The 288,358-nt window shown below is 42.6% G+C and overlaps 1 protein-coding gene and 1 non-coding gene across 2 annotated transcripts; one reads left to right on the plus strand and one right to left on the minus strand.

Annotated features, from left to right (window-relative positions):
- The first annotated feature begins 51,983 nt into the window (after nucleotides 1-51,983).
- LOC126474119 (juvenile hormone esterase-like) lies at nucleotides 51,984-139,136 on the plus strand. The gene is made up of 10 exons (XM_050101549.1): nucleotides 51,984-52,222; nucleotides 88,929-89,066; nucleotides 104,452-104,596; nucleotides 110,157-110,342; nucleotides 119,817-120,010; nucleotides 120,868-121,024; nucleotides 123,616-123,782; nucleotides 127,307-127,451; nucleotides 137,385-137,520; nucleotides 138,069-139,136. The coding sequence occupies exons 1-10, from the start codon at nucleotides 52,007-52,009 to the stop codon at nucleotides 138,247-138,249; spliced, it is 1,665 nt and encodes a 554-aa protein (XP_049957506.1). The 5' UTR covers nucleotides 51,984-52,006; the 3' UTR covers nucleotides 138,250-139,136.
- Trnat-ugu (transfer RNA threonine (anticodon UGU)) lies at nucleotides 68,842-68,916 on the minus strand. Its single transcript has one exon. It is a non-coding gene; the product is annotated as a tRNA-Thr (tRNA).
- Nucleotides 139,137-288,358: the final 149,222 nt, after the last annotated feature.

A 288,358-nucleotide genomic window follows, 5' to 3' on the forward strand; every position in this document is an offset into this window, starting at 1 on the left:
TCTTTATCGGATTTATAGTGCGCCCTATGCTCTAAGGTCTTAAGGACACCTATGGTAGCCGGCCGGAGGGGCCGTGCGGTTCTAGGCGCTACAGTCTGGAACCGAGCGACCGCTGCGGTCGCAGGTTCGAATCCTGCCTCAGGCATGAATGTGTGTGATGTTCTTAGGTTAGTTGGTTTAATTAGTTCTAAGTTCTAGGCGACTGATGACCTGAGAAGTTAAGTCGCATAGTGCTCAGAGCCATTTGGACCAACACCTATGGTCTGTGAACGGTGATGACAGCTACTAGCATGTAGATATAGATTTGTGTGTGTTGGTTTCCGATGTACGGCGTGTCCAGATGTGCCATCAACTTTACGGCGAATGACAACATAAAAGCGGGAAGCAGCCGTCTTTTTCTGTCTCTATAGTAAATTTCATACTAGCATGGATAGAATTCAAATGCTGAAGAAATCGATGTAATTCATCCAGCCGTTGCGGCCATACCACGAATGTGTCGTCCACGTACCTCCAGAAGACCTTTGGTTCAAAACTTGCTGAGTCCAGTGCCTTATCCTCGAAGTCTTCCATGAATAAATTGTTCCAGTGATATGTCTGTCCTAATAACGATTTTAGATGATGAGAGGTGCTTCTCGCTTTATCATGTACGTATGCTCAGCCTAGCCTTCGCTTACCTATTGACTGCCCCCCACTAGTGAAGGAAATTTTCCTGCCTCGGGGTTACGGTACAGTTGATGAGACACGTTTCTTACCTGCAGTCCCTTTCCGCGTGTTGTCGACATTATCTGGCCTTGCACATGTCAGGCATGTCAGGTGACATCCCATTTGCGGCCCATGCGCCTGTCCCACGGACTGCGTAATTCTTGAAGGCCAGTCTTTTGTTGTCGACCTGCAGAGGACCTGTGACCCAGCTCTCCAGACCGCTCCGTCATTGACCCATCGTATCAATGTCCCAGCTACGCCGTTCGGTTCCACTTCCCTCAGCTGCCGTCTCACACAAGGCCGCATTTCGCCTGCTTGTATATATATATATATATATATATATATATATATATATATATATATATATATATATATATATATATGTGTGTGTGTGTGTGTGTGTGTGTGTGCAGGGAGGAGACCCCCCAAGAGGGATCACTGCCGACAAAATTTTATTAAATAAATTTTCCATGCATAATGTTCGGCCGTAGCCGGCTTGGGCATACTGTGGTGGAAGGTGCTGGCCGGAAGATCACGTGGGGACGCGGCCGGGAGCGGCGAGGGTGGCTTGGAAACAGCTCCGCGCGCTCTTAGCTTCAGACCTCGGCCCCGAGTAGTCGCTCCTCTAGCCTCTGCCTCTCTGATGAGCAGACGGCAACCTCTCTTGGGGCTGCTCAGCCCTACGTAGGCACCAATGTATCATCGTTACAGGAATAAACTGGGTCCATTCCACTTCATTACTTTTCATTTTACAACGCCCTCCGCTCCTGACCTCTATCCTGACGAACAAGTGGTGTCAGGAGTGGGATGCGACCCACCCTACGGTTGTAAAATCAACTCATCAGTTGAGTATGAGTACTAAAAAGGGGCCGAGGCTGAGCAAGTTAAGGAAACCAGACCGAACGTGGCGAGGCTGCAGCGCGCCATGCGCGTGCCAGCCGGTCGCCTGCGCTGCAGAATGTGCGTGGCCGCGAACCAGCGCGTCACAAGCGTGACGCAGTGCGCCGCCGGACGCGAGCCGAGGAGGGTCCGCGATGCAGTCACGCTCGCCGCCGCCGCTGCCGTCGCCGCTGTCCGTAGCTGCCACGGGTCACCGCCTGCGCCAGGGTCCGGGGTGCGGCCCTCGCGCCGCCCCGCCATCGCAGCTGTCCGTGCTGTCGCCCGCCGCCTGCTGCGCCCGCGCGTGATCAACGCGCCTGCCGCCGCTCGTCGACACCGCGGCCGCCCGTCGTCTGCACGCCACCAAATAATGTAAGTCACTAGCGACGCTACGGTGGTGTAGATGCCCACACTATTGTAACATGCCGACCACCAGGCAGCAATCGGAGGCAGGAGCAGCCGGAGATGATAAAGATTCCCTCTTGGCGCTGCAGTCCTAGCTAAATCAATTAATTTTAACTAACGCGGAGCTTAAGCAACAGATAGATGGTCTTAAAATGGCTTCCCGCAATTTAATGTTGCTAAGGAAGTGCTAGTGGAAGAACAGCCGAAGCACGTGACTCCACCACTTACTAGTGCAGAATCACTTGTGGCAGTAGCCACCTCTACTTTGGTGCAGAGCTTTCCAGCAGTAGCGTTTATTCCGGCGTTCGCTGGAAAGCCGCACGAGGATATTCAAACGCTTATCCAGAATATCCAGGACATCATAAAGCTTTGCAATTGGCCAGATGAATTTCTCTTAAACGTGATGAAAATGAAACTCACCGGCGAAGCGCGGAACTACGTGCAGTCGGTCGAGAGCTTGAAAAATGCCCCTACCTTCCAGTCCCTTGCAGCAGGGTTGATTGAAAGGTATACAGACAAACGTGGTACTAGTTACTATCGCGACTTGCTTTCCACCCTTAAGCAAAAACAAAAAACGGGTGAAGATTTAGAAGCATTCGCGGACAGGATTAGAAGCGTCGCATGCCCCATGAACGCACTAAGTGACAGTTCTGCTCGTAACGAGGTTCTGTTGGAAGAATCAGAATGTCGTGCGATAGACGTGTTTATTCGTGGCATAAACCCTCAAATAGTGGGCGAAATCAAGGTAGCTTCCCCCCGCACCTTACACGAAGCCGTGCGATTAGCACTCTTCAGAGAGGAGGCGAGCCGATTTGTGGCCGTCTCCGCGCGGCAAAGCGAGCCCCGACGTTTCTTATCGAACGATACTAAGTGTGGGCGCTGTAATAGACAAGGACATGTGGCAGAGCAATGTCGCGTGCCATATTGTCATCAGTGCAGGAACATGGCTCACCAAAGCGTGCGTTGTCCAAATAGTAGGCCACAACCGCCTGCAAATTCCAGGCGAAATGCAAACCAACCAAACCACAGAATTCGGGAAACGGCCGCGGGGCAGGAAGTGCCACCCCTCCCAGCCCCCGTTAAAAATAGTGACCCCCCCTAGCTTATAAGGGAATCACGCAGGTGGCAAGCGTGGTTGTCGATGGTGTTAGAGGCCGCAAACCAATACGCGTGCTAATTGACACAGGCGCACAGATCAGCTTGGCATTTTTATCGAAGAGAGATAAAAGAACATTGCAACCGCCGCGGTACCATATCAGTGGTATTGGTACCGGCATAGTGAAACCTGATGGCAGCTGTTGCGTTGAGTTTATGTTGGACTCCACAGAATATGCTTTTACGATGGAGGTTGTACGAAACAGGCGCACGGATTACGACATCATCCTGGGAAGTGACTTTCTGCGTCATTTCCAGGGGGTTATTGACTATAGGTTAAATACCGTCCAATTCGGCGACAACGTGTACCGTTTTGGACGTGACTGCACGTTGCGGGCGAGCGGAGCTGGGAAAAAAGGATCCGTTTCCCAAGTTTCGGAGTCTCCCGTAACGATGCTAAAAGCCGATAATCCCGTGGGGATACCAGAAGGCACAGGAAAGATCCTTTGGGTGCCTGTCGGGATACGTGAATCCGAAGAGGTTCATTTCTTGGTAGATCCACTCTGACAGAATGAAACTCTTGACCAGATGCAGGTCCACGTAAAACGTAGCCTGTGCAAAGCACAGCAAGTACAGAAAGAAAATTGCGTACCCGTGTGTTTAGACAATTTTAGTCACAAGCAAGCTTTAATACCGCGTGGTACAGTATTAGCCAGCTTACAGGTTATCACAGAAGATGAGTTGCCAATGAGAACCCCTTCTCTGAAAAAGAAAATGACTGCTGCCGCCTCTCAACACCTTTTGACAATCACGTCACATCTGACAGATAAGTTTAAAGCTAAGCTTAGTCACCTCCCATTGCATGAACAAAAGCTAATAAATGAAGTATTGAATGAGTATTCACGGTTGTTTGAAGACAGGGAATATTTACCAGCAACAGATCTAATCCAACATGAGATTCCAACCGGAAATGCTAGGCCAATAGCTCAAAAAGGGTACCGAATTCCCTACCATCTTCAGTCAGTGGTAGAGGAAACTATACAACAGCAACTAGAAGCAGGATTAATACAACCCTCTTCTAGTGCGTGGTCTAGCCCAATTGTAGTCGTTCCAAAGAAATCTATACAGGGAGAAAAATACTATCGCCTCTGTGTAGACATGCGAGCAGTAAACAAAGTTACTACTCCAGATCATTATCCATTACCCTGGATCGATGAAACACTCGATCGTCTGGGCAATTGCCGGTACTTTACAACATTAGACATGCGCAGTGGGTATCATCAAATTCCAATTGCTCCTCAAGATCGAGCTAAGACAGCTTTTGTAGTTCCTGGTGGCTTATATGAATTCTTAAGGATGCCTTTCGGGCTTCGCAACGCGCCAGCAACCTTTCAGCGATTTGCAGATCTGCTATTACGTGGGTTGAAACCTACTATGTGCTTTGTGTATCTTGATGATATAATTATATTTTCAAAATCCATTGCTGAACATGCTGAACATCTACGCAGTGTACTGTTGCGCTTGCAAAATGCTAATTTAAGCTTAAAATTAGAAAAATATTCTTTTGCTCAATCACAAGTGCAGTATTTCGGTCATGTCATCAGTTCCAGCGGAGTCAAGCCAGATCCACGATTAACTGAAGCAGTAGACACTTTTCCTATTCCAACAAATTTAAAGGAATTACAATCCTTCCTTGGCCTTGCAAATTATTACCGCCGTTTTGTTAAAGATTATGCTACTATAACCAAACCACTTACTAAATTGTTGAAAAAGGATACTCCCTTTGTTTTGACGGATGAATGTTCGACCGCCTTTCAAACAGTGAAAACTATTTTAACTAGTTCACCTCTACTTGTTTACCCATACTTCGCTGAACCTTTTATTTTATCCTGTGACGCATCTGATTTTGCTGTAGGATGTGTCCTAAGCCAAGTGCAAGATGGTGAGGAAAAACCCGTTGGGTATTCCTCTCGTCAACCGAATAAAGCAGAAACGAATTACAGTACTACAGAAAAGGAATTGCTTGCCCTTCTTTTTGGAATTAATTATTTTAGATGTTACCTTTATGGTCGCAAGTTTACAGTTCTTACCGATCACTCTGCTCTGCAGTGGTTATTGAATCTTAAAGACCCTAGCAGCAAACTTATGCGCTGGAACTTGAAACTGTCAGAATATGATTTTGAAGTTCGGCACAAGCCTGGTCGGTTGCATCAAAATGCTGATGCGTTAAGTAGAAAAGTGCGTGTCATTCAATCAGATGAGGTATCAATTGAAGAGTTAAAAGAAGCACAGCAGGTGGACGTTCAATGTCAAAGATACGCCATCTTGCCAGAATTTGAAGTAATAGACGACCATTTGTATCGAAGAACTCCCCATGGAAATCATTTGGTAATACCGAAATGCTTGCAGCAACGTATAATACGGCAATGCCATTATACAATCCAAGCATGTCACAGCGGAAAACGCGCTACGAACGCTCGAATTGGGACACGTTATTGGTGGCAATACCGACAACGTGACGTGGACAGGTATGTAAGATCTTGCCTGCCGTGTGCACAACGAGCACAAAATAGGCATCCGCGAGTGCCACTGAAAACACTTCCTCAGGCATCTTCACCCTTCGAAATTCTTGCTTTAGATTTCCAAGGTCCTTTCCCACAGTCGCAACAAGGTAACAAATACATTTTGTCTGTTATTGATCACTTTTCACGTTATCTAATTTTGGTTCCCCTCCCCGACATGACAGCTGAAACTGTGGCGAGAGAGTTTGTAAATCGTGTGATACTACCTTTTGGATGTCCTGATGCCATTTTAACGGATCAAGGAACCAATTTCATGTCTGCTTTATTTGTACAAGTTTGTAAATTGCTAAGAATAAAAAAATGGCGTACAACTCCCTTCCATCCTAAAGCCAACGGTCGCGTTGAACGCGTACACCGTACAATTTGTAAAATGTTATCCTATTATGTTGCAAAAACGCACGCTGATTGGGACAGATATGTACCGCATATTTATTCTGCATACAACACCCGAATACATAATTCCACGGGGTATACCCCTTACGAAGCTGTGTTTGGACGGCCGATGCATTCGCCGTTCGAAATAGACAAACTACCTCAAGGTGTAGAAATAAAGGAAGTAAAAGGTTTAGCCCGCCGGCTAAAAGCGATCTGGTATAAGGTAAAGAGGAATAATATCAAAGTTACTAATAAACAGTTGCACAGGCAGAACAAAAAATGCTGTTTTACCGACTTATCAAACAGGTGATTTAGTGTTACTACGAAACCCGGCAATCAAAAAGGGACGAACTAAAAAGTTCTCTCCCCGCTTTGAAGGCCCGTATCGGATTGTACGGTTGACCTCACCAGTCAATGCAGAACTGCAATTAACCGATCGTACGATGATAGTGCACTTTGACCGCCTGCAACCTTACCACGGTAGGGCTGTGTCACCACAACAGGTCGCAGCCCCCGATCCGCCTGTGTCACCTCCACCTCAAGTGGAACAAAGACGAAAGAAAAAACGTTGGAGATTACCTCCACAGGGTTGTAGATACCCTCTGCGGAATCGACACCCTTATGGGTTGAGGTCGCGTGATTAATCACGCCTGATTAGAGTTTTATGTTATGTTTTATTGCAGCTTAGTTTAAGTCATTTTCTCCAGGGACTTGGAAGCAAGACGTGCCTGGCCACCACGGAGTTCCCAGCCATTCTCAATTGTCAATTTCCAGTCCTGTCATGTATTTTTGCTCATTTTTATATGTATGATTATGTTTGATGTTTTGCAAGCAATGCCACGCATTAGACGTCACGCAACTGACTTGCTTCAAATGCAACCATTACACTTGGTGTTGGCAGTACCGCGGCTGCTAACTCCGAATAATATTCTTCAATGTCCTCTATTGCCATCTATTTGGCAAACCAGTACATGTGGAGTATTTTTACTCCGAGCTTTTCTTAATACTTGTTACGTTGACGTCTAGTGTATTGTACTATATGTCGCAGTTCTGTATTTGCTGCAGCTAACCGAAAGTAATCGGAACAGAAAAAGCCAGGACTTGAAATGCATACGCCTCGTACGCTTTGTTTACGGGACCAGCTGTTGGCGGGGCAACACATCAGCTGTCGCCTCCCCTCCTCTCTTCAGCGCTGTCCCATCTCCTGGCCAAGAACTGGCCTGCGGCCATCATTTTTCTCAGCCAGTAACAGCGCTCCGCGCGATGACGTATCTTATCACCACGTGCGCTGCCGCCTCCAGCGTCTCAACACACGGCGCGTCCGAGTAGTTACAAAAACAAACCGCAAATTACTGCCCTATCCTCCGTGTATGACAGACTACAATGCACTTACCATCATTTTATATAACTAACAGCCTTTTTAAAAAACTCTTATTCTAGATAGTTAGCAATTTCTAATTCATCGTTATTTCTTGTACACGCTAAGCGCGTGATATTTATCGCTGCAGTAGCGGCCGGTCTCCCGCGGCTACACGCCGTCTCACATAACCGCTGACGTGCCGGTGCCTACTCCGCACCTACGCGTGCGCTGCGCGCTCGCTAACGGCTCCAAGCTGGTTTCTTTCATGCAGCCGGAAGACACGGCAAACAAAATTCATTCAAACATCCCAATAAATCTTAACATAAATATTAAGTAGATGTGATTCATTGTTTAAATTCTTTTCCTTGTTTTGTTTCACATTAGCTGGATAAATCACACGAAGTTCTTAACGATTTACATTATTCTGCATACCTTAGTCTGCCAATTCTATAAGTGAAGTTTCACTACTGCTTTGATTCATTGTATAAGCTACAAACTACAGCCCTAACCCTCTTACACATCGAACTATGAGGACATTTGACGTTATCTTCCTTGTACAAGGCCAGATATGGGCAAACCAATGCAATGCCACGGGTTTTTCACGCTACTGACGAGGCACAAACGACCAATCGTCCGGGCTGCCGTATATCGGTGGGCGATTGTTCCTTGGTTGCTACGCAGTTATTTTTGCCCTCCCCATTTATTTTACTCTACCGCCGTGGTCATTGTTCTATCCTGTTTTCCTTCTTCTGTCGATGAGGAGGCCCCTACAACATGTTAGGTACCCTCTTCCGACAGTACCGGTCTTTTAACCTTACCACCCATTTACACCGAGATATTGCTCTCCCTTGTTGCAGTATTGCCCCAAAATATCGGCCCATGATCCATTGTGAGACATGTACTTTGCCTCTAATTAGCCGGTTATGTAAGCGCTACGGGAACTGTGCCTAGCCGGCCGGTGTGGCCGTGCGGTTAAAGGCGCTTCAGTCTGGAACCGCGTGATCGCTACGGTCGCATGTTCGAATCCTGCCTCGGGCATGGATGTGTGTGATGTCCTTAGGTTAGTTAGGTTTAAGTAATTCTAAGTTCTAGGGGACTGATGACCACAGCAGTTAAGTCCCATAGTGCTCAGAGCCATTTGAACCAGCCAACTGTGCCTAGTTGTCCTTTCAGTTCAATTTGTTATAGTCAGTTTTAAAACTAACACACACGCAGCCTAGCAGCCAGCCCCAGGTAGCCAGTGTTACATGTTAACATTGAGCGTTCCGACTACTTACAGCGTTATTATTATACATCATTGTGTTTTTATTTTCCTGTCAATATACGCCATTGTGTTTAATTATGTCATTATGCTAGCGATAGTGATTTATATTTCATCATTTTCATTTTATGTAATGTTTGTACTGCGTGCACAAAAAGTGACGCTATTTATGCATGTATGCTATTCTAGCTTCAGAGCTATTTTTATTGCTTGAACAGTCGACATTTTCCTAGTACAGCAGGTCGCTAATATCGCCGCTGATACTTTTATTCCATGTATCGCAGGAAACCCATGTGCCTACACTAATTCTTATTAAGTCAGACGGACGCCCTTAGGCCCGCTGAACCACGGTATCGCAGATAGCTCCAATGCACTGCCTACCCCTCAATTATTAGACAGGTTGCCTTAGCACTGTCCGCAGGTTGCTCCATTGCCCTGCAAATTATATAATCATCAATCCAAGTCTGCAGATTGCACTAATGCACTGCTGAACTTATCAGTCGAGTCACTCGCAGGTAGCTCATTCGCACCGCGAACTTGTACTTACACGTCACCGAATCCTAGGCTCCTCGGTTGACCACAAAACAATTCATACATCAATTACCGTGAGACAATTTGCACGCACACTACGCCTTTGGCACTCAACCACAAATGAGCTGAGCCCCAGACGCTCTTTTATTACATTTTATACAACGCCACTTTCTTCTACATGGCAATTCCATTGCAAAATCATCGGATTCTGCCAAAGATTCAGATACCGTTCCCCAAATGGCAGCCTTTCCGTTGCCGAACGGATTCGTTGCTTTTCACCATCTGACAGTGCAAACTGCACTTTTAAGAACAATGTTGTTATATACGCACACTGTCGGATTCAACTGACGTAGTCCCTTATGCACTTCGTCAACCGACTAAAAAACATCCCCTGACGGATTTCGTATCCGATTCGGAAGTTTATGTTCGGGAAATATTCCCTTTATTTTATTTCTTGTCAATTATTATTACTTCAATGTCATGTCTTATTGTTATCAATTTATAGTTATGATTAATGTTAGTACACTTTATGGTTATACGTTATTTTTGTGTCATATTCGGTATTCCCTTTTAATTTTCATTGTTTCTCGACTGGAAGTATCTCTGATAGCACCTCTTTTTTTTTTTTTTTGGTCATCAGTCTACTGACTGGTTTGATGCGGCCCGCCACGAATTCCTTTCCTGTGCTAACCTCTTCATCTCAGAGTAGCACTTGCAACCTACGTCCTCAATTATTTGCTTGACGTATTCCAATCTCTGTCTTCCTCTACAGTTTTTGCCCTCTACAGCTCCCTCTAGTACCATGGAAGTAATTCCCTCATGTCTTAGCAGATGTCCTATCATCCTGTCCCTTCTGCTTATCGGTGTTTTCCACATATTCCTTTCCTCTCCGGTCCTGCGTAGAACCTCCTCATTCCTAACATTATCATCCACCTAATTTTCAACATTCGTCTGTAGTACCACATCTCAAATGCTTCGATTCTCTTCTGTTCCAGTTTTCCCACAGTCCATGTTTCACTACCATACAATGCTGTACTCCAGACGTACATCCTCAGAAATTTCTTCCTCAAATTAAGGCTGGTATTTGATATTAGTAGACTTCTCTTGGCCAGAAATGTTTTGACTTTCCTGTATGCTGGGTCTGTCCTTCCGACAATCATATCTTTTTCGATGTCTTCACATTTTTCCTGCAGCCATTTCGTCTTAGCTTCCCTGCACTTCCTATTTATTTCATTCCTCAGCGACTTGTATTTCTGTATTCCTGATTTTCCCGGAACATGTTTGTACTTCCTCCTTTCATCAATCAACTGAAGTATTTCTTCTGTTACCCATGGTTTCTTCGCAGCTACCTTCTTTGTACCTATGTTTTCCTTCCCAACTTCTCTGATGGCCCTTTTTAGAAATGTCCATTCCGCTTCAACTGTACTGCCTACTGCGCTATTCCTTATTGCTGTATCTATAGCGTTAGAGAACTTCAAACGTATCTCGTCATTCCTTAGTACTTCCGTATCCCACTTCTTTGCGTATTGATTCTTCCTGACTAATGTCTTGAGCTTCAGCCTACTCTTCATCACTACTATATTGTGATCTGAGTCTACACTCCTGGAAATGGAAAAAAGAACACATTGACACCGGTGTGGCAGACCCACCATACTTGCTCCGGATACTGCGAGAGGGCTGTACAAGCAATGATCACACGCACGGCACAGCGGACACACCAGGAACCGCGGTGTTGGCCGTCGAATGGCGCTAGCTGCGCAGCATTTGTGCACCGCCGCCGTCAGTGTCAGCCAGTTTGCCGTGGCATACGGAGCCCCATCGCAGTCTTTAACACTGGTAGCATGCCGCGACAGCGTGGACGTGAACCGTATGTGCAGTTGACGGACTTTGAGCGAGGGCGTATAGTGGGCATGCGGGAGGCCGGGTGGACGTACCGCCGAATTGCTCAACACGTGGGGCGTGAGGTCTCCACAGTACATCGGTGTTGTCGCCAGTGGTCGGCGGAAGGTGCACGTGCCCGTCGACCTGGGACCGGACCGCAGCGACGCACGGATGCACGCCAAGACCGTAGGATCCTACGCAGTGCCGTAGGGGACCGCACCGCCACTTCCCAGCAAATTAGGGACACTGTTGCTCCTGGGGTATCGGCGAGGACCATTCGCAACCGTCTCCATGAAGCTGGGTTACGGTCCCGCACACCGTTAGGCCGTCTTCCGCTCACGCCCCAACATCGTGCAGCCCGCCTCCAGTGGTGTCGCGACAGGCGTGAATGGAGGGACGAATGGAGACGTGTCGTCTTCAGCGATGAGAGTCGCTTCTGCCTTGGTGCCAATGATGGTCGTATGCGTGTTTGGCGCCGTGCAGGTGAGCGCCACAATCAGGACTGCATACGACCGAGGCACACAGGGCCAACACCCGGCATCATGGTGTGGGGAGCGATCTCCTACACTGGCCGTACACCACTGGTGATCGTCGAGGGGACACTGAATAGTGCACGGTACATCCAAACCGTCATCGAACCCATCGTTCTACCATTCCTAGACCGGCAAGGGAACTTGCTGTTCCAACAGGACAATGCACGTCCGCATGTATCCCGTGCCACCCAACGTGCTCTAGAAGGTGTAAGTCAACTACCCTGGCCAGCAAGATCTCCGGATCTGTCCCCCATTGAGCATGTTTGGGACTGGATGAAGCGTCGTCTCACGCGGTCTGCACGTCCAGCACGAACGCTGGTCCAACTGAGGCGCCAGGTGGAAATGGCATGGCATGCCGTTCCACAGGACTACATCAAGCATCTCTACGATCGTCTCCATGGGAGAATAGCAGCCTGCATTGCTGCGAAAGGTGGATATACACTGTACTAGTGCCGACATTGTGCATGCTCTGTTGCCTGTGTCTATGTGCCTGTGGTTCTGTCAGTGTGATCATGTGATGTATCTGACCCCAAGAATGTGTCAATAAAGTTTCCCCTTCCTGGGACAATGAATTCACGGTGTTCTTATTTCAATTTCCAGGAGTGTATATCTGCTCCTGGGTACGCCTTACAATACAGTATCTGATTTCGGAATCTCTGTCTGACCATGATGTAATCTAATTGAAATCTTCCCGTATCTCCCGGCCTTTTCCAAGTATATCTCCTCAAAAAATGGCTCTGAGCACTATGGGTCTTAACTACTGTGGTCATCAGTCCCCTAGAACTTAGAACTACTTAAACCTAACTAACCTAAGGACATCACACACATCCATGCCCGAGGCAGGATTCGAACCTGCGACCGTAGCAGTCGCGCGGTTCCGGACCGCGCGCCTAGAACCGCTAGACCACCGCGGCCGGCTATATCTCCTCCTCTTGTGATTCTTGAACAGGGTATTCGCTATTACTAGCTGAAACTTGTTGCAGAACTCAATTAGTCTTTGTCCTCTTTCATTCCTTGTCCCAAGCCCATATTCTCCTGTAACCTTTTCTTCTACTCCTTCCCCTACAACTGCATTCCAGTCGCCCATGACTATTAGATTTTCGTCCCCCTTTGCATACTGCATTACCCTTTCAATATCCTCATACACTTTCTCTATCTGTTCATCTTCAGCTTGCGACGTCGGCATGTATACCTGAACTATCGTTGTCGGTGTTCGTCTGTTGTCGATTCTGATTAGAACAACCTGGTCACTGAACTGTTCACAGTAATACACCCTCTGCCCTACCTTCCTATTCATAACGAATCCTACACCTGTTATACCATTTTCTGCTGCTGTTGATATTACCCGATACTCATCTGACCAGAAATCCTTGTCTTCATTCCACTTCACTTCACTGACCCCTACTATATCTAGATTGAGCCTTTGCATTTCCCTTTTCAGATTTTCTAGTTTCCCTACCACGTTCAAGCTTCTGACATTCCACGCCCCGACTCGTAGAACGTTATCCTTTCGTTGATTTTTCAATCTTTTTCTCATGGTAACCTCCCCCATGGCAGTCCCCTCCCGGAGATCCGAATGGGGGACTATTCCGGAATCTTTTGCCAATGGAGAGATCATCATGACACTTCTTCAAATACAGGCCACATGTCCTGTGGATACACGTTACGTGTCTTTAATGCAGTGGTTTCCATTGCCTTCTGCATTCTCATGTCGTTGATCATTGCTGATTCTTCCGCCTTTAGGGGCAATTTCCCACCCCTAGGACAAGAGAGTGCCCTGAACCTCTATCCGCTCCTCCGTCCTCTTTGACAAGGCCGTTCGTAGAACGAGGCTGCCTTCTTATGCCGGAAGTCTTCGGCCGCCAATGCTGATTATTTATCAAAATTTAGGCAGTGGCGGGGATCGAACCCGGGACCGAAGACGTTTTGATTATGAATCAAAGACGCTACCCCTAGCACCTACTGGCCTTCAAATCGTATCCGCCATCAGCTACCATTAGTCACACACTTATACAACACTTCACACGCCCGATAATAACTTAACAACACACTCACACTGTTCATATCCACACTACCTTGTTGTAACTTGTTGATGTTACCAGACCTCTGTTGTCATATACTAAGTACATGAACAAGGCTTTTATCGTTTATGCCCTCCGCTCTTCAGAAGGGGAAAGGGAAGTACGTACGTATGTACGTTATGTTCAGTAGTAGTTTCTTTTAATCAACAACGTAATCAATTTAACTGTTGAACACTTAAGTTGCTCTGTTAAAATGGAACCAAACGTCTTTGTGACATCAGCTATTCGTTTATTATTGCTTTGCAATAAACTGTTACTTTTAAGTTGCACTTACAATGTCTTAATCTCGGACGCAGAGCCACTAGCGCTCTCCGACGCTGTTATCTGAGCTCAGCGCTCTGCCGGCTCAGCGCTGATAAAGCTGCGCTGCGCCGCCTCCACTGCTTCACGCCCAGCCTCTGTATTCACGAGCAGCAGACTCGCTCTCGCTAACATTCATTTCCGACTTCAGTACAGTTAATCTCTCTATTGACCATTTCTGTAAGTAAAGATCCTATGATTATTTAGTTAACTTGAGTTGTCCTACCCTCATTCGAGTTTTCTACAGCTGAAAAACCACTCAATATTATTTCTGAAATTTATGAAGTACTTCTTCACGTGTCTCGCCGTGTCCAGCCTTAGCGGGGTGGGTGTCCCTGCGTAGTGGCCAATGCGTGGGAGGTGCCTAGGCTGTGCAGGTTTACACCGCGATCACAGGTTTCTTTCTCATTTTATTCAAAAAAAAAAACTTTCTTCGTACAAAATCTCAAATTAATTAACGACACTTGGCCTTCGTCCCATAGCAGGTTGAAAAATTTTGCCAACGAGTTACGCTTAGTCTGCGCTGCGTAGTACTGCCTCCGCGTTCTTCGTCTTTTTTGCTGACGCGTGATTGATCAGCGGATACTCAGTGTTGAATTACACCATTGTCTTGCCGCCTTGCTACCCCCACTGCTGCCAAACTGTTGGTTGCCTGCCGTGATTCTACTTCGTAGCCTTCTTCATCAGTAAGCGTGACTGAACGGGTCCATCGTCGCTACTTGCCAGGTAATTATTGCTACAACGTTGTACCCCCTCTGTCATCTCTGAATTACTCATCAAGTAAGCCAGAAAATTTTTACTTGTAGGGTCACTAATACTTTCTCTCGCAGTCGACCGTTATCAACATTGGAAGCTGGAAGCAACCTCCGTTCAAATGGCTGTCAATTTATCATCCGCAATGGGAAGCATGTTAATCTCAATGGTTGTCATCGTCGCCGTTAAGGCGCCTCCATTTCACGTCTACCCTTCCACATCTGGCATGCTTTTTGGACGTCATCATAATGTAGTGCATACTCCACATTATGCTATTGTGTTAGCTGATGTCAACTTAACATTATTAGAAGAGGAAGACCGTGCTTTATATGATACAGCTCAGCAATTGTCAAAATATGAAACCTTCTTGACGCAGACGAAGGAACATGAGTTTCTCCGATCTTTGTGGGAAGTGACTAGAATTATTTCAACCCTTCGAAGTCAACTGAACAGTATTAGTGATGCAGTACCACGGCCTCGTTTCAAACGAGCCTCGTTGCCCGTTGGAGGTACATTATTAAAATCTGTATTTGGGAGTCCTCACGAAACAGACGCAAAACGCTGGAATTTGGACACACAGCAAGCGCTTTCGGAAACACAAATTAATCACGAAGTGTTGGTACATCAACAGGTGCACCTGACACATCTTGAGAATAACCTGTTAGCCACAACTAGACAAATACAAGTTGTAGCCGACAGATTAACACGACACTATGGTGCACTTGAACAATCCTTTAAGCAAGAGTGGACTCATCTTCGCTCGGGATTACGTAATCTGACTATCACATTGGACATTGTGAAGACCACGCAGATTCTTTTATTTAATATACACACAGCACAGTTACACGTGCACATGTTACACTCGGCCATTCAACTCGGACTGCAAGGAAAGCTCAGTCCACATCTGTTATCCTCAGAGCCCTTCTTGCACATCCTACACAATGTGTCGTCGCAAACTTTGGCCCCTAAACAAATGCTTTATGCCGTGCGGGAAAGCAACCTCCCCTTTTACTATGCTGCTTTGGAGGTCCGACTTACCCATAATTCCGACGGTATTCGGATGCGAATGAGGTTGCCAATCACGTGCGCAAATTGCGAATACGAGTGCTATCAAATATACACTTTTCCAGTCTCTTGAGCTACCCTTCACCACCATATTGTTTGGCAGACTCAAGAATTTTTAATAGTTAGTCGGGATCGACAAACTCACGCCACTCTCTCTCGCGCTGAACTATCCAGTTGCTTCCATACAACACATTACTTATGCTCCACGCTAATTTTACACACTAACACTACTGAGTGCGAGATGTCACTGTTTTTAGCTGAAACTACTACACCTCCATGTCCTCGTGTTCTAGTCTCACTTCGTCAACCAATAATTCAGCCTGTTGGCAACAGTTTTCTGTTCGCTGTTCCACAGACTGTCACCGCCACCCTCGTGTGCCACCGTTCATTGTTAGAGACTGAATCGTACCGGGTAACACTGAATAATAGTGGCCTAGTGTATAATAGTTCAAAATGTGACGTATACGTTGCTTCTATGAGGATATCAGCTCAATTGCACTCCACCTTTCATGTCACCATTCCCACATTTACCTTATACCTTCCTGAACTCTCTTTTAAACTCCATCACCATGAGAAGCTAGAGAATTTACCGAATACCAATGATTCAGATCTACTCCAATCGATCAATCATCTCCCTACCCAGGAACATAACCAAGTTGCTCTTGACCGAGTGGCCTCACATATTGCTGATTGGCACCAAACCAAGCGATTAACCACCGTTGTATTACCCAGCGCTGGTTCGGTAATCATCATTGTAATGATTCTGATTATAGTATCCTGGATACTCTGTAAAAGAGGGTTTTGCAAATGTTTCACTTCCTTTCGAGAAGTAGTACCACTCCCACAACCTGAAGGTGAATATCACACCTGAAACTACCTGCCAACCTTGGTGCATGCGATCAGGCATGACCCACCCCTTAGAATTAAGTTGTAGTCTAGGTGTCAGGTCAATGAACTAATTTTGTAATGGATTTGTATTTCTATGTAAAGTCTATGGAATCACAATTTAACTGTCGAGTCTTTACCCTCATGTACGTCATTTTGTTCTCTCTTTAATTTTTTGTCATTTTGTAATGTTCTCATTCACCCACTTGGGCAATTACCATTGTAATCCTAGATTTAAGAACTCAAAGTAATATTACAGGGAAAAACCCCCTTGTGACTGTTAGGCCTGGGAGCATTCTCTCACCCCCATGAGGGTGGAGTGTTTCAGTGTGCTGTGCTCCGGTGCCCCTCATCATCGCCTGGGTACCCACCACCACTGATACCGCCGACACACACTCACAGCATGGCGCCGCCCCACTGCCGTCGCACCAACTTCACAAGTTTGTTATTCAAGAGCCTTCCTTCAGGCCCTTCAGGCTACTTTGTAACTTTTGCACATATTGATATCACTATGTTACGGATGTTAATTTCTGGGACCCTTCAATTAGAATAAGCTCATTCATTTTCATCCAGAGAGCCTTCTTCGGAAGGGGAAAGGATGTGCAGGGAGGAGACCCCCCAAGAGGGATCATTGCCGACAAAATTTTATTAAATAAATTTTCCATGCATAATGTTAGGCCGTACTGTGGTGGAAGGTGCTGGCTGGACGACCATGGTCGGCACATTCCTGCCACGTGCTCCTCGGTCAGACTCAAGTCCCACGGGTTGGTTGCGCTGACGGGGTACGCTACTAGCAAGGCGCGTTGGCGGAATCAATCCTCCAATCAGAGACTAATCGTGTGATCACGTGGGGACGCGGCCGGGAGCGGCGAGGGTGGCTTGGAAACAGCTCCGCGCGCTCTTAGCTTCAGACCTCGGCCCCGAGTAGTCGCTCCTCTAGCCTCTGCCTCTCTGATGAGCCCTACGTAGGCACCAATGTATCATCGTTACAGGAATAAACTGGGTCCATTCCACTTCATTACTTTTCATTTTACAACGCCCTTCGCTCCTGACCTCTATCCTGACGAACATGTGATTTTCCGGCACCGTATGCCTTCTTCATGTCAGAATATTGTCCTCCATGATCTGGACTCACTAACATAAAAAATTTCATCAACCGATACACTTACAAACGATACAATGCCATACATACATAAATCATGAAACAAAATTTAAATCAATTCTTTATGGATTTATTTCTAAAATTGAGGTTCCCTCTTTTCGGATAATTCCCGGTATGATGTACAAGATCGTGCAACTTACACATGCTCTCTGCAGTGGCTCCCTCCATGAGTGAACACACGAAGCGAAGCTTGTACATGAGAGGCCCTTGCGATGGCAACTATAAATCAAACTGCCCAATGATTTGGGATGCAACGTATTGCCTACACCCCTTTAGTGATGGAACTTTCATACTGACATGGAGTGCTTAAAGTGAAAGGTTCCTCTCCACTTCTTACCGGTACTGACACTACGTTATATCTTTCTTCAATTTCGACATTACGTACACTATCATATGCACGTTCTGTCATCTGTTCACAGCTACTGTCGGCTGCAAATTTTTAATTTCAGACGCACCATTGCGGTACCGTGCGCTCCCTCCTTGCATCACGTCCCAGTTGCGTGCAGACTCCTGGCGCATGCTACTCGCAAGTACCTTACATTTTACTTGAGAATTTTGTGGATGAAGCTGTTCTGATACTCGGCTGTAGGAGATCAGGCTTCTCCTAGTGGGAACACGAATTGGTTCCCATCAATTCAAACTTGATCCCTCAGCGTCCGACGTGTGTACGTTAGTTATCTCTCTTCCTATTGCAGTACTCTGCCTCGTCCTTGACTTTATTTCCGTCGATAGTTGTGTGATTTCAGTCTCAATTCGCTCTTTGAAACTGGATAGTTCAGCCGTCAAAGCATCATTATTTCCAGTTTCACTCATTCGTGACTAAGAATCCTCCATCTTTATTCGTGTTTGTTATTTGACAGGACACTCTTTCAGACTTTCGTGGTGTTGAGTGCCTCTTCCCGCATTTCGCGAGCAATACATTTATCACCTCTCGCTATCAATTTCGTATCGTTTATTTCTGCAACTTCCCACTCGAGTTTCATGCACAGTGCCATTACTTCATCCTTAATTACACTCATATAACTTTTGATGGCTTTTATCTCCCCTTGACTTCGCTGTTTGCTTCTTGATCTCGTTTCGTGTTTCATTACTGACATTTTTGATTTTGTTCCATGTTTCAGTATGGAGCTTTTCGATTTCATTCCATATTTCGGTATTGACCTTTTTTGTTCCGTTCCGTGTTTCGGAAGCGACCTTTTCGATTTCGTTCCTTGTTTTGCTACTGAACCGTTTGATTTTGTTCCATATTACGGTACTGCTCTTATTAATCTTTGCAGATATATGTTCAAGATATTCTAGAATGCTCAACATGCCAACTCCTAACCCCTGTCCTTCATTTTGTCGTCCCACGTCTGTACTTTCTGAGGATCTCCTTCCCTCTTCCATTCCAAAATCTGCATGTGCATAAAATTCATCTCTGCATACGTCGATCAGACCGTTGTGTGCTAATGAACAAGACGGTGGTCCACTTTAGTGCGAATAGTAGATTTTTGTCCGACTGTGCACCTGGTATCATAATTTCATATTTTAAGAGCTGCCTCTATGTGCCTTTGCTCTTCGTCTTCACGGGTCAAATGACCACCCAATGTATTTCCAAGCTGCTCGTCTTCACAAAATTCCATATGATGAATATCCACCTCAAAAGTCCTAAGAACTGTTCGGAATTCTACCTCCCGGTCATCGCATAGACTTTTTTTACAGTCACGTATGTCTTCCATTTCGGGACTGTTAAAACATTTCTGCTGAGCTGACATGCGGTTTCTATAGCTAGTTAAGATATGAAAGCTAACACGACCCTTGCAAAGAAACCCCAAAGTAACCATTCTCTGATCTATGACAAAGGTATAAATTACGCGATACATTCAGCTGTCTGCAGTTGTTCACAAATATGCCTTGACCAACAGTACAAATCTCATCGTCGTGATAACGTGCAGTACAGCAAAAAGTTCTCATCATAAAGCACACTCAGTAGACAGAACAGACAATAAAATCGAGGCATGAGAGAAGTCGTCAACCAGTGGGTTGATGCGCAAGCATTTTAATCTATAACATAATATTATTAATTATAAGGCACACCAATATAAAACTACGCAAGCAAGCTTGGTTGTCTCTTAGAAAAAAATTACACTCTGAAATATTTTAAAATGAGGTTTCCACCAGTCACTTCTGTTGCCTATTAGAGATGCCTAGAAAATGACCCTGGCAGCGTCACCATTTCTAACATTCCTCAGCTCGTTCATTTTGTATGTTTTGTACTTGCATGATTATTGCAAATACTTTGATACCTCTCTACTGTGCAGTTTCGAGATAAGCGGGTAGGGAGACCTTGCAGTGTTAATATACACAACGGAAACTTTAATTTATTGCGACCTTGGAATCTGACGTTACATTCATAAATACTCCTATGACTAATGTTAGAGCACAAATAGAAACAATAATCACATCAGTGGAAGGTGGAACATGAGCAAACTATAACGATACTCGAAGCACAAATGCTAGTGTTCACTGTACAATTTATTTTAAATAAAAGTCCAGCAATTTACCGACACAGATACGAAGCAATACATGTCTTGTGGACTCAAATGATTGTGAAACAAATGGACTTAACTAACATTGCAAAACTTCTGCCTGATTCTGCCCAAAGTTGACAACGCGGTCTGAGGAATAATACACAATATGACTGACTTTGTAAGTCATACCAAAATCTAGAAGTAGCTCCTATAATCGATTGATTAGCATCTAACCTCAATGGAGTAACCTTTACACTTGGTCTCAACAATTTAATCTGTAGCCTTTGGCTGTATCACCGTAGCGAAACCGTTCTGGCTGAACGCAATGATGATACTGTGTTACTGCCACTGGCGACAGAGATCTAGACCCGCAAATGTGGTGAATGATGAAACCTCAAACCTTAGACAGAAGACTGCTATCAATAACTGCTAAAGCAAAGCTGCATTGTGTCACTTTATTGCCAGCAACAAATGTAAGACACGAACTCCAAGCACAAGGCGGAATTCAGAAATGTCTTAAGCGCAAGTGAATAACAGCAAACTGCTCTCAGCAATTGTGTGCCAGATGCAAGACGAAGGCTACCAACACAAGATGGAGCAGAGTGTGATCTTTAAACGTACAACAAAATACAGCGCCTTAACTGATGTCTAAGACAAAAGTTCTGTGTCGCACTGACGCTAAAACAGAATTCTTCTGTGCGCTTGGGAGCAAAGACAACTAAATGTTCCTGCTCTTTTGAGAGCTGAGACAGAGTCTCCTGCCCCTTCCAGTATTCAAACAAGACCCCAGTACCTAAAACTGCCGGTTCACCATATGAAACGTCCCCTTTGAACAATTATACAAGACTGTGCTTAAACTGACACACAATATTTTGTTAGTGCAACGCAATCTGACTTTCAAAATTCCCTACAAAAGAATGGCCCTGACTAACATTAAACTATACCTTTCACAAATCACTTACCTCACAAAAATCTTCGCTGCTCAAGCTACTGCAATACAGCGAGCGCCACTACTGCCAGCTAAATAAAAGATTCAAGCTATGGAAGGCACTAACTACTGATAGGGATAGTTAGCAAATAAAAGATATTAATAGAGAACAAACAATGTATTTACCTTAATATCATCATATATAAATATAGCAGTTCATGACAAATTACAAATCTCCGCCATCTCTCTCCCCACATCCACCACTGCTGGCGGCTCACCTCCAACTGCGCAACGCTACGCGCTGTTCACATCCAGCTGCTGCTGCCCAACACTACAATGGCAGACAACAATGCAAACTAGCCACAGACTGCACACAGCACAGCCAGTGATTTTCATATTGAGCGCTACGTAACGTTGCCAATAAGAAAACATAAACAGCCTACTTACATAGAGAAAACATAAACAGCCTACTTGCATAGCCCCCATGCTCCCCACAAAAATTTTTACAAATTGGATTGGGCAGTGGCCAATACAGATTTGAAAAAAATTTTTCATAATTACAATAACAAAGAAATCAAATGCACACACTTATTGATACAATGTTGGTCAAAAGCTAAAAATTTCTCACAGTCCATAAAGACAGTCCACATTGTTCATCACAGTAAAAATGCAGAGTTTTTCTCAAAGTCTGAGCAGTAAAAGAAAATGCACACAGAAGTAGTGGATTTCCATGCAGTCTTGAAGAAGTAGTGTTGTCCTTCCAACGGAAAAACAGTGCTGACTCTTGACATGCAGACAGGTAATGCTCCACAACAGAGCAAACCCACAGCAGAGTCATTCGACGTTTTGAAGAATATTGGTAGGTAGGTCATCACAGAACAGACCCACTGTAGTCCTGGTAGAGATTACGGAATTGGTGGGCCACCAGAGGTGCAGACCTTGTAGAAATAATGGTACTGGTGAGTCAGCAAAGGTGTAGACCCACTGCAGTCCTTGTAGAAATGGCCAGCAGCCATCTGTTGCGACTGTGCAGGTGCACAATCACCATCGAAGAGTCTTGCAGAGAATATAGCAAGTCCATAAACCACCACTTGTGCACTCACAACGTTTTTGGAATTGTCCTTAGAACCAGCAAAGCTGTTATCCAGTCCCTTGCAGAATTATTAACACACGTGCAAACACGAACAGTCCCTACTTCTCACATATTGTCCATATACTATGACGAACAGAAACGTGTGCAGTGAAATGTAACTTAATTTGAAGAACTAGTGTCTGCACAATTATAAATTTACAACATGAAAATACAATTACAAAGGTACAAAATACATCATTAAAGAACATAACAATACAGATAACATTTGTAGTAACACAGGCTTTACAAAAGAATAGAAATAAACATATACATCAGTGGAATTATGACATGAGTACATACATAAAGGATCACAATAACTTTTGAAACATCAACTTCACACATGAGCATTGAACAGAACAGAATTAATAATGTCTAACATCTTTACAAAGTAAATAACATATTATTAATGCCAATTATATTCGAGGATAACAGTATTCCTCATCATAGTGAATGTAGCTTAATATTAAAAGAAAAAAAAATTCTATGAAACTACACAGAGACAGGAAGAAAACAAATACTCAAGGGTACACAAACACATAGTGGGATAACACCAATAGGAAAGGACAGGGTTCGTTTTCAGTGTAACATTTGGTACTGCAGTCCAACCCAAAACTTCATATATCTTTCCTCTTATTTCATCCTTTGTTTCCACCAAAAAAATTCTATCTAAGCATGCTTTCTGTATTTATATGTTCACACATTTCTTACCTCAACATTTATTTCCAAGAAAATCCTACCTAAACCTGTTTTCTCAATGCATTTCTTCCAATTCATCGCAACTCATTCTCTTAGAGGCTACCCCCTCTTAAGCTAACTTAAATCTACTGAGCTCAGATGCTAAACTAAGGGACGAGGCGATGCAGCAGCACAAAATAAGTAACACAAACAGCAATGACCAAAAAATTAGAAAATTGCAAAGCAAGCTACAGTAAATCTAAATTACCAAGCAATGTAACATTACAACTAATATGAGCCAATGTGCAGCAACAAAAAAATAAATCTGGCTTAGCAGAGTAACACAAATTAAAGTTCAGTAGCACTATGCCTGGCAAACAGCAGCAGAAAATTAAATAACTTCTACCTAAACATGACATAGCTAAAGCAGAAAAAATAATACACTAAAGATAACAATGCAGATAAGGGAAATGTATATTCACATCTTAATGTCTATGTAATTAAAGTGGTGCACCACAACAACTGATTGTAAAAAGAAATATTACCATGTACTTGAAAAGAAAATTATGTGTTACTGTTACTAGTTCCTTCTTATTGTTCTTTCCTTTCCAAGTGCTCCTTTTTTAAAGAATGTGGATCATAAAATAATTATTTAATAGATCTGTTGACAGAAAGTGTTCACATTAGCAAATGCATTTCATTTTATAAAAGCAATGCTGCAACACAGCTGGAAACCAGATATCAAATGAAATAAGCAATTACACAAACCAAAGCATAAAAACATCATTCAATAGCTATGTGGCATTTCGTAAGTCAGTAGCTCTCAATTCTCGTAGAAAGACACTTGTCATTATCAGGTTTGCAGATGTAAGAATATTTCCAAGGATAATGGCCTCCCCTTTTTTTTTGTTCTACCTGCGCCGCTGAAAAGGGCTCGCAATAATGGCTTTTTCTCCAGGCGTCTGACACAGCTGGGTGCCCGCGACGCATTACGTGCAGGTGGTCACTTAACTTTCGTACGTAAATATTTACGACAGCAGTTTCTGCTACCATGGCAGTCTCATATAAAAATATTTCACAGGTCAAGAAATAGCGTTGCAAATCTGTAGAAAGAAAATCCTATAAATATAAGTGTCCAAATAAAATATTCATCAGCATTGTGATACAGTCACGCATTTACGCACATTTCATAACTCTCAAAGTACGATTCTTGGTTTCCAACATACTTCTTATTCCTCATATACGGTAGCATCATCTTATTGATCATAAACATATCTCAACAGCATAATACACATCGTCGTCGTAAAAATAACATCATAACACCTCAGTCAAATCTCAAAATCGTCGTAGCTTCCTCCAATAATTAAAAAAAATTCTCTGCTCATGTCAAAAGTGTCATCTGCCTCAAACGTACTTTAAAAATCATGAATCCATACCAAATACATCATTCAAAGCTCTCATAGTATCACAATGGTTCCAAAAAAATATGAAGAGTTCACACAGTACAGACAAAATACAATTTCGTAAGTGTGAAATTATCCAACGGTGTAATTACGTAAACATGTGTCACTGACATAGTAAAAAAAAATGTTTATCTCTCAGTTGAATGATCAGATAGCTGTGTAAATCTGTGTTTTAGAGAAATATGGTACCGATGTGTTAAGTTGTATAAGCAAAATACCATATTAGCTAGGGTTCCTTGTGGTTGCCACACACATGGTACACAAAGTAAGCGTGTACCCCCCTGAGGATTAATGTAATTATACCCTCAGATGTTATAGATTACAGCAATGGAATGAAATGTATCAAGGAAAACTTTCTTTGTAATTCAAAAATCTTTAAAAATAAATGTTTTAAGTACACAATTAATCACTCAAATACGTGTCCTGTAGCGCTAAATGTGCGTCTTGTTGCAACATAATCTCTGTGGAAGTGTCGTAGTTATCGTCCTCCGAAAGCTAAGTTCTGCAGAAGTCAATGTACTTACCTCATGATAAACAAAAGTAAAATGCTTTGTGTATAGATATCGTAGTTATTACGCTTATTGTTGTGATGAAGAAAGTACTGTACTGTAACGTATTGTTGTGCTACGGAAAACCCTGTCTCATTGTAGCTATACTACAAAAGTTACTACTAAAACCTGTTTTACTTTCCAGAAGAATTCAGAAAAACTGTGCAGATATAAAACAGATACACCGCAAAAGCAACATTGTAAATTGTCACTCATTAGTAGCGTCGTGATAAAACCGTGTAGTTGTCACATAAACTAACCACTGTGTCGTCTGGTATCTCACAGAAAGTACTTTAAACCCAGAATGTATTTTCAAGTAAACCAAAATGTTGCATTAAAATCTCATTAGCAGTACCAGTATGTGTCCTAAGTATGTAAGCCTGATAGTCGTTACATAATCGTGCAACTAACAAGCAAGAATGTACACACACAATAACACTGTGACGTCTGTTCACTATAACAATGCATTCGTCATTTCTGTTTAAATAAGTTCTCTTGGTTCTTGATTGGATATTTAACTTCAAACACTGTTGCATATTAACAGTTTCTTAAGTCTGACAAAGCATACTAGAAATGTGAAGTGAAAAGTTATATGGCAAAGACAAAGTTAAAAAGCAGATTATCTTTCAATAAACGGTTTTACATGTGAAATCTGGGTTAAACCTTTACTCTTCATAGTACTCAGAGTTTGAACTTGAATGCAATTGTCATGCGGTATACGTCGGTAAAGAATACTAAAATTTTTCTCAAGGCTAGCGTCTTATGTTACTTTTCTCGGAGCCAGCGGGCGCACGCGGCTGCCTGCTGTGCGAGTCATTTTCTGTCTCTTTGTTGGCGCGCGTCGTTATTGGGATTACGAGACCTAACTTCTACAAATTCGCCTTGCCGAGAGGGTCCAGCCGTGTTAGAATCCCGCCAGTTCTGATGAAATTGACGTCTGTCGTTATGATTATATCGTCTGTCGTCATGTCGGTAGATTCCGTAGTTTCTTCCTTGTCCGTCACGTGGTGGAGAGTTTCTCCCTGAATCGTAACTGTGCGCCGAACTGTTGCGTCTGAAGTCATTCTGCCTCCGTTGATAATAATTGTTTTGGTTCCCATATTGTCTGTTTCTCTGATTGTCTCTATGATAGTCATTACTACGGAAATGCGATCTTTCTCTGTAACTATCATTACTCTGCCAGCGGTTGTCATAAGGGTGGTGTCTGTTTTGGTCACGATTTGCGTTGTAAGAATAGCCTTTTCGTGTCCAGTTATTACTTCTTTCATCGCGGAATTGCGACGGATGTGACCTGTAATTGTTGTGTTCCTGGTTTCGCGTTCCGCGATTGTCAGTGTCAATTTCTAATTCTTGTAAGAGTCCCTGAAATGCTTCAATGTCGTCTTTGTAACGTCCTGCCAAAATAATATGTCGTAAATGTTCAGGCAGTTTGATTAAGCAAATGCGGATGAGTTCTGAGGGGCTGTATGGGTTTGAAAGATACTGATTCTTATGCAACTTGTCTTCAAAATGTTTCATAAGACTGGAAAATTCAGATTGTTCGAAACGTTTCATCATTATGATGCCATGTTTTACACGGTCTTGTGTAGCTTGAGACCAATATGCTGAGAGGAAGGCATGGTAAAATTCTCCTTCACTGTGACAATCGTGAATGACCGATCGCATTCTTACAGCTGGTTCATTCTCTAAGTAGCCACACATAAATTCTAATCTGTGTTCCAACGACCAGTTGGGAGGAAAACAATGAGAGAATTGATGGAGCCATGCTTGTGGATGAATGTTGTTGCCAGAATTTTTAAATGTTTTGAATTTACGTGTAGTAATGAACAGCTTATAGTCAAAATCATCATGTCGGCGAGTCGCATATCGGTCATTGTTAGGTCGTGTCGGCCGTTCCATCTCAAAATTCGGTGCACCTTGCCAATTTCTTTCATAACTTCCGAAGTGTCCTGTGTTATTATTTTGTGGTTGTTCCGTATTTCTAAGTCCCTCTTCCCGTATTGGAGCGCGAGTGGCCTCTGAAATACGTAATTCTTGTATTACCTGAGTCAGCTGATCTTGTACTTCCTGGATTTCTCTTTGGTGTTGCGTATTAATTTGATTCTGATTTTGTTTGAATTTCCTAATTTGTTCGCACTCTTCTGTGTCATTAAAGACTACCGGTTTTGTGTCGTTCAGATTATCATCTACCTTCGTAGATAAGTTAGTGAACTGATCCGAAAGTTCGGCTACTTTCTCCGATAGTGAACACATTTCCTCAATGTGTTTTTCTGAACCAAGTTTCAGAGTGTCCATTTGTGTTGAAATCGAATCTACTGTGTTCTTTAAGTTTTCCTGAGTTTTTGCAAGTTGCGTAACCGAATCTGTAGATGCAACTGAGTCAAATTTAGCTTGCAAGGTCTCATGATTTTCATGAACAATAATTTGCAGATCTTTTATGGCTGCTTCGTGATTCTGTAATGCCTTTTCATGCCGCGAAAAAATAGGTTGAAAATGCTCACAAATTTGAGTTTTTACGTCATTACAGACTTTTTGACATTTCGATTCAATGTTATGTAACTCAGTAGTTAAATCTTCACGCGTTTGTTCAAGAGTTTGTTCCAATGAGTCTAACTTTTGAAGCTGTTGCTGTGTTTGTCTCTGATTTTGTTCCAGTGTGTCTAACTGTTGCTGTGTTTGTCTCTGATTTTGTTCCATTGTGTCTAACTTTTTAAGATTTTGTTCCACTGTGTCTAACTTTTTGAGGTTTTGTTCCACTGTGTCTAACTGTTGCTGTGTTTGTCTCTGGTGTTGTTCCATTGTGTCTAACTTTTCAAGCTTTTGTCCCATTTGTTGCATTAATTGTAATAACAATGCACTGGTGTCTGAAACATGTTCCTCAGTGCTTTTCGGCAGTGAAGTTGCACCGGCAACATTCACATTTTGACAAGCGGAAAATGTGTCTTGACTCATTTGAGAAAACTGTGAGAACCAAAAACCTGAGTCTGCAGTATTTGCAATATTGTGTTCTGTCATTCCCGATTCCTGAGGCGAGCTGTTTCCGACCAATCGATCGATAACGCTTCCCTGTTCACTACCTGTTTCACTGTCTACACCATTGTTTGCCGCCCGCTCCATTTCCCTATGCGCAATTACCAAATTACTACTTTGAACATTAGTTAATTCATTACTCTGCGGCGCTAACACACTGCTTTCGTCTTCACTGTCATTTCTCAGTTTACTTTGGAGCCTAGTATTACGTTTTTCACACGCCATAATTGTCACAATATTTCACACGATAACACAGAAAAGCACAATTTGAAGAGCAAAATAAAATAACATAGCAATGGAAATAATGTCTACTTAATTGCCAGCGCAGCTGCGAAATACTTGGTGCAAATCTACATGCATGCCACAACTGTTTTACTGTACAACAATGAAAAACTACAACTACAAAGGAAATTCTCTCTATGATTACGCGCTACCAATAAACAATAGCTACACCAATTACACAAACTACAAGAAAAATCAGAAGATTCCAGTGAGGTATCCTAGGCTAAGGGTCGACATATGAAACGTCCCCTTTGAACAATTATACAAGACTGTGCTTAAACTGACACACAATATTTTGTTAGCGCAACGCAATCTGACTTTCAAAATTCCCTACAAAAGAATGGCCCTGACTAACATTAAACTATACCTTTCACAAATCACTTACCTCACAAAAATCTTCGCTGCTCAAGCTACTGCAATATAGCGAGCGCCACTACTGCCAGCTAAATAAAAGATTCAAACTATGGAAGGCACTAACTACTGATAGGGATAGTTAGCAAATGAAAGATATTAATAGAGAACAAACAATGTATTTACCTTGATATCATCATATATAAATATAGCAGTTCATGACAAATTACAAATCTCCGCCATCTCTCTCCCCACATCCACCACTGCTGGCGGCTCACCTCCAACTGCGCAACGCTACGCGCTGTTCACATCCAGCTGCTGCTGCCCAACACTACAATGGCAGACAACAATGCAAACTAGCCACAGACTGCACACAGCACAGCCAGTGATTTTCATATTGAGCGCTACGTAACGTTGCCAATAAGAAAACATAAACAGCCTACTTACATAGAGAAAACATAAACAGCCTACTTACAACCATCTCACCTCTCTTTTCCTCCTCTCTAGGTACGAGCGAGGGACTCATAGCTTAGTAGCCACAGTGCATAATCCCTCTCTCCTCATACTAAACGGTTCCGGCCAATCACATTCAAATTTTCGTCAAATTTTCCTGAAAGCATGCCTACCACCAACGCTTTAAGCAAATATGCCAATCCGTTACATACGACTCAAAATTGGATGGGAAAAGTCTGGTGTACATACAAAAAACAAAAGAGCTAACGGTTCGAGGAGCCAGCCTGTCGGCTGAGCGCTTCCAATTCGCCATAGTATTACAAGAGAGAATTTGCATCCGCTACATGGCACCACTCATTCTGCACCTGTCTTTATGGAACAGTTCTTGCCATTCATACAACTCCTGCACCCTTCGTAAAAATTGGTGCATCGGCCCTCAGCCGTGTCGGCAACCGCCCAAGGCGAGCGTTCATCCAAAAACCAGCTACTGCCGCCCTGAGACACCCGGCTGAGGGCCTCGTCAATCCCTGACCGTGGCGTGCGGCCTTCGATTGACAGCTGCGCTAGGCTCGTGCATGCATTCTATATAAAAGCCCATGACCCAACAAACAAGTGAACTGCAAGTATTAGTATATGGGGTACTTGACGATGTTCGATATTCTTTACCTTCAATAAACGAATCCAGATGTCTGTTCACTACACAGAGTTGTCCATTGATAGTGACCGGGCCAAATATCTCACGAAATAAGCATCAAACGAAAAAACTACAAAGAACGAAATTCCTCTGGCTTGAAGGGGGAAACAAGATGGAGCTTTGGTTGGCCCGCTAGATGGCGCTGCCATAGATCAAAGGGATATCAACTGCGTTTTTTAAAATAGGAACCCCCATTTTTATTACATATTCATGTAGTACGTAAAGAAATATTAATGTTTTAGTTGGACCACTTTTTTCGCTTTGTGATTGATGGCGCTGTAATAGTCACAAACGTATAAGTACGTGGTATCACGTAACATTCCGCCAGTGCGGACGGTATTTGCTTCGTGATACATTACCCGTGTTAAAATGAACCATTTACCAATTGCGGGAAAGGTCAATATCGTGTTGATGTATGGCTATTGTGGTCAAAATGCCCAACGGGCGTGTGCTATGTATGCTGCTCGGTATCCTGACGACATCATCCAACTGTCCGGACCGTTCGCCGGATAAATACGTTATTTAAGGAAACAGGAAATGTTCAGCCACATGCAAAACGTCAATCACGACCTGCAACAAATGACGATGCTGCTGTCGCGCCACATCAGTAGCAGACAAATTGCACGAGAATCGGGAATCTCAAAAATGTCGCTGTTGAGAATGCTACATCAACATCGATTGCACCCGTACCATATTTCTATGCACCAGGAATTGCACTTTGAACGTCATGTACAATTCTGCCACTGGGCACAAGAGAAATTACGGGACGATGACAGATTTTTTGCACGCGTTCTATTCGGCGACGAAGGGTCATTCAGCAACAGCGCTAACGTAAACCGGCATAATATGCACTATTGGGCAACGGAAAATCCACGATAGCTGCGACAATTGGAACATCAGCGACCTTGGCGGATTAATGTATGGTGCGGCATTATGGGAGGAAGAATAATTGGCCCCCCTTTTAGCGATGGCAATTTAAGTGGTGCATTGTATGCCGATTTCTTACGTAATGTTCTACCGACGTTACTACAAGATGTTGCACTGCATGACAGAATGGCGATGCACTTCCAACATGATGGATGTCCGGCACATAGCTCGCGTGCGGTCGAAGCGGTATTGAATAGCATATTTCATGACAGGTGGATTGGTCGTCGAAGCAACATACCATGGCCCGCACGTGGGGAAAGTTGAAGGATATTTGCTAGCGTGATCCACCGACATCGCCTGACAACATGCGTCAGCGCATTGTCAATGCATGTGTCAACATTACGGAAGGCGAACTACTCGCTGTTGAGAGGAATGTCGTTACACGTATTGCCAAATGCATTGAGGTTGACGGACATCATTTTGAGCATTTTTTGCTTTAATGTGGGATTTACAGGTAATCACGCTATAACAGCATGCGTTCTCAGAAATGATAAGTTCACAAAGATACAAGTATCACATTGGAATAACAGTAATAAAATGTTCAAACGTAGCTACGTTCTGTATTTTAATGTAAAAAACCTACCTGTTACCAACTGTTTGTCTAAAATTGTGAGCCACATGTTTGTGACTATTACAGCGCAATCTATCACAAAGGGAAAAAGTGGTCCAACTAAAACATTCATATTTCTTTACGTACTACACGAATATCTAATAAAAAATGGGGATTCCTATTTAAAAAAACGCAGCTGATACCTGTTTGATCTATCGCAGCGCCATGTAGCGGGCCAACCATAGCGCCATCTGGTTTCCCCCATCAAGCTAGACAAGTTTCGTTCTTTGTTGAGTTTTCGTTTGACGCTTACTTCGTGAGGTATTTGGCCCGGTCACGATCAGTGGACCACCCTGTATAATCACATGTATACGAAAGGGATGGATTATTTGCGTGTGCCAAAATACCGCCACCTTACAAAACGTACATCCTCAGAAAATCATTCTTCAAATTAAGGGCTATTTTTTGTACTAGCCGACTTCTCTTGGCCAGGAATATGCCCTTTTCGGCAGTGAGTCTGGTTTTTATATCTCCCTTACTCTATCTGTCGTGGGTTAGTTTGCTGTCTGATCTATTTTGATCCCCAAACCTGGTGTTAAGTTTCTCGCTGTTCTCACTTGTGCTACCTCTCATCATATTCACCTTTCTTCGATTTATTATTAACCCAGATTCTGTACTCATTAGACTATTCATTCCGTTCACAGATCCCGTAATTTTCCTTAACATTCACTGAGGATAATAATGTCATTAGTGAATCTTATTATTATTGTTATCGTTTTACCTTGATTTCTAATCCCGTTCTTGAATCTTCCTTTTAGTTCTATCATTGCTTCGCTGATGTATAGATCGAACAGTGGGGGTGACAAATTACATCCTTGTCTTACGCCTGTTTTAATCCGACAACTTTGTTCTTGGTTCTAGTAAATATTTCATACCACCTATCTTTCCCTATAGCTTATACCTATTTTTCTCAGAATTTCGAACAACTTGCACCAGTTTACATCGTCGAACGCTTTCTCCAGGTCCACAAATCACGTGACTTGTGTTGATTTTTCTTTAGTCTTGCTTCGTTTATCAACAGCAAAGTCAGAAATGCCTGTTTGGAGCATTTACATTTCCTAAAGCCAAACTGATTGTCATCTACCATATCCTCACTTTCCTTTTCCATTCTTCTGTGTATCATTCCTGTCAGTGACTTGTAAGCATCAACAGTTAAGCTGTTTGTGCGATGAACCTCACACTTGTAGGTTCTTGATATCTTCGGAATTATGTGGATTATGGTATCGCCAGTCTCGAACAGTCGTTTTGCGGTCAATTTCCTCAATTATTTTAGAAACTCCGATGGAGTGTTATCCATCCGTTCTGTGTTATTTGGGTTTAAGTCGTCCAAAGATCTTTTAAATTCTGATTCTAATAATGGATCCCATATGCTTGTTCTGTCGACTTTTGCTTCTTTTTCTATCACATCTTCAGATAAGCCTTCCCTGTTGGAGACTTTCAATGTACTCTTTTCAACCATCCGCTTTCTCCTCTGCATTTAAAAACTGAATTCCCATTGCATACTAAATGTTACCGCCCTTTCTTTTGACTTCACGGAAGGTCGTTTTCATTTCTCTATATGTGGAATCCATCCTTGGGACAATCATTTCCCTTTAGATTTCTTCACATTTTTCATGTTGTCATTTTACTTTAGCTGCTTTTCTCATTTATTTCGTTACTGAGTGACGTATACTTCTGTATTCCTGAATTTTCTTGAACTGTTTTGTACTTCCTTCTTTCGTCAGTCAACAGAAATATTCCTCATGTTTTCCATGGTCTCTTTGCACTTACCTACCTTGTACTACAGTTGTCTTCCCAGCTTCTGTGAATTTCCTTTCCAGAGATGCCCATTCTTCTTCAACTGAACTGCCTGCCGAGCTGTTCATCGTTGCAGTATCTATAGCCTCATACAACTTTATGTATGTGTCATCAATTGTTAGTACTTTCGTACCCCACTTCGTTGCTCGTTAATTCTACTTGACTAGTCTCTTGCCGCCCGGTGTGGCCGAGTGGTTGTAGGTGCTTCAGTCTGGAACAGTGCGACCGCTACGGTGGCAATTCGAATCCTGCCTCGGGCATGGATGTGTGTGATGTCCTTAGGTTACTTAGGTTTAAGTAGTTCTAAGTTCTAGGTGATCATGACCTCAGATGTTAAGTCCCATAGTGCTCAGAGCCATTTGAAACATTTTTTTGAATAGTCGCTTGAACTTCAGCGTTTTTTTCACAATTACTGTATTGCAATCTGACTCTATATCTGCTTCGGGGTATACCTTACAGTCTAGTGTCTGATTCCGGAATCTCTGCCTGACCATGGTGTAATCGACAGTAACTGAAATCTCCCGGCCGCTTCCATGTATACGTCATCCTCTTGCTATTGTTGGACGCATTTAGTGCCCCTCGACTCTTATAACTATAGTCACATTTCTGTACAAGTTATAAACAACTTTTATACTTCACGTGTTGCGATATCGAAGTTACATTAACAAACCACTGGACTGATTAAACCCTTATATTTGAAATAAGTCTACCATTAAATCATAACATAAAGAACACGTACAACTGAGGACTCAAGTATTTCGTGGTGAGATTTTCAGTACGCTCGCTTGTACTTTCCTTGACCTTCACAATTTGATGGCTACGTGCTGGTAACGTTGATAGGTTACCGTGGCCACTTAGAATCGTACGAAAATTAGAAATAATCCCCTCACTACCGTGCACTTACTTTGCCCAGAACAGTCACTTCCACGTGATTATGAGTCGAGATTGCACATTTTTATAATTGAGTTCAGGGAAATTAAGATTGTTACTTGCTGTAACTCAGGTAAATCCTGATCTGACTCAGGGAACTCACGAATTCTGTTCCCCCTTTCGTTCAGTTTTCGAATGCAGTATTTATCACGCATACTTTCAGTAATATCAACTAACGTATCTCTGCATTTAATGGATGTACCTTCCAACCGGCACGTTGCTGAATATTAATTCCATCATCATGCCTTCTCTCGACAGGCATTTCAATCGTGCATACCAATATTATCTTACGTCAAAACTAATTGCGAAATTTGCAGAACTCTTTTTTGCGAATAAAACCCCCTGTAATCAATACATTCCGGTAAGACTTAATTTGGACCATCTTGTTACTCTACCAGTATACTACGTCGCCTTTTTCTTGTATTGACATTTCCCAGTTTTCTACCATCGAGTTTCTTCCTGTCGATAAACGGGTCTTACATCCAAACGTTCACGATAAAATTTTACAACGGTAATACTTCCTATTTGTAAACTTTAAGGACACTTACTCTTGTTACACTCTTTTAAATAAGTGAATAATCTTATAAGAATATTTTTAATTCAAAAATGGTTCAAATGGCTCTGAGCACTATGGGACTTAACATCTATGGCCATCAGTCCCCTAGAACTTAGAACTACTTAAACCTAACCAACCTAAGGACAGCACACAACACCCAGCCATCACGAGGCAGAGAAAATCCCTGACCCCGCCGGGAATCGAACCCGGGAACCCGGGCGTGGGAAGCGAGAACGCTATCGCACGACCACGAGATGCGGGCCATCTTTAATTAATGTGTTTTCTGATGACTATAATGTGTAATAATTAAATTCCCTCCCACAACTATAATTCCATTTATATCTTCGATATCTGTGTGAAAAACAGCTTCATGAAGGCTATGGAACTGAGGCAGCCGTTTATTAGTAAACCATTCACATTTCGTCACAACATACAACAAAGTCCAGTCTCTAGAAGACGGGAAGAGGTAGTATGGCCTTGCAGTGATAGCGGAAGTGTTTTGATTTAGCGATCAGCTATTAAGGCATCGAAGACTCCTTTAGTCTGCATGAGGGGCGGTGTGCATTCGTGTCGTGTGTTTTAATTGTCGTATTAGTGAAAGAGATGTTAAAGCTTGGGAAAGTTAACGGACAGTTAGCAAGCATGGGTGCTTCAGCGCAACGACAAGGCAAAAGCGTTGTAATAAAAGAAAGAAAATTCGGTGTTACCAAAACATGGAAAGCTAGTGAGTACGATACCGTTCATGTTTACGAATGTCATTTTGTACAATAATGTCATAGTTGACGGCAGTACTGTATACTACTTTCAAGTGAACCTGTTCTGGCTATGCTGTGTCACTCCTGCCTGGTTTCTGCAAGTCACTTGGCGTCTTACTGGGAAGGTGCCATAGACAATGCTAATATTTTTGTTTCTTCTGAACATTTAGTTTGTCATTAATAATGTAGGTGAAATTAAGAAGGTGCCCATGTCACTGTCCCTTCCGTCAAAATATATCCGGTAGAACATGCAAATTTTTGTAGCTGTCAGTTATAGGAAACAAAATCGTTTTATCTTCCGCAGAGCACTACAGGTAATATTGCCCTGTGGTTTATACGGATATAGCTTTATCATTTACGCTGATCACTTTATATATCTTCTATTAAGGGGGTAGGGCGTCAAACGACACGACTCGATGCAAGAGGGGTACCACAGGACATTTTAATTCCCACTGACTATACTTTTACAAATAAATTCATAAAACTTACTGGCAGATTAAAACTGTGTGTCCGACTGAGACTCGAACTCGGGACCTTTGCCTTTCGCGGGCAAGTACTCTACCAGAGCACTTGCCCGCGAAAGGCAAAGCACTTGCCCGCGAAAGGCAAAGGTCCCGAGTTCGAGTCTCGGTCCGGCACACAGTTTTAAACTGCCAGGAAGTGTCATATGAGCGCACACTCCGCTGCAGAGTGAAAATCTGTTTATGGAAACATCTCTCAGGCTGTGGCTAAGCCATGTCTCCGCAATATTCTTTCTTTCAGGAGTGTTAGTTCTGCAAGGTTCGCAGGTGATCATCCGTAAAATTTGGAGGGTAGGAGACGAGATACTGGCAGAAGTAAAGCTGTGAGGAACGGGCGTGAGTCGTGCTTCGGTAGCTCAGATGGCAGTCTGCCGCCGGCAGTGCTGCGAGGCGGTCACGCGCCAGAGCGCTGCGGGCGAGGCGCGCACGGTGTGTTTGTGTTTACTTCGGCCGCTCTAAGTGCCGTTTTCCTTCTAGACCACCATGGCGCACAACTATCGGAAGAAGACATTACGTTTCAACTTTTGTTCCGACTTCGCCCGACCCAAGGCCCTGGAGGTAGAACGATTTATACGCGATGAAGTTAGAATACCACCAACGGATCTAATTGGTATCCACTTGTCCATAGTTAGCATTACCGTCTACGTCAAAATGATCAACGATGCGGCGTGCGACAAGGTGCTTCAAGAGGCAAAACGTGGACTGCGCTTCTGTCATTCCGACGGCAATGTCGGACCCGTTACCGTCGATCACGCAGGTCTCGGCACACGGACGATAAGGATCTTCGAACTGCCGTTCGAACTACCTGCAGACGTCGTCATCGAGGCGCTCCGTCCCTATGGCAACGTTCTGGAACATGTTGCCGAACGATGGGTCCAATTTCAGACCTATGCAGTTTTAAACGGTGTTAGACAGGTCCGCATCGAGTTGCAGAAACACGTGCCTTCCTATCTACGTATCGGAGGCTGCCGTGCCATTATAATGTACAACGGCCAACCTCGGACCTGTTCCGGTTGCGGGAAAGAAGGTCACTTACGGTCTGAATGCATTCAACGACGTGTCGCGCAGCTCCCGTTGTCGGAAGCGTCCGTCACACCCACGATGACCGCCCTACCGGTCACTTACGCAGCGGCTCTTGCCACGTCTACAGTTTCGTCCAGTCCGTCGCCCAGTCCTTCCGATCGGCACGTCCCACCGTCCCAGTCACCAACGGACGGTACAGACGTCCCATCTGACAACCTTGCCACCGAACAGGCTCCCGCACCGGACGCTGAGGAGACCAGTACATCTTCACAACACCTGTTTGACAATTTCATTGTACCCACCGACGCCTTCGAACCAGGTCGACGCTCCTCCTTGCCGTCGTCCGACACTGAGGAACACGTGCGCAAACAACGCTCGCCACGTAGGCGCAAACGCCGTCGCCGTACACCCATGGGCTCTCAGAGCGTTGCCACCCGCGACGACGAAGACGACACCCAAGCAGCCGACATTTCCACGCAGAGGTCGGCGGACAACTTTCACGATGAACAAGACGTTTCGCAGGACGGGACCACTATGGAGGTCGCCACGCACAATGTAACGATCGGTGCGCCGGTTGAGACGCCTGTCTCCCCGCCGACAACTCCAGATCTCTCTCACCACGACGCAATTCCCATGGACATTGGACAGACCCACGGCACAGGAGCATGGGCCGACGACATTGAGGAAGGTATGCCCCCTCCTCCGGATAAGTTACCTCCGCCGGACGAGGCTGCGTGTTAACATCAAAAGCGAGGCATTTCAGCTGATGGGACGGGACTTCCTGTCGGTGCCCTCCTCTTACTTCCCATGGTGATGGTAGATGCGCGTCCACCACCACTGAAACAAACATACCGGTTTGCCACACTGAACATCAACATGATCGGCACTGCACCCAAGCTGCAACTCCTATGTGACATGCTTCGGGCCTCTGACGTCGACGTCGCCCTTCTTCAGGAAGTACGCGTTGCCACACTACCACCAGTCTACGGCTACGACTCATACACGTCCACATGTGATCAATCAGGGCGTGGAGTGGCTTTCTACATACGCGAAGGAATCCCACTCACGGACACGACAATCCTTCCCTGTGGAAGAGGCATGGCTGTTACCATCTTCGACACGCGCGTCATCAATATCTACGCTCCGTCTGGCTCCACGAACCGTCGGCAGCGGTCCACTTTCTTCGGACATGATGTGGCGCCCCTGTTTTCTGGACGCTATGATCGCCTTATCATGGGGGGCGATTTCAACTGTGTCCTCCATCCGCAGGACCAAGTACCTGGTTATTCGCCATGCCCGGCGCTGCTCACCTTAATCGAAGATTTTCATCTAGTGGACGTTTGGGAGAAAATTCATGGCAATACCCCAGGTTTTACCCATTATACAGCACATTCTGCGAGCAGACTGGACCGGTTTTATGTCTCTGCTCACCTCGGCAATGAAGTCGCCCAAGCTGAACGATGGCCCCTTACATTTTCGGACCATTGCGCCGTCATTTGCTCCCTGGCTCTGCCACCTCAGTCAGTGTGGCGCAGCAGAGGTTACTGGAAGCTTAATACCTCCCTCCTTAATGATCCACACTGCCGACAATCTATTGCCACTACATGGGCGTCTTGTGAAAGACGCCTTCCGCAGTACACATCCACGTTCCATTGGTGGCTCAAATGTGCCAAACCTGCGATCAGAAAGGCCTTCATACAATGTGGCAAGGAAGCAGCAGCATGGCATCGAGACACCACAAATTTTCACTACGCCATCCTCCGTGAGCTCGATGCGCTCCCTCCATCACCTGACACCCACAGGGAACGACAACGCACTAAAGCTCGTCTCCTCTCTCTTCAACGTGCACGACTGCATGGTGTCGTGGTGCGTTCCCGACGACAAGACCTCCTCCACGACGAAACCCCATCCACAATCCATGCCGCATCCGACCATAGTCGTCGACGTCGGCTTTTCGTCCCCAACATCACGACCTCCGATGGTGTTCACCACAAAACACAGGCGGCGGTCGTGTCCGCCTTTGCTGAACATTATCGCCAATTTTATGATGATGAACCGATGGCGACGCTCATTCCTGATGATCTCCGTCCTTCCCCTGATCGGACCCTCACCGTAGCGGAGTCAACGTCCATGATGTCTGCAATCACCGCAGAAGAGGTGGTAGATGCGATCAACAAAGGGGCCAAGAACAAATCACCCGGACCAGATGGTCTCCCAGTGGAGTTTTACCGGGCGTTCACCACGTTAATGCTTCCTCGCTGGACGGAAATGATTCAGGAACTCTTTACTCCGTCCTTCCCAATTCCACCTGAATTCGTCACTGGCATTCTTCTACCTGTGCCTAAACCGAAGGGAGGGTCTCATGTCTCTGCATATCGCCCCCTTACACTACTGAATGCAAACTATAAAATCTATGCACGCCTCTTAGCAGCGCGCATACGCACCGTCTTACCTACGGTCCTTTCACCTGAGCAGACTGCACGTGGTTGTGGGGCCACCTTACAAACAGCCCTAGGAGAATGCCGTGACCTCATTGCACTGGCGTCGGTTTGTCGCCTTCGTGTAGCACTGGTATCCGTCGATTTCACGAGTGCCTTTGATCGCGTTCGACACCCATTCCTCCTCATGGTGGCGACACGTATGGGGTTCCCATTGCTTTTTGTCGATGCCATTCGCCGGTTACTCCTTCCCGCGGTCTCGATGGTACAAGTCAATGGGAGGCTTGTAGGACCGATTCCTATACGCCGCTCTGTGCGTCAAGGATGCCCTATGTCTACTTTACTATATGCCATTGCACTTGAGCCCCTCATCACTGGACTTACCTCTAGACTGCAGGGCCTCACTTTGCGTGACCACACCTTTCACTGTAGGGCTTATGCGGACGATCTCCTCTTTCTCACCTGCTCCTCCACGGAACTCAATGACGCCGTCCAATGTATCCACCAATATGGACGTCTTTCTGGTAGCATTCTTAATGTCCGTAACTCGACTATGATGCACATTGGGCGCGGCCTCCCGGCTATGGTGCCGACCCCACTCCCAGTTCGTGCCACCCTTCGTTACTTGGGTATCGAATTTACGAGCTCCACACACCGCACAGTGGCCCTGGCTTACCAGCGGCTTTTGCAGTCGATTCGGCACCATGTCCGCGGTCAAGTGCACCGTAACTTAAACCAACTCCAACGGGTGTCCTATGTCAACATCATGTCGCCCCTAAACTGGTACACGTCGCCCAGATCCTCCCAATGCCGTTACTCCTTGGCCGCCGCATCCAATCAGCCTTTGGATATTTTGTGTCATCAGGGGCACTTTTCAAAGTCCGCTACAACACTCTAACACTGCCTCCTGCAAAAGGTGGCCTCGGACTCATCAACGTGCGGGCACGCTCTTCTGCACTCTTTGTCCACACTCTGTTGCGGCACTGGCAGGGGCCGGTCCCGTCTTTAACACGCAGTCTCTTAGATATCCTCCGACCAGCTTCTCTCGATCCACCGATCAATGTGGCACCTATTTCTCCATTATTGTACTACGTCGCCAATTGTTTCATAGAACTCAGCTACGTTCGGGCCGATCTTCCAGTCACCCATCCTCCCAGTACAAAAGATTATTATCGTTTGTTTATGCTGTCCAACCCTTGCGACCCCATGGTGCTACAGCATCCTGACATTAACTGGTGCACGGTTTGGGAGTGTGTGCATGCACCCTTTTTACCGTCGTCTGTGTCTGCACTCTGGTATGTTTTAGTCTATGGAAAATTCCCGACTAATAGTCGACTTTATCGCATAGGACTGGCCACCTCCCCACTCTGCCCTGACTGTCAGCTAGAAGACACCGACGAGCACCGTCTTACGTGCCCCCTGAAACAAAACGTATGGCTCCTCATCCAACGAATCGTGGGCTTTTACCTCCGTGCCCCGCCAACGACGGTAACCCCGGATTTCCTGTTGTTGCCCCAGACATTTCACTACCCTCTTGCTAAGCACCATACCCTAATCTAGTTTCGAGGACAGGCTTTAGAATATCTCTTTCGGAGTGGTCCGCATACAGTCCTTGACTTTTGGTACAAAGTCGTGACCGCGCATAGCAACCTCACCCGAAAACCATCTTACCGACAAACTTTTGCCGGTTATCTCCGCAGCGTCTTCCTTGACCCCCCTCAAAGTTGGGGAGTACCATGACAGGAAGAAGACAGAATAAGTTATATTTTGTTGTATTTAATGTTTTTCTTTCTTAATTTTTTTTTTGTTTAACTAACAGTCATTTGTATATTTTTAAATGGTACCTTGAAGAACTCTTGCATAGTGAATATATATGTACTTTTAGTTTGTTCAATACAAATTTTTAAACAAAAACAAAAACAAAAAAAAAACAAAAAGAAAAAAAGAAAAAAAAAAGATGGTAGAGCACTTGCCCGCGAAAGGCAAAGGTCCCGAGTTCGAGTCTCGGTCGGGCACACAGTTTTAATCTGCCAGGAAGTTTCATATCAGCGCACACTCCGCTGCAGAGTGAAAATCTCATTCTGGAAATTCATAAAACTTTGTCAGCATGACCAGGAAGGATTCAGGATTCACACTCATAGCAGTGGAAATTCAAAAACACAACAAAATAGTTTTTTTTACTTGTGAAAGTTCATCATTTTTTTCATTTACTACTGGCTGCATTTGTTGCTGTAGGTACACTTTTCTTCGTAAGTAAGAGAGATTCTTCGATGAATTTTGCACAGCATACAAACCACACTTACAGGTGTATGAAACTCTAGAATTTATTTAATTTATGAAAAAATGAATGTGGTGTTACATTTTAAACTTCATGTTTAGAAGAAACTCAACTTTTATAGTTAATTATCTTGATTTTTACCACAGTTTTAATAGATTTGGAAAATTCTAGAGTTTCATACACCTGTAAGGATGATTTGTATGCTGTGGAAAATTCAACGAAGAATCTATCTTACTTATGAAGAAAAGTGTACCTATAGCAACAAATGGATGAAATTTAACAAGCAAAACAATTTTTTTGTTATGTCTTTGAACTTCCACCGTTGTGAGCGTAAATCCTGAGTCCTTCCTGGTCATAGCGAGAAAGTTTTATGAATTTATTTGTAAAAGTATAGACAGTGCGAATTAAAATGTCCTGTGCTGTCTCTCCCGCTCCACGTCGGCCCATTTGACGTCCTACACCCCTTAAGTGAATTTTCAATGGGCTGAAATTTGCCGACCATTTTATTATTATTCAAACTGCGACTAACCGACTGACGAGCTGAAAAATATGTTACAGTTGTTTGTCACGGAGATGAACTGCTTTAGTTATTTTCACACACTACCTTCTCATCAATAACCAGTGAACTGCCACAAAAACATACAAATATGGTGAGATTAATTATCATACTGTGGAAAAACTTCACAGAAACTGGGTAAGGCCGGCCGGGCTGGCCGAGCGGTTCTAGGCGCTACAGTCTGGAACTGCGCGACCGCTACGGTCGCAGGTCCGAATCCTGCCTCGGGCTTGGATGTTTGTGATGTCCTTAGGTTAGTTAGGTTTAAGTAGTTCTGAGTTCTAGGGGACTGATGACCTCAGAAGTTAAGTCCCATAGTGCTCAGAGTCATTTTAAACTGGGTAAGCTTCGTAATTATTCTTAAAAAAGGGAAAATAGTTTTGCAGGCGTATAACGAGTCTGCATGTCTTTAGGACGCTATGTCGTCCATGTTGGACTGTTATACGGAACTGCGACTGTCTGTGAGAATAAAAGATGAAATGATACAAGTATCTGCGGCAGATACTCTTTTTGTTTCATCCCACGACTTATTTAGAGAGTTTAACACTGTCATCTTGAGGTGGAACAACGATATGTTAAATTTTTAGCCTGCTGTTTGTTGTGGTTCAATTTTGCTATAAATTCGTATAATAGGCACTTGTTAGCGTAATGTAGCACTGATATTATAAATTTTAAAGTCACTTGTTGTAGGTTCCAGGGAACAGAACCTTGTGGTTATTATAAATATGCATTTTTAACTTACTTTGTCTCGTAGTTAGCAAAAATGTAGCATAATAGCATTGTTCTACCTGAAGATCAGAGTGTAAACTCTCGAAACGTGTCGTGCAATGACATAAACAGAGTGACTAAAGCAGATAATTATTGTATTTTAACTGTTATTACTCAGCTTTGCGTCGCTATAGTGGAATATATTCTCTTTTTTTCAGTATTTAGGCGAACACAGAAAATTTGGAAAACTACAGTGTATAACAAACAGTGCACAGTACGAATAGGTAACAGTTCAGATCGTGAATGTAATGAAGTTTAGTGGCTCCACATCCATAGCTGTTTGTAAATGATATGTAACATTGCTATTTTCTGTTCGTCTACTTCAAACATTTCGTCCAGAAAGGATAAATGTATTTCATCGTAAACTGAAAATTGTATAAATTTTGTTATAGACAGGTCGTGTCGCGTAACTTCTGTATGTGATGAAACAAAGAAAACATAATCGTTATCACTTACACATGATAAAACTAAATTTTGTCCGGAATATGAACAGTGATGAATATTTCACGCACTAACTTATAGGAATCCGGTAAACTGTTGAGTGGCAAAGAGTAACTTCGGATCAAAAGCTGCAATACCTTGACACTGGCGAGACAGTACAGCTTAAGGAAGGCCTTTTCCAGGAGCGAGTGGACTTCTGGAGGTCGTTTCCTCTGAGGGTGATGGCATACGTGAACGCAGTGAAGGTTGAGCTATGAAAAGAAGTGTGTGTGTCATATACTAGCAATCATTTTGAAATAATGAATCAAAGAGATTCCTCTGCGATACAAATAATGTGTACAGTATTTTGTATCTCTAAATAGTAAAATAATCTCTTAGAACTGAAATCGATTTCTGATATAATATTGGAAAATAAAATGTTGTATTTGTTTCGTAGAGCTCCGCACTCCCAGAAACCAAAAAGAATTGTCGTCGTAAGGACGAGTGAACTTTCATAATTTTAACTTCGTTGGAACTCGATAACGCGCTACCTGATCAGCGCTGCAGAATACGACGACAGCGAGTAGGAAGCTGGTGACGAGTGGGCCGAGCGAGGTGGTGAGTCGTGCAAGTGGGGAAGCATGCAACTCCTGAGAGTGTATCTTGCTTGGAACTGAGTACGTAGGGGAACCACAAGTGTTCTGGCACGAAACTCAGAATATTCTTTATTAAATATTAGTTATTTCAGTCCAGTGTTGACATAGAAAGTACTAGGAGGAGCCCATGCGTCATCATGGCTTTAATAATATAATATCACTAGGCAGTAGGACAGTTAATTCAGTAGAAAGGTATTGTTAAATTACGAACGATGTACAAAGAGCTATGAAGTTTTGCGATGCAAGCAAGAGATTTCGGCTGTACGTCAATCTCGCCAGTCGGTGACAGAAAGTATCCGGATAGAGATAGTCGGCTGTATCATGCTCTGGAAATTTATTAAGTTTTTTTCAAATAAATTGCTTCAGACTACTAAATTATTACTGTTTTACAGTGCCTGCTAATCAACGCATCGTAATGGCATCCCAGGACTCATTTAAATTAAATTAGCTACCTGCGTGTGCCCACTTCTAATCACTGGCAGCCTGCTTGCACCTTCTTACGAAACCAGTACTCTACAAGATCTGCTTCGAGGGACAAAATCTACGAGTGATTCGCAGGAAACAGATAGGGAGAAATCCCACGCACTGATTCATTAAGATAATCGACGAAAGGGTCAGCCGAACTTCTACAGGCATCATCAGTTATAATGTACGGCACCTACACCAGTTTCTATGGTATTGTGGCTAAACCGAGAAACTTAACGGTTTGGTATAACGAGGGGATCTTACACATGGCATCCCTTGTATCCCTTGCGTTCGGAAAATGCTGTGGTCAGGGATACACATTGCAGATTTTGTACATCACATCCCTTTGCTACATTTGCAAGCCGAATGTCAAAGAAATACTATCGGAATGGCGCCGTGCCACTCCGACAGCATTTCTTTGACATTCGGCTTGCAAAAGTAGCATGTCTAACTTCTCATTGGTGTACATATCTGCATGCAAAGAATACTGAAGAAGAAACGACCTGTAGACAGACGACACTGTTCCTGGTTGATCTGCAGTGCAGACAAGTAAAGAGCCGAAAGGCTTTATATAGCGACGTGGACCAGCATGAGCGTGTTTCCAACGCAATAGCCGATGTGGGCCGCCTTGCCATCCAGTTTTAGAGTATTTCTCGGATTCTTTTCCGAAGAGTTTCAACCTCTACACAAACAAGCATTATATCAGTGTACTCGTCTTCCTAAGCCCTTTCAAATACCGTCAAAAAGCTATACCATTCCATTTCAATACATACTTGCTTCAGTATCTCGGTAGATACATGAGTTCATATTCTAGGCACGTTGCAAAGTACTTGACCCTTAGCATGGGATCTTTTGCCGAAACCCTGGTTTCTACATAAGGAACCGTTCAAGAAATAAAAGGGGCGTTACGTCTTACGTGACTGATCCTGTACCATCGACTCCAAAGATCCAAGATGTAGATGATAACAGGAATGACACTGCATGAGCACGCTCCGTGGATCTGTTGACGGTCATCGGGAGCCACGGTGTAGGCTCGGCTCTGAGCACTATGGGTCTTAACATCTGAGGTCATCAACCCCTAGAACTTAGAACTACTTAAACCTAACTAACCTAAGGACGTCACACACATCCACGCCCGAGGCAGGATTCGAACCTGCGACCGTAGTGGTCACTCGGTTCCAGACTGTAGTGCCTAGAACCGCTCTGCCACTCCGGCCGGCGCCAAGGTCTAGTCTCTTGGCACAGCGTTAGTGTGACACTGCAGCGAGTCGGCATGTAAACAACCGAGCGACGTAGCAGGCCACCCGAACTAGGCGCGCAGCAGGCCACCTGGTCAAGGTAAACTGGCGCCTGTAAGATACTTGGCTTCTCCCTACCCTCCCATCAGTTAACCTATTCTGTTGAAATAAAACCTCAACATTCTAATATTATTTGCTTTAAATAATATCAGTTACAATGTTTCATAGTTGTTTTAGTACCAAACATGAGGTTCAATCTAAAAATTGAGAGCTAAGAAGGAAACTGGCGAAGTCTAAAATTATGAGAAGAAACAACATCTACATCATACTGCGCAAGCCATCCTACGGTGTGTGCCAGATGGTACTTCTGGTATCTCTGGCGCAACCCCTTGGGAATTACGATTGTCGCTAAGCCTCTGTATTAGCTTTAATTTTTCGAATTTTCTCTTCTTGATCTTGTCTCGACATGTATGTGGGATGAAGTAATATGTTTTCCGATTGTTCCAGAAAAGTGTGCTCTCGAAATTTTCTACCTGGTAGGGACCCCAGACAGATGAACAACACTCAAGTGTTGGCCGAACAAGCATCTTTTCCTAAAAAATGGTTCAAATGGCTCTGAGCACTATGGGACTTAACTGCTATCGTCATTAGTCCCGTTGAACTTAGAACTACTTAAACCTAACTAACCTAAAGACATCACACACACATCCATGCCCGAGGCAGGATTCGAACCTGCGACCGTAGCGGTCGCGCGGTTCCAGACTGTAGCGCCTAGAACCGCTCGGACACTACGGCCGACATCTTTTCCTATTATCTTTTGTGTGGTCATTCCGCTTAACTCATTGTGGATAGTTACTCAGAGATATAGTATAGTATACAGTGTTCCCAGCAATTTGTTATAAATAGCGTAGCTGTATAGCCTAAAGTAGTTTCTAAATCAAAGAACACGGAATCAATCTGAGCGCCGTTGTCTACAGCGCTATTGACCTCATGGAAGAAAAGAGCGAGCTTAGTTCGCAAGATTTCTGTTTGCTGAATCCATGTCGATTTTTATAGAGATCATCATTCTCCAAAAACGTCATACCTCTTGAGTATAAAACGTGTTCTATAATTCTATAAGAGAACGACGCCAACGATATAGGACAATAATTAGTTGCAATCGGCCTACGACCCATTCTCGAAAACGAGAATTCCGGCCTGCCGGAGTGGCCGTGCGGTTCTAGGCGCTATAGTCTGGAGCCGAGCGACAGCTACGGTCGCAGGTTCGAATGCTGCCTCGGATATGGATGTGTGTGATGTCCTTAGGTTAGTTAGGTTTAATTAGTTCTAAGTTCCAGGTGACTGATGACCTCAAAGTTAAGTCGCATAGTGCTCAGAGTCATTTGAACCATGTGAACGAGAATTCCCTGTTTTTTTTTCCAGTCATCAGATACCTTCGCTGTTCGGCGGTTTTGTATCTCAGTATTTCCATTTAGACGTTCGTACGATGACTGAAATGCGGGACCGTGTTCCGCGATGAAACAGGTTCGGAAGACCGAAACCAGTATTTCGGCCATCTGTCTGTTATCTTCCGTTTCGGTGAGAGTATGGTCGCTGTGTGGATGAATAGGGGATTTCGAAGCTTCCTGATCTTACGTAGTACCAAAAGCTCTTTTGGTTTTACTCAGACCGGTTGACAAAATTTTACTTTCAAAGTCAGAGGAAGCTTCTACCATTGCTGTCTTTACGTTCATTTTCACGTCGTTCAGATTTTTTTTTTGTCATCTATGTTTTGACTTCTCTTGAATCTGAGATGAAGCTTCCCTTGCTCACAAAGCACTTTTCTAACACGGCTATTAAACCAAGACGGGTCTTTCCCATCCCTTACGACCTTGCTCGGAAGATACTTGTCTAAGGCTTGCTGGACTTCGTTGTTGAATTTTGTCCACTTCTGCTCCACATCTTCTTCCTCATCACTATCTGATGCTGACTACTGAGATGTTCTTCAGCTTGTATCCTGTCAGCATTGTTAAGCAGAATTATCTTCCTACCTTCCTTAACATTCCTTTAAAACCGTAGACATTGTTGCTATCACAGCCTAATGATCACTCATACCTTCTTCTAGGTCACCTGAAACCGTAAGTTCAGGTCTGTTTGTTGACATGAAGTGTAAGACGATGCCTTCACGAGTTGGTTCTCCATTCATCACCTTGAAGCAATTTTTGGAAGACACATTAAGAATAACGTCGCACGAATCTCTCTCTCCGGCACCTCTTTTTATGGTATGAATCTCCCAATCTATACAAGGCAAATTGAAGTCACAACGGCATGATCAGGAAAATTACTAACAATTTTCTGCAAGTTCTCTCAGGAGTGCTCTACCACTACAACGGTCTTTAAAGGCATCCGATTATCATTTTTGATCGTTAGTTGATGTTTAGCTTCGCCCAGGTCAATTTGAATTCGGAATCCGTGATAAGCTAGCTGGATATTATCGAATTCTTTATTGCCATAAATACGCGGCCACCAGTGGCGACAAACCTATTCTTGCAATGATACTAACAAAACCGTAGGGTCTTTCGTGGCCACGTGCTGACGTATTGCGTATTTGTTTTCGTTTAGAAATATTCCACCTACGTTCTTTTAATGATTTCTCTGTTTCGTCCGCACATATAGCTGGCGTTGTCCTTCACCTTCCCTGTCTGCCACCAGGATTAGAGGGCAAATCTTTGACAGTGTCAATATCTTGTGGTGGCGCAACTCCAGAAAAATCATTAAATAAATGTTGGATGGAAATCCCGAAACGAAAACGAACAGGCAAAACGCCAATAAAATTACAGTAATCACTGATCCTCAGCTGCAACATGGAGCCGTATCAATACTACTCTTGTATCTACGATGGTAATAACAATTTACAACTAAAACTCGATAGTTAAATTTACTCGGGAGTGCACTCAAAGTGCTGCAACCGCTCTTGTGCTGAGATTTAGTAGATGTGAATCAATAAGAGTAGGGGTTACACTTGACAACCGGAATAAATTCTTAATGGGTTCCTTTTACAGACACACATCAAGACTCAGATGATACAGTCATTGAACACTTCAAAGAAATCTTGAGAATCATTTCAAATAGATATTCCACTCACATGCGAGGCAATATTGACCCTGCGACTTATCTTAGGAGATAGTATCTGCAGGCTTACAGAAAGCCTTTGACAAAGTTGGCTGTAATAGTCTCTTGGAAACCCTGGAGGGAACAGGGGTGAAAAACAGGAAGAGAAAGGCTGTTTACATCTTGTAGAGAAACAGACGGCAGTTATAACAGTCGAAAGGCATGAAAGGAAAGCGTTGATTAAGAAGGGAGTGAGGCAAGGTTATACCCTCTCCCAAGGTTATTCAATATGTACATTGAGCAAGCAGTCAAGAAAAATTGGGAATACGAATTTTTGGAGAGGAAATAAAATCTTTATGGTATTCCGATGACACTGTAATTCCGTCAGAGACAGCAAAGGACTTGGAAGAGCAGTTCTTCGGAATGGACAGTATCCTGAAAGGAGGATATAAGATGAAAATCAACAAAAGTAATACAAGGACAATGGAATGTAGTCGAATTAAATCAGGTGACACTGAGGAAATCGAATTAGGAAACGAGATACATAAGTAGTAGGCGAGTTTTGCTTTTTGGGCAGCAAAATAATGGATTATGGTCGAAGTAGACAAGCTGTAAAATGTAGACTAGCAGTGGCAAGAAGAGCAGTTCTGAAGTAGAGAAATATGTTAAAATCGAATGTAAATTTAAGTGTTTGGAAGTCTTTCCTAAAAGTATAGGTCTGAAGTGTAACCGTATATGGAAGTGGAACATTGATGAACAGTTTAGACAAGAAGAGAATAGCTGCTTTTGAAATGTGATACTAGAGAAGAGCACTGAAAATTAGAGGTGTAGATAACTTAACTAATGAGGAGATACTGAATGGAACTAGAAAGACAAAAAATTTGTGGCACAACTTGACTAAAAGAAAGGATCGATTAATAGAGCGCATTGTGAGACATCAGGAGATTAGCAGTTTATTACTGAAGAGAAGTGTGTGGGATAAAAATCGTAGATGGAGACTGAGAGATGACTACAGTAAGCAGGTTCAGAAGAGTGTGGGTTGTAGTATTCACAGTTATTTTGATATGAAGCGGGTTGCACAGGATAGAGGAGTATGCAGAGCTGCATCAAACCCGTTCTCGAACTGAACACCACAACAGTAACAGCAATCCGACTCATAGAATTACAGTTGATGACTTCAATCTACCCTAGATATGTTGGCGAAAATACATGTTTAAGGACGGCTTTAGGAATAACTCGTACTGAATGCTTTCCCCGAAAATTATTTTGAACAATTAATTGAGGAGCCCATACAAAGTGTAAATAGTTGCAGAACTATACTGAACTTCTTAGTAACAAATAATCCTTAGCAAATATGGAGCATAATGACGCTTATGACGATTAGTGACCACAAGGTCGTTGTAGCGAGCCTGAAAACTGTAACACCCAAATCCATCAAAAGTAAACGAAACTATGTCTATTTAAAAAAGTAAATAAAAATCCTCTGGACCCCTTCCTATCTATGTAAGCGTACATCATGTGTGGTTTCAATTCGAAGAAATAATATCTGCGGCAATTCAGAGATATATTCTGTATAACTAATGAAGCAATAAGGGGTGGTGCTGGTCTCTGATGGTTGCGCGAAACAGATCAACACACTATTGTAGAAGCAACGATAAACGTATGCCAAAGTAAAAAGAACACAAAATCCCTGACAAAGAGGAATGTAATGAGAATTAGCAGAAATGAGAACAGCGAGAAAAGTGACATCAGGATTGATGGTCACGAAGTAGATGAAGTTAACGAATTCTGTTACATAGGCAGCAGAATAACCAATGGCGGACGGAGCAAGGAGGGCATCAAAAGTAGACTAGCACTGGTTAAAAGGGCTTTATTGGCCAATAGAAGTCCACTAGTATCGAACATAGGCTTTAATTTGAGGAAGAAATTTCTGAGATGTACTTTTGGAGCGCAGCATTATATTGTAGCGAATCGTGGAGTGTGACCGAGCGAGGTGGCGCAGTGGTTAGCACACTGGACTCGCATTCGGGAGGACGACGGTTCAATCCCGTCTCCGGCAATCCTGATTTAGGTTTTCCGTGATTTCCCTAAATCGCTCCAGGCAAATGCCTGGATGGTTCCTTTGAAAGGGCACGGCCGACTACCTTCCCCGTCCTTCCCTAATCCAATGAGACCGATGACCTCGCTGTCTGGTCTCCTTCCCCAAACAACCCAACCCAACCCATGGAGTGTGGAAAAACAGAAAAGAGTTGCAGTATTTGTGGCCTGGTGCCACAGAAGTATTCTGAAAATTAGTTTGATTGATAAGGAATGAGGAGATTCTCCAGATAATATGTTCAAATGGCTCTCAGCACTATGGGACTTAACATCTGAGGTCATCAGTCCCATAGAACATAGAACTACTTAAACCTAAGTAACCTAAGGACATCACACACATCCATGCCAGAGGCAGGATTCGAATCTGCGACCGTAGCGGTCATTTGGTTTCATACTGAAGCTCCTAGAACCGCTCGCTCACACAGGACGGCAGAGAATATGTAAAACACTGAGAAGAAGAAGGGACGGGAGGAAAGTACGACTGTAAGACATCGAGGAATGACTTCCATGCTACTAGAGGAAGCTCTAGAGGGGAAAAACTGTAGCAGAAGACAGATATTGAAATACATCCAGCAAATAATTGAGGACGTAAGTTGCAAGTGCTACTCTGAGATGAAATGGTTGGCGCAGGATGGGAATTCGTGGCGTACTGCTCAAACTGTTCAGGAACAGATGACAAAAATAGAAAAAAAAGAGAAAAGTTTGGACTGCGAAACAAACTATACGAGAGAACACTAAATGAATCGTTCCTTGCTTCAGGCGGCAGATTTCTCTGTTTATTTTCTTTATATAACACGAAAAGGGAAATCAGTCGTTAACATCTGGCTCATGAGTGTACGCAGCTTGCTCCATACGCCGTGCACTTCAGCAGCGCGAAGAAGTTGGCACGGTGGGAGGTACCTAGTTAGCGGCTCAGCGCCACAACGGAGCACAGTGGCTCTGGCTACCGTCTTATCAGACGGAAGATGGCCGCGCGCCTGTACGCTTCGATGACGTCACTGCTGCTGCTGCTGCTGCTGCTGGCAGCCTCGCTGAGCAAGGCGGGCGAGGGCGAGCGCGTGGCAAGGACCCGGCTCGGCGCCGTGCGCGGCGTCCACAAAGAGTCCAGCAGTGGTCGCCGCTTCCTGGCCTTCTACAACCTGCCATACGCCAGGCCGCCCGTGGGACCTCTAAGATTCAGGGTGAGTACTCAATAATCAGTCTTAAGAAAACCGCAGCAGCTGTTATTTCAGGTGCATTAATTAAGAAGCGACCGGTGTCATTGTATACGCGGGGCCGGCCAAACGCTGCACAGTGTGCAGACGTGCGGAAGTGCTGCACATGTGCGCACGTGTGCGACAGCGAGCGACAGCGACATCTGTTATTAGACATGTGTCCTAAATGAACGGCGGCGGCTTCAATTCCCTGTGGTACAAGCAAGAGCGCAACATATCCAGTCTCGTTTACCCCTGGTGACCGTAACCTTAACAGAGAAGTACTGAGAAATGGCAAGTACTGTGAAAAAGCAAAGGACGGGAGATCTATGTTCTCAGTCGTTTAAAAATAACTGGGAACTGCAATTCTTTTTTTGTAGCCGTTGGTGAAAACTCACAGTGATTGCTGTGCCGACGAATAATAGACGTCCAGCGTAAGTTTTCAATTGAAAGACATTACAATACATATCACAAAGACGAGTGTAGTGTACTCAAAAGTGAAGAACGGCAAGCAAAATTAAATTTCCTTCAGAAAATGGATGAGACACATCAACTCGATTTCACTGTACGTCAAAGTAACTGCTACTTCTTGAACTCTTAGTTTCTTGTGTTACATTTATGTCTATTTTACTGTACGCTATACAATGTACTGTTTTCGATTTTCCAGAGTGACAACCACACTAAATCTTCACTGCGAGCAAGTTTTAAAATCGCATTAAGAATTTTACAATCTGGGAAACCCTTTCCCGAAGGGGAGTTTGTGAAAGGGTGTCTGATTGATGCTGCAGAACTCGTGGTTCCCACGAACGTTAGCGGGTTTCAAGAAATCAGTCTATCCAAACAAACGGTGACAAGACATATCAGTGCTATGGCCGGCGATCTGCACAGGCAGCTAATAAATAAGGCTGTTGCGCTCGATAAAGCAACAGATCTTACAGATACAGCCCACGTTGTGATATACATACGAGGTGTCGATAACGCACTTTTTGTAACAGAGGAGCGACATCTGTGCCTAGAAACATGCACTACATGAACGCTGACGGCTGCGGCGTGCACGCTGTGACCCGGAAGTTGCACATGTGCAGGAGCACCGCACGCGTGCAGAATTTCTGGCCGGCCCTGCTGTATAATAACGTTGTCTGTTGACCAAGTGGGAGCTGTCACCTGAGGCTGTTGGTATAGAATGGAAACAGCAGTGCGTTAATACGTGCACCTAAAATAACAGCTGTGGTAGTTTTTTTGTATTCGTATTAATCAGCTGTGGAAGTACAACGTCAGTATTACTCAAAGGTGTCACTGTGCTCGCGCATTGAGCCGTAAAGAGCAGTAAGTAAGGCGACCCACTACATTCATAAGAATGCTATGCAGTTTGTTGAGTAGGTTACTACGCCAGCTGATGTGCAGAGTGTAAAGAAAGCTTCAGGTTTGTTTTATAGTCTTAATCGCATTTAGGTGCACTTGATTACTAGTTCCCGCATGGATAAGCTGCCATCTTCAGAATCTCAGTGTACAGTATATGGAATCATGCTGTACGATAAACCGCACGTTTGTCTTTATACCTTGGTAAAGGACTCACAGACACTAAAACATTAAGCCCTTTAAGAAAAATAAATGTCCTCGTAGCAGCACAGTCATACATGTGTGACACATCAGGAAGTGCCACATGTGTCTGAATTGACTGCCAGCACACGTGTATGACTCTGTTGCGATGATAATGTTTTACTCTCTTTCCAGCATGATTTCACAACCTAAACCGAAGATCTGAAGACGGCAGCTTGGCCCTGACGAAACTACTAATCCAGTATACCTACATGTGTTCAAGGCAATAAAAACTTCATATCTGGTTTTTTCTCATTGAATTCATGATCGCTCTCAAGCTGACAATGTGTTAAAAAGAAAACAAAAGAAAAAAAAACGGACGAGTGCGACTAGGATTTGCTCTCTGAGGGTTCCGTAAAAATTTGATTATGAATATAAAGGCCAGTCTGAAAACCTTGTAAGGGTGTTAAACGTAGGCTGTGCTGAGATATAATTGTCAAGAGAACAATTCTATACTTTGCGCAGTTTCCGAGTTGATTGGTATTGAAGTTAGCCACTGAAGTCGCTGCACTCGCGTATTCAAGCGAACCGCCAGATAGTGTCAGCTGTTCTCATGTTGTAGGAGCTAGTGTACGAGCCTGCTCAGACTTTGGCTTACTACCGTCCCACGTCTAGATTTTTGTTTCGCGCTCTAGTTCGGCTCTAAGAAACCAACTAAGTACATGTCTGGCGACACCGTCTCTGCCGGGCTGCCTCAATTTGCGCGAGCAACGACCTTATTGCCTAACTTCAATGTTAAATAACTCTGAAACAATGTAACATATCCAATTACTTTCTTCACAGTTATTCCCCAACAAAGCTTATCCTAAAACATCCTTACAGACCCTTTCTGGCCTCTCTCTATAAGATGGAAGACAAATTAGAATGAGACAGATGGCGAAAAAGTAAGTAAATTGTTTATTACTTTTTCTAGTTTTTTCCCAATACTACGTACTATAGGGATATATGACACTTTTCCTATACATCCTATATAATAATCCTGTGATGGTGTCCTTTGAATCTCACTACAAGAACGACGGCTGCTTTGTCAATTAAAAAAACGTATTGAGAATACAGAAGGTCTTGGAACTGAGAACAGTACGAAATAAAATATCCGCATTTGAAAACCAAGTGAATTATATTACTACCAACACTAACGGCGCAATTTACGCTAAAAACGTTGGTGTGACAGCACGGAAAGGTAATTCTTACGACAGGCCTACTTCTCCAGAAATTTGAACTTGTTTTCGGAACTCCAAGTTTCTAAACGTTAATTGCTCTATATATTCATACTTTTACTTCATGTGTCTGACGATATTTTCGATGGTGCGTACATTACTTTTCATCGGTGAAAGGACAATCAAAATAAATATTTGATGTTCAGTAACAAGGGCACGGTTTTTGTTGTACCCTTTTTGTTTATTTCTATTTAGTTTTCGGCTTACTGGGCCATCTTCAGGAACCAATTGACCAGCTTTTCAAAAAGGGTCATAGAACAGATATACATAATTACAGGCCTACATCGCAAACGTCAATTTTTGTACAGTTATATAACATGTTTAGTGCTAGACCGTTATAAAGCTCTAAGACAACTAAAATCTCCTCCATAAAGTGACCTCTTATGAAACTCCTCTTTTTCTGTTCATCAGTGAGATGCAGAGCGCCGTATACGAAAGCAACCAGCTACATACGGTGCTTCTTGACTTCAGGAAAAAAAATGGTTCAAATGGCTCTGAGCACTATGGGACTTAACATCTGAAGTCATCAGTCCCCTAGAACTTAGAACTACTTAAACCTAACTAACCTAAGGACATCACACAAATCCATGCCCAAGGCAGGATTCGAACCTGCGACCGTAACGGTCGCGCGGTTCCAGACTGAAGTGCCTAGAACCGCTCGACCACCGTGGCTGGCCTTCAGGAAAGAAATTATGAGTTCACAGAGTGTTGAACTAGGTTATGGGTTTCAGAATTTCCTTGCATATAGAAATGAACACGGACAAAGTCTCACGTATACGTTAAATAATGCTAAGAAATTGTCAGAATAATTATTTCCAACTGTAGCTCATCCCAGCAGACTGTGAAACTACAAAGAAATACAGTTTTGATAATTACTGTGGGATCTTAAGGGCTGTCCTTGGCTTACTGATTTCGTTTGGTGCGAAACAGACGCCGTAACACATAGGCAATGAGAGTCTCCTCCAGTTAGCTGCAGTCTTCAGTACTACGCTATCACAGACTCCTCTATTTATTTAATGTAAGTTAACTCTATCACGTCCGTAGTTTACGTGGTTTCTGTGTGCCTCTGGTATCTTGATGCTAACCCAAAAGAATCTGTCTGTCTGGTATTACTAATTTAGCACATTTAAAAAGTCAAAAGTCAACATTCCTTCGCTCTGAAAAAAAGGAACCGCGGAAAAGAGTTGCCGGTAGAAATGATCTATTTTGCGTAACAAATAACAACATATCGATAAAATAAAACAGCCTGCATGGACAATGTTTTCATTCAGAAAATAATAACATAGAACATGAGTTAAAGCTGTTACAAACACACTCGGTACTGCAGAGCTCAAAAGGCATGATTTTCTACAGCATTTTTAGTTGTGCTGGGAGATAAGTGAACTCATACTACGGAAGAGGTAACGTAATAGTGCCATATAATCAATCGTGATCAATGACTGGACTTTCAGCGTACGCCACTCTGTCCTCAGTCCGAATCCGTGTACGAATATACCCTGTGTTCACTTACTGGATAAGCATTTTAGCGAAGGGTAAAGGGTTATATAGTGCTAGCTATATTTGCCAGATGCTCTTTTGACACACTGTGAACCGGTAAAATTACTTACACAGAGGAGCAAAATAGTGATTACATTGTAGACAGATCACCCCGAAAGACAAATCACGATACCAAAAAGGTATTTTTGAAATCGGTATCATGACAACATTTTATTGCTTTGCGAAAGAAGCCTATGGTTAAAGTATTGGGATCTGTGACGCAGATTGAACATTAAAAATACCGTAAGCCACTTACGAGCAAGGAATGTATCTCTTCATCTTCAGCGTGTGACGTCGGTACGTATACCTGAACTATCTCTGTCGGTTTTGTTAACCATGTTAAACCATTTTATGCTACTGTTGATATTACTACACATTCATCTGACCAAAAATTCTTATCATCTTTCCAGTTCACTTCACTGGCCCTCACTACATGTGTACTGAACCTCTGGAATTCGTTTATCAGATCTTCCTCCTTTCCTACTACTTTAAGACTTCTCGCGTTCCATTCTCAGACTCGTAGAATGTTATTCCATTGTCGGCTATTCCATCTTTCCCTCATAGTCACTTTCTCTTCGGCAGCGCTTCCCCTCCCCCCAGGGGACTGATCCGGATCTTTTGCCAATGGAAAGATGATCTTGATGATAATCATTACACGTCACGCGTCCTATGGATTTCTACAGAGGAGATATTCGGTCTCCAGGAGTGCCGTAACATTCTAGCAAGGAATGTGTTATAGCATTCTACAGCAGACCGACGTCAAGAGATTTAGGCCTATAGGTTTGTATGTCTGTTCGATGACCACAGACAACGGGAAATACCTGTGCTTTTTTTCAATCAGTAGGAACGCTTCGCTCTGCCTTTGAATTTTGGTACACTACTGATAAAAGAGGAATAAGTTCTTTTGCATATGCTTTGTAGAATGGTGTCTCATCAGAACTAATGGACTTCCCTGTATGGATTGATTTCAGTTTTTTTTATCCCAAGGTCACTTGTTTCTAAGTTCTTGCGACGATTTAAAGGGGGAACAACAGTGTAATCAGTTTTGACACAAGATGTTTAGTATTTTGGCCTTCACTGAGTCATTTTCGTTTTGGATGCCGTTATTGTGACAGTGTTTGGAGAGATGACTTAGATTCGTTAGCTGATTTAACATAACACGAAAACTTCTTAGGTTTTTCTATCAGGTTGGTAGATGTAATTTACACACATCAAAAAAAGTTTTGTACCACCCTGGTTACCAGAACTCCTGAAGATAGACGTGGACTGTGAATATTTTATCACAGACATAGTGCCTTTGACTGTTCATAGATGTCACTAAACCTGCCAAGATATGTAAACAACCATGCATGAGTAGTGCTTATTAGACACAGGGCATCTGACAACTGATCAGTTGCAGTCATTCCACCAGGAAGGAGGTACATGGCTCGTGTTGTCTGTAATTCAACCATGCGTAGGCAGTCAATACCGCGGTTCGATCGCGTCCGCATTTTTTCTGTGTACTAGGAAGGGCTCTCAATAAAGGAGGCGTCCGGACGTCTCGGAGTGAACCAAAGCGATGTTCTTCGGATATGGAGGAGATACAGAGAGACAGGAACTGTCCATGAGACATCTTGCTCAGGCCGCCCAAGGGCTACCACTGCAATGGATGACCGCTACCTACGGATTATGGAACGGAGGAACCCTGACAGCACGCCACCATGTTGAATAATGCTTTTTGTGCAGCCACAGGAGGCTGTGATATGACTCAAACTGTGCACAATAGGCTGGATCATGCGCAACTTCACTCCTGTGGTCAATGTGTAAGGTGCCAGCTTGAATGATTATCAATTTCGCACCTTACATGAGATTTTATACATCATAACAAGTAGATGAAAATTTCACCTGACATACTTCGGCAATAACGGGCAGATTTGCCTGTCAAAATCTACAGTACGTAATGCAAAGGAATGACACTCGATTTGATGGTTTTAACACACCGAACCCAAATCCTGCATGTAAAAGAGCAAAAGCTGAATAAAGCTGCTGGGAGAAAAGTTTTTGTTTGGGAACAGACACGAGTAGCGCCGTCACGGCCCTAGTACAACGGAACTCTTCTAAAAGGGTTCGGTGACCTGCGGCGAGCCCGCATCTCGTGGTCGTGCGGTAGCGTTCTCGTTTCCCACGCCCGGGTTCCCGGGTTCGATTCCCGGCGGGGTCAGGGATTTTCTCTGCCTCGTGATGGCTGGGTGTTGTGTGATGTCCTTAGGTTGCTTAGGTTTAAGTAGTTCTAAGTTCTAGGGGACTGATGACCATAGATGTTAAGTCCCATTGTGCTCAGAGCCATTTGAACCATTTTTGAACCTGCGGCGAGAGGGACAAGGAACTCACTAGGTGGTACATCGAGGGGAGCAGGTAGCGGCGCAGCACTGCTTGCGATGGAGAAATCCTTTAGAAAACTCTGTTGTGGAATTTCCCGATTGATGAAAATAGTCCAGCGATGCAGTTGATCATGTGAAATTCTCGTGGTACACTCATGATATACGCGTGTAACTTTTAGGTGTCAGGAGTGGGCACAAAATGTCCGATTGGCTGAAATAAACTCGGAAGGAGTAGAAAGGGGTGATATTTCGACGAAGTTTAAACGTAGACCCTTTGCGATTGGCAGAGGTAGTTTCCACAAGATGAAAGGAATGCTCCCATTGGTTTAAAAAAGCCGCGACGTGAAGCATGAAAGGACACAGGTGGAGAATAGTCTGATTCGAAAGACATAAGACCGAAAACTTCACAGACTCTCCTCTGAACCAGTGTCAAGTTTAGAACAGGGCCCATCACACTCTATATGACGCCAAAAGAGGAAATTTGTGTGAATCCTGCGTTCACTGTGGTTGAAATTCAGCTAGAAATAAGCTGAAGAGTCGTTGGTTCCAATAGCAGAGAAACGAAGCAGCCACATAGTTAATTGTTCTTTCAAGACCTGGGAGGGCATTGAAGTAAAAACGCTGCACCATCTATACATGTGTATATCGCCATATTTTCCAGACTAGGGATGAGAGCATGTTTTCTCGCCTAACTAGAAACATAGGACACTTTCAGCTGATAAAATCAGTAAAGATTTTGATTAGCTTTTTATAGGATTTTCAGAGGGCAAGAGCAGCAATGCAGCCGACAGCACATTGCAGCTAAAAGATAAATGCCGTTGGCAGAGGCATAAACTTGTTGCTTCACGAGCTGGCGTCCACTGTGAACTCTAGCGACCTTGAGTAATCTTTTGCTCATCTTGTCACAAAAACTAACCATCCTCCGTAGACTTAATTGTCATCCTAAATAGTACCGAACATAGAACCGGAATTGGATGATTTGTCATAATATTGGCAAACTTCAAGGTGTATAAGTAAGATAAATCTTGTAGAGATCGTTCTTCAGAAATTTGATATTGTTGTGTTCAGTGTTATTTCTACTAAACAGGAGGTAAAGTGTTATCTTGACAACTGTCGTGAAAGTGTCATGTCACAATCTATGTAAACTCGTGTACTTCTTTGACAGTAATTCAGGAATTAAACAGATTGTATACAGCTAAAGACCGATGTGCTCTGTCATAGAATAAGGTTTCACTCCTAACCCCAGTCATTTATTCTGGTGCCGCTAACGCACTCACAGGGTGTTTTTGCTGATGTCTGACACATGTGAAAAGGAGTGAAGTGTCAGACTTGGCTAGGTCCATCTTTGCAACCACGACACCATGCAGCTCGGTACAGATTTGCCCAGCAACATGCCGTACGGACTACTAAGGATTGGCATTACGTTCTATTCACCGATAATTGTCGAATGTGCTTTCAACCAGACAATTGTCGGAGACGTGTTTGGATGCAACCCGGTCAGGCTAAACGCCTTAGACACACTGTCCAGCGAATGTAGCAAGGTGGAGGTTCTCTGGTGTTTTGGGGTGGCATTATGTGGGGCAGACGTACGCCGCTGGTGGTCATGCAAAGTATCGCAACGGCTGTACGATACGTGAATGCCATATCAGCAAACTATATCGGCAGCATATTGGCGAGGCATTCGTTTTCTTGGACGAGATTTCGCGCCCCTATCGTGCACACATTGTGAATGACTTCTTTCAGATTAGCGACATCGCTCGACTAGAGAGGACAGCATGTGACCCTATCTAACACGCTTGGGATAGATTGAAAAGGACTGTTTATGCACTATGTGACCCACCAACCACTCTGAGGGATCTACGCCGAATCGCCGTTGAGGAGTGGGACAATCTGGACCAACAGTGCCTTGATGAACTTGTGGATAGAATGGCACGACGAATACAGGCATGCATCAATGCAAGAGGACGTGCTACTGGGAATTATAGGTACCAGTGTGTACAGAAATCTGGACCACCACCTCTGAAGGTCTGCCTGCCTTGTGGTACAACATGCAATGTGTGGTTTTCATGAGCAATAAAAAGGGCGGAAATGACTTTTATGTTGATCTCTTCTCCAATTTTCTGTACAGATTCCTGAAATCTAGGAACCGAGGTGATGCAAAACTTTTTTCGATTTGCGTATTTTCGAATTCGTTTGAACGCTTCACGCATTTCGATCCTTAAGACCGTTTTGATTTCGTTCATTGACTGTGAAGCTTTCGCTGCGATTAAATGTGCAGTTTCCCAACACAGCTGTCGGTCCCTCAAAACTTGTCGGTAATTATATATCTCTATAGCGTGTTGTACAAGATTCTTGAACTTCGTCTATTGATGCTCAACACTGTCAGCGCTGGAGACGAAATTTTCTTTTTGACCCTAGAGATAATCAGAAAGCTGCATTCGTTTGGAAAGAATTAAGCTAAATTTTTCACTGCCACGGCTGTACCACGTAAATTTTTGAAAAAATAAGGATGGGCAATGTAAAACATGGAAGGGACAACGTACCAAGGCATTCTGTCTAGATCTCGGACTTTTGCTGCATTAAAACAGTAGAATAGCACAAAGCGCGGTTGCGTAGCAGACAACAGATAAATCGCGAATGACGTCTAAGTTCTTCCCAGTAGGCAAATATCAGTGTGACGGACATCAGACAAGCCGCGAATGACGTTTAACCTCTACGTAACAGAGAAATACCACAAAAATTCACAAAATACACAGTTGTGACATTTACCTAGCGATTACTACATACCCACGAAAGAGTAGCTTGGTACGTTAAAACATTTCTAAACTCAGAACACCATCGAACATTTTCCTCTTCTTTTCTCATCTCTGCTAAGAGTCTGCTGGGCATTGTTGTACAAGAATGGACATGGCTAAGAGTGCCTTAATCGCAGCTTATGGAACTGCAGTCAAAGTAAAGGTTTTCCTTTTCTAGGAAAGTTAGAATGTCAGTCTATCAGATTTCTCTGTTGATATTTTCCTCGCGCTGTATAGGGCCAGCTATAATTTATCCTGTACTGAGCTGCACTACTTATTATTGCACAGTGCTAGAGGAAAGACAACTACATACGCGCTATGTAATGTGATAAACCACAGTAGAGCTCAGAGCTGAAGGAGAGCACCAAGACAAAGGGGCAACCCAGAGTAACCACATTTCAACCACGCCTCCTCCCCCTCCCCCTCCACTCTCCCCCTCCCCTCCCCACCCCTCTCCCCTCCCCCCTCTCCTCCATGGGAGGATAAGCACGTCGTTGTCGGACAGCTGTACAGTAGTATGACGTTCAGCCTGCGCTGGTCGGTACCGTACTGCTAGTGCTGATGCTGCAAAATTGCTGTTGCCGACCGATCATCTATCCTCTGTCTGCTGCCCGATCGTCTGCGAGATCAGGCAGCCCAACATCCTGATCCCTACACGGATCTATGACGTGGATGATCCAGTCAGCTATGCATCTGGTAATGTATCTTTGGACTACTTCCTCTCCATGGATCGGACATCGCAGCCTGACGTGTTCACAGGGACAACTGTGTTCGCCAGGCCAACCATGTTGCAAATGGTTCAAATGGCTCTGAGCACTATAGGACTTAACTTCTGAGGTCATCAGTCCCCTAGACCTTAGAACTACTTAAAAGCTAACTAACCTAAGGACATCACACACATCCATGCCTGAGGCAGGATTCGAACCTGCGACCGTAGCGGTCTCGCGGTTCCAGACTGAAGCGCCTAGAACCGCTCGGCCACACCGGCCGGCACCATGTTGCAGGCCAGGCGGTAACGCGTCACTTTTCCGACACAGCCAGCAGCAGCCAGCGCAGTTGCGCCAGTGCAGTGCTATCACCTTCAAGTGCAGGCCGGAGGTCAGCACACTGCCAGATGCCGTTAAAACATCTGTGACTCACTCGTTGTCGACGCTAGCAGCACTCAGATCTAACGAATCTAACAAAATGGTTCAAATGGCTCTAAGCACTATGTCTTAGGTCATCAGTCTCCTACACTTAGAACTACTTAAAAGCTAACTAACCTAAGGACGTCACACACGTCCATGCCTGAAGTAGGATTCGAACCTGCGACCTTAGCAGCCGCGTCGTTCCGGACTGAATGGCCTAGATCCGCTCGGCCTCAGCGGCCGGCGAATCCAACAAACCGCAGTAAAGAGGTATCGACGAACGCCCTTCTTCTGCCGCACCTATATCCATCTTCAACAAAGATTTGCCTAACAAACAGCAGTAAAGGGGTATCGACGAACTCCCTTTTTCCGCCGAACCTATATCCATCTTCGACAGAGAATTGCCGCCCACAGGCAGCCATTTGAGAAACCACATTACAGTTGGTGTCAGAAGTTCTGCTGAACACGGACGACAACTAGAAGAAAGCAGCTAATGCCATGGTTCGGCAGCAGGAAAATCGTACCCAGCAGTTTCAGTATGTGCCTATTCTAGGGTTCTTTTGGGCATGTATGGTTGTGTTCTGTATTCTGTCTTCTTTTTTATGTTCTGAGTATTCTGTTCAGTTATGGAGGTAGTAAGCAGCAATATGGCTATAAAAGTACTAGGTCAGAGTGCGATTCAGCATGTGATAGATCAAGCACGAGGGACGTTCAATAAGTGACGCGATACTTTTTCTCGGCCAATTTCGGTTGAAACAAAGCGTAATTTGTTGTGGGACATCATCGAATATTCCTGCTTGAACGCCTGTTGTTTCATGAACTTCTGATAGTTGGCGATGCTTTCAAAATGGCGTCCGTAATGGAGGTGCGGTCCAAGCTGTGAGCTGTCATTGAGTTTCTTTTGCCGTGTAACCAGTGCATCACACATATTCAGAGGTACTTGCAGAATGTCTACGGAGACCCACGATGAGTATGACTAGTCGTCTCTCATCATCTCTACGACGCCGTCCGCCCCCGTTAGCTGAGTGGTCAGCGCGGCGGAATGCCACGCCAAGGGGCCCGGGTTCGATTCCCGGCTGAGGCAGGAGATTTTTCTCCGCTCAGGCACTGGGTGTTGTGTTGTCCTCATCATAATTTCATCCCCATCTCCGACGCTCAAGTCGCCCAATGTGGCATCTAATGCAATAAGTACTTGCCCTCGGCGGCCAAGCTTTTCCGAATGGATACTCCCAGCCCACAATGCCATCCGCTCATTTCCATTTCTATGACGCCGCACAAGTCTGTCCGATCTCCCGTGTGCCAGCCTCCCGCACACAGCTACAACTCCTGCAATGTTAGAACGTCTGGACACTCTCATTCGAGGTAATCGACGGATTACAATCAAACACCTCTCTCGTCAACCAGATGTCTCTGTTGGTCGTAGTGACACACTCGTCTAACAATTCGGGTACTCAAAGGTGTATGCCTCCTGTTTTACTAGCTGCTTAACAGAAGAAAATAAAGAGGAATGCACGAGCATCTGTGCGGGGTTGCTTGCGCGTTCCGAGGCTGATCGCGACAATTATTTGTTGAACATCATCAGAAGCGATGAAACATGGGTTCATCATTTCGAATCTGAAACAAAACGGCAATCCGTGGAGTGGCACCGTACAACCTCTGCTCCACAGAAAAAGTTGGTAGCCACACCCTCAACCGGTAAAAGCATGGCCACGGTCTTTTGGGATTCTGAAAGGATATTCTGTTTGCTCCAGCATGATGCTCCCTCAGGGAACTGATAAAACGACATCAGCATGTTCATTGCCATAAAAATGCAAACGAACTTCTTCTTCTTCCCCAAGGCAACGCTAAACCTCACACAATTCTGTGCCGCCGAGAGGAGTTCGCAAGACTTCATTGGATCGTTATTCCTCATCCACGGTACAGCCGGGATCTCACACCTTCCGCCTGTTTGTCCCAATGAAGGAAGCACCGATGGGGAGGAGTACGTGAATGATGGGGATTTTATTGATGGAGCTCCGACGCCGACTTTCTAGAGTGGTACCATGTGGACATACAGGCCCTGTCAGTAAGGAGGCATAAGGTCACTTGACGGAAACTGTGTTGAAGAACAGGATCTTGTAACCGAAATAGATGGGAAGAATATGGTGTATTGGAATTCTGAATAAAACCAACCTGTCATCGGAATACAAATGTGTTCTATTCCTTATTGAACAGCTAGAGTAGCTCAGTTGCAGGCAGATTTACGCCAGCTAAGGAAGGAAAGGAGGGAATGGTCATATCCTAATGAACATATGATACCAGCAGCGCTTTATTGTCACTCTATTATCTGAGGAATCAGGGGAAGTTTGCTTCGTGTTTCTCGGTATATAATATAGGTACATCTACCAGCTTGAGAAACTGGAATAATGAGCTGTTATTTACACTTGCTTAACTAAAGTTTGTTGGAGACGCTACGGCATATTTAATGTGCGCTGGAAATTAAGAGAAACACAGTCATTTGATGATTCGAGCGAAGGATTAGTGGAGAAATAGAGGGAAAAATACAACAAGATGTTACTGTGTGCAATTTAACGGGATACTTGAGAAACACAGGGTTTGGTCGAGAATTTTGCAGACCGAATTGATGAAATTAATATCATTAGATATCACCTCACTAAGGACGAGAACACTTACACACGCATATTACAGAAAGCCAAACTGAGAGCACTTGATGCGTTTCTAAGGGGTCAGCACATGAAATGTCATGTATTGTTCGTATGGATTTCCAAAGGCTGCGAATGAAGCAATAGAAAGCGCGACAGCACTGGGTGAAGCTGATGTCATAAAAACACGGGAAGATAAAGTGACATTTAATACAGATACAAAAGTTTTAGATGTAGTCATGCAGGGCATATGAAGCATAAGTGCAAGGAACAACAGTGACAAATATGTACACATTTAAGACATTGTGAACGTAACCGCAGTAATAATAGTTTACAGAGACAGGAAAAGTGGCCACAAAGTTGTCCTCCCTGCTGAGTGAGTCAGGGTGTGGTGTGTCCATCGTACAACGTTTCCAGTGAAGGTTATCACATGTCACCTCTGTGTGGAAACAGCGACAGGCAATGTACAAATAAACCCACTACACTGGAGATTAAGCATCATAGGAGTGGGTGTCATGTTGGTTCATTCTGTTCAGTGGATTCACAGAGGGCGGGGGTGGGTTGAGGGTTGGGGGGGGGGGGGACGGGGGAACAAATGTCTGGGTTAATGCAGAAGTCCTCCCTATGATTGGCAGAGGTTACGAAATCATACCCGATTTAGATTTCCTTGTTGTGCATCAAGCCAGAGATGACAGAGCGGCGCATAGTAGAACTGCACGCAACACCATTTCATTTCGTTTTTGCGGGCAGAAAACCATTACTGTCAATAGGATCATTCCAGGCTAGGGGTGGCCATCTAAACTGTGTACAAGATCCCTTAAAGTCAATTCGCGAATACCGAAACCACTGGAAAATGAATCTGGCGTGACGTAATGCCTGATCCGCTTGTTCTTATCTGTACTGAACCTTTGCTTGAGATTGAAAAGTCAGAAAAAGCACAATATTTTACATGTAGTTGTCCTACATACAGGAAATTAATGGAAGCATTGTTGTGCCTGTCACCAATGATAATTTTAATTCTAAAGAGGGGAAACAATCATTTGGCACTCTGATAGCCAACCTGGAAGCACTGGATCAGGGTGAGTTAAACAGGAATTTCAAACTAGTTCACGCAACGCTAGGACAGTCTGTCAAATAACCATACTCATTAAGAAAGTATCAATTCAAGACAGAAAGGAGAAGGTGTAAATGGAGAGACTATTGGAAGAATACATGGTGTTACTTGATCCTCCTAGATCATTACCTGCCACACCATTCGCTTTCTATCTTACTCCAAATGAGAGTGAGTTGACTGTCTACAGGGAAGTACACAGACCCACACCATTTGTAAACAGTCGTAGAAGAGTTTATAAATCAACAACTTTACGATGTTATCATAGATGAGAATAATAGTCTGTGGTCTGCATGGGTTTTCATTGCTCCAAAGACATTATCAGATGGCAGTAAAACATTTACACGTTGTAGTGACTATATACAGTGTGATTATAATAAAAGTTAAACTTTCAAACCGGTGTAGAAGTAACATGACTAGTCAGAATGACGTCAAATTGCAACGGAATATTATCGGAGAAGGTGGAAAACGTATGGCAGAAGAAAAATAAATAGTTACAAAATCTAGCAATAGATGGCATGTTGACTGCAAATGACAAATGAATAATACAACAACGCCTAAGGTGTAAGTTTGACGTTAAACAAACTATTCTACTCAGGATGCACGGGTGTACACGTGTGATACTGTTAGTTACGTAAGCCCGTAAGCCCATTCGCCAAGGCAAGGTCATATCACATACGATGGGAAATCGGTTTTTAACTATCCTGAGGCCGAAAACCGCATGAAAATCATCAATGAAAATCAAATCGGATTATTAATTTCGGTGTGACTGGCGCAAAACGTGTTCAATATTCTGTCCACCGTTCTCTGCAACAAGCTGAAATCGGGAAATAGCATCCACAACTGATCCAAGTGCTTCCGGGGTCACGTTCAGAATGTGTTGCGCAGTGCGTGCCTTCAATGCAGCTAAGTTTGCAGTCGGAACACTGAACACAACATCTTTCAGATGCCCCACAACCAGAAGTCACACGGATTAAGATCTGGTGATCGGGACGGCCAGGCTGTAGGGAAATGGCGGCTGATAATTCTAGCATTTCTGAAACAGCGCTTCAGCAGCTGCTTAACTAGATTTGCAATGTGCGGACGTGCGCCATCTTGCATTAAAATGATCCTATCCACACATCCACGCTGTTGGAGAGCTGGAATGACGTGGTCGCGCAAAAGACACTCATAGCTCTTGCCAGTGACGGTACAGGCAACAGGACCGTAACTACCTGTGTCTTCGAAAAATATGTCCCTATGGTAAATGATGCCGTAAACCCGCACCACACAGTGACCTTTTCAGGATGAAGTGGTACTGGTTGATTTGTGTGTGGATTTTCCGTTGCCCATATTCGACAATTCTATGTATTGACATATCTTGTCAGATGGAAATGGGCTTCGTCTGTCCACAAAATCTTCCACGGCCAACCATTGTCCAAGCAGGAAATTCTCAAGCAAAGGTCTCTCTTGCTGGCAGGTCAACAGGAAGCAACTGGTGCACATGGGTAATTTTGAACAGATAGCAAAGAAGGATGTTCCGTAGGATTTTACGCACTGTGCTCACGGGTATGTCCAATGTTCGGGCAATTCTCCGTGCACTACACGTTTGCACACCACCACTCGTCTCCTCCTGCATTGCTGTGGCTTGCACACTAAAAGAACCCGTCCTTTCGAATTTCCGAATCATTTTCTCCAACCCCTCGGTAGTCATCGTACCAACACCTTTTTTCAAACCCTTCAGTGTCTGGAACTTTTGCAGAGCGACACACAGTCATCATTCTTGTAATAGAGCCTTATAAGCAGAGCGCGAGCCTGCATTAGGACAGTCACGGCGAACGACGCAGATGCGAAAGGAGGTAAAGCCATGGACCTGCGTGTTTATTCCAACTTCAGTGCGTCGTACGCATGACAGGTGTTTTCATTTACATATTCTGACACATACGGCCCCACCTAGTGATCTACTTTTCACACTGTTGTTTTTCTTCTGCTGTACGTTTTCCCCCTTCTCCGATAATATTCCGTTACAATTTGACGTCATTCTGATCAGAGGTTTAATTCTACAGCGTTCTGAAAGTTTAACTTTAATTACAAGGTTTATTTGACGGTAGTATCTGTTCCCGAAAGAACAATTACCGTGGGTGACCATGCAGCTTTGCTAGAAATGAAATGATAATTAAATGGACACCCTAGCTGCAAACAGGCGTTGATGTTCTTCATTGGGGACATGTTGAAAATGTGTGCCCCGACCGGGACTCGAACCCGGGATCTCCTGCTTACATGGCAGACGCTCTATCCATCTGAGCCACCGTGGGCACAGAGGATAGTGCGACTGCAGGGACTTATCCCTTGCACGCTCCCCGTGAGATCCACATTCCCAACATGTCCACACCACTACATTCGTAGTACGCCTAATAGATGTTTGCCCATCATACTTGTGGTGTCACCGCCAGACACCACACTTGCTAGGTGGTAGCTTTAAATCGGCCGCGGTCCATTAGTACATTTCGGACCCGCGTGTCGCCACTGTCAGGGATCGCAGACCGAGCGCCACCGCAAGGCAGGTCTCGAGATACGGACTAGCACTCGCCCCATTTGTACGGACGACGTAGCTAGCGATGCACACTGACGAAGCCTCGCTCCTTGGCCGAGCAGATAGTTAGAATAGCCTTCAGCTAAGTCCATGGCTACGACCTAGCAAGGCGCCATTAGCCTTACATAGCTTGTATCTAAAGAGTCTCACTTGTATCGTCAAGAGCGATGTACAACAAGGATGGATTAAAGTTAAGTATTCCAGAAGCTACGTACTTTTTTTATAGCATTCCTTACGTATCCTGTTTCAGACCTCACGCCATCCTTCGTGAGCTTATAGCGTGCATTGCAGTCCCCTCAAACCACACTGTGTCGGCACTTCTGTCGACACATCAATACTCATTACTCGTGGCAGATTAATCTACCAAGTCCCGTACGAGTTCGGGCATAGCGTGTGCGTTCGCACAAGAAGGTCAATGGCCGGGAAGCCAAGGCGGTTCACCAGAGAATGAAAGCTGTTTATGATGGTTGTGTTGATGTGAGTAACGTCAGAAAGGAAAAGGAAAAAGTATTCCTGCAACATGATAATGCCAAACCACACACTTCATTTGCCACCACAGCAGAACTTCAGAGACTGAATCCCACCAGCATATGGCATCCTCCATCCAGTCCAGATTTAGCACTGTTTGACTTCCATCTGTTCCCGATAATGAAAGACGATCTGTGGGAATATCATTACGCTTCTGATGAAGATGTTGAGAGAACTGTGAGACTGTGGTTCATAGTTGGCAGAAATGTATCCATTTGGCTGGCGATTATGTGGAAAAGTGAATATTGGCAATTAAAGATCACATTCTAAGGATTATTTCTGCGTTTGATTTATTAATATATTCCCATCCAAACCCAGTTAACGAAGGTGGAGGCATTACTTTTCATTCAACCCTTGTATGATCACCCTGTATATCTGAACCAGAAAACAGTTACACATGCTAACCCTATGCCTAACATGAAAGAGATTTTAGATAATCCAGCCCATTGATGTTATTTTACAACTGTGGATCTGCGGACTGGGTACAGTCAATTAGAGGTAACACGTGAAGATCGTCTGAAAGCTATATTCTCAACTCCGTCCGGTAATTATCAATGTCATCACAAGGCTTTTGGGCTAAAACACTCTCGAGAAACCTTCCAACACCTATTAGATGGTGTATTGCGAGGATGAAAACCAAAGCAGTGTATGATCTAGACGATACAGTTGTGTTCTCCAAGGACGCCCAGGTGCCTACATTGTGTTAAGGCGCAATATTTGACCATTTACTTGCAGCACCATTAACGTATCCCGTAAAAATGCAATTTTGTATTACAAAAGTCTTTTAATTGAGCCATATTTTTGGCCAGAATGGTGCACGCATCGATCTACAACTTTATGACGCGATAAAAATTTTCCCAGTACCAAATACAGAGAAGGAGCTGCAGTAATATCAAAGTATAGACAACTTTTATAGAAAATATATTCCAAAATTCGCTGAAATTGCAATAGCCCTCACACAGTCCTTGAAGAAAGGAATAAAATTCCAATGGTCTTCTGATTGTGAAAGAGCATTTCTGAAACTACAAGATTTAGTGACTAGTACTCCAGTTCTCACTTTTCTAGGTTACCAAAAGCGGTCTGTGCTGCTGTGTAACAGCAGCAGTTTTCCCTTGTTCTGCATATTAAGACAGGAGATAAACGGAAAATCCCATTTAATAGCATGTGCATTGCGACGACTTGTTAAGGTGGGGAAAAATAATTTAGACTACTGAAACGGAAGTGCTAGTGCTAATATACAAAAAACTTCTATTTGCAGTTATTTGTTGATAATGCAGCATTGAAATGGTTACTAGTTATTTAATTCGATGGCGTTAGCACTGAGTGAATTCGATTTTCAGGTAAACACCGACCAGGTAAATCACTTGGAGACACGGATAGTCTCAGTCACAAAACTCAAACCTTGGGTAGTGTTGGGATGGATATGGAAAAATGGAGAGATGCACAAATTGCTGCCTAGATGGTCAGTGGTGCGGTAGGCAGCTACAGTTCAGCACAAAAGGTGGGGTTGCTGTAAACGAAGACTAGATGTGGGTTATGAATAGTGGTACCAACAATATTGTGAAACGAATTGTAGAGTCACGCTCATGATTCAATTGTCGTCGGACACGGTGGGTACTCTGCTATGGAATGCAGAATTGTTCAGATTTACTGGTGGATGACAGACAAATAATATGTCGACTATTACAACAAAATTTGTCCCTTGCTATTCAAGAGCAGAGCTCATTCACCTAAAGATTACAAGGCAGTGGTTACCAGAGGCAGATAAACCGCTTCAGGTGTTAGCTATCTACATACTCGGACCATTCGCTTATACATCAGCAGAAAATTGTTATATGCTCAAAATAATTCATAATTTCTCACGTTTGGTGTCTATGATAGCAATACACAACCAACAAACAGAAACAGTGCCACAAGTGGGATTTAATTAAACAGTTCTGCCAGTTATTATGCCTTAAGATATTCAGGACCAGTGCATTACACTCAAAGACGAGCAGACAGGATCAGAGTCCACGGTAAGATAGGTAAAATGGCGGGTTGCTACGTCAAGTGATTACAACGATTGGGAAGCGCTATTTCCTTATATATTAGCAGCATATAACTAAGAAATACATAAGAATACAGGCTTATATCTTAATGAGGATGTTTTCAGTGAGAATATACTGTCACCTTTTCATGATGATGATGATGTTTGGTTTGTGAGGCGCTCAAGTGCGAGGTCATCAGAGCCCATACAAAGTCCCACTTCTTTCACAGTCCAGTTTTTTTCACAGTCCTATCTAGCCACAGTCACGAATGATGAGCATGATGATGAAATAATGATGACAATGCAAACACTCAGCCCCAGGCAGTAAAAATCACCAACCTGCCCAGGAATCGAACCTGGGACCCTGTGATTGTCTCCTTTTGAGCTTTGTAGGGCCCCTCCAGGAAAAAATACATCATTGGTAATACACATGGCAAGTTTAAAAAAAATGTTTGGGACCAGGTTAAAAAGTTAAACACTAAATTCTTGCAACGACATGAAACCACCCATAATATCTGAGACCAGTGCACACAAACAATCTCAGTAAAATGGAATTGACACTTACTTCACCCAAAGAAATAGAATCCATCATAAAGTCCTTGAAATCAAGGCATTCTAGTGGTTATGATAACATATCAACAAAGTTAATAAAAGAGTGTTCATGTGCACTTAGTCATATCTTAAGTTACCTGTGTAATCAATCACTTGTCACAGGAACATTCCCAGACTCGCTCAAATATGCTGAAGTTATACCTCTCCACAAGAAAGGGGACAAAGAAATGCCGTCAAATTACCGACCTCTCTCACTTTTGCCAGCTTTTTCAAAAATCTTTTAAAAGGTTATGCCCAAGTGTCTACTTAAGCACCTTAGTGAAAATAACATACTGTCAAAGTCACATTTTGGGTTTCTTGAGGGTTCTGGTATTGAGAAAGCTATTTACACTTACAGCAAAAATGTCCTTAATTCATTGGACAACAAATTAGAGGCAACTGGCATATTCTGTGACCTTTCAAGGCGTTTGACTGTGTGAATCACAGCATCCTTTTAAGTAAATTAAAATACTATGGCATCACTGGTAGTGCTGCAAAGTGGTTTCAGTCATATCTTACTAATAGAAAACAAAGGGTGTCATTACGTAACACTTCAGCAGCAGGCAGTCAGACATCATCTGACTGGGAAGAAATTACATGTGGTGTTCCCCAAGGTTCCATACTAGGTCCACTACTGTTTCTTGTGTATATTAATGACCTGTCATCTGTTACATTACCAGATGCCAAGTTTGTCTATTTTCATATGATACAAATATTGCAATAAATAGTAAATCAAATATAAATTTAGAAAGGGCAGTTAATCAAATTTTCACTGAAATTAATAAGTGGTTCATAGCCAATTCACTGTCATTAAACTTTGAAAAGACCCACTATATGCAGTTCAGAACTTCCAAGAGATTTCCTTCTGTTGTGTGTACAAAATATGATGACATGGAAATAGGAGAAGTTGAGAGTGTAAACTTCTTGAGATTACAACTTGATAATAAATTCAGTTGGGAGCAGTATACTAACGAACTGCTAAAGCGCCTAAACATGTCTGTGTTTGCAATGCGAATGATGTCAGATATAGGAGATACGAATATCAAAAAACTGGCATATTTTGCTTCTTTTCACTCTATTATGTCATATGGTGTCATATTTTGGGGTAACTCCACAGACAGAGAAAACATTTTTAGAGTACAGAAGCGTATAATAAGAGTAATGAGTAGTGTAAATCCAAGAGCATCATGTCGAAACCTATTCAAAGAATTGGGCATATTAACCACAGCTTCTCAGTGTATTTATTCCTTAATGAAGTTTGTTGTAAATAATACATCTCTTTTTTCCAACTAACTGCTTAGTACACAGTTTCAATACTAGGAATAAGAACAATATACATAAAGATTTAAAAGGACTTACTCTTGCCCAGAAAGGAGTCCAGTATTCAGCAACGCATATTTTCAATAAGTTACCAGCAACCATTAAGAGTTTAGTTTCAGACAATGCACAATTTAAACATAATTTAAAAGAATTTTTGGTGGCTAATTCCTTCTATTCCATCCATGAATTTCTCAACAAGTGCAGTAGACCATTTTAATGAAAATTTATTGTACTTTAATTTTTGACAATACTTGGTTGTAACAGCCAAGTAACTACCTACTGTGTGAATGATGGATGTATGGAAAGCAGATGTAAGTCTTAAGTCTGTAAAGAGTAGAAATTTAATTTTAAATCTTGTACATAATCAGACTGTTCTTAACTGAGGATCACTGAAATGAATAATTTACTTTAATTTTTGACAATACTTTGTTGTAATAGCCAAGAAACTAGCAAATTTCTGAATGATGTACTTAATGAAAGCAGATGTAAGAATTAAACCTGTAAATATTAGAAGTTTAAATTTAATTCATGCACATAATTTTACCGTTTATTAACTGAGGATTATTAAAATTAATGAAACAAGGTTTTCTAATTACATTTTTGTAATGTGTTTAACTGACATGTTCCACACCCAGGATTCCCTCTTTTATGGGTCTATGGAATGAATAATTGATCTAATCTAATCTAATATAATAAAAATCAGTATTACTGAAGTATCATGTCGGCCTTTGGATTATGCTAACCAAATCGTATGTATGAAAGGGAAAGACTAAAATATTTGTTACGCATTGCCAATGACCCTATCAAGCGATAGAAATGACGTCAGTTGTTTATGTTAAATTACAACTTCCAATGGGTACCACACTGATTCACATTAGTTGTGTCTCACCTTTTAAAGGTACTTCACATGTACTGTGCCTCCATTTCTGGCAACATCGTTTGCCCCTCATAGCCTTTTTAACGGTCCCAAAATTGACGTAATTATATGGAGAAAGGTCCGGACTGTATGGAAGGTGGCCGAGAACCTCCCATTAGATACTGTGACTCCATTTCTGGCAACATCGTTTGCCCCTCATAGCCTTTTTAACGGTACCAAAATTGGCGTAATTACATGGAGAAAGGTCCGGACTGTATGGAGGGTGGCCGAGAACCTCCCATTTGAATTTCTGCAGGAGTGGCGCAACTGTGTTGGCCGTGTGGGGCTTTGCACTGTCGTTGGCCGGAATGACCTCACGGGTGAGCTTACCTGGTCGTTTTGATTTGATCGCTTGGAGAAAGGTGGTCAAGGTTTGCGAGTAACGCTGGGCATTCATTGTTGTCCCTTGCTGAAAGAGGTGAATCAGAAGGAGGTCATTTTGGTCAGAGAAGAACGTCAGCATAGGGGCAAACGATTCACCTCGGATGACGACGTCCAGCTGTACGTGCGGAACTTGTTAACATCGCAGCCCCGCGAATTTTATGAGAGCCATTCGCCGCCTTGTGTCACAGAGAGACAAGTGTCTCAACAGCCAGGGTCAGTACTTCTAACATACAGGTACTGGTGTCTGTAATTATGCCTCCGGCTCGTTTCTTTTTGAACGCCCCTTATATACGGCTGTTTACAATAAAATCAGTCATAACTTTTTATGTAGCAAAGGTCCCAAGTCAATTAATTACTGTATCCAATAGCATATATTTATCATCATTTCGCGGTATAGCCAGTTTTTGGTGCTAGACTGTTTCTAGCTAACTGGAATTTAGGGAAACGTGGAAGGCCGGACCCAGCAATATAACTTGCTTTTCACTCAATCGGTTTATTTCACAATATATAATAATAAATATTGTCTTTTGTACAAAAAGAACAAATTTGTGAAGTGAATAAGTTATTACAAGAGAAATCGAAACAACAACAACATGACAATAATTACAAGACGACCGGACCAGCAGGCCGCCCGTTATCGGGTGAAACAGCGGTGTTTACTACCGCGCTGGACACAGTTTCTCTTGTTAGATGTCCTTCTGCAACACATGAAACCTATATAAGCACCATTGGTGAGAAGAGTGTTTCAATTACTCAAACAGGTGACGTAACTTTTAATTTGAAAGCTGCACTCGAAAAGTTCGGGGTTAAGATGCGCACCTGCACGTAAAGGTTAAACAGATTAGGAAACAATTATGTCAATGATAATGCTTACTCCAAAGAAAGCACTCTCTTACTTTCAATCGGCAACCAAGATGCGACTGGATCCCAGCCCGTCCCTTTTGACAATCTTAATCTGACTAAAGCCCTGGTGACAGTTGGCTGATAATATTTAAAAAGTTAGACTGATTGTTAGTTATGAAGACTGCTCTGAAGGAACGTTTTAAAACATTAGTTATGAATACTTATTACACGAGAACTCACTAAGCGGAATCACAAGATCTACTTAAAAATACACCAATAATGACCTGGCTTTTCAAAGACAGCAACGCACATTTTAGTACAATAGGTTGTTTACATTATAATTAATGCAATTACAATCAGTGAATTGAACCTGTTAATCATCTAAATCTAACCATAAGACCCCTGTCTGTTTAACGGCAACCTGTGCCGTAGTACAACTGTTCTGACTGGATTTTACGACCAGGAGCTGATTCATTACAACATTAATGACTGGGTATAAACCAGAAACGAAAAGCAATTTAACATCAGGACAAATTTTCAAAACACAACTACTCTCTGGTACAGTACTACGGTCTATATTTACGACCAAATAGCCGACCGAGTAAAACTCTTAGGGTTGTGTGTAAGCCAGAAAATAATGAAGAGGTCAGGTAGACAATGACACAATTCACCCCGAGGATTACGGAATGTTACTCCTCTTTATCAGCTAGCAGTTCCATGGATCCACGGTGCATCGCGGCAGTTACTGAGTGGTGCGATGACAGTCAGGTAGAAGGGGGCAGCCAGGCCACGAGCGGTCGTCCGACACGAATGTCGCCAACCAACCGACGGGATGTCGACCTGCTGCTTGTATTCGACGCTGACCCGTAGAAGTACTCCGGTATCCTTACTCTGCACAGGCCCTGCTTGCGTAGCTCGTGGCTTCGGTCGCTCTGACGTCGTGACCACCTCTTGTCGCGACGCTACCGCCAGTCCCCAAACTTGGTACCTCCACTCTCGGGCCAGCGAACTTGTACATACATCGGCAAGCAAAATCCTTCTAAGGACACAGCCAACAGATACTAACTCTTCCCCATAGATATTGGCAATGAGGCCGCAAGAGGGATGATCGATACTACTATAGAACAGTCTACTAATTTAATGGCGCCATGGCTCACACAGCATATTGCTTTGTGCAATTACGAATTGCACAGTGATTTTTACTTACGAATTTAGCACAAATGACCTATAATCGTCAATGGCTTACCTAGTAACAGAAGATAGTGTTATATTATTTGATCTGAGGATTATGCACCCAGACTCTGTTTCGAGGGTTTACAATTTTGCTCCTAGACGACAAATTCTGTAATGGCTGACTTACTGGGCTGTAAAAGGTGAGTGTGGCGATCGCACTGTGCGAGTCGTCTGACCCGTGTAAGCTTTTCTTCACCGGCAAGAGAGCGCACTTGTAATGTAACCATTACGCATACTCCTGCGTGCAACATTCGAAGAGTGCACGGAACTCGACTGAGATCGCTCATGTGGCTGCCGCCTTTTCGCAGGCGTCTCCGAGCGATGTACACTAGCAATCGCACATCGCTATTGCAGGCATCCAGGTGCCATGGTGCCGAGATACTAAATTCGTATCTAGCTGTCCGGATGGATAAGAAACTGCCATTCCATCGACATGTGGAATACGACACCCAAAATGGGCAGAAGCTGATGAAAGTATTGTACTAGCTCTTCAACAGCAGGGAACTGACCTTAGATACCAAGCTCGACTGTAACTATGGCACCTCTGGGGGCCACCATTAGTGCCTCTAGGATAAAGACTATCCAGCGCCTGCAGAATAAGGTGCTTCGGTAGAGCCATTGTAAGATAGTAAAACATTACTCCGCCACCAAGACAGTTAGACCGCTCTACACCGGTGACGTTGTACTACAACCAGCCACAAAAGAAAAAAAAAGTAATCTCCGGTGCTAAACCCTCCCCCGAAGATGGGCGAATGGTTGACAGCCAAAAAATCGTGGCAAGAAGTGACGTCATCCGTCTGCATTCCCGAAATTTCATTCATTATTCTTTACACTGGGAAAATTTCAGGGATCACAACAGTGCTTACGTTGCTGCTGTTTGTGTCAAATCCATGCTGATGTTCTCTTTTTAGCTCGGCGCCAAATTTGACCTTTTTCTCTCTCCACCCCCCTCCCCCCTCCCCCGGCCTGTGCGTGACAGTGCGTGAGTGGGTGCGCGTGCGTTCTCGTGTGTGTGCGTACATGTGTGTGTGTGTGTGTGTGTGTGTGTGTGTGTGTGTGTGTGTGTGTCGTTTTGAGTCATCATTTATGACAGCTCCTTGCACGAAATAGTGTGCCATAGCGTAGTGTAGTGTAGCGCAGTATTTTATTACTGACTTTCTTTCTGTTAATGCCTCCTGTAGTTGCAAAGTTTTCTTCTGCCCCAACCAGTCACATACACAATCAGGGGAAGAGCGAAAGCAAACAAAATTCAAATTTGTCGTCAACTTATATGAAAACACGTGAACGTACACAGCGACTGAGCACACTGCACCAACATAAACCCTATTTTCTGCAAAGTGAAAAAGGTGATAATAACAAATGAAGTTTTGCAAAATGATGTATTGTGTTTGGGTGCACGTTTCAGCAATACGTGAGAATGCAGATGAAGAAAGTTATTTCGAAACTGTATCTAAGTATTCGCAAAATATAGTCGCGAAATATTTTCGTACAGAAACACTATTCTGACAGATAAAGTGATTTGTTAACTCGCAAACCAAATTTACAGTAACATCATTTAATTGCAGATGACATGCTATTAACACACAGTAGTGTACAGATGATCCTACATTACGCAAGAATGAAGACACATCGTCACTGGTCATCAGGGCTTAGTTCGAAGAGGGGCTCATCACTGAAGACATCCGCGGCACCCTTACAGAGCAGCGGAACGTCGGGCGATATTTGACGCAGCATTTTGGCCTCCCCACCCCCCCCCCACCCCCGTGTGCTTGTCTTCGTGCTTGCCACACTCTACCTTGGCGAACAAAGTCGCCGGATGCCTTCCCTGTCGACAATGTTTGGAGCATTAACGGCAGGGCCGTCCAATCACCTCGGGATTTTGAAGATCTAACATGCCGATTGGAAAAAAGTTGGCTCGTATCCTTCAGGAATCCGACAACTGCTTCAATCAATGCCGAAGCTGGTGGTTCTTTTTTTTTTAAGTAGATCATCCAACTTTTCTGAAACTGTAATCATTTGTTTGTATGTTCAATTGCATCACATCTACCGATTTCTTTCGTCAAATATCAGTGATGCCAAGCAATCTCCCAATCATGTTAAACGACTTTGGTTAACTTCCAGGGTTTCGTTTGCAGTAACAACAGACAAAACCCAACGTCAGATACTGACAATACGTTGGAATTAATTTACGATGGGAGGATTTTTGGCACGGTCAGTTATACATCACCTCAGAAGTTAAGTCCCATAGTGCTCAGAGCCATTTGAGCCAGTTATACATCGCCCTTTCGGAAACAGGTAGATCAGAAAACCTGTCCATACTCCTACCAAGCGGTACCCAAAAAATTCTAAAAATGTTGTATAATCTGAAGTTTTGTAATTGCACTGTGTACGAAAAAAATAAAAATCTTGAAAATAATAACAACCAACAACTAAAAATATAAAGGAGTAAAATTGTAGGATGTAAGGTCCGCCAGTTACGCAAAACACCCTTTTACCCAAGTACCCAAACATGTTTCATCTACATCTACATCTACATCCATGCTCCGCAAGCCACCTAACGGTGTGTGGCGGAGGGTACCTTGAGTACCTCTATCGGTTCTCCCTTCTATTCCAGTATCGTATTGTTCGTGGAAAAAAGGAGTGTCGGTATGCCTCTGTGTGTGCTCTAATCTCTCTGATTTTATCCTCATGGTCTCTTCGCGAGGTATACGTAGGAGGGAGCAATATACTTCTTGACTCCTTGGTGAAGATATGTTCTTGAAACTTCAACAAAAGCCCGTACCGAGCTACTGGGCGTCTCTCTTGAAGAGTCTTCCACTGGAGTTTATCTATGATCTCCGTAATGCTTTCACGATTATCAAATGATCCTGTAACGAAGCGAGCTGCCCTCCGTTAGATCTTCTCCATCTCTTCTATCAACCCTATCTGGTACGGATCCCACACCGGTGAGCAGTATTCAAGCAGTGGGTGGACAAGTGTACTGTAACCTACTTCCATTGTTTTCGGACTGCATTTCCTTAGGATTCTTCCAATGAATCTGTCTGTCATCTGCTTTACCGATGATTAATTTTATATGGTCATTCCATTTTAAATCACTCCTAATGCCTCCTCCCAGATAATTTATGGAATTAACTGCTTCAAGTTGCTGGCCTGCTATATTGTAGCTAAATGATAAAGGATCTTTCTTTCTTTCTTTCTTTGTATTCGCAGCACATTACACTTGTCTACATTGAAATTCAATTGCCATTCCATGCACCACGCGTCAATTCGTTGCAGAACCTCCTGCATTTCAGTACAATTTTCCATTGTTACAACCTCTCTATATACTACAGCATCATCCGCTAAAAGCCTCAGCGAACTTCCTATGTCATCCACAAGGTCATTTATATATATTGTGAATAGCACCAGTCCTACAACACTCCCCTGTGGCACACCTGAAGTCACTCTTACTTCGGAAGACTTCCCTCCATTGAGAATGACTGTGCAACCATCAGTGGGTGTCCGTTTTATTTCATCTCTAATGTGAACATTTTTACTAAATGATTACAAAATTATGTCCTTATTTAGTTCAAACAATAATTCGTTTATTTTTGTCAATACCTTTACTCTTGGTGTGCATGATTTTTCAGGACCACTTGTGCATTATTTATTACATGTAGCTTGTAATCTGCAACCAAACGATGTTGATGAGAAATTGTGTTGGGAGTTAACCTATCATCTAAACGTAATTTAGTTTGGCAAGATATTTCTCCCCTATATTCGTTTTTACTTGCGTTTTCGTTTGGCAAGCCCATTTATTCTCAGCATCATGGTGAGGTGTCCAGAAGTAAAGAAAAATCAGCTGCAACTGGTTCCCTATTCACTGACACACCCCCATCGATGGAGAGACCATGCGGATTTCTCTCAGCTAGATGCGAATAACGTTTCAGAAAGGACTGGAACGAATCCCAACTTCCCGTTTGATTTTCTTTGGAAGATCTTTGAAAAATTCAATTTTTTCCCAGAAATTGGAATACCAGGCTGCGTAGATTTTCTCCAGCCTCCAATTGGTGGAAATCACACATCTTTTTACTTCTTTATGTAGGTGACCAATAGTTTCTCGTTCTCTCCAGAAAGGATACCTAGAAATAATAATCATATTAACGTGATAGATATTCGACACTGAGAAATGTTTGTAAAAATTGGAAATGTGTAGTTCGACCCATGTATTTGTCGAATAATTTTGTCTTTGAATCGTTAATTTTTGATTTAATAAAATATTACGATTAGAAACTATATTCGTTTTGCTCCCAAGTCAAGGAAAGCCTCATAATTAATATAATACTGCTTACTCTGTGAGTATATGGCAAGCTTCATTTCATTGTTCTTCATGCGATGTCCTTTCAGTGTCCTGAATGGGGTGCCATATTTTGGGGAAGCTTTAAAACAACTCATTCCACCAGTCCTTACACGCTCCATAGCCATTTGTAGGGATTCTTCAAACCGCTGACACCTGTGTATTGTTCTTAAACAGGATCAACGTATTTCCTGTGAAAATAACGTCTGCATAAGTGAAGAATAAAATTCGTCATCTTACCATCTCCAGAGGATCGGGGTGAGATGCCACTTCCAGTAACTAGAACAATATATTCGCAGCATGGTAAATGAGGATGGAAACATACACTACAATGTAACCACTATGCTCAACATGTTTAACACCTCCCTCTTCTACTTATTTCGTAGCTCATAAGGACTTGGAAATATCTGTACATTAAGAAGCTGTCTGCTTTAGCTTTTACCTCGTATTTGTTGGTTTAACAGCGGAGAAACTATAAATGCAGCAGTATACGCTGCTGCGTACCCGTTAGAGTGTGCCCTACACTATGGTATCGCCATTTGTCACCACACCCTTCAGAAATGGCAGGTTTAGGCATCTTGCCCCGATAGGCATCTTACCCCGATTCATTCTATGCTCGCTGGATTCCTGCACTGAAATCTTACTTCTATAAGTATCTGAATTTGCAATGCAATGCACATTCCTAATGGATATTATAGAGCACTACACAGTTTGAATGACCCCGTTGACAACTATTCCAGTTTAACCACCTTTCTTCTGGGGCTTGAGAAAATTGTGAAGATCGCATTCAGTGCCATTCATCCAGTCATATAAAACCGTCAATCTCCCATCCTTATTTGTACTAACGCGTCATTAAATTCCGCTCCTTCTATACCATATCAGCCCATTGAAATCAGCGATCAGGATGCAGTCTGCCTTGCTTTTTGTATCTCTGTACCATATCTCACTCGCATCCTGTACCAGTTCAAGTTCCACAATCTCCTCAAACTACTGGAGCACCTTCATCCCTAATAAACTTCCCGTAAACCGGAGTCTGTAGCGATACACGTATTACAATCGGTACCAGTTTGTCAAAGTCCATTTTCGTTTCATGCATTGACAATCAATGTCTGTGACGTCGGCACTCTGCCATAGGTACACGCGAGTACAGCTTTTAGTCGTGTGCAAGCCCACTACATCTGGCACCAGTGGTGAAAATTAACGAAGTGATAAATTTTGCGCTAATATTGTACACCTTGCTGCTACCTAGCGCCGAAGGTTTGAATGAATCAAATGCATTTTTTATCGTATTTTAGATAGTAGTTGTTAATGATAAACGTGTTTAGTACCTAAATTATGTTGTATATGAATCAAACCATTGCATGTCAATTAATGACATAGTAATGTGCATCGAAATACAAATTACGTTAGATACTGTATTTAAACCGGGACAAAGAATGCCATACTATCTCGCGTTTTCGTTAGTTTTGTGTGACGTTCTGTAACTGCCTCAGTGTAAAAGTTGCCTAAGTCAACGTTTTGTGAGTAGACGCAGTAAGCGTCGGTAAACTGTGCAATCGACGTTTATGTAGCAGTCGTGCATCGTCGTGACGGAGTATTTTGGCTTAATTTCTACAAGTCCTTAAAAAAAGTCACTATAGCAGCAGTAATATTGACTTCGTAATGTACCCTGTAAGTGGTAGCTGGCTATCGGTACAAAGAATTCAGAAGCTTACAGTATGTGGGTTGCACGCTCTTGTACGGAACAAATATTTAATGGATACTGGTGTGTGATATTGCGTAGCATCCGCTAAGAGGCAAACTAACTGCTCACTAACTCAACTACGTACTTCAGTATTTTTTATTATACCGGTATGTGTTGTTCAATCAATGAAAAAATTCTCAGGAGGCCTTTATGCAAAGTTAAGATTTAGTTTGGTTGACCCAATCACTTTCAAGCGTGGTACTTTATTTTGAATAATTAATATTTTATTCAGAGAAAATGCTTCATTAGGTACGTAAGGAGTTCAACCAAATTCTTTGTTCATGTACCGAAAATCTATTTCCATATTCAAAAGTTACTACAGAAATCCGATGTAATTTAAAACAAATTTGTTAAAATCAACAAAGCAACGCTATCTGATAAATAGTAATTCTGCTTCATATAGAAAATGTATCAACTGGCTGATGAACAGACAAGTAAGCAGGCTTCAAAAGGTAAAGTGGTAACGTCCTTATTCAGAACTACGGGCACATAGTATCTGAAGTTAATTGAGAACATTAATTTTATTGCGCTGACGAAATTAAAGTGTTAATCAGTATCACCAGTATAGTTGTGGCATCACGTTCAGTTCAATATTGTCTTTCACATATGTGCTATACAGTGAAATGCTGTATACTTCATGTATAAGCGAATATCTTCTATGGTCGTAAATGCATATACACTCACGTATGTCTGTAATGTGTCCCATTTCTTGTATTTGAGTCCAGCCATTAGTCATCTGAAAATTGCTTAGCAGCTATCAACTCAATTAGTATCTCTCGCTCTTTTCACATTAAAGTTCCAATTAATTGTGTCACGTGTCGTAGCTTGCTCAGCAGGTGCACGTTATTGGCACTGTTCCAGAGTCCGCTGCTTCACGGTTAGATAAAGGTTATTCGTAATTAGGAAGGGACAGATTAACTAAAACGAGTCGGAAGCATCGCAAATCCCAACGTGTGGTTCGGAAGTGACTAGACGGGAATAGAAAAGGTGGATACGGTCAGTAGTGCTATACCACTAGTACGCATTCACCTATAATTATCATTATCTTCCTACTGTGACGTACGTATAGTAAGTGTTATTAAGAGCCAGTTGTTGCCTGAACGTATTAGTACTCGTCCTATGTAGTTCACTGCTACATTACTTGTTAAATTGTGCTGCTGTCCAGTATCTTATCAGCAAAACAGAAGTTCAGTGTCAAGTAAAGGGAATCCTTGTTGTTAAATTCCTTATGAAACATGATAGTACTGGGTTAAACTTTACCCCATTAGGCTGGTGACCGTTTCCTTTTACGCAACTACAGTTTACTTGATTACTAACAGAACTTTGGTTCGATTGCCGTTTATCTTGCTACTGCTTTCTTTCAACAGAAAACTTTAGGTAAATAAAATTAGTCCGATACACACCGTCAAGTTCACAAAATTAAAATCACTTGACAGCAATAACGTTATCGGCAAATTACTAAGTTAATAGCAGCCGGTACTGTTATAAGTGGCTTTTCCCAAAGACAGTTATTGGTTTGTAAGGGGAAGAGAGTTATACGTGGCTTTTCACTTGACAGGGCGGCACTAAGCGGCTCTGTTGGGGGAGGACATTCTTTTGCTCGTTACACATCACAATACAGACCGTAGCATACGTTCTAAGCGCAGGAGTGTATTGCAGGCACTGAATGTCCAGCGGCACGAACTTGGAGTAAATTCAATAAAACAAATAGTAGCAAATATTGCGGGAGTTTAGAAAGTAAACTTTAATTCATATTCAGTATTAAATGGATACAAAAACAGTAGTAGATCAAAGAGAACAGAACGAGACAGTACAGGGCGTACCAAGAAACATCAATGGGCCGGATAGCAGCACAGAACGGCAACTGGCTTACGTAGCATACCATGCGTGCATAAATGATCCGCTTCAGATGAGCCCGTCTCAAAGAAAACAGGCACTAAAGGATGGAACCAATGAGAAAGATTACCTGGAAGATAGTGGTTATGCGAATGAATCGGTTGATATGTTCAGTTCTCCAAAAGTAGAGAAAGTACCTTTCGAGAAGCACGAGGTAGAATCAGAACATGAAGATAATGTAGAGCAAGAGGGTCAAAACCTTTGCGCATGAGTGATTTGTTAAAATTTTATGTACACAATTTAATGCACAAGGTAGCAGCATTAATAGTCAAATTAGTGGTCTTGACAACCAAGTCAGAGCACAAGTTAGCGGTCTTGAGAATCAACAAAAAACACAGGCAAATAGTTTTAATAGCCTCAATAATCAAATGAAAACATAGGGTACAAAGATGAGTAAACAAATCGAAAATCTAGATGAGAAAGTAGATGTTTTGAGTACTGCAGTGAAAGACAAGAAACTTGGAATAAATATCATAAATACCAATATGGCCACTATGCAGTGGCATATCAACGAGAGATTCGATTTACAAGTCATAAAAATCCAAGAAACAGTAGAACTTTTAGAAGTAATGAAAGTGGTCGAAAAAGTTTTCGCCCTGAAAACTCAAGTTGTTGACGAATGTAGAAATTAAATCTCGCATTTGAAGGAGACAGCGGCTGATTCTGAGAAATCAGTAAGCAAAGAGTTGAATATTTGTGAACGGGAACGTAGGCTAAACACTTCAGAAATTCAAGGTAAGGTCTGCGACCTTGAAAAGAAAATATGAACGAAATTCAGTTGTGTCATTGACAGGATACGTCATAACAAACTATGAGAGAGTAAAGAACGCTTTGATCCTGCCAAAAGACATACTGGCTGACACCCGTTGGACGTTCTGAAAAACTGCGGAAGGATTTTTTCTAAATGTTTGACAGATCAGGAAAAGATTAAAATTAGCAGATGATGGGGACTAAATTTGAACACTGACCAGATGACGTTTAACGAATTCAAACAAAAGTTTATCGAGGAATACTGGTCAGAAGCAAAACAAGGTTGTTTATGGCGAGGATTCATTATGGCTGTCGTATATCACAATAGAGGCACATACTCTACAAAGATTTCTGTGTATCCTGGTACCGAAAATTGACGCACTTAAGAATTAAACCATTCGACTTGGAGATTATATGCGAGCTGTGGAAAAGGCTGCCAGAGGATTCGAAGAGGTACTTAGGAAGCAATTATAAAAGCTTTTCTGCGTTTTTAGAAAGACTAGAGGATGAATATCATTGGCGAAGTCATCGTAATTATCTCCATAATAACAACAATATAGTTGATTACAATGACAATGAACAAACTGACAGCGATAGGTATCAAGTTAATATTGCTGAAGGAGGTAGGGGCAGAGATCGAGGTAATTCAGCCGCTCCCGAAAGAGGATTTGCACCGCGACATTACCACGACGACAGATTTCCACGGTCCAAACGTAATAAAATATGCCGGCGTAGACGTAATGAATCTAATGATCGTCAGAGTGACTGTGAAGCGAAGGTCGCTGCAATCAAAACAACACTGGTGCTCAGGAGTGTGTCACGGCAGATACGCGATGAAACGTGAACCAGCATGCGGACAGAGAGCTCGCCAGCGAGCAATACCTCAGGTCGATCAGCTGTTGGTATGGAAGCTGTAATTATGGCAGTAGAACAGAACGAAGGCTTCATGGTAGAATGCAATGAACCTGCTTCGGCAGATAACGACAGTGTGGCAAAATGGAAACGTGAACATGTTCGTAAGTGAGGAAGAAAGCGCCTACAACAGTTTGAAAAAGATAAAGTTTGCGAAAATGAGTTGTCAGGGATTACTAGTTGGTGTGAACAGATCGATGATCTGTACCAAGAGCTAAAGCAGTATGAGTGGGAGAATTTCAGAAGGAAGTATACGACCAAAGGGTTAGGTCGTAGTGACAGGAGAAAAGGGGACGGGGAGAATAGGACGTGGCCCAATAGTAAGAAAAGAAATAACATCATAGTGAGGAGAATCGAAGAAGATGAAATCCTCAGCGTTGCTAACGAAGAATTCCTGACTAACGATTCGCCAGAAGAACAAACAGTTATCAGAAAACAGGAAGAAGTCGATACAGGGGCTATTTAAGAATTACTGACTTTCACGAAGACCACACAAAATGCAAAGTAAAGGTAAACTTCATTAGAGAAGATGAGGACGACAATTCAGACAAAGAGCCTGCTGTGGAAAAAGAAAGGACTATTAACATTAGGAGAAAACGGTGACACTGAGTGTTTAACTCCCGACAATAGGTCGCATGTGGAAAATAACACGTGTCTTAGAAAAGCGTTTTTGTTGGAATCGAACACTGACGCAGAATGGTCAAATATAGAAGAAGACAGTTCGGACGACGAAAATATTGTAGTAACAGAAATCGAGGAAGCCGTGACAAAATGTTGTTCTGTGCCACCAGACGAAGCAACTTCAAAAGAAGAACCGAAAGTAAACGCAGAACCGGGGTGGCCGAGCGGTTCTAGGCGCTACAGTCTGGAACGGCGCGACCGCTACGGTCGCAGGTTCGAATCTGCCTCGGGTATGGATGTGTGTGATGTCCTTAGGTTAGTTAGGTTTCAGTAGTTCTAAGTTCTGGGGGACTGATGATCTCAGAAATTAAGTCCCATAGTGCTCAGAGCCATTAAACACAGAACCGAGAAAGAAAGAGCCTTCTCCACGGCGAAATGTTATATAAAATGCAAATATTTTTATACCAGATCACTCACACAATGAGGTGAAATGACATTCTTTATCATTGTATTGCTGTTTGTGTAAAATGTCTGCTGTTGTGATGTGCTTGTAATTATTTTTTCTCGCCCAACACAGTCTGAGGAGTTGTGGATGTTTCAGTGACGCATCCCCAGCAGGGTCACTGAAGCATGGGGCATGTGTGACACTATTTCCGAAATTACCTATAATGCTGTTATCTAGCATGTTTGTCTGGTTTTAGTCAGTTTGATTTCTGTGTAACCATGCTCTTTCGTGTAAGATCGATGTAAATGTTTTATTCATTGTTTGTCATAAGTTATACAATTGTAATTAATCTTTGGGTGTAATTTCAAAACTAACGTACTGTAAAGTATTGTAAAAGTTAAAACTTTAATTGTGTTACTGGTTCATGCATTGCTGAAATAGGTTTGTAATCGAGTAAAACTTGGAGGGAAGTCCCTCCGCAACGGAACTGGCTAGGCGGGAATAGAAAAGGTGGATATGGCGGTGGAACTGCAAGGCTCCTGTGTGGCAGGAGTCAGCCAGTGGTTATCAGGCAAAGAGTACGCATCTTATGAAGTGAAAGAGGCGAGGAGAACTGCAAGATTGTATAATATAACTTCGGATGCGGAAGTAATTCGGCTTATTATTCATGGCATACTTTGGTAAGCTCTGTTCAAGCAGATATCAGTTCTTTCATTTAGTTACAGTCATGAGAAATGTAAGAATGGTCATTGTTAAAACTGTGATTTGTATAATACAGCCAATCGGTTGCAACAGTGTCTGACTGGTTTCGACACTGACATTGTGTGTCTTCATCAGAAAAACCAAAAACAGCTGCATGCAGTGACAGATGCTAAAACTCAGACATCAGCCAGCTACACGGTTTTTTTAAAACAGGACTTACTGCCCAGAAACTCCACGAAGCAGCCGTTTCCATGTTTTTTCTCACTTCTGTAAAACCTATCACAATAGCATCAATCTCATAACAAAAGAAAAATAATACCCTTCCATGATCAAGACAACCGTTCCGCACTACGAGCAAGAAACCAGGTAATCCAAAGTTGTGGCTCCAGTATTCGTCGACTGCTCTTGCTTTCAGGACGACCTTATGTATCCAGGGCAGCAGAATGAGATAATGCAGCTGTACGAATTTCTGTTTCTGTTTGTTGCAGAGTCCGCAGCCTCCAGATGCGTGGGTCCACATTCGTGATGCTACAGTGGCAGGGCCAGTGTGCCCACAAAATTCAGCCTTCTCTTCTTCACCAATTGGGGCTGAGGACTGCCTCTACCTTAATGTGTTCACACCAGCGGTAAAGTATACTCTCCATTGAACTTTATTTTTATTGTTGTGTGATAACACGAACTCTGTCCTACTTTCGACCCATTAAAGCCATCCTCCAACGGTATACATCACTTACTGAGTGACCGCTACGGTCGCAGGTTCGAATCCTGCCTCGGGCATGGATGTGAGTGATGTCCTTAGGTTAGTTAGGTTTAATTAGTTCTAAGTTCTAGGTGACTGATGACCTCAGAAGTTAAGTCACATAGTGCTCAGAGCCATTTGAACCATTTTGAACTTACTGAGTTATTTTCCTTTTTTGGAAATTTGTTATAAGGTCTTATGGAACCAAACTGTGGAGGTCATCGGTCCCTAAGTTCACACACTACCTAATCTAACTCAAACTAACTTACGCTAAGGACAACACACACACCCATGCCCGAGGAAGGACTCGAACCTCCGACTGGGGGAGCCGCGTGGGCCGTGACGAAACGCCCTAGAACGCGCGGCTACCCCGCGCGGCCAGGCAGCCAGAAATATGACGCTTTTAGTGGTGGAAACATGCACAAATTCCCTAAAAATATTTAAAAAGAAATCATTTGAGATTTAAAGTTTTGAAGAAGGCTTAAGTGGAACGAAATCTGTCCCACAATTATACAGGGTGGTCGGAAATTCCCATTACAGACTTCTAGGACTTGTAGAGGGAGTGAGTACATCGTATTTTGAATAGGAACCCATGTCCAGAAACGTCAGACAACGAGACTACAGAGCGTCAAAGTTATGGGCGCGGGCGCCTGTAAACGTACGTATACACGGAGTGATTCCGTGATGATGTTACAGACTTTCTAGGATGATGGAGAACGATAAATGTATTAATTTGAAGTCAGGATCCATTTACCAGAAACGAACGAGTCTGAAGTTATAAACGAAAACCGTTCTGATACCTCTGACAGCTGAATACAAGTACCGGTTCTTGTGCTGCGAAGAGTGTAGGGTTGATAACGTTCAGTGGCGGTAGTGAGGACAAAAACGAGAAAAAAATGTCGGCTCTTCAGGTATGCAATTTAGAGCCCACGTTTACTGGAAATTTTTTCTCGTTTATGTCCACACTACCACCACTGAAAGTTACCAACCCTACAATCTTCGCAACACAAGACCCGGTACATGTATTCAACTGTCAGAGGTATCAGAACAGTTTTCGTTTATAACTTTCGACTCGTTCGTTTCCGGTACAGGGATCCTTACTTTAAATTAATACATTTATCGTTCTCCATCATAGCAGAATGTCTGTAACATCATCACGGAACCACCCCGTGTATACATACATTTACAGACGCCCGCGCCTGTAACTTTGGCGCTCTGTAGCCTCGTTGGATGACGTTTCCGGACATGGGTTCCTATTCAAAATACAATGTACTCCCTCTCCTCTACAAGCCCTAGAAGTCTGTAGCAGGAATTTCCAACCACCCTCTATGTACTAAGATGATATCTTTGCCTCTACAACCGTCCAGAGTTGCAAACGTGTTGTCGATATAGGATTTTGTGCACGAACTGACCTCTCGATGGTGTCCCACAAATGTTTGATCGGATTCATATCACGGGATCTGGGTGACCAAATCATTCGCTAGAATTGTGCCGATTGTGACCGTGTGAGATGGCGCATTGTCGTACATAAGAACTCCATCACTGCTTGTGAAGTCCATGAACGGCTGCTTCCCAGTCAATGATTGGCTCAGTTGGACCAGTTGGACCATTCAATGTAAACACAGCCCACACCATTATGGAGCCACCACAAGCTTGCACAGTTCCTTGCAAAAAACTTGAATCCGTGACTTCGTGGGGTCTGCGCCACACACGAACCCTATCATCAGCTCTTACCAATTGATATCGGGACTCATCTGATCAGATCATAGTTTTTTTATTCGTATAGGGTCAAACAGATAAAGTTACGAACCCAGGAGAGACATTGCAGGCGATATCACGCTGTTAGCAGACACTCGCACTGGTCGTCTGCTGCATAGCCCGTTGATGCAAAACTTTGCAACATTGTTCTAACGGATATGCTTGTTGTTAAGTCCCACACTGATTTCTGCTGTTATTTCACGCAGTGTTGCTTGTCTGTTGGCACTGACAACTCTACGCAAACGCTCCTGCTCTCGGTGGTTAAGTCGTCCGTGGTCACGGGTAATGCCTGAAGCGTATTTTTAGCACACTCTTGACACTGTGGATCTCAGAATATTGAATTCTATAACGATTCCCGAAACGGAATGTCCCATGCGTCTGGCTCCAATTACTATTCCGCGTTCAAACTGTTAAATTCCACCGTGCGTCCAAATAACATCGGATACCTTTTAATTTGAATCAACTGAGTACAAATGACATCTCCGCCAATGCACTATCCTTTTATGACTTGTGTACTTGGTACTGCCGCTTTCTGTATATTTACTTATTGCTATCCCGTGCCTTTTGTCTCCTGAGTGTACATTAACTCTGTTCTGAATTCATCTTAATTACACGGCAAGAAATAATGAATAATAGAAAATATAAAATACAGTGTTACTTATGCCCTTACTTTGCACCGATTCCCCCTGCAATAACGGTGCAATGAAAAAGAACATGTCAAAAGAAATGTTTCCTTTGGTTTTATTTTCTAGCCAGTCTGTCCGTAGTGACTGAATCCCGATATTAAAATATGACTTTCTGTCTCCTATTGCAATATATGATGGGGCAATCAATGAATAGACACATGTGTTGCTGCCCCTTCTTTAGCGCGATAATCTGTTATAATCTTGAGCTGAGAAGATAGCTGGTATTTAACAGACACAGTTTCACTAAAAAAAATACTGAATGAAGTTTCCTGAAGAAATGTACAGGTAATGGTCGTGTTACTGGGTGAGTGATATTCGGTCAGCTGTCAATTCGCAGAGTCAGTGCGGAAGAAGAGGGAAGACACCCAACAGATCATGCTGCTTCATTCATCTGTCACTACTTGCCAGAACAAATTTACATTTATAAATGAACAGCGCAGAAGTTTTGACGTTCTGCAGTCCCTTTTCAGCTTACAAGGCCATCATTATGTTTGATAATAAATCTAAATAAAATAATATTATAGAAGATACACAATTTTACGCTGTTTCTTTGTAGAGAAAACTAAACAGAGGAAATGATATGTTATCGACGGTTGCACTGAGCAAATTCTAACTCGAAATAAGAGGAACAATGGAGTATAAAACTCGAAGAGGAAGGCGAAGAATACAAGGATATGTAAAAGTTATTATCGAGGATGTTGAGCGTAGTCGACATGTGTAAGTGGAATAATATAAACAACTTTAAGAGTGGTGAAAACAGAATTAAAGTCGTTAAATAGTGGATGACTCTACGTCTGTAAATCGCAAGGCACGTTGTGTTGTGTAACGTGGGAGGGTTGGGGGAAGTAGGGGGAGGGGCGTACTTCCTGACTCCCCATCTTTCCTGTTCGTTCATACGATATTTAAGTCTAATTGTACCTTCATGGTCTTTATGTGGAATATATGTAGGAGACAGCAACATGTTGACTGTTCCAGAAACGTATGCTGTACAAATTTTAACGCTAAGTCACACCGTTACGCACAACACGTCTCGTTTAGAGTCTGTTTCTGAATTTGAATTAGTAACTCTGTATCGGTTCCGCTCTTGCTAAGACCCAGCTCCGGTCTTGGTTACCGTTCACTGATACAAACTCCCTGTGCTCTAGATAAAATTTGTACTTGTCCTACTTGAAAATAATTGTTAGAGCGTCCAACTCGTACATGAAGTTCTTAAACTCCGTTGGGGATAGTCTCGTCGATGAGTAAGCGACTGGGTGGCGTTCACAGTGATGCTCTCGCAAGAGGATGGTTGCAACACCAGAATTAGAGACATCGGTTTAAGCAGTGAATGAAAGCTCAAAATTGGGAATTGCCAGCGTAGCAGGGTTGCTGAGATCCGTTTTAATGGCTTGAAAGGAGGCCTGATGACTTTCATCACAGTTAAAATTCCTCACCCTTTCTATGCAAGTTATTAAGAGAAGCTGCCAACTGGGCGAAGTTGTGCGTGAATTTACGATAAAAACTGGCAGGTCCAGTAGACCTGGGCAACCATTTCTTATTCTTACGAGAGGAAATATTCGAAAATCCCGTATCCCCTCTTGGTCGATCGTACCGTCTTCTGAGAATAGGTGTCCCAGAAAGAAATCTGTGTCCTAGCCAATGTGATTTCAGATAGCATAACGGTGACCCCAGCTTCTGTAAGATAAAGCAGGACTTCATCCATATGCTGAAGGTGCTCAACAGGTGTGAAATTATAAAGAACATATCCAAGTAATCTAAGCGAGACTTAAGCTTCAGATCACCCAGCAGAGTATCTAAGATGTGTGACTGCAGCTCCGGCTGACAGCGTCTATGGAACCCCGTTGCACTAATACAGATTCCAGTTTGTACAATAGGCGGTAACGTGTTTAGAATTTTCGGCCAATGGAATCTGGTAATAAGATTGGTGGAGGTCAAGCGCAGTAAAGGAAAACGCACACATACACACACACACACACACACACGAAACCACGTAACACTATTATGGAGGTCGAGAAAATGAGAGAATTCCAGAACAACTTTTTGATTTAACACGCTATAGCCCAAGGCCAGTCGGCAGTCTCTCCCTAGCCCCTTAGGCACTAGAAATATGGGGGAGCCACATGAGTTGGTTGAAGATCTAATCGTCCCATCACGGAGCAAGCCATTCACTAATCCGTGAAAACTCTTCTTCCTGGGAAACGAAAGGCTATACTAAGTTTGCCGCACCAGCATCTCATCCTTTGGGGGATCTTATTAATTTTGTTGGTAACCCCTAATTTACTAGTAAGAGAATCAGGAAAATGACAAACAATCCCTAAAAGTTGACCAGTTTCCACCAGTCTTAGGTGACTACCCTTCAAATCCAAGTGCTGAGCTGAATACTATGCACCTAAAAAACCTTTACAAGAACGTAACACTAGCCTCTCACTAGGGCGGGCGCAATTTACAAAATAAAACTCTGTCAGTCTAATCAAGAACCAAACTAGTCCACTGTATGAAGTAAAACCCCAAATGAAGATTGCCACACAAATTAACAGGCCATGAGAAATCGTGAATGCTAAGCTTCCTGTACATTTCACCTAACTGAGGCAACATCTGTTCATTGACAGCCTAACGTCTCTGATTTAAGGGCATCTTGCAAATTGCTCTAAACTCGAGAAGACAATTGTAATCCAGTACGGAGACGGCGGGGATCAAACAAGGCGCACACGGGTTCCTGATTAGGCTCTGCACAAATCTAGTGGAATATCTGACCTGTTATCATCCTAATGTGAGCTCACGGGCTGGGCGGCGCAGGGGTATACCCTACTGCCTGTTTCTGATGGCGTCCACTGTTTCACCGTGGTCCATACTTTACCGGACACTCGCGACTAAAATATCGCCCATGGCCACACTAGAAAGAAACTTCCGGCTTAGACTCTCTCGGAATGGTGATCACAGATACCGTCCGGCGTTCTAAACCCGCACGTTGATCATCAGCAAGCCACATGCCTTTGATGGATGCAACGAAGGCATCTAGGTCCATAAAGATAAGGGTGTTCCGTGAAAAGATCACTCGTAAACGATCATCTGAGTTCATGCCTTCTAATATATTCTTGTCGACTTCACCCTCTGTGACCTGTAGCTGTAACGCAGAAACCGTCCCGAAAATCTCTTCCATAAGTTTTGTCAGGGTTTCACCAGGGGACCGCACGCTCCAGTAATGTTTGCGCTCAAGTTCACTTTAAATGCGGAAGGATAATTTCAGCTGGATAATCCGTTTTCTCAAGTCGCGGAACTACCACTTCCCTGAAAAGTTCTGAAAATGATCTGCTCAACAACCCACGACTTATACAATATCTGGAGAATAGCACGTGAGGTACCCCAGACATTGGGATGATACTCAAATCACGCAGTTAGCCTTAACTCAACCCGCGCAACCTGTTCAACGGAAAGTTTGGCTATTCCATGAAGCAAATGGACAGTTGGTGAAAGATTCGGCGACGGGTCTATTTTCGGCTCCCTCCCCTTCAAGACCCACTAAGTTGTGCTAACTCAATAATAGCCGAAGTGCCCTCTTCACTCGCCCCCACCATATCATCTAAACGCAGAACACTCAACACACCTGCAATTTTGAAGTTGGGTAAGCAACACATGGATTAAGCTGGTGTTTTCCATGCTCACTTTTAGCTGTCTGCAGTCAGTAACATGATTACCCGAATGAGTAACTTGATCCTGGACCCTACACACATGCAGTTTTGGTCGATTGACTAACTAGAAAAATTTAATGTTTTGACGCAACGCTACCAGAGCTGTCGCATAAGTAGTAAGTGCTGCAACTTCCTTGCCGATGCAATCAGGAGCGAGACTTAACAGTCGATCCATAACTGCACGCAAACGTACTCCTAAATCAGGTCTGTTCGTGAATCGTCTCCGATAACCGAACTGTTAAGGTTGTCGCTCGCGACAAGCAGGAAATCCCGGTTCGTGTCCAGCCGGGCTGAAATTTCCGATGCTGTCATTCTGTGCGACAATCGGATGTTGCCCATATTTCGCAACTGCAAATACAATTCCTGTATTTAATATAGACTGCAGCCGCCGCAGTGTCAGCTACTTTGGATGTGCACGCGTGTCCGAAACAACACTGCATCATACTTCTTACAAACACAGGCACTACGATATCGTATTTATCCGCCGATTGTAGGCTATCGACTTTTGATCAAATGTACGTGAATCTAAAGTAACTATCCGAATGGAGGTTAATGACACATGGACGATGACGTATCGAAGTTGGGGTCGCCGGCCACTGTGTCCGAGCGGTTCTAGGCGCTTCAGTCCGGAACGGCGCGACCGCTACGGTCGCAGGTTCGAATCTTGCCTCGGGCATGGATGTGTGTGATGTTCTTAGGTTAGTTAGGTTTAAGTAGTACTAAGTCTATGGGACTGATGACCTCAGATGTTAAGTCCCATACCGCTTGGAGCCATTTGCACCATTTCTGAAGTAGGGTCTGTACCTAAGAGTGCACGGGTAGCCGAAATTGTTATGCGACCGCTCGCTTCAAATGCATAATTCGCCAAAAATTCATCTCAAGGCACATCAACAGATTTTTCTCCTTTTTTAACACCTACCGTATTCAACGCCTTATTTAATGACATCGACTATGACTAACTTGTACAACAAGACCTTTGTTTTGTTTGTACTCGTAATTTTGTTTCTCCATAGCAAGGAGTTCAGTTGGCCATTCCTTTTTCCTCGTTCATTTTTATGTGCGTGTTCTTTCATTTTTGTAAGAACGACGCCGAAGTTTTTAAATATGCACACAATTTTATTTTGCAGAATCGTACATCCAAGTCGTTTCTTCCATGTTTACCGGCTACCGTGTATTCCATCTTTATCTATTTCTTTTTACTCCCCGTTTTGAGAATTCTTCTTGTCGTTTCCTGAACATGTAACTTAAGTCGTCTTTGTCTGCGCTATCAGGACCTGTCATCGGCGATGCGTGATGTTTACCGTACTTGTTGTATTACTATATTCCTGTTCCACGACATTTCCCCTCCCATTTTTCAAAACTTCTTCTAGGTATACTTTCAACAACGTCGCGGTCTTAGACCCTTAGTTACAATTCTCGGGAATTTTTTTACCTACTGTTACCATACTGTAACAAGCCTCATACAAGTGTCATTGTCTGGACGTAACTGTGGTCGACACCAAAATTTTGAGTTGCTAACCACAACTTCGTTATCGTATTGTATACATTCTGCAGATCAATAAATCTTAAGCGAATCGTAATTCCCAAATTCATTTTTATATTAATCTAATACACACCATTGAGGGGACCCTAGGCGCGGTCTCTATTACTGCCTGTCTATCAGGTCGTTGAGTGTTAGCATATACATTCGTGCACGCCTTCTCAGCTCACTCACAATGCTGATACGACCATCTCTATAGAGCTGTATACTATTCTTCCACGGAGACGCACTGTACTGGGCATACTTTCTCGGGTCGGTCTTTACTGATATGTGATACAACACTTTGGGGTTTCCAGTGACCAACACATCCACACTCAGTAATTTTCCAGGCTTGCAAATCGGTCTCTGTCACTACGGATGAGGCACCCCATTGGAGCTCTGATGTTTCACTAACAGTGGACAGCCCTTCGAACCTGTTGCCAGAATGGTTAAGGATACAACTGTCCATCCAGTTCACACCATCACCTTCCGTTCAGAGATAGGCTAACCTAGAGCTCTCCAGTAGGGGGAAACCGATTATATGTTGCACATTATACGGCTCCGTGATACAGAAATTTCCAGGATCCACAGGCCTGTTAGCAGCGCTCAACGCAGCAATTAGCCATTTTTGGTCAATTCACTTTCTATATACACAGACTAATCTCAGCCCCTGTTCATTTTCCACTGCGTTATACCATATAATATCACGTAGAAGTTAATTAACCGAAGCATTTAGAGACTAACACACTACCAACAACCCCTAACGAGATATTCAACTGTGTAGTGTGCCGATGCACATGACGGAAACATGCGCTAGTACAATTACAGTATACACAAAATACAAAGAAGAAAAACAAAAATTAACTCTGGACTTTTTTTAGATAGCCCTAAATGTGATACCAATAATAGTATCACAAAAAACCAAATCGCAAATGTCTTAGGTGCAATAACTCACTGACCACAGCTGGACAGCACATAGAAACATAACTAATGAGGAAAATAGTGTATATGCAATAGTTAAAATGACTTGTAAACATTAACATCGGATTCGAGTATGTGTTATTAATTTCCACACGAGATAGTGCCAAAAACTTCGGGATCAAACTGATGCGGACGGTGAAGGCTGCTAATATGTTTTGAGATAAGAGACCAACCGTCGGAAATAAAGCATGTGAGTCAGAATCGGTGTAAGTGGCAGTACATAAAAACATAAACTACAATCTTCTGTGATGGGTGCATGATGGATATTTTCCATTGGGGTCACATGAGGTTGCTGGTGTACCAAACACCTCCGGAAACTGAAATCGAACACGTTGTAGAACCATAGATGCTTGTCTGATTGAGCAAAATATGTGTACTATATTTGTGACTATAGAAAAATTTAATGTGCCATTGTGATCACTAGATCCAAATTGGTGGTGCCGCTTTGCACAATTGGTAAGAACTAAAATTTTGACGCTGTCGACTCCGACATTTTTCTTGCCAAACTTAGCAGCCTAAATTTCTTACCAAGTGCAGTGCAATAATTTCGCTCGTGCCTGACGTTTCGCCAGCAATGCGTCGTGTCCGCCACTATAAAGTCACAATGGAGGCAGGTAGTATCAGGAAAACCCCAGGATTGGTCCTATACTGCCTTATACCATATGTACGCTGATGATCTCTAGTTGTCACACATGTACGCTGACGATCTCTGACTGTATCTAAGTGCAAAGCCAATAAACCTAAAAACAGCTAACGAAAATCTCAGTACCGATCTCTCAGCACTATTAAAATGGGCAGGGAATATAGGGCTACAGTTCGACCCATCCAAAACCCAAGTTGTCTGGTTAGTTATTCTATGATGATTAGCCCGAAATATCGGGAATCCCTACCAACTGTAACCCTAAATGGAAAATACATACCTCTCTCCTTCAGCAAAGAGACTGGGAGTAATAACAGATGAAAATCTAAATTGGTAATTGGTCTGAGCACGTAACAGCTGATGCCTTTTTGCACATTGCCTACAGAAATATAAAAAACTCTTCCTTCTTGACCTGAAAAATTAATTTGTATAATCACTTACAAGTTTATTTTTCAGGTCAAGAAGGAAGAGCTTTCTAAACTTGTATAATCACTTACACCCCCCCCCCCCCCCCCCATGAACCATGGACCTTCCGCCTTCCGTTGGTGGGGAGGCTTGCGTGCCTCAACGGTACAAATAGCCGTACCGTAGGTCCAACCTCAACGAAGGGGTATCTGTTGAGAGACCAGACAAACGTGTGGTTCCTGAAGAGGGGCAGCAACCTTTTCAGTAGTTGCAGGGGCAACAATCTGGATGATTGACTGATCTGGCACTGTGACACTAACCAAAACGGCCTTGCTGTTTTGGTACTACGAACGGCTGAAAGCAAGGAGAAACTACAGCGTAATTTTTCCCGAGGGCATGCAGCTTTACTGTATGATTAAATGATGATGGCGTTCTCTTGGGTAAAATATGCCGGAGGTAAAATAGGAGTGCGGGTAAGCTACAACAAACAGCATAGTGAACACATTATTGTGGCCAAGATAGACACGAAGCCCACGCCTACTACAGTACTACAAGTTTATATGCCAACTAGCTCTGCAGATGATGAAGTTGATGAAATGTATGATGAGATAGAAGAAATTATTCAGGTAGTGAAGGGAGATGAAAATTTAATAGCCATGGGTGACTAGAATTCGACAGTAGGAAAAGGAAGAGAAGGAAACGTAGTAGGTGAATATGGATTGGGGGTAAGAAATGAAAGAGGAAGCCGCCTGGTAGAATTTTGCACAGAGCATAACTTAATGATAGCTAACATTTGGTTCAAGAATCATAAAAGAAGATTGTATATATGGAAGAAGCCTGGAGATACTAAAAGGTTTCAGATAGATTATATAATTGTAAGACAGAGATTTAGGAACAAGGTTTTAAATTGTAAGACATTTCCAGGGGCAAATTCGGATTCTGACCACAATCTGTTGGTTATGAACTGTAGATTAATACTGAAGAAACTGCAAAAAGGTGTGAATTTAAGAAGATAGGACCTGGATAAACTGACTAAACCCGAGGTTGTACAGAGTTTCAGGGAGAGCATAACAGAACAACTGACAAGAATGGGGGAAAGAAATATAGTAGAAGAAGGATGGGTAGCTTTGAGAGATGAAGCAGTGAAGGCAGCAAAGTAGGTAAAAAGACGAGGGCTAGTAGAAATCCTTGGGTAACAGAAGAGACACTGAATTTAACTGATGAAAGGGAAAAATACAAAAATGCAGGCAAAAAGGAATACAAACGTCTCAAAAATGAGATCGACAGGAAGTGCAAAATGGCTAAGCAGGGATGGCTAGAGGACAAATGTAAGGATGTAGAGGCTTATCTCATGAGGGATAAGACAGATACTGCCTACAGGAAAATTAAAGAGACCTTTGGAGAAATGAATATCAAGAGCTCAGATGGAAACCCCGTTTTAAGCAAAGAAGGGAAAGCAGAAATGTGGAAGGAGTATATAGAGGGTCTATACAGGGGCGATGTTCTTGAGGACAATATTATGGAAATGGAAGAGGAGGTAGATGAAGATGAAATGGGAGATATGATACTACGTGAAGAGTTTGACAGAGCACTGAAGGACCTAAGTCGAAACAAGGCCCTGGGAGTAGACAACATTCCATTAGAACTACTGACAGCCTTGGGAGAGCCAGGTCTAAGAAAACTCTAGTATCTGGTGAGCAAAATGTACGAGACAGGCGAAATACCCTCATACTCCAAGAAGAATATAATAATTCCAATCCCAAAGAAAGCAGATGTTGACAGATGTGAAAATTACCGAACTATCAGTTTAATAAGTCACAGCAGCAAAATACTAACACGAATTCTTTACAGACGAATGGAAAAACTGGTAGAAGCCGACCTCGGGGAAGATCAGTTTGGATTCCGTAGAAACATTGGAACACGTGAGGCAATACTGACCTTACGACTAATCTTAGAAGAAAGATTAAGGAAATGCAAACCTACGTTTCTAGCATTTGTAGACTTAGAGAAAGCTTTTGACAATGTTGACTGGAATACTCTCTTTCAAATTCTGGAGGTGGCAGGGGTAAAATACAGGGAGCGAAAGGCTATTTACAATTTGTACAGAAAGCAGATGGCAGTTATAAGAGTCGAGGGACATGAAAGGGAAGCAGTTGTTGGGAAGGGAGTGAGACAGGGTTGTAGCCTCTCCCCGATGCTATTCAATCTGTATCTTGAGCAAGCAGTAAATGAAACGAAAGAATCGTTCAGAGTAGGCATTAAAATCCATGGACAAGAAATAAAAACTTTGAGGTTCGCTGATGACATTGTAATTCTGTCAGAGACAGCAAAGGACTTAGAAGAGTAGTTGAACGGAATGGACAGTGTCTTTCAAGGAGGGTATAAGATGAACATCATCAAAAGCAAAACGAGGATAATGGAATGTAGTCGAATTAAGTCGGGCGATGCTGCGGGAATTAGATTAGGAAAGGAGACAAAGTAGTAAAGGAGTTTTGCTATTTGGGGAACAAAACAACTAATGATGGTCGAAGTAGAGAGGATATAAAATGTAGACTGGCAATGGCAAAGAAAGCGTTTCTGAAGAAGAGAAATTTGTTAACATCGAATATTGATTTAAGTGTCAGGAAGTGGTTTCTGAAAGTATTTGTATGGAGTGTAGTCATGTATGGAAGTGAAACATGGACAATAAATAGTTTAGACAAGAAGAGAATAGAAGCTTTCGAAATGTGGTGCTACAGAAGAATGCTGAAGATTAGATGGGTAGATCACATAACTAATGAGGCGACATTGAATAGAATTGGGGAGAAGAGGAGTTTGTGGCAGAACTTGACTAGAAGAAGGGATCGGTTGGTAGGACATGTTCTGAGGCATCAAGGGATTACCAATTTAGTACTGGAGGGCAGCGTGGAGGGTAAAAATCGTAGAGGGAGACCAAGAGATGAACACACCAAGCAGATTCAGAAGGATGTAGGCTGCAATAGGTACTGGCAGATGAAGCGGCTTGCACAGGATAGAATAGCATGGAGAGCTGCATCAAACCAGTCTCTGGACTGAAGACCACAACAACATCAACAACAACAATCACTCACACTTCCAATTATTGACTACAGCAAGTTATCCTGCAAGTCATTTCAAAGGAAAGCTCAAGGCACCTGGAACTGTTGAGAATGGCTGTGTTCGTTATATTTGTGAGTTTCGATTCTTTGATAATATTTCACCGTCATATCCGCAGCTATCCTGGCTGCGTGCAGACAAGAGCAGAGATTTCCTCACCCTCTGGCTTCTCCATTGTCTTATCAACGTACACTGTCCCCCATATCTGTGGTCGAGCTTAACCCTCTTGTGTAAACAATGATGGCGGAAACACCCATTCCCATCAGAGCAAAATCGTTTCTGTCGCACTGCATCATTCGCCCATTTTCTGAAAGCCCTTTTTAGTAGCAGGAACCAGACTCTGGAGAGAACTGTTAGCGATCTGTGTAATAGTTAATAAAATATCTATTAAAACAACAATAATGTTCGCCATTGGCCCTGTACGCGCTCATTACCCTTGTACATCCTTCTTTCCAAGCAGATCTTCCTCATTTCCCAGTATTCTAAGCTTGTCCAGTCTCCTTAAATTTCATTTCCAACATCTGTTTTGTTCACCAACAAAGTCTTTTTGTATCTGCCACAATCATTATTTTCATTATTGCCATTATTCTTCTTATTATTATTACTATTAAGACTATTAGTAGCAGCAACAGCAATAGTACCAAGTACTGCCACTATTAACTTTATTAGTTCATAGTTAGTATTATTTACTCACATCGTCACTTACAGTAAAATTGATATTTGTAAGGTAACTATGATATGAAACAGATACTATATGTGAAAAACCCAGGTTCAGTGTAAGAGTGGGCCTGGCAGCCATAATCAGATGCGGTTATATAAATAAATAAAATAAATCGAACTGTTATTGTTGTTGTGAGTTTCAATGGGAAGAATGGTTTGATGCAACTCTCCACGCTAATTTATCCTGTGCAAGCATCTTCATCTCCGATTTACAATTGCATCTTTCATCCTTTTGAACCTGCTTACTGTATTTATGTCTTGTTCTCCCTCTACAGGTTTCAACCCCTCCAGCCTCTACACGCTTCTCTCCAGTACTAAATTGGTTATGTCTCAGAATGTGTCCTACCAACCGATCATTTCTTTTAGTCAAGTTACGCCACAAATTTCTTTTATCCTCAAAGCTACTCACAAGGGAACCTCCTCATCGCACCCCCCTCAGATTTAGTTATAAGTCGGCACAGTGGATAGGCCTTGAAAAACGGAACACAGGTCAATGGAGAAAACAGGAAGAAGTTGTGTGGAACTATTAAAAAATATAAGCAAAATATACAAACTGAGTAGTCCATGCGCAAGATATGCAACATCAAGGAGCTTCTGAGCCTAGGAGCGCCGTGGTCCCGTGGTTAGCGTGAGCGGCTGCGGAAGGAGAGGTCCCTGATTCAAGTCTTCCCTCGAGTGAAAAGTTTGATTTTTTATTTTCAGACAATTATTATCTGTCCGTCCGTTATGTTTTCATCACTTTTTTTGGGAGTGATTATCACATCCAGAAGAAAACCTAAATCGGGCAAGGTAGAAGAATCTTTTTATCCATTCGCCAAGTGTACAAGTTAGGTGGGTCAACAACATATTCCGGTCATGTGACGCACATGCCGTCACCAGTGTCGTATAGAATATATCAGACGTGTTTTCCTGTGCAGGAATAGGTTGACCTATGACCTTGCGATCAAATGTTTTCAGTTCCCATTGGAGAGGCACGTCCTTTCGTCTACTAATCGCACGGTTTTGCGGTGCGGTCGCAAAACACAGACACTAAACTTATTACAGTGAATAGAGACGTCAGTGAACGAACGGACAGATGATAACTTTGCGAAGATAAAAAAAGTAAACTTTTCACTCGAGGGAGGACTTGAACCAAGGACCTCTCGTTTCGCAGCAGCTCACGCTAACCACGGGACCACGGCACTCCTTAGTCCTTGATGCCTTTCTTGCGCATGGACTACTCAGTTTGTATATTTTGCTTATTTTTTCATAGTTCTACACAACTTCTTCCTGTTTTCTCGATTGATTTGTGTTCCGTTTTTCAAGGCCTATCCACTATGCAAATTTATAACTAAATCTGAGGAGGGTGCGATGGGGAGGTTCCCTTGTCCGTACGAGTTGTATGTAATCTTTCGCTCTCTTTTTTTACCCCTGCATAGTCGGAATATCAAAGAGTGTATTCCTGGACTGTTGCTATAGAGTACATATTACTTTTGTCAACAGAAACATTAATACTTATTTCGGACAATCTTAAAGTTCTAAGTGAAGCATCTCTTACATGTCGGCCTTACAAATACAAATAGCCCCCCTAACCGGGAAGAGAGGTTAGAAGAATTAGATTTCCGTATCGCGAAGAGGACACTTGCTTTTCAAACCTGAATACGTTCGTCTATTATAAATGTCATATTATTTGCGCAAAGTCTGTTGGGTGTTACATGAAGTTTTTTGGAATCTTTCGGCAAATTAATGATATTACAGATGCTAACGTTTTATTTCCACAGCTGAATCCAGAGCAGCCGCTACCTGTGATGTTCTGGATCCACGGAGGTGGCTGGTTCGCCGGTTCCGCCGTATGGTATGAGCCCAACTACCTAATGGACCACGACGTGGTCCTCGTTACTATCAACTACCGCCTCGGCCCTCTGGGTAAGTAAACTCAAAGAAAAATGGAATACCAAATGACAGAAGTAGCAGTACTCAGTCACAAGTCTTCATGTGGGCGTTTGACCTGATAAAGCGATTTAATGTGTTCTTGTTTAAAAGTAGACATTAATTTTTTTGTGATGTCTACCAGAGTAAATTGTAAAAATATCCTCAGCTGTGGGCGTGGTCATATTGTATGAATAAAACATGAGATTTGTTCAAAGGATGTTCGACAGAACGAAACGATCGGAGTGTATGTACTGAGATACATAAATAACATATTTGATGTCCACTGACCAAAGAGAAAGCATCATTCAAGTCATAGTTGTTATGGTAACCGAAATTTGTGTGAAAGGTAGGAATAAGATTAGTTTGGTAACAACCGAATTCTTCGCTGGGTACTTGCATAGGTTGTTTTTGACTAATTAGTTATCTAGTGATTTCTTCAATGCGCGGTAGTGCTTTGGCAGAACGTTCAATCGTGTGCGGTGGGCTGTTAAGAAAAATCCTAAACCTATCACGTACGTAGGCGCGAGGAAACAGGTAGGCCGTAGGTATAGTAAAAGATTGAATTAATTGTTGTTTTAATATGAAGATAAATGCCCGTGTACCCAGAGATACAAATGATTGAGTTATGGAGAGCAATTGTTTCATGAAGAAACGAGCGCGAGTCTGAAGTAAGTAGTATATATCGTTACGTGTCCAAAGTACAGACAGTTTTAAACGTCGTTTTGTAAGACTGAGACTAGAGCTAGAATTACATTTTGTATGGTATGACTGAAAATAGAGGTATGATGGAAATTAAATGTCGCGAGATCTTAACTGTATTGAGCGTTGACTTGAAGAGTGGATGAAGCAAATGCAGTGTTCATACCGCATGCTTTTACTTTCGCATTGTACAGTGTACGGTGGCGCTGCCATTTGATGTAAACTATACTGCCCTACAATCAGCTAAGCTCTACTTTCCTCATAGTCCGATGCCTGTTTTGGGGGGCGTGTGTTAGCGAAGCGGGTTGGAGCCTCCACAGAGTACTTGGTAGCGCACAGTTTATACATTGAAAGTTATGATTTGGATAATGTTTACGAATAACTTACATGACACATACAGCACATGTGTACACATATCGTTGAGAATGAGTAGTGTTTGTGTGTCATGCCGTACAGGGGGACAATTATTGAACTGTATGAAATAAAATCGCCATAATTTCTGAACCATTTGCGTTAGGTCGTTGAAACTGCACAGTTGGCCGCAGGGCATGATTGGAATTAATATGCGCATGCATGGTTTGGTTTATCGTCTAAGCCCACTTTCATGGGTTCGTCAATAAGCAAAACTGGCGCATTGTGGCGATTGAAAATCCACATTTCATGATCGAGAAATATAATTACTCTCAACTTGTGACTGTGTGGTGTGCAATCTCCAGTCACAAAATAATTGGTGCGATATTCCTCGACGTCACGGTGAGTACCGAACGGTACATGAAGGTTTTGGAAGTTGTTTTCATCTCCATTATCCAAAGTAAACCCGATTTCAACAAGATGTGGTTCATGCAAGACTGAGCTCGACGCCATCAAAGTAGGAAAGTGTATGATATCCTGGAGGAGCACTTTGGGGACTGCAATCTCGCTCTGGTGTAACCAGAGGCCACTGGCATGGGTCTCGATTGGCTGCCATATTCTCTGGATCTGAACACATTCGACTCCTTTTTTTAGGGCTATATTAACAAGGTGTACAGCAATAGCCCCAAAACCACTGTTGAGCTAAAAACAGAGTCGATGTTCCGATATTTCAGCGGGTATATAGAATTTCGTTATTCGGCTGCGCCACATCATCGCCAATGATGGAAGACATATCAAAAATGTAGTAACCTTCATCCGAATATCTGTAGTGACGTTTAAACGTTGAATAATGTGTGTGCACGCCGTGGTTTATAACTAATTTACGTTTCTTTAATGCAGTTCAGTAATTGTCACCCTGTAAGTACTCACCCCCACATTTCCTACTAAAACTGGAGAGACAATGTAAAAAGTTACACGGTAAAATTTAATTCACTGTGGAAGAAGAGAAAAATGGTGAACTGCAATTTCTCGACCTAAGTATTAGGAAACAAAATGGTAGGCATGTTTTTAACATATTTAGGAAACCAACCACAACTGATGTGTTGATACAAAATAATTCCTGCCATCTTAATATCCAGAAACTTTCTGCTTTTAGATCTTTGATAGATCCTTTAGAGTCCCTATGATTGAAGAAGATAGAATGACTGAGCTGAACATCGTGAAACAACTAGCTAGAGCTAACGGATATCACCAAAACGTTGTTAATAAATTAATACGACAGAAACAGCGCGCGAATGCAAGGAAGAATATCGCAAATAATATTACGAGAGTCACAATACCATACTTCGGTGATATTTCGCAAAAAGTGGCTAACATTTTCAAACCTTTTAAAGTTAATACCTCTTTTCAGACCAATAATACGCTGCGGTTTAAACTAAAAAATAATTTACAGCAGGAAAGCGATAAATATGAGACAGCTGGCGGTCTATAAAATTCAGTGTAACACGTGCAAGGCAAGCTATGTAGGCCAAACTGGTAGGTCCTTTAAAGTACGTTACAAAGAACATAGCGATGCTTTCCGGCTTAATAATTTCGAAAAGTCAGCTGTATCCACGCATATTTGGGAAACGGGACACCCCAAGTTGGCAATAGATAAGGATCTCATTATTTTACATAAACAGGACAAAGGCAAAAAGTTGGATCTACTAGAACAACTGGAAATTACTATACATAGCGTGGATAATCAGAACACACTGAATGAACAGCTAACTGGTGATACAAATAACTTTTTCAAACATTTCACTGGTTTCCTTTAGTAACTACATTGTTAGCAATTGGCAGGATACTATCATTTCATGAGGTCCTTGGAACATGTATACGTTATCTGTTTGTATGGACATCTCTGTGACTTCCTTGTTTACTTGCGCCTGAGCTCACTTGCGTTTCAGTGTCGTGTTTGGCTACCTGGTGTGTGGTATCAACGAAGACGCACGGGCGGTTTACGACGATAGAGGAGAGAGCCATGTTGTTTGATGTTGAACACCACAGGCGACACGATTTTAGAGTTTTTAATATTTTGACGACTATGTGGAAGACACGACTGCAGCAAGGGAAGTAGCCACAATGTTTTAAGTTTATTATCAATTTTATTGTGCCTGGTGCATGTTCTATTTTAGCGAGTTTAAACAGGTTCTCTTACTTTTTATTATTCTGATGATGGCAGCTTGACTTCCGAAACGCGTCAATATTAGTGTTTTACACTATAAACAAGTGGTTGAACCGATATATTTTTTAACATACGAGGAACCTTTTGCCAATGGCGACTATTTGTCGCACTGCGCTAAATGGAGACTTTGAAGGTTATGGTGTTACCCCACTAAGATTTAGCATATGTAACTTGCAATTGAATAAACATAATTATTTGAACTTCTTCCCTCTCATTAAGTCACAGATAGCGTTCCCACTTCTCTTGATCTGTAAATCAAATAAATATAGCCGTGGATCCGTTATTCCGGATAGATACTTACAAGGGAACCTCCCCATCGCACCCCCCTCAGATTTGGTTATAACTTGGCACAGTGGATAGGCCTTGAAAAACTGAACACAGATCAGTCGAGAAAACAGGAAGAAGTTGTGTATAACTATGAAAAAATAATCAAAATATACAAACTGAGTAGTCCATGTGCGAGATAGGCAACTTTTTGAATGATGCGAGCTCAGTAGCGCCGTGGTCCCGTGGTTAGCGTGAGCAGCTGCGGATCGAGAGGTTCTTGGTTCAAGTCTTCCATCAACTGAAAATTTTTATTTTCAGGCAACTATCAGAGTTCAGGCACTCAAACATAATCAACTTCGCTCTCCAAAATTCCAGGACATGTTCAGATTTCCTTGGACATATACAGGTCTACACACGGAAAAATTTGAAAACGTTAAAAACATATGTTTTGAGAGAGCACAGAGGAAACTGTGCGACTGTGAAACTGTTGCGTTCATTTGTTGCAGTTTATGTGACACACTCTTATGTTTTCATCACTTTTTTGGGAGTGATTATCACATCCACAAGAAAACCTAAATCGGGCAAGGTAGAAGAATCTTTTTACCCATTCGCCAAGTGTGCAAGTTAGGTGGGTCCACAACGTATTTCTGTCATGTGACGCACATGCCGTCACCAGTGTCGTATAGAATATATAAGACGTGTTTTACTGGATCAAATGTTTTCGGTTCCCATTGCAGAGGCACGTCCATTCGTCTACTAATCGCACGGTTTTGCGGTGCGGTCGCAAAACACTGACACTAAACTTGTTACAGTGAACAGAGACGTCAATGAACGAACGGACAGATCATAACTTTGCAAAAATAAAGAAAGTAAAATTTAATTTTCGCTAGAGTGAAGGCTTGAACCAAGGACCTCTCGCTCTGCAGCTGCTCACGCTGACCACGGGACCACGGCGACCGTGCACTTCTATCCTCCTTCATATTACCTATGTTGCCAATGGACTACTCAGTTTGTATATTTTGCTTATTTTTTCATAGTTCCACACAACTTCTTCCTGTTTTCTCGATTGATCTGTGTTCAGTTTTTCAAGGCCTATCCACTGTGCCAAGTTATAACCAAATCTGAGGGGGGTGCGATGGGGAGGTTCCCTTGTTAGAAGTTATAAACTGTAGTATCTGCGATCTGGGAGCGTAGATGTTATTGCACAATACAACTAACACCATACACAAAATGGCGACATGGTCAACCGACTCCTCGCAATTTCTTCCACTAATTTGATTACAATTCTACTAAGAATAAGGGGGAAAACATTAAATTGAAACCCACTACTTGTGTTGCTGGTACGTCAGATACCGAGCGCTGCATGGATACATACAGCTGGGTTTGCTGAGCTCGTTTTTGAGTCTGTAGTAGCTTTTTGAGACGTTAAAGCCTCTGATAAAGTCTCCCGCAGTCGAAGAGGAAACGTTAAGCAGAGAATTATGTCTTGGCCCACGGCCTTCGTAAATCAAGAATTAGCAATATGTTTTCTTGATTACGTTTTCCAGCTGTGTTCCCCATCAACTAAGATTTTATTATAGGTTTGAGAAAGGGACATTATGTCTGATATAAAGTAAAGTAATTCTTTACCCGTATTTGTGGGAAATTTCACAGTGAATAAAAAAGAGCATTTTGTAACATTGGGCAGATTAGCAACTGAAAATTACATTAAGATGTGCTGCAGTTGGTCGTTCTTATCATGAATATAAAAAGCCCGTAGCGCGTGTCAACTCAACGGAGGCAGGAACATGTTACTGTATTGTATTATCGCCTTCTACTAGTTTTTTAGTAACAGTTAACAAACTGTTCGAAAAAATAACGAATTTGGCACTCGCAGACTTCGCGAAGAATATAGGACGGTGGGACATCTACAAATACATGGTTATTTGGCTGTTGTATTTTGAGATGTGATGTAGGTCTATACTGTACCTGAAGTGATGTAAACATTACTGAAATGCTTTATTTGTAAAGGTTTCCTCAGTACTGAAGATGAAGCTGCTCCAGGGAACTTCGGATTGAAGGATCAGGTGGCGGCCCTAAAATGGGTCAAAGAAAACATTGAATCGTTTGGCGGCGATCCCAACAGCGTGACCATATTTGGGAACAGTGCAGGAGCCGCCAGCGTGCATTACCTCATGCTGTCTCCTAAGGCGGAAGGTAAGAACGAGCGATTTGTGTTGAACATCGAGAGACTATTGCCAAATGTGTGTTTACAACTGTAATTTTAAGATTCTGTTCAATATTCACAGTGATACGGGTACAGACGCATCCATATTTATCATTTGTGCGCAACCCAGTCTCTTGGAACTGCAATGAACTGTCACTCCAAGTGTTTGTTCTGAAGTAACTCCTGTGAAGGGACACTTATGGAAGCTGTTCCCCCTTATCAGTAGACCTAATCCGTGTCGTTCATACAATCGAACTTGTGATGGTACTCAACACATTGTAACCTCCCTCTTACTAATCGGCCTATCCTGCTTGCGATATAAAATATGACCGTGGATCGCATGTATGCCTAATGGATTTTTTCTAATTGTATAAGGCTATCTTCCCTAAGGAAATGATACCGATAAGTAGGAGGAAAGTGCACAACCTCGAAAGTCTACTAAAAGTAAAAGTAATTGAACCGAACAGAGCTATAATTTGGAACATGAAAGTTATTTTGTGCATTCACTCACGAACAACACCGAACAGATAGGGGTACCACTGATCATGAATCCAAAAGTTACACTAATGAACGAAAAGGAAGTAATTAACGGTGGTCAGCCCACTAGGGCAATTTAAATCCAAAATCCTGTACAAGATTATGGAAAAGAAAAACATGTATTATTAAACACTGACGTGGCAACTAAAGGTTGCCACGATTTTTCTTTTTTTTCACACTAATTTTAAGTGAGTTTCTAATGATAAAGAAAACTGAGAAGTCACTCTTACGTTATGTTTGGCATTAAATATTGAAAAAGGGCAATCGAGTAATGATTTGAAAATATGCAATTAAAGTGTATGTTAGTACTGAACTTCGTGACGTGAACAATGACTTTCAGTGACCTCAGCATGACGTCATCAAAGAAATTTAGAAAAAAAGCAAGCACTTTTTACTTTTGCCGTCACTTATTTTGCAAATTGGATTTCATATTATTGTCTGAACAACTGGCCCTTTTTTACTGACTTGAACAGAATTAAACACTAGAATACATACCAAACCAAACAGCCATGTGCTCCAAGCTATATGTAAAATAAATAAAACTTTCGCACTCTTAATTTGTGCATTGCTTTAGATTTGGATTTTTTCCAGTGATTGATTCTCAAACTTGAAAAATGAAATAGCTTTACTTTAGTCATATGCTGAAACCTCTGATGTACAGCAGTTAATTGAAAGTAGACTGAGGCTAAAATTCTTAAGAGAGAAATTATTCATTAATAAACTGACTGTAACTATACAATTTGTTTCTCATGACACTCAGTTAACATATTAGGAAGAAAAGGAACGAGGATCCTGCTTGGTAACAATGTCTGGGGGCAATGAGGACACAATCGCCCTGAGTTCAAATGATTATTATTTAAATAAATCTTATCAATCAAATCACATTCAGTTGTGCTGCTGGGTTAGCCGTTAATACTTTTTACCAATGAACAGTGTTACTTCAGTGCTTTGCATACGACTAAACTCGTAGCCGACGACGAAACTGTGTTGCTGGAACTTCTGCTGTTGTTGAAGGCGGTAGCACACTGTGGAGCCACGGCTAATTATAGGAACGGGCAATCGTAATTAATACAGCTTCTTCTGCCCGTCCACTGTCCGTACTCCTGCTCTAGACATATGGCCGGCGTGCGTACACGATGCGGCCGAAAATCGTACTCTCTACTGCGAAAGTGTTAACACTACACTTCCGCACACTACAAGCGTTGGAACCTGTCTCTCCCTCTCTCCGCGCGCTCTGCGCAACAACTCCCTACCCAACGATTTTACAACGCACAAGCATTGCTGTTATCGTTGCTAGTCGATGCAAATAACAACTCCTTTGGCTTTTCCCCAGAGCTTATAACTTTCACAGTGAAACACAGATGAATACCATGAAACGTCAACAGACTTATACCTAAATGTACACATACAGTGAATCAATGTCCTTACTTAATAAAAGAAAGCATTTACATTACAAATATTTAAATACAGTTAAAAAAAATTATATATTGGTAGCAGGTGCCATGCATCCTGCATTTTCGGTGTTACAACATGCCTACGGAGATAATTGCGAAGGCTATTGTGAAAGTAAGGTCCTATCGGACGGGGGGAGTGGAAACTACAGTGAAAAACCGACGAAGCTCAGCACTCATGTGTTTGACAAAGCCTCTAGCAAGCCCGTCGACCACGTCATGTCGCTCCTTTTAGTTCTGAGTGCGCAGTGACCGCGTAAATATGCCTAGAAAATAGCGGCTCCCGCAAAATTTGGGTGCCTGGTTTCATGCAACCCCACATGCATTTCCTTCTTCATGACAATTCTCGGCCGCACACTGCAGGGTAATGAAGACGCTACTGTAGCGTTTTCGATGAATAGTGTTTGATCACCCACCATACCGCCCGGATGTGTCCCTTCCGATTTACATCTCTGCTCGTATGAACTTCTGGCTATGAAGAAAACAATTTGGCACAGACAACGAGCTAGAGACGAGAATAGAAAATTGGTGGAAAGCACAGGCGGCGTTCTTTGATGCGGTTATTGGAAAGTTGGTACAACGATTATGTAGAGAAGTCGCTGGAAAGTGCAGCTAACTGTTGCAAATTTCTTTGCGCTTTTCGTTTCACGACAGAACGGACCTTACTTTTTGAACAGCCGTCGTAATTTGTCAGGCGGTGTCGTTAAGTTCAAAGACGATGTGAGGTCGAATGCAGGAATGGCTAGACAGAGAGGGAGGCTAGCTGAAGGTTTCAGGAGACGTCAAAGCTCTTTGAGAACGGGCAGTTGGGATGAGGCTCGACGTATGTTGCTGACGGGTTGGAGAGAGGCTCAATCGTTGGTCGTGAGAGTCTTGGCGGCCTTGACCTGGTTCCTCCACAAACTGAGTCCACGTCACACTCCACTATATTTAAAATGTATTTATCCTATTTAATATTAAAACTGCCTCTCAAATTCCAGACACACGCAAAGAGAGTTGGTTCCGCAGCACATCATACAAAAAAAATTGACAAAATAGAAATTCCGAATATTAGCTGCAAGCGGGCATTGAAATAAATCCAATGAAATAAATCCAATGTGCCGTACCGGGACCCGAACTCGGATTATTCGCTTGTAGTGAGCGGTCACCTTAATAACTTCGCCTATTCGAATGTGCTTCCCCTTGTATCCAAATTCTCGTATGCCGCGTACTACAGACGCAGTACCCCCTGTCCATTATCATCACTGCTCGCACCAACGCCTAATTTCCGCAAGAGATCGAACAAAGAGTGCATGAGCACTGAAGGTATATTTATTTGCCGTCAAGGCGCATATATTTATATGTGTGCTATCTGTTCTTTCATAAATAACCGAAAGAACAGACACCACACCGATAAACTCATACAAAAAATTGATTACTGCTACAGAACCGCAGTTACAATAAAATGATATCAAAAACAAAAGTAGCTTAGAATGGGGTACTTCTGCTAATTGTCTACCACAAACAAGCTCGTCTAGTCACTAACAAAAGACACTTATCTACAGCTATACACACTACTGGCCATTAAAATTAGTGCACCAAGAAGAAATGCAGATGATAAACGAGTATTCATTGGACAAATATATTATACTAGAACTGACATGTGATTACATTTTCACGCAATTTGGGTGCATAGATCCTGAGAAATCAGTACCCAGAACAACCACCTCTGGCCGTAATAGCGGACTTGATACTTCTGGGAACTGAGTCAGAGCTTGGATGGCGTGTACAGGTACAGCTCCCCATGCAGCTTCAATGCGATAACACAGTTCATCAGCAGTAGTGACTGACGTATTGTGACGAGCCAGTTGCTCGGCCACCATTGACCAGACGTCTTCAATTGGTGAGAGATCTGGAGAATGTGCAGGCCAGGGTAGCAGTCGAACATTTTCTGTATCCAGAAAGGCCCGTACAGGACCTGCAACATGGGGTCGTGCATTATCCTGCTGAAATGTAGGGTTTCGCAGGGATCGAATGAAGGGTACAGCCACGGGACGTAACACATCTGTCTTGCAAACGTCCCCATCTGTTGACTCAGGGATCGAGACGTGGCTGCACGATCCGTTACAGCCATGCGGATAAGATGAATGTCATCTCGACTGCTAATGATACGAGGGCGTTGGGATCCAGCATGACGTTCCGTATTACCCTCCTGAAGCCACCGATTCGATATTCTGCTAACAGTCGTTGGATCTCGACCAACGCGAACAGCATTGTCGCGGTCCGATAAACCGCAAACGCGATAGGCTACAATCCGACCTTCATCAAAGTCGGAAACGAGATGGTACGCATTTCTCCTCCATACACTAGGCATCACAACAACGTTTCACCAGGCAACGCCGGTCTACTGCTGTTTGTGTATGAGAAATCGTTTGGAAACTTTCCTCATGTCAGCACGTTGTAGGTGTCGCCACCGGCGCCAACATTGTGTGAATGCTCTGAAAAACTAATCATTTGCATATCACAGCATCTTCTTCCTGTCGGTTAAATTTCGCGTGTGTAGCACGTCATCTTCGTGGTGTAATTTTAATGGCCAGTAGTGTTGTTGCTCCACAAGCCTTCTTACAGTACAAGGCGGGGGTACCTCCTACCACTACTACCCTTTTCCTTTCCTGTTCTACTCACAAATGGACCGTCTGTACGCCTCAATACGAACATGGTCCTAACTTGAAATTTACGTTGGCGATAGTAGACTCATTCGGCAGTCACTCGCAAATGACGTTTCTCTAAGTATTCTCAATGGTGCCTCGCGAATAGGACGTCGTCATCCCTCCAGTGATCCCCATTTTAGTTCCCGTCGACATCGAGGTCCTTAGAGACGCAGCACAAGCTCGGATTGTTTGAAGGCTGGGGAAGGGAATCAGCAGTTCCCTTTCAAAGGAACCATACAGGCACTGGCCTGGAGCCATTTAGGTTAATCATGGAAGACATAAATCTGGCTGGTCGGACGCCGATTTGAACCGTCGACGTCCCAAATGCGAGTCCTTCGTGCTAACCACTGCGCCACTTGTCTCGATGTCTTCCTTTTAGTCGACTTGGTTGGGTTCCAAAACACTCGATCAACAGTCAAGAAATGGGTACACTAACGTTCTGTACCCAGTCTCCTTCAAGAGGAGCTACACTTTCATAAAACTCTCCCAATAAACCAAAGTGGACCATTCGCCTTCCCTATGGGCAATACACTACTCATGCTGTACTCGAACATTAAGGGATTGTTTCTCCTACTCATCTGCATTAGCCTAAATTCTTCTACATTTAGAGCAAGCTGCCATTCATCACACAAACTAGAAACTTTGTCTAAGTGGTCTTGTATTCTTCTACAGACACTCAACAACTACACCTTCCAATATACCACAGTATCATCAGCAAACAGCAGCAGATTGCTGCTCACCCTCTCCGTCATAATATTTACGTAAGTTTGTATAGAGGATAAGGGAGGTTCTATCACATTTCGCAGTGGCATAACTGACTATACCTTTGTCTCAGTTGGATACCCGCCGTCGAGGACTACGTACTGGAGCCAATTACTTAAGAAGTCTTCGTGTCAAACTGTTTTCAGAAATCTAAGGCTATGGAATCTCCTTGTTGCCTTTGATCCTTGGTTCGCAGTATGTCACACGAGAAAAGGGAAGCTGTTTTTAGCAAGAACGACGGTTTTTAAACGCGCACTTATTTATGTACAGAAGGTTTTCCGTCTCTAGGAACTTTATGATATTCGCACTCAGAATATGTTCAATAAAAACTGACGTCAAGGATATTGATCTGTAATTATGTGGATCCGTTCACTTACCCTTCAAATATATGGGAGTCACCTGCGTTTTTTTTTTTTTCCTGTCCCTTCGGTTCTCGAGCTGTGCGAGAGACTTGCGGTAAATCCCAATTAAGTAAGGGACAATGCTGCAGCGTTCTAACTGTAACACCGAACTGTTACTCCATCCGGACCTGGCGACCTATTTGTTTCCTTCCTGGTGCTTCTCAGTGCCAGGGGTGCCTATTACTATGTCCTCCATTCTGGAGTTTGTGAGGCGGTCAAACGACGGTATGTTTGTACGATCCTCCTGTGTGAATGATTTCTTAAATGCAAAATATAACATTTCAGATTATCATTTAATATCTTGTATTGCCACACTAACTGGATGACGACCGGCTGGATAAAGGCCTTCGACCCATTTAGCGACTTTACGTAGGACCAGAATTTTCTCAGGTTCTCTTCAAGATTTCCGCTGTGGTTAGACAGAGCAAGCTGTATGTTTTGCTTACAGACGCACGACTACTTACTGTTCCTTACCAACATCTACACTTTGTTTTTTGAACAACACACTGCTTCATCGGTGTTCTACAAATTTTATTATTAAACCACGTAGGGTCTTTTCCATCCCTAATCCATTTATTCTGCACGCATTGATCAGTGGTGCGATTTATAGCCAGTTTAAACGTTGCCCTCAAGTCTACATCCATCATCCTGGATCTATATGATATCCAATCATTGTCTAAGTGGGATGCTAACAACTGTCTATCTGCTATTTCTAGCGGAAATACTTTCCTAGCATTCTTGATTGATTTATTAACTTTAGTAACCTAAGTCGCTATGATGTCATCATGGTCACTAATCCATGTCTCAGTACTGACGCCGTCAATTAGGTCAGGCCTGCTTGTAGATAGAAAGTCTACAATATTTCCATTGCATGTGGGCTGTCGAACTAGCTGCTCAAGACAGTTTTCGGAAAAAGTGTACAAATAATACTTCACAAATCTGTCTGTCCGTTCCACCTGCAAGGAATCCATGTGCATATCATTGCCTTGTATTGTACTGCATTGAACTGGGGGCCTAGAAACGACGGAGAAGCTTCTTCCCCGCCGTAGCCCTCAGTGGTTCACAAACCCACAAGAGGCTGCAGCACTCCACTCATCCAACCGCTGTCCCATAACGAACCAAGGGTTATTGTGCGGTTCGGCCCCCAGGGGATCCCTCGCCTCTCCCCCCTCCCCAGAAACGTCTCACACTTGACGAGTATAACCCCAAATGTTTGCGTGGTAGGGTAATTATGCTATACGCGTACGTGGAGACAGTGTTTGCGCAGCAATTGTCGACGACATAGTGTAACTGGGGCAGAATAAGGGGAACCAGCCCGCATTCACCGAGGCAGATGGAAAACCGCCTTAAGAACCATCCACAGGCTAGCCAGCACTCCGGACCTCCACACTAATCCGCCAGGCGGATTCGTGGCAGGGAGCGGCACGCCTTCTCGCCCGGAAAGCAGTGAGTTAGACCGCACGGCTAACCGGACGGACCATGTACAAAACATACTGGGCGGGCTAAAGTCACCTCCAACTGATAATGAATGATCTGGTTTTTTTTTCCGCACCACTGAGCGTAGACTTCCTCTGAATTATAGTTAAACTGTCCGCCCCAGTAGCTGAGTGGTCAGCGTGACGGATTGCCGTCCTCTGGGCCCGGGTTCGATTCCCGGCTGGGTCGGAGATTTTCTCCGCTCAGGGACTGGGTGTTGTGTTGTGTTCATCATCATTTCATCCCCATCCGGCGTGCAGGTCGCCCAATGTGGCGCCGAATGTAATAAGACCTGCGATATGGCGGCCGGACCTGCCCCGCGAGGGGCCTCCCGGCCAATGACGCCAAACGCTCATCATCATCATAGTTAAACTGTTACAGGGCCGGCGGAAACAACCAATAGTTAACTTTAGTTCACCTAGGCATGCTACTTCCGTCTAGATAACTTGACAGTCAGACTCATTGGCACTGAAAGCGTATAAATTGCTGACATCAATGAACAGCCACAGCAGAACTGACCTCCTGAACGGAGGGTGTAGTTATTTATACAAACATTCAATACATCGAGATATACGGACGTAAGATGTTTCAAGAACCTTCCAGTGCTGATAATTACTAAATAAATTGCTGTTGTACAAACAGGGCTTCCGAAAGATGATCAGTGTGTGATGTATATGGAGTATGACAATTTCTGTAAAGGACTGTGTCTCTCCATACAGTACGCAGCCACCGCCAGACGGTACCTCGGCCTGTGTGCGTCCATTCCGAATAAAAGCAAAAACCGTACTCCCACCCCCACCAACTCCATCACTACCGCCACCATTCCCCAGCACTGTGGAACGCAAAGGAAGTTGACAAGGAACACCTGGGACTGAACTTAGATTAACGTCGTGATGGTCTCTTTAACAAAAAGAGGAGGTTTTTTCTTATGATCACTGTAGAAGAGTGTGAAGGCGCCCAGATAACAACGAAAGTTCAGGAATGCAATCTCATCGGATCATCTCGGAGATATGTCAGTAATATCGGATATCGGACGCGTCTTGTCGTTATCGAGGGTAATGTTTTTTGTGACACATTGCTCAGTTCTACAGTCTGGTTGTGTTCGATTGCCGGCCGGGTTGGAGATTTTCTCTGCCCAGGATCTGGATGTTTGTGTTGTCCTCATCATTTCATCATCACCAAAATCATTTGTGACAGTGTCTTGGACTATGTAAAAATTGGACTGTGTAAAAATTGTAACTTCGTATGGGCGCTGATGACCGAGCAGTTGAGTGCCCCACAAACCAAACATCATCGTCATCTTCCTTACTCTCGACGATCCCATGATGGAACCCATTGGAACAGGCTTAGGCAGCAACATCCCAGTCAGTTTGAGGAAAGTAGATCACAGTGAGTGGGGTGGGGCAATTTTATTCCTTGTTACCCCTCACTCGATGCCTGCACGCGTTTGCAGACACACATCTGGTTTATGGGTAGTTTAGCTTTCGAAAGCCGAATAAATCTTCCATGTACAGTATATACCGGAAGATGGAATCATATTATTCTCAGGTCTATTACATTCCGAACTGAACACGTGAATTCCAGGATCGCTCAAGCCGGGTTCCTTCCCTGTGTTATCAAATTGCAAATACAGGGTGAACTCCTATTTTCCTTCCTACACTTCTAGAGACAAAACGGATCACAAGTCTCTTAGATGCTCTTCGCATTTACACTACAGTAGCCTCTGAAATTAACAGCAAATATTGGGACTCTCCACAGCCGCTTTCATATTTACACTCATGACTGCTGGGGTCTTACGCTGCAAACCTCTCCTGTGTATAACTGTCAAGAAAAAACGCGGCCACGGTGGATAACAGACTACCTGACTTTCTTCATCCAATAATATAAAAACTTTAGTAAATCTATTAAAGGTTTTTGAGCCTTTTTGTAAAAGAATTTATAACAGTTTTACCAACTTTATAAAGTTCTTAGTTGTGAATTTTTTCAATACCAAGTTTAAATTCATATTAACGTTACACTAACTCTAAGGCAGTGGAATATAAGTTTCCCCAGATACCTCATAGATATCTCAGAAAATCTTATATCTAGAATAACAATGTAATACGAAGCTTGTTTTGTTAATATTCTACATGGCTTTTCGATGGCAGGCCTCTTCCATCGAGCAATCTCACAAAGTGGTGTGGCGTTGTCACCGTGGGGGTTGCCAGAACCGGCCGCAGCGGAGAAGGCGCGCAGGTTGGCTACCCTGGTGGGATGTCCTACAGAGCCGAGTGCTGCACAGATCGAATGTCTCAGGAGTGTCGACGAATACAAAATCATCGCCACTGAAGAGAACTTTCATGTACGTTACCATTTATTGTACGGAAATTAGTAAGTGTCTTCTGCTCAGAAACATAAATTACGCGGTTTAGTATAACTCAAATAGTTCAAATGGCTCTGAGCACTATGGAACTTCATTTCTGAGGTCATCAGTCCCATACACTTAGAACTACTTAAACTTAACTAACGTAAGGACATCACACACATCCATGCCCGAGGCAAGATTCGAACCTGCGACCGTAGCAGCAGCGCGGTTCCGGACTGAAGTGCCTAGAACCGCTCGGCCACAGCGGCTGGCTTTAGTATAACTGCAACAAAGAAAATAAAAAATAAAATAAAATAAAAAAATAAAAGCTAATTTTTTTGAGACGGCATACATAAACAGCGCAAATAAAACATAAAATTCACATGTAGAAAATGAAATTTCTATAGCAATATAGTTTTATACACAGTGGAAATTAATCACGATTACCTTTAAATTTGACAACTCATGAATTAGTCAGTTTAGAGGTATTACTTTACACTTAAGTTAATTAAAAATATCTTGCAAATTATTTCCCCCTGTAATTACTTTTCAGTCCTAGGAAGTTTCAAGCTCACTGCCACTGGTGCTCACTTATCCTGTTTAAAATAGGAGCACCTGCGAGCACAGTGTACTCAATTAAATATTCCATAATTATTTTCGGTAGTATTTTTAGTGGGCGAAAAAGTACCATCGAGGAAAAGAAAAAAACAAATGGAAAGTACATACGCTCTAAGTTGATGAGATTAACTTAATACGTGTTAACTGAGAAAGACTTCTGGAACTAATGTCAGTAATAACTTTTTCTTTAAAAAAATGATGAGTCATTTCCAGTGGGTAATTTACTTATTTTGCAGGAATGGATGTTCCATCCCTTAATATCTTTTCGACCTGTGGTGGAAGATGAAGGAGAAGATGCATTCCTTTCTCAACATCCAGTTGATATGGAGCCTCATACTGTGGTACCATGGCTCATGGGAGCAACAAAAGAAGAGGGATGTTTAGTGACAGCAGGTGTTGTTCCCCATGTTATTAAATTATTGTAAGATTAAGAGCAACGAGAAGCAGCATTTGCCTGCACTACACGCATTACGTGCTACATACTATTGCTTTGGGATTTAAAACCACTTATTCTTTGTTCAGATTGCTGTTCACAACTGTAGTAATCGCTCTGTGCTGCTAGTTCCTCATGTTATTATTCACTGGCGTGTTCAGGAGCGTTGTCGTAGAAATATATTCATTTTTTGTTTGAGATACAGAGCAGCTACAGTACTAGATCGATGTGTTCTTTGATATCACGCATGAATGCCCGCAGATTCTCTTATACCGTCTCCTGCATATTTACTCTTATTTCTGACGGCAATTGTCTCACCAAACTACAATTCGACTTCCAACAAAACAAAACAGAACACGAAAATGAGCTCTCTTTGAGTAGACTGACCTTATTACACTAACTTAATGAGTACGTCAATATGCCAAACAGTAAAACAGATATTTGTACAGCTACACCATACCGGACGAAACCTACACCACCTTAAATTTGAGTTATTGGCCACGAACTTTTACTAGATTCTTCTACTTCTGAACTCTGAAGTCTTGAAATATCCATTTAACTGGATAATTTCAGTCTTTTCGGCTATTCCTAAGAGATCTGTTTAGTCTTATGTGTGTATATGAAAGTTGATAATTCTGACGGTTAACATGATGTCAGTCCCACCTGTGCATACACAGAAAAGTTCATAGAGTTATGCCATTGTGTTGCATGACATTTGATTGGATTTGATATTAGAAAAAAGTCTGATACGATTCTTGTTGTATAAATTAAATTTATATGACATTCAGTAATATCTTAAAAGTATTCATCATCTGCTTTCATGGCGCTGTGTTGCAGAACTAAAACTGCTTTGTATAGTACGGATGTTGCTCACTTTGTTACGTGTTAGTAACAAGAGTAATATTAACGATACCATAAAAGTAAGATGCAACTAGGGTGCCTTCATGATTTTTTTTCTTTTTTGCTGCATGGAATATTGAGTAAAAGTAGGCGCAATAATTTATCGACTAACCCTGAGTAATACTGTTCTCGATCTACAAATGGTTTTCCTAAAGGCAAAGTGAGCAGGTGACATTATTCAACTGAAACAAACTCAGACTAGTAGTTGAGAAATTTAGGAGTTAAGAAATTCGAAGATATTCAAGAAGATAGAACCACAGAAAAACAATAAGGTGAAATAGTCGGGTGAGAAGAAAAGAGCTCATTGTGAGAAAATGAAAGAGCTTAGAGAATCTGGAGAGAAAAGGGAACTATTTACCTTGATATGTTCACATGATCCTTAGTTGGCCCGAAATGAAATAAAAAGATTGAAAACATTCCTTTTCCATACAGTCAGCTTCAAAATGAAAGTATGAAAAATAATCTCATTGGCTAACTGGCTGACTCCCGTATTTCATGATAATGAAGCTATGTACACATAATACATCCATAACATATGTGCCTTAAAGCGACAGTTTAAATACTGAGTGTAGCCAAATCACTGAGCTTGTTTTTAAGCATGAAGGTTCGAAGTCTGTTTTTAATCAGCTCCACTTTCGGAAACGATCATAAGTGAGAGTTATTTGCTACCATAAGTGATATATATGTTCTCAGAGCGACCTTCATATTTGAAAATCGATAATTTTTTGCTTAATAGTTCCTAGTCTGGACTAAATGAGGTCTGAAAGATGTCAAGCTTTTTTAATAAGTGCTACTTACTTTGCCAATTGAAGTGCCACAAGTTTTACCGGGCGTCCCTGAACTTTTCATGCGTCAGAACGCAGAGTTTGGGAGGCGATTGCTTACTTAATTGACATCAGCTGTCCACCAAAATTCAACCGAATAAACTTACATAAAAATTACTTTTCAGAGGGGAGACACTATAGCATTAATATAAAGACGTTATTTTAAATTTTTGTAGTGCAAGTGTCTTTGTGGTGTGGGACCTTTGAGTGCAGTGTAGATACTACGCCCGTCAATGCAGCTACTAACTACATCCATAGCTTTCCAGAAGCTCTCTCTCTGTCTCTCCCACACCCCCTTCCTCCTTCTCATGCGCGCGCGCGCGCGCACACACACACACACACACACACACACACACACACACACACACACACACACACACTAAAACATGTTTCGTCTCATATTACTAGTTGCTGCTGCAGAAAGTGTTACCTCTACCATCTCCAATACGAGGAAAATGGCCGAGCTCATGTCCCACATGCATGCTGAGGCTTCCAAGGCTTTTCGAGGGACTACTTTCACTGACTTCTCCTTTTATCTTCATTAACATGTACTTGAGTTAATTTAACGTCGTAGGCTATCCAGTAGAAGTGTTATCCTTTGACTCATTCCGAAGAATATTTATACCTCCACTGCTTCACTCGTATGAAGTTGTTTCTCACATCTGTTTCACAGAGCAAACCGAAGTTTAAATATTGAACGTTACATGTGCTCGTCCTCTCTAAGACAATACTACATTTACTAAAATGTTACTATTGAAACTTTTATTCAGAAGTGTTACATAATTAATGCGATGATATTTTACTGTTGCCTCTAACTTTTTCTGCAGCTTTCTTTACAAATGAGACCTTGCTACGGGAGTTTGAACGCGACAGCGACAGATTGTTCCCATTGACTTTACTATACCGTTCGCCTCCAGAAGCGAAGGTCATCACAAAGAAAATATATGACTTTTACTTCCCATCTGGCACTCTCTCTCTTACTGCTCTAACACAAGTAAGTATTAAATCAGTATATTGAATTCACCGTTTGCGGAGGTCAGAAAAATGTTAAAAAATAAGACTTTTGGTTTTTTTGTGTATGAAACTTTCTTATCATAGTCAGTCAACAGGAACATAAAATCATTTAGAAAAACCAACATCACCTTTTATACAGCCGTGTTCTAGCTGATGATGATAGAGGCCTTCACATTAATGGCACTTCAAACCAACAACCAGGATATGCAACGTGTGATAATTCGGAGACACAAATTTCATCAAACCGTTATTGGCCTGACGGTCCTCTGGCAGCCAAGGGACTTGCTCCATACGGAATACTTTAAACGTTTTGAACAATCCAGAGACAATCTACTGAAGCTGCAGCTGCTTCAAACAGTATATTATTTTCGGTCTTCTTGTTGGTGAACAAAATCCGCCAGACGATCTAAATACGTGCTACGTAGTGATCAGGGTGCCCCTTGACTAGAAGAGGGGAGAATACATTAACCCAAACAGATCTCCCTCTGTAGGTCTATGGCAGGTCACTACATTTCCTCTTGTAACGATTTCTGCGCCACTTAACTCATGCCCCATTTTTGCACTGTAGTAAAAACTTCGTGTGATGTAGATTGAGAAAAATGAGTCGAATATAATTAATCTTTCTGTCTCTGGGGTGAATGAAACAGTAGACGCTAGGTGACTAGGGAATTAACAAAACGCAGTGTGAATGAAAGTTATGCTAAACGTATCTCTCTAGATACGGAAGATCCAAGATCGAAGTGACAGTGGATAATTTAATCAAGAAATCAGCCACTAAATATTAAAAATGCCAAGAAGGAAATGGACAAGTTAGCGTTATAAATCGCTTAGTAATGAAATAGTACATGCGAAGACGGAAAATCAAAATGGAAGAGACAGAGATAGAAATACATTTACAAATGGAAATTGTGGCAGAAATCATGTTGTGTAGTGGAAGAATGAGCATACTGTCGTAGGGCTATTGTAAATACAAGAAATGTATTCTCATTTGCGAATACCTGGAGATTCCATCTATACAGTTTATTGGCTACGTACGGAAGCTTGTGCGAGACCGGACTCGAACCCGGATTCGCAGCTGTAGGCGAGGGGTCGCCTTAACCACTTCGGCTGTCTGAGCACGCTTCCAGGACCGATCGAAACCTCCATGTGTCTACATCCTGCACTCGCACAGTCACTTTGATTACCAGACAGATAGAGACTTTTTTTATTACTATCGCAGCCTTTGACTAGGCATGTAAATACTACATGCACTGCTGCAATCTACAGCTGTACGAAATACAAGAAATGTATCCACAACTGCAAATACGATAAGACTCCAGCTGTACAAGTTATTGGCGACATATGAAAATCTGTGCCAGAGCGGGATTCGAAACTGGTTTTTTACTTTACACCAGCAGTCGCCTTAACCACTTCGGCACATATTGCATAGCATAAATTTAAAAACAAATACTGCGAATAGTGTTTACAATGACAGGCAAATCCGCGACGACGACAAGTAAGTCTTTTCCTGTGTGAGAGTCACAATGATTGTGCGAGAGCAGAACTTGGACACACGCTAACATATGGAAGTTTGGGGCAGTCTTAGAAGCGCACTGATATCCGCAGTTGTTAAGATGACCGCTCACGTAAAGTTGGAAATAGAGTTTCAAATCCTGATCTGACAAAAATCTTCATGTGTCACCGATAAATTGTACAGCTGGAGTCTTATCGTATTCGAAATCGCAAATACATTTAATGTATTTCATGCAGTTGTAGATTGCAGCATTCCCTTCAGACATAAAAGCATGTCTCAGTAACATTGCATAATAGATCGGTAAACACTCACGGCAAATAGTAAAATAAATAAATGTCGTGCAGCTATCAGCCTGCTGGTACACTTTCGTATTTGACGCCACTTGGACTTGCGTCTGTGTTTGGCTGCTTGTTATATCAAGTGGCGACTTATTTGTCCTCAACAGACGGACTTAACCAATCTCTAGACTTTTCCACCACCAAACAATGTGAAATGGTTGTCGAGATTCGAACCTGCGGTATCCGCATCAGCAGACGGTGACGCTAGCCACTAGAGGACCGAAACGTTTCGTCCACGTGCAAAATATGAATTCATTGGCTAATATATTTTCAATGTAGGAAAAAGTGCAGATAATATCGCAGGTAAAGTTGTACAGGTAAGTGAGCAGGTAATGACTGACATAGCACTGTATGGTAGAGGAAGTAGGTGAACTCTATTATGATTTATAAAGTAAGTTGGATACATACAAAACAGGAGGCATTTGAGCTTGTGTGCAAAATCTGGGCAACTGACGATATACAATCAGATAATTTCCCAAAGAAAATCACTGCACAAAAAAATGGCACGACCTGAATATGTGAAAACTGTTTGACGATCACAACCTACACTTATAGATTCCTTACTGCAGTAATAAGACAAGAATGCGAAGGTACTAAAAGGAATTCTGTATACTTTAACAAAAGGTAAAGAATGTGCAGAAACAATTATGTGCCCCAAGTAACTAAAAAAATGGATTAAGAAAATAAGCCACGTTCATAAATATTATGCTCCTAGAGAAGCATTTAACACTGTAAAGCTGAGCAGCCATGCGAAATCTTGAAGGTAATGAACAGGCAATACGAGGAATGCCCAGAAAGTAAGATCCGATCGGTCGCCAAATGGAAACCACAGCGAAAATTCGAGGTGTTTTATTTGGCATGAGTTAGCCACACCTCCCGGCTACTCCCCTACATACTCACTTCTCCGACTTTGACATATACGTATCATAGCGTTGTACCAACATTCTAATAGCCTCGTCATAAAAAGCAGCAGCCTGTGCCTTCCACAAAGTCTAAACGCTGGTCTTCACGGGGCCAAAATATTGTATTCATAGCCAGCGGTTCACGTGAGCAGAGATGAAAATCAGAGGGCGACACGTCCGGACTGTAAGGCGGGTAATCAATCACTTTCCATCGGAAACGCTACAAGAGAGTCTTCATAGCTTCTGCAGTGTGCGGCTGAGAATTGTCGTGACGAAGGAAATGCGTGAGAGTTACGTTCAGTGGGGTTGTACGACGTCAGGCGAAATCTCTCGCCAGGCACACATACGTGGCGGAAGACAATATTTTCTAGGCATCTTTACATCCTCGACCCGATCGACTGATATACTATAGACACTGCCCAACAATCTGAGCAAAGGGTCATCTGATTTTCTCTCGGCGATTTTCATTTCATGACCGATCGCAACTTACTTTCTGGATACCCGTTGTACATAGACAGATGAGCAATCTAGTATGTCACTAAATCTCAAATATCTAAGTGATTTAAGAGAATGTACTCATACAAGGTAACTTTACATCCAATTATTGATATTATGGAGCTCAAGTGATTACTTTGAAACGCTAAACATTATTCTTCATTTAGTTCAAGAGTAATACAACCGCATTTCTAATTTAACTGTGAATTCTAAAGAGATGTATCACTTACGAAACAGTTTATTTCTCTATTTCCAGTTGTACACGGATCGCTATATTACCTGGAATACAGATGACGTGGCAAGAAAGTACAAGGACAGAGCTCCCGTGTACCTGTACCTGTTTTCGTACAACGGCAAGTTCAGTCTGTCGGTATCGTATGGAGCTCAGGACAAGGACGTAGGTAAGACTACGCTGAATGCTGCTCTGCTCTGCAGCAGTCTCAGTGACGCTATTTAAAACCTGTCGTGCTAAGGACCCTTTAAAGTTACTCTAACATATTTTATTCTTCTAGTAATACAACACAGATTAATGAATAAGTGTAAATTAATGCAACGAAAGACACAGTACTCTGATACGCAACACTATAGGCAAAGCTGTTACGCCTCAAGAACTTACATTCCCTATGTTAGGGTTCTAGTAAAATAAGATACTATTAATTTGATACTATTAATTTGGGGAAATATAACATTTTTACTTCAGCTACTTCAACTTACAAACGCAACCTTCACCACCATCATTATGACTACCATCATTTGACGTATGCTCCTGGATAGGCTTCCACCAGTCTGCCACTCTGCTTCTCCCAGACTTCCCATTGTACGACACTGTTCGCCCTAAGAATCCATTTTATTCCTACATTGTTTACCAGGGTGAGTCAATAAGTTATCAGTTTAGATAATTTGATACAACAAGAGAACACAATTTCTGTTGATACATTCAAACAAAGTCACCCTGATTTTCAGTGCACTTGGTCCCCAGTTGCACAAGCTTTCCAATGCTTCCTTGAAAAGTGGCCTTCGGAGCGCAACAAGCCACGTAGACTCAGGTTCCTCCACATATTGACTCGAGCTGAACCGATGGCCTCTTGAAGCATCTTTAACTGGACCACACAGATGGTAATCTGCCTGTCATAGACAGAGACTGTGTGTCTCGCAGCGGTCTGCGCTGAAAAAGGTGTTATTCAGGATTTTGAAAAAGGTGTTATTCAGGATTTTGTCACACTAATGGGTCAGGGCGGTGTATACCGCTCCAAGGCTCTCTGAGCAACCCTTACTTTGTGATTGGTTTTCAAACGTAAGGTCTACAAATTATACGTCTATAGGTCTGTATCAAAAATGTTGATTCACTCTGTTTGCAAGGCTTCCTTTTCAGATTCGTCGGAAGGACAAAAAATTCTGTTTAGCTCAACAAAATTACTGCAGGTCTGTAATATTCTCCTGTTTGTTTCGTTGACTGCCTGAACAGTTGTCTTCCGTTCTCCATACTACAAAAAGCTAACCAGGAAGTTCTAAGATTCTATAGCTAATGTGAATTATTTACTATTTGTTGTCTTGGTTTATAATTTTATCTCAGTACAATTGATTTGCACACACACTTTCATACTCGATCTACTATGTTCTTTCATTCGTTTTTGACGCTGTTGTTGTTGTTGTTGTTGTGGTCAGGCCTGCGACTGGTTTGATGCAGCTCTCCATGCTACTCTATCCTGGGCAAGCTGCTTCATCTCCCAGTACGTACTGCAGCCTACATCCTTCTGAATCTGCTTAGTGTATTCATCTCTTGGTCTCCCTCTACGATTTTTGCCCTCCACGCTGCCCTCCAATACAAAATTGGTGATCCCATGATGCCTCAGAACATGTCCTACCAACCAATCCCTTCTTTCTCTTGTCAAGTTGTGCCACAAACTCCTCTTCTCCCCAATTCTATTCAATACCACCTCATTAGTTATGTGATCCACCCACCTAATCTTCAGCATTCTTCTGTAGCACCACATTGCGAAAGCTTCTATTCTCTTCATGTCCGAATTATTTATTGTCCATGTTTCACTTCCATACATGACTACACTCCATACAAATACTCTCAGAAACGACTTCCTGACACTTAAATCTATACTCGATGTTATCAAATTTCTCTTCTTCAGAAACGCTTTCCTTGCCATTGCCAGTCTACATTTTATATCCTCTCTACTTCCAACATCATCAGTTATTTTGCTCCCCAAATAGCAAAACTCATTCACTACTTTAAGTGTCTCATTCCTTAATCTAATTCCCTCAGCATCACCCGAGTTAACTCGACTACATTCCATTATCCTCGTTTTGCTTTTGTTGATGTTCATCTTATATCCTCCTTTCAAGACACTAATCATTCCGTTCAGCTGCTCTTCCAAGTCCTTTGCTGTCTCTGACAGAATTACAATGTCATCGGGGAACCTCAAAGTTTTTATTTCTTCTCCATGGATTTTAATGCCTACTCCGAACGTTTCTTTCGTTTCCTTTACTGCTTGCTCAATATACTGATTGAATAGCATCGGGGAGAGGCTACAACCGTGTCTCACTCCCTTCCCAACCACTGCTTCCCTTTCATGTCCCTCGACTCTTATAACTGCCATCTGCTTTCTGTACAAATTGTAAATAGCCTTTCGCTTCATGTATTTTACCTCTGCTACCTTCAGAATTTGAAAGAGAATATTCCAGTCAACATTGTCAAAAGCTTTCTCTAAGTCTACAAAAGCTAGAAACGTAGGTTTGCATTTCCTTAATGTAGCTTCTAAGATAAGTCGTAGTGTCAGTATTGCCTCAAATGTTCGAATATTTCTAAGCAATCCAAACTGATCTTCCCCGAGGTGAGCTTCTACCAGTTTTTCCATTCGTCTGTAAAGAATTCGCGTTAGTATTTTGAGGCCGTGACTTATTAAACTGATAGTTCGTCAATTTTCACATCTGTCAACACCTGCTTTCTTTGGGATTGGAATTATTATATTCTTCTTGAAGTCTGAGGGTATTTCGCCAGTCTCATACATTTTGCTCACCAGATAGTAGAGTTTTGATAGACCTGGATCTCTCAAGGCTGTCAGTAGCTCTAATGAATGTTGTCTACTCCTGGGGCCTTGTTTCGACTTAGGTCTTTCAGTGTTCTGTCAAACTCTTCACGCAGTATCAAATCTCCCATTTCATCTTCATCTGCATCCTCTTCCAATTCCATAATATTGCCCTCAAGTACATCGCCCTTGTATAAACCCTCTATATACTCCTTCCACCTTTCTGCCTTCCCTTCTTTGCTTTGAACTGGGTATCCATCTAATCTCCCGATATTCATAAAAGTGGTTCTCTCTACTCCAAAGGTCTCTTTAATTTTCCTGTAGGCAGTATCTATCTTACCCCTAGTGAGATAAGCCTCTACATCCTTACATTTGTCCTCTAGCCATGCCTGCTTAGCCATTTTGCACTTCCTGGCGATCTAATATTTGAGACGTTTGTATTCCTTTTTGCCTGCTTTATTTCCTGCATTTTTATATTTTCTCCTTTGTTCTATTAAATTCGTTTTCTCTTCTGTGACCCAAGAATTTCTACTAGTCCTCGTCTTTTTACCTACTTTGCTGCCTTCACTGCTTCATCTCTCAAAGCTACCCATTCTTCTTCTACTGTATTTCTTTCCCCCATTCTTGTCAATTGTTCTCTTATGTTCTCCCTGAAACTCTGTACAACCTCTGGTTTAGTCAGTTTATCCAGGTCCTATCTCCTTAAATTCCCACCTTTTTGCAGTTTCTTCAGTTTTAATCTACAGTTCATAACCAATAGATTGTGGTCAGAATCCGCATCTGCCCCTGGAAATGTCTTACAATTTAAAACCTGGTTCCTAAATCTCTGCCTTACCATTATGTAATGTATCTGATACCTTTTAGTATCTCCAGGATTCTTCCAGGTATACAACCTTCTTTCATGATTCTTGAACCAAGTGTTAGCTATGATTAAGTTATGCTCTGTGCAAAATTCTACAAGGCGGCTTCCTCTTTCATTTCTTCCCCCCAATCCATATTCATCTACTATGTTTCCTTCTCTCCCTTTTCCTACTGACGAATTCCAGTCACCCATGACTATTAAATTTTCGTCTCCCTTCACTACCTGAATAATTTCTTTTATCTCGTCATACATTTCATCAATTTCTTCATCATCTGCAGAGCTAGTTGGCATATAAACTTGTACTACTTTAGTAGGCATGGGCTTTGTGACTATCTTGGCCACAATAATGCGTTTACTATGCTGTTTGTAGTAGTAACCCGCACTCCTATTTTTTTATTCATTACCCCTATTTGATTTTGTATTTATAACCTGTAATCACCTGACCAAAAGTCTTGTTCCTCCTGCCACCGAACTTCACTAATTCCCACTATATCTAACTTTAACCTATCCATTTCCCTTTTTAAATTTTCTAACCTACCTGCCCGATTAAGGGAGCTGACATTCCACACACCGATCCGTAGAACGCCAGTTTTCTTTCTCCTGATAACGACGTCCTCTTGAGTAGTCGCCGCCCGGAGATCCGAATGGGGGACTATTTTACCTCCGGAATATTTTACCCAAGAAGACGCCATCATCATTTAACCATGCAGTAAAACTGCCTGCCCTCGGGAAAAATTACGGCTGTAGTTTCCCCTTGCTTTCAGCCGTTCGCAGTACCAGTACAGAAAGGCCGTTTTGGTTAGTGTTGGAAGGCCAGATCAGTCCATCATCCAGACTGTTTCCCTTGCAACTACTGAAAAGGCTGCTCCCCTCTTCAGGAACCTCATGTTTGTCTGGCCTCTCAACAGATACCCCTCCCTTGTGGTTGCACCTACGGCTATCTGTATCGCTGAGGCACGCAGGCCTCCCCGCCAACGTAAAGGTCCATGGCTGACGATAATCGCCAAAGAGACAATCTGTTCGTCACTAGCAAAATGAAAGTTGTCTACGTTATTTTACTTTAACATGATTTTCTTCTACTTTTTCCCAGTTCGTGAGTATTGAAAATACTTTTACGATTGCTAAGAATAGTTGTGGTGAGACGGACTATACTTTTCTGTCTCTTCTATTAGTTCTCAATTACATTGATCACTACAAAGCTAAAACATATGAGAAACTCTAGAACTGACGTATACACTGTGAGTTACTAACTATTGCCACCAAGAGTAACTCCGAAAGTGTGACAGGAACTGAAAAGTTTGTGGGACAAAAGTTGCATGGTACAACGGGGGCCATAATATGACGTTGGTTTTTTGTTGCTGGATGGGGTCGTGTCAGAAATATGAAGGTCAGAATTGTTTTTTTTTTAATGGGATGCTATTGTTTGGTACTTATTTTCTGATAGCGGCTATCGAGACGAATCCAATGATGTGTCTTTTAAGGTCAACGAAGGTCACATAGGTGTCATGAACGTCCATTTACAGAAGATGTCCGAAGTGATGACCATTGGTATCAATGCAGTGCTGCAGTCTTCTTATCATGGACTGAGTGGTATTCCTTATCACTTCGGCATTTATCGAAGTACATGCTGTGACAGTTCTCTCTCGCATATCTTCAGGTGTCGTTGGAACGTATTTATAAACAATGTCTTTTACGAATCCCCACACGAAAAAAAAAATCAAGAGGCTTCAAGTGCGGCGAACGAGTAGGCCACGACACATCTCCGCGTCCAATCCAACGATTAGGGCATTGTCTCTGCAACTCATTTCTAGCCATCAGCGAAAAATGTGTTAGATATCCATTGTGGTGATACCATATTCTACTCCTTGTTCCTATAAGAAACCTAATATTTCTTGCAGGAATGTTGTGTACTTCCTACCATTAAGATTTCCACACCGTTCATTCATCGACAAACGTTTTTGGTATGCAACTTGCCGCACCCAACATGGATTTTCAGTTGCCCAATAACGCATGTTATGCAAATTATGATTTCCATGGTTCGTGAATGTAGTCTCGTCATTAATTAACATCAAATTAATAATCCCTGTGAGTCTGAAGTTGAACCCATCGGCAGAATTCAATATGACACATACAATCCGTATCAGTTAGTTCTCGGTAGAGACTGATTTGGTAAGGATGATATTTATGGCGATGCAGAACACGAGCAATACACCTCTGACTCTTGCCAGATTCCCTTGCGATTTGACACGAACTAACACAAGGATCTCAAACCACCGTGGCAAGAGTACCAATTTCCGTTTCCTTGTTAGTAACTTTCCTTTGCCGGATATGTTTCCGATGCGTTAAAGGCTCAGTTGTTCGCAGTTTATCATACACGTGTTTAAATATACGACGTGTAGTTCGAGTTCGTGATTACGTTGAGGATATCTTTCAGCGTATAAGTCTCTCCTATTACTGAATTTCGTTGCCATTCTCCGTAAATGAGAAGCAGATCGACTTGTCTTCCGAACGAAAACATTTTTCACATTCGCTTGATTCGACGATACTAGTCTTACCGTTCCTACCAGTGTCGTATTGCAAAAACCGTCGAATAGTGTTTACATGTCAATGGCACGTTAGATGGATACGTCGCATTCGGCGAATATTTACTGTTGCACGATATACGAAAGAAAATTGTCAGAGCATGTGCTTCGATAAGTGCTGAAGTGATAAGGAATACCACTCAATCCGTGATAAGAAGACTGCAGCACTACATTGATACCAATGGTCATCACTTCTTAACAACTTATATAGATGGGCGTTCATCTTTGTGATCTTCGTTGACCTTCAAAGACCTTATTGTTACACATCATTGGATTCATCTCGATAGCCGCTTTCAGAAAAAAGTACAAACTACAGCATCTCATTAAAAAAAAAAAGGTTGTCCTTCATATCTCTAACGCGGCCCCACCTAGCAACAAAAAACCAGCGTCATATTGTGGCCCCCGTTGTCCCATTCAACAACTGTCCCAGAAACTTTTCAGCTACTATCATACTTTCGTAGTTATTCTAGGTGGCAATAGTTAGTGACTCACCCCGTATATTCTTCAGTTACTAACGTACCTCGCATTCCAGCTTTTTTAAAACTCGGATCTTGATAAAAATTGCACAAAAACTTTTTTGAGATCCATGAATCCATGGCAGAAGTATACATGATACTCATTGCTCCACCGTATAATACCAACTATGACTCGACAGTGGCCCATTGTTCCGTATCAACTTCTAAAGTCACCCCTTTAGTCATGAATCTGAAAGGTCTTATCAACTGAGTTTGTACACTAGAATGCATTAGTACGGTAAAATCACAACTCCAGTTCTACAGAACACTGGACAGTCGTCATCCAAGTTGAGTGTGGTCTTGTCACAGCACAATGTGAACTTGATACAATAATACCAAGACATGATTTACTAGGTCTACAGGAATTCTACGAAGAGACAGATCAACCACGGACAATCTTAGTCGTAGCAGTGGTCAACTCCATATCTAGTTCACGGATCTTGACAAACATTCTCGTCATTGTTTGGTATCCACAAGCTTCATCCAAGGTCGGCGATCAGTATTACTTTTTTCAACTCTAGTAGATGTTATGACCAACTCAAATGAACTACGGTGTGAACTCTTCATTGTGTGATGACACGATTCCATCTGCAGTAAGCTTCGTGAATGTCACATGTGTAAGAGGCGATCAGACTGGAGCTTAGCTCTCAACATTCGTTAAAAAATGATCGCCCATTGAGGTACTCATAAAAGTGCACACTGGACTACTGTGAGGTGGAGGACAATTTCCGTCCCAGATGGGTCTGAAATTCACATACAGAGTGAAAGTAGATGCTATGTGACACTAAAATATAGCATGCTTCGTGATTAAAAAAGTCTTGTAAATAATTGATTTCAGCTACGAGTCGCCCTTTTTAAATTTTATTGGCAGATCTAGATTTCAGCTAGAAACTAGCCATTCTCAATCCACTATCATTTTTGATCAATGCATGTTGATCAAAAATGGTAGTGCATTGAGAATGGCTAGTTTCTTGCTGAAATCTAGATCTGACAATAAAATTTAAAAAGGACGACTGATAGCTGAAATCTATTATTTACAAGTCAATATTACAGTCGCTGCGTGCAACAGCCTTCTGAATGGAAGGTAACCTGATAAAATAGTCTTCTGAAGAATGCCTGCGGAAGAGACAGTACTTTTAACAGCAGTTACATACATGGTGTTTACTAGATGAGACGAAGTTTCCAGGAAAAAGATAAATTTATCGGCTTGAGACAAGTAATACTGGTCTAAAATTTTCTATGGGATAGCTTTACCAGCGGGTTACGAGGGCTTAAGAATGATGAGCCTGTTCCTTCTCTTTCACCTGATCTGAGGCTACTTGATTTTTCTTTCGGTTATATACTTCGTATCAGTCATTTTCTGATCGTAGTTCTCGACGTCAAGGAAATGTACTCCTATTAACCCTTCAACATCATCACCCATAATCAAGTCTGTATTTTTAGGACGACACGGAGACCGCCAAAACTTTCCTTGTGGAAAGTCTATAGAGATGTCTTTGATGCTTGTACAGATCCATATGCAAATGAAGTACGTAATGATGTCATCTGGTCTCATCGACGAATATTTTCAACGGTAAATAATTCAGCACAGTCCTTCGAGGTATGAGTGGGATACTTTAGCATGTTGCTGGAATAAGTCTTGCTTCTCATGCCCTAATCGCCAAAAAAATGGCACATAGATCTCTTATACCATTTTTATACAGGTGCTATGACCCACATGACCACAACAACATGGCACAGGCATCTTATTGTACAGACTCGCATATAACGTGATATTTATAACGTTCTGAAGAGGGTACTAAGTGCCTGAAACTGGTTAAGGAATTTAACCTTCTTCTATGGACCTGGTTGATCATTATTTAAATATATACAACTTGAGTTGCTGAAAATGGATAAAATACTAATATTATACATCATTAATGGTATTACACATCGTTGTATGTACACTACGAATTGACGTAATTAATGCTATGTGATGCGAGGTATTTCATTCCATTTTGAGTGATTTTTAAGAGCATCCACAACTACCCCGTCAAAAAAATGACGGATATTCTACTATATAAAGCTGCGTTAGGTTAAATTACTTACATTGCATACTTCCAAAGTACTCGCGATGTGTGTTTCTTATTACCTTTTCCAGCGATAAAGTGAAATATAATTAGTGAATGGTTCCCTGCAATAGAAGAGACAATTTAGAAAAAAGATAGCATATAGAGTTCTGTAAAACACTAAGACAAATGTCAACCATTACTGTACCACATGAGCAAAATGGTTCAAATGGCTCTGAGCACTATGCGACTTAACTTCTGAGGTCATCAGTCCCCTAGAACTTAGAACTAATTAAACCTAACTAACCTAAGGACATCACACACATCCAGGCCCGAGGCAGGATTCGAACCTTCGACCGTAGCGGTCGCTCGGTTCCAAACTGCAGCGCCTAGAACCGCACGGCCACTCCGGCCGGCCCACATGAATAGATGACACATTTCTGGATACGTATTGATGAAGAAGTGAGCTAATAGGAACATGTTTTTGGACTTCTCAGACAGCAAATTTCAGCGGTTTTTCTCTTCCAATAGTTCTTTATTTGAGGATCAAACAAATCATCATATTACCGTTCTACACTCATACAATTTTATAAGATAATTAGTAGCTTAGGAATGAAGCACTGATTGCACAAAAGCGAGCAGAAAGACACTATGTTATTTTGATACACAGTTATCTCACGGGCATCTCTTAAAGGAGTTGGGCATTCCACATCCACAAGACACATGTTCAGTGAGGAAGCGCACAATTAAAAAAACTGCTTGAGGAGAATAATTATGTCCATAGCTGCAACACTACAAGGAAAAAAGACCTCTTTTAATCTTGAACTGGAGTTGTCATCGGCAAAGAAGGTAGTTCAATACGAACCGACAAAGACCTATTATCAATTTTCTTAATAACATGAAATATCCGACAGGTAGTAAATCAAATTTTATATCTGATCTGAAATAATTTCTTTTCTACACATCCCATACCACACACTTATATCTAAATGAACACTCCCAGCATGGTAGTCAGCAGAAAAGTGTATTTACTCTGGTGTAAAATCTATGTTTCATTTGTAACATGTGCAAGGAGAAAGGCTGATATATTCTTTTTGATTATATTTAAAGCACTGTGATAATATTCTCTGGCATAAGAGATACCCACAGACAAAACACGTATACACTGTCTCCAAACTGGTTGCTTTTGTATTTCAATAGAAATAGTGCAGGTGATTATATGCGTCATGTAAGTAACTGATTATGCAGTGATTGTGCTTCATCGTTTGTAGCTGCAAAAAATATTGCAGGTGCATGCCACGGAGACGACTTATATTATTTATTTTCAAACCTCACTTTCTGCCCAGTAACCAGTGAAGTTCCTGAGAAAGACCAGGAGATTGTAAGATTAATGACCGAACTATGGACAAACTTTGCAACAACTGGGTAAGTAGCATAACAATTATAAAATATACGAAAATAAATGTAAATTTTCTTGCATGTGAACAACAGCTAAGGGATCTTGCTTTTTAGTACCTATTTGTCCCTGTGCCAGTTAGAAAAGTATGACCTTTTGCCTTCTTGGCTATTGATTCCACTAAAACTGCCATGATGGAGTAAATATTGACTTAGTAGAGAATAAATGAATCATTACATGTTTCTAATGAAGATATATAATACAGTTTTATGGAACTATTTACCACTGAGACTTGATGTTTATACTTTCTTGTCAGTTTTTTGAACGTTTATATAACTGCAAATCACCCTAAAAATTAAATTGAAATAACGTGTACAATAAAACTGTGCAATAATTTAATGACAATTAATGATAATACCTGTTTTCATAATAAAAGTGGCGGAAAATCTTAGCATGAAAGCTTTGACTGTTTTTTCATGTGTTAGTTAACCCATATTATTCTCCGAAAAGTTTGTATACATCTCCAGCAAGCTCGTAAATGTGAATAGCAACATAAAATTGACGCAATAATTTGTAGGAATCCAACACCCAACGAAGAACCACTACATTGGCCAAGAGTCACGTCGGAGGCAGACTTGGAATATCTGGACATAGGTCAGAAGCTGGAAGTCAAGACCGATCTGATGCAGCAGCGAGGGGACTTTTGGAGGTCGCTGCCTCTTATACACCATCACAGTGCAGTGAAGGAGGAGCTATAAGCAAATCTGTAACGTCTCTCGGCAATGATTTTACAGTGACAGGTGTGCCTCAATTCTGAGTGAAAAAATGTAAAATATGACAAATGAGTGGTATGTTTGATTGTGCCTGCGCTACTGCTCCGAATGTCGTCAAATTTTCGATTAAACATTGAAAAAGTAAAAAAATGTTTTGCACCTATCTTCAATTCCCCATAGCCACTGATGTTAACTGCAATAGCGATTAGGTTTTGAAATTTATGAACGCGGTTTGACATTAATGTGGTTACTAAATTTTATAGTAGACAGCCACCGCGTGTCAGTCCCCGTTGAAATACTACTACCTTTAGTACTGCCAGAGTAGTTACAATTTTTGCACACTAATTTCAGCAACAGATTTTCAAAGGAATAAATCCGTTGTTCCTGTACTTATCGGCAGTTTCTGTGCTATTGTGCTACCAGGAAATGACCGATTCTCGACATCTGCAGCACTCATAAATCGCAGTTGTCGGCGATACCTTGTTTTCTTGCATTTAATTTGCGGTTATACAAAATGTCCCATTTTTTATGCTGAAGGAAGTGGTACATTCCACTGATTCAGAGTCTCTCAGCATGTAGTTTGGTAATATATTCTCAGGAATGCTGTAACAGTATGTGATTAAAACTTCACAAACTTTCGCCAAATTAATACGCTATCACTGTCAAGTGCAAAATGCTGATAGCTACCGCCTGACAATGGCTTGGACACAATCGCCTGAGAACTTGTATTTTTGTGTCTAATTGATGCAAATGGAAACTTGAAGGGATTTAACGAAATGGTACATTAATTTAACAGATATTGTGTAATCAGTAACATAGACATCCCTATTATATAGTGAAATATGTTTACATCCAATAAAGCAGTACACAAATGTGCATATGTTCATTTCTACAAAAAATATTTGTTTCATTTTTATCTGTAGATATACTGAAAGGATTATGGCTCTTAAAAATGATACTCACTTATATTTAACATCGTACTTATCGAATGGGAGAAGTGTAATGTTTATTTGGGATGTTTTCTGTTACATTATTTCGTAACATGGGCCATAAAAATGCATTAAAATGTTACATGCAAAGGATCAGTCTGCGTCTGGTTATGTAATGTTCTAGGTATGAATTATACTGTGATGTTGTAGCGTGGAGCGACAGATAAAATTATTTGGTTTGTTATTTTTTGTTTACTTTTTGAACATTTTAATGTTTGGTAGCACTTTGTGATTTTTTGATATAATTGCCTTTCACAAGGGTCTGTGAATTATTTGTGCGAATAGACAGAAAGCCGTACTGTTCCTTGAGTCCACAAACCCACCATTTAGCTCATCGAAACTGTAATAAAATGTTCTAGCTCTCTAAGAATAAAGCAGAGGAATCAAGAGCCACTACGATAAATAAAACTCTACTATCGTTTAACTGAGGAGTATATTCTCACAAAGGTTCACATGCACAAGAATTAATTCGGAATATTATTAGGGCTTGGTCTATCATTCTGAGCACTTGACACAGTCCAGAAGGAGTTCTACTCTTAGTTTGTGATTAAATAAAGCAATTAAAATGGAGAATAATCTCAGACGTCGTGCGTTTTGCAGCGGGCTGCACACAAAACGGAACATCGAAAATGGAAGACGGGCTTTCCAAGTAAATTATTAATCCTAATAAGTTCACTTATTTACAGTTTTACAAGATGTAACCAATATCTCGTTGGATCGAAAAAAAGTCACGTTAGTCGTCATTAGTGCCATCCGAGGCTTATGTGGACACCACAGTCGACAGAATAACGACACATTCTGTAGCACAGCGTAACTCATTCCTTATGACTGACGGCGACCGAATAACTTGCTAGGTGCACACACTTTGGTATTTATATATACGTGGTGCGGACGGTGAAAGTACCTCTCGCTCTAGCCTTCCTTCAGGATCGGCAGCAGCGCTTTTCTACTAAAAACTGGCTATGTAGTTGTCAGTTGAGGACATACGATCCCAATGTTTCTCTAGATACGTAGGTCTATTCTCCATTTATACTTTATAAAATTCTCTCCTCTATAACCTTAAATTTTAATCTCCACGGTTGTCACATTTGACGCACCTGACCTAGCCCTCTCGGTCTTCCACTTGTTTGGGCCATTAAAGGATCCCATTCGTGAAAGACATTTTGAGGAAGACAAAGAGGTGATTCACACAATGAAGGACTGTCTCCGCCACCAGGACAAGGACTGCTACCGACAGGACAAACACACCCTCGTTTCGCGCTGGAGAAAGGCCATAGAACGGAGTGAAGATTACGTGGAAGAGTGGGGTGTGTAGATAAAACATCATTCTTTCGTGTGTGTAATTCTCATTATATTCAAAAAAGAATTGTTGAAAAATAAAAACTGTGGTGCATTATTTTCCGGGCAACCCTCGTACTTACGCGAAATGCAGTGCTGTCATTTTAGCTTTGTATCTAACATACTAAAGTAAGTGAAACAATACGTTTTCTAATTTTTGGCACAAAATTTGATTTTTGATTAATAGTTTAAAAATCAAAGGAGGTAACTTCATTGAAACTTCTACCATATGTTTTTATGATAAACTGAATTTAATTCCAAAAACGGAAATTCCGAACTTCATTGTAATGCCTTTTAAGATTTCGAAAATAGTGGAATAATTCAAAAGTGAAAGAGGTAACTTTCCAAAAACCTCTACAGAATGTTTTTACAGCCAAACGAACCAAATTCCAAACTTAAAGCCTTCTAACTACGAGGGCTATCCACAAAGTACATTACGTTTTCGTTTGTGTCCGTTAGGGGCGGAGCTAGCGCGGCCAACTCGGTGTCATGGCATTCCGCCGCTCAGTCGGCATCCTGCCGTGCTAGTGAGAGGTTCTTGCTGTACTCCGTTGAGTTACTGTGACAGTTTGAAATGTCAGCGTTAATTGAAAATGCCGCGAAGTGTGAAGTGCGTGCTGTAATAAGGTTTCTGATTGTAAAAAAAAATGTACACCGATAGAAATCTATCGGCAGCTTTGTGAAGTGTATAGGGAACAACATAATCACTGAAGGTCGAGTGCGTCAATGGGTCATAAACTTTAAAAATGGCCAAACTAACGTTCACGACGAAGAGCGAAGTGGAAAACCCAGCATAGTGACTGCCGAACTTTTCTAAAAAGTCGATGCCGCGGTCCGTGAAAACCGTAATTTCACAATAACGGAACTCTCTATGAGTTTTTCACAAATTTCACGAAGTTAGTTGCACGAAATCATTACCGAAAAGCTTGGTTACCACAATTTTTGTGCAAGATGGATACCAAAAATCTTGACAGAGATTCACAAAAATCAGCGAATGGCTGCAGCGTTAACGTTTTTGGACGCTTACGAGAAAGATGGCTACTCATTACTGGATCGAATCGTTACTGGTGACGAAACATGAGCTAAGCATGTGAACTGCGAGACAAAATTGCCGTCAACGCAGTGGGGGCACACAAATTCCCCCCAAAAACCAAGAAAAGCATGCAAACAATGTCAGCAAGGAAGGTGATGGCGACTGTCTTTTGGGACAGAAAAGGTGTGATTTTTGTGGATTTCCTGGAAAGAGGCACTACAATAAACTCTCAAAGGTATTGCCAAACTCTGCACAACCTCAGAAAAGCAATGCAAAACAAGCGCAGGGGAAAGTTGAGCTCAAAGGTCTTGCTGATTCACGACAACGCCCGGGCCCACACGGCAAATGCCACTCGTGAAGTTTTCGAATCTTTTAAGTGGGAGTTGTTTCCTCATCCGCCGTACAGTCCCGACCTGCCACCGAGCGACTTACACTTATTCCCAGCAGTGAAGAAGTGGTTGGCTATGCAGCGTTTTGATGACGACGCACCGTGTCAAGAAGAGGTAACCACGTGGTTGAAGGCGCGGGCGGCCGAATTTTACGACGAAGGAATTTCCAAGGTCGTCCATCGCTACGATAAGTGTCTTAATATAAATGGCAACTATGTAGAAAAGTAGTATTTAAGCGTGGCTTTTGTGGTGTCACCGCCAGACACCACACTTGCTAGGTGGTAGCTTTAAATCGGCCGCGGTCCATTAGTACATGTCGGACCCGCGTGTCGCCACTGTGGGATCGCAGACCGAGCGCCACCACAAGGCAGGTCTCGAGAGACTGACTAGCACTCGCCCAGTTGTACGGACGACGTAGCTAGCGACTACACTGACGAAGCCTCGCTCCTTTGCCGAGCAGATAGTTAGAATAGCCTTCAGCTAAGTCAATGGCTACGACCTAGCAAGGCGCCATTAGTAACATTGCATGTATCTATGGAGTCTCACTTATATCGTCAATAGCGATGTATACAACAAGGATGGATTAAAGTTAAGTATTCCAGAAGCTACATACTTTTCTTTATAGCATTCATTACGTTTCCTGTTACAGACCTATCTCTTGCCTGCGTGAACTAAATGCGTGCCTTTCGGCTACTTCTGTGGCGTGGCTGTCTTGCTACGTCACAACAGCTTTCATCTGTATATAATAAAAAAAATTTCCAATACTTTATTTATTTTTAATTCCAAAACGTAATGTACTTTGTGGACAGCCCTCGTACAATGATAAGCGCTTTTAAATTTTCGAAAAAACTGGATATTTGATTAAACTGATTATCGGATCAGGCTGAGATTTGAAACGGTTGACATTGGCTTAGTTTTACATAAGTTGTCCAAGTTTTGCAACAATATTTTAGTATTTAATTCTACTTAAGATTATTTTTCGGCCTGTTTGCGGTGTGCGTTAGGCTCTGCCAACCTGACCTTGGCTTACCGATACGGAAAAATCAATATGTCGCTCGCCACAGCAGAGAGCAACCCTCACGTACCTATAAGTTCTTGCTTCTCAACGAGAGGTATAAACTATACTGTGGCGGCAGCGTTATCACACCTCCTGAAAGTAAGGAGAATTGAAGACATTGTTCATATGTTCTCAGCAACCTTCCCAAAATATCGTTGGATTAATGAAAAAAAGAGTACTTATGATTATTTGTCACATAGGAAAACATCCCTTAGAATACTACTATTTATCTCAAACACTGTTTAGAAATTGTGAACTATTTATTTCATATCAGGTACATCTGATAAGTACCAATTCGTAAGCTGTAAATTGTCGATGAAGAAATAAAGATTTTATTTCGGTAATGGATGCGGCATTCAACTTTACTTTGTGCTGAAGACAACCTGAACTCTTGAACCAGCAGCAGCTCTGTCACGGGAGATAGTGAAGAATGTGTGAAAGTCTTCTCCAAAGATAGACTGGTTTAACGGATTCCCTCGGTTGACATGACGCAGACGGAACGTGTCGGGGATCCGGTGGAACGGTCCGTTACTTGTTGGTCATGACTCCGTAGCCACTGCTGATGCTTTGCGGACTCGCTCTCGCACGGAATGGAGAACGGTTCCCCAGGAACATATAGAGGTTGTTTGTGACGCAATGCTATGATGGCTAGAGTTCATGGTTGAATCACGTGAGACTGCACGCAGCACTGAAATCTACAAGTCAGGGATCATTATACTGTTCTGTAAATAAGATCTTATGTGATTGTAGTGTATCTAATTCATTACATAAAGCTCTTTTCAGTGACAGATACCTTTTCTAAATTCATTAGACTCAACTCAAAATGGCGTATTAGGGACAGCAGTAAAGCGCACTTCTGAGAAACACACGGAAACTAAGCTTTAAACATTTCCGAGCATTATTTAACGATAAAAATTTCGAAAATTGTATCGAAATGCATGTACCTCTGTAATTTTCATGAATGTAAAATTATTTTATGATAGCATACACATTTTTCTCAATGCTACTGTTTCATTTCTCTAATTTACATTTGAAACCAATTCAAAGTATATATAAACATAACACAGAGGAAACGCCCTGCAGTCAGACTATGAGACTAATTTGTGATGACAGAAAAGAAAAGGAATTATTCTTGTCGGTATAATGTGTACACTGCTATGGTCACTTTACTTTCTGTATTTGATAGACTGAAGGAAATAATTTGAAGGGTGTGTTGATGGTGGTAAAACTTTACATCGACATTTGTTGTTACTGAATTTCAGCACAATATTATACTTTTATTAACTTTTTTTTTTAAATGTGATTCTTTCAATTTTTCCTCTGTAGCAAATCCAAATATTAAGTAAAAAATGCTGAATCAGAATCACTACGTTTACATGAAGCTCCCAAAACGAGATTTCGTAATTCGATTTCACAATACCGCGTCTGGGTGGTCATGCAAACACTTCAGAATCTACTATGGAAATCCGTTTTTACTTGCCGGTTTCCCAATCCCGCAATTGACTTTCGCTCTCGTGTAAACGCATCCGGTTTTGAAACGTGCTTGGGCTGTCAGGATTCGTCCTGGTTTTAAGAATTTTCGGCTAATAACGGACGGAAAGGCTTTTTGTGCAGTGAAGAATAAGTAGAAATATTAGGCTGAAGCTGTTTACGACTGGTCTAATTAAAGAGAAATAGTGATTGTGCTGACTAAATCAAAAATTGTAACAGCTGTTTTATTGGTGCCATAATTACATGGGCTAGCAAATCAGCAACAGACCTTAACATCCAAACGCGAAAGCGTATAACGGTTACGAAATTCGGTCCTTGCCTTTCGGCATGGAAACGTAGCGAATTACTGCTAAAATATTTTATTTCAATTTTTAATTGCTAATCACTAAACTTTTTGTTGTTGGAAATGCAAGGACAATTCAATAAAAAAGCCTCAAAAGCTGTATGAGAAGTAAAAAACTTCTACAAAGTTTGTGTTCTTTTTTATTTTGTCGTAGTGTCCTAGAACTATTATGAGATGGGGATGGCACGCCTACCTCACGAACGGGATACTGGGACAAAAAACGGCGACACCCTTGCAGGTTTGAACCAATGTGGAGCAGCGGAGTGTCGTTAGACTTCCTCTAGATAAGTGGTTGAAAAAAAACAGAAATTCACCGTCGGATGGCCCTGCATTATGGTGGTGGATGTTCGAGTCGAACACTAGTGTATATGAGTGGGCGAGGAAGTTCAAACAGAGTATAACAAGTGTTAACGATGCACCATACCCAGGAGGCTTTGTATGTGAAGTCACGGAGAACAGTAACTGATTGCCAGAAATGATGAGCTGATACGCATTAACATACTTATTAGGGTGAGTGAAATTGTAACAACGATGAACATTAGAGTCGAAGCAGTCCATTATTTCTTCTTCACACTCAGAGACAAGTGAGAGGCTCTGCTTGTTCCTCTCTGTATTGTGACACAGAAAATGTACAATGTTACTCTTTGCTACTTCACAGCGCTTATTGTTCACAGGCACAGACCTCAAGATAATAACTGTTGCTGGATACTTTGTTGAAACTTAGTTGTTATCCCTCGAATGTGTACAAACATCTGGTAGTTTTACTGCAGGAGCGTCAAAGTGTCACTCTATACTGACTTCGATGCTCGGCTGTGGCATTCTTCTTTATGACACGGCTGTGATGCTGCTGCTAGCTGCTTTCTGGAAATAAATGTCTTGACTCTATGGACTAGCCACTGAAGTGGTTCTATGCACTAGCCGCTGAAGTACTAAATTTCAGGGCTCTCGGGCGAGTTTTTCTCGTAGCGTTCCTTTCCCTGGTTCTTCCAATGGTCTTTCTAGAGCGTTTTGGCTGGTATTACTTCTGAATGTGTTTAGTCACTTTCAAGCTGCCGTTGGGTTTGTCATGGCTGGCACTTGACAGCACAACCATTTCCTCGGCTGGCTGTCAACACGTCTTACTTTACACGGAACTCTGGCCCCTTTCTGTTGCCGATTTTTCTTAACATTATCGAAACATTATTAACATTATCTTAACGATGTTTGTTTCTTTTCATGATTGTCATGACCGTTTAAGTATGCTGATTCGGAGCTAAGTCCAGCTGAAATTTTCACAAAAGACCAAACAGTGTTCAGAAAGAATAGATTAAACACAGCTGGTGGTGGAGAGTTTATTGTTCAATACAGTTTACCTTGCGTTTCAATTGAAGTAGATAATTCCTGTGTTTAAGTTTAGGGATAGGTTATACTTGACAACCAGAGTTCCTTTTACCAAATCTACAACTTGCATGATGCATTTGCCGAACTGTTCAAAGAAAACTTGAATCTCATTTCAAATAGATACCCACGCCCTTCCTCCGCACCACAGATGTAGTTGGTGGTGACTTCTGTCTACGCACTATATGTTGTCGAAAATACTTGTTTGAATTCGGTGGTAAGCATGAAACTTCATCCGAAACTGTATTGAATGGTTTCCCCGGAAATTGTTATTAAAAAGTAGTTTAGGAGACAATCTCAAGTGCAAATGTTTGCGAAACCTTACGTGACCTCTTCATAACAAGTAGTCCTAAGCAAATGACAAGCATCTTGATGGGTACAGAAATTATTGACCATAATGTCGTTGTATCAAGACTCAATACCATAACATTCAAATCCATCGAAAAGAAACGCAAAATGTATCTGCTGAAAGAAAGCAGAAACGAATCCGCTTGACGCCTTTCTAAGAGACAGACCACACTCCATCCCATTTGACTACGAAAGCATAGACCATAAGCGATTTACATTGAAAGAAATAGTATTGATGGCTGCCGAGGGATATTTAACAAATAAATTAATAAGGAACTGTACTCATCCCCCATGGTACACAGAACAGGTCCGAATAGTGTTGCAGAGACAACGATAAAACATGTTAAATGTAAAAGAACGCAAAATCCAGAAACAGGTGAAGTTTTACAGGAGCTCAGATTCGAGCCGAAAAGATTCTGAGCATGGGTAAAGTACACCAGTGGAGAGGTGCAATCAACACCTTCACTGCAGAGTAACAGTGGTAATGTTACCGATGTCAGTGCCACAAAAGCAGAGTTACTAAACACGGTTTTCCCAAATTACTACACAAACAGGACGTAGTAAATATCCAGATTTCGAGTTAAGAAAAACTGGCAGTGCGAGTAACGAAGGTATCCTTGGTGTAGCAAAGCTGCTTAAATCACTTAATACGAGTAGAAGCAAGGCCTGCGGTCCAGGTTGCATACCAATTAGGTCCCTTTCATAATATTCTGATACAGACGATTTATTGACAAATAGCCGGCACGGATTCAGAAAAGAACGTTCAAGTGAAACACAACGACCTCGTTATGCTATCGACAGGGGATGTCAAATTGATTCCATATTTTTAGATGTGCACAAGATTTCTGACACGATTTTTCACAAGCGACTTCTAATGAAATTGCATGCCTACGGAGTATAGTCTCAGTTTTTCAATTGGATTCATGATTTCTTGTCAGAAGACTCACAGTTCGTAGTAACTGACGGAAAGTCATCGAGTTAACAGAGGTAATACCTGGCGTTTTCCAAGGAAGTGTTACAGGCCCTCTGCCGTTCCTGATCTACATATACGATTTAGAGACCAATTTGAGCAGCCCTCTTAGATTCTGTGCAGATGAGGCTGTCATTTACCGTCTTGTAGAGTCATCAGTTGATGAAAACCAACTGCGAAACGATTTATACAAGATATCTGTATGGTGCAAAGAATGGCAATTGATTCTAAATAATGAAAAATGTGAAGTCATCCACATGACTGCTAAAAGAAATTCGCTAAATTTCGGCTACACGATAAATCACACAAATTTACACACTTTGGTTCAACTAAATACTCAGTCATTACTATTACGAATAACTGAAATTAGAACGATCACATGGATAATCTTGTGGGGAACAAAAGACTACTACTAATTGCAGAACAGCTATAAACTGTAACAGGCCCAATAAACAGACTGCCTACACAACACTTGTCCGTTTTCATCGTGGGTGCTGCTGCGCTGTCTGGAATCCGCATGAGATAAGATTGACGAAGAGCATCGAAAAAGATCAGAGCAACTCGTTATGTATTATCTCGAAATAGGTGAGAGAGTGCAACGGATATGCGAACAGGGATGACAATACTTGAAAAGAAGGCGGTTTTCATTGCGCAGAACCTTCTCACGACATTTCCACCAGCAACTTTCTCCTCCGAATGCAAAATTATTTTATTGGGCCCACCTGCAGGGGGGAAAATGATACTCATGTAAAATAACCGAAATCAGAGCTCACTCGGAAAAATTTATGTATTCATTTTTCCCGTGAGCTCTTCGAGAGTAGAACAGTAGAAAAATAGGTTGAAAGTTGCTCGATGAACACCCTGTCATGCACTTAATTGTGAATTGCAGAGTAATCATGTGGATGTAGATGTAGATGTGTCCCAAACAATGGAGACACCTCTTGTGAGAAGTAAAAATTGGATTCTCAGTTATGCCACTACAGATAAAACACTAATTATAAAATTACTCGTTAAGTACAGACTGATAAGCAGGGGCACTTACTTTTCTATACAAAGCGAAATTACTTATATTCGTCGTATCTGTAGAGAGGCACCGACTACCAACGTTTATGTTATCAGTCCGCATCATAAAGACACGTACAGCAAAAGTAACAGCATATTTCCGACAACTGGATATTGAAAGTTTAGTTATCTGGAACGTAATGTGTTGTGGGTGTTAAATATGGCCTATTTTGACAACGAGAATACGTGTATGACGTGGCAGTTAATGAATTCCGGGAGTAGTGTTGCAAATGTTTGCTAATTTCCTGTGGGATGTGTCTAGCAAACGTTCCTTTAGAATTCTAATTTAATTTATATGCTTTTTACAATTTGTGCGAAATAAACGCGAGGCAAATTAAAGCATTCTTAGCTTATGTGAAAGAAGGAATTTCTCCGGTTATGTGGAGGTCACGTATTGAAATACTGTTCTGATCTGACAAACCACTGCAAGAGATGCTACTGTAGTTAGTAATTAGCAATATATACATACATAAGCACGCATGGCTGCTAACTACAAAATGTCGTACAAAGTAGATGACAGTAATTTGTAGGCATAAGAATTTACACATCATCTGGTCAAAAGTATCCGGACATTTTTTGTAAATCGGAGACATTCATTAGTTGTCGCAAGAAGCGGACGCGCCAATATACAACAGGAGGAGAGTACTGTGCTTTCAATAGAAGTCGTAGCAGGGGATTGACTCGGTCAGGAGAGGTCAGTACTTCGAAGAAAAGTAGGATTGGGATTTTCTCATCGTGTCGACATTGAGGTCACTCGTGACGGACCACAAGCTCAGAACTTTCAAGGAAAGGGTAGTAAACCGCTCGTGCTCTTTCAAAGAACCCATTCTGCATTTGCCTGGAGCAATCTAGAGAAATCACGGAAAACCTAAAGTGGGATGGCCAGACGCGGATTTCAACTACCGTCCGCCCGAATGTGAAACCACAATGCCAAGCAATGCGCCACCTTCTCTTTTTGGCTTCTTTCGATCTTTCTCTTCGTCGTTTTTACGTCAGTGGTTCTGTGTTGTTGTTGCATAACACCTTTCAGATTCTGTTGATGAGAAACTTCGTTCAGTCCCCTTACGAAACACGTTGAGCTACCGTGCCATCTCATCGCATGGTAGTGACTTAGAACGTGGTCTTCCGATGTCACATATGTTACGTATCTATCATGGATATTTGAAGCCTAATCGAGCTGCTCAATCGACCGTTGGTGATGCGGCTGTGATGTGGAAACGCGAGAGAACAACCATAGTTGGAAAAAGAAAGAACGGCAGATTTCGTGCATAAGCGGACAGTGATCGTTGAACAATGCGGAAGGTGGTTGAAACGAAGCACAAGCAAACAGCGGAAAGAACAAGACACGAGTCTGAAGTACTACCAGCAAATCAGCTAGCACTATAATTGAGCGGAGGGAGTTAAAACGAATGGTATGCAATGGTCGAGTAGCTCCTCATACACCACACGTAACTGTAGTCAATACAAAGTGACGCTATACGTAATGTAGAGAGCAACGCCACTGGCAGTGAATGACTGCAAACAAGTGATTTGGAGTGATGGACCAAACTAAGCTCCGTGGCTATCTTATAGATGGGTGTGAGTTGGCCGTTGCGTGTACAGTGTTACGTGCCAACATGTGTCATTCCCTAAGTAGTGTCTGGAGCAGTTGGTGTTACGGAAAGGAGTTGTTTTTCGTTTGTTACGGGGTAGTCTCATTGTTGTGCTTAAGGAAACGCTAAATGCCGAATGATACTAACACATTTTACAGCATTGTGTATAGCGTACACTAGAAGATCAGTTTAGGGACGATGATTGTTTGTGACATTGCACCCTGTCGTAAAGTAGCGTCTGTGAAGCAATAGTATGTGGACAATAACGTTCCTAGCCGGCCCGGAGTTCTGACCTGACCCCAACAGAAAACCTTTGGGATCAGTTACAATGTCGGCTTCGCGCCAGACTCCAGCTCCAACCCTCCAGCGTCCAGCATCACTACCTTCTCTGACTGCAGCTCTTGGCAAAGAATGGGTTGATCATTGCTCCACAGACATTCAAACACCTCACTTGAAGTGTCTCCAGAAGAGCTGAGGCCACCATGAAGGCGAAAATGTCCTGACGCAGTTAATACATGCCACATGTTCCAAGATTGGTGTTATTCATCTAACTAATATAGATGTTACTATCCCAAACACACACACTGTAAGTTCTCATAGTTAACTTTCTCTGTTGCTGGGCAGAAAATTTCAACATAATCAGTTTCACAGGAATTTCCAGATTCGTTATTTTTTCAATTACATGGCAATATTTTATAAGCATTAGATTCACATTTTCGGTTATCCTTGGTATGTCATGCAGGTACAATGTTATCATCGCAGAAACATTGGTACGTACGTGAGTACACGTCGCTGATTACTGATACCTCTAGCAGACGTACCCTCGGTCTAGGATGGCCGTCGCGGTAGCTCAGCGCGTTTGATTAGGGAGCTGACTGCCCTCTGTAATAAAAAGAAAAATGGTCAAGTTTCCATCGATAAATGTTCAAGAGACCTTATGCAACGTCCGCACAGCTCCGATCTCCCCGAAGATGAAACACGAACAAAAAATCAAACAAATTGGGGGAAGGAAGGGGAGGGGCAGGCGTTGAGGGTAGAGTCTCTGATTAGTAGTAATCACAACGTCTTCGGTCACAGGTTCGAACCCCGCCACGACATAACTTTTGAATAAAAATCATCAGCAATGGCAGCCAAAGACTTCCAGCATAAGGAGTCATACATTTTGTCAATGGCCTTGTCAAAGAGGGCGGAGGAGCCACACAGTTTCAGGGCACTCTCTTGTATTTAGTGTTGGAAACTGCCTCTATGGGTGGAAGAATCAGCAATGATCAAAGTCTTCAAGATGCAAAAAGTATGGAAACCACTGCGTGAAAGACAGATAACGTGTATCCACAGGACATGTGGTCTGTAATTGAAAAAGTGTCGTGATGATCTCTCCAGTGCCAGAAGGTTCCAGGCTAGTCACCCATTCGGAAGTCCGTGAGGCTGTTCCAAAGGGGGACGTACCCATGAAAAAAAAGACTGAATAACCAAGGAATGGATAAAGTTCTACGAGTTGCGTCATGGATTCTTAGACATTTCAACATGGTAAGGAAGACAAAAAATTTTAAAACGGAAATTCAGTTTATGGCCAGTGAGTATAGGCTACTATCAACAGCAGCAGAAAATGGTATAATAGGAGTAGAATTCGTTATGAATAGAAACGTAGAGCAGAGAGTGAGTTACTGTGAACAGTTTGGTTTTCCCATCAATATCGACAGCAAACCAACGTCGACAACGATAGTTCAGATATACGTGCCGACATTACAAGCTGAAGCTGAAGGGATACAGAAAGTGGACAAGGACAACGAGAAAGTAATTCAGTAAGTAAAGGTAGATGAAAATTTAATAGCCGTGGGTGACTGGAATAAGGTTGTAGGGGAAGAAGTAGAGGAAAGGGTTACGGGAGAATATGGGCATGATACTATGAATGAGAGAGGAGAAAGAATAATTGAGTTCTGCGTTAAATTTTAGCAAGTAACAGCAAATACTTTGTTCCAGAATAGCAAAAGGAGTAGGTATACCTGCAAAAGGCCGGGAGACACGAGAAAATTTCAGGTACGTTAAATTACGGTCAGGCAAAGATTTCGATATCAGAGACTGGACTAAAGGCGTACCCAAGAGCACATACAGACTCAGATCACAATTTAATAGTCATGAAGTGTAGGCTGAAGAGAGACTAGGCAGAAAGATCACTGCGTAAACAAATGGGATGCGAAAGTACTAAGGATGAGGAGATACGCTTGAAGTTCTCTAAGACCATAGATATTGCGATAAGAAATGCCTCAACAGGCAGTTAAGTTGAATAGGAAGGGACATCTCAAAGAAAGGCAAAAACAGAAGTTGGAAAAAAAAACATAGGTAAACACAGTAACTGCGAAGAAAGCGTAGAGAACACAGAAAAATACTTCAGTTGATCGATGAAAGAAGGAAGTACAAAAAATGTTCAGGGAAATTGAGGAATACAGAAATATAAGTCACTTACGACTGAAATATACAGGGAGTTCAGAGAAACTCAAGCGAAATGGCTGCAGGAGAAATCCAAAGAAATCGAAAAAGAAAAAATGGTTCAAATGGCTCTGAGCACTATGGGACTTAACATTTGAGATCATCAGTCCCCTAGACTTGTTGTTGTTGTGGTCTTCAGTCCTGAGACTGGTTTGATGCAGCTCTCCATGCTACTCTATCCTGTGCAAGCTTTTTCATCTCCCAGTACTTACTGCAACCTACATCCTTCTGAATCTGCTTAGTGTATTCATCTCTTGGTCTCCCTCTACGATTTTTACCCTCCACGCTGCCCTCCAATACTAAATTGGTGATCCCTTGATGCCTCAGAACATGTCCTACCAACCGATCCCTTCTTCTGGTCAAGTTGTGCCACAAACTTCTCTTCTCCCCAATCCTATTCAATACTTCCTCATTAGTTATGTGATCTACCCATCTAATCTTCAGCATTCTTCTGTAGCACCACATTTCGAAAGCTTCTATTCTCCTCTTGTCCAAACTATTTATCGTCCATGTTTCACTTCCATACATGGCTACACTCCATACGAATACTTTCAGAAATGACTTCCTGACACTTAAATCAATACTGGATGTTAACAAATTTCTCTTCTTCAGAAACGCTTTCCTTGCCATTACCAGCCTACATTTTATATCCTCTCTACTTCGACCATCATCAGTTATTTTGCTCCCCAAATAGCAAAACTCCTTTACTACTTTAAGTGCCTCATTTCCTAATCTAATTCCCTCAGCATCACCCGACTTAATTAGACTACATTCCATTATCCTTGTTTTGCTTTTGTTGATGTTCATCTTATATCCTCCTTTCAAGACACTGTCCATTCCATTCAACTGCTCTTCCAAGTCCTTTGCTGTCTCTGACAGAATTACAATGTCATCGGCGAACCTCAAAGTTTTTATTTCTTGTCCATGAATTTTAATACCTACTCCGAATTTTTCTTTTGTTTCCTTTACTGCTTGCTCAATATACAGATTGAACAACATCGGGGAGAGGCTACAACCCTGTCTTACTCCCTTCCCAACCACTGCTTCCCTTTCATGTCCCTCGACTCTTATAACTGCCATCTGGTTTCTGTACAAATTGTAAATAGCCTTTCGCTCCCTGTATTTTACCCCTGCCACCTTTAGAATTTGAAAGAGAGTATTCCAGTCAACATTGTCAAAAGCTTTCTCTAAGTCTACAAATGCTAGAAACGTAGCTTTGCCTTTCCTTAATCTTTCTTCTAAGATAAGTCGTAAGGTCAGTATTGCCTCACGTGTTCCAGTGTTTCTACGGAATCCAAACTGATCTTCCCCGAGGTTGGCTTCTACTAGTTTTTCCATTCGTCTGTAAAGAATTCGTGTTAGTATTTTGCAGCTGTGACTTATTAAGCTGATAGTTCGGTAATTTTCACATCTGTCAACACCTGCTTTCTTTGGGATTGGAATTATTATATTCTTCTTGAAGTCTGAGGGTATTTCGCCTGTTTCATACATCTTGCTCACCAGATGGTAGAGTTTTGTCAGGACTGGCTCTCCCACAGCCGTCAGTAGTTCCAATGGAATATTGTCTACTCCGGGGGCCTTGTTTCGACTCAGGTCTTTCAGTGCTCTGTCAAACTCTTCAGGCAGTATCATATCTCCCATTTCATCTTCATCTACATCCTCTTCCATTTCCATAATATTGTCCTCAAGTACATCGCCGTTGTATAGACCCTCTATATACTCCTTCCACCTTTCTGCTTTCCCTTCTTTGCTTAGAACTGGGTTTCCATCTGAGCTCTTGATATTCATACAAGTCGTTCTCTTATCTCCAAAGGTCTCTTTAATTTTCGTGTAGGCGGTATCTATCTTACCCCTAGTGAGACAGGCCTCTACATCCTTACATTTGTCCTCTAGCCATCCCTGCTTAGCCATTTTGCACTTCCTGTCGATCTCATTTTTGAGACGTTTGTATTCCTTTTTGCCTGTTTCACTTACTGCATTTTTATATTTTCTCCTTTCATCAACTAAATTCAATATTTCTTCTGTTACCCAAGGATTTCTACTAGCCCTCGTCTTTTTACCTACTTGATCCTCTGCTGCCTTCACTACTTCATCCCTCAAAGCTACCCATTCTTCTTCTACTGTATTTATTTCCCCCATTCCTGTCAATTGCTCCCTTATGCTCTCCCTGAATCTCTGTACAACCTCTGGTTCTTTTAGTTTATCCAGGTCCCATCTCCTTAAATTCCCACCTTTTTGCAGTTTCTTCAGTTTTAATCTACAGGTCATAAGCAATAGATTGTGGTCAGAGTCCACATCTGCCCCTGGAAATGTCTTACAATTTAAAACCTGGTTCCTAAATCTCTGTCTTACCATTATATAATCTATCTGATACCTTTTAGTATCTCCAGGGTTCTTCCATGTATACAACCTTCTTTCATGATTCTTAAACCAAGTGTTAGCTATGATTATGTTGTGCTCTGTGCAAAATTCTACCAGGCGGCTTCCTCTTTCATTTCTGTCCCCCAATCCATATTCACCTACTATGTTTCCTTCTCTCCCTTTTCCTACACTCGAATTCCAGTCACCCATGACTATTAAATTTTCGTCTCCCTTCACAATCTGAATAATTTCTTTTATTTCATCATACATTTCTTCAATTTCTTCGTCATCTGCAGAGCTAGTTGGCATATAAACTTGTACTACTGTAGTAGGCGTGGGCTTCGTATCTATCTTGGCCACAATAATGCGTTCACTATGCTGTTTGTAGTAGCTTACACGCATTCCTATTTTCCTATTCATTATTAAACCTACTCCTGCATTACCCCTATTTGATTTTGTGTTTATAACCCTGTAGTCACCTGACCAGAAGTCTTGTTCCTCCTGCCACCGAACTTCACTAATTCCCACTATATCTAACTTCAACCTATCCATTTCCCTTTTTAAATTTTCTAACCTACCTGCCCGATTAAGGGATCTGACATTCCACGCTCCGATCCGTAGAACGCCAGTTTTCTTTCTCCTGATAACGACATCCTCTTGAGTAGTCCCCGCCCGGAGATCCGAATGGGGGACTATTTTACCTCCGGAATATTTTACCCAAGAGTACGCCATCATCATGTAATCATACAGTAAAGCTGCATGCCCTCGGGAAAAATTACGGCTGTAGTTTCCCCTTGCTTTCAGCCGTTCGCAGTACCAGCACAGCAAGGCCGCTTTGGTTATTGTTACAAGGCCAGATCAGTCAATCATCCAGACTGTTGCCCTTGCAACTACTGAAAAGGCTGCTGCCCCTCTTCAGGAACCACACGTTTGTCTGGCCTCTCAACAGATACCCCTCCGTTGTGGTTGCACCTACGGTACGGCTATCTGTGATCAAGACTTAGAACTACTAGACTTAGAACTACTTAAAGCTAACACACACATCCATGCCCGAGGAATGATTCGAACCTGCGACAGTAGCAGCAGCGCTGTTCCGGACTGAAGCGCCTAGAACCGCTCAGCCACCGCGGCCGGCAAATCGAAAAAGAAATATTTGTCAAATGATAGATAGGCCAACAGATAGAATAGTTAAAGGAACCTCCGGTGAAATAAAAAGCAAGGATACTAACATTAAAAGTGCAATGTGAATTCCACTGCTAAATGCAAAGGAAAGATCAGATAGGTGGAAAGAGTACGCTGAAGGCTTTTATGAAGGGAGAGATTGTCTGATGACGTGTTAGAAGAAGAAGCAAGAGTCGGTAGAGAAGAGACAAGAGATCCATTACTGTAATCAGAATATAAAAGAGCTTTGGACGACTTACGATCGAATAAGGCAAAAGGAACGAATAACGTTCCATCAGAATTTATAAAATCATTGGGGGTATTTGGCAACAAAAAGACTAGTCACGTTGACGTGTAGAATGTAGGAGTTTGGCGATATATTATCTCATTTTCGGAAAAAAACATCGTCCACACAATTCCGAAGATTGCAAGAGACGATAAATGAGAGAATTGTCACACAATTACCGCAACAGCTCATGCATCCAGATTGCTGACAATAATAATATACAGAAAAATGGAAAATGAATATTGAGATTGTCTTACATGAGGATCAGTTTGGCTTTAGGAAAGGCACCAGAAAGGCATTTCTGAGGTTGCGGCTGATAATGGAAGCGAGACTTGATGAAAATCAAGACACGTGCGTAGGATTTGTTCACCTAGGAAAGCGTTCGACAATTTCAAATGGTGCAAGATGTTCGAAATTGAGAGAAAAAAAGGGTAAGCTATAGGGAAAGACGGGTTATGTACAGTATGAAGAAGATCCAAGAGGGAACAGTAAGAGTGGAAGATGAAGAATGAAGTGCTCAGGTTAAATACAGTTTAATCCATGCATAAATAAATAAAAGAAAGGTTCACGGTGCATTAAAATTTAGGGTGAAAGGATATAAATGATAAAATTCGCTGATGACATTGCTATCCTCAGCGGAATTGAAGAAGAATTACAGGATCTGCTGAATTGGACAGTCTAATGAGAATAGAATATGGATCGAGAGTAAACGAAAACAATGAGAATTAGCAGAAATGAGAACAGCGAGAACCTTAATATCAGGATTGGCGACCACGAATTGGATGAAAGTAAGGAATTCTGCAACCTAGGCAGTAAAATAACCTATGATAGTCGGAGCAAGGAGGACATCAAAAGCAGACTAGTACTGGCAAAAAATGTATTCCTGGTCAAGGGATGTAAACTAGTGTCAGACACAGATTTTCTTGAAGAAGAAATACTTGGCAGTGTACGTATGGAGCACAGCATTGTATCTCATTGAAACATTTACTGCGCGAGAAACGGTACAAAATGGAATCGAAGAACTTGAGATGTGGTGTTAGAGAACAAGGTTGAAAATTAGTTTAACTGATAAGGTAAGAAATGAGGAAGTTCTCCACAGAATCTGCGAGGAAAGGAATATATGGAAGGCACTGACAAGGGGAAGAGACATGATAGTAGGACAGCTCATAACACATCACAGAACAACTTTCCAAGATAATGGAGGAAGCTGTAGAGGGCAAAAACTGTATAGGAAAACAGAGATTGGATATGCATATCAAAAGTAAACCAATCTTTCTGTCTTGGAAACAATTTACTTCGTATGATTTACACAATAATGATACATATGCAAAGATGACACATGTGAGATATCTACTCGCGTGAAAAACTGGATGGTAATTAACGAGTTTCTGAAACCATGGGTTCGTAAATCCGAACTATATGAATGTGATACGTAACCAATAGAAAATCAAAAGCGAAAAATTATGGAAAATTATTTTAAATGCAGTTCAGTTGAGGTTAGACTTCTATAATTCGGAATGAAGTTCATTACTGCAGCAGACGACCAAAAACTGGATTGAAAATTTCAGACCAGAAGATGACAAGATGTACAGGCAAGACTAATATCGTAATTAATTAAGTGCGAAACATGACAAAGGTAGAAAAATCTACTGGTTGTGTCGATATATATAATGTGACGTAACACAAATAAGAAACAGAAATGTAGGGTAAGGAGCATATATGTAAATATTTAATAACTCTGTTGACGAAATATATAATTTACTAGTAAGAAAAGAGCGTTTATTAGCAAGAGTCTTTTAATGTGAGATATCATGTTCAGTATTTCAATTATTATACATTTCTTCTAGTCCTTCTTCCATTATCATTTCTTATTTTATTGGTAGTGTGGATGTGACTATCTGTTCAGTGTTACGTGGATTGAAGGAGAATGTGGCAAGAAGACGAATGCTGCTTCATTTTAAGGTTATCGATTTGCAAACAGAGTAGCCATAAGTGATAAATCACGTTGAATTGAAAAGGCTGCAATTCATGTCCACTTTTTGCTGTCGATATAAGTACAAATCGATTAAATTAAGATATATGATACACACTCTCAGTGGTTGTCAAGGCTGTACCGACTGTGAAGGAATACAGTTGCCATACAGGGCCATGAAAAGGTAGTATGGTGTGCTGTCACAGTTGATTACGGATTTTGTCATGTGAGAAACGAATTCATCTCTGGAAATGGCGTTATGTCCACAAAACCAATTTATCATTTGTCGTAATGATGTCAGTATTACGAAGTTTTTACTTACTATCTTGCATTTTAGTTTACGTTTAAGAGTTGTGTGTGACAATATTGAAACCCAGCACAGTTGTTTTCATAGCCTACGTCTACATGCACTGACTCTGCAGTCCGGTGTAGGGAAGACAGGTGATGTGTCTCACACCATCCTAGTCACCCTTGCTGTAGAAACAACTTTGAAACCATATTATATGCAGATTATTAAGTGTTGCGTTGTCTCATCTAAGGACTAGCAAATGAAAATTACATGAAAAAGACATCACTTATTTCACCCAAACGTTCTACACGTAATTTTAGATACCGTCATCTGGAACCTTAAGTCTCTATAAAGGTATGCTTTGTTTAGAATTCAAACCAACCATCGCTGTTTTAGTTCCTAAAGTCACAAATATTTGAAACTACATCATTACTTTATTTGTTTATTGAAGGACATTGAGCTGCACTTGAAATGTTTATTTGCCAAACTGGTATTCGGGTGTACAATCTATCGTCAGTGACATCTGACACAGATTTCTATAACATGGCAACTGTATGTACATAATAGCATAATTTACATATCAGGTAATACGATAGGATATGAAATCCATTCTGTAACATAATACACAGTTTTCTGTGTATATATGCTGTCAGGTTTTAGATAGTGACAATTCTTGATCACTTCTGACATACTTGTGATACAGTGAAAACATAAACTGACAGGCAAAGGAGTCTAGATTACCTAGCGTTTGTTATTTCTAAGATCATATACATCAGTGATATGCGTTCATAAGCGCAAAGTAAAATCTTTAAGGCAGTTGGTATATGCATTTACGCTATACAAATGTATAAAATTGCAAAATAATCCCACATATCAAGTAAAAATAGAGAATTTTACATATGGGATATAGAGAGATGCCAAATCGAACTTATTCGGTTAAACGCTGTTGGAATTTTGTATAAACATGTTATTCTGTAACTCTGCTTGTTCATTAAGTTTGTTTCCGATTATTTCGTCATATAGATGTAGATTTCAGTTTCTTCCAGAATATTTAATAGTCTGCCTTTTTCTGCATCATCAAGAATGGTGAGCCGGTATTCTTATAAATGTGTCCTGAGTGTTGAGGTATTGGCCTCACTAACATTAACATGTTCTCTAAACCTCGTTTTGAAGTTTCTCCCTGTTTACCCAACATAAAATTTATCATATTCCGTACATGATATTTTATATAAACCTGACATATTATACTTTTAGATCTTATTTATATTCTGCATGAGGCCAGTTGGCAGCCAAGTTTGGCGAAACAACCGGTTTATTTTGTCAGGAGCGTGAAAGCAGCATGGTAAGGTTGTAAACGTACATTTTCCTACTTGCTTCCTCTTTTCTAATGTGATTTGATTTCTACTCTCAGTGTGTTCTTTCTGTTTTTGTGCACAGTTTCATACACAGTTTTGGGTAATAGCCATTGATAGATGCTGACTTCTTCAGTGTATGTAATACAACACTAATATTCACCTCGAGTGTCTTGCTGACTAAGAAAAATTAGCTAAATATAGAGTAGATGGTATTAATATATTGGTGACACAATTCACAGATATCACACTCCTCTCGGTAGAATCGGCTGCCATTTCGCTGTTTTGTTAATAGATTAACGACATCATATTGTTGTCAAATAACCGCCGAAGTGGTACAGATGTAAAGCGCTATTAATTTACTTTACTATCATTTCGGAAGATACCGTTCACATTTAGTAGTTTCTTCACATAAATCTATTGAAATAATAGGTGGTTTCCGTCAACAGGACAGTCAATGCAGTCACAGTTTTTGTTCACGCTAAAAGAAGAGTGCTATTTACACGATCAGTACTTTGCATATACAGAAAGAAACCAAAGGTCTTCCTCAGTTAGTACATTTCATTTTCAGCTTACAGTACTTATTTACTGGGCATGCGACATGAGATGGTATCAAGGCAGTATATTGATGATGCATTCGTTGATCATAATGGCCGGCTGTCTGAAAACGAATGCGAAGTGGATGCCACGCGATGATCGCGAAACACTCTCCAAGTGGGTCGCACGCGTCTACCCCGTGTTGGAGGCGTTGCTCCAGGAGGAACCTGTCTGTCGTGCTGTTTCGGTGACTCCCTCCTTCGTGTCGTCTAACCGCCTCTTGGCCTCTCTGCTGCACTCTGCAACCGCCAGCCCTACTGGACTTGTGGTTACAGATGGGTGGGACGCTCTTCCAGGAGAAACTTCCACTTGCTTCCTTACTGCAGCAGATACAGCGTCTCAAGAGCACATCACACTGGTAAGTACAATTCTTAAACGAATAATAAAGAGATTTCAGTAAAATTTTCATAAGAGACTCTGTTTTAAACAGAATAATATAATATCTTATGAAATTTTATTAGGTATATAAATATTACCTGGTAGTAAAATGTGAAAATTTGCGCCAGCCTGGGATATTACCTGGTAGTAAAATTTGAAAATTTGCGCCAGCCTGGGACTCAAACCCGGATTTCGCGATTATCGCGTGTGATCGCATTACGCATCTTTTATTTTGTGGACTCGTATGTTCTTCATCTGGTGTAACCAATAGTGAATAGAATCCAAAATAATGCCTATTAAAAACATTCGCCCAAAGTGGGAATCGAATCCCGACACTACGTATACCAAGCCCCCACACCACCTGCTTCTTTTTTAGTGGTAGGTTTAACCGCCATTTCTGTCTTTTGCTAAACAACGCTGTTGTGACAGGAACATATATATATATGAACATATAGTGGGGTATGAACCTACCTTCGACACCGTAAACCCTGAAAGTTTCCTTTGTTCCCAAATAACTTCGGAAATCCAACTACAACACAAGTATCCGTTCACTAGACTATCCCTCAAATGCGAAACAACACCGTAAGCGGTGAGAAAAATAGAAATAAAAAAATGAAAGAAAGAGCGGGACTCGAACCAGCAAATCAAGGACCACGAAGCCTCAACACTAACATTTTTTAAGACTAAAACTGCAGCAACAAACAGCTAAAGGACAAAACACGTGCTTTTTCTTTTGCCTACATAAAACAAAAAGCATAATCCGTGAAACATCTTGCCAAAAATAGAAACGAGAAATGATCATGGTAATATACCTCGATAGGGCGTCTCGAAATCTGTACCAGAAAACCGCCACACCCACTGACCACCTTAACCAATACTCTGTGGTCCCCTGACCACCTTAACCAATACTCTCTGGTAAACATGAGATTTAGCATGTTAGAAAAATTGTCCCGAAAATGGGACAATTGCTAGGCGCCAACATACAGTAAGTATTTAGCGCTAGAACTTCAAAATGTCTTCCTCCCACAAAAGCAACAACGAAATTGTTCATTAACCACATCACGGAATTATGTTTAGACTTCGGGAAGAAGGACATTTCCGGCCACAGGATAATGTTGGTGGTGGAAAGTATGACAGCAGTCCCGGTGAGGAAAGCACGTTTGATTCCGTAGCCAGGGCCAGTTCTCCAGATGCACACTGCAGCGTTATATATGCGGAGCTGTGTCTAAAGAACCACATCAGCAATATGTAGCTGCGTCACTAAGTCCATCTTGGTGAAGACTTTCATTAGTAGGAAGTAAGCTATTAATGACTCTGTACCTAGAGGAAACTACTTCCGTCGTGTGAATCGGCAGCCTAAGTTTGATTCATACAACCTTCCAATGAGCACGCGGTGATAACAGTTCAACAGGATTGGGGCAAACCACTCTGTCCACGGGAACAAGCAGGAATTGTATCGTGACTACCTGTCACCTCAAAATGTCTTCTGCCAGATAGCTCACCGCAACATAAAATTCTCGTAAGTGACGCAATTTGAAATGAATGCGACTTATGTCAACAGGCCAGTGAGAAAATTAACTGGACGTACGAAAGTGAAGAGTCGTGACGTGATTCCATCTGGACTCTACGTGGGCGCCTCGCGGGCCGATCCAAAACTGCATGGCCACTCTGTCTCTGCCCCTGCTATTCACGACATTATTTGCAATGCCTAAACAGGATTAACTATACAAACATATTCAACGTTAGTATTATTATCGTCGTGTGGCTGTCTTCTTCTTCTTAAGTTGCCAATCCTAAGATTGATTTGCAGCAGCTCTCCATTCAGTGCGATTGTCGGCCAGCCTCTTCAATTCCGTGAAACTTCCGCGTCCTAGGTCCTGCATTATCTGGCTTATGTACTTTCTTCTAGGTCTGCCTCTTGCCCTTTTGCCCTCCACAAGGCCTTCCGTTATAGTGTGGAGAAGACTTTCATGTCTCAGAATGTGTCCCATCCAAATATCTCTCCTCTTCTTGACCGTCTTCCAAAGAACTGGAACTTCCTCCGCTCTCTGCAGGACTTCTTCATTTGTCATCCTAGCCGTCGATGGAATTTTTAACATCCTTCGCAGACACCACATTTCGAATCCTTCAATCCTTCTTCTTTCGTCCTCTCCAAGTGTCCAGGTTTCGCTGCCGTAGAGAAGCACACTCCCAACAAAGGTCTTTATTAACCGCTTCCTTAACGACAGACTTATCATATTTGATGTGAGGAGTCCTTTCCTTTTATAGAATGCAATCTTTGCCTGATTTATTCTACTTATTACATCTTTCCTACTACGACCATCTGATGTTATTCTGCTTCCCAAGTAGACAAAGTCTTGTATTTCTTTCAGCTTCTCTCCATTCAGCCTTATATTCGTAATTGCTTGATTATTTTGTTTGCTTGCAACTAAGATTTTTGTTTTTGACTTATTAATTTTCATGTTGTACCGTGTAGCAAGAGTGTTTTCCATTTCCTCCAACACTACTTGTAATTCTTCCTCATTTTCCGCTAGGACAGCAATGTCATCCGCAAAACGCAGCATATCAACTATTTTTCCCTGGATCCTGATTCCATTAGCTTTTCCTAACTTTTCTCTGACCTCGTCCATTGCTTTCTGTATGTACATATTAAAGAGGACAGGGGAGAGTGCACATCCCTGTCTCACACCCTGTTTAATTTTTGCTTGTTGTTGATGTTCCCCACATCTCACTATTGCCACCTCTTCTTTGTATATGTTCCATATCGTTCTCCTGTCCTTGTACTTAGCTCCAGTTTCCCTCAATATCTGGAATAGTTTTTTCCATTCAACCTTATCAAAGGCTTTTTCGAGGTCAATAAATGCTATGTAGGTGTCCTTTCCTTTTTCCATTCTTTTTCTATTATGAACCTTAGGGCCATAATGGCTTCTCGCGTACCTCTCCCTCTTCTAAAGCCAAACTGGTCTTCTGTGAGCATGCATTCCACGTTCCCTTCAATTCTTCTGAGGAGGATGGTCGTCAAAATTTTTGATGCATGTGATGTTAGGCTGAGGGTTCTGTATTGTGCACACGATTTTGCTGGCATTTTCTTTGGTAATGGAACAATAATACACTTTTTGAAGTCCTCAGGCAGCTCTCCAGTATCATATATTTGGCGGATTAATTTATACAATTTATCTTTTATTTCTGTTCCAGCTGCTTTGATGATTTCTGCAGGCAATGAGTCAATTCCTGGTGCTTTTCCGTGCTTAAGTGCCTGTAGTGCCTGATCAAATTCAGACTTTAGTATGCTGTCTCCTAGTTCATCTTTATCTACTTCGTCCTCACTTTCAATCATGTCATCTTGTACGTTGCCTCCATATAATTTCTCTAGGTATTCCTTCCACGTAAGTGCTATATCTACATGATTATACACCATCTTATTATCCTCTCTTATTAGGGCATTACATCTAATCCTTTGTCCTCCTGAGAAGAAGCGTTTCACTGTTTTGTATGCTAATTCAAGGTTCCCTTTCTTAAGAAGGTCTTCAACTTCTTTGTATCTGTCTTCAAGGAATCTTTCTTTTACTTGCTTCAACTTCCTGTTGATTTTGTTCCTAAGCACTCGGTATGCCGTTTTCCCTTCTTCCGTTTCATTATTTTTGAGCTTCCTTCTTTCCTCAAACATAAGTATTATTTCATCAGTTATCCACTCCTTCCTCTTTTCAGGTTTTTGTTTTCCAATTATCTCTTCAGCTGCTTTTATTAGGTCATCTCTCATATTTTCCCAATGTTGTTCTACATTCTCTATAGGATGCTGTTGAATTAGATCCTTAGCCCTTTCTTGGAACTCCTTCTGCGTCTCACGGTTTCCAAGCTTCCCTATATCCAGTTTTCCATTTCCTATTTTCTTCCTTATGCATTTGAACTTGAGTCGGCATTCCGCAACAACCATGTTGTGATCACTCACAATATCTGGGCTTGCGTATGCTCTAGAGTCTTTTAGTTGATTTCTAAATCTATTTTTGACTAGAATGTAATCAATTTGGTATCGTTCTCTATCCCCTGGTGACTTCCAGGTGTATCTTCCACTGGGGTGATGTTGAAACCACGTGTTCGATATTATCAGTTGATTCCTGTTACAAAATTCTATAAGTCGGTCTCCTCTATCATTCCTTTTACCAAGGCTGTAGCGTCCAACAGCTGGCTGTACCTCTTTATCTCCTACTATTGCGTTCCAGTCTCCCATGATTATTAAATTTGTTTCTCCTTTGATTCCTCTCAAGGCTCCATTTAACTCTTCATATACAGCTTCAACTTCCTCATCCTCCTGGTTTGTGGTATGCATATAGACCTGTATCACAACCGTCTCTGTAGGTTTGGTATCCAGACTGACAAGTATTATCCTTCCTCCAAATTGTATATATCCCTTCACTCTCTGCCCCAATTTTCGACTCATAACTGCTCCAACCCCACCTGCTCCAGGTCTATCTTCTATCGTTCCTGTGTGAATTATCCTGTACTCATCACTCCAGAAATCTCCGCAGATAGGCCATCTCATTTCAGACACTCCTAGTATATCCAACTTCATTTTCTTCTTTTCTTGCTTAAGGTTTTCGAGCTTCCCCATCTGCAGCAAGGTGCGGACGTTCCACGTTCCAATTCTACTATAGCTCTTTTTATTTCCTTTCTTCCTATGAACTGTTGAAACGAGATCTCTGGTAGTCCCCTCCCGGAGAACCGAATGAGGGGCTATTACTCCGGATTGCATTTTTACTAGAGCTTGTTTCATATTCATATTATGGCTGCTGATACTTGAGAAATCTAATTAGATCTTTAATGAAGTGGTTTCTCCTTGCCTTCTTCATTCTATGCCGTTGGCCATCATGTGGCTCTTCCACCTTTAGGGACAGTTTCCCATCCCAAGGACAAGAGAGTGCCCTGCCTCTACCTGCTCATCCGCCCTCCTAGGAGGCCGTTTCGCTTGGTAGAGGGTGTCTCCTTATTCCGGGAGATACTCGGTCGCCATATCCTCGTTAGTGGTCTAGCCTTGTAAAACTAAGTTATCGTAATATGATATCTGTTAGCCTTGGACCTTGGGTTTTTCGTTCTTGATGGCTGACACATGTCCTTCCTCCTCAAATATGCTGCTATCCTGTGTGCAGATCTGGTATCACGATTACTTCCATAACTGTGCAATGTTATCTACATATGTTTACATTCTCAGACAGCCGTAGTACACTGCCCAGTGTAGGCGACGCCAAGTTGGAGTAAAATCACATTATACATGGTCCAGCCACTTTAATGCGACCACTGCCAGTGTTCGACGCCAATAACCACTCACAGGCTGTAAGTGGCACCACTGGCAGTACAGGGTATATAAAGCGTGTTCAGGGGAGGCAGGAAACAGTACAGTCGTTGTCGTAATGCGGAAACGTAGTGATTTATCTGACGTCCAAAGGGCATGATCACTGGATTTCGGGCCAGGGTGGAAAAGCATTTCCGAAACGGCTAAATTTGTAAACTGTTCTCATGCGACAGGAGCTAAAGTATAGCTTGCTTGGTAAAATGGCGCTGTTTAAAACCGGCACCCAGGCAAGTGTGGTGCACCATGGCCATAGGTGCTAGTGGTGAAAGAGGGCAGTAGATAAGTGAATGGGCTAATAGGTGTGCAACTGTTGAGCAGCTGACCGCCGAGATGGACCAAGGGGCTATCAACAGTGTGTCGTCAAAGAACGTTTAGCGATCTTTGCAGTGTATGGGCCTCAGCAGCAGGTGCCTGGTTCATTAACCACCGCTGACTGCTGTTCATCGGCGACAAATTCTGAAAGTCACACGGCACTACCGGAACTGGACCTCCACATCTACAAGTACTACTCCAGTGGTAAGTGCAACACATGGTGAGGAAGTAATAAATAGGGTGGGAATTTGAAAATTCTTCGGTGTTCATATTGATGAGAATTTAAGTTGGAAAAAGCTCATTTGAAACTCATAAAACAACTTTGTTTAGCCTCATTCCACTTAGGATCATTGTAAATATTGGGAAGGGACAAATCAGTAATTTGACATACGTTGCATATTCTCGTTCATAACGTCATATAGAAAAATGTTGTGGCGTAACTCATCTTTAAGAAAGAAAATCTTCATTTCTCAAAAACCTGTTACAAGAATAATACGTAGTGTTCACCCACGATCAACTTGTTCTTGATCTTTTTAAGGAAATACGCATTTTTGTCGCTGCTTTACAGTATATTATTACCCTATGAAATTTGTTGTAAATGTTCCACTGCTATCCAAAAGGAACAATGATAGAGGTAATAACAACACCAGAAGAAAAAAATAGCCACATTAAGGTTGTCTGTAGCGCAAAAGGGATGCACAACACTGCAACCAAAATTTTTGATTAATTTTGTAATCATATAACATGCCTGACAGTCTGAAATACAAAATTTGAAAATAAAATGAAAAATTTTCTCCCTCACAGCTCCTTCTGTTTCGTATTAGAATTTTTATTATTGTAATTTGTAAAAGGTGAGGGATAGGAATTACGAACTAATAAGTTTCTTTTTTTTCATTAGCATTTAGACATATTTACAACATAACATATTTACAGAGTAAGTTCCACATACTTCCGAGTTATCTTGCAAATGGTCCATGGAATATGAAATTAACTAACTACTTATACGCATCCGTAGTGAGTATTATTAAGCAGATTTAAAGCGAAATATTATTAATTACACTCAGTGAAGGCAGATTTTCGGCCTTTTAAGTTATCTAGCAATAACTCTTCCAACAGACGAGAAAAGTGATCCGAGATCTATCTAAAGGAGCTGCTCAGTGTAATTAATCATTGAAGCTCACAGGTTGCCTTAGGACCTCACCAAAGAATGTTATCAACGGTGCATATCATACCTAAATTGTTATTTTTTTGTTACGCTAGTAAGATTCACTGTGTTTCACTATTTACCGTTGCTAAGGGTGGTGGACGTAAACAGAGATCTACAGACTACTAATTTTTGCTTTGAAGGGTATAACCCCCATTTGATGGTATAACAGGTTTCGTTCCACATTCTAGATTTCGGCCTTAGGCCATTCTCAAGTGTTACAAGTAACAAAAATCATTAGACTTGAGAAGAACACAGGACATAGTCAAATAATGTATCTTCGGTATTTTGTCAAAATACGACAACATTTGTGCAATAGGCTATTACACAAATGTTCTCGCATTTTCTTTTGACGATATAACCTAAGATACATCTTCCACACGTATCTTCGGTTATATAAACCAATTCTGTCAAAATACGAGAACATTTGTGTAATAGGCTATTACACAAATGTTGACAATACAACGAAATATACATTCCTTGACGATGACTTGTGTTCAAGTCTAATGATTTTCGATACTTGTAACGCCTGAGAAAGGTCTAAGGCCAAAACCTAGATTGCGGAATAAAACCTATTGTACAATCAAATGGTGGTTATATCTTTCCAAAACTTTATATGACTGCAGCTCCACACCAAAGTAAAATCATTAGACTACTAATTGCTTGCGCTTACTGCAATATTTCTTCCTTATGGTAAGACAATGCTAAATGGCTGATATATTTTCGACGGAAAACTTTCAGGACTCCTCTATATTAACACGAATACGTCTAATTTTGGTATCAAGGTCATTACGTGAGACAAATGTTTCAATTTGGAAACTAGGTTCGATGAACTTTGTAAGGTGCTTCGTGATGCATAGCGACTGCCTTGCAGCGTTTCCCACTGCAGTTTAATCAATGTCCCCGCAATCTTCCCATTCTGACTAAAAAAATTCGCAACGAGTCTTTTGTACGTCTTCTGTTAATCCACATTTAGGAGGGGCCCCGACCGTCGAACAGAACCTACTTCGGAACTGTTGGAGGATGTTTTTTGTAAACATCGTCCATGAATTATACTTTCTTACACTTACGTTTTCTGTGTTTGGCATTTTCTTAATGTTACATTTTTGTGGTCGTTCAAAATTAAATACGTAACAGATACTTCACATACTCGAAAATTGAGAGATTCCTGATGCAGATTGCTGACGGTATCGTCAAACGACATTCTACCGTTTCCTCTACTAAAGAGCGTAATGTATTTTCTTTATTATTATTATTATTATTATTGTTATTATTATTATTAATCGGCTGTCAATTTTGCACCCGCCGTAAATCATCTGCAAATTTTTCTTCATTTGTTACCAAATTTCTAACAATGTCGCTTTGCTAAACAACAGCTGTTTCGTCTGCGAATACCCTCATAGCTCTACTTAAACGTTTTCAGTGTCTTTAGAAACATTTGGGCATTGTAATAAATTAGTGGCAAAAGGTAATAATTTATGCCAGACCGAATCGTGAACCCTAATTTCCCACTTAGCGCGAGTGGTCGCCTTAAGCGCATCGGTCATCCGAGCACGTTTCCGATCCGACCCACGCTACCCGCTTGTTGTACACTACTACCGTAGCGGCACCTACCCCTGAACCCCTCCCTTGCCATTTCTTGAGTCGCTCAAGAAATCGGGCTTGGTTTGCATCCTCGCCCAAACAATGGATCATTGGTCGTCGACGTATATAGGAGGGTTGTAACTTAAGTAGAAGCAACAATTTATTTATAGCTCGTATAAAATCGATACTTGTTTCAAAGTTTTACTGACCTTCAAAGTAGTCACCATCATTGTGTATAGCCCGTTGTCAGCGATGTGGAGGTAGTAGGATACTATTAGCTACGCCAGTTGTGTTGACAGTTCAAGCGGTGCGGTCTATTGCCCGACGGATTTGTAGCAATTCTGAAGCGAATGCCGTGAAGTGTTTCCTTCAGTTTATAAATCGAGTTGAACTCACGAGGGCTTAAGTCAGGGGAGTGCACAGCTTGAGGCTGCTGCCAAGGGGCATCACTGTGGGGGGTCGGACGCGGGAACGCGAGGGGTGTCCAGCACATCTCACATGTCCTCCAATCGGTCCACTGCTGAGACCACCCTGGGTACTGCCTGCACTACGGTTGATCTCTAACCCATGGTTGAGTGGGAGATAATTCTAAAGTTTCGCAGTGAAAGTTTTTCTGAGGGGTCGATCATAGGGCCTCCTATGTTTGTTCGACGAACAGGTTTCGGGCATTACCTGTGGCTGACGAAGTCTCTGATCCGGATGCAGTTGTCCACTCTGTTCCAGAGGAAACTTCTCGGCTCACAAGGTCTGGGCATTCACACAGGGTGGGTTTTGCTGGTAGTTGGGAGCTACAAAATTATGTGCGTATTGGGGCCCCTTAGGTACATGGCTGCCAAGGAGGGGAAGAAAGCCAGTGTGCACTCTGTGTTCATACAAGGGGCAATCATTCCAGATGTGGAAAGGGTGCTTCCAGATGCCATGAAGAGTACAGGGTGCAGCCTACTGCAGGTGGTGGCACATGTCGGCACCAGTGACGTGTGTCACATTCGATCAGAGGCGATTCTCTCTTTGGTTTTGGGCGGTTAATGGAAATGGTAAAGTCTTGCTTGCTATATTAAGGCGGAGGTCACCATCTGCAGCATCGTCGACAGAACCGACTGTGGTCCTTTGGTGCAGAGCCGAGTGGAGGCTCTGAATCAGAGGCTCAGGCGGTTCTGTGACTGTGTAGGTTGCAGATTCCTTGACTTCCGCCATCGGGTGGTGGGTTTCCTGGTTCCACTAAATAGGTCAGGAGTCCACTACACACAGGAAGCTGCTACACGGGTAGCGGGGACTGTGTGGAAGGGACTGGGCGGTGTTTTAGGTTAGTGGGTCTCAGAAAACCACAGAAAGGGAATCAGTCTAAAAGGGGCAAGTAAAACACAGTAAGGTAGTTGTAGAAACGATCAGTATTGTAGTTGTAAATTGTCATAGCTGTGTTGGGAAAGAACCAGAGCTCCAAGCCCTAATAGAAAGCACTGAAGCTCAAATAATTATAGGTACGGAAAGCTGGCTAAATCCGGAAATATGCCCAGCCTAAAGTTTTTCAAACGACCTAACAGTGTTCAGAAAGGATAGATTAAATACATTTGGTGGTGGAGTATTTATTGCTGTCAGAAGTAGTTTACCTTGTAGTAAAATGGAAGTAGATACGAGTTCCTGCGAAATAGTATGGGTAGAGGTTATACTTGACAATCAGACTAAACCATTAATTGGATCGTTTTATCAACCTCCCGACTCAGAAGATATAGTTGCTGTACAGTTCAAAGAAATCTTGAGTATCATTTCAAGGAGGTACCCCACTCACACAGTTACAGCCCACGGTGACTTCAACCTATCCTCGATAAGCTGAAAAAATTGTAAGTTTACAGCCGGCGGCAGGTATAAAACGTCACCCGAAATTGTACTGAATGCAGTCTCAAAAAATTATTTTGAGCAATTTGTTCATGAGCCCACTCGAAGCGCAAATGGTTGCGAAAGCATACTTGACCTATTAGCATCAAATAGTCCTGGACAAATAGCGAGTATCATGACGAATAGATGGATTAGCGACCACTAGGCTGTTGCTGCTAGGCTGAATACCGAACACGTACAACCATCAAAAGAAACGCAAAGTACATATATTTCAAAAGCTGATCTTTCGATCTGATCACGTAAGCGTAGAAAAGATGTGGATGATTTCAAAGAGATAGTATCAACGGCAATTGAGAGGTATATACCACATAAATAAATATGTGATGGTACTGATCCCCTATTGTACACAAAACGGGTCAGATCGCTGTTGCAGAAGCAGCCAAAAAAGCATCCCAAATTTTAAAGAACTCAAAACCCCCAAGATTGGCAAAGTTTTGCAGAAGTTCGAAATATAGTTCATACTTCAATGCGAGATGCTTTTAATAATTTCCACAACCAAACTTTGTCTCGGAATCTGGCAGAAAACCCAAAGAGATTCTGGTCAAACATAAAGCACACCAGTGGCAAAACTCAATCAATACCTTCACTGCGCGATAACAACGGTGAATTCGGTGATGACAGTGCCACTAACGAAAAGTTATTAAACACGGTTTTCCGAAACTACTTCACCAAAGAAAACGAAGTAAATATTCTTGAATTCCAATCAAGAACAACTGCCAAGATGAGAAACATAGAAGTAGATATCCTCGGTGTAGCAAAACAGCTTAAATCACTTAATAAAGGCAAGGCCTCCGGTCCAGATTGTATACCAGTCAGATTCCTTTCGGAGTGTACTGGTACAATAGCTCCATATTTAGCAATTATATTAACCGTTCGCTCACAGAAAGTTCCGCACCTAAAGACTGGAAAATTGCTGGGCCACACCAATACTCCGCTGAATTACAGGCCCATATTACTAACGTCGATTTTCAGTAGGGCTCTGTAACATATACCTTGTCAAATTGATCCATAATTTTAGATTTCCAGCATGCTTTCAACACCGTTCCACACAAGTGTCTTCTAATCAACTGCGTGCCTGTGGAATATCGCCTAAGTTCTGCGACTGGATTCGTGATTTACTGTCAGAAACGTCTCAGTTCCTAGTAAAAACGGAAAGTCGTCGAGTAAAGCAGAAGTAATATCCGGCGTTCCCCAAGAAGTGTTACAGGCCCTCTATTGATCCTGATCTATATTAACGACATAAGAGACAAACTGAGGAGCCCTATTAGATTGTTTGCAGATGATGCTGTCATTTACCGTCTTGTAAAGTCATAAGATGAGCAAAATGTTTTAGATAAGATATATGAATGGTACGAAAAGTGGCAATTGATCTTGAATAAAGAAAAGTGTAAAGTTATTCATCTGAGTACTAAAAGAAATCCGCTAAATTTCGATTACGCGATAAGTCACACAAATCTGAAGGCTGTAAATTCAACTAAATACTTAGGGATTACAATAACGAATAACCTAAACTGGAACGATAATGTTGCGGGTAGAGCAAGCCAAAGACTGCGATTCATCGGTAGAACACTTAGGAGGTGCAACAGGTCTACCAAAGAGACTGCTTACACCACGCTTGTCCGATCTATTCTGAAGTATTGCTGTGCGGTTTGGGATTCGCATCAGGTGGGACTGACGGATGACATCGAAAAAGTTCAAAGAAGGGCTGCTCGTTTTATACTATCGTGAAATAGGGGAGACAGTGCCACAGACATGATACGTATATTGGAGTGGCACTCAATAGAACAAAGGCGTTTTTCGTTGCGACGAAGTATTCTCATGAAATTTCAATCATTAGTTTTCTCCTACGATTGCGAAAACATGGCATCTACCTACATAGGGATAAATGATCATCACGATAAAATAAGAGAAATCAGGGCTCGTACAGAAAAATTTAAGTGCTCGTTTTTTCCTCACGCCGTTCGAGAGTGAAACGGTAGACAGGCAACTTGAAGGTGGTTCATTGAACCCCCTGTCAGGCACTTTATTGTGAATAGGAGAGTATTCACGTAGATGTAGATGTAAAATCTTACAAACGTTCCATCGTTTGACCATCGGACATAGTCCAGGGTGGATGACACAGTAATAAGCATCCCTGGCGAACAGAAACAATTAAAAAGTTGAAAACAAGTAAGTCGCCAGGTAAGGATGGAATCACAGTTCGGGATTACAAAGAGTCCTCCACTGCATTGGCCACTTACTGTGGCTGCATTTATCGTGAATCTCTAGCCCAGAGCAGAGCCAAGCGACAAGGAAATCTGCACTCCTGTGAAGAAGAAGGGTAAAAGAACGGACCGGAAAAATTACAGTCCAGATCCTTAATACAGGATTCCAGCCGAATTCGAGAACCTATTCTGAGTTCGGATACAATAAATTTCCTAGGGACAGAAAAGCTTATGTACACGAAACAGCTCGGTTTTAGAGAGCACCGCTCGTGTGAAACTCAAAAAAATGGTTCAAATGGCTCGGAGCACTATGGGACTTAACTACTGAGGTCATCAGTCCCCTAGAACTTCGAACTACTTAAACCTAACTAACCTAAGGACATCACACACATCCATGCCCGAGGCAGGATTCGAACCTGCGACCGTAGCGGTCACGCGGTTTCGGACTGTAGCGCCTAGAACCGCTCGGCCACACCAGCCGGCTGTGAAACTCAGCTTGCCTTTTTCTCACATACTTCGATCTAGGGGAACAGATGAATTCCATATTCCTAGATTTCCGAAAAGCATTTGACAAGGTATCCCACTGCATTCTGTTAGCGAAAGTAAGGTTATACGGATTAGTTTCCCAGATTTGTGAGTGATTCGTAGACTTCTTAAGTAATAGAACTCAGTATATTTCCCTCGACGGGAGAACCCAGTGCGTTGGCCTTGATAGCGGGTGTTGATCAGAGACGAGGATGTCGTCAGCCCTCCAGGGAAGTTGTGATAGGACAACTATTATTTTTTACATACATAAATAATGTGGCGGACAGGGTGAGCGGTTGTTTGCTGATGATGGTGCGGTAAACGAGAAGGTGTCGAAGATGAGTGCCTGCAGGAAGATACAAGATGACTCACACAAAATTCCTAATTGGAGTGATGAATGGCATCTGGCTCTAAATGTAGATAAATGTAAGTTAATGAGAATGAGCAGGAAAGAAACTCGTAACATTTGGATACACCATCAGTGGTGCCCTACTTGACACAGTCATATCGTTGGAATATTAGGGAGTAACGTTGCAAAGCGGTATGAAATGCCACGAGAAGTTGAGAATTGTGATAGGGAAGGTGAATGGTCGACTTCGGTTTATTGGGCGAATCTCAGGAAAGTGTGGATCACCTGTAAGGGAGATCGCATATAGGACACAAGTGGAACCCATTCGTTGGCACTGCTCGACTGTTAGGGATCCCAACCAGGTCCGGTTAAAGGAATACGTCAAAGATATTCAGCGCCGGTCTGCTACATTTGCTACCGGTAGATTCCAACAAGAGGCAAATATTACGGAGATGGTTCGTGAACTCCACGAGAACTCCTGGATGGAAGGTGATATTCTTTCCGGCAAGCACTACTGAAAAAATTTAGAGAAATGCCAATTGAAGCTGACTGCTGAAAGATCCTACTACCGTCAAATTAGGTTTCGCGTAAGGACCACGAAGATAAGATACGAGAAATTAGTGCTCTATCCGCATGTGGAAGAGGAAAGAAAGCGACTATAGTGGTACAGTGTGCCCTGCGCCACGTACGGTACGTTTGCTTGTGGTAAATATATGCAGATGCAGATATAGGGAAACTCAAAGAGTTCTTCTTATGGGGCAACAGCAACTATACAAGTCCATTTTGAAAAATGAAGAAAACTAGAGCGTAGTTGCTTAATCCACTGTCTTTTACTGGGTGCGCGACCGGTTTTGGAACAGCTACAGTTCCATCATCTGGTGTAAAACGTAAAATCGCTAGATCTTCGAAGGTCATCTTCACCCTACTGTTGTCATGGAACCAAAAGTTAAAGAGACAACAAATTGAAGGACTTTCGAAATCCCGCTTATTCCTACCGGATGGACTGACCTTCTTGTATCACCTTATCTGGTTATTCCTCTTGCGGACGCGGCTAGAAAAGGGCATGTATGACGTCACTCACTCACACCGATGGTGATGTGCTGACGTCCCAACGTGACGTTTCCAGCGCGATCTGTAATTACTTTACAGACCTTTATGATGTCCCTGCTGATGATACGATGCTTTCTGATGCACTTAATCCTCTCCTCATGAAAGAATGGACACAGTCAGTTTCAGGCTGGGTGGAGAAAATCGCCGGGACTCGACGTATTCGTGAGGACTGTCATTTACCACCATGGAAAATCATCAATGAATCCAAACTAATTCTAAAATGATTTAGACAAGGTATCTGGATGGTGCAAAAAGTAGCAATTGTCACTAAATCATGAATAGTGTGAAGTCATCCACATGAGCACTAAAAGGAATCCGCTAAATTTCAGTTACACCAGAAATCACACAAATCTAAAGGCTGTAAATTCAACTAATTACTGAGACGTTACAATTACAAATAACTTAAATTACAATGATCGCATAGATAATATTGTGAGGAAAGCAAACCAAAGATCAATTTACTGGCAGAAAACTTTGAAAATATAACATATTTACTAAGGAGACCGCTTACACTACGCTTCTCCGCCCTCTTCTGGTGTACTGCTATGTGGTGTGAGAACAGCATCAAATAGGATTGACGGAGGTCATCTAAAAAGTTCAAAGAGGGGCAACTCGTTTTACATGATCGTGAAATAAGGAGAAAGTGCCGCGGATATGATGCACGATTTGGGGTGGAAGTCGTTAAAACAAAGGTGAAACAAACCCGTAATGTGTGGATACAGCATTAGTGGTGTGGTGCTGCTTGACAGTCACTCGTTTAAATATCTGTGTGTAACGTTGCAAAGTGATATGAAATGGAACGAGCATGTGAGAATTGTGATGTGGAAGGCGAATGGTTGACTTCGGTGTATTGGAAAATTTTTTGGGAAAGTGTGCTTCACCTGTAAAAGAGACCGCTAGTGCGACCTGTCCTTGAGTCTTGCTCAAGTGATTGGGATCCGCGCCAGGTCGGATAAAGGAAGACATCGAAGCAATCCAGAGACGTGCAGCTATATTTGTTGCCGATTGGTTCGAATAACACGGAGATGCTTCGGGAAATCAAATAGAAATCCTTAGAGGGAAAGCGACGTTCTTTTGGAGGAATACTATCGAGAAAATTTAGAGACGCGGCACTTGAGGCTGATTGCAGAACGCTTTTACTGCCGCCAATTTACATTTTGCATATGTGCCACGAAGAGCAGATACGAGAAATTAGGGCATGTATGGAAGCATATAGAAGGTCGTTTTTCTCTCGCTCTGTTTGCAAGTGGAACCGGAAAGGAAATGACTAATAGTGGTTAAGAGTACCTTCAGCCACGCACAGTACGGTTCTTTGCGGAGTGTGTATGTGTATGTAGCAGATATAGAATTTTATCCTGAAATCAGACGAGACAGGTGTTCTGTTAGATGTACGAGAGTTGTCCCAAAAGTAAGGTTCCCAGTGAGCTACAGCCTCGAGGGAAGGCGCTAGGCTAAATCCGACAACAGTGCCGTGCGCACTAGTTCCCCCACTGTCGAGCCCTCCCATCTGCGATTCGCTAAGTCTCTCAGTGTTGGCGTAGCAGCAGTCAGAGATGGAAGTGTTGATCGCCGCTCCCGCCAAGTGTGAGGCTCGAGCAGTACTTCGGTTTCTCCACGCAAGGAAGTTACCGCCCATGGAGATTCATCAGCAGTTGACTGAGGTTTATGGTGAAGAGTGCATGTCCGTTCAGCATGCCCACAAATGGTGCAGGCTTTTGCTGAGGGTCGCACGGAAGTTGACGATGAAGAACAGAGTGTAAGACTGCTGGTTTCGGATGCGATTGTCCAGAAAATCAACAGTGAGCTGCTCAAAGATCCGAGGGTCACTGCCTGTGAATTTGTTGAGCGCATTCCTTAAGCTTCCCACGGATCAACTGAAAGAACTTTAACAGAAACGTTGGGCTATAGCAAGGTGCGTGCTCGCTGGGTCACCCAGATGCTGACTCGGAGACACAAAGAGCAACGCATTGACTGTGCCGACAAGTTCCTTCAATAGTGTGAGGGGGGGAAACAACAAGGAGAAGTTGTTGGTCTCTATCGTCATGGGAGATGAAACAGAGATATTTCATTACACCACAGAAACAAAACAACAATCTCGTCAGTGGCGTCACTCCCGTTCGCCACTGCCAAAGAAATTCAAACAATGCCAGTCGACAGGAAAGGTTACGGCGACTGTGTTTTGGGATCGGAAGGGGGGTACTCCTCATCGATATCATGCAACTTGGGACTCCCAAACTCTGACAGATATTGTGGAACGTTGACCAAACTCCGGCGAGCAATCCAGAATCGCCGGAGAGGATGACTGATGGAGGGAGTAGCGCTTCTTCATGACAATGCTCGACCCCACGTCGCTTGTCAAACACAGGAGCTTTTGAAGAAATTTGGGTGGACTGTTATGCCTCATCCCCTCGTAGAAATCATACGCTTCAATGGGTTGGCGGGAGACTTCTTCGACTTAGGAATACAAAATCTGAAGCACCGTCTTCAAAAGTATGTTGAAAAAATGGAGACTATGTTGAAAAACATACAAATGTGTGAGCTTATAACAATAAAGAATGTCTTCTGTTTGTAAAAAATACTTTTAGTACAACCCTCGTAAATATAGTAAGCGGCTTTCAACGCTAAAAAATTTCCTTGTTGAAGAAACTCCGAGAGGTAGACAAGATATCTAATAGAAAACGTTTTGGTTTTTGGAAATATTTTCATGTGTTCCTTTTGTTTATTGTCTTTCAAGAATATGTTCAATGCAGATCACTCTGACCTATGAGTCTATTGTTTCAAGTTTAGCCATTAATGACTATGAGAGGGAAACGAAAGGAGGAAATTAAGCCAAAACCCAACACTAAACTTACCCTCGAATGGAGGGATGGATCACGTTTACCGCAGTCCCATACCCTCACCTTATGAAAAACTGACAGCTTTGGAAATTAATCCTGGGCATGGGTTGTGGGGTTGTGATCATAAACGTTACGATACTACATACCCTCTTCTCCAAGAAAAGGCGAAACACTGGTGATGAACATATTCTCTTCCATCAGGGTTTGAGCTGCTCACCATTAAGTTGAAGGCTGGTGCACCAGCATGAATTAGTAACCTCGACTACTGAGGGTGGTACGGGAGCTCTACTTTGCTCTTTGCCCTGAGTATGATTCTCTCCCGCAGGTGAGAACAGCACCCGCAGCAACCCTCGTGGTGGTTGTCGTGTCAGGTGAGATGGCAGCAACCACCGTTGTGTCCCGTCTTCATGAGGCGGTAGTTGCCGTTGACGCTGACATGGAGACGCGGCGCACGGTTGTCATCTCTTGCGATAACACCGCTTGTCACATGCGGGACTGCTGCAACAGCCAGGTACGGTGTGTAGTTCTCTACCCAGGCAGTGTGGCTCACTTGTTGTGTTTCAGATATATGTAAACAATGGATGTATTTCATGTACACTGTAGTAATTAAATTTTTCCCCCACATTGTAGTTCTCCCTCCAACTTCTAACCTAATTATGTTGGGTCTTAAAATTAGAATTCGTTTCACTCGCATAAAAACAGCACATGTCAAATTTTCTTATCAAAAATAGCATTTTTTTGGCAGCAAAAGACATATTTTATTACCAACTGAAGTCGCGAAAAAAACTGCATAAGTTTCTTATTTGGCAGTTACTTCAACTCAGAATCTCAGACCAGCGCTTGCACATTACGTCCTCAGTTATTTGTTGGGTAGTTATTTCAGTCTCTTTGTAACACTACGCTACTGCGCACGATACTTATTAAAGCCTGTACTATAGTAAATTGACGGGCTTCACCTTATAAGAAAGGATTTTGGTATATATGTTGACCGCGTGTACCTAAATGGAGGCCAAAATCTGACTTTCACCCACTCAGTAACAACAATGATACGCCAAGCAAGTCTGAAGTGCAACTACACGTTAGGACGGACAAGAAACAACACAGCAGATGCTACCAAATTGTTAATAATACGGTCGCCAGCCTAATTAGGCATTAAATGGGTTTCTTCCCAGTACAAGTTGACGTACGTTCATACCAAACAACACGTAACAACACTGCATATTATGGCAAATTTTAGAACCAGGAAATCTACTGAACTAATAATTTCACTTTCTGTACTAATATGGACAAGCCATAAATACTCAACAATACACTATAATGTTTACTACAAACTTCGTACTGTCTATTGATCTGATTAAAATCGGGCATAGGTTACCCTAGAAATAGCACTTTCGAAACACACATACAATCTCAATTTTGAAAAAGGTAAAACACTAATAAATTTTGGTTTTATATTAACTTTAACTTTGCTGGTCAAATCAATTCAGTACACTTCTGAATTTAAATGAATAGAAAAGAAAAAAAGGGGGGGGGGACCCTGAAACTGATATGATCACTATACTGAAATTTTTGATTATCGAAATCGTTAAGCACTCAAGATTTCCAATATATGAGTTACTACTCTTTTTGTCTTATTTCTTGCTTATTTAACTACGATTATTTTTGTCTCAAATTGACTAAACTTCATTACTAAACCAATTTCAAAATTATCTTCCAACTTTGTCAGACCTATATTATTTGCCTTTATATTCATTAACAACAAAGTTCTTTAAACATCATTCTAACACAGATAGGTCTGCAGGTAATTATTATTAACATAAACTTTAAATCTTCATTTCGGGACACTCGGATTGCACAACATGTGGAAAGGACCCTGTCTAGGTTAGTGATTAGGATAATTAAATGATAGGACAGTTCTGGTAAAAGTTAAGTTGTTATTGAACAGTAAGGAACAAAAGTAACACTGGTCCACATGAATACAGTACTAAAAGTTTCAACCTGTTCGTATCGATGTGGCGGTTGGCGGGCGGCGAGATGACGAGGCGCAGAGCACACATACAAGCACAACTATGGCTCTTGATGTATCGGCACTATACTTCTTCATAGCGTCGCAATATTTTTCCATTTAGTGCCAATGGAATACTGCCATGCTGTATAGGCGTCGGAAACGGCACATCCGAGGCTCAACGAAATCACGTTTTCCAGGAGAGCCTCATCGATCCAGAACGTGTTACTCAGACAGATGCCCAACTCCGACTACTACTGCTGAGCCCGTTATGCCGTACCGCGCCCGTGTGCATTTTCCTGCGCCCGCCTGCCATCCACCTTTTACCGCTCCCTTACAGACAGGGTATTCACCAAAGGTTTTGCACTCCACATATCCTAATACGTTGCCTACGTATGGACCAGGCGCATAATTACAACTTTAACATCTTACAACAGTTTCAACATTTCTTACATTTCCATCATTTCCATTTTGTTATAATATTGCTTGCAATTTGACATAAACATTAATATTCACATCGAAAATTGTTTACAGTTTCTTTAACACAATGCCAAGAAAAGAAAAAGAAATGAAATCAGAATATCGATTACACTAATTGATCGAAAATCAGAAGAAAAAATTATTATATGTACAATAGTATAACGTTGTTGTTGTTACACATGCCCCTGTTTCCAGTAAATTTCACTAAGTGCAAATTTGATGGGAACACTAAATTTTTATATTTATACAGTGGTTCTGAATCTTTGTGTATTGTCCCATCAAAAAAAATTTATACCACAAACTTCCTTTCACTCACATTATATAGGTCTATAATTTTTTAACATATCAAGAACATTTACTTATCATTTACTTAAGTGCCTTTGGCACAGTCCAACCTCCTATTACAACATTATTTAAATAGTAAATTACTCATTTTTACTAAATTTCTCAAATAAATAATTTCAAAATCTGGAACACAAACATTTAACTACGAAAGCAAATGCAAATATCTATATACACTATAAGGCAATTTGTTGCTGCTTGCATTTAATGGCAGTCCATTTCCTTACTTACAAAAAAAAAAAACACAATAATATTCAGAAAATTTACTACACATATTTGCTGCCTATTATTCAGATTTGGGCAGTCCATTTCGCACCATTTTATCACATCACCTGTACCACACTTACAATTCTCCATTGACTATTTATCTGCCCTCATTGGTGTCTGGCAGTCCTTTAAATTATGACTCATATACAGCCCACCTTGATTTTTTTTTTTTTTGACAGCCCCATCTTTTATCTGGCTTTCAGCATTTGCTATTTCTTTTGAGCCCTTTTCTCCATACATCTTTACATTTACAGTACATTTGGTAATCTGAAACTCACATAACTACATTAGCACACTGACATTGGTATACATACATTTACAAAGATTTGTTACATTTGGAATAAAATAGTTTCAGCAAAGGATACAGCACATTTACTGTAGATTGCTTTTTGATTGTACTTAGGTCACTCTCTCCTAGGAACATTCAGTTTCAGGTCCACAACATTTCTTACACCTAAAGGTCTTTTGGATTTGGGGTAGATCAGGTAGTGAGCATTATCGTGTGGAATGTTCTGTTTTACATACGGTCCATTATAAATATATTTAAATTTGGAAATTTCATGGTTTAGTTCACTAGATTTTTCGTGGGTTTTTAAAAGAACATAATCCCCAATTTTAAATTTTGAAACTTTCAGATTTTTATCGTGTCTTTTAAATCTAGATTCAGCTTTTTGCTTTGCCCTTTTTCTGACTAATTCTTTCTTTTGACTCAACCCCAAGCTTGTACAAGGTGGAAACTCTAGTTTTTCTTCAATTAAACTTTTACTTCTGTTGCCTAACAAAATTTCTTCCGGTGGGAACCCAGTAGTTTCACGATGTAATGTGTTCATGACATTCTCAAAGTCCGATATAAACTTGTCCCAGACTCTAACTCATGCCCCTTCGTGTTTTTTCCGCAACGCACCTTGGTCGACTGTGACATCGTCCCAAGACACGTTCCTGACCTGTGAACCATTTATATCTGGCGGCTTTTTCGGTTTCTGGAGTTCAAAGTCTTTACTTACTTGAATTCGTTGCAAAATAAACACTGAGTCGTCAGGTGGCTCTTTCTTTCTTTGTTCAATCTCAACATCCGGATTTTGTTTTGAAACTTCGTCATCATTAGGTACAATATCGCAATTAGCTGTACCCCCATTATTTTCACTAGTACCGAAATATTCGTCATCTGAACACTTGTCAGAATCCGACCATTCTGGCTCGCTTTCAGGTTCTAACATGAAAGCTTTTCTGAGACAGGCACTAAGTTCTCCCTCTACGTTTTCGTCAGGCTTTAATTTTAATTCAATATCCTCTTTTGGCAAAACGGCCTCATATCAGCTTTACTCACATCCACTGTTACTTCATATTTAGTGTAATCCTCGTGGACTTCAATTACTTTTAGGTAATTACCTGCCTCTTCCCCACGGTGCCTTTTGGTAGCAGCTTGTACTGTTGGCGGATCATTAACGGAAGTTACTTCCTCGTCTATGCTTAGGATTTCATCCTCCAATTCCTTCCTATCTTTAACCTTCGTCCTATCGGCAGCACGCGTACTTTGCGCGGTGCTATTTACTCTCTCCTCTTTAAATTCGGGCCACGTCACCTTATCGACGTCCCTACTATCTCCTTTTTCACTGATTAACCTCCTTGCCTCATACTGTTTCTTAAAATCCTCCCACTCACATTGCTTGAGGCCTTTGTACAGATCGTCGATCTGCACACGCCAATCAGTTACTCCTGCTAATTCATTCTCGCCATTTACTTTATTGTTAATGCTGCTAACCGCACCTCTCTGTGTATCCAGAGTTTCGTCTATTATTTCCTTTGCCACGGAATTACCACTCATAATGTATTCACCAGTTCTTACTGCTGTGTTCGTACCTAATGCAGCCGCATTGCTAGCGGCTTCTCTCTGAACAGCTGTTCTGCTAGGCTGGGCCATTGCCCTCTGATGCTCCACTCGCCTGTTAACAAGTATTGCTCTGCACGGCGAAGATGACTCATCCGCACTTGCACCTGACGCTTGTTTCACAACAACACGTTGCATTGTTCCACGCCTGTCTCTAACCTGTCTCATAATTTTACTGTCAGTCCGGTAACATTTCTTAAATCGGGACCGGTATATACTGTCCGCTTCCGTTTGGCCCGCAACGTTCGCGGAAATCAGTTTCCCGCGTCGTTATTATTTAGCGCGGTGTACCCTCTACCGCGACCTGGATAACTTCCTCTTCCTCTTCATCTGCCTCTACCTCTCTGTATCATATTGACGCGAAACCCATCGCCGTCATTTCTCTCGTCATTATTACGGTTATTCCTGTTACTAAAATTTCGTCTTTGACCCTTTCGAGAAATGCTTGGAAGCTGCGATGATTGCTTCCCACGTATCTCTTCGAATCTTCTGGAAGCTTTTTATATAGCTCCCAGATGATTTCTGAATCGGATCTTCTTCCTCTTAAATGCGTGAACTTCCAGTACCAATATTCGCAGAAATCTTTCAAAGAATTCCTGCCCCTGTTATCATGAAGTTTGGCCATGAAAAACTCGCGCCACAAATGATCCTGTTTTTGTTCCGACCAATATTCCTCTGTAAACATTTGCTTAAATTCTTCGAACGTCATTCGTTCGGTATTCAAATTAATTCCCCAGCCCTTAGCGTCACCTGCTAAGGCGCTAATTACTACATTTATCTTTTCCTGACCAGTCAAGTACTCAGGAAACATTCTCTCGCAATTTTTGATGAAATCTAACGGATGGCATCCGTTATGTTTCTTGGCGGGATCGAAGCGTTCCTCACCTTCTAACACCTTCGTAAGTGGTGTGCCATTACAGACAACACCAGGTCTATCTTTAATTTTACTCTCAAGATCGAAAATTTTGCCTTGAATTTTCGAAGTATTTTGTTCACATTTTTGTACACATCTGGTAACTTTCTCGCCTAAATCTCATGCAGTGTCTGAAACTGCCTTTTTCAACTGTGAGATTCCATGTTGACATTCGTTTACGATCTCAGTTTTAAGGCCGAAAACTTTTTCGTCTACTTTTGTTTCAACCAGAGGCTCTACTTTCTCTTGGATGTTGAGAATTTCAACAACAAACCTACTGTTAATGTTGTCAATTTCCCCCTGCATAGTATCCATATTTTTATTAATTGTGTTAATTTCAAACTTCATAGTATTTACCACAGAACTTAAATTACCTGCTTTCTGTTCTACCTGTTATATTTGTTTACTAATTTTAATTCCTTGTTCTTCGACCTGTGCTTTAACCTGGTCAACGTGTGTTTTAAGCTGACTAACCTGATTACTGACTTGTTTTTGAAGCTGATCATTCTGTGTTTTGATCTGCTCACTCTGTCCTGCAATTCATTTGGTTAATTGTTCAAATAAATCGTTCATGCTTAAAATTTTCACACTGTTTTGTTCTACGGAATCGGTGTGTTCTGATCCTACCTCAAAGTTTTCTTTCGATTCTTTCTTTATCTGTGGAGAATCAAATATGTCAGTGGATTCGTTCACATACCCACTATCATCTACAAAGTCGTCCTCTACTTCCTGTTTTATTCCTTGCTGTGCTCTAGGCAATCTCGACATTTCAATCTGTTCGTTAACATGTTCGTGATATTGTATGTACGCCAATTGTCTTCCGCTAACGCCATCTGTTATCTGGCCGCGTACACTCCTGTCATTGCCAGCCGCATTTTCCATTATGCTCGGCACATCTACCGTGTCTACGTTCCTGTCCATGCTGAATGCAAATTACATCCCTCCACCGTACTTGACGTTCACTGCTATTTACTTTACTAAATATTATTACAATTCGTGCCACTGAACATCCACTATTCGGTATTCACATTAATTTGTGACCTACAACAACTGGATGTCCTGTCACGGTCGCCACTTGTAACACTATGCTACTGCGCACGATACTTATTAAAGCCTGTACTATAGTAAGTTGACGGGCTTCACCTTATAAGAAAGGATTTTGGTATATATGTTGACCGCGTGTACCTGAATGAAGGCCAAAATCTGACTTTCACCCACTCAGTAACAACAATGATACGTCAAGCAAGTCTGAAGTGCAACTACACGTTAGGACGGACAAGAAACAACACAGCATATGCTACCAAATTGTTAATAATACGGTCGCCAGCCTAATTAGGCATTAAATGGGTTTCTTCCCAGTACAAGTTGACGTACGTTCATACCAAACAACACGTAACAACACTGCATATTATGGCAAATTTTAGAACCAGGAAATCTACTGAACTAATAATTTCACTTTCTGTACTAATATGGACAAGCCATAAATACTCAACAATACACTATAATGTTTACTACAAACTTCGTACCGTCTATTGATCTGATTAAAATCGGGCATAGGTTACCCTAGAAATAGCACTTTCGAAACACACATACAATCTCAATTTTGAAAAAGGTAAAACACTAATAAATTTTGGTTTTATATTAACTTTAACTTTGCTGGTCAAATCAATTCAGTACACTTCTGAATTTAAATGAATAGAAAAGAAAAAAAGGGGGGGGGGACCCTGAAACTGATATGATCACTATACTGAAATTTTTGATTATCGAAATCGTTAAGCACTCAAGATTTCCAATATATGAGTTACTACTCTTTTTGTCTTATTTCTTGCTTATTTAACTACGATTATTTTTGTCTCAAATTGACTAAACTTCATTACTAAACCAATTTCAAAATTATCTTCCAACTTTGTCAGACCTATATTATTTGCCTATATATTCATTAACAACAAAGTTCTTTAAACATCATTCTAACACAGATAGGTCTGCAGATAATTATTATTAACATAAACTTTAAATCTTCATTTCGGGACACTCGGATTGCACAACTTGTGGAAAGGACCCTGTCTAGGTTAGTTATTAGGATAATTAAATGATAGGACAGTTCTAGTAAAAGTTAAGTTGTTATTGAACAGTAAGGAACAAAAGTAACACTGGTACACACGAATACAGTACTATAAGTTTCAACCTGTTCGTATCGATGTGGCGGTTGGCGGGCGGCGAGATGACGAGGCGCAGAGCACACATACAAGCACAACTATGGCTCTTGATGTATCGGCACTTTACTTCTTCATAGCGTCGCAATATTTTTCCATTTAGTGCCAATGGAATACTGCCATGCTGTATAGGCGTCGGAAACGGCACATCCGAGGCTCAACGAAATCACGTTTTCCAGGAGAGCCTCCTCGATCCAGAACGTGTTACTCAGACAGATGCCCAACTCCGACTACTACTGCTGAGCCCGTTATGCCGTACCGCGCCCGTGTGCATTTTCCTGCGCCCGCCTGCCATCCACCTTTTACCGCTCCCCTACAGACAGGGTATTCACCAAAGGTTTTGCACTCAACATATCCTAATACATTGCCTACGTATGGACCAGGCGCATAATTACAACTTTAACATCTTACAACAGTTTCAACATTTCTTACATTTCCATTTTGTTATAATATTGCTTGCAATTTGACATAAACATTAATATTCACATCGAAAATTGTTTACAGTTTCTTTAACACAATGCCAATAAAAGAAAAAGAAATGAAATCAGAATATCGATTACACTAATTTATCGAAAATCAGAAGGAAAAATTATTATATGTACAATAGTATAAAGTTTTTGTTGTTACAACTTTCTCCACAATTTTACCCTCTGCAGCTCCCTCTGGTACCATGTAACCTTTTCCCTGACGTCTCAATACAGTACTATTATCATGTCCCCTGTTCTTCTCATTGTTTTCTTTATGTCACTTTCTTCACTGATTCTGCTTAGAACGTACTCATTCCTTACCTTGCCAGTCCGCCTTATTTTCAATATGTCTGAAATGCTTCGATTCTGTTCATTACCGGTTGTTCAAGAGTCCATGATTAACTACCACTCTTGGCCAGAAATGCTCTGTTTGCCTGTGCTAATCTGCTTTTTGTGTCCACCTTGCTTCGACCATCATGGCTTACTTTGCTTCCAAGATATCAGAATTACTTCGTTTGCTTACTGGTCTGCTGTTTTGATAAGTTTATCTCTCATTTCATTTCTGCTACTCCTCATTACATTTCTTTTGCTTAGGTTCACTTTCAACCAATATTCTGTACTCATTAGACTCTTCATTCGATTCAGCTGGTTCTGTACCTGTCTTCTTCACTTTCACTTGGTACAGTAATGTCATCAGCAAATTTTATCATCAATATTCTTCCACCTCGAAACTTAATCCCTCTCTTCAGCCTTTCTTTTATTTGTGTCTTAGTATCTTCCATGTACGGACTGTCGTACTCCATTCTTAATCAGAGCATTTCGTTCACGATCTTCCATTCTAATTGTTCCCTCTTGATTCTTGTATGTATTGCACATTATCCGTCTTTGCCTATAGCTTACGCCTGTCTTTCTCAGAATTTCTACGTTGATCATTCTCAGAATTTCTAACAGCTTGAACCATTTTAAATTGTTAAACGCTTTTTTCAAGTCCACAAATTCCGTGAACTTGCCTTGATTATTTGCTTCCATTATTAATCACAGCGTCACAACTAGTTCACTGATGCGCTTGCCTTTCCGAAAGCCTCACTGATCGTCATCTAAAAGTTTCTCAGTTTTCTTTTCCATTTCTCTGTGTACTGTTCTTGCCCTGAACTTTGATGTATGAGCCGTGAAGCTGATTGTGGTACAGTTGTTGCACTGGCCTGCCCTAACTATTTTTGGAATTGTGTGGCTGATATTGTTCAGAAAGTCTGATGGTATGCCTCCAGAACCAGGAGCAGTCAGCAACGTCAAAGGTTGTCGAAAACGGTTGTCAACAAAGTCGTTCTGTTGCTCATTACTCTCAGAACTGTCGTTTTTGACTGCAAAATGTGCGGAAATCAACGTTCCAAGGAAAGTGGTGGTCTCATTGCCCCTCTTTTTGCCACTCCTGAGACCTTTGCGTCTCGATTTCGAGCCATGATGTGTCTGAAATATTTTTCCCCGGTCACCCATAAGAAAATTGCATGGTTTCAACTGTCGGTGTCGATGTTCTAACCTCATCGCAGAGATGTCAAAAGGATTGAAATGTTGGTAAGAGGGGCTGTGAGATCCCCCAATCGTGTGACATGTCCATTGTGGCGTTGGGTAGAATTGTGATAAAATTCGGTGCCGATGTGACATCATAAGCACCTCACATGTCACAGGTGACCGCGCAGGACGCAACGCCTTTGCACCGTTACAGAGGAAGTTTGCTGGCACACACTTCGAAGGGGAACTCAAATACGGGTTTTCGAAAATATGGTCCTTTAATTACCTTGTGCACTATATATTACACAAACCGGCCTTTTGAAAATTTTTGTCAAATGATTTCTCAAAAATTGATGTTCTAAAATCATTACAGATTCAGAAAATGACTTACGTTTTGTTATATGACGTCAGGGTAACTCACAAAAATGACCATTTATTTTAAAGACTTAAATAATCGAAACACCGATATTGAAATAAAATTTTCAGTCTATGTGCTAGAAAACTTACTGCCTCTCTTGGTTCACTGTAATGCTAATGGGATAAAGAACTTTACTAACACTACTGGCGCTTTAAAATATTTTTCAAAAAAATCACTGATTTAAATTGGAGCTACCTAACAGAGGCTTTCATCCTTTCTCACTCCGGCTCGTAATGCCACAACCTGCAACTTAAGATGAGTAACAACAATATAAGTAACAACTAATATAACAGGGTAGGGAGAGGAAGAGGGTGTGGAGGGAGAGAGTGACACAGAGAAAGAGAGAGAGGGAGGGGGAGAGAGAGAGATAGACAGAGACAGTGAGAGAGAGAGAGAGAGAGAGAGAGAGAGAGAGAGAGAGAGGGAGGGACAGAGGGAGAGAGACAAGTAAACGTCTGTTGCTGATGTTCTTCGCACGATGGATGGATAAGGGAAGGACATAAGCGCCTGTGTGTAGGGAACTGACTCAACTGTGTAGCTGACAGATTTACGTTATCTGTTGGAAAGATTTTTCAGTAAACATCGGTTCATCGGTTTCAAATGATCGTGGTTGTAGAAGTATATCAAAATTACCTGTATTTGGACAATACATCGCTATGTGCAGATACTAGATCCTGATTATTGTGGAATCTAGTTATGTGGTTACACTGTTTTATATAAAGGACAGATATCATAATATGTCATAAACTCTTATAATTTACGAAAAATGTAGTGTTAAGGAAGTAGCTTTTGATTTTGAGAGGAGATTTCAGTGTTACTCTCGGACTAATACGTCAGCCACATGTAATCAGAAGTCGTGAGTGTCTGTGCAAGGGCAACGCATTCTTCTGAACTGGGTTTAAATCGTAAGGGGAGACTTTTGGGCTACTCTCATATGCAAGCACACGAACGGTAATTTAACTATCGCACGATGGTATCGCAGTGTCAGCCGGAAATTATGTGATCCGCAGCACTGTCACTAAGGTGTGTTTCAGTCGCTTGTAAACGACAGAGGTGCTGCATGAATCTCCCGTGCTCAAAGCGGAGAAAAAAATACTGCGACTATGAATTTTCTGTGTGGCATCCCAAAGGTGCTCCATTGCTATGTAGGGTTATTCTGCATGGTATCTGCATATCTGTTTCAAGTTGGTACAGTAGGTACCACTTGTTATTCCATGAGTCTCATTCAGCGTCACGTCAAGGTGTGCTCGGGGAGCATGGTCATACGTTTCTGTCTCAAGGTGAACAGTCCCCTTAGCGAGAACGCCGACCACTTCGTTTCCTCTGATACCACAGTCCCCCATCACCCACAATATGACAACTCCCTTGCCATGCTGGTGCCATTGTGTAGTACGTTCTAGCAGCCTGTTTTACTGACTACACGATTCTGTGTGAGCTGCGAGTGGAAGATGCAAATGCCTACAGAGGTGTTTCTTCTCGTCGTTGCATCAGCCACATGAGCTGACAACGCTATCTGGATTACGTGACCTTAAGTACAGAGATGGCACGCAAGTACAGAGATGGCATGCGTGTTCTCATTCACACGATGGTTCGTTGCGATGAAGCAGAACTGTCGATTACTACAGTGTGACATTCGACAAAAGGTCAATGTGGCGCTAGCTTGTACAAAGAGTTACGCGGAAAGGAACAGACTCCCTACGTGGGACAGATATCAGCAAGAATCAGAGGCACTTGTTTATAAGAAACACATCTTTTTCGAGCAACATTTTGCTTCGTATACTCGTTCAGGGTAGAGCGTTAATTAGTGACACAACTTTAATCTACATATGTAAAAAGATCAATTCATCTGTATGGGCTGTAGGTTTTTAAGAGAGTAGAGGAATTCTTTTTGCGTTTCTAGTTCATCTTATGATCTCCAGACTGGTATACAGGGTGAAAAGCATTTTAAACCGATAAACTCTGAACGCATTTGAAAATAAAAGTAACATGAAATTGAAATAAGTATACTATTTTTTTCCTAATTGCTGCAGCGGTGGTCATATGGACGATATACTGGTTTAAGGCTGATAACTTTCACAAAAATATTTCTTCTCACGATTATAAATACATAGAGGCAGTACAAACAATGTTTTAAGCTGAAATACGAAAACTTCATTTCTATCTGAAGTAGACGATTATAAATATATAAAGCCAGTACAAACAATGTTCTAAGTTGAAATACGAAAACTTCATTTCTATCTGAAGTAGAGGGAGATGGGCGGGAAATACAGGGTGAAAAGCATTTTAAACCGATAAACTCTGGGAGGTTGTAGGGGACATCAAAACAAATCTTTTTCCCTAATGTCATTTTTTCCTATGAGGATTATTTAAACCGGCGAGGAAGATTTCTCTGGTGGCAAATTAATTAAACCAACAAACACTTTTCCATTTTATATGACCAAGAGACAACACATTAACACAACCCAATTTCAATTACAGTAGATTTTCAAAAATGCCTCCATTGATACGTTAACAAAGGTCACACCGTCGGATCATGTTCTGTCTGACACGGGCAAATACCTCCAGGAGTACTGCTACTATCCGGGCAACCAGATCCTCTTCTGATGCAACAGGCGTTGCGTAAACAAGGTTGCGCATCTCTCCCCACGTAAAAAAGTCCACAGGGGACTTATCTGGTACAGGACCACCTCTGCCAATCCACGTCTCTGGGAACCGTCGGTCCAGGAATCGACGCACACGACGACTGAAATGTGACGGCTCCCCGTCATGTTGGAACCACATGCGTTGTCTTGTAGGGAGCGGGGCGTCTTCCAGCAATTGTGGCAATAGTCTGGCGAGAAAATTGTAATAGTGCCTGCCATTTAATGTCCTAGGTAGCAGATACGGCCCAATTAAACAGTCCCCAACAACACCGACCCACACATTAACGAAGAACCGCACTTGATGAGCGCTAGTAACTGTGGCATGTTGGTTATCCTCACTCCAAACATGCCAATTGTGCATGCTCAAGACTGCATCACGCCCGAACGTTTCCTTTTCACAGCTTAACACAACCGAATACCCCTCCAACATTTTCTAACTTAGCATTCGTCTCTTATGCAATTTGTTGGCTACGAGGCTTTAAAAACTAAGCTTCCGCACAATTTTGACAATTTGTTATGAAGCTATACTTCCGGTGAAAGAAGTCACCAACATTCTGCCAAAACCTTTATCAAAGAGGGCGGAGGAGATGAAGTAATTGACGGAGAGTCATCGACTAAAACATATGTGATTTCTGGTGTTCCGTAATGTAGCGTTATAGGCCCTCTGTTGTTCCTTATCTACATAAACGATTTAGGAGAAAATCTGAGAAGCCATCTTCTGTTGTTCGATGATGATGTTGTCGTTTATCGCTTAGTAAAGTCATCAGACGATCAAACCCAATTCCAAAACGATTTAGATAAGATAGCTGTATGTTGAAAATTTTGGCAGTTGAACTTAAATAATTAAAAGTGTGAGGCCATCCACGTGAGTGTTAATAGAATCCGTTAAACGTCGGTTACACGATAAATCAATCACGTCAAAAGGTCGTACGTTCAACTATACAATTACGAACAACTTAAATTTGAAGGAACACATTGTAGGTAAGGCGAACCAAAGAGAGGGATTTGGTGGCAGAACACTTAGACGATGGAACAGATCTACGAAAGAGACTGCCTGCACTACGCTTGTCCGTCATCTTTTGGAGTACTGCCCCACAGTGTGGGATCCTTACCACATAGGATCAACGTAGTACATCTGGAAAGTTCAGCGGAGGGCGGCAATTTTTGTGCTATCCAGAAATAGGGGAAAGAGTATCACTGACATGATACAGGATTGGAGTTGTCATGAAATTTAAATAATCAACTTCCTCTTCCAAATGCGAAAATATGTTGTTGTACATAGGGAGAAACGATCATCATAATAAAATAAGGGAAATCAGGGCTCGCAAGGAAAGTTATAGATGTTCGTTTTTTCTGCGCGTTTTTCGAGAGAGGAATGATAGAGAATTGTGTGAAAATGGTTCGATGAACCCTCTATCAGGTATTTAAGTGTGATTTGCAGAGTATCCATGTAGATGTAGATGTGAAATAGTTTCATGGAACCTTCTTGTCTTTGCCTTGGGAAACTGTCCCAGATAGGTAGAATAATTACAAATAATCAGCGATATGACGGCGCAGGTGACAAGGGAAACCATGGAATTAAAGGTGCGTAATATACAGATACAAGGAAAGTGTCTGATTACTGGTGGTGCGCAACATTATGATAGTTATAAAACTGATAATGTCCCCCCCCCCCCCCACCTCAATAAGGTAATTTTCATCATTTACGTATTATGCAACGCATGAGACTGCTAATCGGAGAACTCTGGTTTGGTCCGAGTTACAGGGAAACAGTTAAGCGTCGAGTTGACAGGCAGTTGCCGAACTACGTTGGCTTCCGTGCAGCACTCAATCTAGAGAGTGCTTAAGCAGAGAATGAGGCTGCGGTCGGTCGCTGATCCAGTGAACTGTCGGGCAATACATCTATAGACCACTTTGGTTCAAATGGCTCTGAGCACTATGAGACTTAACATCTTAGGTCATCAGTCCCCTAGAACTTAGAACTACTTAAACCTAACTAACCTAAGGACATCACACACATCCATGCCCGAGGCAGGATTCGAACCTGCGACCGTAGCAGTCCCGCGGTTCCGGACTGCAGCGCCTAGAACCGCACGGCCACCGCGGCCGGCCTATAGACCACTTTATGAAGGTGTCGGTTCCTGTGTTGATTTGTAGAAAACCTTGCGGTTTCAACGCTGGGTGTTACCGTTCTGACCTTCTGACCTCCACCGCATAGGCGTCAAAAGAGGGGGTGAAATTTTGGTAAGAGGAGTTGTGACGACCTTCCTGTCGCCTAACACGTCCACGGTGGCATTGGGGAGGGTTGTGGTTAAATTTGGTGTTACCTTACACCTGAAATGAACTTCTGTCCTTTTTTTCGCATGTGTCGACACCTTGATGTTTGAAGCGGACGCCGCAGAGCGTCAGGCTTTTGCACCATTACGGTGGTAGATTGTAGGCACCATTGAGTCAAATTTCAAATTTATGCGTCGTAATGGGTAAAATAAGAAGAGGTGGTCCTTCACCTGTGTTGTACAGTGTATTTAACAGCTTAGATGACAGCACTTGATTGCAGTGAAAGAGCCGAAACACAGAACCAGCAGAAATATCCTTTATGTGAAAAGAATACCATCATTGTGTATTATTTATGTGTTCCTTAAAGCTATAGAAATTGCTGCTATATTTAGGATCAATTTGAACACTTTCTTAAATGGCCCTAATGACTTTACGTTCTTCTTCTCTTCGGGCAATGGACAGAATGTTATTTTACGCTTAGACAGCATAATTTTATGACCTTGGTAAATGCTTTACCTGCTCAAAAGTATCCAGACAGCTATTATCAGACGTCAGTATGGGGTCTGTCCACATTAAGACATTATGACGGCTTGAATTGTGCAGGGGACGCTTTCAGTGAGAATTCTGACTGTCTGTGCAGGAATAGCAGCCCAGTCTTACTGAATATCCGAAAACAGAGGAGGTACTGATTTGGAATCGTGGATTTGGAGCGAAGTCGACGTTTTGATTCATCCCAACTCCTTTATAACAGTGAGCATTGTCACACCGATGCAAATAATCATCATCTTTGAACTGTTCCTCCACTGCTCGCAATACACAGCGTTGTAAAATGTGTTCACATCATTCTCCGTTTAGTGATTTCTTATGCTCGATAAGGGAGTACAGCATAAACACCCCAGTACTGTAACACCGCCATTTCGGTGGCAGGTAATGTTCTCCAGGCACCCCACAAACAAAAAACTTCCCATCGGATTGCCATAGGGTATAGCGCGATTCAGCTCTCGAAATCACATGTATCCAGTCATCTACTGTCCAATGTCGTCGCTGTTTACACAAACTCAATTATTGCTTAGCACTGGCTACAGAAATTTGCGGCTTATGTAGAGCTACTCCACGATTGTAACCGATTCGTTTTAACTCCCTACGCACATCGTTGTGTTGGATGACTGTTGCTGGAGTTTGGTATTCACGAGTGACTGAATGAGAATTTTTTCTACATCCATTGTCATCAATGCTCGACCATACCTGTCTGTCTGTACATTAGTCCCGGCTCTCTTTGTTCAGCTGTGGTTGTTTCTTGAAATTAGCACTTCAGAATCACATGACCAACAGTTAAATTGGAAGGCTTTAGAAGTGTCCCTTATGGATTAGTTGCTCAGCTCACACCCAATGACTAGTCCTCGTTCGATGTTAACGACCTCTCCTGACCAACCAATTTCGCCGTTATTGCTTCCCTTCTGACAACGTAATACTCCCCGCCACCTTTGATGCAGTCGAATCTCCCTCTCGTGACATCTACCGATCAGTTCCGCATTCCACAAGGGCGTCTGGTAATTTCTGCTGAGATAGTGCACTATTCAGTGGAACTCATTCATGCTTCTAACCTCATGATTGTGAACTTCCCTGTTAATCCTCGAAGAGTCAGTTCTCTATTCTTTAAAAATGTGTCCCTGTTGATAAATCATTTTTGTTTCCCTTATTGCTGGACATGAGTTTTAACAAACTTGTATTTCTCTATAACAGCCATGCCATAAAAAGCTATACATATTTGCGAAATAAGTACCTAATACCGCTTTACTGATACAGCAGCCCATTACCATTCTCAGGACGTAACAGTATATTTCCCATATTGGTTGATGACCTAACCATTTTCTTAGCCGCGCGGGGTAGCCACGTGGTGTAAGGCGTCTTGCCACAGTCCACGCAGCTCCCTCCGTCGGAATTTCGAGTCCTCCCTCGGGCATGGGTGTGTGTGTGTGTGTGTTGTCCTTAGTGTAAGTTACTTTAAGATAGATTAAGTAGTGTGTAAGTCTAGGGTCCGATAACCTAAGCAGTTCGGTCCCATAGGAACTTACCACAAATTTCCAAATTTTCCATTTTCTTAATTACTTCGTGTCACCTGTTTTTTTCAGCTCTGGACCCTCGTAATACCGGGATTATGTTCGTTCTTTTATTTTTTTCTTATACCTCTATAGTTTATCCACAAACTGTTTTTATATCACTTTTCTGTAGTAAAAGGATCCATCTGCAATACGTCAGTTTCATTGTGCCCTTTAATAAGACTCATTATCTCTACACTCCAACCTGAAAAGACCCTTGGTTGCTACTTTTCCCGGTTGTTACAGGAATCGCTAAGGGATGTTATCTATTTCCTCTGCCTTGTTTGATCGCTAGTCTTCCAAAGCTCTATTACACTCAGACTTCTAAATCATTTATATTTTCCATATAGAGTCTCACTTCTTCCACAGCCACTGTGTCAGACAAGTTCTCCCATTCGTAGATGCCTTCAATGTACTCTTTATATCTGCTCTCTCCTCTGCGCTTAGTAGTTTAATTCACATTGCAGTCTCTAAGTTGACATCCTCGCATTTAATTTCTCCGTGGGTTCTTTTGACTTTTCCATATACTGAATCAACCCATTCGACAATAAAAACGTGCTGGTACACGAAGAAATAGAAGAAAGTGTTACGGGGGAATATATGATTCAAGGAATGTGAGAGGAGAAGGACTGCGTTGTTCAACAGATTTCATTTGATAAAAGCAAATACATTGTTCGATAATCAAAGAGAAGGAGGTATACCTGGTAAAAGTCACGAGATACTGGAAAATTCCACATGGATTACATCGTGGCCAGGCAGAGGTTCCAAAATCAGATACTGGAGTGTTAGCTGTTTCCAAGAGCACGCATACACGGTGACTCTGTGATGTTACAAACTTTCAGGGTTAATGAAGAAGTGTAAATGCATCAGTTTGAGGTCAGGGACCCCGTTCCGGGAACGCAGAGTCTGAAGTTATAGGAGATACTCGTTCTAATACCTCTGACTGTGGGCTCTTCTAACGCAAGCTCTTTGCTATACATGTTTTGGAAGTAAACAGTGTGAACAAAAACAAGAAAAACTGCCCAGTAAACATGAGCTCTAAAATGCGTACCTTAAGGGTTATGAGCACTTGTTCAGTAGGTTCAATCCCGCGTCCGGCCATCCTGATTTAGGTTTTCCGTGATTTCCCTAAATCACTCCAGGCAAATGCCGGGATGGTTCCTCTGAAAGGGCACGGCCGACTTCCTTCCCAATCCTTCCCTAATCCGATGAGACCGATGACCACGCTGTCTGGTCTCCTTCCCCAAACCAACCAACCAACTTGTTCAGTAGAAGGGATGGATTTCACAGGAGCAAAGATGAACAAGTGGTCATAGCTTTTACGGTACGCACTTTAGAGCCCATACTTCTTGGACATTGTTTTAGGAAGTACATTTAAGATGAATGGACATGTCTCAAATGGGCAATAACACGAATAGGAAAACAAGTATAGGCACAAGAAAGGTAACAGCGAAAAAACCTTGAGTAAATGAAAAAATACTTCAGCTGATCGACAGAAGGAGAAGCTTCAAAAGTCTTCATGAAATTCAGACGTATTGCAGACCGTACAGCTCAGTAATATCCGTAAATACAATAAATAAATGTCGTGTGACTAGGGCCTCCCGCCGGGTAGACCGTTCAACTGGTTCAACTGGCTCTGAGCGCTGTGGGACCTAACAGCTGAGGTCATCAGTCCCCTAGAACTTAGAACTACTTAAAACTAACTAACCTAAGGACGTTAACACATCCACGCCAGAGGCAGGATTCGAACCTGCGACCGTAGCGGTCACGCAGTTCCCAACTGAAGCGCCTAGAACCGCACGGCCACACCGTCCGGCGGTAGACCGTTCGCCGGGTGCAAGTCTTTCGATATGACGCCACTTCGGCGAAGTTCGTTTGTTGATCTTTCGACTCAGTTTTTTTATTACAGAGGCCAACCAGCTCTCTGACCGAACACGCTGAGCTACCGTGCCGGCTAGACCACTCAGCTACCAGGAGCGGACAGTAATATCCGTAATAGCGTGGCACACATGAGTTCTTGTGACTATGTGGCATCGCGCAGCAAAGCAATGACCTCTCAGCATGTGTCACACACTGGTTTTCAGGGGGTCCAATTGATTTTCGATATTTCGCACGTGAAATGTCTTGGTAGTGCAGTCATGAATATCATTTATGACGCATCTATAATGATGTGCCTCAGGTATATAGGTACACAGCCTTTATTTTACTGCACCAAAAATTCGAACAAAATGTCGTCAAAAGTGAAATATACATGGCCAGATTTTTGGATGTACTCGGTAGCCATAGTATATTCTTATTCTGTAAAGTGTGTGGTAAATCGGAGGGGTTCAGTCAACGCTCATAGGTGGCTCAGCACCAAAATGGCAGTGTAGAGTTCGTCAGATCAGAATCAGTGACACGATATAGAACCACTAACTGAGACGCTGAATAATTACAGCATATATACCTTTGGTAAGTAGCGGGAACCATGTCTCAATATATTTCTTACCAAACAGGATTTTGCATCCTTGACACATAAACGTGGCGAAAACTTTGTCTGTTACATTGTTTCAAATAAATCTTTAGCGGAAAGAGCGAAAAATATGGTTATTTAGTTAATGGGATGGAAGTTAGAGGTACATGTGGCTCCTCAATTAGCCACCTCAAGCAGAAATATGTGACGCGAGGGTGCTCCGTATTTTACATCGTTTGAAGTGGGATAAGATAAATGCTGTAGTGTTTAGCTTTGGTACGCTAGTGTAGAAGGTGTTATTAAACGACCTGGGGCCAAAAGTGAATGAAAACTGGGGATTACCGTACTTCTCCATACAAGCAGCCAAATTCCGTCTCTTTCTCTGTGTGGAAGTGAGGTACACTGGTGCAAGGAAATCAACCTACAAATTCTGTGTACAGACGTCCCACGTGCACACTGAAAGTGCTACTCATGACTGCTTCTAGAATCCTAGAGCTTTTGTGCGTTGCGTTTTATTTCCCATAGCAGTTCCTAATTGCTGTGTGTTTCAATAACGTTTTGCTTTCAAGTGATTGGATCAAATACATAAAAGAATCAGCGAAAGGGTTAAATGATTTGTGTCATCTGTTTGCTAATGTTGATGCCCCAATCGTCAAATGCGAAAAGCATGTGTTGCAACAACACCCAGAGCTGAACTTGGAGTTAACCGTTATATTATTAATCTTGATAAAAGGCTGCGAAATTAAAGTTAGCTGCTAGACCTATTATCCTGTAAGGAAAAACACTTTTGTTGATTTATAAATAACCGTTTGCTTTTGCTTTACTGCCTCACATCAGCTCCCATACGCGTTTTCTTAGTAATTAGTGTGAAACAGCTAAATCACAGCCCAATGAAACGGTAATCTAATTTCACACAACAAAATGACAACCTAAAAGCAAGCAGGTTTTGGGGATCGACTTGGTGGAGCGCAAGCAGCATTCGAATTGCTCAAGACTCAATTTCGACATGATTAATGACTTGAAGGGGTTACTGTAAGGGACAGTCAAATGATAAAGAGACAGATTTAATAAAAGTAAGTAAAGTGTTTGATATTTCAAAAATAATCACCACATCTGTCAATACATTTATCCCAGTGTGAGACAATGCGACCAATGGCTTCATGGAAAAGTGTTTGCGGACTCTTACGCAACCATAACTGTATGCAGGCGTGCACCTGTTTGATCAAAGCAAACCGACGGTCACGAATGTCGTCCTTCAAGAATACAAAAATATGAAAACCGAAAAGGCAGAGCTCAGGACTGAATGGAGAATATGTAGGGGGTTCCCAGTGAAACTTCTGCAGTTTACGCGAAACAACATTAGAAACACGTGTGCTAGTAGTGAACTGAAAACATTTTTCCACGAAGGGATTGACCGTCTCGTCTCACAGTGAGATAAATATATTTACAGTCAGAGTGATCAATTCTGAATTAATAAACAGTGTAATTACTTTTTTGCATCTGTCTCTTTTTCTTTGATTGTCGCTTGTATAAAAGCTGTTCTGCTCTTTCTCATAATTCAAGTTGCGGTGTGGGAAAAGTCCTTGTGATGCTCGGGATCCTATGGTACAAGCGGTGAAACGCCCCAATCAACTTCGATGATAGACTTTTATTTCTTAAGACAAAGTCAAATGGTTCAACATGCATTTGATAATTATAATCAGAACATGTACAACAAAAACGAGTCGTCCCCCTGACACCTAACAGTTAAAGATCCTGTTAAAATTATAAAATTACTCTCGTTTAGGAGAACAGAGGTGATTGTTTGTGTCAAAAGAAAAATGATACTCTTTCACATTCATCATAGTTATACATGGAAAAAATGGTTTCCTGTTAATTACTGTTAAGGTTATGTGACATTGTCAGGAGGAAAGTGATCTCTGAAGATCAGTAACTTCTTTATTTGCCCAGGTCGTAATAATATATACGTTATTCACATAAATCGCAATAAATACATATTTATAAAGAACTAGTTTCGGCAAGTAAAATTACCATCTTCTGAGCATCTACCTACGTAGATACTTCTGCCGCTCGATGTAGTGCATTGTCATTTAGTCAGAGGCATATTTGGGAACAAAAGAAGACGCTCCTGTCTAACGATATACAGGGTGTCCCATTTATCTTGACCACCCGAAATAACCGTTTGTCCAGATGCAAATTACAAAATGTTTCACGCAAATGTTTTTTAGTCATCAGGGGGACATCAATCAGCATGATTGCCTTCGTTGTAGCTTTGCTTTTTAGAAAGATATGAACTGCTGTGCAACTTTTTTAAATGGCACCCTGTGTCTTTTATTCCGTAATTCGTTTCCCCTCCTAAAGACCTGTTCAAAAATGTATCACAGTGTACCATTCACTGAAACACAACGTTATCGGTTAAGTAACACAACATTGACGTTGACGCTCCCAGCGCTTAGTGCAGGTTCTCGGGGTAATGGAACCCTCGTTGGATGAAATAATTATTTACTGCTTCCAGTGTTGCCTCCTGAAGAGTATTACAAGCAAGCACGATATGTTCCTGATTGTCCTTTGGAGTTGTTAGAATATCGCGATAGACAACGTCTTTAATGCATCCCCAAAGAAAAAGTCCAGAGGACTTAAATCAGGAGACCTAACAGCCAAAGTAACCGTTGCTCCTCGAGCAGCCCATCTGGCAGGATACCTTCGGTTCAGAACACGACGTGCACGGAAGGCATTATGTGCTGGACATCCATCTCGTTAATACCACAGAAGAGGAGGAAGAATTCGTATGAGGAAGTTGGCATACGCTGCGCCGTTTAGACTACCATTGATTAACAAACATCGCACACCAGACGTTAACTCTCCGTTGACGCCGATGTTCCACCTGCCTGAGCCATCGTGGGTTGTCACTGGACCAATAATGCAAGTTCTTTGTATTTACCTCTCCTTTGTTTGAAAAGGAACACTCATCGGTAAATAGAACATTGGTGAAGAAGTTAGGGTTGGCGAGGATTTGCTGCTGTTCCCACTGACAGAACTGTACACGCTTCTGGAAATAATTCTCATGCAATTCTCGATGTAGGTGTACGTGGTAAGGATGGAACCGGTGACGTGTAAGAGTACAATTTACACTGGTTTTAGGAATGCGAATCTCGTGTTCAAGTTGACGTGTGCTCACATGTGGGTTCATGGCAACGGAAGCGAGAACAGTAATTTCAGCAGCTTCGTCCATGCGAGTGCTACGACGATTACGTTGTCCTGGGTTGAAACTTCCCGTTTCCTGAAGCGTGCCAACAGGACGACAAAGCATCCGTCGGGAATGTGGGTTCTTGTCAGGATATCGCTCTCTGTACAGTTCAGCTGCCTGCGTAGCATTTCGCATGCCTTCAACAACAACAACAATAAAAGAAACATTAAGTCGATGCAGGCTGTAGGAATGACAAGCATCTAGTGTATACCTACTGTACACAACAGTATTTAAGAAGACTAAACTACTGTACTAAATGTACCCGTACATAAGAAAACAGTATTGCAATTACTGTTCTGCTAACTTACCTTCCCCATAGATGAGTAGCGTTTGTACCTTCTCTTCGTTGGTGTTCATTCTACTCGCACAACTCTTCAACTGAAGATAGTTGACGGAATGACGGGTATGCATTCTATTTATGTTTACATTTGTCCTCTGCCAACGTCAGAAAGTGGATGTGTTCCATTACGCCGAGTACCAGCATTAAGCGCTGGGAGCGTCAACGTCAATGTTGTGTTATGTAATTAATAAAGTTGTGCTTTAGTGAATGGTACTCTGTGATACATTTTTGAATAGGTCTTTAGGAGAGGAAATGAATTATCGAACAAAAAATAGAGGGCGCCATTTAAAAAACCATACGGCTGTTCATATCTTTGTAAAAAACAAAGCTACTTTCGAAGGCAATCATGCTGATTGATGTCCCCCTGGCGGCTAAAGAACATGTGATTGAACCATTTTGTAATTTGCATCTGGACAAACAGTTATTTAGGGTGGTCAAGATAAATGGGACACCCTCTATAATAAAACCACGACTGTGCCAAGCTCGCTCAAAAGTTTCTGATGAAATATGTTTGTCTCATATGATGTGTCCTACTGTGTCCGTGTTGACAATTGTTTGGCATAATCGTGGTTGTATTGTGTAATGTATAACGTTACACCGGGGCAGCTTCTTCAACGACTTGTTCCCAATTGTATCTATGACTAAATGACAGTGCCCTGAATAGAGTGAGACTATGTGACTGATCTAGTTCGAGTCTCATTCATGTGTTCGTGAATGTTAGATCAACATGGTTGAGTATGCGTTTGCAGAATACAAATGGCGAAGTTCACAGTAATGAAGGAGTTGCTCGTCGCCTTTATCGAAATCCTTCTCCACAACGTCCTACTCCATCGCATACCCTTTTCGCAACAATTACGGAAGGGCTTCGAGAATGGGAGAGGTACCTTCACCGTCAGCAGGCGTGACTGTGGTGCTGCAAGGAGACGAAGCACACCTGGACTAGAAGAAGCCGTGCTGCGTCACGTTGATGTGAATGCATCAGCGAGTATAAGAGAAAATTCTTTGGCTGTTAATGAGTGAAAACGTAAAACAAGTGATGTACTGCGTCACACCTTAATTCTAAAAGTGGTCAGGTTATCTGCATGCTTTCAAATGGTTGTAGCACAGAAATGGTAAGTTTGTGGACATGGACTCTAACTCAAAACATTACCTACTTACTCCCCTGTAAAAGTCCTAGAAGAGTGTACTGGAATTTCCGAACACCCTGCATATACTTCGATCCGGGCAAAGTTCTTTAGTAAGAAGATTACATTATTCAGTGACTGTTAACTGCGGCAGAGCAACGATGACATAGCGGAGAATAAGCACTGCTTAACATGGAACGAAAAATACTACTACAGAGAATTACCTTACCTTCCGATGAAGTCACCCTTAGAGGTGACGAAACCTGGTCAAAGTATATAGAAAACCTATGCAATCGGTTAGCTGATTTTTACACATTTTTTTCAAATTGGTGTATACGGTTGCTGGAAACGTCAGTCATGTTCAAAATTGTACTACGAATCCCTTATTTAACCCAGAATCACTCTGAAATGGGCAAAATACAGGTCGTTCCACTAACTGAGCTAAAGCAAACGATGACGACCAAGACCAAGCAGAAGTTCTCCGATGAGCAAATCATCACTCTCACCTGGTTCAGTCAGAAGCGACTGGAAAACAACCCCACTTGCAAAACGATTCCTCTGTCCTTAAAAGGGGCGGGTGAGGGGGGGGGGCGGGAGGGGTGCAGGGCCTCGTATTTTTAAGTTTTAAGTTACCAACTAATATATTCGCTTCCATCACAGGTTTTTTATCCTTGTCCAAGCCTATCTCCTTCTCAATCGCAACATAGAGAACGGTTCCTCTGTTGAAAAGGTAGAGGGGAGAGATTAACTGCATTTGAAACGTCCAACCACTTTTTCACGCCAGACTTCTCGTTTTCCATTCTTCTCCTTCTCTGTTCCTTTCTCTGGCTTGTTCTACACGAATTTTGCTAGATAAACGAACTTTGTTTCAAAAGTAGAATGGAGGAAGAGATTCGTTAGGTTTGAAGCGCTCAATCAACTCTCTCGACTTGTGCCTATCATGCCCTGTTTCCCTTCTCTGCCTCCATGCTACGTTAATTTTAAAACACCCACACAATTATTCAGTCGGAGAATGCAGTATAAAGGAAATTAAACGTATCATTCATAAGATAGATAGAGTAAAAGACCTACCTTGGTGCGTCTTTTCCCCGTCTTTTTTGTGCGGTCTGGCCAGAGTAAGAATTTAGCATGGCATACTCGATAACGGCGCAACAATACGATTCTCACGTGACAAATTTAGTCAAGCCATAGGAAACGAATCGACGGGCGCATTTCAGACTTTTTCCAAACTTGTTTCCAGACGCAGACTTGCCCTCTTATCATGTCGTTATGGGGTTCGGTACGTGACTCAGTGCACCTGAATGTTACGCAGTTAGTAGAGGATGCCTCTTCAATCTCTGTTTTGTGATACTTACGTTTCAACAAAAAAATTTGAAACCAGGACTGTTTTACAAAAATTCTGATTCTACGTTCCTAGTGTAATTAATCAAACCGACGGAAACTTCTGATCTGGTTTCGACATAGGTAGTACAAATGGTTCATATGCCCTAAACTCTCCGAGGGACAGTCGCGGTAACACAGACGCTGTGGAATAGTACGCTCTTTCCCTATTTGAAAGTGGCCGCAGTTTAGAAACTATGGGTAGCATTGCTGCTACTTCTGTATGGCTTCCTAGTGGATTCACAGTGAAACAGCTGGATTCATTTACACATGCAAGATTGACAACGTGATCTGTATTGCCATTTTTTACGTTCAGAATCCTAGTGTGGAGAAATGGCCATCTTTACGACAGACAAACGAAGAATTATCTATAGTGTCTTGCGATGCAATCTCGTGAAGATAAGCGCTCTTTTCCTACTTTTTTTAGCAGATTTTTGCACATATTTTTGCTTGATAAGTGCGTATTTTACATTTCTGGTGCACAAATTCATTGATGACATAACGTAAAATCAGAGAATTTGAAGGTTGATGACATATAACTCATAAAAAATATACCTCACAGTGAAAAATGAAAAATTTAATTATAGAATTTTAGTTTCAAGGCAAAATACGTTATTTTTAACCTCAGATAGAAACCTCTAACAAAATTTAAGATAAATAGGAAAACGCGACCACTACAGTTGACGCAGCACAATCGAAACTTATTCACGGTATAGAAAGCACAATATTTTTTACACAGGCTGACGCTTGAGGTAACCGCAAAAGAGTAATCTGTATTCGGTGAAAGTAACACGTCTCCAAAGTAAACTTTTCTATGTCTGATCAGTTACGCGACCAATATAAGATTATGTGAGAAATAAATTAACGTGATGTGTTTCCGCCTCTAGAAAGAACTGCATGAGCACCACTGTGTCACTGGATTCTACAAGTGAGTAAATTATATTCAATGTGAAGTCAGTATCTGCTGAACCTCTATTCTAGACAAAACATAATCGCTCTATAAAACACGAATCAGGATGTTCAGCTGCTGAATGTTCCTTGAGCCGACATTCACATTTAAGACCCTACGATTACGATCATTAACGTAGAACGGAAGTGTTTCTAATTGTATGCATAAGTCAGATGATAGGCACAACTCAGCATCGTGTGCTCCAAATCATGAGTATATCGGTACTGCAGTCACCAGTAAAACGAACGATCAGTACATGAAAGAGAAGGCGGAAACGCTCTCCGCAACAAAAGATGCAATCTGCGCTACATATTTCTTGTCGTCTTCAATGAGCATCTTAACCGACGGCACTGCCATATACAGGATGTCTGTCCAGAGTGTCGTCAGGCCAATTTTCTCTTGTATATCGGCACATATCGGCAATTTCATGTTTGCAACTTGTAGCTTGAATCAGCCAAACAAATACTGCTCTTTCATGCGACATCCTGCGTCGATGGAAAGCGTCGCTTTGTTTCCCATTACAAACAAAATGATTTTTAAAGCACGATTCTACATGCCCATTCGACAGAGCATTCTGAAATTAGTCTAGTGCGATATTCATTTTGTCAACGTGTATTAACAGAGACAGCGAAACACGAATAATAAACAGCACTCCAGCGCCGACGACACCGCCATGGTCGGCACTGACTGCTACCGCGGAGCAGAAGATCTGCCCTGTCAGTGTCGGATTGCTGTTCATCCTTCGTGCCTTTCCGGCCCCTGTTAATACACATCGAGGAAACGTATATCGCCTTAGACTACTCTGAGACCACTCTACCGAATGAGGTCATGTAATTTCACTTTAAAAATCATTTTCTTTGAAATGGGAAACGAACTGAAGCTTTCCGCCGACGCTGGGCGTCCCACGAAAGATCTGATAACCAGGATTAGTTCACGTTTACTCCAGCTATACCTTCCCAAACTGAAATTGCAAACATGAGAAAATGTGCCTGACGACCCTTGGTAGAGACACGCCTCTGTAGCAGCGGTCGCTAAGGCACAGTGGCCCCGACTCGGAGATAAGCCGATTTGAATCCTGTTGGTGGAAGAAATTTTCTCCTCCAGAATTTGGTTAGCATGGGGCGAGACGTCCCTGATCATCAGACTTCACACCAGTATTCTCGAATAAATACCAAACATGTCCGTAATAACTCATGTACCTGGATCGGTACGCTAAGCCCTGCTGTCCCCGCGTAGACTACGAACCGGCACTAGGCTTCACCATCATTAGGTGACACAAATATAGCAAAAATTGTTCAAATGGCTCTGAGCACTATGGGACTCAACTTCTGAGGTCATCAGTCCCCTGTCCGAAGCTCGTGGTCGTGCGGTAGCGTTCTCGCTTCCCGCGCTCGGGTTCCCGGTTTCGATTCCCGGCGGGGTGAGAGGTTTTCTCTGCCTCGTGATGACTGGGTGTTGTGTGACGTCCTTAGGTTAGTTAGGTTTAAGTAGTTCTAAGTTCTAGGGGACTGATGACCATAGATGTTAAGTCCCATGGTGCTCAGAGCCATTTGAACCATTTTTTTTCCTTAGTCCCCTAGAAGTCAGAACTACTTAAACCTAACTTATCTAAGGACATCACACACATCCATGCCCGAGGCAGGATTCGAACCTGCGACCGTAGCGGTCTCGCGGTTCTAGACTGTAGCGCCTAGGACCGCACGGCCACTCCGGCCGGCACAAATATAGCATCCCATGATATGCACCATTAGAGTTACCCACATTCAAGAGATACACTTAACACACAACTCTCAAACTTTATGAAGGAAAGGTGCAATTACGTGCCATGGAAAAAAATCTTACCAATTTTGCTGCTGAACATTGCCCTATGGGTCTCCCAGCCAACCAAGGCATACGATAATCAACTTGTGATGGAGAACATACTCATCAAATCATAGGATGTGCTACTGCTTGTGGGCGCTACCCTATGATAAAACTGCTTTCTTCTCCGCTATCAACAATGGCTTCAAGTACGCAACTTCAGCTGTAAGGATTCATAAAAATGTATTCTTACCATACATTCGGAAATTACGCATTAAGCTCGTCTACACTACTGGCCATTAAAACTGCTACATCAAGAAGAAATGCCGATGATAAACGGGTATTCATTGGACAAATATATTATACCAGAACTGACATGTGATTACATTTTCAGGCAATTTGGATGCATAGATCCTGAAAAATCAGTACTCAGAACAATCACCTCTGGCCGCAATAACGGCCTTGATACGCCTGGGCGTTTAGTCAAACAGAGCTTGGATGGCGTGTACAGGTACAGCTGCTCATGCAGCTTCAACAAGATACCACAGTTCATCAAGAGTAGTAACAGGCGTATTGTGACGAACCAGTTGCTCGGCCACCATTGACCAGACGTTTACAATTGGTGAAAGATGTCGAGAATGTGCTGGCCAGGGCAGAAGTCGAACATTTCCTGTATCCAGAAAGGCCTGTACAGGACCTGCAACATGCGGTCGTGCATTATCCTGCTGAAATTTAGGCTCTCGCAGGGATCGAACGAAGGGTGGAGCCACGGGTCGTAACACATCTGAAATGTAACGTCCACTGTTCAAAGTGCCATCAATGCGAACAAGAGGTGACCGAGACGTGTAACAACCAATGCCACCCTGTACCATCACGCTCGGTGATACGCCAGTATGGCGATGACGAATACACGCTTCCAATGCGCGTTCACCGCAATGTCGCCAAACACGGATGCGTCCATCATGATACTGTAAACAGAACTTGAATTTATCTGAAAAATGACGTTTTGCCATTCGTGCACCCAGGTTCGTCGTTGAGTACACCATCGCAGGCGCTCTTGTCTGTGATGCAGCGTCAAGGGTAACCCCAGCCATGGTCTCGGAGCTGATAGTCCATGCTGCTGCAAACGTCGTCAAACTGTCCGTGCAGATGGTGTTGTCTAGCAAATGTCCCCCATCTGTTGACTCAGGGATCGAGACGTGACTGCACAATCCGTAACAGCCATGCGGATAAGATGCCTGTCATCTCGACTGCTAGTGATACGAGGCTGTTGGGATCCAGCACGGCGTCCCGTATTACCGTCCTGAACACATCGATTCCATATTCTGCTAACAGTCATTGGATCTCGACCAACGCGAGCAGCAATGTCGCGATACGATAAACCTCACTCGCGATGGGCTACAATCCGACCTCTATCGAAGTCGGAAACGTGGTGGTACGCATTTCTCCTGCTTACACGAGGCATCACAACAACGTTTCACCGGGCAACGCCGGTCAACTGCTGTTTGTGTATGAGAAATCGGTTGGAAACTTTCCTCATGTCAGCACGTTGTAGGTGTCGCCACCGGTGCCAACCTTGTGTGAACGCTCTAAAAAACGAATCATTTGCATATCGCAGCATCTTCTTCCTATCGGTTAAATTTCGCGTCTGTAGCACGTCATATTCGTGGTGTAGAAATTTTAATGGCCAGTAACGTATTTATGGTATGCGATATAAGGTTACTTCCGCTCGTTACGAATAATAGAGGGGTAGAATCTCACTTAAGTTGTATTCGAATGTATAGAACACATTGTCAAGCTGTGGATGTTGGCACAGATCAATGAGGGCACCTTTTATAGTTGGACAGATATCGAAACGTTCTCGACTTTACGCCACTTGTTCATAAGCATGACAGGTTTATGGTCACTACTGTGGCGCGCATACGTTGCCTCATGTCTACTGGATCTCGAACCCATGTCGTGTAAACAAGTCCTTGATAAGGCCCGATCCACCGAAGTCCAATGGAGACATATAGAGAGACTGAGGGGTCCAGGAAATGGAAACCCTCACTCTGAGCACTATGGGACTTGACATCTGAGATTATCAGTCCTCTAGACTTAGAGCTATGTACTTAAACCTAACTAACCTAACTACATCACACACATCCATGCCCGAGGTAGGATTCGAACCTGCGACCGTAGCAGCAGCGTGGTTTCGGACTGAAGCACCTAGAACCGCTCGGCCACAACGGCCGGCTAAATGGAAACCCTTCCCCAAATCCAACTCTCAGGAAACGTCTCATGGAGAAATGTGATAGCATTCCCATGATAGTGAGGGAGGGATGGGAGGACCATCGTGCTGGCGGCATCTGTCGAACTGCAAGTTCGGCAGCATGTGGATATAGGTGTGCCCTGTTTCTGGGGCGCATGCACCATGCCGCTAGGCGCTCTTCATGAAATGGTGGGGATTACATGTTGGATGCTGCTACGGTCGCAGGTTCGAATCCTCTGTACATACAGTCTGAGATACTGGAATGATGTCCAAACAAGAAAAAAACATGAGTTCGTGGTCAGTCACCGGGTGGAATCTGCTGCCATACAAACTCACACGAGCCGGCCGATGTTGCCGAGCGGTTCTAGGCACTTCAGTCCGGAACCGCATGACCGCTACGGTCGCAGGTTCGAATGCTGCCTCGGACATTGCTGTGTGTGATGTCCTTAGGTTAGTAAGGTGTAAGTCTAGGGGACTGATGACCTCCGATGTTAAGTCCCATAGTGCTTAGAGCCATTTGAACCATTTTGAACATATCGGAGAGTATCTATTGATTGCGGGTATACCGAACAACATGAAATGTCAAGCTGTTTCATTACTGTGATGTCGTCAGTCATACGACTACAGCTCCACCTGGGAGATCGATCCGCAGGATGCAATTCTCTCGATAAACGGAACAGAAGAACGACTATGTTAGCCAAAGAGTACACAGCCAGTCTCAGTACTTATGCTCGCCGCGAGGCGCTGTTAGGCCACTTCATGTGCAGCAGGAGAGTACTGTAGTTGTACTCGTCTACAGTTCGTAGCCGCACTCATTGGTCAGCCAGCGCCGATGTTAGTCATCGTCTGCAGCTCAGTCATTGCTGCCATCAAGTCTTTGTAGCTCCGTTCCAAGTTTGTCTTCAAATTCACCGGAGATTATTTCGTCGCTGCATGTTTTGTGACCTGTAAATTATGTAATTCTACAGGCGCTTAGTCTAGTCGCGTCTTCTGTAATTGTCAACCAACTGATCGTGGACTACAGCAAAGTTAAGTAATAAATACTTTCTTACTTTGCACTCTTGCTAATTAATTGTGTTTTCCTGTTGTAGCTACTAAGCAGTCTTGGCATAGTAGAGCCCACCTTTCCACCTTCTTGGTTACCTCATATTTGCCATCTCATGTTGATGCACTCGATTATGGTGGAAGATCGAGAGCCATCTGTTACAAGGATTTCTTTGTGCATACCGGTAGCCGGGACACCCTGTAGTAAAATAGGTTAGTGACAAATTTATGACCATTCAGCTACGACGTCGCGTCGCATTGGTCAAAGAAGTAAATTATGTATCCTGAAGTTACGTTCCCAACATAAAGAGGCAATCAAGAATCGTGTATATCTTTAAAAGTGTCAATACTGAAAGTCAGACTAACTCCACAAATAATTTCAAATGAGACGCTGATATCTGATGAGTGAACCCTAGTTGTTTATTCAATGTCATGTACATGTCAGGATGTGGCTGAGTTGTAAGTGGGGTCTAAAAAAGAACAAGTTAATTTTTCAACTCCGGTCGGCAAACTGCCTCCCGTTTATTGAAAAAAAAAAAAAAACATTTACTGATGACCTAGCCTGGGTACATTAATGTGAGTTTAGCGTCCCTAAGGCGAAAACAGATTGAGCTGGGGCTCGAAAAGTGCACGGCGGCAACCTGCCAATGCGGCTGATCTCGTCGGGGGCCTGTCAGTAAAAGAGAGCGACCCACACGCCTCGTCCGCGCAGCTCGGCGCGGTGGGCGCTCACACGTGATCTCCTGGACCTCTCTGATTGGCTGCTGTAGGAGCTCTGCCTAGGCAAGCGACGCTTCCCTAAGCGTCATCCCGTCAGCAGAAAGGTTGTTTGTTCGTCGAGCACGTGAACAAGCCATGGGATAGCGGCACATACTGGAAGAATCTGATGTGTCGCCAACCCAGGGCCCGTACACGGCTTCGTGAAGATCCATTGCCTCCATAGCTCACGCATTTAGGAAAAAGATTCCCTTTTCTTTTATTGAAAATAAAGGACTCCCGTACTCGATCTGTCAGCACCTGTACAGTCAATATCTCCCAGATGCGACTGACTGGCTTGAAATGAACACTTAATAAGTTTATTCACTAGGACCAAAACATTTTCAGTGTAAAATGACCAGGAATGGCAGAGCATCTGTAAACTCATTAAAGTTCATCAATTTCCATTAATAGCTCGGCATGCAGTGTTCCACTTTAATATCTCTGCCAGCGGAGCATATCGACAGTGGATCAGGGGCGTTGCACCTCGTGAGTGAAGAGCGTCGATAGATGCGTGGAGCGCAGCACACGTGGGCTGAGCCCCACAGACAGCCACGATCTAAGCAAGCGGTCGCGTGTTAGTCTCGTGTAGCGCGCCGCATTGTCGTTTCCAACCACGCCTAGTTTCCGTATTGATGCCCTCCTTGCTCTGGACTTTCACTGACTGGCTATCACGTACAGTGCCAAGTTTATTCCCCTGGTGGAGCAGACAGCACACCCTCTCAACCAGATGCGCAAGAAGGACGTCATGTCTGTGTGGTCGGCCGCTTGTCAACATGTTTTTTAGCATATTAAGGACCGTCTCAAGGCGGATTTACGTCTGACACCATGTCTGCGTAGCCTGCCATTGGCACTGGCGGCCGATGCGTGCCATTAAAGCATTACAGCGGTTTTGTTCCAGTCATCAAACGGTTCTAAGCTCCCAGAACGAGGCTTTAGTAATCATATACGAGATGAAAAAATTCCGTGTGACTTTCTATGGCAGAAAATTCCACCTGGTGACAGACCTCGAAATCAAGTTTTTTTTTTCTTGTTTGGACATCATTCCAGTCTCTCAGACACGACTCTGAAGAGTATCTTGTGCTGAAGATTGTTCTTGAGTGGATACAACCACATCGCCCTACAGCCCAACCCAGACATCCTGTTCTGCCCCCTATTAGACAGCGGAACTATTGGTTTTTCTCTGGATCGACACCTCCAACCCTCGACGAATTCTGATTCGTTGAAGGGCCTAAATCTTAAGCAATGTCGTGGAGCTGCTTGGAGTTCGGCGAAATGGAGGAGACGGCCACCTGCAGTCGTGGGGTTGAAGCGTTAAGTCGTGGGCGCCTGGGATGGAGTTTGTGTTTTAAAGTGATTATATTTTCGAATGTTTAGAGTTCGTGGTCCGTTGTGTTCAACGAGGTTGTTTTAACGGTATGGAAGACCTAAAAGCATTCGAAAGCGCATTCCCATGCACACATTTAGAACTCTTCTTAGGCACTTGCTGTTTACCTCGGCGAGTGCTGTTCGATTATCGAGCATGGCTCTCAGCACTATGACTAACCTAAGGACATAACACACGTCCATGCCCGAGGCAGGAATCGAACCTGCGACCGTAACAGCAGCGCAGTTCCGGACTGAAGCGCCTAGAGCCGCTCGGCCACAGCGCCCGGCTATCGAGCGTGGACTTTCCGTTAGAAATAGGTCTCAGAGCAGAGCATGGAGCCATTACTTCGCTGGCGTTGTATTGAACTACAGACATGGCTAGTGTATTTAACACAAATACACTTCCTTGCAAATTTCAGTGCATTATTTTTATGTGATTTTTTCGTGATGAATTTGGACTGTTCTTTATGCTGGTGACTGTCACCGGGGTTTGCTAGGAAATAGTAGGAGGTAGGGAGTTGAGCTGTTAGTGGTGAACATATTCCACGGTAGTGGTCAGATCTCAGAATCTTTCCTAAACGTAGCTCAACAACGAGAAAGCTTTGAATTGTATGTTTTGGAGATGTGAGAAATTTGACCCTGTCTCACGGTTCTAGGAAGACTGACGGGCCATATTAAGCTGGTTTCATAGTTTGACAGAGCAGAGAATTAATCCCTGTTTGCTAATTATCGTTTCCTGCTAAATCTGCGCTTCGTAATTTGTCTCGCCCGCCGCACACCGCCAAGAGCACTTGGATTCTGGCGGCGACCGTGCGTGTAACTTCGCACGTCACTACTGATGCTGGTGAAGAAACGACGAAAGGAACGTGTCGCTATAACGACTTAGAAATTTGCTTTATAATATTATACCTCTGCTGGTCGGTGCATTTTCACGATTATGTTACCTCGCCAGACTTCGCCTTACGCCCTCTTTACACTGATGAAACATGGCACAGCGAATTTGTTATGTTCACACTATACGCAGAATTTCAGATCCATATGACTAACGTCGATTTGCAGTAGGGTTTTGGAACATATTCTGTGTTCGAACATAATGAATTATGTCGAAGAAAATGATTTATTGAGTAATACTCAGCATGATTCCGGAAAAATCGGTCTTGTGCAACACAACTAGCTAGCTATTCTCACGGAGTAATGAGTGCTATCGACATGGGTTGTCAACTTGATTCGGTATTTTAGATTTCCGAGAGGCTTTTAACTGTAAGGTGCAATATTTTTTGGTTTACTTATCCTAGGATTGAAGACAACTGTGTAAGTTGAAATGGCATATTTAATGTCGCAATATTAGCACAAAAATACACGGCTTTACACAGATTTCACAGATTTCACAGATTTCAATGTGACAACAAAAAACAGTTCTCAGGATAACGAAGCTTTTTCAACATCAAGAGTGAAATAATCCTAAACACAACATTAAATATTAACTCTCAGAAGGTTAAATTTTATTAAAAACGACAATACTAAAGTTTAACTAGAAATTTCTCTACAAAATTGTTCCTACACTTACGATATGATGTTGGTCAGCACTACGAAAATCGTTCGATTCCGGTTCAAAGTTCGGTACAACTTTTAGGATGACAATCAAGTCTAAAGTGGATGGTTGGTTATGTGACAAATTGAGCAAAAGATTACCCAAGGTCGCTCGAGTTTACAGTGGACGCAAGCTGGTTAACCAGCAAGTTTACGCCTCTGCACGCGGTATTTACCTTAAGCTGCGATGAGCTGTCATCTGCTAGGCCGCTCTCTTCCGCTGAAATTCCTATAAAACTAATAACACCTTTGCTGAATTTTCCAGCATAAACTTTCCCTAAGTTTCTCGTTATGCGAGAGAACATGTACTCATCCCTAGTCTTAAAATGTGGCGATATACACGCTATTGGTTGGAGCAGTATGCATATTATAATGCTTCTCGGTTCTTACAAGAACAAATAACTAATTGGCGGGTTCGTTTCTCCACAGTTGGAGCTAAACGATGCTACTGCTAATTTCTAGTTGGATATCAGCCCCTGTAAACACAGTGTTCACACAAATTACTTCTCTGCGTCGTACAGAGCGTTATGCGTTCCGTTCTGCGCTTGATGCCAGTTCAAAGAAGAGTACTCAAAATTTCCGTCTTGTCTTACTCATAGCCGACCTGTCTCCCCATCTGGGTTGTTTTGCTCTTCACGTCACAGCTTTTTTTCGACCGATAGTAGCGCTCCTCTTATTTTGTGGAAACTCTCTCTACCAGTCGCAAGGTCCATACCATAAAATTGCGCCGAAACTTTGGCTATTGTCTCCTTCCTAGCGCGTTTCCGCCAATCCAGACGCCTAAATGCGTACATTGACTCTCACATGTGTACCACTCACTGGACATGTGATCGAAAATTTGTCACTAGTCTTGCTTCGTATCCATTTGGAATTCCGAAACGCAGTTTTATAAAAGCTTTCTTTCCTGTCCTCCCTCAGATGGGCCGTTGTACTCGCTTTTCCCATCTGAGTCACCTGGTTGGTCGTTGACTTTCCACCTGGGACACTCCTTTAAGTGGTTTCCGTGTTACCCCCTGTAGTGCGGCCTTGCCTCTGCGTCGTCCCTCTGAATTCTAAACCAAAACCCCTCTCGCTGCTTGTTTCACCTTCCGCTCAAACATGCATTATAGGAACAGTGTTCACACAACTTATTTCTCTGCGTCGTACAGAGCGTTATGCGCTCCTTTCTGCACTTGACGCCAGTTCAAAGAAGAGTACTCAAAATTTCCGTCTTGTCTTACTCATAGCCGAACTGTCTCCCCATCATCCCTTTTTGCATTACATACTACTAGGCAAATTTGCCCATTACCGCAGAATTTAGTTAGGTGCCATATTCACCTTCCCATTGCTGTGTATAAAGCTCTCATGTAAGGTGCGAATCTGACCTTCATTTTATCTGACACATTACATAACCAAATTGCTTGTCGATGGAGTACCGTCTCAGTTGTGCGACTGGATTCGTGAGTTCCTGTCAGGTAGCTCACAGTTCGTAGCAACTGACGGAAAATCATCGATTAAAACCGAATTAATATCTGGCATTACCACGGAAGTGATACAGACCCTCTGCTGTTCCTGATCTACAAAGCGACATAGGTGACAATCTGAGCAGCTCTCTTAGGTTGTCTGCAGATGATTCTGTCATTTACCGCTTGTAAAGTCATCAGAATATCAAAATCAACTAAAAATCATTTAGACAAGACATCTGTATGGTGCAAAAAGTGGCAATTGACTATAAATAATGAAAAGTGTGAAGTTATCCACATGACATCCGCTAAATTTCGGTTACACGATACTTCACACAAATCTAAAGGTCGTAAATTCAGATAAAAAGTTAGGGGTTACAATTACGAACAACTTCAATTGGAGCGATCGCATAGATAATGTTGCGGGTAAAGCAAACCAAATACTGCGATTTATTGGTAGAACACTTAGAAAATGCAACAGATCGACTAACGAGAATGAGTACATCACGCTTGTTGGCCCTCTTCTGGATTATAGATGTGCAGTGTGGGACAGGCATCAGATGGGACTGACGAGAAAGGTCATGGTACGTGAATTAGGGTGGCAATCATTTAAAAAATGGCGTTTTCCGTTGCCGTAGAATCTTCTCATGATATTTCAATCACCAACTTTCTTCTCCGAATGCGGAAACATTCTGTTGAATCCTACATAGCGAGAAATCATCATCATCATAAAGTAAGAGAAATCAGAGGTCGCACAGAAAGATTTACTTTCTAAATTTTCCCGCACTCTGTTAGAGAGTGGAACCGTATCGAAATAGCTTGAAGGTGGTTTGATGAACTCTCTGCCACGCACGCAGTTGTGAATTGCAGAGTAATCACGTAAATGTAGATGTAGATGTATGTTCGGTGTTCCGAAACTGTTCAACCTCTGCGGACAACTTCGATTGAAAGTCGAATCGTTCATCTCTGATGACGTCGTTTTCCGTTAGTCGTTGTTTTAATTTTGCAGCTGTGATTATTTTTAAAATATTGTCGAGTGTTGACAATAAGGTTATCAGGTTGTAGTCGGGTCGTTGAGGTAGAGCTCGACCTTGGTTCGGTAGGAACGCAACTTTGATAGTCTTCCAGGTGAAGGGAAAGTATTTGGTGGGGCAGTATTCCTTGATCAGGGAACTTCTGATGATGTGAGTGAGCAGCTGTAGCTGTGTGTTGCCTTCAGTTTCATGTACAGCTTGTTTACAACAGAAGAGCGAGGAAAACTTCCTTGCAGATTAAAACTGTGTGCCGGACCGAGACACGAACTCGGGACCTATGCCTTTCGCGGGCAAGTGCTCTACCAACTGAGCTACCCAAGAACGACTCACGCCATCGTCCTCACAGCTTTACTTCTGCCAGTACCTCGTCTCCTACCTTCCAAACTTTACAGAAACTCTCCTGCGAACCTTGCAGAACCAGCACTCCTGAAAGAAAGGATATTGCAGAGACATGTCTTAGCCACAGCCTGGGGGATGTTTCCAGAATGAGATTTTCACTCTGCAGCGGAGTGTGCGCTGATATGAAACTTCCTGGCAGATTGAAACTGTGTGCCGGACCGAGACTTCGAGTGTTCGAGTCTCTGTCCGGCACACAGTTTTAATCTGCCAGGAAGTTTCATATCAGCGCACACTCCGCTGCAGAGTGAAAATCTCATTCTAGAAGAGCGAGGGTTCCCTAGTTCTTAATCGACAGAAGTCAGAAAAAGTCACCGAGCGGGCTAGCGCAGTGGCTAAGCGGGTGAGCGCAGCTGCTAACACACTGGACTCGCATTCTAATGGACGACGGTCCCAACCTGCGTCCGGCCATCCTGATTTAGGTTTTCCGTGATTTCCCTAAATCGCTTACGGCAAATGCCGTGATGCCTCATTCCAAAAGACATGGCCGCTTTCCTTCTTCATTCATCCTTAATCTGAACCTGTGCTCCGTCTACAATGACCTCGTTGTCCATGGAACGTTAAACACTAATCTTTTCCTCCTCCTCGATAGCAGTCGGTCGACTTTGGTCCTCTCGCGTTTTTCGTCCAGCCGCTGCAAACCTCAGCAGTTCAGTACGGAACTATGTATATATAGCCATTTTGAAGTGACTGTTGTGCTGTGTTGAATTCCGTTGTAAAATAAAACATCTATTGAGAGTGACGACGGAGGGGTTCCTGCCCCACAGCGGGGAACGCCACATACTCCTTCTACTCCTCACAGAAGTGCAAGGAGTAGCACGTTACGGAATGACGAAATTATAATTAATAATGTCGATGAATGTTGCGAGCAGGAGAGCAAGAATAAAAGAGTTGCTCCACCCTCTCTCTGAGCTGACAAGGCGTACCGCGGTATACACAGGGATAAGCTACAGATCTGTGGAAAGGATTCCCAGATTTTGCAAAGAGAATCGAGGTAAATCACCTGAAACTCGAGAAGAAAACACGTAAATTTCAATTGAAATTTTCGACAGTGTCTGAAACTGCCTCCAGCTTTGACTGAATTACATTCAAGCGATCATTTTATTTTGCGTATAAAGGAATTTCTTGTCATCCAGTATGTGTCTCAATATGGAATAACAAAGCAGATTCATCAGAAACCATCATGAAGTCTAGTGGCTGCCGGCACGATAGCTCAGCGACTTCATTCAAAGAGCTGGCTTCCCTTTATAATAAAAATAACTGCGTGTAATATGTAACGATAAACGTGAGGTGGTGTCGTGACATCCGCCCACACTAAATACCGAGGGCAAAAATGGTGGGAAAAGTGGGTAAGTGGGTAAGATTGGTATGCGAAAGCTATTAGGCACGAGTTCTGTGAGTTCTCGGTATTAATTCTGTTTCATTGTACTATAAAAGCGTGTATGGAAATAGAAAACTGCTTCAACTGCAAGTAAATCCTTTTTTATTCGGAATTTTATTGTGGCTACAACAATAAAGGACTTCCATACAGGTGAAAAGGTTTTCTATTTTCCAAGATACATATTCACAGTTATGGTTATCCTGACTAGACCACTGCAATAGAAATTACAGGCATCATTATTTTTATTCAGTTAGTTGTGGCTGCATCGTATGAAACCTGGGGCCATAACTCTCACTGTTCTATAAGTAGTTCAGAAAGTCGATTGTTTCCTTTCGGACTTCACCTTGTTACTTACGGCTATACACTCTGCATAAAACTGAATTCTTTTTCCAGGAATTTTTTAATTCTCTTTAACTTAGGCCAAAATCTACTGCGAAAATCCTCTTGGATAATTTCGACAGTGGTGCCTAGAGAAAAAAAGTCTAACAACGCGAGAAATTCTACTGATATGGAACATTGCTCCTGGTCTGCGGAAACTTCGATCGGTACTCGAAGGAAAGATCGGTTGGACTGCCGGTATTAATTCTCTCTGAACTATTTTGTTGTCCTTGGGATTCACATGGAAAAGAGCTCAGAATAAGACATCTTTACTTCTAGAACATAGAGAACTTTCGCGTTTCATTGTAGAAATGAAACATATCAGGGAAGTACCCACAGAAATATTCCATCTAGAGGAAACCTGGTTAGACAGTAATATGACGGTAACTGTTAGTGGAAGGATGATTTAGTCAGCTTTATGGGCTTGGGAAACTGCTCTAAATGTCCTATTAATGGAAATGTTTGATCGAGGAAGGGGCTTGTCAGGGAAGCCCTACTACAACTTTGGGCTATATCCACATAAGATGGTTATTATGGTCCAATGAACACTGTAAACCTCGAAAGGGGGTTTGAAAATATCGTTCTGCCAAATCTTCCTCCAAAAGCGTTCTTTGTGATGGACAGCGCTCCATACTATATCTAACAGGTGCGCAAAATGCCCACTCGCTATGATACCAAAGCAGAAGGTACAAAGGTTGGGAAGGTGCAAAAGAGGGGTGTTGCCTCTAAAGAAAGCATGAGGAAGTAGCTCTCTTCCCTTACATTCAAGGACATAGACCTGTTAAAAGAGTGTGTGATCGAAAAATAGGAAAAGAGAAAGGTCACACGGTTGTGTGCTTACAACCTATAATTGTGAAAATGGTTCAAATGGTTCTGAGCACTATGGAACTTAACATCTGTGGTCATCAGTCGCCTAGAACTGAGAACTACTTAAACCTAACTAACCTAAGGACATCACACACATCCATGCCTGAGGCAGGATTCGAACCTGCGACCGTAGCGGTCACGCGGTTCCAGACTGAAACGCCTAGAACCGCAGGGCTATAATTGTGACTTCAGTGCGGTAGACATGGGATGGCAAAAGTAAAGCACTTACTTAAGGAGCGCAGCATTTCAGGGGACATTTACGTAGACAATCAGTATAAGACTGCAAGCGAATCCCCTCTGTCAATAACTGCTGACGACTGGGAAGGCTACTGCAGGAAGGTCCGCAACTGGAAGAGATTACTGGAGCTATGACAGTACCATCAAACCTGCAGAAGACGAAATCATTATCAACGTTGGTACCGCTGAATTGGATTGTAGCAACAGTAATGGATCATGCGCAGTAAAATAACGTAATGAAACTGAGTCACAATGATTTATTTGTAAAAGCCTTTCGTATGCGAATCAATCAAAATTGTACACATTCTCTTTTCATGCCACAATGTAAGTTTTACTTCTGGTTATTTTTAATTTCGAACTGTCTCTTATGCCCTGGATGCCAAAGGACGCTAAAACTTTGCCCAAGTACTACCTCGGCAGTTCCTGGAAGGCGAATCGCTTGTGTCAATGTCCAGTAGACTCCCAGAAAGAGGGAAATGTTGAGCGAGTTGCGGCAAACACGGAAGCTATCGTAACGTGAGGGAATGACCGAACGCTGAAGTCTACAAGCGAAAGTTAATGATATCATGGAAGCCGAAAGATACCGTCATGCTAGTGACAAAGCAAAGTTTCGTAAGGAAGGGCAGACCGACTCAAAACTAAGTGTTAAGGTGTCGAGCCAGCAGAAAAGAGCCACTCATAGATGAAGTTGCTGAAGTCTCAAGTCACTAGGAGAGCGGACAGCGAGGGAAAACCAGGAAACCTCATAGCCATCACCAGTACCACAGGGCCCACAGGAAGCACCAATATAAATACTCACCATTCTTAACAAATGTCTGATTGCTGAGTGCTCAGTGCACAGTCTCAGCCCTTAAGCCAGTGCCAACTATCCTGCGAGAGGGGTGGCTATGGAGGTCGACTCTCGATCGTCTATGGAACGACGAGACCAGCTGGGAGGACGCTGCCGCTACCAGTTGCACTGTAAACTTCCGGGGCAACACTGATCGCGTGCGGAAGCTGCCATCTTCCTGCAGTCCTGCTGGAGGCTTGGTCTGCATGACCTGGTCGTGGTCCATCATTCTTCTCCGACAGGGTGAGCACGGCCGCGGCTCATTCCATTCCGGAAGCTGCTGGCTCCTATGTACTAAATGTGGGCTGAGGGCTGATCCTGTGAACCAGCGAGTACCTGGGGCGAGGTTCCTGAGCGCAAATGTACGACGTCAACGAGAGCAGTTTGGAGACCGATATGCAGAGTTGGTTGTTGCCAGAGTCTGTGGGTCGACAGCAGCCCCTTGACATAGCAGTCGAGTGCATGTTGACTTTCTGCTGCTGACAAGCCGCTGCTCTGCCAGTCCAGATGTGGTGCAGCACTTAGGAAGGTAGCAATGGTTCTTTCTTTTTTGAGTCATCAGTTCTGACTGGTTTAATGTGGGCCATCATAAATTCCTCTCCTGTGCCACCTTCTTCACCTCAGAGTAGCACTTGCAACCTACGTCCTCAGTTATCTGCTGGATGTATTTGAGTCTCTGTCTTCCTCTACAGTTCTAATCCCATACAGCTCCCTCTAGTAACTTGGAAGTCATTCCCTCATGTCTTAACAGATGTCCTATCATCTTGTCCCTTCTCATTGGCAGCTTTTTCCTCACATTTCTTTCCTCTCCACTTCTGTTCAGAACCTCCTCATTCGTTACCTTATTTCCACCAAATTTTCAACATCCGTCTATAGCACCATATCTCAAATACCTCGATTCTCTTCTGTTCTGGTTTTCTCACAGTCCATGTTTCAGTACCCTACAATGCTGTGCTCGAAAAGTACATTCGCAGATCAAATTAAAGCCTATGATTGATACTATCACACTTCTCATGGCCTTGAATGTCCTTTTTTCAGATGCTTGTCTGCTTCTTATGTCCTTCTTGCACCATAAATCATTGGTTATTTTGCTGCCTAGGTAGTAGAGTTCCCTATCGTCATCTGCTTCTTGACCATCAGTCCTGTGCTAAGTTTCTTGCGGTTTTCATTTCTGCTACATCTCATTATTTTCGTCTTTCTTCGATTTACTCTCAGTGCATATTCTGTAGTAATTAGACTGTTCCATTTAGCAGAACCTGTAATTCTTCTTAACTTTTACTGAGGATAGAAATGTCATCAGCATATTTATTATTGATATTCTTTCATCTTGAATTTTAATTCCACTCCTGCTGTCCCGAAACTTTCTTTTATTTCCATCATTGCTTCTTTGATGTATGGACTGAATAGGAGGGGCAAAAGATTACATCCCCATCTTACACAGTTTTTAGTCCGCGAATTGCATTCTTGGTCTTGCATTACTGCCTAATAAATGCGTTACTGTCAATGGTGTTTTCTCGACGCTCTCGAGCGTAGCTAGAACCTCATCACCGTATCCTGTCCAGCTCTCTCCTGAGGACTGTAGGGTGAGATGGCTCTGAGCACTATGGGACTTAACATCTGAGGTCATCAGTACCCTAGAACTTAGAACTACTTAAACGTAACTGACCTAAGGACATCACACACATTCACGCCCGAGGCAGGATTCGAACCTGCGACCGTAGCGGTCACGCGGTTCCAGACTGATGCGCTTAGAACTGCTCGGCCACAACGGACGGCTGTGGACTGTAGGAGTTTAGTATTGGAATCATATATGCCTGTCAGCTCTGATATGGAATTAGTAGCCGCAAGTACCATCATTCAAGGGAAACTACCAATTTCGATTTAACGAATCCTGTAAGCTTTTGTTACGCCTCTGTTTTAATTTTTCAGGTCATAGACGCGCAATATGCTGCAATGGAAAGATGTGCGGTGGCGGGTAATAGATGGCACGGTCATCGCCCCTTGTAGCACAAACTGTATGGAAACGCAAGTGTGTTGCCAGCACTGCTTGACATAACAGTGGCCTGTTCCTCTCTCACTGCCCCTCATCCCTCCTCAGCCAATATGCTGGCAGTCAGTGGGCAGAGCTTGAATATTCCACTTCGCACACAAACCACAGAATTTGCTCTTCATCTTGTGAACGAACTGTACACACGTTGGAAGAGCCTATGCGGCTGTCCTCCAGGACCGCCAGGTGGTGGTGTCCGTGGCACCGTACGCGCCGTTCTTCCTGCGCTGCCACCTGCGGTCCGGCGGCGCCGCCTGGGGGTGCGGGCTGGACGCGGCGCTGGTGACCCGCGCCCTGCAGCCGCTGGGGGCGCGCGTCGCCTTCTCGCTGCCCCCGCCCGGCCGCGGCTACGGCATCGGCGAAAGGCTGGGGTCGTCGCTCTCCAACTTCTCGGGCGCCACCGGGGAGGTGGTGCAGCGCCGCGCACACCTCTCAGCCAGCGCCGTCCACCCCGACGCCTCCTGGTGGGACGCGCTCGACTTCACCTACCCTCACCGAAGGTTGTAAGCACATGCGTCCTTGCACAAATAAACTGTACTACTGAACGACTGACCATGAATCGATGTAATTCGGTCGATTTCTTTGCTTCCACTGTCAATTAAGCGTCTATTCCACCGTAGGTAGCGAAGAGATCAGTATCACTCTGCGGCGCGGCATGCTACTTTTTACCGTCCTGCCAGAGTCCAGCAATGTTAATTTGTCTAGCTAAAAGCTTTAGTAGAAAGTACTAGACCACTACTCTCTATTGCAGGTCGCAACATACATAGAATTGTCCGGTAAACGGGATGTGGCTAGCGACTGAAATAAAAGTAAATTTTCAGGTGTATTTTTACGATAAAGATCATAGTTAATACTGCAAAGTCTGTACTAAGTGGCAACACAATGTAAAGTTCACACGAACACCACTATCACACACGTAGCCAGTTTATGGTATTTACACCTGTTACCAAAGTTAACAGAGTTCACCGGATCGTTTAGTTATGAAAATGCTCGCTCAAATGTTGTGCACTCTGCTCTGCATGTAATACCTGTTCCAGTCTTAGATCGCACTACACGCCACGCGGTTTTAACTAACAGTCAAAAACAATAATTTTGATATTCCGTCCGAAATTCCACACGACTTCCACTATACCGTTCTCTTAAATAGACTTTGTACTACTTCGCGAACTCGTAATTAGCGTTTTTCCGCGATTTTACAGAACTTTCGTCGGAGCTGCTTTCAATGAGATGTTACTAGTTCGAACCCTCAGCCCCGACCCCCCTAGATCACACCAAAGGCTTTGTTCCCAGCACAGATTGGCGCGAGCCTGCATTTTTCTGATTGGCTGATATCACAAGCAGCAAATAAGGTTGCAGTATTGCAGATTAAGGACAGGCAAACCTACGTTTCTAGCATTTGTAGACTTAGAGAAAGCTTTTGACAATGTTGACTGGAATACTCTCTTTCAAATTCTAAAGGTGGCAGGGGTAAAATACAGGGAGCGAAAGGCTATTTACAATTTGTACAGAAACCAGATGGCAGTTATAAGAGTCGAGGGACATAAAAGGGAAGCAGTGGTTGGGAAGGGAGTAAGACAGGGTTGTAGCCTCTCCCCGATGTTGTTCAATCTGTATATTGAACAAGCTGTAAAGGAAACAAAAGAAAAATTCGGAGTAGGTATTAAAATTCATGGAGTAGAAATAAAAACTTTGAGGTTCGCCGATGACATTGTAATTCTGTCAGAGACAGCAAAGGACTTGGAAGAGCAGTTGAATGGAATGGACAGTGTCTTGAAAGGAGGATATAAGATGAACATCAACAAAAGCAAAACAAGGATAATGGAATGTAGTCTAATTAAGTCGGGTGATGCTGAGGGAATTAGATTAGGAAATGAGGCACTTAAAGTAGTAAAGGAGTTTTGCTATTTGGGGAGCAAAATATCTGATGATGGTCGAAGTAGAGAGGATATAAAATGTAGGCTGGCAATGGCAAGGAAAGCGTTTCTGAAGAAGAGAAATTTGTTAACATCCAGTATTGATTTAAGTGTCAGGAAGTCGTTTCTGAAAGTATTCCTATGGAGTGTAGCCATGTATGGAAGTGAAACATGGACGATAAATAGTTTGGACAAGAAGAGAATAGAAGCTTTCGAAATGTGGTGCTACAGAAGAATGCTGAAGATTAGATGGGTAGATCACATAACTAATGAGGAAGTATTGAATAGGATTGGGGAGAAGAGAAGTTTGTGGCACAACTTGACCAGAAGAAGGGATCGGTTGGTAGGACATGTTCTGAGGCATCAAGGGATCACCAATTTAGTATTGGAAGGGAGCGTGGAGGGTAAAAATCGTAGAGGGAGACCAAGAGATGAATACACTAAGCAGATTCAGAAGGATGTAGGTTGCAGTAGGTACTGGGAGATGAAAAAGCTTGCACAGGATAGAGTAGCATGGAGAGCTGCATCAAACCAGTCTCAGGACTGAAGACCACAACAACAACAATATTATCCCGCACTAACCCGCGCTTTACTTCAATGACCAATCATAGTAAAACATTTCTTTCTATGGCAATTGCTAAATAAACAAAATTTAGAAAAGTATCAAATATAAAATTACTCCTTCTGAAATTACCGATTAATTTGTGTTCTACTCACGATTTATTAGTACCATAAACTGACCGCACATTAATTATAGTAAATACCCTGTATAGTTTAACTGGTACTTCGTGAATAAACAAAACAATTTTCATTTACTTCTGTTTTTCTTCACTCATACAACACTCACACTGCTAATTACTACACATATAAAACAATTATAATTATGCAAATACATTAAATATTAATCAAACATAACTTTACAACATTGTTTTGACAACGACTGCTAGCACTGTCCGTCAACTGCTGACCTCTGCCGCCTACTCGCACAACTAGGTGCAGCTCTGTAACTAACTCAGGTCCATGTCAGCTGGTGACATCTGTCGATGACTCTTGCCTATAACGATATAGTCCTAACAAGTGACAGGAGCGATGCGAAGGCGCTACGCCTCAACTCGGCACACAGTTGGAACAAATGGTAGTCGTCGTAGCCCTAGAAGGTTAGTCCAAAATGAATACCTAAACGTAGAGAAGTGTAAATTGCCTGTAGCTTGACTGAAGTCCACACTCCGTCCCCCCTCATTCCTCCGTAATGGTAACTACTGAGCAAGTAATTTCATTACATACATTGAAGAGCCAAAGTAACTGATATAGGCATGCGTATTCAAATACAGAGGTAGGGAAACAGGCAAAATACAGCGCTGCGGTCGGCAACGCCTATATAAGTATCTGGTGCAGTTGTTAGCTAAGTTACTGCTGCTACAATGGCAGGTTATCAAGATGTGAATTTGAACGTGGTGTCATAGTTGGCGCTCGAGTGATGGGACACAGCATCTCGGAGGTCGCGAAGACGTGGGGATCGCCGGCCGGAGTGGCCGAGCGGTTCTAGGCGCTGCAGTCTGGAACCGCGCGACCGCTACGGTCGCAGGTTCGAATCCTGCCTCGGGCTTGGATGTGTGTGATGTCCTTGGGTTAGTTAGGTTTAAGTAGTTCTAAGTTCTAGGGGACTGATGACCTCAGAAGTTAAGTCCCATAGTGCTCAGAGTCATTTGAACCATTTGAAGACGTGGGGATCTTCCCGAACGAACTTTCCACGAGTGTACAGTGAACATCAGGAGTCTGGCAAAACATCAAATCTCCGACATCGCTGCGGCCGGGAAAAGATCCTGCAAGAACGGGACCAACGCCGACTGAAGAGAATCGTTCAGATGCGCAACCCTTCCGCAAATTGCTACAGATTTCGATGGTGGGAATTCAATAAGTGTCAGCGTGCGAACTATTCGATGAAACATCATCGATATGGCATTTCGGAGCCGAAGGCCCAATCGTGTGCCCTTGATGACTGCACGTCACGAAGGTTTACACCTCTCCTGGGCTCGACAACACCGACATTGGACTGTTGATGACTGGAAACATGTTGCCTGGTCGGACGTATTGAGCGGATGGACGTGTACGGGTATGGAGTCAACCTCGTGAAACCATGGACCCTGAATGAGGGTAGTGTTCAGGCTGGTGGCGGCTCTGTAATGATGTGAGGCGTGTGCAGTTGGAGTGATATGGGGCTCCTGATATGTCTAGATATGACTCTGACAGGTGACACGTACGTAAGCATCATGTCTGATCATCTGCATCCATTCATGTCCATTGTGCTTTCCGACGGACTTGGAGAATTCCAGCAAGACAAAGCGACACACCACACGTCCAGAATTGCTACAGAGTGTCTCCAGGAACACTTTTCTGAGTTTAAACACATCCGCTGGCCGTCGAAATCTCCAGACATGAACATTATTCAGCATATCTGGGATGCCTTGCAACGTGCCGTTCAGAAGAGATCTCCACCCCCTCGTACTCTTACGGATTTATTGACTGCCCTGCAGGATTCATGGTGTCTATTCCCTCCAGCACTACTTCAGACATTAGTTTGTCCTTGCCATGCCGTTTAGGCACGTGTACCAGTTTCTTTGGATCTTCAGTGTACGTTAATTACGGAAATGACGGGTGATGTACCACAAAATATTTATGTAACAATTCTATATAATTAGTAGAATTTACCATCTGCGGTGAACTCGAATTATGAGCAAAAGTGGTGTGTGGTAACTATAGCAATGAGAGCCACTATGGACACTTTGCAGCACTCACAGCGGAGAGGTGTAGATGCCGAAGACTCAACTGACGTATCAGGGAGAGAACTGTTGCAGTTAAGAATCCACGTCTCGACACTACTGGAAAAGTGGCGCTGAATCCTTCGTTATTCCTTGCATGGAGCTTCATTCACTGCAATAGTGGCACTGACCGTTTCTCTCAGGAAGGGGAAGATGCGACATAGGGTGCGGTGTATTTATATTTTTCGGATACCTCAGCGAAGGAAAATAAATGGAAAAAATCGTGTAATCGCAAATTTTTGTACAGTTGTAGGATGGAATGTCATGAACAACATACAAACAATCCCTTCCCTTATTATGGGATTTGGGCATCGTGGAGGGGGGGGGGGGGGGACGCGTGAAAAGGCCAATTTTTTATTTTTTTCTTCTATAACTCGAAAACCCCAAATGGTTTAAATGGCTCTGAGCACTATGGGACTTAACATCTGAGGTCATCAGTCCCCTAGAACTTATAACTACTTAAACCTAACTAACCTAAGGGCAGCACACACATCCATGCCCGAGGGAGGATTCGAACCTGCGACCGTACCGGTCGCGCGGGTCCAGACTGAAGCGCCCAGAACCGCTCGGCCACACCGGCCGGCGCACAATCAAAAACACATAACTTTATTTTTCTAAGAACCACTTATTTACACATTGGCTTAAAAGATCACAATCAAACAATACGGCTGAAGGCCTAATTAAAGAAAACTTGAGATACTTCCTAGTCTGAAGGCCCAAGACGATACAGCAAACACAAGAACGGCTGAAGGCCTGGCTTAGAAATCAAAAAGAATTAAAAATAGAATATAATTTAAAAGAAAAAAACATGCAATGGAAACAAATAACAGCTGAAGCCTACACCACACGCCTGAAGGACAACTATAATTAAGGCACATTAATAAACAATTTTTTAAGCAAGAAAATTTCTTTTAAACTTACAGCAGAACGGACGAAACTTGATTAACTTATTGCACGGCTGAAGGCTACAAACAAATATGAAACAACGGCTGAAGGCCTGAACAACAAGTCAGATAAATAATTTAGAATAAACCCCTTGCTTCTTATAAAAAGTTTTCCTTAGAGAATACTCACGGCTGAAGGCCTCATTAAGGGGATCACGCAAATCCTCGGCTGAAGGGCACGCATAACACATGGAACAACTTAACGGCTTAGGGCTTGGAATACAAACAACTTCAGGTAGAACAATTCCTAAGATATAATTTTTTTTAACAACCAATGCTCAAATTTTAATTTAACACGGCTGAAGACCTTTACGAAAAATTAAAGAAAAAACTGAATTAATACATGACCGAAGGCCTCGCACAATGCTTCAACTAAAATGAAAGTCACAGTTTGAAACAAACAGAACAAGTGGTGCTCAGAAGTGTTCCAAGGGTCGGCCTAAGAAGGTAGCTCAGATGTAAGGTGAGATGAGACAGGCAGCCAAGAGTTGAAGTTAGGTAATCGGATGGAAACCCAAACTAGGGACGGCTCAAAGACCGAACAACAATTTAACCAATTCCCGTCCTTCTGACCAACGGCACAACGATGGAGAAGATTGTCCGAGGACGAAAATTCGAGAAACCACTACGCCTCCAGAAATTGGCGCCTAAAAACAGCCAGAGTAACAATAACCACTCTAAGCAAATTCGAACCAAACAACTTAAAAAGCTGTCGAACTACACACCCTGCTGGACAGCAACAACACTACGAGGAAAAGGCACACTGCCTACAAACTACGCTAACGACCAGGGCAGGTAACTGGAGCATTAACGGCCACAGGGCAGAAAATACCACTGGTGTACTTCACTGATAAGTAACAGTTAAATTAATAATTAATCACAACATAGGAAGACGTTTGCAAGATTTCGCCGAATCCAACACAGCATACGATGCTGCTAGCCCGAATGGCCAAGGGGGCAACAACCCACAAATGAACGAAGAGATGTCACAATAGTCAAGGTTTCATAACAGTTTACTGATCACTGAACTTCAGCGTCCAGGTTCGGTGGGCAACGAACTTATCTCTCTCGCAGTTAGGCCTCACGATCCGACAGCGCGTACACACCATTCAGCGGCCCCGGCCTGGACTAGCGCCAAGGTGACTTGCTTGCTTCTCTGCCCCAACAGACTCACTAGGACACACGCCACCACCCGGAAATACTAGCGGTCACACCAAAGATAGTACGACAGTACCAGCATCGATAAGCGGTTCTGCTGCCACTCACGGAGGCAAGCCAGCAACTTGGTTACGCCAGTAAGTAAGGAAGAAACAAGACGCCACTCGATGTGAAAATGCCAAAAACCAACGGCATGATCGCAACCGTACACGGCTCAGTGATCGAGGGTTATGTAGTTGGAAAACAAGGAAAACGCACCCTGGAATATTGTTCATCAATGGCAGTATAACAGCGCTAATTAACAGACTGAGGTACAAAATTGCAGTCAGAATGCGTGGAATAACCACGAGAGTGCTCCTGCTGTCATACCACATCGCACCCCAGACCGTAACACCAGTTGTGGATCCAGAGTGTCTAGCAAGCAAACAGGTAGATTTCAGACCGTCAACTGGCCTCCTTCTAACCAAAACACGGCCATCATTAGCTTCGAGGCAGAACCAGCTATCATCAGAAAACCCAAAAGACCTCCACCCTGCCTCCAAATGCGCTCTCACTTGACAACATTGAAGTCGCAAATGGCGGTTGTTTGGGGTCGGTGGAATGCACGCACCAGAGCGTCTCACTCGGAGCTGTCCTTGAAGTAACCGATTTGTAACAATTCGTTGTGTCACTGTTGTGTTACCTGCTGCTCAAACGGCTGCTACAAATGCAGTACGATGCGCCAGATACATACCCCGAAAACGATGGGCTTCCCTTTTCGTAGTGTCATGTGGCCGTCCGGAGCCCTGTTTTTTTGCGGCAGTACATTCTTGTGCCCACCGCTGCCAGCAGTCTAGCTGTTGTTGTGGACTTCAGTCCTGAGACTTGTTTTATGCAGCTCTACATGCTACTCCATCTTGTGCATGCTTCTTTATCTACCAGTACCTACTGCAACCTACATCCTTCTGAAACTGTTTAGTGTATTCATTTCTTGGTCTCCCTCTAGAATTTTTACCCTCCGCGCTGCTCTCCAATACTAAATTAGTGATCCCTTAATGCCTCTGAATATGTCCTACCAATCGATCCCTTATTCTACTCAGGTTGTGCCACAAATTTTTCTTCTCCCCAATTCTATTCAGTACCTCCTCATTAGTTATGTGGTCTACCCATTTAATCTTCAGCATCCTCCTGTAGCACCAAATTTCGAAAACTTCTATTCTCTTTTTGTCTAAAGTATTTATCGTCCACATTTCACTTCCATACATGGCTACACTCCATACAAATACTTTCAGAAGAGACTTCCTGACACTAAAATCGATACTCGTTGTTAACAACATTCTCTTCCTCAGAAACGCCGTTCTTGCCATTGACAGTCTACATTTTATAGCCTCTCTACTTCCACCATCATTAGTTATTTTTTTCCCTAAATAGCAAAACTCATTTACTACTTTAAGCGTCTCATTTCCTAATCTAATTCCCGCAGCATCACCCGATTTAATGCGACTACATTCCATCATCCTCGTTTTGCTTTTGTTGATGTTCATCTTATATCCTTCTTTTAAGACACTCTCCATTCCGTTCAGGTGCTCTTCCAGGTCCATTGCTGTCTCTGACAGAATTACAATGTCATCGGCGAACCTAAAAGTTTTAATTTCTTCTCCATGGATTTTAAACCCCAATCCGATTTTTTTTTTTTTTTTTTTTTTTTTTTGTTTCCTACATGGGATAGGCTACAACCCTGTCTCACTCCCTTCCCAACCACTGCTTTCTTTTCATGCCCCTTGACTCTTATAACTGCCATCTGGTTTCTGTACAAATTGTAAATAGCCTTTCGCTCCCTATATTTTACCCCTGCCACCTTCAGAATTTGAAAGAGAGTATTCCAGACAGCGTTGTCAAAAGCTTTCTCTAAGTCTACAAATGCTGGAAACGTAGGTTTGCCTTTCCTTAATCTATTTTCTACGATAATTCGTAAGGTCAGTATTGCCTCACGTGTTCCAACATTTCTACGGAATCCAAACTGATCTTCCCCGAGGTCGGCTTCTACCAGTTTTTCCATTCGTCTGTAAAGAATTCGTGTTGGTATTTTGCAGCCGTTGCTTATTAAACTAATAGTTCGGTAATTTTTACATCTGTTAACACCTGCTTTCTTTGGGATTGGAATTATTATATTCTCCTTTAAGCCTTAGGGTATTTCGCCTGTCTCATACACCTTGCTCACCAGATGGTAGAGTTTTGTCAGGGCTGGCTCTCCCAAGGCTGTCAGTAGTTCTAATGGAATGTTGTCTACTCCCGGGGCCTTGTTTCGGCTTACATCTTTCAGTGCTCTGTCAAACCCTTCACGCAGTATCATATCCCCGATTTCATCTTCATCTACATCCTTTTCCATTTCCATAATATTATCCTCAAGAACATCGCCCTTGTATAGACCCTCAATATACTCCTTCCACCTTTCTGCTTTCCCTTCTTTGCTTAGAACTGGGTTTCCATCTGAGCTCTTGATATTCATGCATGTGGTTCTCTTTTCTGCAAAGGTCTCTTTAATTTTCCTGTAGGCACTATCTTACCCCTAGTGATACACGCCTCCACGTCCTTACATTTGTCCTCTAGCCATCCCTGCTTAGCCATTTTGCATTTCCTGTCGATCTCATTTTTGAGACATTTGTATTCCTTTTTGCCTGCTTCATTTACTGCATTTTTGTATTTTCTCCTTCCATCAATTAAATTCAGTATCTCTTCTGTTACCCGAGGATTTCTATTAGCCCCCGTCTTTTTACCTACTTGATCCTCTGATGCCTTCACCATTTCAACTCTCAAATCTACCCCTTCTTCTTCTACTGTATTTCTTTCCCCCATTCTTGTCAGTCGTTCCCTAATGCTCTCCCTGAAGCTCTCTAGAATCTCCGGTTCTTTCAGTTTACCCAGGTGCCTCCACCTAAAATTCCCACCTTTTTGCAGTTTCTTCAGTTTTAATCTACAGTTCATAACCAATAGATTGTGGTTAGAGTCCACATCTGCCCCTGGAAATGTCTTACAATTTAAAACCTGGTTCCTGAATCTCTGACTTACCATTACATAATTATCTGAGACCTCCCAGTATCTCCAGGCTTTTCCATGTATACAACCTTCTTTTATGATTCTTGAACCAAGTGTTAGCTATGCTTAAGTTATGCTCTGTGCAAAATTCTGCCAGCTGGCTTACTCTTTCATTCCTTACTCCCATTCCATACTCACCTATTATGTTTCCTTCTCTTCTTTTCCCTAGTATTGAGTTCCAGTCATGCACGACTATTAAATTTTCGGCTCCCTTCACTATCTGAATAATTTCTTTTATCTCATCATACATTTCATCAATCTCTTCGTCATCCGCGGAGCTAGTTGCCATATAAACTTTTACTACTGTGGTAGGCGTGGGTTTCGTATCTATCTTGACCACAATAATGTGTTCATTATGCTGTTTGTAGTAGCTTACCCGCATTCCTATTTTCCTATTCATTATTAAACCTACTCCTGCATTACCCGTATCTGATTTTGTATTTATAACCCTGTATTCACCTGACCAAAAGTCTTGTACCTCCTGCCATCGAACTTTACTAATTCCCACTATATCTAACTTTAACCTATCCATTTCGCTTATTAAAGTTTCTAACCTACCTGCCCGGTTAAGGGATCTGAGATTACACGCTCCGATCCGCAGAACGCCAGTTTTCTTTCTCCTGATAACAACGTTCTCCTGAGTAGTCGCCGGCCGGAGATCCGAATGGGGTACTATTTTACCACCGGAATATTTTACCCGAGAGGACACCACCATCATTTGACCATACAGTAAAACTGCATGCCCTCGGGCAAAATTACGGCTATAGTTTCCCCTTGCTTTCAGCTGTTCGCAGTATGAGCACAGCAAGTCCGTTTTGGTTAGTGTTACAAGGCCATATCAGTCAATCATCCGGACTGTTGCCCCTGAAAAGGCTGTTGCCTCTCTTCAGGATCCACACGTTTGTCTGGCCTCTCAACAGATGCCCCTGCGTTGTTCGTTGTGGTTGCACCTATGGCACGGCTACCTGTATCGCTGAGGCACACAAGCCTCCCCACCAACGGCAAGGTCCATGGTTCATGGGGGGATGCATTCCTTGACACGTTGAAATATCTGAATTTCCATAAGACCTATGTGACCAACTTCTGCTGCAGAGGGAGTCTATGTAAGCATCTGGGCATCTTCAGGCGTAGGGAGAGGAGAGGCTAGGTGATGCCTTTGATACCCCTCTTGCTGTGAAAAGTATTCCGACCAGTAATAGAGCAGACAATGAAATCGAAATTGTCTAATATTTACTGACAGCGCTTTACACTTGGGGTAGGCTCGTCAGTGTGATAGACAATGACAGTCCAGCGGTTGAACTTCTTACGCATTAGATCGCTTAAAAACTGCCAATAAGTATTATTTAATAAACAGAAAATAGCTGTACTATATTAACACGAATTTAATGAAGTTATTTTGTCTGCTTACATAATAGGACAGCTTACGTAAGAGAACTGCCAAGGAGGCGTAGTGTGTTAGCCTAAAAGCGAGGTAGTGTGTAAGCTTAAAAGCGAGCAGCACTCTTGGTGAGGAAGCTGATTTTCATGGAAGAATGTTACACCTGCCGTACAGAATATCTGAGAATGAATTTCCTCTCTAGCAACTTACAACTATGTGCTGAGATTTACGTACATTCTGTCCATATCCACTTCTTGTGTTAGCGGCTACAGTAAATCATATCCGGACTGCAGGTAGTGTTAACGGGCTTTGCTGAGAAGAAACACCTTCTGGGCACGTCTGTGTACTGCACTGTGTCGCCAGTGACACACGAGAAGCGTTGTTTCGGTTCGCTGTAACATTGTGAAACATCCTGTACTTGCTTCTCGTGACGTAGTGGGATACGTAGAGTGGGGAATCACCTACTAACTCTACAAATGTTCAAATGTGTGTGAAATCTTATGGGACTTGACTGCTAAGGTCATGAGTCCCTAAGCTTACACACTATTTAACCTAAATTATCCTAAGGACAAACACACACAGCCATGCCCGAGGGAGGACTCGATCCTCCGCCGGGACCAGCCGCACAGTCCATGACTGCAGCGCCTTTCAGACCGCTCGCCTAATCCCGCGTGGCTAACTCTACAGTTTGCGGACCTATGGAGGAGGGAATGCATGACGGCAATCTGGCGACCGACCTCACCTTGAATTCCCTCCGCCCTCACCCTCCCTACAGTTTCCTCCACACCACATCCCAAGATTATAATTTATCCCTTAATTCGTTTCTATTGCACTTATATGTGGTTCACACAATTAGTATGAAGTTTTTAACACCGTTCATTTAATTATAAATATTAATTTTCCATCTTTAAACATCCGCTACAGCGTGTCCTAGGGGAAAAAATGAACAGGGCATTTTCTGTAGGAAACTTAATAGAACTACATTTTGTACCCAGAAACATTTTCGCTACAAACCGCAGTTTTCAAGTTTCTTTAGAAGAACGTAAGGAAAGTGACTTTTAAGCGCGCTCCTCTGCTACGCTCATCCTCACAGTCCACTGGAAGGGATTTTAGGTATGTAGCTCATGACATACCCTAGCACCCCTGTACAAAAATTGGCGACTACACGGTTTTTCCCACTTTCGATCTTTTTTGGTCTTCGTTGACTAGGCTGTGATAGTTGGAGGAACAATGAAAAGGTGGGCGAATGAAATTTATTAATTCGTGAGGTATTTGCAGACAAAGATTTATTGAGAATACTTTCTGCTGATCACTCAACAGCGCCTTGAAATAGAGGCGTCTTCTGATTATGAAGCGGAAGGCCCTGCGACGTAGCAGTCGGCTCAAGTCTACGTGTTTGAGTAGGTGACAACATAAGGATATGGCTAGTATTCTGGAGGTTATCCTCCTTAGAGCTCCAGGGAAGGTGCTATAGTACTGTGTGATTTTATCATACTGTGTCACGCCAAATTCAGCTCCAACATCATATAATTCCAGCAGCTGATGTAACGCCATTCATTGGTATTAGAGACCGCTACTCAGCTCTTCAATTTGCATCACCTCACAAGTAAGCCTGCAGCACTCTATTACTATGTCCCAGGGTCTTCCTGATGACAGTAGGCAAAACTCTGAAGTCTCCTGGGTCGCAATTAACATTGGTTCTTCAATATTTTATGAGACATTTAGAAAAAAGTAAGACGCCAAGATTAAAGTGAGCAATACCTACATTTAGCAGGGGATTTTGAAATTTATGAAACGTTCCGCCAATTGAATAGTGGTAAAGGAAGCCATTTTTAGATAGTACGCGGCTGTGCAATGCTCAGGTCCGTTTGACTGTCTCTGCTATGGTGCCTGGCAGAGGTCTATCTGGTGAAGTGCTTTGTTCTTTATATACAATTTTGGGTAGCCACCACTCTTCTAAGAACACAGTACTTCTTCTTAAATCATTGGCCAACTGACACATATCATAAACTAATTAAACCAAGTGACTTTCCTTATTCATACGTGTCACGAGCTCTTTTTTGCTACAGTCAACGATGAGGGAGATGGTGCAGAGCTCCAGGCCTCGGGTTAATGGGTCGAAATGCAATATTAATAGGGCTTCTTTTCCAATATTGGGCAGCAGTCAAAAGCAGGCGTTGGTTTCTACATAACTCGACCTACTTCGAAATCAGAAGAGCGGTACGGCACAAAATAACAGTCGAGCATTGTACCAAACAGCGCGGTATGGAAGCAGCAACAGCTCAAGTGGTCTGGTAGTGAACTTCGAATACGGAAAAATACGGCACGAAGATTCGTATCTGTAAGCAACAATATCAACGTGGAATTAAGAGAAACACTTGAATAAAGAATGCATAATTATAGGAAGTATGCCGGCCGCGGTGGTCTAGCGGTTCTAGGCGCGCAGTCCGGAACCGCGCGACTGCTACGGTCGCAGGTTCGAATCCTGCCTCGGGCATGGATGTGTGTGATGTCCTTAGGTTAGTTAGGTTTAAGTAGTTCTGAGTTCTAGGGTACTGATGACCACAGTAGTTAAGTCCCATAGTGCTCAGAGCCATTTTTAGGAAGTATGAGTGGTGTTATTATTCTGTTAAATCATAATCAACTACGTGGATTTAACTGCTAGCTGCAGTTATGGTCCAACCGTTACACCACACAATATAGTAATTTTTAAATAGAGAATTTCTGGGCTGAGGAAGACTCATAGAGTGAGAAAACCTAAAAAAAAAAAGAGAAGCGTTTATGATATAAACCGTTGTGCAAAAATGATAGAGAATTAGTCTGTGACTAAACAATATTTTGTGGAGCGGTTAAGAATCACCAGCAAGAGGAGTGGAGAGAAAGCAGTTCCCTGATCAGATCGCATAAAGAATTGTATGTCAGCCCTTTAGCTGTCGACAGCTACTCCTACATTACGGATATTTATACACTTAAGACTCTGAACGCTATAACCACTACCCATCACGGGATTGTATGCTCCTACTGACGTTGTGAGCACGCGATGCGGTGTAGAAAGTATACAAGCGGCATAGAGAGGAATGTGGAATCATTCTAGCGACGATACGGGCCACAAATGAGGATATCCGCTGGTATAAGGAACACTGCGAAGGGAAGACTGCTATGGCTCGGCTAGTGGAAAGGAGCACTTCGGAAACGGTGAGGCTCGCCGGCTTTTTGTGTATCTATGGAAAGTGATTCAAAGACGGTGAAACGACGAGTAAACTCCCAGATGATGGACTTCCACGCCTCGTCCCAGAACATGGAAGTCAGAGGCTTCCCCGTTCTGTGATAGACCTGCGACAGCGTACAGTACTGGTGCACGCAGCATTGTTTCGTAGTACACCGTTATTTTCTCAAGATGACTAAACGACATAGTCGCGATTGGGGGGGGGGGGGGGGCGGAGGGGTACGGGATACTCAAAATTGGGCCGTAAATCAATAGAATCATGTTCTCTGGTCGGCTGTAACACATTTCCCGTTACACCAGGTCGATGGTCGTGTCGGGATATACCGCCATCCATCAACATGAACTGTTGCTCCGCATATGCACCTTACCATCGATGCACGACAACAGGGACAGCATTGTGTCATGGAGAACATACTCCTGAGGTTTCACGGGACCTGCGGAGGTAATGTAAGGCGCCATGGTATCAGTGAAGTACGTCAAAGTTTTTATGCAACATTTGCTTCTCTTCACGTTTGATGTATTACACAACGAAGAACGCATCTTCCAGCAGAATAACGTTCAGAAAGAACCATGCACTGTGCCTGAATATGAACTGACATTGTTGTGTTGGCGAGCAAATTCGCATGAGATGAATTTCATGGAACGTATCTCCGACACTGTCACACACCAGCTCTGCGACCCTGAGTTTACAGGAATTTGGTGAGTCCTGTGCAAGCATCTGGTGACCCATACCTCTGGAATCCTACCAAAGACTTGTGGGATCTACTCCATACATAATCAGTGCTGTTGATCAAACGTTGTTGAGCAGATGGTCATAACGTTTTGCCTCGTCAGTGTATGAACTGCAGACTTTGTTGAGTCGAATAGCAACAACGAATGACTGCAGACATGTTACAGTGGTAGAAGCGCAGTCAATGTCTACGCCTGCGTCCCAGAGCGAATGGGTATTGTTATTTGTATGGTATGGAGTTTCAGTATGCTGATTCTGAAAGTATGTATTAATAAACTTGTATTAAAATCGCCTGTATTGTTGTAGTTGCGTGACTTTGTAAACACGTAATTTAACATTTAACATACTAAATATGTATGCCACACAAGAGCCGGCTACTGTCTATGAGGGACGCTAACTGTACAGTGTCAAGATACATTGCTCGTGATACACACTAACACAAAAAAGGGCCGCAAAACTAAGGAGTCATCTGAATCGTACGGAAATCGGTAGATATGATATACATGTGGAGGTAAACAGTGATTGGCTAAGACAGTGTATTGTGAAACCTCCCCTTAGAAAAATTTATGAATTACTGTGCTCGTAAACCCCTGGCGTTATTTGATTTTCAAACAGCTGAGCGAAACTCTCAGACATTTGTCTCTTTACTTATTCTGATCATCACTAAACTGACACACAATATTTTTAGCGCAATGCAATCTGAATTTTAATAATCCCTGCAAAAGAATGACCCTGAGTAACAATCATCTATACCTTTCATAAATCACTTACCCTACAAAAATCTTCGTTACTCGAACTACTGCAATACAGTGAGCGCCAATACTGCCAGCTAAATAAAAGATTCTAACTACTGCAGGCACTAACTACTGATAGGCATACTTAGCAAATGAAAGATTTCGATAGAGAACAAACAATGTATTTACTTTTATAGTGTTCAAAAATCATAATATATTTATCAGTTCATGACATCCAGTCTTACAAATTTACTCTTTCTGATGGACACGTCCAGATCATACGCTCTCAAAACTCTGCCATCTCTCTCCCCACATCCATCACTGCTGGCAGCTCACCTCCAACTGCCCAACACTACAATAGCGAATATTCCAACAATGTCAACCAGCCACAGACTGCACACAGCACAGCCAGTGAGTTTCATACAGAGCGCTACGTGACGTTACCAACACAAAAAACTAAACAGCCTACTTACATAGCCCCCATGCTCCCCACAAAAATTTTATAAATTGTTTTGGGCAGTGGCCAATACAGATTTGAGAAATTTTTTTCATAATTACGATAACAAATATATCAAATGCGCTCACTTATTGATACACTGTTGGTCAAAAGCAAAGATTTTCTCACAGTCCATAAAGACAGTCCTGATCATTCATCATAATAGTAATTGCAGTTTTTTTCTCAAAGTCTGAGCAGTAAAAGAAAATGCACATGGAAGTAGTGGGTTTCCATGCAGTCTTGAAGAAGTAGTGTTGTCCTTCCAACGGAAAGATAATGCTGACTCTTGACATGCAGACAGGTAATGGGCCACACAGAGCAAACCCACAGCAGAGTCAGTCGAAGTTTTGAAGAATATTGGTAGGTAGCTCATCACAGAGCAGACCCACTGTAGTCCTGGTAGAGTTTGTGGTATTGGTGGGCCACCAGAGGTGCAGACCCACTGCAGTCTTTGTAGAAATAATGGTATTGGTGGGCCATCAAAGATGAAGACCCACTGCAGTCCTTGTAGAGGTTATGGTATTGGTGGGCCATCAAAGGTGCAGACCCAATGCAGTCCTTGTAGAGACGGCCAGCAGCCATCTGTTGCGACTGTGCAGGTGCAGAGTCACCATCAAAGAGTCTTGCGGAGAATATAGCAAGTCCATAAACCACCACCTGTGCACTCACAAAGTTTCTGGAATTGTCCTTAGAACCAGCAATGCTGTTAACCAGTCCCTTGCTGAATTATTAACACACATGCAAATACTAACAGTCCCAACTTCTCACATATTGTGCATATACCGTGACCAACAGAAATGTGTGCAGTGAAATGAAACTTAATTTGAAGAACTGGTGTGTATACAATTATAAATTTACAACATAAATTACAAAGGTACAAAATACATCATTAAAGAACATAATAATACAGATAACATTTGTAGTATTACAGGCTTTACAAAAGAACAGAAATAAACATATACATCAGTGTTACAGGAATTATGACATAAGTAAATAAATTTAAAAAACGAGAAGAGCTTTCGAAAGATTAACTTCACACCTGAGCATTAAAACAGAACAGAATAAATAATGTCTAAACATCTCTACAAAGTAAATAACACATTACTAATGCAAATTATATTTGAGGATAACAGTATTTCATAGATCTTTCCTCTTATTTCAGCATTTGTTCTCACAAAAAAAGTCCTATCCAAGCATGCTTTCTGTATTTATATGTTCACATATTTCTTACCTCATTATTTATTTTCCATTATCTTACATTATAATTTATTTCCAAGAAAATCCTACCTTAAGCTGTTGTCCTTAAGCCCTACTTTTTTTGTTCATATCCTCATTCAAAATAATTATTCTCCACTGTACACTACTTTTTTGGTCAAACCATTTTCTTATAGCTTCTCAATGCATTTCTTCCAATTCATCACAACTCGTTCTCTTATATGGCCTACCTCATCTTAAGCTAACTTAAATCTGTTGAGCTCAGATACATAAACTAAGGGACGAGGCAATGCAGCAGCACAAAACAATTAACACAAACAGCAATGACAAAAACTGTAAATTGTCAAAGCGAGCAGCAGTAAATCTAAATTAGCAGAGCAAATGCAACATTAAAATTAATATGAGCGAATGTGGAGCAACAAGAAAAATAAATCAGTAGTAAAACTGGCTTAACAGAGTAATAAAAAGTGAAATTCAGTTGCACTGTGCCTGGCAAACAGCAGCAGCAAATGCAGTAACTTATATCTAAACATAACAAAGCTCAAGCAGAAAAAAAATTACAGTAAAGATGGGAAATGTCTAATATCTATGTCAGATTTTAACACTAGAGTGATGCATCACAATAGTTTGCTGTACCTAACAATTTACCAAATCGTTGAAAAAATTATGTATGCAATTCCTGTGAAGGGAAATGTCTATTTGTGCCTTTTTCTCTTTTTTTAACGGAAATAGGTCATATAATTATTATTTAATGGATCTGTATGCATAAAATAGTGATTTTGGTACATCTATTACATTTTATTTTAACCAATGCTGCAGTGCAACTAGAAACTAGATATTAAACAAAATAGGCAAATATATACATAAAGGAAGGCATGGAACGTCATTCACTAGCCATATGGCATCTCCTGAAGCAGTAAAATATCTTTCAACTAGAAAGACATTACTCATAAAATATTTCTAATAATTTCATTACGCATTTCAGTAAATATCGGAAAGTATAAGCTTCAACCTGTAATCATAAGTTTTCAAGTATGAGCATGTCGTATTTGCGATGCTTTCTACAAAAGAATATCAACAGTGAGGTTAATGGCCTCTTTTTCTCCACCTAATGGGTTTTTCTCCAGGCGACATGCAGCTGGGCACCCACAACGCATTACGTCAAGGTCACTTAACATCCTTACCGAAACATTTACGACAGCGGTCTCTGCTACACTGACAGTTTGATACCAATAAAATTACACAGGTCGAAAAATTGCAGTAGGAATGTGTAGAAACGAAACCTCATGACTTGCAGTGTTGTGATACATTCACACATGTACACACATTTCATAACACTTAAAGTACGATTCTTGGTTTCCAACATCCTTTCTCACTAATCAGAGTCCCTAACCACTACTGATTATTCATTACCTTATTACACATATACATATTCGTCGACACTTCTTCAATATTTCATCATATAAATACGTAGCATAATCAAATTCGTCATGTAGCATCAGCTTACTGATCACAAACATACCTCAACAGCATAATACACATCGTCATTGTAATAATAACATCATACTATCTCAGTCAAATCTCAAAAACGTCGTAGCTTTCTGCAATAATTTCAAAACCTAAAAAAAATTCTCTGCTCATTTCAATAGTGTCATCTCTCTCAAACGTACTTCGAAAATCGTGATCCCATACCAAATACTTCATTCAAAGCGCTCGTAGTATCACAATGGTTTCAAAAAAATATGAACAGTTTACAAAGTACAGACAAAATACAATTTCGTAAGTTTGAAATCAATGATGTAGTTATAAAAAAAAATGTTTGTCTATCTTAAATGATCAAATAGCTGTGTAATTCTGTGTTAGAGAAATATGGTACCGATGTGTAAAGTTATATAAGCAAATACCATATCAGCTAGGGCTCCTAGCACTTGCCACGCTTAGTACACAAAGTAAGCATGTTCCCCTACTACTGAAACATGTTTTACTTTCCAGAAGAATTCAGAAAAACTGTGCAGATATAAAACAGAAAAAGCGCAAAAGCAATTATATAAATTGTGTCATTCATTAGTAGCGTCGTGATATAATCGTGTTGCTGTCAAATAAACTAACCACTGTGTCATCTGGTATTTCTCAGAAAGTACTTTAAATCCACAATGTATTTTCAAGTAATCCAAAATGTTGCATTAAAATCTCATTAGCAGTACCGGTATATGTTCTAAGTATGTAAGCCTTATCATCGTTACGTAATCGTGCAACTAACAAGCAAGAATGTAAACACACAATAACACTGTGTCGTTTGTTCACTATAACAATGCATTCGTAATTGCTGTCTAAATATGTTCCCTAGGTTGTAGACTGGATAGTTAACTTCAAAACATTGTTTCATGTTAACAGTTTTTAAGTGTGACAAAGCATCCTAGTAACGTGAAGTGAAAAATTTTGTAGCAAAGAGTAAGTTAAAAAGCAGATTATCTCTCAATAAACGGTTTTATATGTGAAATGTGGTGCAATCCTTTACTCTTCCTAGTACGCAGAGTTTCAACTTCAACGCAATTATCATGCGGTATACGTCGGTAAAGAATACTGGAATGTTTCTCAAGGTTAGATTATCTTATTTTTCTCATGACCAGCTGGCGCACGTGGCCGCCTGCGGTGCGGGTCATTATCTGTTACCTTTGTTGTCGCGCGTCGTTTCTGGGATTTGGAGATCTAACTTCTAAAAATTCACTTTGTCGAGAGGCTGCTGCCCTGTTTGAACCACGTCAATTTTGGTTAAATTCCGGTCGGCTTTTGAGATTATATCATCTGACGTCATGTCGGTAGTTTCTGTAATTTTTTTCTTGTGGGTCACGAGGTGGAGAATTTCTCCATGAGTCGTAACTGCATGGTGGACCGTTGCGTCTGAAGTTATTCTGTCTCCCTTGATAATAATTATTTTGGTCCCCATATTATCTGTTTCTCTGATTGTCTCTGTCATATTCATTACTATGGAAATGCGATCTTTCTCTGTAATTATTTTTACTCTGCCAACAGTTCTCATACGTGTTGTGTCTGTTTCGGTCACGATTTCCGTTGTAAGTGTTGTGTCTAGACAAGACAGCCTAGACACAATGAGAGGAAGCCGAAAGGCACGCGCTAAGCCAAAGCAGGGTGCGTGAGGTCTGAAACAGGATACGTAATGAATGCTATAAAGAAACGTACATAGCTTCTGGAATACTTAACTTTAATCCATCCTTTTGGTACATCTGGAGATTGTGGCGATACAAGTGAGACTCTTTAGATACATCCAATGTTACTAATGGCGCCTTGCTAGGTTGTAGCCATTGACTTAGCTGATGGCTATTCTAACTATCTGCTCGGCTAATGAGCAATGCTTCGTCCATGTAGTCGCTAGCAAAGTCGTCCGTACAACTGGGGCGAGTGCTAGTCCGTATCTCGAGACCTGCTTTGTGGTGGCGCTCGGTCTGCGATCACACAGTGGCGACACGCGGGTCCGACATGTACTAATGGACCGCGGCCGATTTAAAACTACCACCTAGCAAGTGTGGTGTCTGGCGGTGACACCACATTCCTCCCCCGCAAATCGGCGAACGGTCGTGTTATAAGGCTTCCGCCCGCCGTGGGGAGGACCCCATGTTGACGTATACGATGAGGTGGGGAGCCTAACAACAGGCGAGGCTGTGCCACCCGCACCCGGCCATTTGGTCCGAGGGGATCTAGGAAACGCCTGGAAACCTAGTCCAGGGTGCTCGTCAACATGCGGTGTATGCGCCCGTAAAGAGACAGGAGGGGCCGAAGGGTCGACCTCCATTGCGTCGGGGTATCCGACGCGCGATGACGTCATGGGGTCCGGATGGGGCAAGAGTTCCATGGCGGCGGACAGCTGGTCACGGGAAGCGATCGGCGGCGCGTGACCCAGGGAGGCGCTTGGCGGCTGCAGCGAAGCGTCCACTGCGGGCGGCACTGGCTGGAGGACAGGCGGCGGCGGCGGAGGCAGCAGCGGCGCGTCGCCATGGGGCAAAATGGAAGGCATCGTCGGTAACACCTGGGGATGAGGCGAGCCAGTAGATGGGTCCCCAGGGCGCTGACCGGACGGCACCGTCGCTGAAAGCAGACGGGGAGCGGCAGAACTCGTCGACGACAGAGGCGCAGCTGATTGAGATGCCGACGCACCTCACCAGAGGCCCCCAAAACCAAATACATCGCGCGGCCGAGGCAGCGAAGAATGCGCCCTGGGAGCCAACGCCGTGAACCTCGATAGTTGCGATAGAATATCACGTCGCCTGGAGCAAAAGCAGGAGTCTGCCGCTGCACAGGAACCTGATGCGGCGGATGCAGCAAAGAGATCAAGGTTCAATGAGGACGACCGTGGAGCAACTCAGCCGGCGAGCGACCATCTCGGGGCTGAGAGCGATACGATGACAAAAAGAGCAACAACGCGTCCTCCCGAGAATGCGACTCTTTCAACTTCAACATCCGTGACTTGAAAGTCCGGACCAATCGTTCAGTGGCACCGTTTGACTGAGACGAAAACGGCGCGGATGTCAGATGTTGAATACCATTGGCCTGGCAGAATGACTGAAATTCTTCGGACATGAATTGTGGCCATTGTCGGAAACAATAGTCTGCGGAAGACCTTCAATGCAAAAGATAGCAGATAACGCTTGGATGGTGGCAGTTGACGTCGTGGAAGACATCCGGACAACAAAAAGAAAATTACTGAGGGCATCTACCAGAACCAACCATCGAGCATTCCAGAATGGACCAGCAAAATCGATGTGCAAGCGTTGCCAAGGGGAAGTGGCTTTTAGCCATGCAAAGACTTTCTGCGACAGTGCGGATTGTTGTTCGGCACACGCCATGCAAGAAGAACACATATTCGTAATCGCAGCATCGATTCCGAACCAAGTACAGTGCTGACGAGCAAGTTGTTTCGTTCGCACTATACCCCAATGTCCTTGGTGAAGAAACCGTAAAACAGAGGACTGTAACGAACGTGGGACCACGACTCTGGACTGATCATTATCAGAACGCAACAACAAAACACCACATCGAACAAAAAGTCTCTCCTTCTGAGCAAAAAATCGGCGAACCAATGGATCCTCGATCCGTGACTTTGACAAGGGCCATTGCGTAGCAACAAAACGCAAAACGGTAGCAAGGACCGGGTCAGCAGCTGTGGCTGTAGCTACACGACGAAAATCAATCGGAAACGATTCGACCACGTCATCGGTTTCCGCATCAATGAACATGCAAGTAAGTTCGGAAGAATCGAATCCTCTATCCTCAGCAACAGGCAAACGGGACAACGCATCGGCGTTTCCGTGCTTAGCAGTGGACCGATACAAGATATCGTAGCGGTACTGCGAGAGGAAAATAGACCAGCGAATGAATTTCTGCGCTGTACGCGGAGGTACAGGCTTGTTCGGATGAAAAAGCGACGTCAAAGGTTTGTGGTCGGTGATGATGGTAAAGTGACGACCATACAAAAAATCATAGAACTTAGTAACACCAAACACAAGAGCAAAAGCTTCGTTCTCGATCTGTGAATAATTTCTTTGCGCAGACGAGAGCAATTTGGACGCAAAGGCAATAGGGCGATCATGCGACCCATCTTTGTGCGCAAGCACAGCACCGATCCCGAAATCCGATGCATCTACCATCAACAAAAGGGGTTTCTGGGGATCGAATGGCGTAAAGCAAGTATTAGAAAGCAACGCCGATTTCATCTGGCGAAAGGCGCGTTCGCATTCCGTCGTCCAGACGAACGGAACACCCTTACGGCGTAAGCTATGAAGCGGAGCTGAAATGGAAGAGGCATTGCGCAGAAAGCGATGATAATAGTTAATTTTACCCAACACACTCTGTAGCTGCTTCACATTCTGCGGCGAAGGCAAGTCTTGTATGGCACGGAGGTGCTCTGGACTCGGATGTATGCTTTGGGCATTGATGACATGTCCCAGGTATGGTAAGTCACGAGCAAAATACACACATTTGTCCTTCCGCAAGCGAAGACCATTTTGTCGCAATACCTGAAATAATGTTCGTAGGTGTGCTAAATGCTCGTGGGCTGTCTTTCCGGAGATCACAATATCGTCCAGATAGTTCGCAGCAGTAGGGACCGACGCACAAACAGTTTGTAAATATTGCTGAAACAATGCAGGGGCGGATGCACACCCGAATGGCAGTCTTTTGAATCGGTACAAACCAAGATGCGTGTTAACCACCAAGACGCGCTGGGATTCGGCGTCCACTGGGATTTGCAAGTACGGATCTGCTAGGTCCAACTTCGAAAAGTATTTACCCGGGCACAGTTTATCAAAAAGATCTTCCGGGCGGGGTAAGGGAAAAGTTGCAACCACGAGTTGTGGATACACTGTTGCCTTGAAGTCCACACAAAGTCTCAGTTTTCCAGAAGGTTTTGGCAAAATTACTAAGGGTGAGGCCCAGAGAGAAGCTTGCACACGTTCAATTACACCCTGTGATTCCAGATCGTTTAATGTTCTTGCGACCTCATCACGCAATGCGTGGGGAACATTGCGCACTCGGAAAAATTTCGGTTGCGCGTTTACTTTCAGTTCGAAATGTGCTTCATAATTCTTAGCGCAACCTAAGCCCGGCGCAAAAATGTCTGCAAATTCTTCACACAGATGAGAAACACTGTCCAAAGGCACAGTCTGATTCACTGATAGGACCTGATTTACTATAGACATGTTAAGCAATTGATAATAAATCTAAACCAAACAAGTTCACTGCAGTAGAAGAACGAAGAACGTAAAATGACACAAGTTTCGTTTGTCCCTTGTACATTGCAAGAAGAGTGCACTGTCCTAACACAGGGATATTCTGACCTGAATAACTAGTTAACTTAACATTTGCGGCACGCAACGGAGGTTTGCCCAGTTGTTTGTACGTGTTGTGATTGAGCAATGAAACTACAGCTCCGGTATCGAGCTGGAATGGTGTGACCTTGCCATTAAAGTCCAAATCTACAAAAAGTTTATTGTCCTGCCGACGACAAGAGCGACTGTCTCGTGCAATTTGAACTGATACAGGTACAGCATCACTTACTAATTGACGTGATTTCCGGCGACGTCGACGCACACTTTTTGTGGGACGAACACAGTCACTGTTAGAGACAGTGTCACTGGACGAAGTGGAATTAACTACATGAATGTCCATGGGCGAAGGTTCACCAGCCTGAGTATTCTTGGTTAGATTCCGGCGCGAAGCAAGGGGCCTGGAATGATTGTGATTGTCTGATCTGAGCTTTTTCTGGCAAACACTTTGAACATGTCCTTTCTTATTACAGAAAAAGCAAATAGCTTGGCGTGATGCGCAATTTTCACACGAATGTCTAGTAGCACACCGCGGGCATGATTTCACTGCATTTGTATGCTGTCGCGGCACACCTGGTTTAGAGCGTGGCGGCAGTTGCGCGGACGTGTGGAGGGCAGTTTACCGGGCCGTGCAGCGCGCCCGGCGGTCCGGTTAATGTTACACATGGCTGGCGAAGTTGCAAATGATTCCTGAGCAAAGTCAAGTGTGTCTTGTCTATCTAATATGTCTATCACTTGTTGAAGGGAGGGATTAACTAGTTTCAAAATCTGTTCCCGTATGCGAACATCAGAAACGTTCTGTGCTATTGCATCACGTACCATAGTATCTGAATAAGGGAGTCCACATTCACACTCAAAAGCACAATCCCGTGTAAGGCCTTGCAAAGTTGCAACCCACTCCCGATTAGTTTGACCGGCCGTACGTTTTGTACGAAAGAAAGTATACCTTTTTGCAACTACATTAACTGTTTCCTTAAAATAGGCATCTAAAGCAGACAAAATTTCTTCGTAGGACAGAGTTGCTATGTCGTGTCGGGGAAATAATTTCACTGTCACACGGTACGTTTGCACCCCTACACACCCCAATAAATGAGGCTGCCGCTCGTTACCTTGAATTCTGTAGGCGGCGAGATGAAATCCCAACTGGCGTGACCACTCTGTCCATGTTTCCTTAGCCGGTTCGCAGGGACGAAATGGGGGTGCAACTGCATGTTGTGGCTGTGGTAGTGATGAAGCAGCGGCGGCCGCATCGTTTTGCAGTGCACATTGACCCTGGACAAGCTGTCCAAGGGCATCCAATAACGCCTGCGTCTGCTGATTCTGCAAGCGATAAAATTCGGACAGTACATCTGGCGAAGCCATGACACAAGTAAATGTAAGCAATTAGAAAGAACAAGACCCTTTCCGTTGACTCGTCGCCAAAAATTGTTGTGTCTAGACAAGACAGCCTAGACACAATGAGAGGAAGCCGGAAGGCACGCGCTAAGCCAAAGCAGGGTGCGTGAGGTCTGAAACAGGATACGTAATGAATGCTATAAAGAAACGTACGTAGCTTCTGGAATACTTAACTTTAATCCATCCTTTTGGTACATCTGGAGATTGTGGCGATACAAGTGAGACTCTTTAGATACATGCAATGTTACTAATGGCGCCTTGCTAGGTTGTAGCCATTGACTTAGCTGACGGCTATTCTAACTATCTGCTCGGCTAATGAGCAATGCTTCATCCATGTAGTCACTAGCAAAGTCGTCCGTACAACTGGGGCGAGTGCTAGTCCGTATCTCGAGACCTGCCTTGTGGTGGCGCTCGGTCTGCGATCACACAGTGGCGACACGCGGGTCCGACATGTACTAATGGACCGCGGCCGATTTAAAACTACCACCTAGCAAGTGTGGTGTCTGGCGGTGACACCACAGTAAGAATAACCTTGCTATGTCCAGTTATTGTTTCTGTCGTCAAGGAATTGTGACGGATGTGACCTGTAATTGTCGTGTTCCTGTTTTCGCGTCCCGCGATTGTCAATGTCATTTTCCAGTTCTTGTAACAGTCCCTGAAAAGCTTCAATGTCGTCTTTGCAACGTCCTGCCAAAATAATATGTCGTAAATGTTCAGGCAATGTTATTAAGGAAATGCGGATGAGTTCAGAGGAGCTGTATTGGTTTGACAGATACTGATTCTTATGCAACTTGTCTTCAAAATATTTGACAGGACTGGAAAATTCAGATTGTTCAAAGTTTTTCGCATCATGATGCTATGTTTTACTCGGTCTTGTGTAGCTTGAGACCAATATGCTGAGAGGAAGGCATGATAAAATTCTCCTTCACTGTGACAATCGTGAATGACCGATCGCATTCTTACAGCTGGTTCATTGTCTAAATAGCCACACATAAATTCTAATCTGTGCTCTAATGACCAGTTGGGAGGAAAACAATGAGAGAATTGATGAAGCCATGCTTGTGGATGAATGTCGTTGCCAGAATTCTTAAATGTTTTGAATTTACGTGTATTAATGAACAGCTTATAATCAAAATCATCGTGTCGGCGAGTCGCATATCGGTCATTGTTACGTCGTGTCGGCGGTTCCATCTCAAAATTCGCTGCAACTTGCCAATTTGTTTCACAATTTCTGAAATGTCCTGTGTAATTATTTTGTGGCTTTTCCGTATTTCTAAGTCCCTCTTCCTGTGTTGGAGCCCGAGTGTCCGAAATATGTAATTCTTGTACTACTTGTGCCAACTGATCTTGTACTTCCCAGATATCTCTTTCGTGTTGCGTATTAATTTGATCTTGTTTAAATTTCGTAGTTTTTTAATACTCTTCTGTGCCAGTGAAGGCTAGGGGTCTTGTGTCTTTCAGATCATCATCTACCTTTGTAGATAAGTTAGTGAACTGATCCGAAAGCTCGGCTACTTTCTCCGATAATGAACTGATTTCCTCAGTGTGTTTTTCTGAACTAAGTTTCAGAGTGTCTATTTGTGTTGAAAGCGTATCTACTGTGTCCTTTAAGTTTTCCTGAGTTTTTGCAAGTTACATAACCGAATCGATAGATGTAACTGAGTCAATTTTAGCTTGCAAGGTGTCGTGATTTTCATGAACAATGGTTTGCAGTTCCTTTGTGGCGGCTTCGTGATTCTGTAATGCATTTTTATGACACGAAAAAATAGGTTTACGTCATTACAGAATTTTTGACATTTCTATTCGATTTTAAGTAACTCAGCAGTTAAACCTTCACGCGTTTGTTCAAGTGTAGTGTCTAACTTTTGAAGTTGTTGCTGTGTTTGTCTCTGGTGTTGTTCCATTGTGTCTAACTTTTGAAGATTTTGTTCCACTGTGTCTAACTTTTGAATCTTTTGTCCTATTTGTTGCATTAATTGTAATAACAATGCACTGGTGTCTGAAACATGTTCCTCAGTGCTATTCGGCAGTGCATTTGAACCGGCAATATTCGGATTTTGAAAAGCAGAAAATGTGTCTTGACTTGCTTGAGATAACAGTGAGGACGCAAAACCTGAATCTACAGTATTTGGAAGATTGTGTCCTGTCACTTCGGAATCCTGAGGCGAGCTGTTGCCGACCGATCGATCGATAATGCTTCTCTGTTGACTAATTGTTTCACTGCCTACACCATTATTTGCCGCCCGCTCCATTTCCCTATGCGCAATTACCAAATTCCTACTTTGAATGTATGTTACTTCATTAAACGGTGGTGCTGATAAGCTACGCTAGTCGTCACTATCATTTCGCAATTTACTTTGGAGCTTAGTTTTACGATTTTCACACACAATAATTATCACGTATGTCACACGATAACAAGAAAAGCTCAATTTGAAGAGCAAAAATAAGAAAACACATTAACATAGCACTGAAAATAATATCTAGTTAATTGCAAGCGCAGCTGCTAAATACTTGGTGCAAATCTACATGCATGGCACAACTCTTTTACCGTAAAACAATGAATAACTACAACTACAAAGGAAATTCTCTCTGCAATTACGCTTTAGCGATAAACAATAGCTACACTAATTACACAAACTACAAGAAAAAATCAGAAGATCCCAGTGAGGTATCCTCGGCTAAGGGTCGACATATGAAACCTCCCATAAGATAAATTTTAAATGACTGTGCCGGTAAAACCCTTAATTTTTTTGATTTTCAAACAGCTGAGCAAAACTGAACTTACTCAGACATTTGTCTCTCTACTTATTCTGATCATCACTAAACTGACACACAATATTTTTAGCGCAACGCAATCTGACTTTTAATAATCCCTACAAAAGAATGGCCCTGACTAACAATAACCTATACCTTTCATGAATCACTTACCTCACAAAAATCTTCATTACTCGAACTACTGCAATACAGTGAGCGCCAATACTGCCAGCTAAATAAAAGATTCTAACTACTGAAGGCACTAACTACTGATAGGCATACTTAGCAAATGAAAGATTTTGATAGAGAACAAACAATGTATTTACTTTAATAGTGTTCAAAAATCATAATATATGTATCAGTTCATGAAATCCAGTCTTACAAATTTAGTCTTCCTGAAGGACACACGTCCAGATCATCCGCTCTCAAAACTCCGCCATCTCTCTCCCCACATCCACCACTGCTGGCAGCTCACCTCCGACTGCCCAACACTACAATAGCGAATATTCCAACAATGCCAACCAGCCACAGACTGCACACAGCACAGCCAGTGATTTTATACAGAGCGCTACGTGACGTTACCAAAATAAAAACCTAAACAGCCTACTTACAACTGAAAGAGCCAAGGCGAGCTGTAGAATATATCTCTCGGTGTGCAGGCGGGCGTTACGTTGCTGAAATGTAAGCTCATATTGGCTTGCCGTGCAGGGTAACAACGCGAGGCTTAAAATATCGTCGACGTTCCGCTTAGCTGTAAGGGTGCCGTGGATGACAACCAAAGAGGTCCTGCCGTGAAAAGAAATGGCACCCCATAGCGTCAGACCTTGTTGTCGGTCCTTGCCATGGGCGACATTCAATTTGGTATCCCAACTCTGTCTGGAGCATTTCCAGACACGTTTTCTGCCTGCACTCTCGTTGACTGGAGTAAAAATGTGTTCAGTGATGAGTGCACTTCGATCTTAGTCCCGATAACCAGCGAAGACGTGTCTGGAGACGCCCTGGACAGCGGTAGGATACGAACCTGATTGTATGTAAATTGAAGGTGGAGAGGGGAAGAAAGGAAAGGGTACTGTCGGATGCATCCAACAATTACGCTGAATCAGTGGCGATGAGGGAAAATGTGTACTATACCAAGATTCGAACCCAGAATCGCCTGCTTACTAGGGAGATGCTTTAACTGCTGCACCATCCGGGACGCAGTTTTATCGCAGCTGCGTGGACTGTCACGACGCGTCTAATGTGGACCCACATTCCCATCGGGCGCCACCTATCCTCAGTCCCTGTTCATTTCCTCCAAGTAACAGGAGGTTCGCCGTATTTGTGCATTCGCAGCGAAGAAGGTGGAGTAATGGTCTGGGTTGCCATTTCTTTTGAGCAGGACGCCGCTGGTTGTCATGTGCGGAACTTTTACAGCACAGCAGTACGTCGAAGATATTGTAAGCCTCCTTTTGCTGCAATTCATGGTAACCCATCTCGGACTTGCATTTCGGAACGGCCACCCACACACGGCGAGAGCTCCTACTGCTTGTCTTCGTGATTACCAAACGCTACCGTGGCCAACAAAGTCGCCGGATCTCTTCCCAGTTGATAATCTTTGGACATTATGGACATGGTCCTTCAACCTTGCCTCGGTTTTGAAGATCTATCGCGCCAGTTGGACAGAAGTTGGTACCATGTCTCTCAGGTGGACATGCAACGACTCTCTCAAGGAATGCCGAGCCGAATAACAACTTGCATAAGAGTCGGAGGTTCAACAACGCGTTTCTGACCTGCTCAATTTGAAGCTCTTCCTGTTGAATATATTATCCAATTTTTCTGATACTGTAATCATTGTTTGTCTGTACATGTACGTCACATCTATCGATTTTTGTCTCATACTGTAGGCCTAATGAAAAATATTAGGATCGACATGAGTGCTAAAAGGAATCCGTCAAACTTCAGTTACGCGATAAAACAGTCTAATCTAAAGCCCATAAATTCAACTGAATATCTAGGAATTACAATTACGAACAATTTAAATTGGAAAGAACTTGTATAAAATGTTGTGGGGAAGGCAAACCAAACACTGCATTTTATTGGCAAAACAGAAAATGTAACAGATCTACTAAAGATACTGCCTACACTACCGTTGTCCGACCTTTTCTGGTGCACTTACCAGATAGGAATAAGGGAGTACATCGAGAAAGTTCAACAAAGAGCAGCCCTTTTTATACTATCGCGAAACAGATGAGACAGTGTCACGGACATGATACAGGATTTCAGATGGACGCCATTAAAACAAAGGCGTTTTTCATTTCGGAGAAATCTTTTCGCGAAATTTCAGTCTGCAACTTTCTCCTTGTAGTGTGAATATATTTTGTTGATGCCGACCTACGTCGGTAGAAACGATCACCATGATAAAATAAGGGGTCACAGAGCTCCCACTAAGAGATGTAGGTGTTCGTTGTTTCCGTGCGCTATGCGAGATTGGAATAATAGAGAATTGTCAAGGTTGTTCGATGAATCCTCTGCCAGGCGCTTAAATGTGATTTGCAGAGTATCGATGTAGATGTGAACCTTAAACACGGTTCCGTGGTAACAGATTGAAGCCTGTTACGTTGACTTCATGTCGTTTCTTTAACTCGTTATCTCCCTTGCACACTTCTCATTCAGTGAGAGACGCAATACCGAGCAGCGAGATGTGGCGGTTGTCACGGAGGGCGTGCGCTGCGCGGCAGGGACGACCTGGTGCTGCTGGTGCGGTGCGCGGAGCCGTGGCCCGCCTCGCTGCTGGCGGCGCGCGCGCTGCCGGGCCGCGCGTGGGCGGCGCTGGGCGGCGCCGTGGTGGCCGGCGGCCTCGCACTGCGGGCCCCGGCACCTGGCGGCGGCCGGCGCCTGCCGGGACTGGCCGCCGCTCTGCTGGACGCCGCCTGCCTCGCCCTGCTCGGAAGGCCCGCGCAGTCCGGCGGCGCCGGCTCGCCCAGAGTCCGCAGACTGCTCGCAGCTACCTTCGCCGTCTCTTCTATAGTCGTAGCCAGCTCCTTCCATGGTAAGCAAGTAAGCAGTGGACACGTCAAACGTTCTAAGAGCCATTCTTCTTCATAACGCATTTCCATTTTCATTCGAGTAATAATAGAGCGCTCTGCCTACCGGGCTCTGCTCTGACCTGCGCGCGCTACGGCAACATCGACTCAAAGGAAGGCCTCGGCGCTTGTTCGTGACGTCACGTCAGCTAGGCACGGCGAACGCCAGGTCTGTTGCAGGCATACTCATAATGGTGGTGTCTCCTTCCCTGACACAGGAAAATGTGAAACTATTGGCGTTCGTTGGCCAACACACATTGTTCTGAGAGATTTCTGCAATCAATTAATTGTGCAATTCATTACATTTCTTAACAAATAGTGTACTCCTGAACTTCAATTTCCACCTGTTTTAAGGATTGACATACAAAAACAACTTCATGGACCAGCACCAACAGAATTCGTCCTTCTTTACCTTATTTGTAAATCTGAGGAAGTTATGTTTGTACTTTGCTTTTACAAGAAACTGTGAACATATTGGTGCTCTTCTTTAGGTATCTTGGTCGACTATGGGGTGAGGAGCGCTGAATGTTAATGAAATATCTTGCGATTGTACACGTTGGGGGAGGGGGTGGGTGACAGAAGAAGAGGCAAAAGAGAGATACATGTTTTATCAAATAATTTTTTTATCTTATAAAGTTTCTCCTTTCAGTTGCAAGAGGGGAATAGTTATCTTTTCTAATGTGCATGTTTAAAAAAGTTTAAGCTCAGCAATATTTTCGATGTATGAAGCTATTTTGTTTCCTGTTTCAAATTCCTTTCGTTGAAAACGACTATAATCTAATGGCTGGGAACAGTTGGACATTTACACATGTTGATTAGTTCACATTTCCAGTGACGATGTCAAACGAAAATAAATAAATAAATAAATAAAAGAAACGACTTCATTGTACGAGGGTTGGGGTAAGTTTCGATAGCAAAATGGATCAAGTAAATATAGTTACTTGAATGTAAAATTTCCGAAGCTTGCAATGGGGCTAAGCGTCTTCTCATATTGATCTACGTTAGTTTCGACAGGATTAGGTAATACAGAACTATGATCTTCATTGCAGAATCCAAAACAATACCAAACATTTTGTCCAAAAATAAGAGATTTATAGTGATAAGTACGTCCAGGCGTTTCTGCCTGCAACAGACCTGGCGTTCGCCGTGCCTAGCTGACGTGACGTCACGAACAAGCGCCGAGGCCTTCCTTTGAGTCGGTGTTAGCTACCGGCGCCCCAGTCAGAGGCCGCGCGGCGCCCAAGGTCGTGCCACCGCCACCTAGCACAGCAATCATTGTTACCAACTTCAAAAAAAGAAAAATTCAAGAGCGGTCTGGCGCGACCAATAACCATCACAACCCTCTTCTAAATAGAGCGCGAGCTCTAAGAGTCCGTAACCTAGATCAATGTATGTTTATTTTTTGGAGATAAGGGATTAGGAAAAGGAGATAAGGAATTTACATTTATTGTCTATAATACAAAATAAGTAAAAGAAAAAGGAAAAACAAGAATGGGCAGAGTAAGAAATGTAGAGATCATAAAGGACCTTAAACAAGTAAGTGTGAGAGAAGAAATTGAAAAAAAGAGGTTAAGATGGTATGGGCATGTTAAGAGGATGCATGGGCAGAAACTCCCCAAAATATGGAAGAACTAAAGATGGATGGGAAAAGACCTATAGGGCGCCCAAGAACACGGTGAAAAATTGGAGTGAGAATATCTGTGGAAATTAGAGGTGTGACCCGGCAGCAAGTGGAGGAAGAAAAGTGGTGGGAGGACCGAGCCAAATGGAGAGGGCTTGTCAGCACCCAGACATGGCAGTAGCTGGAGCGGGATCTGTATACAGATGGATACAATACAACATACAGTGAGCAACTATTTTTATTTTACAATGTCCATTGCCTACTTTGACCCAGACAAACAGGTGCCCGTCAGTGTTCTTCTTCCATCTTGTGGGCAGTACAAAGGGCTTATCTCGAACCAAAGAAGCATATGGCTTCTTAGCAAGTGTCCCTGATGTCCCTGTCGTACTCCATGTCTTCCACGAAAGAATATTTGCATCAGCGAAAGCTTCAAGGCCACTATAGTGTGTACGGTTACCCCAAACAACAGCAAGAGTCAACCATGTGCTTGTGTTAACGTAACTCTGCAGTGAATAGGGGACGTTATTATCGTCGCCATTGGCGGCGCATTGTGCCTGTGTATAAGGCTTTGAAAGCCAAAGACATTGACCTTGCTGGGCAGTTCAGTAAGCAGCAGTTTATTGTAGGTACCAATGTGTTCCGAGGACTGAGACTGCAGTTCACGTGTGAAGTTACAGATAGTACATGGTTGACTCTAGCGGTCGTTTTGAGTAACCATGCGGACTATGCTGGCCTTGAAGCTTCCCCTGATGCAAATATTCTTTCCTGGAATACATGGAGTATAACAAAGACATCATGGATAAACTGCCTATTGGCTTCTGTCTCGGGTTCTTTGGCCGACGTTCATCAGATGAACGTCGGCTGAAGAACCCTAGACAGAAGCCAATAGGCAGTTTGTCAACAAGTGGCCACAAAAGCCTTAACAATTTTGTACATCAGGGATACTTGCTTTCGTGCCATATGGTACTTTGGCTCCAAATAAGCCCTTTGTACTGTCCACAAGAAGGAGGAAAAGTTGAACGCTGACGAGCACTTACATCAGATGTCCCTACATATGTTCTAGTTGTAAAATCATAGACAAAACGTTTCGAACATTCTGCTGGAGTCTAAAAATTTCTAATACCAGGTGAAAGTGAGCAGGTCGGCCCGATGTGCTGCTCAAGTATTCCACGGGGCTGTAGTGCCGAAATCATGTCAAACTCTCCGACGGAACAGGTATGCGCCACTGTCACGGGGGAAGTTTACAGAAGAGCTAGTGCCATAGGACAATGTCAGAAAGAGTGAAGTTTTATTATTATTATCATCGCTTGGATTCCATAGAAATGTTGTAACACGTGAGGCAATACTGACCCTACGACTTATCTTAGAAAATAGATTAAGGAAAAGCAAACCTACGTATCTAGCATTTGTAGACTTAGAGAAAGCTTTTGACAATGTTGACTGGAAACTCTCTTTCAAATTCTGAAGGTGGGAGGAGTAAAATACAGGGAGCGCAGGGCTATTTACAAATTATACAGAAACCAGATGGCAGTTATAAGAGTCCAGCTGCATGTAAGGGAAGCAGTGGTTGGGAAGGGAGTGAGACAGGGTTGTAGCCTCTCCCCGATATTATTCAATCTGTATATTGAGCAAGCTGTAAAGGAAACAAAAGAAAAATTCGGAGCTGGAATTAAAATCCATGGAGAAGAAATAATAACTTTGAGGTTCGCCGATGACATTGTAATTCTGTCTGAGACAGCAATGGACCTGGAAGAGCAGCTGAACGCAATGGACAGTGTTTTGAAAGGAAGATATAAGATGAACATCAACAAAAGCAAAACGAGGATAATGGAATGTAGTCGAATTAAATTGGGTGATGCTGCTGGAATTAGATTAGGAAATGAGACGCTTAAAATAGTAAACGAGTTTTGCTATTTGGGGAGTTGTAACGCTGGAAATGCGTATCCTCCTATTTCCATCTGCTGCACTATAAATTTTTTTTCCTTATTTTGTTACCTGAAGATATGACATTTCTGTGTCTTTATATATTGTAATTGTTTTACTGTTTATATATATATATATATATATATATATATATATGCATTTATGTCGGTTTGTTTTGTGAATATTATTTGTATTTATACGCTGGGTCTGGCTTAGGGAAAACTATGCTATCGAACGAATACATCGATAGGTCGTGTGGAGAACAAAAGTGTTTAGGATCTTTGGTAGTGTTTACTCTCTGTCGTGTGGAGCCCGGGCAGAGGGGGAGTTTGGCTGGGGTGGTGCAGTGGAGCAGGTGTGTTGTGTGACACTCCCGCGAGTTGTCGCGCTTTCGGGGTTGGGCAGCATGTAATTGTGCTCGACTTGCTATGATAGTTTCTGACACGGTGTCGCGGACGGGAAGCATTAGCTGGCGCACATCAAGAGCACGTTTCGCCTGGTGACTGTGTCGAGAAGGAGGCGCGCCAACATCCTGCTTCTGCAACAGCGATGGCCGACAATGAGTGACTGTCGCCACCTCCTCGATCGACGGCTTCAAACCTTCAATCAACCAACAAGGAAGACTGGAAGCACGTAAAGTTTTAGAACTGTATGGCAGACCTCAGCTTTTAAAACTGTTCAAATCACAAAATTACAGCAACGTAGCATGAGCCTTTGTTGCTCATTGTCCCAATTTCATTACCAAGCAGGGTCCCTTCCTTTTCCGGAATGAGCCCGAGTGTCGTTGAAATTCAAACGCCAGCATCATTCGATTCCACTGCTTTAATTTCAAAGTTCAGTTAAGGTATTCATAGCTGGCTACAGTATTTAAATTACGCAAGCACAAATTAAGAGTGCGAGTTTTGTTACCATATTTTAACTTACCTGTGACTGAAGCTCGGCTTGGTACATACTAAATTTTACTATTGTTAATTGTTCAGAATCTTTTAATTCAAGTTCAAAGTTAAATCTCTTATTTCTAAATTGCGTAGATTCAAGTAGCTTTTGAAATGATTGTTGAGGTAGTCCAAGACTAACCGTATTTTACTGAATTTCGATGTGCTTCAGAAAGAAAGCTCACTGTTAACTTCAGTTACTAAATTAGCTTTCGATTTTCCGGTTTTATTAATTCTTTTGCTAAATTAAGTCAGAGTGTAGCGAAGTTTATTACTTCTGACAAACTTTCAGTTTTCACACTACACGTGTCAACCTTCAGTTGCCACACTTCTAGTGCTAATTATATGTGTAATAACCTTTCTTTTTCAGTTACTATAGTAATTGTCCTTAAGACTGGCGACCATAATTTCCCCCAAATCTCAAATCTCTAATTACCGCTAGTTAATTGTTAACGTAACGGCCGCACATTTACTTTCTTTATTAACTTCACCCCTTTTCAAAATTAATTTCCACCAGTTTCATTTGCATTTTTCCTTTCATTTAGATGTAACCCTTTCCTCCCTCTTTACCGACAAATTAACTTCGGTGATGATTGCTTTTCCCAAATTTCCATTAGGTACACGCGGTTTAATTTTTCACTGTCATTAAGGTCGATAAGTGAGGGGGAGCTTACACGTGGCGACCTGGTGACAGGACAATCTTCGGATTTAAGGTTGTTCTGGACACGAATTTTGCATTGTGCAAATCTCGTAACAAAGTACTGGTTACGAAATGGTCGATACGTCAGCGAGAATATTAGTGTGAGGAATCCTAATTAGATTTGAGATTTGGCATTTATATTGAAAATTATTAAAATGAGTAAGCCAACAATTACCAAAATTTGGTAGACTTGGATACGGAACAATCGGTCGAACAGTGGGAAACGCGCACCGCGGAACCCAGTGTTCAGGGGCAGGCGGCTAGCATGAAAGACGCGACCGCCGAAACGCAACAAAGAGCAGAAATGGCATTCCGAACTTTAGAAAATGTTTCGGAATCGGAAGTGAAAATCAAATGTGAATCCCTTGATGACGAATACGGGGGGACAATTAAAGAGGAAGCCGCTACGGAAGTAAAACCGGTAGTTTCCGGTAATTTAACTGATTTATTGAATGTTTTGATTAACGAAATCACGAGTCAGTCTGAAAAAATTGAACGGAAGCTAGACAATCAGAACAAAGCTATTAATGTTGTTAACAACAATGTTGGAGTTGTTAACACAAAAGTTGATAAAATCAAAGAAGATATTGTTGTGATTAATACCGAAATTGGTGATCTTAAACAGGAAATGATAGGCGTTCAGGCGGAAGTTGCGAGCATAAATACTCGTTTTTATTCCGAAATTAGCAGAATCGAGAAAAGTGTAGCAGAAGCAGTTGCTCCGATCATCGAGAATAAGGTGACGGAACAAATTCAATTAGTGAAAAAAGAGGATCAAAAGAAGGTGGAAACTTTAAAGGCTTTAGTATCCGAAGTAGATACCAAAGTAACGAAGCAGGCTAATACCTGCGAAGAAAAAAAAAGGGAAGTAGAAACGCTTGCGACAACCACTTGGCAAGTAATTACGAGAGTGTCGGAATTAGAAAAGAAACTTGACGAAAAACAGAGCTATGTGCCAATCTGTGCGCATAGTTCGGAATTGTTGACGAAAGGGGAGCGGTTTGACCCCTTGAAAAAAGGCGGTATACACCCTACGGATTTCATTAAAAATTGTGAAAGAGTTACCCAGATCATGGACTAATGAGAGAAAAATTAATGCGGTTATTGATGTGTTGGCTGGTGATGCCAAGCGTTGGGGCTTAAACCTCAACATTACCAACCTGACTTTTGACGAGTTTAAAAATTTGTTTTTGGCTGAATACTGGTCAGAGCAAAAACAGCAAAGTGTCTGGCGCGAATTTGTCGTATCGAGGCCTTTCGATGCGAATTCGCGCGGCTCGATGAAGGAGTTTTGTGAGGGCTGGATCCGCAAGTTGGAATATTTGCGTGATCGCCGCACAGAATCCGAAATAGTCTGGGAACTCTACAAGAAGCCTCCGGATAATACAAAACGCTACATAGGAAGCAATTACAGGACAATCAATGATTTCCTGGAAAGAGTTGAGGACGAGGACAATTGGCGCAATAATCGCGATAGTGGTAGAGGGCGTGGTAACAACAACGGGTACCACAGCAACCACAAAAACGATAACCATGGGAATAATGCATACCGCAACCATGGCAGCAATAACAATAATGGTTCGGACCGTAATAACAATCGGTACAATGCAAATAATAACAGGAATAACGGAAACCAGTAGCATACTAACGTGATACGGGCTTCACAGGATAGTAATAACGCCAGAGGGTGCGATAAGCCGCCTCAGCAGCATCCGGGGAGCAGATCTGTTGGGACGAGACAGGGAAACCATTAGCCGCGCCGGTGAGGGGCCCACCGGGCGTGGAGAAATTTTGGAGGCCCAATAACAGGAGAAAACCCAGGTGCCGTCTTTATGAAAATTCCGTATGGAATATTCAACCGTGGGAGAGTGTGCCAGTGTTAAGAGAAAGGAGTGCGCCCACAAGTAGTAGATCAGCTGTAGACACGGCGGTAGAAAGTACATTCACTGTCAGTGAGAACAATTTAAGTAGTGTTCCGGAAAACGATTATAAAGTGGCAGCTGTAACACCCACAGCGGAAATAAAGATTGAATTTAAGAATGATTCGCAATTGTTGAGAGAAGTTCAGATGTCGGATAACACGTTCGTCATTGAGCGAGGGGATGCAGAGAGGGATGAGTCTGGTTAAGGCAGTTCGGTCGCTTATACGACGAACTAAGAGATTATAGGGGCCTGTACGGGAGAAGTGTTTATGGGGAGCGCGGGCAGGATTTGCCGCGTCTCGTCCCACAGGAAGATAGTATTTGTGAAGTGATAGAAAGTTCTGGCCCTAACCGGCAGACTTTACTAGAAATAGTTGATGTTAATTGGGAGCACGAGCATGATTCGTCGTGTTTCGTCCCGCAGGAGTTCGATGTTGAAGCAGTAACGGAAAGTTCTGGCCCTAACCGGCAGACTTTACCGAAAGTTATAGTGGTAGAAGTAGCCGACCCATCCGAAGCAAACCTCCAGTTTAAACATTGCGAGAGTATTAAGGAGAATGATTGCGAAAATTTTAGTGATAGCCGGACACGATTGGTAGAGAAGCACATAGATCACAGCGTGTATGAGGTTAGAGCTGGTATTATACGGTCAGACGATAGCAGTGTGGGTTGCGCAGATCTAGAGGAAGTAATTGCAGATACTACTGGGCACATTCCTCCAGGTAGATTGGCAGATGAGATCAATCTGACCAAAGAGGAATCAACGAAGGTGACAATTAATGAATTGATAGCAAAGCAACGCTCACTAGTTGACGAGTTACAGGAAAAGGTTTCGGTATTGGAGGCGAAGCTACAGACTAAGCCTCAGGACAAACGTGTTGAAATTAAAACTGTATGTGAACAGAGGCTGAAAAGGCCGTCAGATAAGCCGGATTTAGGATCAAAGCCGGATGGTTTTTTCTGGAATGACCTGGATATAGACCAGGATTTACTGTGGGAAAATAAAGAAACGGTCGAGGACAAGTGTAGACAGATAGTAGTGTCTGTTAATATGCACGACCTACAACTAAACGTGTTGATTGACACCGGTGCAGAATTGAGTGCTGTATCTGGGAAAATATTTGAGTCACTGAAAGACAGACCTGTCATCGTAGTTATGCCAGTAACAGGAGTGAAAATTATCGGTGCTACTGGGAAGGCCAGTAAACCGGTCAGATTTTTGTCAACTTCGAGATATGTGGGGTACGATACGAACAAGAGTTTGTCGTTGTGCCAGATTTAACTACGGAAGTAATTATCGGGTTAGATTGGCTATTAAAGTACCATGCAGTGATTAATTGCGAAAGCAAAACTTTGACATGTACGTCACAAGATAAAACAATAGTAGTTAGTTTTAATGAGTCAGGAGACGGTGTGCATAGGCAATACCGGCCTATACACATTGTTAATTGGCCGGATGCCATTGACGTCGGCATGAATTTGAACTACGGTAACGTGAGGAATCTCCGCATTGACAATAGTGTAGAAAGTGAATTGGAAAGTATTGTAGACGGTGTGTCAAACGTAACACGAGAACAAAGACGAGGCCGAACTTGCCGTACCTATTGCCATCACAACCATAGGCCATGGGGCAGATATGTAGCAGAATTTGAGAGAATTGTGAACACCTTGAGACATGAATCTACGGGATTTTCTCCAGAGGAAATCCTGTTAGATGGCAGAAGTAAAAGTTTAGTGGAAGAGATCATCAAATTCCCTCCACGGATTGACATTAGTATTGGTGTGAAAAAAGATCGTTTGCGAGAAATAATGAAGCTAAAAGCCGATGCTCGCATACGTCGTCATGACGCTAAAGCGCGTTTTGCTAAGTTTGCAATCGGAGACTTAGTACTTGTAAAAGCTCATGAGAAATCGGGCGAGATAGACAATGAAATCTCTAAATTTAAGTTTGTTTATAATGGACCATATAAAGTCATTGGTATACCTCACACAAATGCTTATGCTTACAGTATCCAAGCTCTGGAAAACTATTAGGTATACGGAACAATGTAGACTTGAAATTGTACAAACCTGGGATTGATTAATACCACAGAATGGGTAATTTGTACAATATGTAAATATGGAGTGTAATATTTCACGATTTGCTAGGTTTCCATGCTTTTGCCTGACCAAGAGGACATTAAAGAAGTTGTAATTAATAAGAAATTAATTTTGACTAAATGATTTAAGATTATCTGATTAGTAATCATCGGAAAAATCCAAGCTGCTAGTGTAGGTTTTCAGCTGAGTCACAGTAGATTAAGGAATGTAAATATGATTTTGTAACTAGCTGTAAGATTTCATAAATACACTCCTGGAAATTGAAATAAGAACACCGTGAATTCATTGTCCCAGGAAGGGGAAACTTTATTGACATATTCCTGGGGTCAGATACATCACATGATCACACTGACAGAACCACAGGCACATAGACACAGGCAACAGAGCATACACAATGTCGGCACTAGTACAGTGTATATCCACCTTCCGCAGCAATGCAGGCTGCTATTCTCCCATGGAGACGATCGTAGAGATGCTGGATGTAGTCCTGTGGAATGGCTTGTCATGCCATTTCCACCTGGCGCCTCAGTTGGACCAGCGTTCGTGGTGGACGTGCAGACCGCGTGAGACGACGCTTCATCCAGTCCCAAACATGCTCAATGGGGGACAGATCCGGAGATCTTGCTGGCCAGGGTAGTTGACTTACACCTTCTAGAGCACGTTGGGTGGCACGGGATACATGCGGACGTGCATTGTCCTGTTGGAACAGCAAGTTCCCTTGCCGGTCTAGGAATGGTAGAACGATGGGTTCGATGACGGTTTGGATGTACCGTGCACTATTCAGTGTCCCCTCGACGATCACCAGTGGTGTACGGCCAGTGTGGGAGATCGCTCCCCACACCATGATGCCGGGTGTTGGCACTGTGTGCCTCGGTCGTATGCAGTCCTGATTGTGGCGCTCACCTGCACGGCGCCAAACACGCATACGACCATCATTGGCACCAAGGCAGAAGCGACTCTCATCGCTGAAGACGACACGTCTCCATTCGTCCCTCCATTCACGCCTGTCGCGACACCACTGGAGGCGGGCTGCACGATGTTGGGGCGTGAACGGAAGACGGCCTAACGGTGTGCGGGACCGTAGCCCAGCTTCATGCAGACGGTTGCGAATGGTCCTCGCCGATACCCCAGGAGCAACAGTGTCCCTAATTTGCTGGGAAGTGGCGGTGCGGTCCCCTACGGCACTGCGTAGGATCCTACGGTCTTGGCGTGCATCCGTGCGTCGCTGCGGTCCGGTCCCAGGTCGACGGGCACTTGCACCTTCCGCCGACCACTGGCGACAACATCGATGTACTGTGGAGACCTCACGCCCCACGTGTTGAGCAATTCGGCGGTATGTCCACCCGGCCTCCCGCATGCCCACTATACGCCCTCGCTCAAAGTCCGTCAACTGCACATACGGTTCACGTCCACGCTGTCGCGGCATGCTACCAGTGTTAAAGACTGCGATGGAGCTCCGTATGCCACGGCAAACTGGCTGACACTGACGGCGGCGGTGCACAAATGCTGCGCAGCTAGCGCCATTCGACGGCCAACTCCGCGGTTCCTGGTGTGTCCGCTGTGCCGTGCGTGTGATCATTGCTTGTACAGCCCTCTCGCAGTGTCCGGAGCAAGTATGGTGGGTCTGACACACCGGTGTCAATGTGTTCTTTTTTCCATTTCCAGGAGTGTATGTGATTTACTAGTCATTACCGATATACTTAGACGCTGTTATAAGTTTCAGGCTAGTACATGCGTGTGATGATGGACAGTGTTGAGTTATCCACTGTGATAGTGTTAACGGACTCCTTGAGATTGCTCGGGAGTGAGTTTTTCCGAAAGAATTCAGTGAAACGGACGTTCTGGAAGTGCCGTTACAAGGGCGGGTGAGATCAAGCGTGCCGCACAGGCGGGCGCAACAATACTGGCGAGGTGGAGTCGCTGTCGGCTCTTGTGCCGCTGTCGGCTCTTGTGCCGCTGTCGGCATTCTTTGTACTTGCCGGTACGGAAGGCGGAGTTGTTTTCCTTCCCGGACAGCCTATGTGAAAGAATTCAGTTCTCAATATTTATGTTTTTTTGTCAATCTGCTGTATATTATTTTCTTGTTTAGCGTTAAGTGGACTCTCATGACGAGAATATTAATTATGACAAGGTTATATAAAATGTGTATTCTATGTGATCAATTATTAATTTGCGTATTTTAATATAATTGTTTTTGATGACCATGTACTCTGGTTAATTTTGTAAATAGAATTCCATTTCTTGATACTGTTAGTAATTTTGATGATTTTAGAACAGCTAAACCATTTTCTATGTTTTCTGTGAGTTTTAATATGTTGTCAACCTGTTTTCTTTTATGTAAGATGACAGAGTGGATTAAGCTTAGGAGTGTCTCCACTCAATTATTATGGTCTAAAAATTGATTTATGGTTAATGAAACGAATGCTAAATTTACTTGATGCTTCGAGCATATGCTTTTCCGCTGTTTCTTTTTTGGGACATTTTCTCAGTCTTTTTAGGTTACACGAACATCCTCAGACAATGTGGGGCACGTGTAACTCTGGAAATGCATATCCTCCTATTTCCATCTGCTGCACTATAATTTTTTTTTTCCTTATTTTGTTACCTGAAGATATGACATTTCTGTGTCTTTATATATTGTAATTGTTTTACTGTTTATATCTATATATATATGTATATATATATATATATATATATATATATATATATATATGCATTTATGTCGGTTTGTTTTGTGAATATTATTTGTATTTATACGCTGGGTCTGGCTTAGGGAAAACTATGCTATCGAACGAATACATCGATAGGTCGTGTGGAGAACAAAAGTGTTTAGGATCTTTGGTAGTGTTAACTCTCTGTCGTGTGGTGCCCGGGCAGAGGGGGAGTTTGGCTGGGGTGGTGCAGTGGAGCAGGTGTGTTGTGTGACACTCCCGCGAGTTGCCGCGCTTTTGGGGTTGGGCAGCATGTAATTGTGCTCGACTTGCTATGATAGTTTCTGACACGGTGTCGCGGAAGGGAAGCATTAGCTGGCGCACATCAAGAGCACGTTTCGCCTGGTGACTGTGTCGAGAAGGAGGCGCGCCAACATCCTGCTTCTGCAACAGCGATGGCCGACAATGAGTGACTGTCGCCACCTCCTCGATCGACGGCTTCAAACCTTCAATCAACCAACAAGGAAGACTGGAAGCACGTAAAGTTTTAGAACTGTATGGCAGACCTCAGCTTTTAAAACTGTTCAAATCACAAAATTACAGCAACGTAGCATGAGCCTTTGTTGCTCATTGTCCCAATTTCATTACCAAGCAGGGTCCCTTCCTTTTCCGGAATGAGCCCGAGTGTCGTTGAAATTCAAACGCCAGCATCATTCGATTCCACTGCTTTAATTTCAAAGTTCAGTTAAGGTATTCATAGCTGGCTACAGTATTTAAATTACGCAAGCACAAATTAAGAGTGCGAGTTTTGTTACCATATTTTAGCTTACCTGTGACTGAAGCTCGGCTTGGTACGTACTAAATTTTACTATTGTTAATTGTTCAGAATCTTTCAATTCAAGTTCAAAGTTAAATCTCTTATTTCTAAATTGCGTAGATTCAAGTAACTTTTGAAATGATTGTTGAGGTAGTCCAAGGCTAACCGTATTTCACTGAATTCCGATGTGCTTCAGAAAGAAAGCTCACTATTAACTTCAGTCACTAAATTAACTTTCGATTTTCCGGTTTTATTAATTCTTTTGCTAAATTAAGTCAGTGTGTAGCGAAATTTATTACTTCTGACAAACTTTCAGTTTTCACACTACACGTGCCAACCTTCAGTTGCCACACTGCTAGTGCTAAATATATGTGTAATAACCTTTCTTTTTCAGTTACTATAGTAATTGTCCTTAGGACTGGCGACCATAATTTTCCCCAAATCTCAAATCTCTAATTACCGCTAGTTAATTGTTAACGTAACGGCCGCACATTTACTTTCTTTATTAACTTCACCCCTTTTCAAAATTAATTTCCACCAGTTTCATTTGCATTTTTCCTTTCATTTATATGTAACCCTTTCCTCCCTCTTTACCGACAATTAGCTTCGGTGATGATTGCTTTTCCCAAATTTCCATTAGGTACACGTGGTTTAATTTTTCACTGTCATTAAGGTCGATAAGTGAGGGGGGGTTACAGAGTAAGATAAGTGATGATGGTCGAAATAGAGAGGATATAAAATGTAGACTGACAATGGCAAGGAAAATGTTTCTGAAGAAGAGAAATTTGTTAACATCGATTATAAATTTAAGTGTCAGGAAGTAATTTCTGAATGTATTTGTATGGAGTGTAGCCATGTTTGGAAGTGAAACATGGACGATAAATAGTTTGGACAAGAAAAGAATAGAAGCTTTCGAAATGTGGTGCTACAGAAGAATGCTGAAGATTAAATGGGTAGATCACATAACTAATGAGGAGGTATTGAATAGAATAATGGAGAAGAGAAATTTGTGACACAACTTGACTAGAAGCTTGACTAGAAGAAGGGATCGGTTGGTAGGACATGTTCTGAGGCATGAAGGGATCACCAATTTCGTATTGGACGGCAGCGTGGAGGGTAAAAATCGTAGAGGGAGACCAAGAGATGAATACACTAAACAGATTCAGAAGGATGTAGGTTGCAGTAGGTACTGGGAGATGAAAAAGCTTGCACAGGATAGAGTACCATGGAGAGCTGCATCAAACCAGTCTCTGGACTGAAGACCACATCAACAACAACAACAATCATTGTATGCATCAATTACAGTAATACACATTTTGCAAAACAAAGAAATATATTCAAAAATGAACATGTGAAATTATATACAGTACACAAGTTTCAAAACAGCTTAGACTACACTCGGATGTTGATGGACTCGATCCAGCAGAGTGCCTCATGGGATGCTTGATGGAGCTTCTCAGTGCCACCAGGGAAGGGTCTGATTGGACATTCATTCACAATGTGGCTCATTGTTTGTGTATCACCACACACACACACTGTCACTTGAAAAGCCCCACTTGTGCATGTTGTATTTGCACCTACCCTCTTCAGTCCGATATCTGTTTAACTGCACCCACACCTCCCTTTGTTGGTGGAAGCCTGGAACTGGAACTGTTGGATTATCTACAAGTTCGTGGTTTCAGGTTCTTGTAGGTGCCACTCATGTTTCCACTCTGCGTCCTGGTTGAATCCCGTGGATAGCAAGTGAACTCCCATTCCATATGCTCGTCTTCTACATTTGAGGCGTTTCCTGGGTAGTGATAGCAAATCGTCATGAAGAGGGATCGACTTGTTTTCAGAATCTTGCTGACTGAGGTTGTAAAGAGCAGCCTTTCGACGGATGTCTGGTGGACAGATGTTTGAAAGCACTGGTAGCCAGCAAGTAGGTGTAGATCGGACTGTACCACTAATTACTCTCATAACTGAGTTCAGTTGGACTTCTACTTTGAGTAAATGGGCGCTTCGGAGCCAGACTGGTGCACAGTATTCTGCTGCAGAGTATACCAGTGCAACGGATGCTCGTCGGAGGACTGATGTGGTTGCTCCCCAAGTACTGCCTGCCAGCTTTCTCACAATGTTCACTTGTGTTTGAATCTTCTTGGCCAAGTTGGAAAGGTGTTTTTTGTATGTTAAAGTTCTGTCCAGGGTGCCTCCCAGGTACACTCCTGGAAATGGAAAAAAGAACAAATTGACACCGGTGTGTCAGACCCACCATACTTGCTCCGGACACTGCGAGAGGGCTGTACAAGCAATGATCACACGCACGGCACAGCCGACACACCAGGAACCGCGGAGTTGGCCGTCGAATGGCGCTAGCTGCGCAGCATTTGTGCACCGCCGCCGTCAGTGTCAGCCAGTTTGCCGTGGCATACGGAGCTCCATCGCAGTCTTTAACACTGGTAGCATGCCGCGACAGTGTGGACGTGAACCGTATGTGCAGTTGACGGACTTTGAGCGAGGGCGTATAGTGGGCATGCGGGAGGCCGGGTGGACGTACCGCCGAATTGCTCAACACGTGGGGCGTGAGGTCTCCACAGTACATCGATGTTGTCGCCAGTGGTCGGCGGAAGGTGCACGTGCCCGTCGACCTGGCACCGGACTGCAGCGACGCACGGATGCACGCCAAGACCGTAGGATCCTACGCAGTGCCATAGGGGACCGCACCGCCACTTCCCAGCAAATTAGGTACACTGTTGCTCCTGGGGTATCGGCGAGGACCATTCGCAACCGTCTCCATGAAGCTGGGCTGCGGTCCCGCACACCGTTAGGCCGTCTTCCGCTCACGCCCCAACATCATGCAGCCCGCCTCCAGTGGTGTCGCGACAGGCGTGAATGGAGGGACGAATGGAGACGTGTCGTCTTCAGCGATGAGAGTCGCTTCTGCCTTGGTGCCAATGATGGTCGTATGCGTGTTTGGCGCCGTGCAGGTGAGCGCCACAATCAGGACTGCATACGACCGAGGCACACAGTGCCAACACCCGGCATCATGGTGTGGGGAGCGATCTCCTACACTGGCCGTACACCACTGGTGATCGTCGAGGGGACACTGAATAGTGCACGGTACATCCAAACCGTCATCAAACCCATCGTTCTACCATTCCTAGACCGGCAAGGGAGCTTGCTGTTCCAACAGGACAATGCACGTCCGCATGTATCCCTTGCCACCCAACGTGCTCTAGAAGGTGTGAGTCAACTACCCTGGCCAGCAAGATCTCCGGATCTGTCCCCCATTGAGCATGTTTGGGACTGGATGAAGCGTCGTCTCACGCGGTCTGCACGTCCAGCACGAACGCTGGTCCAACTGAGGCGCCAGGTGGAAATGGCATGGCAAGCCGTTCCACAGGACTACATCCAGCATCTCTACGATCGTCTCCATGGGAGAATAGCAGCCTGTATTGCTGCGAAAGGTGGATATACACTGTACTAGTGCCGACATTGTGCATGCTCTGTTGCCTGTGTCTATGTGCCTGTGGTTCTGTCAGTGTGATCATGTGATGTATCTGACCCCAGGAATGTGTCAATAAAGTTTCCCCTTCCTGGGACAATGAATTCACGGTGTTCTTATTTCAATTTCCAGGAGTGTATTTTGGGCTTTCATTGTATCTGACTGTGCCAAGAGGGCCGAACTGTGGACTGATCTTTGCTGATGAAAGGCGATTAGAGAGGTCTAATAGGCTTACCTGGGTTTTAGAAACATTTGGTCTCAGTCGCCATGTCTCAAAATACTCATGAAGTTTAGTAAGGCTGTTCGTTAGGTGTTCTTCACATTCAGAAAGGTCTTCACTCTGATATGAAATTCCCAGGTCATCTGCATATTGAAATTTTCGGCAGGTCAAATTAGGCAGGTCAGCTGTGTAGAGGTTGAATAACTGGAGCATGAACAGAGCCCTGTGGTAATCCGTCATTGAGTATATGCCATCTGATTTTCTCTTCTCCTTGATGTACTTTAACCCGCCTATTGCTTAACATGTTACTTAAGAGGTTGCCTAGAGTTTTTACAAGGTATTGCTCACAAAAATTTAAATAATAGACCCTTGCGCCACACCGTGTCATAAGCTGCTGACAGGTCAATGAACACTACTCCAGTTTTAAGTTTCTTTTGGTATCCAGATTCTATGTCAGCAGTCAAGGAGAGCACTTGTTGACAGCAGCTTCTAAAAGGTCTGAATCTGGCTGGTTCAGGTGGTATCATAGCATTAATTTGATCTTGGATTCGGTTTAGAATCATTCTTCCCAATAGCTTGTAAGCACACGTAAGTAGAGATATTGGGCGGAAGTGTTCTGCAGCTGTCCCCTCTTTCCCTGGCTTTTTGATAGCGATAATTTTTGTTCTTTTAAATTTTTTGGGTAATGTCGCTGCACGAAGAATTTCTTTAAAAAGGCAAACTAGCCAATTTCGCGTTACCAATCCACTGTGCACCAAAAATTAAGGGTATAGCCCATCTACACCTGTAGCTTTTCTGCATTTCGTCTGCTTAAGGGCTGTCTCCAGTTCAGTGATTGTAATTGGAGAAGAGAATTTCGGGTTATGTTGGAGAGATTTCTTGACTTCCGTAAACTCTCTCTTTACATGCCGAAGATTATCTTTTGAGACCTTGGAAGCTCTCACTAATTGACTGGTGATTGAGTCGCATGAGACTGTTGAGTTTTCTTTGTTGTGGGAAGGGTCTTCTCCAAGTTTGTGAAACAGCGACATGCTTGTGTACTGGAGTGTCTGAAATCGAGGTCCATTGTTTCTTAACGCCATTTCTCTCTCCTTTGTTCATTCAAGGAATTCATAAGGTTCGTAGCTGTTTCTTGGTCTCCACTTTCCTTGAATTGGTTAAACAGCTGGTTGATCTCTTCATTCCAGCCAGGAATGTATTCATTCCGACATCCTTTGGGTATGTTCTTTTTGGCAGTAGATACTACGATCTTTAAAAACTTCAAGTATGATTTTGGAAGTGCAGGGACCTGTGTTATTGACTCGTCCAGCAATTTAGAAAATGTATCCCAATCTGATTTTTGAAAGTTCCAGCGGGATACAGGAGCAGATCGCATTGGGGGAATGTGTAGCCCGTAGGAGATGAAAATGGGGCGATGTTGGCTTCTGGGAAATTCATGCGATACCTTTCTGATGATAGTTCCGCTACTACTCTCCGAAGGGTTCATAGTTGATAGACAGAGGTCAGGTGTGCTATCTGTACCCCATCTTCCAGACCTGAATGTGCCTTTTCCCTTTGCATCATAATGGAGCTTTAAGTTATTTGCTTCCATCCATTCTCCCAGACTTCTACCATTTTCATCCTCTTCGGCATAGCCCCACTCACCACTATGGCTGTTAAAATCGCCTACATATATTGTAAGATGTTCTAGCACTGGGAGTTGTTTGCGCCGTGTGCTATTCGGTGGTTTGTAGATATTTGCTATTTTTATATTTCCGATCTGAATCACCGCTACCATGACGTTTTCTCTGTCTGATTTCTCTTCGAGAATAACTGAGACATCCTTTAAGTTGTTGCGGACAAAGCTGGCAACTCCATATTCACGATGGTTAATTCGGGACACTAATTTATAGTCTGGGATGCGCCCTCGCTTCCACAGAGCGTTGTCATCTACAGTATGAGTCTCTTGCAGCGCTAATACGTCCACCACATTCTCTCTCAAAATTTTAGATAGTATTTCGCCCTTATTTCTGGACAGTCCCTCAACATTCAGTTGGCATATTCTGAGCACGTTTCTAGGTTGGCTCTGAACAGTGTCGTTTGTATAGGGCTTCATATTGTTGTTAATTTCGTAACCGCTGTTGGAATTATCTTTAAATCGCCTTCTGCGAGAGTTAGCCCAATTGGAAAGGACCAATTAGTTGCCCAGGGAGCACCGGCAATGATCAAGGCACATGAAGACGCATTTGAAGGCGAAAAAAGTAACTGCTCACGTGGAGGTCTCTCGCTTACTCCCCATGAGTGAAGTGTTTCCTGGCTCACTCCTGAGCCCTGCACCGGGCCCTGGTTGGTAAGCGCTTTCACAGGGGTGAGATAACATCTTGTGGCAGCACTTACCACCCGGGGCTCGGTGCAGATCTCAGGAGTGAGCCACGAAGCACTGAGTGACGAATAATGTGAAACCACCCCACTCGCTCCCCACCCTCTCCCAATAAGACTATGTCAGAAGAGTAGCAGTAAGTGTATAAATAACCGAGTTTAGATGTTCAGGCTATTCAGACATGCTGCCACTCAACCTGCATCCTGAATTGGAGAGAATCATGGTCTGTTGAGTTTCAGCGAAAAAGTGACTAACACTTTGATGACGAAGATTGCTGCCTGCCTGCCCGATGATCAACTTGCCAAGTTCCGGAGCGAGGTGCACCGCACCTGTGACGTAACAGCCGCCGGACTTGGAAATTTCTTCTTTTCGAGAAGCTAGCGTGTGGACAATCTCTGCTCTTTCAGGGAGTTCTGACAATGGACTGCACGCCGTCTACTATCCTGATGAAGTGTCCATGGCCACAGCTGCTCGGCTATCGCACACAAGCGAACGATGCGAGGACCACGTGTAACAGCCAACTGGCTAAATGGCTCTGAGCACTATGGGACTTAACTTCTGAGGTCATCAGTCCCCTAGAACTTAGAACTACTTAAACCTAACTAACCTAAGGACATCACACACATCCATGCCCGAGGCAGGATTCGAACCTGCGACGGTAGCGGCCGCGCGGTTCCAAACTGTAACTCCTAGAACCGCTCGGCCACCACGGACGGCTTAACAGCCAACTAAGCCATGTCTCCGCAATATCCCTTCTTCCAGGAGTGCCAGTTCTGCAAGGTCTGCAGGAGACCTTCTTGCGAAGTTGGGAAAATAGGAGACAAGGTACTGGCAGGATTATAGCTGTGAGGACCAGTACTGAGTCGCGCTTGGGTGGCTCAGATGGTGGAGTACTTACCTGCGAAAGGCAAAGTTCCCCAGTTCGAGCCTCGGTCCGGCACACAGTTTCAACCTGCCAGGAAGCTTCATACCAGCTCACACTCAGCTGGAGAGGGAAAATTTCATTCTCGATGATCTGCTATCTTCGTGGTTGAAGGTTTTCGACACAGGTTTGCACCCGCGGTCATTTTTCTCCTGCAACCGTTTAAAATCTCGAATGTTTTTTAGTATACAGGAGTAAAACAAACTGCAGATAGAAACACGAGACCGGAACCGTCATCTACAGTGGCAACATAACATCGCATTCTTAAGAAACAGGGACTGCCTTCTCCACTGACTGTCTTAGTAATCAGTCGCGATCAGTCAACTACAATATTGTGAAACATCCCGCCTATGGCCAGTTACAGTAAACTCATGGTGCCGCCCGGAGTGGCCGAGTGGTTCAAGGCGCCACAGTCTGGAACTAAACGACCGCTACGGTCGCAGGTTCGAATCCTGCATCGGGCATAGATGTGTGTGATGTCCTTAGGTTAGTTAGGTTTAAGTAGTTCTAAGAAGTTAAGTCCCATAGTGCACAGAGCCATTTGAACCATTTTCAACACTCATGGTTGCTGCTGAAGTACTGGCATAGTGGCAGGTCCCGTCGCCTTTAACGTTGACGCTCTGTAGCGTCGTTGGGTGACGTTTCTATCCTCGATTTGTTCCTCAAGACAAACTCAATAATCCGTCGAAGTTTTTCGCAATATTACTAGGACACCCTGTAAAAAACTTCTTAATCTACCATGTTAAGTAAGTTTTGTTATACTGGGTAAATTTTTATAACGTTCAGTTACTTTTTATTCTTCTTTTTCGTTTGGGACGTTATTCGCAGTAATAATTCTTCCAAACTTGCTAAACGCTTGTATGGAGTCGTCTCCACCTTTCCACTGTTAATAAACGAGTGAAAAATGTCGATCATGTCGTAAGTCTCTTGAAGACGCATCACATGAATGACGCCCCAGACCTACAAGTACAGGTGGAACATAGAGAAATTGCTCATTATCATAATATCAGTAATGAAAGATGTATGAAGTAGCTGGCGTAGAAGGCAAAAATGGAAAATTAACTGCGAGAATGCTTTAAGTAAGGCAGTATGGCAAGTGATGAATTTTACTCACAACAAACGTGAAAAGAATTCCAGCGTCAATAATGTCCAGTATTTATAAGGGATTTATCTTACACTAGTTTGAAAAGTGTTGTACAAAGATATGTCCGGAAATCAATACCTGGTGAAATATTCCACAATTCACAGCTTGAATGTTATTAGCAGATGAAAGATTCACAACAGATGGCGTAGTAAATCACAATATGCACGTGTGGGAAGTCACAGGCCCTCGAGAAATCATGGTAGTGAGATACCAGCATCATTTTGGTATCAATGTATTGGCAGCAACTGTCGGCTACTGACACGTACGGCCATACGTTTCACCAAAGAGATGAACAGGTGAACAGGTACTGTGTATCACCGACATCTGCCGATGAATTATAAGCGCAGTTGGACAATGGTCTCTTTCCTAGGAGACAACGACTGTGGTTTATACATCACGGCCAACACCCTATTTTCTACAGATCGTGCGACACTACTTCACGGCAATATTTGATGGGCATTGGACTGGTCGAGGTGGTCTGTTAGCATGCTCTCCCTGTTACCTCTGACCTGAATTTGTTGGATTTCTGTCCATGGGGATATTTAATGACGTTGGTGTATGCCCAACATATCTACAATTTGCAGACGTTATAGGAGTGTGTGATTAATGCATGTGATGCATTCCAGATGCAAGCAGACGTATTTGAAAGAATGCGTGATTCACGGTGAACAAACGCTACAAAATGTGTCAGGATGTGTGGTGACCACGTGTAGCACTGACTGTAGTGTGAGACCACAGATTAACCCAAATCTCAACTGATATTGGCTTCCAGACATACTGTAAGAACTTTTCTTCCGTACGAATGTGTGAAATTAAAAAGAGAAATACGCAGAGTACATGGTGGTCAGAAGCAGCCTGGAAAGCTTATAAGGGTGTTGCAGGGTAGGCTGTGTTGAGAAATAGTTATTAAAGAAAAAACATTCGACACACCATGACGTTCCCGAGTTAAGTAGCATTGAATTTAACCAGACAGGCCGTTTTGATCACATATTCAGGAGGTTCGCTAGGACGGTGTTGCCACATGTGTTCTTCGTTTGTTAGCCTAGAACCGAACAAGAGAGCAACAATTTGGACATGGGGTGGTAATGAGATCGAAACCAAGCCAAACGTTTAGCAGTCCTGTGTGCTGTCATCTACACTAAGAGAAGTGATCATATTAATTGTATCTGGCGGGCAGCTTGAATCAGCGTGCGCAACGGTCGGACTCTAAATTCAGTGCTGTTTAACTCGGGAACGGCGCCACGTGTCGCATTTTTGCTTAACATTTATTTTTCAGCACAATCTACCTTGCAACACCCTTTCAAGCTTTTCAGACTATTTCTGACGGCCATGTTTATGTATAATGTTTGCCAGCCATAGACTAATATTTTGTAGACCTTCCATATTTCTTATGGCATGAACTGTTCTAAATGGTCGACGGCTCGAATAAAGTGTATTTGGCTCTAAAAGACGTAGAATTTCACTGTCAGACCAAGAACGTTTCTTCTATTCCATGTATTAATGTGTAAATACTGTACATGTGTTTATGTTTGGCACGGTTTTGAAGTTCACATAATACGGGGGTTATCCCGAAGGAGGCAAAATGGCTCTGAGCACTATGGGACTCAACTGCTGTGGTTATCAGTCCCCTAGAACTTAGAACTACTTAAACCTAACTAACCTAAGGACATCACACACATCCATGACCGAGGCAGGATTCGAACCTGCGACCGTAGCAGTCGCACGGTTCCGGACTGCGCGCCTAGAACCGCGAGACCACCGCGGCCGGCCCGAAGGAGACAGTGGTTCAACGCAACAGTGGTTCAACACACTGTTAACAACATGTCCAGTAGTACATTACCTGAGATACAGTTGATTGCCTGAAGGAACGTTCTACAGTCTGATCAAGGAGTCAACTGAGTACCCAGCTGAAGTGGCACGGAAAACATAGGGAAATGTTAACCTAACTTACCCGGATTATGATTTTTGATCATCACACAAACAGTGCCACCAGATGACTTTCCAGACAGCTGTTAACCTGTAATAACTATTGCAGGGTAGTCAAAGGCGAAGTAAAGAATAATAGAAGGATGAATGGAGCGCAAGAAAGAGATTCTCTCTGGTTTCAAGCGGCTGACAAAAGTGATAAAGGCTGCCATTCTTGTTTGCGAGATGAAAGCCGAGATCACCATTTGCAGCGTAGTAGACAGGACCGATTCCAGAGCTTTGCTGCAGAACCGAGTGGAGGGTATGAGTCAGAGGTTCAGACGGTTCTGCGACCGTGTTGGCTGCAGATACCTCGACGTGCGCCATAGGGTTGCGCTGAATACGTCAGGAGTCCACTACACGCAGGAGACGGCTACACGGGTAGCAGGGACTCTGTGGCGTAGACTGGGTGGTTTTTTAGGTTAGAGGGTATCCGGGAAATACAAAAAGGGCTTCACTCTAAACGGTTGCAGGTTGAACATAGGAAGAACGTAGATACAGGAACTACCGGTATAACAGTTGCAAACTGTCATAGCTGTGTTGGGAAAATACCAGAGCTCCTAGCGCTAATAGAAAGCATAGACGCTCAAATCGTTATAGGCGCTGAAAGCTGGCTAAAGCCGGAGATAAGTTCGGCCGAATTTTTAGTAAGAAGCTAACGGTGTACCAAAAGGATGGGTTAAACACAGCTGCCGGTGGTGTGCTTGTTGCTGTAAGAAGTGGCTTATATTTTAATGAAATTGAAGCAGGCAGTTCCTATGAGATAGTATGGGCAAAGGTCATTCTTGGCCACTGGAATAAAATAATAATTGGGCCCTTTTACCGACCTCCCGACTCACAATTGTTCAAAGGTTCAAAGAAAATTTGAGTTTAATTTCAAAAAATTTCCCGATTCATACAACTGTAGTTGGTAGTGACTTCAGTTTACCCTCTAAATGTTGGCGAAAATACATGTTTAAATCCGGAGGTGAGCATAAAACATCACGCGAAAGTGTGCTAAACGCAGTCTCTGAAAATTATTTAGAGTAGTTAGTTCATGAGCCCACGCGAATAGTAAACCGTTGTGAAAAACAATTGACCTCTTAGCAATAAATAATCCTGAACTAATAACATGCATCAAAATGGATACAGGGATTGGTGAACACAGGGTTGTCTTAGCGAGACTCAATATTGTAACCCCAAAATTCTCCAAAAATAATCGAAAAATATACTAATTAAAAAAAGATATAGAAATTCACTTGACGCCTTCCTGAGTGAAAATCTCCACTCCTTCCAAATTAATAATGCATGTGTAGACCAGATATGACCTGAATTCAGATAAGTAGTATCGACAAAAATTGAGAGATTTATTCCAATAAATTAACGTACGACGGAGATGATCCCCCTTGGTATACATAACGGGCCATAACACTGTTGCAGAAACAACGAAAAAAGCATGCCACATTCAAACGTACGCAAAATCTTCAAATTGGCGATCTTTTACAGAAGCTCGAAATTTAGAGTGGACATCAATGCGAGATGCTTATAATAGTTTCCACAACGAAACTTTATAACGAAACTTGGCAGAAAATACCAAGAGATTCTAGTAGTATGCAAAATATTCTAACGGTAAGACACAGTCAACGCCTTCTCTACCCTATAGCAATGGAAATACTATCGACGACAGTGCTGCGAAAGCACAATTATTAAACACAGTCTTTCGATATTCCGTCACCAAAGAAGACGAAGTAAATATTCCAGAACATGAATCAAGAACAGCTGCCAACACGAGTAACTTGAAAGTAGATATCATTGGAGTAGTGAAGCAACTTCAGTCACTTGATCAAAGCAAGTGCTCTGGTGCGGACTGTATACCAGTTAGATTCCTTTCAGCGTATGCTGATGCAATAGCTGCATACTTAACGATCATATACAACCGCTCGCTCGACGAAAGGTGCGTATACAAACACTGGAAAGTTGCACAAGTCACACCCATATAAATGAAAGGTAATAGGAGTAATGTACTAAATTATAGGCCGATATCATTAACGTCGACATTCAGCGCATGTTGGACAATATATTGTGTTCTCACATTATGAATAACTGGAAGAGAACGGTCTACTGACACACTGTCAACATGGATTTAGAAAACATCTTTCATGTGACATACAACTAGCTCTTTACTCACACGATGTGTTGAGCGCTATTGAAATGGGATTTCAAATTGATTCCATATTTCTAGGTTTCCCGTAGGCTTTTGACTCTGTACCTCACAAGCGGCTTCATTTTTTTTGTTTTTTTTTGTTTTTGTTTTTTTGTTTTTGTTTTTGGTCGTCAGTCTCGTCAGTCTTCTGACTGGTTTGATGTGGCTCGCCTCCTGTGCTAACCTCCTCATCTCAGAGTAGTACTTGCAACGTACGTCCTCAATTATTTGTTGGATGTATTCCAATCTCTGTCTTCCTGTATAGTTTTTGCCCTCTACAGCTCACTCTAGTACCATGGAAGTCATTCCCACAGGTCCTATCATCCAGTCCCTTCTCCTTTCAAGTGTTTTTCACATATTCCTTTTCTCTACGATTCTGCGCAGAACCTCCTCATTCCTTACCTTATCAGTCCACATACCTTTCAGTATTCGTCTGTAACACCACATCTCAATTCCTAAGATTCTCATGTGTTCCGGTTTTCCCACAGTCCATGTTTCACTACCATACAAGTACATTCTCAGAAATTTTCTTCCTCAAATTAAGGCTGATATTTGATATTTGTAGACTGCTCTTGGCCAGGAATGCCCTTTTTGCCATTGCTACTCTGCTTTTGATGTCCTCCTTGCTCCGTCAGCCATTGGTTATTTTACTGCCTAGGTAGCAGAATTCCTTAACTTCATCTACTTCGTGACAGTTAATCCTGATGTTAAGTTTCTCGCTGTTTTCAATTCTACTACTTCTCATTAACTTCATCTTTCTTCTATTTACTCTCAATCCATGGTCTGTAGTCATTAGACTGTTCATTCCGTTCAGCAGGTCACGTAATTCTTCTTCACTTTCAATCAGGATAGCAATGTCATCGGTGAATCGTATCATTGACACCCTTCCACCTTGAATTTTAATCCCACTCAAAAGAACCTTTCTTTTATTTCCATCATTGCTTCCTCGATGTACAGATTGAACAATAGGGGCGAAAGGCTACATCCTTGTCTTACACACTTTTTTAATACGAGCACTTCGTTTTTAGTCTTCCACTCTTATGATTCCCTCTTGGCTATTGTACATATTGTATATGACCCGTCTCTCCCTATAGCTTACATCTACGTTTCTCGGAATTTCGAACATCTGGCACCATTTTACACTGTCGAAATTCTTTCTAGGTCGACAATTCCTATGAACGTGTCTTAATTTTTCTTTAGTCTTGCTTCCATTATTAACCGCAACGTCAGAATTGTCTCTCTCGTGCCTTTACCTTTCCTAAAGCCAAACTGATCGTCAACCAGCGCATCCTCAATTTTATTTTCCATTCTTCTGTATAGTAGTCAAGTTCTTGTCAGCAACTTGGATGCATAAGCTGTTAAGCTGATTGTGCGGGAATTCTTGCACTTGTCAGCTCTTCCCGTCTTCGGAATTGAGTGGATGATGCTTTTACAAAAGTCAGATGGTAATGTCGCCAGACTCATACGTTCTACACACCGAAGTGAATAGTCGTTTTGGTGGTACTTCCCGCAATGATTTTAGAAATTCTGATGGAATGTTGTCTGCCCCTACTGCTTTATTTGATTTTAAGTCCTCCAAAGCTGATTTAGTACTGGATCATCCATCTCTTCTAAATCGACTCCTGTTTCTTCTTCTATTACATCAGACAAATCTTCCCCCTCATAGAGGCTTTCAATGTATTCTTTCCACCTATCCGCTCTCTCCTCTGCATTTAACAGTGGAATTTCCGTTGCAGTCTTAATGTTATCACCCTTGCCTTTAATGTCAACGAAGTTAGTTTTCACTTTCCTGTGTGCAGGACAATCATTTACTTTTCGATGTCTTCACATTTTTCCAGCAGTCATTTCGCCTTAGCTTCCCTGCACTTCCTATTTATTTCATCCCTCAGCGACTTGTATTTCTCTATTCCTGAGTTTCCCGTAACATTTTTGCACTTCCTTCTTTCATCGATCAATTGAAGTATTTATTCTGTTACCCAAGGCTTCTTCGCAGTTACCTTCTTTATATCTAAGTTTTCCTTCCCAATTTCTGTGATGACCCATTCCTCTTCAACTGTACTGCCTGTTGAGCTATCCCTTATTGCTGTATCTGTAGCCTTACAGAACTTCAACCGCATCTCGTCATTTCTTAGTACTTCCGCATCCCACTTCTTTGCGTATTGATTCTTCCTGACTAATGTCTTAAACTTCGGCCTACTCTTCATCACTACTATATTGTGATCTGAGGTTATGTCTGCTCCTGGGTACGCCTTACAATCCAGTACCTGATTTCGGAATCTCCGTCTGACCATGACGTAATCTAACTGAAATCTTCCCGTATAACCCGACCATTTCCATGTATATCTCCTATTGTGATTCTTGAATAAAGTATTCGCTATTACTAGCTGAAACTTGTAACATAACTCAATTAGTCTTTCTCCTCTTTCATTCCTTTTCCCAAGCCCATACTCTCCTGTAACCTTTTATTCTACTTCTTCCCCCACAACTTCATTCCAGTCTTCCATGACTATTAGATTTTCATATTCCTTTATATACTGTATTACCCATTCAGTATCCTCATACACTTTTTCTATCTGTTCATCTTCAGCTTGTGACGTCGGCATGTATACCTGAACTATCGTTGTTCGTGTTGGTTTTCTGTCGATTCTGATAAGAACAATCCTGTTGCTGAACTGTTCACAGTAACACACACTCTCTATCCTACCTTGCTATTCATAATGGATCCTACTCCGGTTACACCATTTTCTGCTACTGTTGATATTCCCCTATTCTCATCTGACCAGAAATCTTTGTCTACTTTCCACTTCACATCACTGACCCCTACTATATCTAGATTGAGCCTTTGCATTTCCCTTTTCAGATCTTCTAGTTGCCCTGCTACATTCAAGTTTCTGACATTCCACGCCCTGATTCGTAGAACGTTATCCTTCCGTTGATTATTCAATCTTTTTCTCATGGTAACCTTCCCCTTGGCAGTCCCCTCCCGGAGATCCGAATGGGGGATTATTCCGGAATCTTTTGCCAATGGAGAGATCATCATGACATTTCTTCAATTACAGGCCACATGCCTTTTGCATACACGTTACGTGTGTTTGATGCAGTGGTTTCCATTGCCTTCTGCATCCTCATGACGTTTATCATTGCTGATTCTTCTGCCTTTATGGGCAGTTTCCCACCCCAAGAACAAGAGAGTGCTCAGAACCTCTGTCCTTTCCTCCGCCCTCTTTGACAAGGCAGTTGCAAATGAGGAGTGACTTCTTATGCCCGAAGTCTTCGGCCGCCAATGCTGATTATTAATCAAAACTTAAGCAGCAACGGGATTCGAATCAAAGACGCTACCCCTAGTCCACGGGTGCAACCACCGAGATAAACGATTTAGGAAACAATTCGAGCGGACATCTAAGGCTGTTTGCAAATGATGCTGTCGTTTATCTTCTGGTAAACTCATCAGAAGATCAAAGCTAATTCCAAAACGATTCTGAAAAGGTATCTGAATGTTGCGAATATCGGCAATTGACCCTAAATAATGAAAAGTATCAGGTCATCCACATGAGTCCTAAAAGGAATCCGTCAGCTTCGGTTGCGCGATAGACCAATCTAATCTAATGGTCGTAAATTTAACTAAATACCTAGGTATTACAATTACGAATAATTTAATTTGGAAATAGCACGTATAAAATGTCATGGAGAAGGCAAACCAAGCACTGCGTTCTATTGGCGAAACAGAAAATATAACATATCTACTAAGGAGACTACCGGCTCTACGTTTCTCCTTCCTCTTCTGGATTATTGCTGCGCGGTCTGGGATCTTTGCCAGATAGGATTAACGGAGTACACTGGGAAAGTTCAACGAAAAGCAGCACCTTTTTTATTATCGGTCAAATAGGTGAGACAGTGTCACGGACATGATACAGAATTTCGGATGGACACCACTGAAACAAAGACGTTTTTCATTGCGGCCATATCTTCGCACGAAATTTCAACCACCAACTTTCTCAACCTAATGTGAAAATACACATAAAAAAGTTTTGCATCACCTCGGTTCCGAGAGCTGCCGAACCTGTACAGAAAATTGGAATAGAGATCAACATAAATATCATTTCGCCCTTTTTAGTACTCATGAAAACCACTCTTTGCATGTTGTACCACCATACAGCAAGACTTTCAGATCTGCTGGTCCATATTGCTGTACACAGCGGTATCCCTAATAGCCAGTAGCACGTCCTCTTGCATTGATGCATGTCTGTAGTCGTCGTGGCATACTGTTCACAAGTTTATAAAGGCACTGTCGGTCCAGAGTGTCCCACTCCTCAACGGCGCTTCGGCGTAGATTCCCCTGAGTGGTTGGTGGGTCACGTCGTCCATAAACAGATCTTTTCAATCTATCCCAGGTATGTTCGACTGGGTTCATGTCTGGAGAACATCCTGGCTACTCTGGTCGGGCGAAGTCATTATCCTGAAGGAAGTCATTCACAAGATGTGCACGATGAGGGCGCAATTGTCGTCCATGAAGACGAATGCCTCGCCAATGTGCCGCCTCTATGGTTGCACTATCGATCGGAGGACGGCATTCACGTATCGTACAGCCTTTACGTCGCTTTCCATGACCACCAGCGGCGTACGTCGGCCCCACATAATGCCACCCCAAAACAGCACGGAACCTCCATCTTGCTGCACTCGCTGGGCTGCGCTTCCAAGGCGTCTAGCCAGCCGCGCGGGATTAGCCGAGCGGCCTGAGGCGCTGCAGTCACGGACTGTGCGGCTGGTCCCGGCGGAGGTCCGAGTCCTCCCTCGAGCATGGGTATTTGTGTTTGTCTTTAGGATAATTTAGTTTAAGTAGTGTGTAAGCTTAGGGACTGATGACCTTAGCAGTCGATTTCACACACATTTGAAAAGGCGTCTAGCCTGACCGGGTTGCTTCCAAACACGTCTCCGACGATTGTCTGGTTGAAGGCATATGCGACACTCATCGGTTTAGAGAAAGTGATGCCATTCCTGAGCGGTCCATTAGGCATGTTGTTGGGCCCATCTCTACCGCGGTGCATGGTGTCGTGGTTACAATGATGGATCTCGCTATGGATGTCGGGAGTGAAGTTGCGCAACATGCACCCTATTGCGCACGGTTTGAGTCGTAACACGACGTCCTGTGGCTGCATGAAAAGCATTATTCAACATGGTGGCGCTGCTGTGAGGATTCATCCGAGCCATAATCCGCAGCTAGCAGCCATCCACTGTAGTATTAGCCCTTGGGCGGCCTGAGCGAGCCATGTCATCGACGATTCCTGCCTCTCTGTATCTCCTCCATGTTCGAACAACATCGCTTTGGTTCATTCCGAGACGCCTGGCCACTTCCCTTGTTGGGAGCTCTTCTAGGCACAAAGTAGCAATGCGGACGCGATCGAACCGCGGTATTGACCGTCTTGGGATAGTTGAGCTACAGACAACACGAGCCGTGTACCTGCTTCCTGGTGGAATGACTGGAAGTGATGGGCTGTCTGACCCCCTCCGTCTAATAGGCGCTGCTCATGCATGGTTGTTTACATCTTTGGGCGGGTTTAGTGACACCTATTAACAGTCAACGGGGCTGTGTCTGTGATACAATATCCTCACTCAACGTCTCTCTTCAGGAGTTTTGGGAAGCGTGGTGATGGAAAACTTTTTTTGACATGTGTATTTTGTTGACGCCGACCTACATAGCGAGAAACGATCACCATAATGAAATAAAGGAAATCAGAGCTTGCACGGAAAGATATAGATGTTCCTTTTTTTCCTCGAGCGGCTCGAGAGTGGAATAATAGAGAATTATTGTTAAAGTGGTTCGTTGTGCCCTCTGCCAAGCACTTAAGTGTGATTTGCAGAGTATCCATGTAAATGTAGATGAAGGACCAGTAGAGGACCTAGGTCGGATGGATCCTGTCTGTAGCAAAATTAATGGATCTCTCACAAAAAGGAGGAACGGGAATAAATTAACATCTTAACCAAATTTTTAAATTAATAAAAATTTTATGTGACGTTAATGTTGGATGTTGAATAAAATTAGCAAAACTCTTTATATTCTTGACAACCATAGATACAGCACATCATATAGATTAATAAGACCGCTTCAGCTGTAGAATCCTTTTATTATTAGTCACCACAGGTTTCACAGCACTTAAAACTGCGTCTTCAGGCGCACATGGGAGTCAAGTAATCAAATACATAAGATATCACAGTATGTCTTAGTGTTCATAATCAGACCCCTGAAATAGATTATGGGCGAAAACGGCGTATGTACTAAAAGTAATAACATATGATGGAGGACCCGGATTTTCTACAATATGTTATATGTATAATGTGATTCCAATTTGTAGATGACGATGCAGCTGCAAGTGCTACGAATCCGTTAGTGTCTAAGAACAAAAGGATTTTACAGCTGAAGCGGTTTTATTTCTCTGCACGATCTAACGTTGCTGTGGTTGCTCAGACTATAAAAATTTATTTCTCAATGCAATAAAATTTGAATATGATATGTGTATTACTTCTCTTCGCCTCCGGAAAGCCCCATTTTCGATCAATGTCTGCATGTTTGAATATTAACTCTCATCTTAGGAGATCGTTAGTGGACATATCAGCGCATTGTGTATCAAACAAGCCTTTCTTTAATTAGTAAAGTAACCGCAACATAAAAAAAACACAAACTTCTACATTAAAGTGTTAAAATAAATGCACAGGAATCAAGTATCTATCCAGCGCCCTTCTAATGGAACCGAAACGCTTATCGGAAAAGACAGTAATATTTATAAATATGGTACTAGAAGGAGAAATAACTTACAGTACCATCACTTAGTTGTAGTGTGGCGCAGAAAGAACTTAAAAAGTTGTCAAAGATAAATAGGGCAAGGAGTGAGGAGGTTCTCCGCAAAATCAGCGAGGAAAGGAGTATATGGAAACAGTGACAATTAGAAGGGACAAGACGACAGGTTATCTATTAAGACATCAGTGATTAACTTCCATGGTACCAGAGAGAGAGCTACTGAGGGCGTAAACTGTAGGAGAAGACAGAGACTGGCGTTCATTTAACAGATAAATGAGGCCGTAGGTTGAAGGTGATACAGTGAGATTCAGAAGATGTGTGTGTTTGTGTGTGTATGTGTTTGTGTGAAAGATATGGCATATTTCTCAGAGAGGAAACTATCTGACAAGTTTCACATCATAGCTAGATACGGCTAAAATATGCAGATAATATAGAAGCTAGTCTGAAGGTAGTGCAGTTATAATCTAGCAGTCGCTGTTGAGTATGTCAGTCTGGTGCGCCTTCGTTAGCCAGCCACTGCAGCTAGCTGCCGGACGTGTCTTCGCAACCGACTGTAAGCATTTAGAGCGCAACTTAAGTGTGTAAACCACGGTTAGGACATGCATTCTCATATTCAGTTTCCGTACGGACAAAAATTACCAGAACTTTACCGTTGATAGTTGGCTGTCTCTAACGGTACACGTTAAGCAATATGAAGCGACCTTTCTCCTGCGGGACGTTCTCACTAGTACGTAACGAAATTTGTGAACGAGTTGTAGAAATGTTCGAGAGCTCCGTGCGTTACACAGATTCCACGCTGGTGTCTTATAATGAGTCCTTTCCGGACATGTGCTTGAGGGCGCAATTGTACTTTTAAAATTAGGAACAAGTCACTATGTTAACGTTCAACAAAGTAAATGTATAAGCAATAAATTTTTCACATCTTTAAGTAGCGCTGCAAGAGTTTCGCACCTGGATTATAAATGAAGAGAATATGTTGCTGTATCTGCAAGGTCTTTGTGTGTGAATTTCTAACGGACCAGACTCCTGAGGTCATAGGTCCCTAGACTTACACACTACTTAAACTAACTTATGCTACGAACTACATACACACACACACCGATGCCCGAGGGAGGACGCGAACCTCCGACGGGAGGGCCCTCGCAGTCAGTGACATGGCGCCTCTAGCCGCGCGGCCACTCCGCGAGGACCTGCGAGGTCTTTCTTTCGAAAGCCAGCCATTTGATGAAAGCAAGTTGGTCACAGTTCACATGGAAACAGTCTCCCGTTTATTCTTCTTCGAAGCAGTACTCCAAGGGTGTTTAAAATACGCCAAGAAAGTCTTTGGTATAGTCACATTGGAAAAAAATGAAAATTTGATTAAGCTGGAGAATCGTGCTTCTGAGAAATGGAAGTACACAAACGACTGAAGGCGTAGGAAGTGGTCTCTATGCCATATGTTAATTTCATTGTCAAAAGATACCATAATTGTTTCTGTGATAAATTTTACAAAATTTTTGTATTGGCGGAAGAAGAAACCATCGAAAGGTTGTACAATGCCTGTGCACTTGGCTGGAATTTGCTTCTTGATGGATTCAACGCCTTTAGGATCCGTTGAGGTGTATAGTTAGACATCTCTATTGGCTTTCCAGGAGTCAACCAAAAGAAGGAATTTAGTTTTTCTTGTATGTGTGACCACATTACTAGTTCCAGGAAGACTTTTAAATCCCTTTTTGTCATATTAATAGATTTACTAACCAGCGCCTTGACGGTTGGTGATTTTATATGCATATTTGCAGAAAATGGCCGGTAGACTCCGACACAAGAACGTAGGAATGGGGTAGCAGCGTACAACCCATCTCAATCCCGGGCATTACCACATAACAGTGTATGGTTTCCGCTATGGATCAAATCACGTCAGAGACATTGTCTTCATTATTTTCAGTGTCAAAATGTCCGATTATGTATAT

Source organism: Schistocerca serialis, chromosome 4 (assembly GCF_023864345.2).
Source record: "Schistocerca serialis cubense isolate TAMUIC-IGC-003099 chromosome 4, iqSchSeri2.2, whole genome shotgun sequence".
NCBI lineage: Eukaryota > Metazoa > Arthropoda > Insecta > Orthoptera > Acrididae > Schistocerca > Schistocerca serialis.

What these genes read in the sequence shown, in the direction of transcription:
- LOC126474119 (XM_050101549.1), top strand. Translation starts at nt 52,007, where the DNA reads ATGGCCGCGCGCCTGTACGCTTCGATGACGTCACTGCTGCTGCTGCTG. An exon ending in TGGGACCTCTAAGATTCAGG is followed by an intron (nt 52,223 to 88,928) that starts GTGAGTACTCAA and finishes TGTTTGTTGCAG; the next exon opens with AGTCCGCAGCCTCCAGATGC. An exon ending in CCACTGAAGAGAACTTTCAT is followed by an intron (nt 120,011 to 120,867) that starts GTACGTTACCAT and finishes CTTATTTTGCAG; the next exon opens with GAATGGATGTTCCATCCCTT.